Raw genomic sequence first — 219,875 nt, 5'->3', positions numbered from 1 at the left:
ACTGTGTAATTACATATTTATTACCACATGGCAGTATGACATGTAATTACCGTGTTATTACATAGTTATTATACTATGTTATAACTGTGTAATTACATATTTATTACCACATGGCAGTATGACATGTAATTACTGTTATTACCATGTTATTACATAGGTATTACTACACAGCACTAATGCATGTAATTACTGTGTTATTACATAGGTATTACTACACAGCACTAGTGCATGTTATTACATAGTTATTATTATACTATGTTATAACTGTGTAATTACATAGTGATTAACACAGCTTTAGAACTTGCGCTTGCTATTATTACCATGTAATTACACAGTTATTACCACATGGCAGTATGACATGTAATTACCATGTTATTACATAGTTGTTACTACATGTTAGTTACATGCAATTACTGTTACCATGTTATTACCATGTTATTACATAGGTATTACTACACAGCTCTAATGCATGTAATTACTGTTATTACATAGTTATTACTACATGTCAATGTTACATGCAATTACTGCATTATTACCATGTTATTACATAGGTATTACTACGCAGCACTATTGCATGTAATTACCATGTTATTACATAGTTATTACTATATTATGCCATAACTGTGTAATTACCATGTTATTGCATAGTTATTACTATACTATGTTATAACTGTGTGTAATTACATAGTTATTAACACAGCTTTAGAACTTGTGCTTGCTGTTATTACCATATAATTACACAGTTATTACCACATGGCACTATGACATGCAATTACTGCGTTATTACCATGTTATTACTACATGTCAATGTTACATGCAATTACTGCGTTATTACATAGTTATTACATGGTACTATTACCATATAATTACCATGTTATTACATAGTTATTAATACACTACCCTATGACATGTAATTACTGTGTTATTACATAGTTATTACTATATTATGCCATAACTATATTGCACTTATTACTATGTGAATTACACAGTTATTACTGCACGGCCCTATATACCGCCCTGTCATATGCAATTACTGTGTTAGTCCATAGTTATTACTTATGCTGTTATAGCTGTGTAATCACCATGCTATTACGTAGTTATTACCACAATGCACTAGTGCACGGAATTAGTTATTGCAACATAGTTATTTTCAAGCACTATTACATATAATTAATGTGTTATTACATAGTTATTACTATACTATTTTATAACTATCATATTACGTAGTTATTGCCACGCGGCACTAGAGCATGGAATTGCTGTTTTATTACATGGTTATTACTATACTGTGCTATATCCATGTAATTGCTGTTTTATCAGCTATTACTACATTACATTATAACCATGATATTACATAATTACTACACTGTCAAAAATGTATTACTCTACTGTTATAACTAACTATCCTGCTACAGCATGGTTATTACTGTACTGTTTTAACTAATTATTGTTTTATTACTCTACTGCCTTATAATTAAAAAGAATGGGCAAATTTATTCCTTGCACTGGAAAATAGACACGCCCTCCCTGCCTCTCCCAGTGCCATGTGGGTTTGGTCACGCAAAGGACAAGGGATTAAACCCTGACAAGAAATCCGGACTGGAGTTCTGAAGACGGCTAGCTGCAATTCATATCTTGGCTCCTGCCAGCAACTCCTGCAGCCTCACTGGTACTAGACGTATTGGTTTTGCCTTCCTCTGGATCTTACCCGTAAGACTGAGAGGGGAACCTTGATGTTTGGGCAGCTCATGGTCTCCATTTACACGTGGCCAGACTGTTGCACGTTTGCACTGTTGCGAGGTTATTACAGTGTCATCACAAGATGCCATAAGAACACATGAAGTGGCAGTTACCAGTTAGAAGCATATACTGATTGACAAAGGTTTAAGGCACCAGGGTTAATTTCCCATGGTGGGAGAGACAGCTACTGCCCACCTCCAGCTGGGCAGCCCCAGCCAATAAGGTGTTTTTCCTACCTCAACCTGTCTGCTTTACTGGAGGTATAAAGCTCTGAGAGAAATCTTGACAAGCGGGTTGAAACACCACCCCAGACAAAAAATGAAAATCAAGGAAGACTCCAGCTCTTCGATTTGCAAGCTAAAACATTATAACTGTGTACCTATGGCTCACCAATGACATTCAACAGGTGGACAATGCATGCAAGACTGCCGTGATTGACTGGGAGTTGCTCAGACTGAGGATCGATTCTGCCTCCCTTCAGGAGACCAGATTGGCTGACAGTGGTTCCATCAGGAAGACCAACAATACCTTCTTTTGGCAAGGAAAGGCCTGAGATCAACCCTGGTTACACAGTGTTGGTTTTGCTATAAAGAACACTCTCTTTGCTTCCGTGGAACCTCCTGTAGAAGAAACGGAATGTTTGCCCTAACACTGACTGTCGATGTCTGGCGGAGTCGTCAAACTTCTTAGTGTCTGTGTCACAACTCTTTGCTCCTCATCAGAAGAGAACAACAAATTATGAGGTGCTGAACACTGCCATTTCCAAAATCCCCAGATTGGAAGGCCTGTACCTATCGTGTGACTTAAATGCCAAAGTTGGGAAAGACAATGAAGCATGGCTCTCCTGCCTAGGCCATCATGACAGAGACAACATGAATGAGAATGGACAGAGGTTGCTTGAACTGTTGCTTTCATGATCTGTGTGTCATCAACACATTCTTCCCATCCAAGGAACTCCACAAGGTGTCCTGGAGTCACCCACACTCCAAGCACTGGGACCAGCTAGACCAAGTCATCACCAGATGTGTGGGTCTTAAAAGTGTGCGCCACACTCGCAGTTAACACAGTGCTGACTGACACTGATCACTCTCGTGTAGCTAGTAAGGTGAAGTACACTCCCAGACAGCTGTATCATTCTACGAAGTTCAAGTGTTGAAAGGCCACACAAGTTCACCAGACCACCAACCTGACTGCTAGCCACTCTGGTGATCACCGCATTGAATCAAGGTGGTCCCACCTTCATCAAGCCATCTATAGATCAGCTTGATCTGCATTTGGCAAGAGAGAGCGAAAGAATGCTGACTGGTAAGAAGCAAACTAGGAAGAAATGAAATCAGTGACTGAAGCCAAGAGAAAAGCTCTCCTCGCCTCCAAGACAAACCCAACTTCCAGCAATAAAGAAGCTCTGAGGGCAGCAAGGGGAAGCATCCAGCAGACTGCCTGCTGTTGTGCAAACAGCTACTGGATTAACTTATCAAACACCATTCAGATTGCTGCTGACACTGGAAACATCATGAAGGATGTATGTGGGCATCAAGAAGGCCACAGGTCCCACAATCTCTCAGACAGCCCCACTGAAAACCCAAGCAGGTGTAACCATCCCCAACCAAAGCAGGCAGATGGAGCACTTGGTTGAGCACTCTCTGGAACTATATGCAACCCGGAATGTAGTCACTAGATGCCATTTCATATCAGCCTGCTGTGGAGGAGCTAGATGCACTGCCAACAATGCAGGAGCATCACAAAACCATCGATTGCCTTGCTTGTGGGGAACCTCTGGGTAATGATGGCATCCCAGCTGAAATCTTGAAAAGTGGGAAGCAAGTCCTGCTACTACACTTACATGAGCTGTTTTGTCTCTGCTGGGAGAAAGGCTACGTCCCACAGGACATGTGAGATGACAACTTTGTCACTCGATATAAGAACAAGAACGACTGGAGTGACTGCAACAACGATTGTGGCATCTCCCTTCTCAGCTTTGCTCGAGGTGTCCTGGCTCGCTTGCAGTCACTTGCTTCCTATGTTTACCCAGAGTCCCAATGTGGCTTTAGAGCTGGTCGATCTACAGTAAACACGATCTTCTCACTGCGTCAGCTGCAGGAGAAGTGCCGAGAGCAACAAAAATCACTCTATGTTGTATTCATTGAACTGACAAAGGCCTTTGACCTTGTGAGCAGAAGTGGTCTGTTCAGTGTGCTGCATGAGATCAACTGTAGAGCCCTGCACTCCTGCGGGAGTCCCGCGGGACTCGCGGGACCCGCCGCAAAGCAGTGCGGTGCGGGACAAATTTTGAAAGCTCATTGCGGGCGCGGGCGGGACCGGAAGTGCACATATGCGCGCGGGCGGGAGCGGGAGTGCACATATGCGGCGCGGGTGGGAGCGGTGATAAGCTGCAGTCCCGCGAACTAAAAACGTGCTTGAAATAAAATTTATAAATTATTAATTTATGTCTATCATATATAATTTGTGCTGGATATTTTATTTGGCATTAATAAATACATTTTAAGATGCCTAAATTTGCAGAGAAAGTCAGATTGAGTGAGGAATGGCATCTTAAACTTGCCATTGATCACCCTAAGGGGAAATCCTTTGATCACTCTAATAACTCGCAGTTCACACCCAGCTAGCAAGAGAACCATGAGTGAATTGATTTACTTGTTGCATTAGTCTACAACTTTAGTCAGAGAGACAGGTTACACAGTGACGGTAGGCTTGACTCAATGCTATCCCAGAAATCCTTCCTGTAATATGCAAATTTGGCTGTCCAATCAGAGCCGGCCAAATTTGCATATTACAGGAAGGATTTCTGGGATAGCATTGAGTCAAGCCTACCGTCACTGTGTAACCTGTCTCTCTGATTAAAGTTGTAGACTAACGCAAGCAGTAAATCAATTCACTTCTTTTACTAGCTCTGCTTTGCGATAAAAAAAAAAAAACATTGGTACAAAACAAGCCCATTCACTTTTTTATGCTGATCAGAGAATTACAATGGTTTCTCATGTGATAAAAATGTGCAATTTGCGATTAAATATTTTAATCGTTTGACAGCACTAATTATTATTATTAGAGATACTATATGCTGAATTCAGAAACAAGGTAAACAATAACAAACGTGAGCTGTAGATATTTATGCTCAAATCCACTCAAAGTAGGGGGCGGGGCACCATCACGCTGTGTCAAGACAAGAACTTTCCTGAGAAATAACGCGAACGTCTGCATCATGCGGGATTTGCGGGCAGGAGCGGGACTGAAAATCATAATTTTTTTGTGGGCGCGGACGGGAGCGGGACTGAAAATCATAATTCTTTGCGGGCAGGAGTGGGACTGCACAATGCGGGCGGGAGCGGGACTGAAAAATCCGACCCGCGCAGACCTCTAATCAACTGTCCCTCCAGCTGCTGAGCATCATCTCCTTTCACGAGGACATGCCCAGCACAGTCTGCTTCAATGATGCAACATCTGAAGCTCTCCCTGTGAGCAGTGGTGTCAAGCAAGGTTGTGGACTGGCACCGACACTTTTCTGGAGTTTCATCTTGGCACTCCTTTGTTGTGCATTCAGCGACTATCCAGTTGGCATAAACCTGCATACAAGAGCAGATGGTAAGCTCTTTAACATTGCCAAGCTGTGGGCCAAGACCCAGGTGACTGAGGTTCTCATTCATGAGCTGCTGCTGCTTGAGCATCCCCTGTCAAAGCCCAGCTACACTCTCTTATTGACTCACACCTGCAAGAAGCTTGGGTTGACCATCAACTTGAAGAGAATGAACATCATGGTTCAGGCTACTGACTTCCCACCCATAGATGGACTTGTCGTTAATGTGGTTGAAACTTTTACATACCTTGGATCGACAGTCGCCAACAACTTGTCTGGAGACACAGATGAACAACAAGATCGCAAAGGCAGCAGCTGTTCTGGCCAGGTTGAATGAGAGGATCTGAACCAACATCCACCTGATGGTAAACACCAAAATTAGGGTCTACCAAGCTTGTGTCCTTTGTATTCTCCTTTGCAGTCAGGCCTGGAAATGAGGGTCAATAGCTTCCACTTACAATGCGAGGGCAAATATTGCACATCACTTGGCAGGATAAAGTCGCCTTTTCAGATGTCCGGCAGCGTGCTGGCATTCCCAGCATTCTGACCCTCCTCAGTCAGAGACGACTCAGATGGCTAGGATACGTGAGGCGAATGCCACCTGGGCACATCCTTAAAGACATGCTATATGGCCTGCTTGCTGAGGGTACTCGGACAATAGGCTGACCCCAGCTGAGATACAAGGACGTCTGCAAGAGTGACCTAAAAATGTTCCAGTTTGACGTGGACAACTGGGAGAGCATTGCAGATGACAGAGGTGCCTGGAGACTTGCAGTTAAAAAGGGTATTGAAGCAGCTGAAGCCACAATGATCTCTCACCAGGCTACCAAGCAGGCCAGAAGAAAGGCAAGAACTACTGCTGCCCCAGCCCCTTCATCGTTCGGCGTAACTCGTGTGGGAGAGACTGCCACTCAAGAGTGGGTCTTCACAGCCACTCTAACAAGTGGTCCATCTGAACTCGACGCCCAAATTGTGTGTGCTCCTCAATCATCTTTCGAGATACAGGATGCCAACATAGTACTGACTCATGACAGCAGACATGCTACAGTTTTGACTCTCACCTTAGGAGAAACCTCGAGGTCTTGTGGAGTCAAAAAGAAAATGGTGAAAAATATAAATTTTTTTCTATAGTGTAGTGAGGTAGAACTTTTACACTTCTAGTCTGCCTTGGTTGATCCTGGCCGAAGGTTATTTTCTGTGTGGTGTTTCACGTTGTTTGGTTTCTCCTGTAGTGACACGTTGGTATAGTGGTTAGCACTGTCACCTCACAGCAAGAAAGTTCTGAGTTCGAGCCTGGCAGCCGACAGGGGCCTTTCTGTGTGGAGTTTGCATGTTCTCCCCGTGTTTGTGTGGGTTTCCTCCGGGTGCACCGGTTTCCCCCACAGTCCAAAGACATGCAGGTTAGGTTAACTGGTGAAGCCGCTTTTCCACTACAAACGCGGCTGAGTCGGGCTGAGCCGTGCCGTGCTGAGTTGGGCTGAGCGGGGCTGTTGGAGTTGCATTTCGACTACAACCGCACTGAACCGTGCTGGCTGGAAGTGGGTGGACACATTGGGTGGAGTTAGCGAAAGTGGGTGGACGTCACGTGATGTCGTTAAGCAGCGCAAACAGTGACATCAGTGAGCTTTTAAGCGGTAGTCTCACGACCCGGATAGTAAACAATAAACATGGAGGACATGGAGTCGTTAGTGTTGCTAGTCTTGGTTCTGTGGCTTGTTGTCACCGACAACGCCAACAGATACTGGCAAGAGCGTATAGATGAGGCGAGGCGCATAAGGCTTCAGAAATTCTCGTAATTCGTAATTCTTCTTCTTCCGGGTTTACGGTGTTTACAGATCCCAGCGTGCTCGCGGGGCGTGTGTGGGCATGTGAGGACACTCCTCCTCACCAATCAGTGCACAGGGGAGTGTCTGCTCACGCCCCCAACCTCACTCGGCTCAGTTTGGCTCGCTTCAGCCCCACTCCAAAACGGTGCGAGTTTTAGGGGCTAAGCAGGGCTGAAGCAAGCTGAGTCGTGCTGTTCTTTGGTAGTCGAAACGCGAGCCATGTCGGGCTGAAGCGAGCTGAAGTGAGCTGAAAAAGGGTAGTGGAAAAGGGCCATAAATTGACCGTAGGTGTGAATGTGAGTGTGAATGGTTGTCTGTGTCTATGTGTCAGCCCTGTGATGACCTGGCGACTTGTCCAGGGTGTACCCCGCCTCTTGCCCATAGTCAGCTGGGATAGGCTCCAGCTTGCCCGCGACCCTGCACAGGATAAACGGTAATGGATGGATGGTTTCTCCTGTTTCATCTCCAGTGGGTCTCAAAAAAAAAGATAAGTTTTTGATGAAATCATGTGCACTGGCATCATGAAATGAGAGCATTGCTTATTTGATTAACAAGCTGATGAAACTAATCATTGCTATCTGACAAAAAAAAAAAATATATATATATATATTTTACCAATCCACTCAAATAGTCTGATGATGGAAAACATTTTGGGCTATATCCTGAAATGATCTTGAAAACATTTAAAAATCTATGGAACAAACAATAATAGGGCGGCACGGTGGTGTAGTGGTTAGCGCTGTCGCCTCACAGCAAGAAGGTCCTGGGTTCGAGCCCCGGGGCTGGCGAGGGCCTTTCTGTGTGGAGTTTGCATGTTCTCCCCGTGTCCGCGTGGGTTTCCTCCGGGTGCTCCGTTTTCCCCCACAGTCCAAAGACATGCAGGTTAGGTTAACTGGTGACTCTAAATTGACTGTAGGTGTGAGTGTGAATGGTTGTCTGTGTCTATGTGTCAGCCCTGTGATGACCTGGCGACTTGTCCAGGGTGTACCCCGCCTTTCGCCCGTAGTCAGCTGGGATAGGCTCCAGCTTGCCTGCGACCCTGTAGAAGGATAAAGCGGCTAGAGATAATGTGATGTGTGATGTGACAAACAATAATAAACAATGTCATTGAAATGAGATGGTAGAAAAAACGATGAAGCCGCCTAATCACAATTTGCGATTGAAAGTACTGGAAAATGAAAAACTTTTTTTTATTTTTTCTAGTTTGATCCTGAGCTTGGGTTACTGTCTGTACAGAATTTCACATGTTCCAGGCGGCTCTGTGGACTTCCTTGGGCTCTCTAGTTTCTTCCAACCTCCCATAAACGTCCCATTCTTCTTTGACATTTTCGAAGCAAATTCTGACCTGTGAATTCATGATCCTTGGCCATGTGAGTCAGTAGAAAACAAGGGGGTGAGAGTGTGGTCTGGTTGGTGGGTAAAAACATGGGGGAGCTGCAAATTATTAATTACCGGTAGCTATGCACCAGAATGTTGCCTCCATGTTTTCTTGGCACACATCTGGGGAAAAAAAAAATTAGCAATCTCATCCACCAGTAAAATAATGTTTGTGGTCAAATTTTTTTTTTTTATGAACACTGTTAGCACCTGCATGTATATGAAAGACAGACAGACAAACAAACAGACAGACAGAAACAGTACTCATTAAGAGAAGGTTAAATATGTTTATTATATACGTTAATTTACACTTCACAATTAACTCTTAAAATGTGGATACATGTGCTAGAAATCCTGTTCTATAAAACAATGCAGAAGCAAAATTAAAAACAGGGTGGATTTTATTAATTAATTAATTTTTTTTTTTGGGGGTGATAATATCCCACAGTCTTCACTCGCACTATGTGGCACACCATCAGATAAATCTTTCATCTGCAGGAAATATGTGCATGCAAGCAAAGAAAGGAAGACGCCTTTGGGAAATCAGGTTTTTAACCACAAGTTGCTGGGTATACTTGCGTGGAAGGGAGGCTTGATGTACGAGCAGTGTTTCATGAAAGACAAAAGGGGGTTATGATTAAAGCTCTCCTGAAGGAATTCTGCATCGTTTATAAATAACTATATGATCTTTGCTTTGTGTTTCGTCACATCGTTTTTCATCATTGCTGCAGACCAACAGGATGGATACATTTGTAAAACGAGACTGAAAGCAGTGTGTACACCCCATTTATTCACACACATCGGACCATTTGTCGATGTTCTTAATTCAACTGGAACTCGTTTCATGAAAATGTGATGTGCGAAAACCTGAATCTTTCTGACCGCCCTTGCGTATATTTTAGAATACCAGAATATATCATCGAAACAATGAGAAATATGATGCGTATCAAAAGTAAAACGCTCCTTGGAGAGTTCGACACTGAACCTGATCGGTCTAATCTTTCCTTTTGGATAACAGTTAAGACTTGAGGGTATTACATTGGTTATTCTAACACGTGGTATTTCATATTATTGCACTTATATACACGTAATGTGAACAGACAAACATTTTTCAACTGCATTCAGAGAAATAAGTTAAATTACTCAACCTCCTTGACTCCATTCATGTTGACTAGGCTTGTGTTGATATTTAACTTTTAAGAAATAAATAATGCATTTTTCTTCTTTTTTTTCTGTTATTCAGTATGCTGGGTTGGTTGAGTCCCACCGTTTTACACAACTAGCCTGCAAAGTCGACTCCTTCCACAGAATACACAATATTGCATAAAAAAATGAACGTGTTTACAAACAAACAACCTTTACTGTTGTAGACAACATTTTTGTTTCCCTAGGCTGACACTTGCACGACTTTTGGCCACGATTTTGTCGTGGCAAGTCGTGCCATTTTGGGGCACGAACTGGGAGGTTCCCGCACTGTTCACGACTAGTTCACGCATAGTTCACGACGAGTTCATGAATGCGTGCCCGTCCACATTCACGAACTGGCACGACGAGTTCACGCATAGTTTGCGCATAGTTTACGCACTTCCCGCATTGGCACGACGAGTTTGCGCAATTCGGACGGTGTCGTGCCGACTTGGGCACGCCTGTGTCATGCACAACCTCATCCTCATCAGATACCCACACGCAATTTCAGAAGTGGACCGCGAAGATCCGGACACACATGATCTGATCCCTGGTGGATGGAGGACTGACCGACACCTGCAGGGGCTGCTGCCTCTAACCGGCCATCATACCCAGAAGGATGCAAAGGATCAGCGAGACTACCTGTCACATTACTACATGTCCCCTGCTGGTGCTGTCCCTTGGCAAGAAAGAATGGTAGTAGCTTCATGAGCTGCATCCACAGTTGTTCCATTTTTGAAATAAAAGAAACGAAACTCCCCCCCCAAAAAAAAGTCATGAAGGAATAGAAAATAAAAGACATTAAAGAAAAAAGCAAGAAAAAAAATTGCGAATGGCGAGAAGTGTCCGGGAAGCCCTATATATACCCCCGCACCGACGCGAGCGCCACTGTCGCGCAGTAGTCGTGAACTGCTCGTGAACTGCTCGTGAACTCGTCGTGAACTGCTCGTGCCATGTGCAAACTGTTCGTGAAGTGCGTAAACTAGTCGTGAACTGCTTGTGCCATCAATGCGTGACCGTGTCAGTGGGAAGGCACGGCCACGCTGCGACGCGCACCAATTCGTGAACATGTCGTGAACTACTCATGAACTCGACGTGAGCTGTTCGTGAACTATTCGTGGCAGTTCGTGACAGTCGTGGCATGGCGCGCACTTCCACGCACTGGCACGCATCCTCCCGCATCGTCCCGACGAGTTCACGACGAAATCACGAACAGTTTGCGCATAGTTCACGACCCGGTCGCGAAATTTTGTCGTGACCAAAATTTTGAACATTTCAAAATTCTCGTCCCGACATGGCACGCAGTCACGACGGGTTTACGCACACTTCACGCCAGTTTACGACTAGTTTGCGCACTGGCACGACTTGAGTCGTGCCAATGCGTGCCACGGAATCGTGCAAGTGTCAGCCTAGCCTTTGCGTTTCATACATGTCCAGCTTTAGTTACTATTGCTAGCTATGAAGCGTCCCCGATATTGAAAGGTTCGAGTCTACCCTGATAAACAATGATGTTCAATTTCCCTGGCTTGATCCTGAGCTCTAGTTCTTGTCTGTCTCAGTTTTCTCCAGGTTTCTTCCAGGTTCTCCAGTTTCCTCCTCAAAACATGGCGGAATGCTGACTGGTACTCAATCGCAAGTCCACAAACTAATTCCACCAAACTTCACACCTCCTACCAAATATTAAGAACCTAGCTAGAAGTTATAACCATGCCTTCAACATGAAAACGCTGTCAAAACTTAAATATACAAAACTTCTCCAAACACTTCTTATTCTCTGGATTTGAGGTGTCTGCAACTGGTCGACATCCAACAGTGACGCTGGAGACTCCTTCCTTCAGTACTTAAATGCTAAACATTCATCATCACATCAACGATTGCGTTCATGAGCGCTGCTGTTGTACAAAATTAACCAACACCCACTGACCGATCAGAATCGAGAATTCGACAGTCTGTACATCGCATTAAATAATGACTGAAGAATGCTAACATACGGTAGGCTGCCTCACTAAACGTAATGGGTAAGGATGACATTTAAAAGTGGCGCGTCCACGTTAACACTGTGTTAAGTCTCGCTGTATATTTGACGAAATATCAGCACAAGCCTAGCGTTGAACAAAAGTCCATTTTCCTGCCTGTTTTTGCTCATTTTGTGCCGTGTTTAGTTTAGTTCACTTTCAGCAGCAGCCTTAATAACCCAAGTGGTTAATGCACATTTCAGACAATTGCGCTATGTGTTTCTGGCATAGCCTTGAAATCATCGAAAACAAGTGTATACTATCATTTTCACAACATGAAACAAACAGTTGGTGCTGTTGGTACTGCGTTATGCTCATATAACCTGAGTATTGTTTTGGAAATTGTTGCCTACTTGTACTTTTATGGTGATATCTGATTCTATTCAGGCATTGACCAATTGAACTAGTCGTCACGTACTGCACGTGTAGATATGTACATGTATACAAGTCGGAATCACAGTTTGCCGTCAGACGCTAATTGTCCTCGGTGCCTGCGTCGTCAACAAGCGAACTCCTCAAAGTTGCCTAGAGTCGGGTGACTAGGTAGCACGTTCGGCGCGAATCCGAGACTGTCCGAGTGACTCCGGAGTGTGTCGCATGTGCTCTGGAAGAGAGGGGAAACGGGGAAGGAGGGGAGAGATGTTCAGATGTGCCGGAGGATGCACAATGAATCAATGGCATCGCCGGAAAAGACAGTGAGGGGGGGGGAAGTTGGGGTAATGGAACAGAAAGACACAAAGAGAAAAAACATCCATAGATGAAGCATGGATCAGAAATATAAATGGAATTATGGCAATAACAGTTTTTTCAAATGATTGTAGAACACGTCGAGGTATATAATGAGATGGAGTGGATAAATATGAAGGAAAGGGGAAAAGGGGGGAGAAGACATTCTGACTTAATCCTGGATCCAAGACTTTTGCTTGGTCATATATCATAGAAACATATCTGATCATGTGCAAAACATTGAATCAAAGCACTTCCGCCTTCCCAAACCTGAGGACTATTTGCTTAGTCTTGGTTTCAAACTCATTGCGTGTAGACCTGTGATGACACCACAAAGGGATGCATCTAGTGATGTTATTTGACACAGGTTCCATCACAATGTCTCACAGAAAGAAACTAAAAGCGTCTGCCAATAAGAGCTTTGGCGCTTGTGCATGGTTTTAAGGTCATGGTTTGGAAAGTGCTCAACAAAGAAACGCCCAAGACTTGAGCATAAAATCAAGAAAGCTGTGCAAGAATAGGCATTCTGTTTGACGCTTTTCGAATCGTGCCCTTTTTAGCCTTTCAGGCTCAAATTTTGATTCATGGAATGGTCCCCCGCCCAAGTTCCAGTTTAATAACTGAAGCCACACCTAAGGTGCAAAGGATATTGTCACTTTAGTAGGAATACGTATCTCATACATGCCCTCAACGTCTATGTTATGGGGTACAACTACCACGTAGGTGCACTGTACAATTATCGATACACTCAGACCATCACCTCTATGTTAGTGTCACTGCATCACAGATTGTTCAACCACCCACTGTGTATCTCGTGGTGTCTTACGGTGGTCCTTTTCCTTTGATGGATCAGGTAGAACAGACTGGCAAACTGTACATCAACAAATGCATCCATATGATGGATCTACAATGCCTTGCAGAAGTATTCACCCTCCATAAACCTTTCCTTACTTTGTAGTTACAACCTGAAAGTGAAAGTGCCAAAAATGTACATCATAAATCGACACAAAATCGCTGATAATATTGAGGTGGAAGGTAATTTATGGAAGAGTGGCAAGCCTGGTTTACAGTTTGCCAAAAAGCATGTTGGAGATTTAGAAAACAGGTCGAAAAAGGTTCTCTGGTGTGATGAGACAAAAACTGAACTCTTGGCCATGGCATAAAAGCCCCCTGAGATTGCTATTCGAACGGTGAAGCATGGTGGTGGTAACATCATATTGAGAGAGTTTCCCTTGGCTTCTTGGTTCCCCTTCTTAACGAATCAATGACTTTTATTGCACAGCAGCCTCTTTCTCCTCTTGTGTAGACATGCTCTCGAAGAGAATCTGAGGCTTTCTAGGAACTGGTTTATTTATATCGAGTTCATATGATAGTCATAATTGCACACAAATAATGATGTCACTTTTGATGGCAAGCGTTTGCAGTAGAACTAATTTAGGACTTTTACACAAACGCTTACATTTGTTTACAATGTTTACGTTTTATTGGTCAAAGTCCCTCTCATGTCAGAATCTGGTCTTCCCAGGCAGTCTCCTGTCCCAGTACTAACCAACTCTTTAAGGTGCATGGGTGCAGCGCCGATCTCTGTTTCGCTAACCCTCGGCCTCTCGCCTATATAGCTAGGGTTACAGTGAGGGGCTAGTCCTCTGGTAACCGCGAGAGTTTGACTCCCCACTTGGATCTGTATTGTAGCGTGCCTTGCCAGATGGTAATAGATACCATTTTTACGATGGTCTTTGGTATGACCCGACTGTGAGTAGAACTCACGATTTCCCGGTCGAGAGGCAGACACGCTAACCACTAGGTCAGCTCACGGTGTTACGTCTCTCATCTCATCTCATTATCTCTAGCCGCTTTATCCTTCTACAGGGTCGCAGGCAAGCTGGAGCCTATCCCAGCTGACTACGGGTGAAAGGCGGGGTACACCCTGGACAAGTCGCCAGGTCATCACAGGGCTGACACATAGACACAGACAACCATTCACACTCACATTCACACCTACGCTCAATTTAGAGTCACCAGTTAACCTAACCTGCATGTCTTTGGACTGTGGGGGAAACCGGAGCACCCGGAGGAAACCCACACGGACACGGGGAGAACATGCAAACTCCACACAGAAAGGCCCTCGCCAGCCCCGGGGCTCGAACCCAGGACCTTCTTGCTGTGAGGCGACAGCGCTAACCACTACACCACCGTGCCGCCCGGTGTTACGTTTTATTGGTAAATTATTATTATTTTTTGACCCCACTTAAAAATTATGGGCTATATTGTGTTGATTCATGATAAAGTGCAAAGGGGTGTATACTTATGCAAGACTCTATGCTTGATAACACGGCCAATGAGTGTAGATACAACATAGATTTTTCAAATAAACTGGTCACTTAGTGAACAAGTTGATATGCACAGTCAGTCTGTGAAACTTTAATCAAGAAATAGTGTAATCACCATTTATTGCACTTGTGTAGTGCATTTGGACTAAACTGATAATTTCCACCAAAGAAGGCGATGATCAGTTTGAAACAGGTTCATTTTCATGCAGGCCTCTAATGACTAGCATAAATCAGGCAGAGATGTCAAAAAATTGGAGGGAGGAGGGGGAGGAAATATGATTAGTTTTATTATGAGTACATATTTGGCGCAGGAAAAAATATCTCGCACTTCTTTGGGACAGATAAACCAAGTAACATCTTACATCAAAGGGTGCATGATAGTACTGGGGAATATCAATCAGGTAATTCAAGCATTAGAAATGGAATGTTCCAGGTTAAAGATATCATGCACAAATCTTGGATGTCCCTGGAATATATCGATATTTCCCCCTGCCAATATATGGAAAGATTTATTTGCATTTGCTCATTTGGCTGATGTCACTTTGGCTGATTATCTGAAGCGACTTACAATTGAAACAGGATACAACTGAGTAGATGAAACAAGGTTCTTGCTCAAGAACCCAGCTGCAGCTTGGTGTTGCTGGGATCTGAATTCACAACCTAATGATATGTGACCCAAAGCCTTTATCATTGAGTCAATACTATGCTTAAGTGCCTGCTTGTTTTTAAAAGGTGGTAATTTACCAAAGTAAATGGAATTTGTCATAAACCAACTGGTAAAGATTCTCGTAAGATTCATCATGCTTTCCATACAAACAATTTACTAAAACAAACAAGCAAAAAAACCAAACAAAAAACTTTACATCTTTATGAGACCATCTGAAAATATTTTATGTTGTTGTTTCTTTGGGCATCCAGGTTGTCAACTTATAAATACTCCTATATATGAAGCCACTTGCATCAAGAATTGTCTACTGAACAATAATCATGGCCATGATCCTTGTGAAGTAGCCTCCCCATAAAAACCAGACTGGTAATGTTCATATTACTTCTTGTCCATGTTCGAAACAAGTCCAAAGTAAGACACAAAAGTGTAATTTAATTTCTGCTCATTAGCTTTGTGTCCATGGTTGAAGCCAGGTCAGGAACCTAACCATGGTAACTCAAGACACCATGTTTTCAGGTTTTGTAAAATGGTTACTTTGTTCACTGGCATCGTACTATTTGATATATTGAGTTTCTCATCTCATCTCATTATCTCTAGCCGCTTTATCCTGTTCTACAGGGTCATAGGCAAGCTGGAGCCTATCCCAGCTGACTACGGGCGCAAGGCGGGGTACACCCTGGACAAGTCGCCAGGTCATCACAGGGTTGACACAGACACAGACAACCATTCACACTCACATTCACACCTACGGTCAATTTAGAGTCACCAGTTAACCTAACCTGCATGTCTTTGGACTGTGGGGGAAACCGGAGCACCCGGAGGAAACCCACGTGGACACGGGGAGAACATGCAAACTCCACACAGAAAGGCCCTCGCTGGCCATGGGGCTCGAACCCGGACCTTCTTGCTGTGAGGCGACAGTGCTAACCACTACACCACTGTGCCGCCCCTATATTGAGTTTTTCTCTGATATTACGATAGCTAAGTTTAAGCAGACTAGATCTGGTTTTCTGATGCTTTTGTGTCAGAGAGGAAAAAAGAGAGGTCAGAAAGGTACAACTGAGGACCTCTCCAATGAGGTTGCTGAGTGCCACTCAACTTCCAAGCAACTAAAAAGCTTGGGGAAAGCTTTGCCAGTATCAAACATCCCACTAGAAGTAAAAGTTTTATTGGCCACTGGTTGCCTTATCACCGAGAAATGTTCTCTGCAAAGACTCCATTGAGGGTTCAGCTCAGCATCTTTCAAAGCCATCTTGTGAACTGCCCTTGCATCCTTAGAGCTAGACTATGACGTGCTTTCATATTTAACCAGGAATATTAGTGTTTCAGAGACATGGCCCGAGGGGCAACATTGTCCGAGGAATATCTGGCTAGACTCCAGAACTTCTGGGCTAACCCCAATTCCCAGCATATGCCTTTGTTTTACTGGACATTTTATGCCTGTATGTCAGGGAATACTTATTCTATGGCTGTATGCCAGCAATTTTTGACTTCATGTTACCATCTACTAACTTGATATCAGGCTTGGTTGATGCAGTCCCTATTGGCAAGTATAAGTAACAAAACAAATAGGATCGACTTCATATTGCTCTTCAGTGAGGTGTCTAAACAGCAGATCATAGACATGATCAGTATGTCTACTGATTTCCCAGAGTCACCCCTTGACATTGACAGTGGCACAGTATAATGCATGCATGACAGGACAGCGTTTGTATTGGAATGGTTTTGCAAATAGGGCAACTCTGATAAATAAGCAGTGAGTAAAGTTTTGCTCTCCACACAGTGAGCTATGTGCCACATTCCCAGTTCCCAGCAGTCTATGATGGAGGAAGCATATCAATGTCCTCAAGCTAAGATCCATTTTTCAAACACCTTTCTGAAGGGAAATCAAGACAGACAACAACTCTGTCAGTTACCACATAACCATCAGAGTAGAGTGAGTTCTGAGGATCCCCGAACGGCCTCTTCTTGATCTCATATTCCTATGGGAACTACAGATCAAGGCAGCATATTCTTTAGCTGAGCAGAGAATTCACCTAGGGTGTGACTATACAGAGGTGTTAAAGCAGAAATTTAGCCAAAGACCGCATATCACACACCACAAAGACTACAGACTGGGTATCGTTGACTGCATACCAATAATAGGAAAGACAAAATAAAAGTGTTGCAGATGTAACCGTGGGTCAATGAGATCCAAGTGACCGTGAGAGATCAGGGCCTTGTGAGACTCATGGAAATGAGAAGGCTTCTGATGACGCCAACCTATTGTTATCCCACTTTTAAAGGGGAGGCTACAACAACTTAAGATTATTGATACATGTGGCTACATGAATGTGTTGTTTGTAGGTTGACAAACCCAACTGTCATCCCGAACTCGCAGTACATATCCAACTCTTTCCTGACTAATACTTTAAATTCTGCTCCTCACCACACAATGTTGATTTATATTCCACACCTCCTTGTGCATGTGCCCATACTTGCCATCATCTTACAAAAAGTCAAGTCGTGGTATGATGCGGTATTTGCAATATATACCACTATAAGTCAGCAATCGTTCTTTTTCTCCTTCTTGCCTTCACATATTGAACGACATCAACATGATATCTGCTTAGCAGCTTGTGATCACAAATGTACAGGTGTTTTGTCCTCTAAAGTCATTCTTGTCTCATTCATTTCAACCTTTCTGAGTAATATTTCAGCTACATTATGGGCATGTTTTTATAGATATTACATTACAGGCATTTAGCAGACACTCTTATCCAGAGCAACATACCGTACAACATACCCAGGGAAGCCCAGGGAGTATTTGGGGGTTAGGTGCCTTGCTCAAGGGCATTTCAACCATTCTTGCTGGTCCAGGGAATTGAACTGGTGACTTTTTGGTCCCAAAGCTGCTTCTCTAACCATTAGGCCATGGCTTCCCCTTGGTGGTGGTGATAATAATAATAATGTAAATTTATATCGCACCTTTCTCAATACCCAAAGTCGCGTTACAATTATGGGGGGGGGGGGGGGGGGGGGTCCACCAAATAAAGGTCAGGATGTTATTCTAATGGTGTAGCAGCCACAGTCCCACCAAAAGGCACACGAAAATAAGTCCCACATTGCCTGCACAACCGCTGTGCCACCGCTGGGCGCCACCGCCTGGAACACCGTGCCACGGATCCACAAAGCGAGCACAGAAGCACCGCCACACAGAGCGCTGGTATGTCCCAAACTGCTTGCACAGCCACCATGATGCCATCGAGCAACATTGCTCGGAACACCACGCCAAGCACAAAAGCACCACCGCACAGAGCACTGGACAAACCTGATGTTAAAATGAGCAACGAGCTCAATGCAGTCCACAGCAAAGAGCACAGGCATCACCCAAGGCAAAAGGCCTGGAGGGAACCGACGCCCAAAACTGGGTCCGGAGCTACACCACAACCATGGTGTAGCATCTATTACCATTAGCAAGTCAATCCATGGATAGCAGCCTCACTGGTAATCCCATTACACTTGCTTCTGGAACTTGCAGGCATTCCAGAATTGGGTTATCGGTCTGTGGCTGGACCAAAGAGACTATGAATTGAAACGCGTCGTCACAGTGAAAGGAGCCCAAGCATTGGCCCACTGATAATGCAGATCATTCTAACAGAAGGAGGCTGATTGGTAACAGTGTGCCATGGAAAGAGACAATAATACAGATGCCTCCCCTCCATGCTAGTTCATGGTGTGGTACTGAGGCACTGGGTGAATGTGACCCCCTTGTGTAACGTAGGAACACATCAGTTACTTGGAATTGAAGGTGGTCCATCTGGACCTGAAGTTTTTTTTTACTGTTTCTTGTCCTTGTAGCTACAATCTTAGCTCTAATCAGGACTGTACAAAGTTCACTCACTCTCAGCATCTTGCACAAAACCTCCTCAGTTGGGCCCATCCATAATGGACCTCTTCACCATGTCTCACATCAACACACTGCCAGCCGTGTTTGTCCCTGGCAGAATGAAACAACCCACAAGAACAGGACAACATCTGGTCACTGTACTGTACAGCAAATTCAGCAACTAGACCAAAGAGTCTTGCTTGTGACCCCAAGATGGTTAGAAAAACCTTGGTTTCATGGAGGCTTCCTACCTGAACAGAATGACTGACCCAAATGGATGGCGATACCTGGCAGGCACAGCCTGACCACCTGTATGTGTGGGTCTAGACCATACAGCAGAATTACCAGGTGCGGACTGTGAGCAATCAGTCCAGGAGACTCTTCTCAACACGAGAGCCACAGTCACATGGACCTTGTAAGTGGGAGTCTTCCATCTAAGGTATGTATGGCAGCTATCATGGCATATTACAATACTGTGGATGGTATCTCTCTTGAGGGCCTCATAGGTTTATTACTACCTTTTGAAAGGCGGCAAAGTGTATCTACCCACCAAAGTCAATTGACCTTGCAGTTTTCAGTGAGGGTAAGCCTGCAGACCATTCTTTGCTGTGCCTGATATATGCCCTTTGGTGTTATGTGGACCACATGGCAGCCGTTCAATCCTCAACCAAATTATATTTGATTTGGAGGCAAAAAACGTGACGCACCATTGTCAAGGCAATAGCTGACACAGTGGCGGTGGTAGTGGTGGCAGTGGTGGACACCCAGCTCCTACTGAGACATGCCAGTGTCTCCTCCTCCTCACTAGTCACACACAGTACCAGTCAAAAGTTTGGACACACCTTCTTATTAAATTTTTTTTGATTGTTTAAAAGACACTTCATGTCTTCAAATAATGATGGACCATCATTTCTCTTTACTTAGTTGAGCAGTTCTTCAGAGATATTTACTGTCGTGTTATTATTTACTATTTACTGTTTGATCTCAAACGCATTACAAAGGCAAAGAATTCCACTCATTATCTTTTGACGAGGCATACCTGTGAATTGAAAAGCATTCCAGGTGATTACCTCATGAACCTGGTGAAGATAATGCCAATAGTGTGCTAAGCACCATCAAGGTAAATGCTGGCTACTTTGAAGAATCTAAAATACGAAACATATTTTGTTTTTTAAACACTTTTTTATTTAGCACATAATTCCATTGATGTTCCATATGTTATTTCATAGTTTTACTGTCTTCACTGTTGTTCTACAATGTGGAAAATAGTCAAAATACAGAAACACCGATGAATGAGTAGGTGTGTCCAAAATTTTGACTGGTACTGTGTGTAACTATGGTTCGGTGAAGTCGCCATAACTGATCTGGGCTGGCTTGGCAAGAAGGTTCAAGAGAATGTTTGCTCTATGATAGTGGTATTTGTAACAAATACTGTGTCAAACATCACTACATGACCTTGTGGTACTTGTACTTGGTATGCATGTGCATAAGGAGGTCTCCAATGTTTCCCAAAACAAGTTATGCATCTAACATTGAATTATAATTTCATTACATAATGTTATATCCAAGATTAAATACCACATATAAAGACTATTTAAAAGCTACGCAAAGTATGCAAACGAAAACAAAAAAGAAATACTATTAGTCACAGAAAATCTGTTTCCCAAAAGCTTCACTGCGAACAGATTTGGAATGACCATCCATCTAAAATTTGTACATGTAAATATGTCAAGATAATAAACACCTTTTACAAGCATCCAAATTCAAAGTTTTTGGGAAAGAGGACGGCTACAAAAATAGCAAAAAACAAAAAAACAAAAAATGAGGCAAGACTAATCCATTCAGAACACGGGTTTGCTTTACCTGAACTTGTGCAATACATCATCTCCGTCTTGAAGGCTACAGGATTCGAAAGACTTTCCTTAGAATGTTTGGAAATGACAGTTTCCTGCACTACTTTATTCTTACAGGAAACATACAAAAGGGGGCCTCAGAAAAGAAGGATATTTAAGGGGTTAAAAATGAAATGCTGATGGAAATGGGTTATAGTTAGACAGGTTAAGAGGATGTACAGTATCTGCAGTATTGTCAATGGCCAGCTACCTGGGGGTATGATTAGGCGTGACACCAGGGCTGGTGGGGTTCTCAGAGTAGTCCTGGAAGACACATGACGGGGAGAGAGATGAGGATGACCACACCAGGTATGGGTTCAGTTCAGTTTCAGGTTCAATGTCAAACCTTGCACCAGGCCTCCATCCAAGTCCTAAATTTGCTGAATTGAATCTGAACTGACCCCAACCCTGGACCAAACAAAATTATACAATGCGGAGTAAGTAATGATCCATTCATCCTTAAAAAAAAAAAAACAACAACAATGTTGACTTCTGTGAAATTTAATGAATAATAGCATTAACATTAAAAATGCATGAACAAGTCTTAATGAGCTGGATCTTACAGCATCCACTGGAGAATATAAAGGATGAGGAAAAGGATAACTTTGACTTAAGCATATTATTTTAACGCAGAACTTTTAAAATGCAGTTTTTAATTCATCAGTATCTCTGAATAAATGGATACAATATTGACAAAACTATAAACTCATATGTTTTTAGAGCTGACATGCAGTGGATTAGCACAATCTGGATCATCGATCTTGGCATGAAAGTCTCAAGTGTTAAGCACACACCAGCTAACAAGCTTTATTCTATCTACATTCGCTGGACATGATCAATCATGTACTCTATTACCAGGCTATCAGCTCATATACTGTGAGTAGAGAAAAACAAAATGGCGGAACGTGTTGCTGAACCAACCGAGGATGAAATAAAAACTATGCGAAAACAAAACCCCAAAAATTATTAAGTAGTGAAAAGAAACAGAAATAGCTAAATAAAATAATATAGTATTATTCCCCCCCCCAGCTCCTGTTCCATACTCCAGCCCAGTTGGTGGCGATAATGCACCTTTAAGTTGGTTTGCCAATCACCAAAAAAACTCAAAAGAAGAAGAAAACCTCAAAAAAAAGCGCAACAAAATATGGAATAAAATTATTTGACGGTAAGAACATCTCTTTTTTAATTTTCAAGAATTATTATTATCGTATTTTTCACAAATTGCTCCTGTCATTTCGCTGGTTTGTTGACATTCTAAGTGGAAAATATTTTGTCGGACGTTTTGTAGAAAGTTTTTCACTTATTGAATTTGCAAAAAATGAAAATAAAAATGCTCTGTTTCTCAAAATCCAGTGAATGTGGATAGAATAAAACAGTTATTCCACTCAATCTCGTTGTACACGGCTTATAGCCAACTTGGCGCTACACGCCTCGTCGGCTATCACTGGGCTGCCAACTCTCACGCAATGGGCGTGAGACACACGCATTTGATTGTCTTCACACGCTCACACGCCATACCTCCGATTTCTTACGCTAGAAAAAAATCTAGTTTATCTATCTAATCTAGGCTACCCATTGCGTCGCGCCAACCACTTGCGATTGATCAATTACGCCTTACGCATGGCTAAACAGGCAGAGAGGTGTTCCCTTCTGTACACACTCCCCTATGGTAGGTGGCGCATCTAATGATGCTGCACTCGCCGGAAGTTGGATAATTGCCTACCGTCAATTTAGAGGAAGAGGAGAGAGAAGAAGGTATCCGAGTTGAAGACGGATGTCTCAGACAGGTTTGTACATATGCACGCCAATGTGTGGTGTTACTGGCGTAATTATGAACTTATATAAAGTTTCTTAATCATTTTAGCCTATAAGTGTTGTGAGAATATTTAATGCCATATCGAGAGCTGTGTACTAGGCATGCTAAATCATTATAGGCCTCCTGCCGTGCCACAGCCTCTATCTTCCCCAACAAGCAGCACGGGACAGCACCTCCTTAGCACATGTTTATTAAGGCGCATTTTTAGTTTGTTTACTGTATGTTATCATACTTTATGACTTTATTTGAAGCCATACTGGAAATGTTGTAAAATAAAGCAAGTAAGAGATAATATTACAAATGCAAGAAGAGCCATTAGCCACCATACCTATTGTTTATTTACAGGGTATTTATTTTTAATTATTTATGATGTATGTAATTGCTCAGTTAAAGTAAATAAAGCATGGTCACCTGTAATATCAAAGAACTTGAACTTGTGAATAATTAAAAAAAAAAAGACAGAACAATATACTGAGGAGACAGGGTTTCAAAGAGGGCAAGACAGGTAGAGAATATTTGTCAGATAACACACCCTGACGAATGCTCTATTACTAATAAGAAACATAGATAAGAAATAAATTTATAAGAAATATATTAATATAGCTTATTTAAGTATGACCAAAATTTTTAAGCCCAACTTTGTGTGCACATTCCCACCTATGGCCAAGATTCAGCTTTTTGTGTTTCAATACTGTTCAAACTTAATCATTTTAATGTTTCTTGTAGCACATGCACATTTTGCTTACTGCTTAAGCATTTTATTTGTTCTTTTGCTGTTGATATTTTTCCCCATGCCAATCTTCTGCTGAACCCAGTGGTGGGGAAAGCCCTTAAATGCATAATGAATAGTCAGTGAGGGACAATCTTATTTTTTGCAACAGTTATTAAAAACTTAACATTTACGGTAGTTTCAATTCAGAAGGTGTTTAGGCTTAGCTGATGAAATATTTTCAAACATGAACTTGCCTTTAAATCTGAAACACAGGTCTATAGGGCTACAGGAACATTGGCGGTCATCTGTAGTTTTCTAGTGTGGGGGCTTTTAAGCCAAAACTTGGTGCTTTTGTTGGCCACAAGCTGAAGGCCTGGCAAGTCAAGGTGTGTAAGAATGTAGGTATGGCACAGCAGGCCACTCCAAAAATCCACCAGAATGCAGGAACATCTACTAAATCCAAAATCTCAACACCCCCCCCTTCATTGTCCATCTCCAGCTGGACGACCCACAAACAAAACACCAGAATGCAGGGGGACAAGTGAATATCAAACTGAATACAAAATTCCCACTTACTGCATGGTGTGCGGAACAATTTTGCCGTCGACCCCCCCCCAAAAAAAATCTCACTCCAAGGAATTTCGAAAAGTTGGCAGCCCTGTATCAGCTCATGGACGACTCGATTTCGTGGAATAACCTAAATATTCATGGAACATATTCAGGTATTCCTGTCACGGATGGTAAATGAGAACTTAGTGAGAGCTGGAACTGCTTTGTTGGATCAAAAGTCTACACCCACATTGGCGCTTTTGGAACATTAAACAGCAACAGACCCATACGTGTTGTTTTTTTGTTTCGCTAACTGTCTCGTACATTACAGTATAAGCTCTGATGATACATGACACAAGAACCGACCAAGCCAAATTAAATCTCTCAAGCAGAAAAACAATCTTGGTCTCTTGTGAAAGAGCTTTGCTCTTGCTTGGTCCAATGGCTTTTTTGGATTCAGCTCATAGATTGAGGGTTTTGTAATCCTTTTGCTGTTGGCTTTATGAAGTATACCTGATAAGATAACTGCACTAGCACTCTGTTCATTCACACACGTAACAGTGAGACCGACTGGAGTGCCAACTTTTTTCTCATTTCTCACAGGATCCATTTCAGTGATGGCTAAATCAATGATCAGGATGTAACGGCACTTTACCCGAAAAAATCAATCACAGCTTTAATGCAAACCAATTAACGTGTCACCCGAACTGTTTTGCCTATTTCAGGTCAGAGAAGGTCTGGTAAAACCTCAAGAGAAATAATACATTTATTTATGCAGATTGCACAAGTGAAATAAGTTTGTATAAACATCAGTGAATCTGTACCTATTAGGAATGAAATGTAATTTAAAAGGAACACCCTGCTCGAGGGTGTTTGTCTGGTGCTGTCATTAATAAAGGAAATCATTTTATAAACACCTGAATCACCCAGATTTATACCTCCGTACCCCCAAAAATCAACATTTTAATTAGTTTTTCCCTCATATTATCGATTCCTTGTAGTTGCACATGAATGCACACGAAAAATGATCAGAACTTAGTGGACAATATTATCCCGTGTTAAAAATCACCTCGATTCAACCACGTCGATTTCTTTTGACAAATTACCATATTTTAATTACAATAATCTGCGTTTCCCTGTATCAGAATTTGAGCCAAAGACAAAATAAATCATAGCGACATGCAGCACTGAATAGAGCTACGCGTTAAGATGCACGATTCTAACCACAAAGCTAACCTTGCTTTTGTTTCTGTCATGTAATCTCAGCTCCATCTAAAGCATGCACATGCAGGTGGTATACAACGAGCTCAGTTACCAGATTATCACTTGTACTCCGACGTGGCCGTCCTTTACGTAGAAAGTAGCCCAGTACTTTGTCCTTAAATACCTGAGGAAACAAGGTGATGGTGCGGAGTTATAAAAAACATGAACAAGTGACATGACAATAAAAGTACAGAAGAATCCAGAGCTAAGTCAGCGAACTACAACCCCGATTCCAAAAAAGTTGGGACAAAGTACAAATTGTAAATAAAAACGGAATGCGATAATTTACAAATCTCAAAAACTGATATTGTATTCACAATAGAACATAGGCAACATATCAAATGTCGAAAGTGAGACGTTTTGAAATTTCATGCCAAATATTGGCTCATTTGAAATTTCATAACAGCAACACATCTCAAAAAAGTTGGGACAGGGGCAATAAGAGGCTGGAAAAGTTAAAAGTTACAAAAAAGGAACAGCTGGAGGACCAAATTGCAACTCATTAGGTCAATTGGCAATAGGTCATTAACATGACTGGGTATAAAAAGAGCATCTTGGAGTGGCAGCGGCTCTCAGAAGTAAAGATGGGAAGAGGATCACCAATCCCCCTAATTCTGCGCCGACAAATAGTGGAGCAATATCAGAAAGGAGTTCGACAGTGTAAAATTGCAAAGAGTTTGAACATATCATCATCTACAGTGCATAATATCATCAAAAGATTCAGAGAATCTGGAAGAATCTCTGTGCGTAAGGGTCAAGGCCGGAAAACCATACCGGGTGCCCGTGATCTTCGGGCCCTTAGACGGCCCTGCATCACATACAGGCATGCTTCTGTATTGGAAATCACAAAATGGGCTCAGGAATATTTCCAGAGAACATTATCTGTGAACGCAATTCACCGTGCCATCCGCGGTTGCCAGCTAAAACTCTATAGTTCAAAGAAGAAGCCGTATCTAAACGCGATCCAGAAGTGCAGACGTCTTCTCTGGGCCAAGGCTCATTTAAAATGGACTGTGGCAAAGTGGAAAACTGTTCTGTGGTCAGACGAATCAAAATTTGAAGTTCTTTATGGAAATCAGGGACGCCGTGTCATTCGGACTAAAGAGGAGAAGGACGACCCAAGTTGTTATCGGCGCTCAGTTCAGAAGCCTGCATCTCTGATGGTATGGGGTTGCATTAGTGCGTGTGGCATGGGCAGCTTACACATCTGGAAAGACACCATCAATGCTGAAAGGTATCTCCAGATTCTAGAGCAACATATGCTCCCATCCAGACGACGTCTCTTTCAGGGAAGACCTTGCATTTTCCAACATGACAATGCCAAACCACATACTGCATCAATTACAGCATCATGGCTGCGTAGAAGAAGGGTCCGGGTACTGAACTGGCCAGCCTGCAGTCCAGATCTTTCACCCGTAGAAAACATTTGGCGCATCATAAAACGGAAGATACGACAAAAAAAGACCTAAGACAGTTGAGCAACTAGAATCCTACATTAGACAAGAATGGGTTAACATTCCTATCCCTAAACTTGAGCAACTTGTCTCCTCAGTCCCCAGACGTTTACAGACTGTTGTAAAGAGAAAAGGGGATGTCTCACAGTGGGAAACATGGCCTTGTCCCAACTTTTTTGAGATGTGTTGTTGCCATGAAATTTAAAATCACCTAATTTTTCTCTTTAAATGATACATTTTCTCAGTTTAAACATTTGATATGTCATCTATGTTCTATTCTGAATAAAATATGGAACTTTGAAACTTCCACATCATTGCATTCCGTTTTTATTTACAATTTGTACTTTGTCCCAACATTTTTGGAATCGGGGTTGTAAAATGGAGTCAGTGAGCATGGTTGTGAACCCACATGGGGACCATTTAAAAGGTCCCTGCGACATCATGGTCATCCTCTGACGAGTCTCATCAACCTGAGAAACCCTTTACTGAGCTCGAAAACTCAGGGCAGTTTTCATTCAGACGTTGTAGAGGCCATATATCAATGTCAGCATGAGGATTTCGAACACATCCTGACAGTGTAACCTGACAGACCATAACCGATAGCATAGTGCTGATACTGTGTTTTCTGAGCATGAGAGTTGCTCGAGGTGCTGATAATATTCTTTACTGAGGATAGTAATTGTTCTAATTCCAGATACTGTACTCGACTGACAAATCAGAATCATCGACAGTTCTGATACAGATCTCTCCTGAGAGTGAGGATCAGTCAGAAATCACTACATGGCACATAGAGTGCAGTGAAAAAAAACATGACGTCAGTAAAATCTGTTGAAAATAGACTGTGCGCTCCATGTCATTGCTTCATCTTATCCTCTGAAGCAAGCTATCAGCACTCTCTACTGAGGTGTCAAGTCGAAAAGTTCTGTCTTTGTCTGCTAGCAAGCTGCATTAAACTTCTACGAACTCCTCCGATCCAGCATTTTGCATGTTTCTGTTCCTGCTGCGATAACGCAGCACAGGAGCTGACTTTGTTTCACCTCGATTTTTCCTCAGCTCTGTCTGCTGCTTGAGGTTGAATCTGATGTCGTGGGAACCCTTCAGAGGCTACCAGAGGTGGACAGTAACGAAGTACATTTAGTTGAGTACTGTACTTAAAGTGCCATTCCACCATTGGATGTATTCTTTGGCATAAAATACAATATATTTTGACAACATATATAAATGGTATCACTAGATAGAGAAATCTTTTAGCTTCAAAATGATATATCAAACATAATTTTTTGACAACGACAAGTATATTAATTTTGCGACCAAAGTCACCTACCCTTTTAATTTCCACGCGTGATGTCATCGGCAGGTTCCCCTTCTTGTGTACCGTGTGACGTGGCACATATTATCAGCAATGGCGGATAGAACGCGATAAAAATAATACCAATAAATCTAGCTAATACCAATAAATCTAGCTAACTGAAAGATTAACTCAAAATTTTTCGCAATTTTTTTGGCCCCCATATACGAGGAGAAATGACTCTCTCACTTTGGGGGTTTCCTGGTCTAAAAATAGACCGACATGTGGTACACAAGAAGGGGAACCTGCCGATGACATCACGTTTCACTACCGCACGGAAATTAAAAGGGTAGGTGACTTTGGTCGCAAAATTAATATACTTGTCGTTGTCAAAAAATTGTGTTTGATATATCATTTTGAAGCTAAAAGATTTCTCTGTCTAGTCATGTTGTCATAAAATATATTGTATTTTATGCCAAAGAATACATCCAATGGTGGAATGTCACTTTAAGTACACTTTTTGAGTATCTGTCCTTTACTTTTTTGTACCTGTAGAGCGGCGGCTACGATTATCGACACCTTAACGATCTTTTGGCCGTTGCAAAACTCGAAAAGACTTTGAATACATACTGTAAATTGTGCATGAATAATGACTCGAACTTCCACTGGAAAAAAATAAGTCGATTCCCGATTACTTAGCGTATCAGATCATGTGGCACCATTCCACAATTATCAACACCTTTGTCCACAGTTATCGACACCGTTTCACAATTATCGACACCCAGATGATTATTTATTTAAAAAAAAATAATCGGTATGTGGTATTAAGTTAACAAAACATAGTTTTTATTTAAAATTTGTTTTACATAGACTTATATTTAGTACAAAATATCTTTTATATAAATATGTCGGTGTTTACAAAAACGAAGAAGTAATTCTAATGTTTGTGAACAAATGAACTGATAATGTTTAACCTGCGTCCGAAAATCTTTTTGTTCCGCTTTCTAAGCATTTCCGTAGATCACATTTTGTTCATCGTTCGTTGTTGTTTGTATTAATTTCTAGTTTTGTAGTTTATCAATAAATATCAACAGGAAATTGACATTGTAACCGCATGAACATCCAGGTCAAAGGTCGCATATCATTCCTCGAACCAAAATATAAAATGTCTCCTGATATTATAATATGTGGTCGATATTTACAACAAACTGAAACTGAAAAGAAAAATCTGAATATTTCAAGTGTCGGGCGGCACGGTGGTGTAGTGGTTAGCGCTGTCGCCTCACAGCAAGAAGGTCCTGGGTTCAAGCCCCGTGGCCGGCGAGGGCCTTTCTGTGCGGAGTTTGCATGTTCTCCCCGTGTCCGCGTGGGTTTCCTCCGGGTGCTCCGGTTTCCCCCACAGTCCAAAGACATGCAGGTTAGGTTAACTGGTGACTCTAAATTGAGCGTAGGTGTGAATGTGAGTGTGAATGGTTGTCTGTGTCTATGTGTCAGCCCTGTGATGACCTGGCGACTTGTCCAGGGTGTACCCCGCCTTTCGCCCGTAGTCAGCTGGGATAGGCTCCAGCTCGCCTGCGACCCTGTAGAAGGATAAAGCGGCTAGAGATAATGAGATGAGATTTCAAGCGTCGCCGGGAATGCTTTTCAATTAACAGTTGTGCCTCATCAAAAGTTAATCAGTGGACGAGTTTCTTGCCTTCTTAATGCGCTTGAGATCAAAAAGTGAATAATAAAAATACAGTGAATAGACTTATTCCACACCACAACTGGAGTAATCCATACTGCATTGTCACGAACCGCTTCACTTAGTAAAGAGAAATGACATCATCATTACTTTTAGACATGACGTGCCTTTTAATAAAAAAAAATATATAAATAAACTAAAACATTGAATGAGGAGATGTTTCCAAACTTTTGACTGATGTCATGGCTTTGACTGGCCACTCAGGACCACATAAACTGTGAAGCCAGCTGAAGGCTTTAACCTCGTCTCTGAAGTCACTGTCCTGTTTAAAAATGATTTCCCAAAAGGCTTCAAGCTAACAGAAACGAGGCTCCTTGTAAGCTTGTAACAAGCTTTCCACGCCGCAAATCAGGATCCTGAAGGGATGGTGTTGGTTCAGAGATGTTGCGTTTGCTATACGCCGTACCACTGGGCATTTATTTAGGAGGCAGTAATGTTTGGCTTCCTTTGATAGGTCACAGATTTGTGCAGAGGTTCAGAAACTGTTGGCTGATGCACATGTCTTTGAAAGTTGTTTTTAGTTTCGCTGAGTCTAGCAGTTAAATTTGGATGGATGGCAATATTTGAGTCGAGTCGTCAAACTTCTTCTCTTTCTTACTTAAGAGCTACAAGATATAGACAGGGATTTTCAGACACTTTCATTTCCATCCATCCATCCACCCATCCATCTGTAGCCGCTTATCCTGTTCTACAGGGTCGCAGGCAAGCTGGAGCCTATCCCAGCTGACTACGGGCGAAAGGCGGGGTACACCCTGGACAAGTCGCCAGGTCATCACAGGGCTGACACATAGACGCAGACAACCATTCACACTCACATTCACACCTACGGTCAATTTAGAGTCACCAGTTAACCTAACCTGCATGTCTTTGGACTGTGGGGGAAACCGGAGCACCCGGAGGAAACCCACGCGGACACGGGGAGAACATGCAAACTCCGCACAGAAAGGCCCTCGTTGGGCGCTGAGCTCGAACCTGGACCTTCTTGCTGTGAGGCGACAGCGCTAACCACTACACCACCGTGCCACCCCTCACTTTCATTTCATCTTTTTTTTTTTTTTTACACACCACTCGTTTGACTTTTCTCATACCTTTATTTCTGTCTGGTTCTGAATATTCTTTGTTCTTTTATTTAATGCAGAACTGATGAACTTCTCAGATATGTTGGTTTTGATCCCCCGCTGGCCAAAAGGCCCAAAGGGAGATTACGTCATGGCGATGTCCGTCCGTCCCAGGAAGGGTGCTCACCTTCCGAAATCAACTCCTCTCACAATTTTTGGAGGAATTTCATGAAACTTGGCAGGATTATTTGTTATATGTCACAAATACGCATACTATAATTTCGTTCAATTCGGTCGCATTTTACCAGAGTTACAGCCCTTGATTAACAAAATTACAATTTGACAATTTCATGAAGGTGTTTTTTTCCTTCTGACGTCAACTCCTCTCACAATTTTTGGAGGAATTTCTCGAAGCTTGGCAAAAGGCCTTGTTATATGATGGTAATACGCAGACTGCGATTGAATTTCGTTTGTGAAAATTTTCCCAGTTTTGACCCTTGATTAAATAACTTGTACTTTGACAATTTCATGAGGGTGTACGCTCTTCTGAAATCAACTCCTCTCACAATTTTTGGAGGAATTTCACCAAACTTGGCAAAAGGCTTTGTTATATGACAATTATACGCATATTGAAATTTCGTTTAATTTGGGCAAATGTTACCAGAGTTATGCCCTTGATTATTAACAAACTTGTACTTTGCTGATTTCATCAAGGTGTGCTCGCTTTCTGAAATCAACTCCTCTCACAATTTTTGGAGGAATTTCACAAAACTTGGCAAGATTCTTTGGTCTATATTGGTAATACGCATATTGCAATTTTGTTCAATTGAGTCGCGTTTTACCAGAGTTATAGCCGAGTTGCCTGCGGGGGATATTGTGCTCTCAGATCACTTTTGTTAATTCTGACGAGAGAGAAAGACCGAGGCCACTGAACTATTTGGCTTCCTCACAAAGGCAGTATGAACGTAAAAGTTAAATCTTAATTAAGGTTTGCCAGAATGAAAGGGTTTGGATATGTACACATTGTGGGTGAAGCCCACACCGAAGTAAGCACCTGATAGGAAAACTACAGGCATTATCCAGATTGAAACACAAAGCGGTAAACAATGAATAACAGACTATTCAAGCTGAAACTATGTTTTGTCGCGAAGAGCCTTAAGGCCAATTTATGCTGACAACCCAGTCCTCGCAGATGGCGTCTGCGAAGCCCCCCCCTTCGCAGACGCTCTGCGCGCACCTCCCAAAAATTGTGACCACCGCAGACAGCGTCGCAGACAAGAGGGCTCTGATTGGTCCACTCTACATCCGCTGTACACGCACTTCCGCTTCCCTACTTTCCCGGTTTGTTTTGTTTTCACGACCGCCATTTTTAAAAACACGAGCGAAGATGGAGCAGCACGAAGAGCGGTTAAGTACGTACATCTATACGACTCCAGTTCTAGTCATTATAAGTAACCGGAGGATAAACACTCCACTAACCACACCCACCAACTACTCCTAGCGATTTCGCGACTTCGCGCCCCCTTGCGTTGTGGCGGTGAATAACATCGCGCATGCCTATTACTCCCCGCTCAACGATAAATTACAACTGTCTGCGAAAAGCTATCTGCGAAAGCCTTGTCGCAAGAGCATGCAGAGGCCTTTACACTACCGTTCAAAAGTTTGGGGTCACCCAGACAATTTTGTGTTTTCCATGAAAAGTCACACTTTTATTTCCCACCATAAGTTGTAAAATGAATAGAAAATATAGTCAAGACATTTTTCTGGCCATTTTGAGCATTTCATCGACCCCACAAATGTGATGCTCCAGAAACTCAATCTGCTCAAAGGAAGGTCAGTTTTATAGCTTCTCTAAAGAGCTCAACTGTTTTCAGCTGTGCTAACATGATTGTACAAGGGTTTTCTAATCATCCATTAGCCTTCTGAGGCAATGAGCAAACACATTGTACCATTAGAACACTGGAGTGAGAGTTGCTGGAAATGGGCCTCTATACACCTATGGAGATATTGCACCAAAAACCAGACATTTGCAGCTAGAATAGTCATTTACCACATTAGCAATGTATAGAGTGGATTTCTGATTAGTTTAAAGTGATCTTCATTGAAAAGAACAGTGCTTTTCTTTCAAAAATAAGGACATTTCAAAGTGACCCCAAACTTTTGAACGGTAGTGTACGTGTTTACCAGAACACATTTAGTGCAGATTAAAGAAAAAAACAGAAATGCTACTTACCTCATACAAATAATCAAATATTTCCAGTATCGTCAGGACACTAGCTCCTATAAACAGCCCCATCTGCCCACCAATATCACCTGAAAGGGTTAGGAAAGTTGAAAAACACAATCGCAAATGCATTACGTGGAGGTTTTTAATCAGTTTGATGCGTTTTTCCATCACAAATATGTCTCACCTAATAGACCAGCCACTTCATATGCCTTCTTCTGCTCAATCTTTTCATAATTCAGGGCCTCAAAAAAGATATCAAGAACCAATATGTTTTCTCTGTAAACGGATACACAAGCAAAGAAGGAAATGAAGAATAAAAACTAATCAATTCTGTGGGCTTTAGTGAAACACCAAGTTGAGTCAGGACGATTTCAGACTGGTTTATTAAATTATTGATTATACAGTCACTGGCCACTTTATTAGGAACTCCTATCCGTCTCTCCACCTGCTGTTTTATTTTAGGCAGCTCTGTAATCAGCCGATCCCTCGACAGCAGCACGATGCGTCAAATCACGCAGATGCAAATCAAGAGCTTCAGTTAATGTTCAAACATCAGAACGGGAAAAACTGTGATCTCAATTTTTGTGTGACTTTCTTTCACCGTGGCGTGGCTGTTGGTTTGAGCCAGATGAGTATTTCTGGTTTGAGTATTTCAGGAACTGCTGATCTCCTCCTGGGGCTTTCACACACAACAGTCTGTATATACAGAATGGTGCAAAAAACATTTGGTGAGTGAGCGAGTGACAGTTCTGTGGGTGGAAAAATCAAACAAACGCCTTGTTGATCAGAGAGGTCAGAGGAAAATGGACAGATTCAAGGTGGTTTGAGCTTTTTTGCCAGGAAGGATATAGTCATTCTTTACAACCGTGGTGAACAGAAAAGCATCTCAGCAGAAAAGCACATTGGGTTCCACTCCTGCGAAGAACAGGCATCTTAGAATCAAGAACAAGTTCCGATGAAAGTGGCCGGTGAGTGTCAAAGTGAGCATTTTTGATTGGTGAGTCTGCAGCCTCAAGATTCCGAATAAAAGTGGAACCTGCTGTTGGAGCCCGTCCACCTGTTCTGGTTGTACAGGCTGTTTTATTTGAGTTACCATCGCTTTTCTATCAGCTTGAAACAATTCTCCATTCTCCTCTGACTCTCAATGGATGGGCTTTTTCACAACCTTTTACTGTAACCTTGAGAGATGGGTGTGTGTGCGTGTATCAGTGTTGTAGTCCAGTCTCGAGTCCCCAGTGTTCAAGTCCGAGTCAAGTCCAAGTCATAAAAAAATGTGAGTCGAATCCGAGTCGAGTCCAAGACTTCAACTGCACCATGTGACGGTGGCTGTTTCAGCGCCATTCACATTAGTTTGTTCCTGAACGTGATGTACGGTATGAACAGGTGAATGCGCTTCTCTTTGTCAGGGAGTGTGAAGTATTCTGTCAGTGATGGTTGGGAGACGGATGCAAGTGCACAAGGTGTCAAGTCAAGTCAAGTTTATTTGTATAGCGCTTTTAACAATAAACATTGTCGCAAAGCAGCTTTACAGAATTTGAACAACTTAAAACATGAGCTAATTTTATCCCTAATCTATCCCCAGTGATGAAGCCTGTGGCGACGGTGGCAAGGAAAAACTCCCTCAGACAACATGAGGAAGAAACCTCGAGAGGAACCAGACTCAAAAGGGAACCCATCCTCATTTGGGCAACAACAGACAGCATGACTATAACATTAACAGTTTTAACATGAAGACGGTTTCGTTGATGTTATAAACTCTTCATTGATGGAAACTTGAGTGCAAAACACACAAAGGTGTGTTTATTAATACAAGTGAAGACGGTAAACAATCCAGAACGGCAGGCAAAATCGTAAAATGGTGAAACATGCGATAGGTCAAGCGAGGCACAAACAGGCTATCGTAGACTCGGCAGAATCAAAGACGAGAAACAGGAAATCAAGGATCAGGAAACCAAACAAGGAAAAAAGGCTCGGTAATGTGTCAGCAATGCAACTCAATACTTCGCAAAGTAAGTGGCTGATTACGCCTTAATCCTGTGCGGGTGGGAGTTGTTTATGGCGCGTGCCCGAGAGTCTATCTGTTGCACGCGCCAAGGCATACAGGTGTGAATGTAGATATTCATATCCATCCATCCATTATCTGTAGTCGCTTATCCTGTCCTACAGGGTCACAGGCAAGCTGGAGCCTATCCCAGCTGACTATGGGCGAAAGGCGGGGCACACCCTGGACAAGTTAGATATTATTATTTTATACTAAATTATTATGGTATGTTCCAAAAAATTAAGAAAAATCAGAGTCCTCGTCTCCGATTTACGAGTCCGAATGCAGTTAACGTACGAGTCCGAGTCATCAGTGCTCAAGTCCAAGTCAAGTCACGAGTCCTTAAAATTAGGGCACGAGTCGGAAATAACCGAGAACACATTTTACCCCGTTCTGGTGGTCGATATGAACATTACCTGTCGCTCTTGACCTGCACGATTTTAAGCATTACGCTGCTGCCACACTGGCTAATCAGATGAACGTTCAAGTGTAAAGGTTTTCCGAATAAAGTGGACGGTCATTGTATTGTTGAGTATTTCATAAAAAACAAGGGACTACTTTGACTCAGCTTATGTTCTGAAAATATGCAGCAACTGAAATGAAACTCGTAATCCTTCTCGGATGTTCCAGTCTTAGAAAAATCCTGAAACTGGCTTCTCGTCTCATACCCAATGTACTGCTCTGATTTGTTGAATTTCTTGGCCAGGTATTTGGCAGACGCTTTGCTGGGTATTTTCACCATGGAAAGCTCTTTGCCATAGCGAGTCATGTTGCAAGGTGTCTGGCACACGCAGTAGTCGTTGTCCTTTTCAACAAGGAAATCTGTGAATTGTGACAACATATAGCGTAGAATGCAGATCAGGTGAAACTAAATTAAGAGGACCGTTACAGAACTGTACAACGTGTGCTGCTTGAAAAACTGTTTTGGAGTAATGTTCGGATATTAAAGGCAAAATCCACTCTGGAACACTTTAAATATATATTTAGCAGTTATTCCATGAAATCGAGTCGTACATGAGCTGATAGCTGGAAGCCGTGTAGGATGAGATTGAGTGGAATAACTGTTTTATTCTATCCACATTCACTGGATTTTGAGAAAAACGGAGCATTTTTATTTTGATTTTTTGCAAATTCGATCGATAAGAACTTTATACAAAACGTCCGACAAAATCATTTCCGCTTAGAATGGAAACAAACCGGTGGAATGACAGGAGCAATTTGTGAAAAATACTATAATAATAATAATAATAATAATAATAATAATAATAATAATAATTCTTATACATTCTTACTATCAAATACTTTAATTCCATATTTTGTTGCTTTTTTTTGGTATTTTGTTTTCAAGTAGAGATTTTATTTCGTCCTCGGTTGGTTTAGCAATACGCTCCGCCATTTTGTTTTTCTCTACTCGCGGTATATGAGCTGATATCCTCGTGGTAGAGTAGCCAATCAGAGAGCGCGATTGCTCATATCCAGTGAATGTGGATAGAATAATGAAGGATATTGAAAGATACAGGATGTGCTGAGCAAATAATATAAGAGATAATGGTCAGGCGCTTAAAAACAAACAAGCAGAAGCATCTTTACTTTTAATCTGGACTTTTAAGTGACGACTAGTACTAGTGATCTGTGGGTGGTAGAAAAGGGCAACTGGACTTGCTTGAAGATTCTTGAAGACGTTTCACCTCTCATCCGAAAGGCTTCCTCAGTTCTGTCTGACTAATACACAATACACATTAGACCCCTTACGAAAATCTACCATGGTTTACTATGGTTTTACCATGGTTTTTATGTAGTAACCATGATTCTACCATGGTATCTCATGGTTATTCTAAGTACTATGAACCAACCATAGTATTACTATGGTTCATCCATGGTAGTAACCATGGATCTACTATGGTATTTCATGGTGATTCTAAGTACTATGAACCAACCATAGCATTACTGTGGTTTATCCATAGTACTGCAGTAGCTGTGGTAGCATCATAGTTGTATGTGTAATAGGTCATAGTAACTACGAAATTAGTTTAAAAAGGGATAGTATGGTTTTTAAAAGGATGCACTAACTGTAGTATTACCATGCTTTCGTCCAACAGTCAATACTGTAGAGAAGGATCTCGATTAACAGCCCAGATACATTAACATTTACTTAGAACCTAAAAATTTAAGTGAACATTGAGGTAAAATGCACCATGGTTTTCATGGTTACCCAAAAAACCATGAAAACCGTGAATAACTATAAACCATGGTAAAACCATGGTTAATTTTCGTAAGGGACAAGGCAGAAGCCTTAGGCCAAGTTTACATTAGACCGTATCTGTCTCGTTTTCTTCGCGGATGCACTGTCCGTTTACATTAAAACGCCTGGAAACGCCGGGAAACGGGAATCCGCCAGGGTCCACGTATTCAATCCAGATCGTGTCTGGTCTGGTGCTGTGTAAACATTGAGAATACGCGGATACGCTGTGCTGAGCTCTAGCTGGCATCGTCATTGGACAACGTCACTGTGACATCCACCTTCCTGATTCGCTGGCATTGGTCATGTGACGCGACTGCTGAAAAACGGCACGGACTTCCGCCTTGTATCACCTTTCATTAAAGAGTATAAAAGTATGCAAATACTGATGCAAATACTGCCCATTGTGTAGTGATGATTGTCTTTAGGCTTGCCATCCTTCCACTTGCAAGTGGTAAGTGACGTGCATGCCCGACATGCACTGAGATCACACACACAGCGGCTCAGTCCCAAATCACTGCTTGTGCGCTCCACTCGCGCGCTCTGTGAGCTGCGCAGGGCCGGAGTGCGCACCCTCCAGAGGGCACTCGCTGTTCAGGGCGGAGTGATTTGGAGCGCAGGATGCCTGCGGAGCCGAGCGTATCCGTGTATTGGTGTTGCTGTGTGCACGCGAATCGTGTATTGGCGTTGCTGTGTGCACGCTAATCGTTTTAAAAACGTTAATCTGATGATCCGCTGATACGGTCTAATGTAAACCCCACCTTAGTATCGAGGTCTACCGGAAACCCCCACACACAGACCAGTACCTACTTTTCGACTCTCACCACCCACTGGAACATAAATTGGGGGTCATTAGGACCTTGCAACACAGGGCTCAGAACATTCCTACAACGATAGAGGGAAAAGAGAAGGAGCAGAATCATATCAAGAAAGCACTTCAGAATTGCGATTATCCCAACTGGGCTTTCCTAAAGAGCATAAAAAGGAACATAACGGACAAGGATGATAACAGGAACAAACGCAAGAACATTGTCATTCGATTGTCATTCCCTACATTTCTGGTCTATCTGAGAAACTCAGGAGGATCTTCTACAAACACAACATTCCGGTACATTTCAGACCCAGTAACACTCTGAAGCAGAAACTGGTCCACCCTAAGGACAGAATAGCCAGACACAAACAGGACAACGTAGTGTATGCAATTCAGTGCAGTGAGGAATGGGGAAAACAAAACAACCGCTATCAAGGCGCTTGGCTCAACACAGGAGAGCCAGTTCCTCAGGCCAGGACTCTGCTGTCTACATTCATCTTAACAACAAAGGACACTCGTTTCAGGATTGTAACGTACACATTTTAGCCAGAGAGGATCGTTGGTATGAGCGAGGAGTTAAAGAAGCCATTTTTGTCAACCTGGAACGGCCATCACTGAACAGAGGTGGGGGTCTAAAGGCCTCTGCATGCTCTTGCGACAAGGCTTTCGCAGATAGCTTTTCGCAGACAGTTGTAATTTATTGTTGAGCGGGGAGTATAGGCGTGCACGATGTTATTCACCGGCACAACGCAAGGGGGCGCGAAGTCGCTAGGAGTAGTTGGTGGGTGTGGTTAGTGGAGTGTTTATCCTCCGGTTACTTATAATGACTAGAACTTTTTTTTTTATAATGACTAGAACTGGAGTCGTATAGATGTACGTACTTCCTCAATCAACCGCTCTTCATGCTGCTCCATCTTCGCTCGTGTTTTTAAAAATGCCGGTCGTGAAAACAAACCAAACCGGGAAAGTAGGGAAGCGGAAGTGCGTGTACAGCGGATGTAGAGTGGACCAATCAGAGCCCTCTTGTCTGCGACGCTGTCTGCGAGGCTTCTGCGGTGGTCACAATTTTTGGGAGATGCGCGCAGAGCGTCTGCGAAGGTGGGGGGGCTACGCAGACGCTATCTGCGACACCGTCTGCGAGGACTGGGTTGTCAGCATAAATTGGCCTTAAAGCCCTGTTTACATTATTTCGAATCAGCGGATCATCAGATTAACGTTTTTAAAACGATTCGCGTACACACACAAAATTTCTGTGCCCGCAACAAAACCGTTCCCCGTGCACACAGCAACGCCAATACACGGATACGCTAATCACATGACTAATTAGACTGCACGTCACATGATCCCAGTGCATATCGGGCATGCGCAAGTCACTCACCACTTGCAAGTGGAAGGATGTCGTTGTAAAAAATGAAGTATGCCAGTCTGTTGTCGGCGGTACTGGTACTACAATGATGCCTTTTTTACACCGTGTATGGCCTTCGTGTTTATGCTAGAAGGATCTAACAGTGTTCGGTACACTCTTCACCTCGCAGAACGGCCGTTTTTTGCGATTACAACAAGACTATTTAGTGCTACGGTAACCAGCACACTTCCTGTATTGCTCATTCACTTAATGACTTCCTCAACACACTTCCTATATTGCTCATTCACATGACCAACGTGGCATGACCAACGCCAGCGAATCAGGAAGGTGGATGTCACAGTGACGTTGTCCAATGACGATGTCAGCTGGAGCTCAGCACTGCGTATCCTTGTTCCTCAATGTTTACACAGCACCAGATCAGATACGTACTGGGTTGAATACGTGGGCCCTGGCGGATTCAAACTGTTCCGCCTGTGGAGTCGTTTTCCGGCGTTTTAATGTGCACGGACAGTGCATCTGCAACGAAAACGATATGGATACGGTCTAATGTAAACACCACATAAGACATCATTTATCAACCATCTACAATGCGGTCTTGGGCACTCTTCCCAGACGGCTGGGTGTACGCCAGGACCCAGCTGGTTTCGGTGACTCACAGGAGGACAGAGAGAGTCAGCTTTCCATTGATCACCCTAACGGGCAATCCTTTGATCACCCTAATGACTCGCCGTTCACACCCAGCCTCCAGTGACCCACACCAACATGATGCCTCAACGACACCTTCGATGAGCTTGTCATCAGAATTCTGATTCTGATTCATGAGAGGATAAATATCTGATACTCCCTATTAGTCAGACAGAACTGAGGAAGCCTTTCGGATGAGAGGTGAAACATCTCAAGCAAGTCCAGTTGCCCCTTTTCTACCACCCACAGTTTACTATGACCTGGATGATTGAGAATCTTCACAGACATAGTCCTAGTGATCTAGTGTTCAACGCAGCGACATGATGCTGTTAAAACTTGTCTCAATTAGTTCACTCTTTGAAAGGATGTGAAATTCAGAGTGAAAGTTGAAGCCTTGGAAGCCGATCTGTTTGAGCAGAGCGTACAGATGAGGACAGAGCTGGATAGACTAAAGGATTAAAGCGCCGCCGCATTGTTCTCTTTAGGCAGAGGTGAAATAAGGGCTAAACCGCATGACACCACAATCAGCAGGGAGTTGAACTGCATTGTGGGTAACCATGAACCAAAATGTCAGTGAAAGAAGTTGAAACTAAAAATATCAGCTCAGTATTTCATTCGACAATAAATCACCGAAGACCAAGTGTTAATCATAAAGATTAATATGCAAGTTGTTCAGGGGGATTTTCCCTTTAATTGCTTGACACAGTTTGAATAATTGTTCAGGTTTTACTGCAAAAATGGACCTTATTGCATGAATGTTTTCTTACCCAGCGCAGGGTCTGCACAGTCCTTGTACTGTTCTGGGGTGCATACAGTGGAGGTCCCTAACAAAGTGTTCAAATAACAGTCGAGTAAGAGTCGTAAGGTGCACTGCGAACAAGCAGGAGATGAAATCTATCCTCATTTGAAGACTTAAAAATATCCATATTGTCAGAGTCAATATAAAATCAGATTTTATACCATCCTGTGTGTGTCTGTACCTGGCATGTGTACCATCCGGCAATTACAGTTCTCCAGCAGATAGCGGGTTTCACAGTCGATGCGACACGCTGTTATGCTGTAGGTGGTGAAGTACTCCGAGTTCAGAGGAGCAGATCTGCAGTCACCCCAGGGCGGTGGAAGATACTGAAGCTGAGATACACCACACAGTTTTATTCATTAACGCCGTGAACTTGCTGTTCAATCGCAAATCAGTCATGAGCAGCCAAGCCAAAGAAAAGACATTTGGTAAAAGTGAGTATCAACTGAAGGATGAGATAAAGATCAGTGGAGCCAAATGGAGCCATTTTTCATCCAAACGTGTGTTTGAATGAAATGAATTGCAAAGAAATGCCACAGGCGTACAAGACATACTGCTAAACGGTGTTTAAACACGATGCGGAGAAAACCAGAGAAAATTTAAACCAAGTCAGAAGGCCATGAGAATAGCCAATTTCGTATTTTAGAACCGGACATAAAATTTATGATATACATCGAGTCATAGTTTCCAAAATCCCTGTCAAGAATTTGATCTAGATCGTGTTTATGAAGGGTTTTGTTTTTTTATCCATTTCATCCCACCTGCTCATTTGATTAGCTTCGTCATTCTGTTAAAGATGAAAATTAGCTAATTTGCAAACTCTGGCACATTTACATTTTTAATTCAGATGGAGATGTTGATTAATGTGCATTGTCCCTTTAAAATAAACGAAAGCAATAAAGCCACTGGGCCTGAAAAGTACGATTGAAAGTTGCAGAAGTGAAAGTGAGAGTGCAAACAGGCAGCAACAAACGAAGATTAATCCGTGATCATAAAGAGCAACACGGAATAGACTCTAGACTCGAGAAGAACATCAGGGACGTAGTCGCTCATCCGGCCTGCCATCAAAACAACCATGACGACCAAAATATCAAACAGAACTGAAATGGGACAACGGGAGAGAGGACCAACCTCCGCAACACATTGTTTAGAACAGGAAAATCAACAAAAGGACTCAATTTTGTTCCCTGAAGGAAGATCTACCCAAAACATTGATCAGAACTGAATTCGCATGATAAATGAGAGAGGAGATACAATTCTAGTCAGAAGAAAATGTGTTAAGTTGACCTAATGAATAATTTGTTAGCCAAAAATTGACAAGACAATGAGCAAGTTTTGCACCGGCGCGGGAACCGGGGGTGCGGGGGGGTGCGGCAGCACCCCCTGGTGGTGGACCCTCAAAACTGACATGAACATAAAACAAAACTTACGTGAAAATATATTTGTTTATTTATTTGTTTTCATTTGGCTCTGCTGATTTTATATGTCATGTTTTAGATGTAGGATGATGAGGGCTACATTTTAGTTATTTAAAAAAGGATTTAATTAAAACTTAATATGTAGCCTAGTGGACCATCAGAATTTTTTTTGTCGTGACGTTGACGTTCAGCTTTTCAGCGCGCGAAATTACAACAGGAAGCGAGTACGAGTCGACCGTCTGTAGAGAAGAGTAAGAGTTAGTTAGTTGATACTTAATAGTTACTATGTCTCAGAAAAGAACCGTGTGGATTTAAGTGGAATAATTGCGAGAAGTCATATGATCAAGACAGCGTTTTAAGGTAAGGCCATTTGGTTATTAATTTTGCCCGCTGTGTCGTGTTCACTTGAGCCTATTTGGTATGCCTTGAACAAGTGCAGGTGTTGCTAGCATCGTGCTTTGAAGTTGACTCAGATGTAACTACAGTCTTAAAAAATGTTCGTTTAAAATGGTGTGTCCATGCTCATCATGTTTTACTTTTACTTTTCTTAATGGAGAGTGTGAAATACCGCTGCATCACTTTTATGAGTGATTTTTGCAATAGAACACTAAGTTAGTGTCACTAACCCATAGTAGTAGGATGAGTGGGTTCATGGATTTCGGTCTGTTGATTGAGAGAACCATGGTGTTTGTGTTGTTACAGCGATAGTGTTGTTCTGTTTCATGTGTGTGTGTGCGCGCGTGCGTGCGACTAACTACTGTATTTGAAATGCACACTCGCTTGACTGGATCTGGGTATGTAAGGCTGTAATCGGGTGGAATCCGCGTCTCCTTCAGTTTATCTAGAGCAGATGTAAAACCTGCGACTGTTAAACCACAACTGTGCGCTTCTGCTTCTAAAATAACCTGTCCTTCGTAATCGTGTTAACTGAGAATTGTCATTGACAGACAGGCTTCAGATTCTTCCGTCATCACTCAAAAAAAAAAAAACGTCGTTTTTACGGATTAGGCCTATAAGTAGTAGGCAGTTTAACGAAATATTGCAATTGCAAGCTTAAAAGGATTTCGGACGCCTGATTGGTTAAAATGCAGGAAATTGCATCTAAGAAATACAAAATTTTCTGGGGGAGGACCCCCAGACCCCCCTTCAAAAAAATGTCCCAGGTCACGTCACAGCACCCCCTGCTGACAATGTCTTCCCGCGCCGCTGAAGTTTTGTGCAGAAGGTCTAATTCTTTCAAATAAAACAATCAAAGCCGAAATCCACTGAGAACTGAGGGAGGCGATACGATTTAACTGAAAATAAACAAAGTTCCCTGAGGGAACATCTCCCCAAAACATCGATCAGAACTAGAATCGGATGAGAACTGCGAGAGGAGATACAATTCTAATGAGAGGTCCCAAAACTCGTTAAGGTGACCTAATTAGCAGTTTGTGAACAAAAATGTGACAATACAATGACCAAGTTTTGTGCAGAAGGTCTGGTTCTTTCAAACGATACAATCAGAACTGAAATCCACTGAGAACTGAGGGAGGAGACATGATGAAACTGAAAATAAAGTTGAAAACAAATTGTTTACAATGGAGAAATCAACAAACAAATGACCAAGTTTTGTTCCTCATGGGAAGATCTACCCAAAACATCGATCAGAACTGAAATCGGATGAGAAATGAGAGAAGAGATACAACTGTCATGAGAGGCCTGGAAAATTTGTTAATTTGGCCAAATTATGAACTCATTAGCAAAAGATTTAACAAAACAATGACCAAGTTTTGTGTGGAGAGACGAGTTCTTTCAAACAAATCATTCGGATTGGAAATCCTTGGAGAACTGACGGAGGAGATACGATTTAACTGAATTGTGGACGACAGACAATGGACTGCCTTATGGCATACCTGTCAACTTTGAGGTTTGAAAAAAAGGGATATTTCCCAGATTTTTTAACTCAAAATAAGGGAAAATTTTGGAAAGTCATGCCCTTCACCAAAAGTGGGTGTGTAGTTGAATGGGGGGCAATTTTCTATCTAGTATTTGTGATTTCCTGTACTCTGGTGCATGTTGGTGATAGCCAAGACCCAAACTCAATATGCTTATGGTTTATAGAGTGCATTTGTGAATAAACTATACATTTATTTTTATTTGCTTTCAGTGGTACCAGTTATTTCCCAAATTAAGGGCTAAAATACATATCTTATGTTAAAATAAGAAAGGTCATTATATAACCAGTCAATAAATTCAATTCCATTGCAATTTATTATGGTTTTACCGTAGTCATGGCCTCGGAACATTAGATAGATAGATAGATAGATAGATAGATAGATAGATAGATAGATAGATAGATAGATAGATGGATGTAATAAAGAGAAACTAGATGTAATAAAGAGAGAGTAATATAAGATATTAAACCAAGAGTGATTTAAAATGGGTAAGTTTCAGATAGAAAATAAAATAGACAATGAGTGGATAAAACAGTTAATACACCAATTAGTTTACACTAGGCTATTTATGAGGTCTTAGCCAGGACATACTTAATGTAAACATGTGTAGCTTACCTTTGATTATTTGGGAGGCTTTCGTTTTCCCTATGGAAAATTTCTTTGCGATGGAAGAGTCTGGGAACATTCCAGCCACGCACTTGTTGAAATCGTCAAAGAAAGAGGCTAATGTTTTTCTTAGCTATTAGCATCGCCATCTTCACCTCAGACCTAATCAGTGTTGCCAGATACTGCTGACGTTTTCCAGCCCAAAATATGTTCAAAACCCGCCAAAATGCACTTGAAACCGCCCAACTTGGGCAGGAAACCGCCCAATCTGGCAACACTGGCCTAATCACTTGCTCAGCCTCGCCTCCGGACGTAGTTATGTAATTACTGATGCCTGAGAGGGCGGGGACATCAATTCATGGCCCGACTTCCTGCTGTAAACTCCTGTCAGAGGCGCGTCATGAATTCTGGACCTACCGACTTTTTTATATTGTGAAAATACGGGACTTTTATATAATGTGAAAATACGGGATATTTTCGGGAAAATAAAAAAAGGGGAAGACAGCGGGAAATAAGTCAAAATAAGGGATTTCCCGGGAAAAACGGGAGGGTTGACAGGTATGCCTTATGGTCAGATGAGCTAAAAACAAAAGAAAAAACCCAACACCCACAAGTCTCAGAAATGCATGTCGACAATCGACAAGCCTTTGCAGTGAAATACGAAATAGCCAGGGTATAAGGAAACAGACATCTGAATTAAGGGCGAAACACAGAACAGCTGCACACATTAGGAAAACAAACCAATGAGATGACATAGGTGGAGACAGGACTGAAACCAAACCAAAACAAGTACAAGGCAAAACACAAACAAAAGCATTGGTCGAATGAATAACAAGCACAAGAAACATTTTGTGGTGCTTGGAAGTGGAATTACTGTATTATGGTTTAACATGTTTGGATGTTTGAAATAAATGTGCTTGGACGGTCTCTCCAGTTCTGTCAGTGATTGATTGAGCAAGAAATGACAAAACCATCCTTCCCAGCTTATGAAATTACAGACGGTTCTCTTCTTGGAATCCTGGAATATGGCATCACTGATAATTGGATGCACATTCTTAGCCAGATGCACCATTTGGAAGCCTTGCACGCCTCATTAGACGTGAGCAAATTAGACAATGGCGCATTTCATTAAAGTGCTAAGGATTCACATATGGACCTTTCAAAAGAATCTCAAACAAACATTTAGAGTACTCATGAACAGCTGAGCAGCCACCAAAAAAAAATCCTGTGCTTTCTTCAGTTTCCTTTCTGAATAAGAACGGTTCCCCCCCACCCCATTTTCTCATTCCCTTGCTCAAGAACCTGACAGTAGCTTTTGGACAGCCTTGGGGTTTGAAATCAGAATCAGCCTATTTTTACCACTGATCGTGAGTGAGGTGCAAACAGTCCTTCACCTTATTCACACAGGCTAAATTTCAGGCATTAAGAAGGAATTTTGGTGCATAAAAGGTCAAGGGCTCAAGCCTAATCTGAACACCCGTGATCTCCGATCCCTCAGGCAGCACTGCATCAAGAACCGTCACTCATTTGATAGCTGATGTAACAACATGGGCTTGGGATTACTTTGTCAAGCTACAATACAGAGTTACATCCGCAAACGCCAGTTAAAACTTTCCGAGGCAAAAAGGAAACCTTATGTTAACTGTGTCCAGAAGTAGCGCCGTTGACTTCTCCAGGCTCGGAGGCATCTGGTATGGACCATCACACGGTGGAAACATGTTTTGTGGTCAGATGAATCAGTATTCCAGGTCTTTTTTGGAAGAAATGGACGCCGTGTGCTCTGGACCAAAGCCAAAAAGGACCATCCAGACTGTTACCAGGAACAAGTCCAAAAGCCAGGGTGTGTCATGGTATGGGGTTGTGTCAGCGCTCTTGGTAAAGGTAACTTACACTTCTGTGATGGAGCATTAATGCAGAAAAGTACACGGAGATTTCGGAGCAACAAATGCTGCCTTCAAGACGACATCTTTTCCAGGGAGATTTCAACAAAACAACGTAAAACCACATTCGAACACACATTCCAAAGGCATAACTGTGGAAGAAGAGGGCGTGTCCCCTCTGTCCCCAATAGAGAACGTGTGGAGAATTCTGAAATGAAAAATATGACAGTGACGACCCCGTACTGTTACACACCTTAAGACCTGTTTGCAGGAAGAATGGAACAAAATAACACCTGAAAAAACGTCACTTCATCACTTGGTGTCTTCAGTCCATAAACATCTTTAAGTGTTGTGAGAAGGAATGGCAACATTATAAAGTGGTGACCGTCCCAACTTTTTTTTTAAAAATGTGTTGGAAGAATGAAAATTGAAATGTGTTTATTTATTTATTTTGAGAAAAAAAATTAACGAGGTAAAGCATCAAATCATGTGCCACTGTGGTGGTTGTTGTTTTGAGTGCAATACAGGTCAACGATTATTTACAAATCATTATTTTCAGATTTAAGTTCAATTTCAGCATACTGTACCGTCGCAACTTTTTCTTTTTCTGTATTCTGGTACAGTCAGAGGGGAGCCGTGAGGGCTTTCTCGGCCTTCAGAGAAGGGCCAAACATATCAGCATTTCAAAATGTTATATTTAACTGCTTTCATTCTTTTGTAATTTCATTATAATTATTCTCTTGATGATGATGATGATGATGATGCCCTTTATTGTCACTAGTCACATGTACCAGCGAAATTAGCCGTCAACCTGTCCGTACATATACAACATACAATTGACATAAGGTAGACAGGACAGGAAGACAGGGATAAAGATAAAAAGGAAACACAACATGAGGAGAGATAAGGGAAAAAAAAGAAACCCCCCCACTATGCTCCTGTCAGGAGTACAGTGTAGGAACACTTAAAAAAAACCTTTGCATAAGCACAACTACAACACAGGTACACTTTAAACACGGGACTTGAAGGGGGGAGGGGGAGGGGGAGGGGAGGGGAGGGGAGGAGGTAATCCTGCGCAAGCAAGCAGCTGTCCGCTCCTGCAGCCATGAAGGCGCTGGTCACGCACCCGCTTGTCACACTGGGGGTAAAAATGGCGACCGCGGAGAGTTAGAGAGGAATGCGAGGAATGAGAGTGTCTCCCGGCATTGACCTTCAGGGGGAAATGTTTTCTCAGCAATGGCCTGAAACAAGGCCGGTTCTGTCTCAGGGTGCTGAATGTCGATAAGATATTAATTGTTTGGTCTTTCCAGACGCAGTCCTCACCGCTTGTCCATATCTGTCCATTCTATTCAAATTGATCTCCGAAAAACGTATTCCTTGCAAAGCTGAAAGCTGCGCCGAGATACGGTAACAATCATTTTGTTGTTAAAGTTCTGAATGTCCACAGTTCAATTATTCTCTTCAAATTTGGCCTCATTTTCTATCAAATTTGCTTCAGGAATGAAAGGGTTACTGTCCTGAAAACATTAAAATCGAGTTATCCAATGAGATTGTTTTTGTTTGTTGTCTCTAGGCTGAGAAGAGTTTAGAGCTGCTCACTCATTGGTTAGGACTTCATTGCCGGGACAGAAGGCCATGGCAGTGTACTGTATGTTTATGTAGGAAGTGACCGATGAATTAACCAATCAGATTTTAATTTATAGTGGGAGGGACCAGAAATGTATCGCCCTAGGCCTTCTTGAAGGCCAACACGAGCTTACCTGTGAGTCGGTGCCATCAGCGCAGCGGTGAAGTCACCTTCCAGCCGGTGTAGCTTTCATCAGCAGTGTTAACGAATGCTAAGAAAGCGGTCAAGCCAGTGCTCTCAAGAGCAAGTAGCACAGGCTAACGACCAAGAAACTAAGATTTCTGTCTCTAGACTCTTCTTCCACGCCACTCGCTACAGTATTTTTCGCTCAGACTTAAGTTTACTGAGTTACTTTTAAAGCTAGACGGCCTTTCGATTTCATAAAATCGGTGAAATTTAGTTCCCTCTGAAATTTGGTCATTACGATCTATGTTTATTTCTGTAATATCTCACAAAATATCTGGCCATTCTGTGTCCGGGAAGTTATTTAATTTGAGGGGATTCCCGAGCAAACAATATCCATGAAATTGCTTGTTTTGCACAGTCAAGCAGACAGACGAAGGTTTTATGACAGTTGGCATCCACAGTGTTGCATTACTGCCATCTACAGGTTTACCTTTGAGCGTGCACTGACAATTCCATCATTCTGTCGCTAAACAAACAGCTGATCACACTGAGGTGCCCGCCGCCTGCCGATATTTATTAGTTTGGTTCTTCTCGCTTTCCGTGACTGTAGTCGGTCTTTCACGTTTCATTCACACACCCACGTCCTCCATTTTCCTCTCCTGTTTCAGATTTGTATCCCACAATGCCTCCTTGTGTGAATGGGGAAAGCTCACCACGTGATGCAGGATGTAGCATCTTGAATTGGATCATGGTGAAGCAGGAAAAAATAGCATGGGCCACGTGGAGATAAGTTCATTAATTGTTCTATTTAAAAAAAAAACGAATAAAATTGGAAGTCTGTGATTCCAATTCGGTAGCGTTCGGTCCACTCAACAAAAATAATTGGGTGTTGGTGAAAATTCCTTTTATGACCTACACTTGAAAAATCTGAAAGGCGGTGTACCTTTAAAATCAGCATCGACAGCTACGCACAGCAGAGCGACCTGGCAGCCTGCCGCTAATCCCTTGCAAAATCCTTTGCCCTGTTGCTTTTTTGGTGTCTCCGGCTAAGTTTTGGCTGAGCTCAAGTCCCAGCTCTAATAGCAATGGTTCGCCACTGGGTACAGGATTTGTAAGTATAGACAGCTGGACTGACTGCAGCTTTTATTCTCACAGCTTGTTAAATTAGGTTGAGTGATTTTCATGACTTTTTCCCCTTTTAATTGGTTACAGTGTAAGGACCAAGTGACACGACCAACAAGTGCCAATTCATAACATTCTGGATATATGCAAAAATGCCACAGCGGTCAAATACAACCCCGATTCCAAAAAAAGTTGGGACAAAGTATAAATTGTAAATAAAAACGGAATGCAATGATGTGGAAGTTTCAAAATTCCATATTTTATTCAGAATAGAACATAGATGACATATCAAATGTTTAAACTGAGAAAATGTATCATTTAAAGAGAAAAATTAGGTGATTTTAAATTTCATGACAACAACACATCTCAAAAAAGTTGGGACAAGGCCATGTTTACCACTGTGAGACATCCCCTTTTCTCTTTACAACAGTCTGTAAACGTCTGGGGACTGAGGAGACAAGTTGCTCAAGTTTAGGGATAGGAATGTTAACCCATTCTTGTCTAATGTAGGATTCTAGTTGCTCAACTGTCTTAGGTCTTTTTTGTCGTATCTTCCGTTTTATGATGCGCCAAATGTTTTCTATGGGTGAAAGATCTGGACTGCAGGCTGGCCAGTTCAGTACCCGGACCCTTCTTCTACGCAGCCATGATGCTGTAATTGATGCAGTATGTGGTTTGGCATTGTCATGTTGGAAAATGCAAGGTCTTCCCTGAAAGAGACGTCGTCTGGATGGGAGCATATGTTGCTCTAGAACCTGGATATACCTTTCAGCATCGATGGTGTCTTTCCAGATGTGTAAGCTGCCCATGCCACACGCACTAATGCAACCCCATACCATCAGAGATGCAGGCTTCTGAACTGAGCGCTGATAACAACTCAGGTCGTCCTTCTCCTCTTTAGTCCGAATGACACGGCGTCCCTGATTTCCATAAAGAACTTCAAATTTTGATTCGTCTGACCACAGAACAGTTTTCCACTTTGCCACAGTCCATTTTAAATGAGCCTTGGCCCAGAGAAGACGTCTGCGCTTCTGGATCATGTTTAGATACGGCTTTTTCTTTGAACTATAGAGTTTTAGCTGGCAACGGCGGATGGCACGGTGAATTGTGTTCACAGATAATGTTCTCTGGAAATATTCCTGAGCCCATTTTGTGATTTCCAATACAGAAGCATGCCTGTATGTGATGCAGTGCCGTCTAAGGGCCCGAAGATCACGGGCACCCAGTATGGTTTTCCGGCCTTGACCCTTACGCACAGAGATTCTTCCAGATTCTCTGAATCTTTTGATGATATTATGCACTGTAGATGATGATATGTTCAAACTCTTTGCAATTTTACACTGTTGAACTCCTTTCTGATATCGCTCCACTATTTGTCGGCGCAGAATTAGGGGGATTGGTGATCCTCTTCCCATCTTTACTTCTGAGAGCCGCTGCCACTCCAAGATGCTCTTTTTATATCCAGTCATGTTAATGACCTATTGCCAATTGACCTAATGAGTTGCAATTTGGTCCTCCAGCTGTTCCTTTTTTGTACCTTTAACTTTTCCAGCCTCTTATTGCCCCTGTCCCAACTTTTTTGAGATGTGTTGCTGTCATGAAATTTTCATGCCAATATTTGGCATGAAATTTCAAAATGTCTCACTTTCGACATTTGATATGTTGTCTATGTTCTATTGTGAATACAATATCAGTTTGAGATTTGTAAATTATTACATTCCGTTTTTATTTACAATTTGTACTTTGTCCCAACTTTTTTGGAATTGGGCTTGTAAATACTGTCTGATTTAAGATTAAGATGTGCCTGCAATTTGGAATCTACCTGTAAAATTGCAGGGATGGCTGTAAGACAGGCACTAAAATGATCAGTTGAATAGAGTCGAGATGGCATTTTTCCAGGAGTGGAGAGAGAAAATATAATGCCTGTAAAAGGTGTAAATTACACCAGCTCCCCAAAGGGAAAATGAATTCTGCCCGCATCTAAAAGAGGAGGAATAAAAATGAATAGTTTTTGTTTCCTGTGAGAAGCAATGCATGTATCGATGACAACTGACGACTGGTGGTAATCACAAGTATTGATTTCATTTTAGTTGCCACAAAGTGCGTCAGGTTGATGACCAAGGAAATAAGAAACCAACAGGCTGCAACTTCCAACGTTGCTCCTCAATAATGCAGAACGAAAATGCAGCTGGTTCACCGAGAGGGTCCAATTTCGACAAGAGCATCATCGCATAAAGACCATCATTTATCAAAATGCTATTGTCGTTGTCTGTTTGATCAGTCCCTCGGTTAAGACAGACTTATCACTCCAGGGCTTTTTCGAAACGGAGTCTAATCTCGTTGTCGCCTCTATGAGGTGGATTCGGACACCATCCACTATCCTTTCCTCTTGTATGGGTTTCGAAGGCAGGTTTATCCCTGAATCCCAGAGTGGAAAATTTCATTGCACAGAAAAAAAAAAAGGTTTTAAGCCACAGAATTTCATCAATCTTCTCAGACTGAATTCTGCAGACTGTGTGATGATGCATGTCCTCCTTGTCAAACTGTATGATCAAGATCCTTTCACGATAGACCTGAGGTTAAAGAAAATTTACGTTCTGTGCAGTCTGTCATCCATCAATGTGATCTTGGCGCATGTAGAAAACGGCGCCGTGGAAACACAAACATTTTCCAAAGTGAGCGTGAGGGAATAAGTTTTGTTTACTTTTCTTCACCGCCATTACTGTATTTGTACAGGAGCTATCTAAGCCAATCGTGAAGTCACGACCAAAGTTTGGGCCGAAAACCAATTACACGTCTTGGCGACCTTATCAGAATTCAAATTAGCACTATTTACTCGTACTGTATATGACATAGACTAAAATACACTGTCTATCATAAGGATTTATCCACTTACAGGAATCTTTCCCTTATTTTTAAGATGTTATATAACATTTAAGATGTTAAAAATTATACACTCATAGGTTAAAGGCCAAAATGAGTTCAGAAACTAACACGAATATTTACGCTGGTAAGACAATGTGTTCGGGGCATATAATCTACAGTGTCTTGCAAAAGTATTCATCCCCCTTGGTGTTTGTCCAGATGGAATTATCTGGACAAACACCAAGCTGGAATTAAAATGGATTTTTTTGGGAGGTGAGCACCATTTGTTTTACACAACATGCCTACCACTTTAAAGGTGCAAATTGTTGTTGTTTTGTTGTGACAGAAACAATAATTAAGATGAAAAAAACGAAATCTGGAGTGTGCATGGGTATTAATCCCCCAAAGTCAATACTTTTTTGAGCCACCGTTTGCTGCAAGTCTCTTGGGGCATGTCTCTATTACTGTAGCTTCACACATCTAGCCACTGGGATTTTTGCCCATTCCTCAAGGCAAAACTGCTCCAGCTCCTTCAAGTTAGATGGGTTGTGTTGGTGTACAGCGATCTTCAAATTATGCCACAGATTCTCAATTGGATTGAGGTCTGGACTTTGATTAGGCCGTTCCAAGACATTTAAATGCTTTCCTTTAACCCACTCCAGTGTAGCTTTAGCAGTATGTTCAGGGTCATTGTCCTGCTGGAACGTGAACCTTCGTCCCAGTCTCAAACCTCTGGCTGACTCAAATGGGGTTTCCTCCAGAATTGCCCTGTATTTAGTGCCATCCATCTTTCCTTCAGTCCTGACCAGCTTTCCTGTCCCTGCAGATGAAAAATATCCCCACAGCATGATGATGCCACCACCATGCTTCACTGTAGGAATGGGGTTCACAGGGTGTTGGGTTTGCGCCACACATGGCATTTCCCATCATGGCCAAAAAGTTACATTTTAGTCTCATTTGACCTGAGAATCTTCTTCCATGTGTTTGGGGAGTCTGCCACATGCTGTTGGGCAAACTCCAAATGTGTTTTCTTCAGCAATGACTCTTTTCTGGCCACTCTTCCAGAAAGTCCCACCCACTCTGTGGAGTGTATGGTGTAAAGTGGTCCTATGGACAGATCCTCCCATCTCCACTGTGGATCTTTACAGCTCCTTCAGTGTTCTCTTTGGTGTCTTTGTTGCATCTCTGATTAATGCCCTCCTTGCCCGGTCTGTGAGTTTTGGTGGGCGGGGCCTTCTCTTGTCAGGTTTGTAGTGGTGCCATATTCTTTCCATTTTGCTATAATGGATTTAATGGCGCTCCGTGGGATATTCAAAGTTTGGGATATTTTTTATAACCCAACCCTGATCTATACTTCTCCACAACTTTGTCTCTGACCTGTTTGGAGGCTCCTTGGTTTTCATGTTGCTTGCTTAGTGGTGTTGCAGAGTCAGGGTCCTTCCAGAACAGGTTGATTTACCGTATACAGACATCATGTGACAGATCATGTGACACTTTGATTGCACACAGGTGGATCTTAATCAACTAATGATGTGACTTATGAAGTGAATTGGTTGGACCAGCTCTTATTTAGGGGTTTCATACGAAATGGGGGTGAATACCTTTGCACACTCCAGATTCCCGTTTTTTTTTTTCATTTTAATTCTTGTTTGTGTCACAATAAAAAAAAGCAAACAAAAAACAATTTTCACCTTTAAAGTGGTCGGCATGTTGTGTAAATCAAATGGTGCCAACCTCCCAACAATCCATTTTAATTCCAGCTTGTAATGCGACAAAACAGGACAAACACCAAGGGGGATGAATACTTTTGCAAGACACTGCATGCTTTTAATTCTCTTTTTTAATAACCTACATCCATTTTATTTTGTTCAGTCGATGTGCTCTCCTGTAATGAAGATGTGCTCGCAGTTTGAAGGATAAGCTGGCCAACACTAATCTTCTGTCATTTCTTTAAACATGATTGTATCCATCAAAGAAAAATGACTCATTGTGATCCAGCATCTCAGATTAAGATGCCATTTCATCCGATGTGCTCCATGCAAAAAAAGATTTAAAAAAAAAATAAATCTTTGCATGGATTTTGAAGGGATGATGCTGTGAACATACGATTAATTCACAGAGTCATGCTTATTAGGGCTGTGCTCGTTTGCCATCAGTTGCTCACGATATTGTACCATATATATCGCGATATATCGAGTTAAACGATGTCTTTAATGTATTGTAAGCAGAGGGCGCGAATACGTTTGGCGCAAAAATTATTTAATCAATGAGTCTCAAAACGAGGCCATGGGGACATGGGGGACGTAATTAGCGGCTTGCAGCGTCTGTAGCAGAGCGCATTGAAGCAGAGCGCCTAATTTCTAGTGCGCATGCCCTGAGTAACTGGAAGCGCCATTTGTAAATAAAAACGTTTTTGGTTGGAACAGGTTGCAAGCATGAATTTCCGTCGATTTCTGGCATGAAACATGCTTTAAATCAAGTGAAAATTGATGACAACCTGCTACAGAACCGGGAGATACAGTGGTGCTTGAAAGTTTGTGAACCCTTTAGAATTTTCTATATTTCTGCATAAATATGAGCTAAAATAGCATCAGATTTTCATACAAGTCCTAAAAGTAGACAAAGAGAACCCAGTTAAACAAATGAGACAAAAATATTATACTTGGTCATTTATTTATTGAGGAAAATGATCCAATATTACATATCTGTGAGTGGCAAAAGTATGTGAACCTTTGCTTTCAGTATCTGGTGTGACCCCCTTGTGCAGCAATAACTGCAACTAAACGTTTGCGGTAACTGTTGATCAGTCCTGCACACCGGCTTGGAGGAATTTTAGCCCATTCAGGTCAGGACTTTGACTTGGCCATTCCAGAACATTAACATTATTCTTCTTTAACCATACTTTGGTAGAACGACTTGTGTGCTTAGGGTCGTTGTCTTGCTGCATGAACCACCTTCTCTTGAGATTCAGTTCATGGACAGATGTCCTGACATTTTCCTTTAGAATTCGCTGGTATAATTCAGAATTCATTATTCCATTAATGATGACAAGCCGTCCTGGCCCAGATGCAGCAAAACAGGCCCAAACCATGATACTACCACCACCATGTTTCACAGATGGGATAAGGTTCTTCTGCTGGAATGCAGCATTTTCCTTTCTCCAAACATAATGCTTCTCATTTAAACCAAAAAGTTCTATTTTGGTCTCATCCGTCCACAAAACATTTTTCCAGTAGCCTTCTGGCTTGTCCACGTGATCTTTAGCAAACTGCAGAAGAGCAGCAATGTTCTTTTTGGAGAGCAGTGGCTTTCTCCTTGCAACCCTGCCATGCACACCATTGTTGTTCAGTGTTCTCCTGATGGTGGACTCATGAACATTAACATTAGCCAATGTGAGAGAGGCCTTCAGTTGCTTAGAAGTTACCCTGGGGTCCTTTGTGACCTCGCCGACTATTACACGCCTTGCTCTTGGAGTGACCTTTGTTGGTCGACCACTCCTGGGGAGGGTAACAATGGTCTTGAATTTCCTCCATTTGTACACAATCTGTCTGACTGTGGATTGGTGGAGTCCAAACTCTTTCGAGATGGTTTTGTAACCTTTTCCAGCCTGATGAGCATCAACAACGCTTTTTCTGAGGGCCTCAGAAATCTCCTTTGTTCGTGCCATGATACACTTCCACAAACATGTGTTGTGAAGATCAGACTTTGATAGATCCCTGTTCTTTAAATAAAACAGGGTGCCCACTCACAACTGATTTTCATTCCATTGATTGAAAACATCTGACTCTAATTTCACCTTCAAATTAACTGCTAATCCTAGAGGTTCACATACTTATGGCACTCTCAGATATGTAATATTGGATCATTTTCCTCAATAAATAAATGACCCAGTATAATATTTTTGTCTCATTTGTTTAACTGGGATCTCTTTATCTACTTTTAGGACTTGTGTGAAAATCTGATGATGTTTTAGGTCATATTTATGCAGAAACATAGAAAATTCTAAAGGGTTCACAAACTTTCAAGCACCACTGTATGCATGAAATATGTCATATATGGGATTTTTGATTTTCAAGTGAGTAAACGATATCGTATCGTACCCCCGAAAATCGTGCATGATCGAGTATCACGAGCTGTGAGCACAGCCCTAATGTTTATGTATTTAATATTGGCCTTGAATGGCTTTCCATAGTTACAGTGGTGCTTGAAAGTTTGTGAACCCTTTAGAATTTTCTATATTTCTGCATAAATAGGACCTAAACATCATCCGATTTTCACACAAGTCCTAAAAGTAGATAAAGAGAACCCAGTTAAACAAATGAGACAAAAATATTATACTTGGTCATTTATTTATTGAGGAAAATGATCCAATATTACATATCTGTGAGTGGCAAAAGTATGTGAACCTCTAGGATTAGCAGTTAATTTGAAGGTGAAATTAGAGTCAGGTGTTTTCAATCAATGAGACAACAATCAGGTGTGAGTGGGCACCCTGTTTTATTTAAAGAACAGGGATCTATCAAAGTCTGATCTTCACAACACATGTTTGTGGAAGTGTATCATGGCACCAACAAAGGAGATTTCTGAGGACCTCAGAAAAAGCGTTGTTGATGCTCATCAGGCTGGAAAAGTTTACAAAACCATCTCTAAAGAGTTTGGACTCCACCAATCCACATTCAGACAGACTGTGTACAAATGGAGGAAATTCAAGACCATTGTTACCCTCCCCAGGAGTGGTCGACCAACAAAGATCACTCCAAGATAAAGGCGTGTAATAGTCGGCGAGGTCACAAAGGACCACAGGGGAACTTCTAAGCAACTGAAGGCCTCTCTCACATTGGCTAATGTTAATGTTCATGGGTCCACCATCAGGAGAACACTGAACAACAATGGTGTGCATGGCAGGGTTACAAGGAGAAAGCCACTGCTCTCCAAAAAGAACATTGCTGCTCGTCTGCAGTTTGCTAAGATCACGTGGACAAGCCAGAATGCTATTGGAAAAATGTTTTGTGGAGGGATGAGACCAAAATAGAACTTTTTGGTTTAAATGAGAAGCATTATGTTTGGAGAAAGGAAAACACTGCATTCCAGCATAAGAACCTTATCCCATCTGTGAAACATGGTGGTGGTAGTATCACGGTTTGGGCCTGTTTTGCTGCATCTGGGCCAGGACAGCTTGCCATCATTGATGGAACAATGAATTCTGAATTATACCAGCGAATTCTAAAGAAAAACGTCAGGACATCTGTCCATGAACTGAATCTCAAGAGAAAGTGGGTCATGCAGCAAGACAACGACCCTAAGCACACAAGTCGTTCTACCAAAGAATGGTTAAAGAAGAATAAAGTTAATGTTTTGGAATGGCCAAGTCAAAGTTCTGACCTTAATCCAATCGAAATGCTGTGGAAGGACCTGAAGCCAGCAGTTCATGTGAGGAAACCCACCAACATCCCAGAGTTGAAGCTGTTCTGTATGGACGAATGGGCTAAAATTCCTCTAAGCCGGTGTGCAGGACTGATCAACAGTTATCGGAAACGTTTAGTTGCAGTTATTGCTGCACAAGGGGGTCACACCAGATACTGAAAGCAAAGGTTCACATACTTTTGCCACTCGCAGATATGTAATATTGGATCATTTTCCTCAATAAATAAATGACCAAGTATAATATTTTTATCTCATTTGTTTAACTGGGTTCTCTTTATCTACTTTTAGGACTTGTGTGAAAATCTGATGATGTTTAAGGTCATATTTTTGCAGAAATATAGAAAATTCTAAAGGGTTCACAAACTTTCAAGCACCACTGTATTTTGAGTGCATTTTCAGCCAAAATAAGAATTTCTGAGCGACACACTGGAGTTACATCAAACTGTGAGACTCGAGAGTGCGCCTTTCTCGAGCTGATATCATGCAAAATGTACAACATCAGAAATGTAAAAAGTTCAACGTGAGAATCGTACCTAACCGAGACAGGAGTCTGTTTTACTTAAAAGCCACTTTGTGTGTCATTAAAGTCTGAATACTTGTTTGGCCTGGTAGGTGCGTGCCACTGAAGTTGATCTCGGATCCATTCCCGAATTACCTTTTGGTTCTGAACTGTCAGCATATTTGTCTTTGGTTTTCTCCAGGATTAAATGACGGAGTTTAAAGGAGTATGAATCACACAGGTGAGCACCGACAGACAGACAGACAGAGTGAAAATGGAGATTGTGTGGAAGAGGCATAGCTTTAGATACCATTTGCTGCTGACAAGACACAAAAGTTTGAAAACCAGGGGCCACACCAAATCCCAGCTGGTCTATGAAGGGCGGCTCATTCTGGCTGTGGATCTGGACTTTGATGCCTGCTTCATACGACGTTTCATCTGTGGCAGAACAGCATTGCAGGACGTTAGACAAAAATAGACAAAGAGACTGTGGAGCTGTAATCATCAAACAGATGTTGAATACAGTGCGGGAAATAAAGCCGGACTGGTGGACACTGACTGGTCATTTTCGCATTTGTCCATCTGTCTTTCAAAAGCATCAAACTGGATGGCACGTGAAAAACTGTAAAGATATGGGTCTAATCTACTTCTAATTTTCTTCCAAATGTTATACTGTGGGTGGCACGGTGGTGTAGTGGTTAGCGCTGTCACCTCACAGCAAGAAGGTCCGGGTTCGAGCCCCGTGGCCGGCGAGGGCCTTTCTGTACGGAGTTTCCATGTTCTCCCCGTGTCTGCGTGGGTTTCCTCCGGGTGCTCCGGTTTCCCCCCCAGTCCAAAGACATGCAGGTTAGGTTAACTGGTGACTCTAAATTGAGCGTAGGTGTGAATGTGAGTGTGAATGGTTGTCTGTGTCTATGTTTCAGCCCTGTGATGACCTGGCGACTTGTCCAGGGTGAACCCCGCCTTTCGCCCGTAGTCAGCTGGGATAGGCTCCAGCTTGCCTGCGACCCTGTAGAACAGGATAAAGCGGCTAGAGATAATGAGATGAGATGTTACACTGGGCGAATACATTATATCATAACACGGCCTGTGATTGGCTGATCACAGACACTCTCGATGAATGACAAGTCACCTCTCATCAGCGACTAGGAGTGCAATCTGGCCTGACACCACACGACGCCATTATCAGAAAGGTAGGTATACCATTAACGTTAAAAGAAAATAGACGACTAGAACGGTGGCTACAATTATCGACAGTCCATAATTATCGACACCTTTTCAGAATTACCAATAAAAAACAATTTTACAAAGATGAGTTTCAGTTCCAACAGTGATTATTGGTTAATTAATCAACCGGAAGACCCGCCTCGCCCTTTGATCTTGTCGTCTGATGACACAGCTTGTTACCCGAGATGAAATTTTTTTTTGCACGATCAGCAATTTTTCGGAAAACCCGGACATTCTCATCGCAGGTCAGCATGATGGAAAGATCATGGACATGTTTTTACTTCTCAAATTCACTGATATTTCATGATCTCCTTGTCGAAACCTACTTTGTTTCTTACTCTTTCGTTTGACAGTCGCCATTTTGTATCTCAACGCGCGTTTGAGAAGTCACGTGAGGTGTCGATAATAGCGATCACTTTCACCGGTGTCTACCATTATCGACACCCTGTGGAATTAAGTGACATTTACAACTGTTATGGATCGATCTTTGTGTAACACTGTTGATAGATATAGTACTTAAAAAAAGGTGCTGTGATTTATGATTTTTTTTCTGATTCATAACAGAATGGAATGTTTATAGAGTATTTGGAATCTGATTGCAATCAATAGAATTAGATCAGAATTAAATTCCTCGCATATAAAAATTGACATGCGTGAAATATTCAGATTTTTTAAAATTCCATTCAGAAAATATATACATTTTTTGCAGTTTGTTGTAAATATCGACCACATATTACAATATCAGTAGACATTTTATATTTTGGTTCGAGGAATGACATGCGACGTTTGACCTGGATTTTCATGCGGTTACAATCTCACTTGCCTGTAAACTACAAAACTAGAAATTAATACAAACAGCAACGAACGATGAACAAAATGTGATCTACGAAAATACTTAGAAAGTGGGTAGAAAGTGGAACAAAAAGATTTTCTGACGCAGGTTAAACATCATCAGTTCAGTTGTTGACAAACATTAGAATTACTTCCTCATTTACGTAAACACCGACATCCATATATTTATATAAAAGATATTTTATACTAAATATAAGTCTATGTAAAGCAAATTTTAAATAAAAACTATGTTTTGTGAATGGCATACCACATACCGTTTATTTTCTTAATAAATAATCATGTGGCTGTCGATAATTGTGAAACGGTGTCGATAACTGTGGGCAAAGGTGTCGATAATTGTGGAACGGTGTCATGTGATCTGATATGCGAAGTAATTGGGAATCAACTTGTTTTTTTTCCAGTGGAAGTTTGAGTAATTATTCATGCACAATTTGCATATTGAAAGTCTTTTCTAGTTTTGCAACGGCCAAAAGATCATTAAGGTGTCGATAATTGTCGCTGCCGCTCTACAATTTTTGGACCCTGACAAATTGCTTTTTCCCCCTCTGGGGTCGAGAGCTTCTCCGGCGAAGCTCGGCAGGTTTAGAATGCATAGGTCATGTATTTAGATAAATATCTTTGCGAGTTTATCAAACAAGCATGAGAAACATATTGACAGAAACTTTATACTTTACACTTTCCTATGTGCCCACTGCCAAATAATATGAAATTTTTAAAAATGACCTAAATGAGATGAAACATGAAACTTGTCCCCTTACTCAGTCACACCGGAGTCGTAGTGCCGAGCGCCCACTTCCGCATTCATAAAAGACTATTCCTAGGGCGTAATTTTGGGTAGGGACGCTAGGGACGTGTCCCTACCAATATTCAGCTGCTACTATGGAATCACGATCAATAAAACCGATGTCCTAACCTGAGCAATGATTATATGGCACACAAAGGGTTAAATGTATGACACTGCTAATAATCCCCCCTCTAACGTAGATATCATTCTCTGATTAGCTACCTGTTTCTCGCTAACTTACATGGTTGGCCATCCCAGCTGTCACTCCATCTGCTATAAAAGCAGCACACTTCCCACAGCAGCCGTGACTACCCGCCCATCAACCCCCCGTATCTCACACGTACACACAGCCATGGATGGAGATGTAAGGTTGGGATTTGAACCTACAACCTTGGGATCCAAAGACCAACTCCCTAACCAATAGACCACGGCTGCCCTTGCTAACCTATAAGATCTGCATGACATGAAATTATGATTGCTAATGGAAAAAAAAAAACCCCACACCTTTTGGAAGCTCTGCCTTGGATCACTTTTGTGTCCCTACCAATGTCAAAATCAAAGTTACTCCCTTGGACTATTCCCATGGTAACGGTGCAGTAATCACTTTCACTCTTTTGGTTTTGATTGGTTTCTCTTTCACGGTGTCTTCTTCTATGTTCTAAGTTCTAGTCCACCAGATTTGAGTCTGAATGCCAGATGATATTCCCCATGTCTAGTTTTGAGTCTTTTTAAAAGTCATTTTGTTCCAAAGTTACTTGGAATCTCGTCCTCAAAATTTTAACTCTATGATGTAAGAATAGTTGTATTGTTCATCACTAAATTTCTTATAGACTTATTATAAACATAGCATAAAAATAGTCATTGTTGACATAATGTTTCATGAGTGTTATTATAGTACCTACAGTATATACTGTATGAGTACCAGCAAGTTGTAACCAACTGGAACATCTTGGCCCCCTCATACTTTTTTCTCGACATGGAACTGACCTGTGTGTGCTACTGTTTTCTCGGGTAGAACTTTAAGCATGTTTTTCTTGAATCTTCTGACATTTTCTTGTAAATTAGATTCAATTTGTAGTGTAATTAGCAACTAATGTCTCGTGTAATTTGGCCTTTGAAGATCACAAAAATGTGCCTGGAAATAGTTGAGAAGCATCTCCAGGCGTCTAAAGCCCTTCAGCCATCGAAAGACCCCCGGCCGCATTGTTCCAGGCCTTTGGCCCGTCATTCGGACAGGCTGAAATTTGGACAGACAGACTTGTCTGTCCTGTGACAAGCTGTTTAAAATTCCTTGTTTCCCACACTGTGAATACATGTTTATTACCTCCACCATCTTTGTTGGAGGAGGTTATGCTTTTTGCCTGTGTTTGTTTGTCTGTTCCCAATGTAACTCAAAAAGTAGTGAACACATTTTGATGAAATTTGGAGGAAATGTGCATCATGGGCCACGGAATAATTGATTAGATTTTGACGCAAATCCGGATATGTACGGTATGCGGATCCAGGATGTTTTTGACTGCTCCAAACGTAACTCAAAAAGTCGCGAATGGATTTGGATTAAATTTGGTGTACGACTTTGGTATTATCCTAGGATCAAGTGATTTGATTTTGATGTCGATACAGTAATACGTGGCTTGGCGGAGATATGAAATCTATCATTCGAGTGCCCTTCTAGTTCTCATATTATTTGTGTGAAATCTGATCTGGTACTTACATGAAATAAAGGATGAATCTACAGTCTGGGAAAGAAAGAAATCAGCCCCAGCTTTAGCAAATATGACATCTGATGTGGCGGTCAACAAATGAAACCTCATATTGATGTCGGTTCATCTTTGAAAGACAATTGGTTTAGCCCTGTTCGGACACGGACACCAGCTGAATATGAGCTTTCCACTCCATGTACAAAATTGAACTCTGAGAATGTCTAATGATGAGGTAAAAAGAGAAATGGCGACAGCGAAACATACGAGACGAAAGATACAAATCAGGAGTGGGTTTCCCAACGATGTTACATTTAGGGCTAAAGAGCGAGTTTAAAGACGTTCTTAAGCAACGAACGTTGTCCTGAACTCGCTCATAAGAGGAGTCTGAAGAGCAAGGAGCTTTGCAGCGTGCATCCTCGTGAAGACATTCGTAGTTGCTAAAGTCAGTCGATGAGTTCATATGGCGTTCGTTTTAATCAAAAAACAATGCTTAAAATGTTAATATATTCTATGTCATGAAGCATTACATGTATAATATGGTAATTAATAAATGAAACTATTTTCCTCGGCATATCAGACGCTCGCTGTGAAAATTGTCCATGCAGACGCTCATCTAAGTTTTCAAACCTGTCATTGCTTAACTCGTGAATATTTTCTATCCTTAAAAAGCTTATAATATCTGCTTTCCAAAGAAATGTATCTCATGAAGATCTGTTCAGTGCTTTGGGAGTAACGGCAGGTTGAAGTCGGTACAACAGAGTAAAAACTCTGCTCGCGTGACGTCGGGAAACTGCCGGTGCTTTTCTTTTTGAGTCACGGGAAAGCGATCAGGTTCCATCTCTCTCTCTCCTTATCGGTTTCTGACTGTCGTCAGTATCAATCAGATAGCTTTTATTTATCAGAATGTTCTCTCACTCTCACCATTTCTGATGAAGGATTCAGCAAAATTTCCCATTTGCTAGTTTTGATGTTCTGATTCACGGGAGACTTTGAAAAAAGTTTCCATAACTTTACCTACTTATTTTTTCAACTCAAACCGATTCATGTAAATAAATAAATATTTTATAATATAACTGGAGTTGCTTTGATAAAAAATATCGAGATCTTAGTGGTCGGAATGATATTTTTAAAAAACCGGAAGTCAGAAACGTGAGTGTCAATATCAGTTCAGTTAATGCGAATTGTTTATTGGATGCAACTCATGCGGTTTTTTTGAGGTTCGCCTTGAAAGCTGTGAATATTAATCGAAATAATCGTTTATACGTATTGTTTCATATAAACACTAGTAGGCCTTACTTTTGAGAAATACAAAGGCCTCCAGAGCACAAAGGGGATTAGAAATATTGTGTCATTACTTCTTTACTGAGTGTACTGATTTTACTTTTTTACATAAGTAGCATAATTAATACTAATTATATGCTACTTTGCATAAATTGTTTTTCCGAATTTTTCAAACTTTGTATTCAGTGAACTACCGTTCAAAAGTTTGGGGTCACTTTGAAATGTCCTTATTTTTGAAAGAAAAGCACTGTTCTTTTCAATGAAGATGACTTTAAACTAATCAGAAATCCACTCTATACATTGCTAATGTGGTAAATGACTATTCTAGCTGCAAATGTCTGGTTTTTGGTGCAATATCTCCATAGGTGTATAGAGGCCCGTTTCCAGCAACTCTCACTCCAGTGTTCTAATGGTACAATGTGTTTGCTCATTGCCTCAGAAGGCTAATGGATGATTAGAAAACCCTTGTACAATCATGTTAGCACAGCTGAAAACAGTTGAGCTCTTTAGAGAAGCTATAAAACTGACCTTCCTTTGAGCAGATTGAGTTTCTGGAGCATCACATTTGTGGGGTCGATTAAATGCTCAAAATGGCCAGAAAAATGTCTTGACTATATTTTCTATTCATTTTACAACTTATGGTGGGAAATAAAAGTGTGACTTTTCATGGAAAACACAAAATTGTCTGGGTGACCCCAAACTTTTGAACGGTAGTGTACAACCATCTATGTACCTGCCAATTTTCATGTAATACATAATATTATGGCAGTTTTCTAAAAATTCAGCCTTTTTTCAATCTTTGATTTGTAATATCTCAAGAACGGATAAACAGATTTTAATTCTGTAAAAAAAGTACGTTGTTCTGCATTCGATTCTGAATTCACTGAGAGCGGTTTCAAGCAATTTGGATTTAATTTGAATTTTCACCCGATATGCCGACTTTTACGTTTTTTGGACTATAACATTTTTTATTCCAAACGTGTTTTTTTTTTTAATTAAATGAACCAATGTTCACATGAAAGAATGATTTCATGAATTAATGTTCCTTATGAATCAGCGTGCAGCTGAGTGGTGTTTTGCGTATGAAGGAGGTACAGCATCTAAACGGAAACTTCTTGCTGTGAGGTGACATTGCTAACCACTGCACCACCGTGCCGCCCCGAAGAGGCAGTTAAAGACACACTTAGCACTAAGAGGCTTTCGGGAAACCCACCCCAGTTTCTTTGACTGAAAATTGATGAATAAAGCATTTTTGTGATTATTCCATCAGGAAATGAAAAGCACCTGGCAAACTTTAGATTTCGGATGGTAAGAGGATTTGGGAGTCTCTGAGTAATCCATCAAAACTTGTCACAAATCAGTTGACTTGCATTTTTTTTCCCTGTAAAAGTTTCTATAGCAAAGAACATCGCTTTCCTTCTTCTTTGCCGACTGCACCATTAGACCAATGAAAAGCAAATAGTGAGAAATGCAATAAATGGTTCTTCATGAATGATTAATGCATGGGAATCATTGTCCTCGCAAGCACATTCATCAAAAAGCAGTCCAACAGACATTTGCAGGGAATTTGGACGGGGCTACGCTGGCATCTCGCTCGTCTAATTACTTAAGCGGTTACCTCAAAACCTTCTGTGTAAAGGCCCGGTCCCACTGCACTTACGGATGCAAAGAGGATGTAAAACGTAAAAAAATCTTTGCCATCCGTTGGAAAACACTATGCATCTGTTGTGTACTCATTGCATACGTGCTTCATACGCTTTATCCATCGAGCATCCGTCCACTGTGATTTCATCCGCGCAAAAAGTTTTGAGCTGCACAAAACTTTTAGAACGGATGAACTTTCCGCCGTGTACGATGTAAATCCGCGACATATACGAGCAACAAACGTTCTATGTCCGTTATCATCCGTTAAACGTCTGCTGTATCCTCTCTGTATCCTCTGGGCATCCTCGCAACTCACGTCCGCTGCAGCTGAAAACGGAAAGAGGGAGGAAAGATAAGGTACATGAAACGTCTATTCATCGTTAGTAGCACGGAAATAGAAAGGATGTAAGCGTATGCATCTCGTATATAAAGTATTCAAAACGGACAAAGCGTTTATATCTGGGATGTATCTCGTATATTTAGGATGTCTGGAGTATGTCTAGAGTATGTAGAAGGACACCTAGCGCAGTGAACGGTCTGCATCCGATATACATCCGCGCAACATCCCCTTTGTTTCCATTAGGCGTACGTGATGCATCCCCTTCATCCGCTATGCATCCGCTCTTTCTGCTATGCGTCCGCTTCTCAGTTATCACCGGTAACCCCTTCGGAGCTGTCATCCACTTCCATCCGCTAGACTTCCTATGAACATGCGTTTAACATCCCCACTATATACTACCCACGACCGTTCTTTTCCGTTCTGTTTTCGCAAATTTTCGCCAATTTTGTCCATTTCTGGAGCGGATGAAAACGGATAGAGCCACCCCCGAAATTTTGCTCGTCTGCTGTGTCCTTTTTGCATACGTTTTGTGTCCATCGGCCAGTGGGACCGGGCCTTAATGTCAGTGAATTGGGATATGACCGTCTGGGTGAAAGTGTGGTTATTTTAGCGCTCTGTGCAATCATTTTTAAGGATTTAAAATGGCACTCGAACCACAATGTTTGACTCCATAATTCTCAAATAGTGAGTCAATTTGTGTTGATGTCGAGCCATTATAATCATTTAATTTGTACGCAATGATCTTAACATTAATGCACTTTGTGCCACAGCTACGTTCTTGATTCTGATTGGTCAGAAGGTGTTGATTTGCAGCTGGAACTCCTGTTGCCAGAAGAATGACTTGGACTTAAGAACACGGGGACTTGTCCGATGGACGCGCCACATACAGTCAACGGATTTTTTTTTAAAAAGTGTCAAGTTTTCTGTAAGGTATTTCAGATTTGTGGAAAGAGTCCCCAGTGTCAGTCGCAAACATAGAATGATGTAGCGTGGCTGTAAATGTAAGTGATCACAAAAATTAACTCGTTTCACAAAATATTAAGAGAAACTCAAAAAGATCATGTTGTTCTTTAGTGAATAAACAATTTCATTGGCAAATTGGTGCTGTCAAAAGTCAAAGACAAAGTCCTTTCTGTGCCAGGACCTGGTCTTCCCATGAGGCAGCCTCCCAACCAAGTACTAACCAGGCCCTTAAGGTGCACTGGGTGGCGCCGATCTCCATTTCTATAGCCCTTGGCTGTACTGTGGCGCCTTGCCATTTTACCATTTTTATGATATGACCCGACCACAAGTGGAACTCATGATCTCCTGGTCGAGATGTGGACACGCTAACCACTAAGCCAACTCATGGTGCCAATTAGTGCTGTACAAGAGGAATAAAACACTTTGGGACATGATGTTACAGGAACAAAAGGGCAGTATGGTGGTGTCGTGGTTAACACTGTTGCCTCACATCAAGAAGGTTCTGAGTTTGAGGCTTTCTGTGCGGAGTTTGCATGTTCTCCCCGTGTCTGCGTGGGTTTCCTCCGGGTGCTCCGGTTTCCCCCACAGTCCAAAGACATGCAGGTTAGGTTAACTGGTGACTCTAAATTGACCGTAGGTGTGAATGTGAGTGTGAATGGTTGTTTGTCTCTATGTGTCAGCCCTGTGATGACCTGGTGACTTGTCCAGGGTGTACCCCGCCTCTCACCCATAGTCAGCTGGGATAGGCTCCAGCTTGCCCGCGACCCTGCACAGGGTAAGCAGTTATGGATCATGGATGGATGGATGTTTCAGGAAAAGAATGAACTTCAGGGTGTGAACAAGAACTTTGCTTTGGGCTGCATCACATCACAACACACCGTCGTTGGCGTTTTATTCGTCATTGTGTTTTATTCCTTACTTAACTATATATAATGGAGCTCTCGATCACTCCTAAATCGAAAGTGATGAATAATGTTCTCATGTACAAACACTGGAGGCTCCTTCCAAAAATGTTCAACGAACATCATCTTCCAGAAAACTTCACCATAGCTTCTTTCAGCTGCTCCTGTCCATTAGGGGTTGCCACAGTAGATCTTTTTTTCCATCCATCCATGATCTGTAGCCACTTATCCTGTTCTACAGGGTCGCAGGCGAGCTAGAGCCTATCCCAGCTGACTATGGGCGAGAGGCGGGGTACACCCTGGACAAGTTGCAAGGTCGTCGCAGGGCTGACACATAGACACAGACAACCATTCATACCTACAGTCAATTTAGAGTCACCAGTTAACCTAACCTGCATGTCTTTGGACTGTGTGGGAAACCGGAGCACCCGGAGGAAACCCATGCAGACACGGGGAGAACATGCAAACTCCACACAGTTTAATAAAACCACTACGGTACACCACCGTGCCACCTTGGATCTTTTTTTTCCTGCATATTTGATTTGGCATCGGTTTTATATGAGATGCCCTTCCTGACACAACCCTCCCCAATATCAGGACCGGCACCAAGTATGCACTGGCTTGTGCAACCCCAGTGGCTTGATCTTTGATATAATCTGCACATCTTTGAACTGTGGGAGAAAACCAGAGCACCCGGAGGAAACCCACACTAACCACGACACCACTGTGCCGCCCGGAAAACTTCACCATATCACTGTCTCCAAATCCTTTCCTGTGGCGCTTCAAACATGCAAGTCCCTTTGGAAGGTGTTACTATAGAAACCTACAAATCCGATTAGAGGATTCAACGGTGCTGTGGTACAAAGTCAGTTTGCGATACATAAAAGTGGAACTCAATGTAGAATGTGGAATATTTGTCATTTTGTTGTTTAGGGGATTGATATTTACCTGAGTCTCCCCACACTGGCAGGTATTCATCTTGCTGAATATCGATCATTATCTCCAGCCCATTTCCTGTGCCGCCTTTTAACGTTGTCAGCAAGGGGTTGCCATCCAGGCCCGAGTTGAAGGTGTAACACTTGCCGTATCTCGTATAAATCTGGGGAATGATACAGAGGAACATGTTCATCAAAAATTACCGCCATGATGCGGGTGAAATTTTCTTTTTTCCCGCCAAGGTCAATTGGACAGAATAAATCTAAGTTAAGGCTGTGAAGATGTATTGTGTATTTCATAAATGAAGACAGTACCGTTGGGTAACTATGAAATTGAATAAGAACTCAATCAATCAATTCGTTGCTCAGCAGAAAAAAAACAAAACAAAATTAGAGTGCTCTGAGAGCACAACATCCCCCGCTACAATATATTGCAAACGAAGTTGCAATACGTGTATTACTGTCCTATAACAAAGCCTTTGGCCAAGTTTTGTGAAATTCCTCCAAAAATTGTGAGAGGTGTTGATTTCAGAAGGTGAGAACCCTTTCCGAGATGGACGGACGGATGGATGGACAGACATTGCCATGACATAATCTCAGTAGGGGATGAAAAAACCCTTCATAAATCCGCCAAACTTTATTCATTATCCCCCGTTGGCTGAAAGGCCCGAAGGGGGATTATGTTGTGGTGAAGTCCGTCCATCCATCCGTCCGTCCGTCCGTCCGTCCCAGGAAGGGTACTCGCCTTCTGAAATCAACTCCTCTCACAATTTTTGGAGGAATTTCACGAAACTTGGCAGGATTCTTTGTTATACCTCTGTAATACGCATGCTGGAATTTTGCTCAATTCAGTCACATTTTACCAGCGTTACAACCCTTGATTACCAAACTTGTACTTTGACAATTTCATGAGGGTGTATTAAGCACTTACAGCATAGATATAGTTTCCAGCAGGGGATATTGTGCTCTCAGAGCATTCTTGTTTTAAAGTGGTGAAAGACAATCCTTATATTTCTAAACTGGAAAAGATAAAATGAATCCAGCAGGCTGATACAGGGCTTCCTGATCAAACCGAGACACTAATGACCAACGCTCAGCCTTTACCTTGAACAAGACACATCTGAGCTTTAACAAGCAGCTTAATGGTCTGGAGGTTTCAGCTCTGCTTTGTTCCTGCGCATCCAAATTCAAACGGTGCTGATTAAAGATAAGGTGATGATTTGGCAGGGTGTCATTTGTTTCAGAAATAATGGAAAAAATAATGGAAAACCCCCACCCAGTAATAAACCCGCACATTTTCAATAACCAGACAGTCGACTCGTTCGAGTCCAAAAGTAACTGTTGAAATGCTGGAAGGGATTTGAACGCTATTACGAAATGCAAATAAAATAATAAAATACGGTGTCCTAGAGGTATGCTTGAGATTTTGATCTCATTTGTGTTAAAAGAATGGAGAGACGTTTAATTATTCATGTTTCTTCCACCCAAGGAAATATGTCAGGGTGCTGTTTTGGTGCAGGCTGTCACTGTTATAAAAAGCAATAAGTTTTTCATTTTCTCCAAAATTAAATGAAAGTCTGACAGAACGTTATATTTAAAAGATCTGGAGTGATGGAACAGGAGGATAACCAGACCACACAAACCTTCTATCTGATATCGAGCTTTTGAAAAAGAAAAAAAAAACCCAATAATAAACAGCATTGCACCTGTAGTGTCGGTCTTTGAATTGTTTGGTTTCGTGGAAATTTCTAGAATATTATAAATAGCTTACACTCTGGGGCGGCACGGTGGTGTAGTGGTTAGCGCTGTCGCCTCACACCAAGAAGGTCCGGGTTCGAGCCCCGTGGCTGGCGAGGGCCTTTCTGTGTGGAGTTTGCATGTTCTCCCCGTGTCCGCATGGGTTTCCTCCGGGTGCTCCGGTTTCCCCCACAGTCCAAAGACATGCAGGTTAGGTTAACTGGTGACTCTAAATTGACCGTAGGTGTAAGTGTGAACGGTTGTCTGTGTCTATGCATCAGCCCTGTGATGACCTGGCGACTTGTCCAGGGTGTACCCCGCCTTTTGCCCGTAGTCAGCTGGGATAGGCTCCAGCTTGCCTGCGACCCTGTAGAACAGGATAAAGCGGCTACAGTTAATGAGATGAGCTTACACTCTTAAAAAATATCCAAAATTGCAGCTCTTGAACCATGATTACTGCAACAACAAAATTCCATATTTACGGTGTGATTTAATTTCTTTAGTTTTCCGCAGCATAACAAAGAGGGTTAAAGAGTTAAATATGGAGGTGATTATAGGAAATCGCATGCACTGATTGGTCAAGAGATTTGGACTACTTCTCGATAATCATCTCGAGCGACTCATCAAAATGGCGGCCAATCACTTCGTCCCTGTGAGGAAGAATTACAAATTGCGAAAGAAAATGCTGTTCCTAAAAGCACTCAAGATGCTACGAAGGTAAGGTGGAATTGTGATTTATTTTATCGATTTCAAAACAAATTTTATCCATTTCAAACAATGTGACTCGTAGATAAGTGACAAGCCTGCGAGCATTACGTTTGCATGCCGCTTTTGAAGATTGAAAGAAAGGATTTTTTAAATTATCATCTGTGTATTTATACTAAAACAATTATCCACCTCAGGCTCATTGAGTGTCTGTGAAGAATAACCGCCACTTCATCTCGATTATTATTCTCCGATATCCACTTCACCTTTGTCAAATAATTGTTAAAATAAGAACATTGTCACGATGTTTGAAAACATCTTTTCCACCCGTGCCCTGTTGAATTCTCAATTCTGATTGGTCAGAAGGAGTCAATTCATTTCCAACACCATCGACAAGGTTTCGTCACATTAATGCACTTGTTCGAATACGTTCTCGGATCACGTGCTAACTTTGAATAAACAACGTACAATCATTGAAGAGTTCTTTCAACAGAAGGAGGAGATATTTCAAAATATTTCACATTTCTGGAAGGACACCCTGAACCTTTCAGACGCTTTGTGCTTTCTCGCCAATGTGACCAGCTACATTTATAGCTACTATAATGCAAATGAACTAACTTGCTTTCTGAGCATGTGATTTGTAGACACAACGTCCAAATTGTCGTGGTATAAGAGGGATAATGGTGAGTCTGCATCATCATTGCCCATCACCATGTCATTGATTATTTTCCATTAACCGCACAACACAGACTGGTTTATTCCTTACGTAGATGACTTCAAGAAACAAACATTATGCATAGGAAGAGTTCGTGCTTGGATCTTTTCGAAGAACACTGTTAGTATTTTCAGGTGACATGTTTATGGTACAACAAGAGTATGAAAGTATGAAATGATGTACGTACTGTAGTAAAGTTTTTATGCGTGCAACTTTCTCCTCTAAACTTGCACTCCAAAAGCATGTCCTCTAACTGGTGGCTCAATCTGCCAATCATCTCAGTGGTGTTGAGGTGGAAGCGTGGAGGCGGGACGTAGTCGGAGAAGTCCAGCAGGCGCATCAGTCTTTCTCGGTGCCGGCTGTGCTTCAGCATCGCCACGCTCTGCCTGTTCACCGAGTGGTTTGCGTGCACAATGTCCATCCAGTAGCCGCTGTGGTAAAGGTCTGCCTTGGTCAGGCTCGACGCACGAAAGAGGTTCTGGTTGCACAGCGTGACAGCGGGAAATGTCATGTTGTATGCCCAGACCATGTAGATCTTCGAGACGGCGGGGAATGAGAGAAGGTAGAGCAAGCGGTTCCAGGACCAGACAAACAGAAGCACCAAGCACACGCAGATGGCCAGAAACCAGAAGCAGCGCTGAGGTTTGGATTTGTCAGGCGCAAAAACGTACCGCAGCCCATGGACCTTGGTTCTGAACACGAACTGCATGCCAGATTTTCCTTTGAAATATGCCTTCTGAGGTTTCGACCCATTATTTCTGGGAACTTGAGTTGTTGTGAGCGTCACCATAGTTTGACAGGTTCATAAAGTTCCAGAGCGAGCAATTTCAAGCCATGAAACAACCAACAAACTCAACAAGTGTCTGTGCACTAAAATAAAACAAGACCTCATGAAGCTTTAATGAAGACTCTCAAAATAGAAAGGAAAAACAGCACGTACGTGAGCAAGCGTAAAAATGAAAAATTCCTCCAACCCTCCTGGAACAGTCCATTAGATGGTGGATTTCTAGCAGCCCCAGAGGTTCCAGATGCTTCAGATGTTTAAATTTCTTCCTTTAAATATGACATTCCTTTACTTTGCGTCTCTCTCTCCACCTGCTTGCTCTCGGAGAAAGCCAGTGTGTGGCTGCAGATTCCCGTTGCTTTCCTTTTTGTGAGATGGAGCCCAACCCCTCGCTCCCTCCCAGATTTGTCTATTGATGGACTTGCAGCAGGGGTACCGGTCCTCATTTTTCAGCTTCTTTTTTTGTGACAGCAAATTCATAAATTGTCTTAATATGGCATCTAAGTGAATTACAAGAATTACACCAAGTATAAAAGATTTAAAGGAAAAGTCTACATTGAAACACATGACAATATGGTGATATTGATTGGTATGTGTTATTTGTGGTATGTATAGTGTTTCTGGTGCTAATTTGTTGCTTGGTGCTGTATTTTTGTGATTCGTGTGAAATGTTATGAGAGTTTCGAGAGTTGTGTGCCATGCTGATGCTCGACGAGGACATTATTATTGCTAACACAGTTCAAGTTTTGGTGTTCACTCTAAAAAACAAAACATCGAGCTTATTTTCTCACTCACCATTTTGTCCAAAGTCATATTCATGACATTATTAATCCAGCGTCGAAGTAGAAGGACATTCTTTCAGAATCCAACGGCAGTTTAGATTCGACTGCGCTAGTTAGCGATCTACGAGATGACGAGCATGATTAGCATGAAAAGTTAAAGCTTTGGATGTGGAGATGTTTGAAATACAGAGAAAGCTGGATAGACGAAAAGAGTAAAGCGCCGCTGCATCACCGTCTTTTAGTAGAAATGGAATTTAGTGGTGAAATTCCACGAGCACCACTATCAGCGAGCAAGTGTTGTTGAACAGCATTGTGGGTAATGGAGGAAACTGTTGAAATGAAAATGGAGCAAGTTAAAGATAAAACATCAGGATTTTATGACAAATAAAATCTTGGACGGTGCTAATTTTAATTTTATTTATTTTATTAAATAATTTTTTTAAATTATGAAATTTAATGAATTGAAATTAAAACATTAAATAAATTGTTTTAAATGTATTTTTCTGATTTTTATGACAACGACTACTACTATGACGATTTTCTTATTTATTTCTTATTATTTCTAGTCATTCAGTGTGGAAAACATTCAACGAATGCAGTATGTACAGTATCAACAGAACAACAACACAATATCAAGAGAAAGGTTCCTGAAGCTTCAGGAAGAAAAAGAAAAACAGGATGAGCTTCAACATCCAGGGATTTAAATAATTTCTTGCCATTTTTATGTTTATTCTATTCAACTGACTGTTCGTTTCGAATTCAGAAGCGTTTTCGTGAAAAAATTCATGTCACATCATTGTGTCTGTTTTTTTTTTTTACATCCACTTGTATCATCTTGTAATATCCATATAATAATAAAACTGTTTTATTACATCATTTTGGACCCAGGTTCCCAATAAACAAGAACTGTAAAATGGCTGTTAATTCCAGAACCCGCTTTCGGAAGCGCGCTGCCTCGATGCTGCTTATTCGTTCCGCTCCACATGATTCCTGTTCAAGCTGAATCGAAGCGTGTGATGTCACATGCGATGGAGACAAATTAAAAAGTGAGAAATACTGCCAGGGCCTGGTCTGTGTCGAAGCCGCAATACCACATGGCTGGAATTACATCCTTAATTCAGTCGGCTCTGTTTCCGCAGGGTAAATGCAATAGACTTTCTGCTTCATGAAAAATTGATCTGCACCAGCGTAGCGCTGAAAACCTGTTTCTGTTGTCAGTCCTGGTCAGAAATTTTATGTAACTGGTTTCCATGTAACTGATTGTTCTATCAAGCCGCAGACGACACACACTTCTTCCAAAGCACAATGTGTGGTGGTGAAAAATGGTCAATTCTAGTTTCCCGTCAACCCTCTCCTCCGATAATAAGTCAAATCTGCTTAACAAACAGAAACCGACAGTGATTGATATTGACATGGAGAAGCAGGTGGGGAGTGTGACTGGGATGGGACACCTGTCAAAGCCTAACGCAGGGGTCCTAAGGAGAGCTCGGAGAGGACAGAAACCTCCTATGGAACAGAAGCTCGCTTGAGCTTGATTTTCAGGATGAGTACAGACCGTGAAAGCAGGGCCTCACGATCCTTCTGGCTTTTAAGCAGGAGGTGTCAGAAAAATTACCACAGGGATAACTGGCTTGTGACGGCCAAGCGTTCATCGCGACGTCACTTTTTGATCCTTCGATGTCGGCTCTTCCTATCATTGTGAAGTAGAATTCACCAAGTGCTGGATTGTTCACCCATTAACAAGGAACGTGAGCTGGGATTACACTGTCGTGAGACAGGTTAGTTTTACCCTACTGATGACGTGTTGTTGCAAAAGGAATCCTGCTGGAGACGTTTACTTCACACCGATGGAAGGAGTCTCCAGTGTCGGCACTTTATAACACTAAAAAGCTGCATTAACTTTTGAGATTGAGAGAGAATAAAGTGGACCGGAACAGGAGCTAAAAATTAATCAACACTGTCTGATCAATCAGAACAGAGTATTCAACAGTGCTGTGGGATTTTGTATAAAAAAAAATTAAACACAGAAAAAAATATAATGCAGTCAGTTCTTCTCCATTCTGGAATGCCAAGCAAGCAAAACACGAGCACCGTTGTCATTGCTCCAGGCATCTCATCTCATTATCTCTAGCCGCTTTATCCTGTTCTACAGGGTCGCAGGCAAGCTGGAGCCTATCCCAGCTGACTACGGGTGAAAGGCGGGGTACACCCTGGACAAGTCGCCAGGTCATCACAGGGCTGACACATAGACACAGACAACCATTCACACTCACATTCACACCTACGGTCAATTTAGAGCCACCAGTTAACCTAACCTGCATGTCTTTGGACTGTGGGGGAAACCGGAGCACCCGGAGGAAACCCACGCGGACACGGGGAGAACATGCAAACTCCGCACAGAAAGGCCCTCGCCGGCCACGGGGCTTGAACCCGGACCTTCTTGCTGTGAGGCGACAGCGCTAACCGCTACACCACCATGCCGCCCCTTGGTGAGAAAGATGACAAATCCAAATTCTGGTGCTATTGGGCATGGAACATGACTTTCACATATTCTATATGCATTACACAGTGTGGGAAATAAGGAATTTTAAGCAGCCTGTCACAGGACAGACGAGTCTGAAATGTTGTCTGTCTGTCCAAATTTCAGCCTGTCCGAATGACGGACCAAAGGCCTGGAACAATGCGGCCAGGGGTCTTTCGATGGCTGAAGGGCTTTAGACGCCTGGTGATGCTTCTCAGCTATTTCCAGGCACATTTTTCTGATCTTCAAAGGCCAAATTACACGAGACATTAGTTGCTAATTACACTACAAATTGAATCTAATTTACAAGAAAATGTCAGAAGATTCAAGAAAAACATGCTTAAAGTTCTACCCGAGAAAACAGTAGCACACACAGGTCAGTTCCATGTCGAGAAAAAAGTATGAGGGGGCCAAGGATGTTCCAGTTGGTTACAACTTACTGGTACTCATATACAGGTACTATAAGAGCACTCATGAAACATTATTTCAACAATGACTATTTTCATACTACGTTGATAATAAGTCTATAAGAAATTTAGTGATGAACAATACAACTACACTGCAAAAAACGGCCTTTCAAAAATAAGAAATAAAAGATTAAAACAAAGCATATTTGCTTGAATCAGGTGAAAAAAAATCTGCCAGTGGAACTAGTCAAATTTGACTTGGTAAGATTTCTTAAAGTAAGATGAAAAATCTAACCTGTTTTTAGATGAAATAATTCCAAAATAAGATTGGGGAGCTTATTATGCGAGATCTGATTAACTCAAAATAATCAAAATAGTTCTTATAACAAGATCGTACTTCTTACATTTAGCCATTCAAGTCATTTTTATTTATTTCATTTTAAGGGTATTTCACTTAAATTCATGACAAAGTCTTAGCAGTAAAAACTGAATTTAAGATAAATATACTAATATTAGGATTGTTCAATTCTACAACTAAGCATTGCTAGCTTAAAAGATTCTCCTTTTGTGACCTGTAATTAGTAAAATACTCTAGATATGAGACCAGAGACTATCTTGAATCAAGTTGACGACACGTGTAGCATTGCAACAAGTTTATTTTTTTTCCCATTTCAACATTCAAACATCTCTTAAGATTCCACTTCCCCAGGACCTCAGGCACCAAAAAAAAAAAAAAAAAAAAAAGTCTACGTATTTTGACTTACAGTGCTTACACAATGCCAAAGCAACAGTGCATTTTGGGGGCACTGACTATTCATGTGTACGAGGGGTTTACAAGATCAGGCACACAAAAAAAAAAACCCAACCAACCAACCAACCAACCAACCACTGAACTTAACTCCCAGCATTCCAAAAAGACCTCACTAAAATGCCCTCCACTCACTCATAGCCTTTTTGAAGGCACTTGTCTGGTCTAGAGTATGCACAGCATCTAGAAGGAGCTCACTCTGAATGACTGAGAAAACAGTCGCAGTAAACTTAGGATCTGTAAGGTGGAGTTGAATTGTAATGAAAGATTCAAAGATTTCAGTAAAGTTCATTTATTCCCAAAACAAGCATACTTTGTTTTTTTTTTCTTGAAACAAGATGAACCGCATTTGACAAATGTCCAAAATGTACTTACTTGTTTTTTTTTTTTTTTTTAAAGTTTTATTTTCAAAGGTGCTCCAAATAAGACTTTTTCAAGACATTTTGTCTATACAAGATTTTCAAGATGGGCTGTCTAAAAACTAGCCTTTCTAGCTAAATGAGGTTTTGCTTGTTGGGCAATTATGTCTTATAATAAGGGTGGCTAGATGTTTTGACTTGAAAATAGACAAATAAACTTTCTAAGATTTTTATTTTTTGCAGTGTATTCTTATATCAGAGAGTTAAAATTTTGAGGACGAGATTCCAAGTTACTTTGTAACAAAATGACTTTTAAAATGACTCAAAACTAGACATGGTGATATCATCTGGCATTCAGACTCAAATCTGGTGGGCTAGAACTTAGAAAATAGAAGAAAAATAAAAACTCCTTTTAACAATATAAATCGACATCCTACAAAGTGCATGACTGAGTGTCATTCTTATTATGAATGAAAAAAAAAATGCACATAATAACACCACCACCACCATTGATTGGCAGTTTGGCACTTAACCTAATACTGTACTACAAAGTTTCAACACTTAATCAACCGACTGGATCAATCAGATCCTGACAGCCCTAAAACTCGAGTTCAACTGCATCGTGCAATAAAAACAAGAGTGAATACTGAGTGTATTATTGTTGTTTTATTTAGCGTGCCACTCAGGGAGAGGGAGAGGCCTGTACATTTTGCCGGGGCTCGGCCCTTCGGTGGCCGAGTTATGAATTTTTAAATCCCCACCCAATCCAGCAAGCAGCTGGAAGCAAGGACTCGTGCCTGTGCTGCTTTGAAAGGGCTTGGGGAGAGGGAGGTGCCTGTAAAGTTTGGCGAGGCTAGGACCATCGGTGACCGAATTATGAATTTTTAAAGTCGCGCCCGCAGGGGCCACCGTTTCACAGGCTGTGTTACAACATACCGGTAATTCGCCCAGTGTCACATTTGTAAGAAAATTAAAAATAGATTAGACCCATATCTTTACAGTTTTTTTATGTGCCATCCGGTTTGATGCTTTTGAAATACAGATAGACAAACGCGAAAATTACCGGTCAATGTCTGCCGGTCCGGCCTTATTTCCCACACTGCATTACATGAAAAGTGAAATATTTCAAGGCTTTTTTTGTGTTAATTTTGATGAGCTCATGAAAATCAGAAATACAGTATCTCAAATTATTTGTATATTTCACGCAACCCCAATCATGGGGAAGACTTGACAGTTGTCCAGAAGACGATCATCGATACCCTCCACAATGAGGGTAAGCCACAGAAGGTCATTGCTACAGTAAAAAGGCTGGCTGGAAAAGGTGCACAAGCAACAGGGATGAACTTTTTCACGATATTCCAATATTTTGAGATGCACGAGTATATGACATTGTGACATATGTAATGCCTTCTTAAAAAAATCATATTCCTTGAGATTTATCCCTTCCACTGAAAAACAGACTTCAGATGACACTCCTATGGTTTTGATCCAACACGAATTGTCATGTTTTACACAAAATGATGCAGTCCATGCGGGCTCAGTAACACTTTCTTGTTCTACGTTGGTGTCCCATTTTGCTGGCAGAATAGAAATCAACTTAGACATTTTCAATCATGATAAACAAATGAATTATTTTATCACTGCAAGTTTGTTATAAGATTACTCAGGACACTGTTGGGTTTTTGAATTTATTGATGTCACACTGTGGAGTGTGACGTCATCAATAAATTCAAATTCAGTGCTGAACACGGACACACTCGAAACAAGAGGAAATTCTCTAAATATGCTCAAAAAACCTCATGTTATTGCTGATATTATTTGTAATACATTTTTTTTATTTACTGTATAAATATCTACATCATCAATCAGTGCTACTGATATAGTAGTGTGTGTTGCACTGGAATGCATGCATCATCTCAGGCATCAGCCCTGGTGCTTCTTTTCCATTGATGGATGGAGTGATGAGGAACTGACGCTAACTGTGTGTTGTGTGTGAAAACATTTTGATTCATTGAACATCCAGTTGACTGCATTTGCATTAGAAGCTTCGACGTTTCGAAACAACCTGAAGTTACGAGCTATAACAGCACATCCCAACATGTTTTATTGTTTCATTCCGCTTATACGACTGCAATTTACCAAGGATTACAGCTGTTTATTGATTTATTAAAGAACACCACATCACACCACATGGGAGGAGCCTGTCCTCCTGTACGGATCTGATACCTGGCTGTTAATCAACACCCAGGTGGCCAGGATCGACAGCTTCAACAGCCTCAGGAGGATTGAAGGCATCAAGTAGGATGAGCACATTATCAATCAAGAGATCGGAGATTAAACTCAACAGCCTCCCGCCTCCTGTCCTGCAGCAATGTGTCGAGTTAGATGGTTTGGTCACATCCTGCACCTCCCCCCCAGAGCATCCTACCTGGGCCATCCTCGACTTTGACCCGCATCGTGCCAGCTGGAAGCAACCTAGAGGGGCCCCTCACACTTGCTGGCTCGATAATTATAGCCAGAGATCTCGAGACATGCGGCACCACCATGCCCGAAAACTGGCTCAGGACAGATCCGGATGGAGGGCACTGACAAACCTGGACAGCTCTACGCACCCTGTGCAAGAGGACTAAGTAAGTATCATTCAGAGGGGAACCATCAGGGCCTTCTAGGCCTTCAGAGAAGACCCAAACATATCAGCGTTTCAAATGTTATGTTTAATTTCTTTCATAATTTCATTATTCTCTTCTAATTTGGCCTCATTTTCTATCAAATGTGCTTCACAAATGAAAGGGTTACTGCCCTGAAAACATTAAAATCGAATTTTCCAATGAGAATTTTTTTGTTTGAGTTGGCTCACTCATTGGTTCGGACTTGATTGCCAAGACAGAAGGCCGTGGCAGTCTATGTTTATGTAGGAAGTGACAGATGAATTTAACCAATCAGATTTTGATTTGGGCGGCACGGTGGTGTAGTGGTTAGCGCTGTCGCCTCACAGCAAGAAGGTCCGGGTTCGAGCCCCGTGGCCGGCGAGGGCCTTTCTGTGTGGAGTTTGCATGTTCTCCCTGTGTCTGAGTGGATTTCCTCTGGGTGCTCCGGTTTCCCCCACAGTCCAAAGACATGCAGGTTAGGTTAACTGGTGACTCTAAATTGACCGTGAATGGTTGTCTGTGTCTATGTGTCAGCCCTGTGATGACCTGGCGACTTGTCCAGGGCGTACCCCGCCTTTCGCCCGTAGTCAGCTGGGATAGGCTCCAGCTTGCCTGCGACCCTGTAGAAGGATAAAGCGGCTAGAGATAATGAGATGAGATGAGATTTTGATTTGTAGTGGGAGGGACCAAAAATTTATCGCCCTAGGCATTCTCGAAGGCCAACAGGAGTTTAACCACGTGTCGGCTTCGTCAGTGCAGCAGTGAAGTCACCTTCCAGCCGGTGTAACTTTCATCAGTAGTGTTCGCGAATGCTAATAAAGCAGTCAAGCCAGTGCGATCGACAGCTACAGGCTAATGACTGAGAAACTAAGCCCATGTTTACATTAGACCGTATCAGCGGATCATCAGATTAACGTTTTTAAAACGATTAGTGTGCACACAGCAACACCAATACACGATTCGCGTGCACACAACAACACCAATACACGGATACGCTCGGCTCCGCAGGCATCCTGCGCTCCAAATCACTCCGCCCTGAACAGCGAGTGCCCTCTGGAGGGTGCGTACTCCGGCCCTGCGCAGCTCACACAGCGCGCGAGTGAAGCACACTAGCAGTGTTTTCGGGACTGAGCCGCTGTGTGTGTGATCCCAGCGCATATCACTTAACACTTGCAAGTGGAAGGATGGCAAGCCTAAAGACAATCATAACTACACAATGGGCAGTATTTGCATCAGTATTTGCAGTATTTTCATACTTTTATACTCTTTAATGAAAGGTGATACAAGGCGGAAGTCCGCGCCGTTTTTCAGCAGTCGCGTCACATGACCAACGCCAACGAATCAGGAAGGTGGATGTCACAGTGACGTTGTCCAATGACGACGCCAGCTAGAGCTCAGCACAGCGTATCCGCGTATTCTCAATGTTTACACAGCACCGGACCAGATACGATCTGGATTGAATACGTGGACGCTGGCGGATTCCCGTTTCCCGGCGTTTCCAGGTGGTTTAATGTAAACGGACAGTGCATCCACGAAGAAAACGAGACAGATACGGTCTAATGTAAACTTGGCCTAAGATTTCTGTCCCCAGACTCTCCTTCCACGCTGCATGCTCGCCACAGTATTTTTCACTCAGACATAAGTATTCATTTCCCTGTGGAATTTACTTCATTCCTTTTAAAATCAACATAGACAGCTACACACAACGGAGCGGCTTGGCACCCTGACGCTTACCCCTTACAAAATCCTTTGCCCTGTTGCTTTTTTGGTGTCTGGTTAAGTTTTGGCTGAGCTCAAGTAGTCACGGTTCGCCACTTAATGTTGTGGAATATCCATGAAACAGGCTACTTCATGTCATGAGTAATGTTATAGCAGCTATAAATGGTCATTCCCTCACCAGAATTCTGCTTCCCCCCTTCCTTTTGTCATTAAGACAAAAGAAAAATGCTGCTTAGTGTTACCAGGAAACTGTGAAGCCCTGAATGTGCAACACTGCACTGAGAAGTCCATAAATTCTGCAGCTTTTTTACAGTCATAATCCAGAGCACTGGTTAAATTTCATCATCATAAAAAATAATTCAAAACACGGAAGTGACTAATACATGGAAAGAGGGAATCTAGGACTCCATAATGCACATAAAACAACAAGATAAAGAAAGAAAAAAAAGATGTAAGAGGGTATAAATAGGAAAACTAATGATGAACTTGCGTAAAAGTCCTGGAAGCAATCAGGAAACGAGCAGGGGGTGGAAACGGGGATAAAACAAAACGACACAAACATGGGCACACGGTGCTTGCCGCCATGAGAACCTCAGTGCAAAAAGGAAATCTCTGACCACACTCTGTTACGAAGCGTAGGACAAGTCCATGTCCGAGTTGACTGACCGCGTTAATGTAAACCTGCTGTGATAGAAAAATACCTCCTGACCAATCAGAACCAGGAATTCGTCAGCGTTTCATGTCATTCAGTTTTTCTTGAAATCAAAGACTGTTTAAATTAGCTCGGTAAAATCTGTACATTTATCTGCTGGGTAAGAAAAAAAAGCTCCGAGTACAAATGCAAACAAAAAACCGTCTGAGGTTGTGAAATGACTTCGAACAATTCTATCAGACTGTGATCGTTCAACATGATGAACAATGTCAGCTGATATTATCGCAGGAACGAATAACAAGAGACACAATGTCGTGACTCAGTTCCAAGAACCCGACTGACACAAAAACTATTGCAAAAGCTTGGAAACATACAGGAATTATTCCCAACTAAAGAGGCTCGAGAAGGCTCAAACCGAGCTGTATTGAGTCATCAAACTACCAGAACACTCTGTTAATCAAAAAATAGATGTTTTGGTTTTTTTTCCAAGTAAAGTCTCTCTGTAAATGCATTTACTGCTACCAAGAGTCATTCCAGAACTATGAGGTCATCAAGCCAAAAGGTCCCCCGGCCTTATATACGATTAAATATACGATTACGCCTGGATCAGTCGTGAAGCCGCATATAAATTATGTTATTAGTGTGAGCTGGCTGAAGGGATAGAGTGAGTGCTTGACCATTAGCCTTATCCACAGAGCTAATTAACCAACTGATTGAATGCAGAGCCGGTCTGGCTCACTGTTCATACGATTGGGAGAACAGCTGTTAATGCTGACTCCCAGTCTGTCTGGAATGGATTATCATCTCAGAGTGAAATTTTAAAAACACACAAATTTGTCAAAGCCTGTTTTAATAATTCACTTTTGAAATGGAGAGTTTGTTTGGCTTTAATGTTTACTGATTTACTATGATTCCTTAATGCACTTTAAATGAAAGATGGATTGTGGTCGTGTGCCCAAACTGCATTAAGCAAGGAATCAAACATGAGTTTTCATAAATACTTTCATTAATTGATTGTTATGACATGTTTACTTTTTATTCTGCACATACAACCCCGATTCCAAAAAAGTTGGGACAAAGTACAAATTGTAAATAAAAATGGAATGCAATAATTTACAAATCTCAAAAACTGATATTGTATTCACAATAGAACATAGACAACATATCAAATGTCGAAAGTGAGACATTTTGAAATTTCATGCCAAATATTGGCTCATTTGAAATTTCATGACAGCAACACATCTCAAAAAAGTTGGCTGGAAAAGTTAAAGGTACAAAAAAGGAACAGCTAGAGGACCAAATTGTAACTCATTAGGTCAATTGGCAATAGGTCATTAACATGACTGGGTATAAAAAGAGCATCTTGGAGTGGCAGCGGCTCTCAGAAGTAAAGATGGGAAGAGGATCACCAATCCCCCGAATTCTGCGCCGACAAATAGTGGAGCAATATCAGAAAGGAGTTCGACAGTGTAAAATTGCAAAGAGTTTGAACATATCATCATCTACAGTGCATAATATCATCAAAAGATTCAGAGAATCTGGAAGAATCTCTGTGCGTAAGGGTCAAGGCCGGAAAACCATACTGGGTGCCCGTGATCTTTGGGCCCTTAGACGGCACTGCATCACATACAGGCATGCTTCTGTATTGGAAATCACAAAATGGGCTCAGGAATATTTCCAGAGAACATTATCTGTGAACACAATTCACCGTGCCATCCGCCGTTGCCAGCTAAAACTCTATAGTTCAAAGAAGAAGCCGTATCTAAACACGATCCAGAAGCGCAGACGTCTTCTCTGGGCCAAGGCTCATTTAAAATGGACTGTGGCAAAGTGGAAAACTGTTCTGTGGTCAGACGAATCAAAATTTGAAGTTCTTTATGGAAATCAGGGACGCCGTGTCATTCGGACTAAAGAGGAGAAGGACGACCCGAGTTGTTATCAGCGCTCAGTTCAGAAGCCTGCATCTCTGATGGTATGGGGTTGCATTAGTGCGTGTGGCATGGGCAGCTTACACATCTGGAAAGACACCATCAATGCTGAAAGGTATATCCAGGTTCTAGAGCAACATATGCTCCCATCCAGACGACGTCTCTTTCAGGGAAGACCTTGCATTTTCCGACATGACAATGCCAAACCACATACTGCATCAATTACAGCATCATGGCTGCATAGAAGAAGGGTCCGGGTACTGAACTGGCCAGCCTGCAGTCCAGATCTTTCACCCATAGAAAACATTTGGCGCATCATAAAATGGAAGATACGACAAAAAAGACCTAAGACAGTTGAGCAGCTAGAATCCTACATTAGACAAGAATGGGTTAACATTCCTATCCCTAAACTTGAGCAACTTGTCTCCTCAGTCCCCAGACGTTTACAGACTGTTGTAAAGAGAAACAGGGATGTCTCACAGTGGGAAATATGGCCTTGTCCCAACTTTTTTGAGATGTGTTGTTGTCATGAAATTTAAAATCACCTAATTTTTCTCTTTAAATGATACATTTTCTCAGTTTAAACATTTGATGCGTCATCTATGTTCTATTCTGAATAAAACACGGAATTTTGAAGCTTCCACATCATTGCATTACGTTTTTATTTACAATTTGTACTTTGTCCCAACTTTTTTGGAATCAGGGTTGTACTTTCCTTCAACGATGACAACGCACACAAAAAAGTGAGCTCCTGTTATGGCTTATATTATAGCAGTGATAAACTAACAGTCGTTCCTTCACAGGTTCTAAAACACGACCATATTCTCTCTTCATTGGCCTCCCTGCAAAGTCTCTTCAAAACTCAGTAGCCAGAGTTCTCACTCACACTAAACGCTCAGCCCATATCGCCCCCATCCTCTCTTAGCTCCACAGGTTACTGGTCCTGTCCTGGATAAAATTCAAAATACTGTTTTACACCTTTGAAGCTTGACATAACCTGGCTCCCCTCTTCCTCAGTGAATTACTGACCCCCTACTCTCTCTCTCTCGTTCTCTCATCCTCTTCCTGTAACTTACGGTACTTACTGTCCCACATACCAGACTATCCACGTTGGGAGGCAGGTCCTTCAGTGCCATGGCCCCCAAGATGTGAAATTCTCTCCCTCGATCTCTCCGTGACTGCTCTTCTTTCTCAGCCTTCAAATCTGATTTAAAGACTTTTCTTTACCATAAATAATCCTCTTCTTCCTCCTCTGTTTTGTCTCGCAATTTTTTTTTCCTGTAAAGTGACCTTGGGTCTGTGAAAGGTGGTATAAATCTATCATCATCCATCCATCCATTATCCACAACCACTTATCCTGTGAAGGGTCACGTGCAAGCTGGAGCCTACCCCAGCTGACTATGGGCAAGAGGTGGGGTACACCCTGGACAAGTCACCAAGTCATCACAGGGCTGACACATCAAGACAAACAACCATTCATACTCACATTTAGACCTACGGTCAATTTAGATCCACCTATTAGCCTAACCTCCATGTCTTTGAACTGTGGGGGAACCGAAGCACCCGGAGGAAACCCATGCAGACATGGGGAGAACATGCGAACTCCACACAGAAAGGCCCCCCTTGGCCACTGGGCTTGACCCAGAACCTTCTTGCTGTGAGGCGACAGTGTTAACCACTACACCATTGTCATCGTCATCATCCTTGAAGTCCAGCTGTTTTCTCTTATGGAGCCCTTGAACTTGGCACAGTCATAAGGGTGTGATGGATTACTTGATGGGCAGGGTACTCCTGAGTATGTGAACAGTTCCAAGGAGGACGACCTTCTGAAGCTTTTCCATTCTGATGTTCCCGGGGATTTTGCTGATGTACTTCACTATCCCCTTCTTGACCAGCCCAAGAGCACCTATGGCCACCAGTGTTGTAGTCAAGTCACTAAACCTCGAGCCAGAGTCCAGTCTCAAGTCCCCAGTGTTCAAGTCCGAGTCAAGTCCAAGCCATTAAAGAAAACTGAGTCGAATCAGAGTCGAGTCCACTACTGATCTGAGTCAAGTCCAAGAACAAGACTCCAACCGCACCATTTGATGGTGGCTGTTGCTGCCTTTATATGATAGCGTCTCTGCTACTGTGTTGGACTAACGTTACTGCTCGACTGCCCCATTTTAGTTAACAAGCTACAGATAAAAAGCTTGTTCATCGCTCAGCAAGCCCTGCCCACTATCAACAGGGCAAATAACATGAGAGAGGGTTAACACTAGCGAGTTCATCGCTCAGCTAGCAAGCCCCGCCCACTATCAACAGACCAATGAAGATAGCATGTCAGTTACTTCTCTGGGTGGAGTCTCGCCAAATGACGAGTGAAGTCCGAGGTCGTCCCCATCGTCTCCTCGATCGTTCTTCTACATATGGAACACATAGCAGTGCATTTTTTCCCACTGCACGAGAAGTCTGTAAAAGCAAAGCGGACAATCCTAGCGGCGTCTCTCCAGGCATTTTAGCGCCATTGACGTTAGTTTGTTCCTGAACATGGCGTATGAACAGGTGACTGTGCGTTCTCTTGCACAAAATTAGTATAAAATTTCATGTAGATATAAAGAGCTTAAGCCAAATTATTATGGCATGTTGCAAAAATTAAAGATAAAATCAGAGTCCGAGTCATCAGTGCTCAAGTCAAGTCACGAGTCCTTAAAATTAGGGCACGAGTCGAACTTGAGTAGTACAAGCCTGATGGCCACTGGTATTGTTGTGGTTCTCATGCCCCACGTTCTTTCTATTGCTATTTCTAAGTCTGGATACTTGGAGAGTTATTGTGTATGATGATGATGATGATGATGATGATTATTATTATTATACTCACATTCTCAGTCCTACAAATGGTACAAATTCTACAAAGTTTTCTCCTTGTTACTCTAGAAACAATCATGTATTTGAACAAGCATATTGTGATAAACCTGTGATTTGAACTACTGTCAGATTGATACGCAATATAAAAGTAAGAACGTACAGCGAGCCGGTCATGATTCAGGACCCTGACATGAAGCGGGCGTCCCGCTTTTTACACCGCTACTTCCGGACAAAATCAATAATTTGACACAAAATATTTTGTTGCCTTCACTAATGATGTGCTCCACAGCATTGGTCTGTGATGCAGAATTAACAGAACGCAGAATGCCACAATTGGCCAATCAGAATCGAGTATTCAAATGAGCCATGTGAGAAAGAAAACCAAATCAGATTCAAGGATTCAAAGGAGCCGAGGCAGAAGTGCTGTTCTTGCATTCTCAAATCTGACTGGTCAAAACAAACAGATTTTTTTTTTTTTAAATGTGTGTATTTATTGATCTGGTGAAGTTTTCTGAAAGGAGATGATTATTTTACAGTTTTCTAGAAGGAGTCTCCAGTGTCATGGTAAAACTCTGACAAAAAGTATGATATCTTGTTCACTGATACATAAAACGTGAGTGTTGGTTCGTGTCACTAACAACTCTGACAACAGGTTTTCATCTTTACAAGAGCAGCAGCTACAATTATCGACACCCTAACGATCTTTTGGCCGTTGCAAAACTGGAAAAGACTTTCAATACATAAATTATGCATGAATAATTACTCAAACTTCCATTGGGGGGGTGGAGAGTTGATTCCGGATTACTTCGCGTCAGGTCACATGACACCGTTCCACAAGTATTGACACCTTTGTCCACAGTTATCGACACTTCCACAATTATCAACATCCAGATGATCTCATCTCATCTCATTTCATTATCTGTAGCCGCTTTATCCTTCTACAGGGTCGCAGGCAAGCTGGAGCCTATCCCAGCTGACTACGGGTGAAAGGAGGGGTACACCCTGGACAAGTCGCCAGGTCATCACAGGGCTGACACACAGACACAGACAACCATTCACACTCACATTCACACCTACGCTCAATTTAGAGTCACCAGTTAACCTAACCTGCATGTCTTTGGACTGTGGGGGAAACCGGAGCACCCGGAGGAAACCCATGCGGACACGGGGAGAACATGCAAACTCCGCACAGAAAGGCCCTCACCGGCCCCGGGGCTCGAACCCAGGACCTTCTTGCTGTGAGGCGACAGCGCTAACCACTACACCACCGTGCCGCCAGTACAAAATATATTTTAAAGAAATATATCAAATGTCGGTGCTTCCGTAAATGAGGAAGTAATTGTAATGTTTGTAAACAAATTAACTGATAATGTTTAACCTGCATCCGAAAATCTTTTTGGTCCACTTTCTACCAACTTTCAAAGTATTTCTGTCGATTACATTTTGTTCATCGTTCCTTGTAGTTTGTATTAATTTCTAGTTTTGTAATTTATCAATAAATATCAACAGGCAATTGACATTGTAACCGCATGAAAATCCAGGTCAAAGGTCGCATGTCATTCCTCGAACCAAAATATACGATGTCTACTGATATTGTAATATGTGGTAGATATTTACACAGGGGTGACATGGTGGTGTAGTGGTTAGCGCTGTCGCCTCACAGCAAGAAGGTCCGGGTTCGAGCCCTGTGGCCGGCGAGGGCCTTTCTGTGTGGAGTTTGCATGTTCTCCCCGTGTCCGCGTGGGTTTCCTCCGGGTGCTCCGGTTTCCCCCACAGTCCAAAGACATGCAGGTTAGGTTAACTGGTGACTCTAAATTGACCGTAGGTGTGAATGTGAGTGTGAATGGTTGTCTGTGTCTATGTGTCAGCCCTGTGATGACCTGGCGACTTGTCCAGGGTGTACCCTGCCTTTCGCCCGTAGTCAGCTGGGATAGGCTCCAGCTTGCCTGCGACCCTGTAGAAGGATATTGTAATATGTGGTAGATATTTACACAGGGGTGACATGGTGGTGTAGTGGTTAGCGCTGTCGCCTCACAGCAAGAAGGTCCTGGGTTCGAGCCCTGTGGCCGGCGAGGGCCTTTCTGTGCGGAGTTTGCATGTTCTCCCCGTGTCCGCATGGGTTTCCTCCGGGTGCTCCGGTTTCCCCCACAGTCCAAAGACATGCAGGTTAGGTTAACTGGTGACTCTAAATTGAGCGTAGGTGTGAATGTGAGTGTGAATGGTTGTCTGTGTCTATGTGTCAGCCCTGTGATGACCTGGCGACTTGTCCAGGGTGTACCCCGCCTTTCGCCCGTAGTCAGCTGGGATAGGCTCCAGCTTGCCTGCGACCCTGTAGGACAGGATAAAGCGGCTAGAGATAATGAGATGAGATATTTACAACAAACTGCAAAAAATATATATCTGTTATTTAGCAGCTGGGAGGTCCGTATGGTGAAATACCGTGACCGAGGTCTTGAAAGTACTGAGCGAGGCCCTCTGGGCCGAGGTCAGTATTCAAGGCCGAGGCCACGGTATTTCACAATACGGACCAACCTTAAGCTGGTAAATAATATTTTTTATTTTTTTCTTTACCAAATTCTAACAGAAAACGAGAGCGCCCGAAAGGGAAAACCGAGCTGAGGCGCCATTTGAATCCTCATTCACGGCTGTAATACAAATTGCTTCCTCCTCGGTATACAAGTGCACTTCCATGGCAGGAAAAAACTACATTTTGCTGCCTATGTAGTGCCCTATTTATACAAATAGGAGTCATTCAGGATTCAGCCATGTTTTTGCTTGCCGTTAGCAACAGTTAGAGGTTTTTATCTTTCTCCTGAAATGTTTTCTTTTATTTCTTCTTCCTCAGGGTAGTAAAACTCGCTTTCGCTGTGAAGACTGTCATTATCGCTATCCATGCTGTAAAATTAATGCTATTCTCCTGAGAAATGCTGGCAAAAATTTATAAGATTTCTGATAATCTTATAAATAAATCTTATTAAAAAAATGTTGACAAAAAATGCTCAGTGGCGGTTCTAGACCAAAATTACTAGGGGGGCCGAGGTGGGGCCAGTGTTTTTTCAGGGGGGCACATATGGGCAAAACATGGCAATATTTAAGCGTTCAAAATGTTTTGTTTAGTTTATTTAAAACCAAAACAAAATACATTGAGCATAAATACAATGAGATAAACATTCTGTCTCAATAGCCTAAACATAAAATAAATTGTGCTCAGTAAATCTTAAAACCATGTTTCTCTTTTTTGTAAAATAAGATTTCTATTTTTGCACACAATGAACCTTTTCTTCAGACGTGGCTGCACTGGAGTGTCGTCCAAGCACTTGCTGATATCTGGAGAAAGATGAATACAGTAAATATGGGAGTGCGACTGAGAACAACATTTATTTATCATTATTCATTTATTAATTTATTATTATATCTATTATTTGTATTTTATATTTATTAATTATTATTCAGACTTCACACTTTCAGGGTAGGCTATATGAATTGTAGGTCGACACTGCTCACACACATGCATTTGTTCAACATCACAAACCTGATGGTGCTGTACTTGATATGCATGGTGAATCTGGTTGTCCTAGTGACTCGTTGGGTTGTCCCTCATTCTGTCCCTCAATCTGATCCTGAATGTCTTCATCCTCACTCTCAGATTGCCTTTCAGATGCCTCACTTTCCACCTCTCCAACCACCACCTCTGGCTCTCTCTCCACCTCTGGCTCTCTCTCCTCTTTCATAATCTTCATCTTCCTTACTCTCTCTATGTTGCTTTTTGCCAACGGGGCAAAAAAGGACATAATGTCCTTCTTGCTCCTTTCCATGATGATAGCCTACAGTAGGCCTATACTAAAAAGTAAACGGAGAGGAATGTAGCCTCTACATATCAAAAGGCCATTAAAGTTTTACAAGAAGGTTAAACACTGTCGGTTATTTTACCCATTTCCCAAAAATATTAAGTTAGGCTACTTATTGCTGTGCAACGCACTTTTAAGAAAGCGCAATAAAACGGATTTATTGTAGTGAACAACAACAGTAAAACACGGATATGTGCAAACAATGACGTTACGAAATTGAATAATTTTCCTTACCTTCGCCTCTTTGCAGTAGCCTAGTCCTTGCAGGGCTGCAGCTGTTATCTCTCACGTCCGAAGTTTACAATTCGCGCTGCTGCGGGTCTTTCTGCTGCAGGTAACAGTGTGCGTGTAGCGCTTTAAGGAGTCTGTGTAGAACACTCCGTCATGTCAGTTCCGATCATCGAGCCAGCGCACGTCAAAATTAATAAATCTTGTTACCTGTTCAGCACAGGGGCCACAACAGGGGCCAGGAGCAATTTTACAGGGGCACTGGCCCCCCCGGCCCCTGTTTAAAACCGCCTATGAAAATGCTACAATGTTTGTTGTTTTTGTGAATGAGCAAGTCACCAGAGGTTCGTAACTGGGGTCCGTACCATAGATACAGACCCGCTCGCCAGCCAATCAGAGCGCAGGATTTGATGGAAACCGCACCGCAAAAAAAAAAATTCTGAATGGAATAGAAAAATCTGAATATTTCACGCGTGTAAATTTTTATATGCGAGGAATTTAATTCTGGTCTAATTCCATTTATTGCAATCGGATTCCAAATACTCTATAAACATTCCATTCTTTTATGAATCAGAAAAAAAAATTATTCTCAATCACAGCACTTTTATTTTTAAGTACTTCATCTACTTCAACAATGTTACACAAAGATCGATCCATAACAGTTGTAAATGTCCCTTAATCCCACAGGGTGTCGATAATGGTGGACACCCGTGAAAGTGATCACTATTATCGACACCTCACTCACGTGACTTCTCAAATGCATGCTTAGATACAAAATGCCGACTGTCAAATGAAAGAGTAAGAAACAAAGTAGGTTTCAATGAAGAGATCATGAAATATCGGTGAATTTGAGAAGTAAAAACATGTCCATGATTTTTCCACCATGCTTACCTGCGATGATAACATCCGGGTTTTCCGAAAAATTCCTGATCGTGCTGAAAAAAATTCCATTTCAGGTAACGACCTGTGTCATCAGACGACAAGCTCAAAGGGCGAGGCGGGTCTTCCGGTTGACTAATTAACCAATAATCACTGTTGGAACTGAAACTCGCCTTCGTAAAATTGTTTTTTATTGGTAAATCTGAAAAGGTGTCGATAATTATAGACCGTCGATAATCGTAGCCGCCGCTCTATATGAACAATTATCTCTGTAATACAGCGTAAAACTGTTCCATCATCATCAGGACGTATGATATAATCGAGAGTTCCATGAAAATCTATAGTTTTGGAGCTCTGGTTGTGGTTGAGACAAAATCGACCAGGTGCTAATGCGCTAAAACACATGAGGAAGCCTGTGTAGAATTACTTCAAGCACATTTTGACCTGTTGCAAAAAGAATACGGTGTGAAAATTATACGGCAACAAGCGCGACTCAAAAAAAAAAAAGTCAGCATAAAGAGGGCATTAATCAGAGAAACAGCCAAGAGGTACCGAACAACATGATGCTACCACCACCATGCTTCATCGTCAGGACGGGTTGTCACACTTAGGGCTATTTTGCATACGTCTATGACATAATCCTGATTAAGTCCATTTCCAAAAGGTGGAAAAGGTTCAAGGGTATATACTGTAGATATATCTGTGTACGTGTGTGTGTGTGTGTGTGGGGCGGGGGGTACACTTGTGCATGCAAGGTACTGTGTATTGTCGCTGTGAGGTATGGTTAATGGATAAAAAAGTAATTTATTCATGAACGTTAATAAAAAGACTGAGCATTTTGCTGGTACTGTGTGTCTACGCATCTTCACGAGGTGTCACACTTGAGCAATTCTTCATGACTTTTTCCTTCATCGTAGTGTCTTGGTGACCTCTGGTGGTCGACTTCTTGTATAAACGCAGAAGAAAGCATGAACATTATTTATTTATTTAATTATTGTTAACAAATGGGAAAAGAAAAATCACTGTAGGCCAGCTGAATCGATGCGTCCACTTTCAGGCCATCCATGTCCAGATGCCTACCAGCTGTTTTTTTTTTTTTTTTTAATTTTAGGTTAATGAGAGAGCTTGAAGACAGATGTTTATTTTGAGCTCTGCCTTCAGCGAAAACGACTGCTAGTTTAAGGAAGCCTGTGCCAATCCCCCATGACGCCGTCTCTGCGGAGAGAACATTCCATCTGTATCAGTGAACAACAGCTGCCGCTTCTCCCCCGCCGCAAAAGCCCTCGTCGCGCCCTCCCTGAGCGAGAGCGCAGGAGCCGACTGAAACCTATCAGAGGGAAACAGAATGTTTCTGTCACTCGGTGAAGTGGCACGTCGCCTGCGGACACACTCTGTCGGAGACAGGTTTTAGACCCAACACTTTAAACCTCCCTGCTGTGCTGTCAGGGCCACTGCTTCAGGCAGACAGACAATCTCGATCTTCTGATTGTGTGCAAAAGAGAATGAAAAGATATTTCAATTAAATCAGTGTTGTGAAGAGAGCGGTTAATTAGTGCAGCACATCTTTCAAAGCAGGTCCCAAAATGAAGTCTTCGATGACATGTGCTTGGTTCTGCCGCACAGGAAATTTGAAGACGGCCACAAAATAAGTCATCACGACAAACGGGATACGTGACCAAATGTGAGAAACGGTTATAGATCAAATCACGTTTTCGCCCAAGGAATCAAACGGCTCACAGCTCAGCCCACGTGTTTACCTTCGCATTTCCCATTTCCAAGATGAAAGCTTTTCGTTTTATTAAAAAGAACAGACTTTGCTCAAGATTAAATCAGGTATGAAGGAATAATAAAGTACATTTTGCTAGAAATGCTGGCAAAAATGTATAAGATTTTTGATAATCTTATAAACAAATCTTATGAAAAAAATTTTGACAAAAAATGCTACGATGTTCGTTGTTGTTGTGAATAAGCGAGTCACTAGAGGTTCGTAACTGGGGTCCGTACTGTAGATACGGACCCGCTTGCCAGCCAATCAGAGCGCAGGATTTGATGGAAACCGCACCGCGAAAAAAAAAAAAATTTCTGAATGGAATAGAAAAATCTGAATATTTCACGCGTGTAAATTTTTATATGCGAGGAATTTAATTCTGGTCTAATTCCATTTATTGCAAGCGGATTCCAAATACTCTATAAACATTCCATTCTGTTATGAATCAGAAAAAAATTATTCTCAATCACAGCACTTTTATTTTTAAGTACTTCATGTACCTCAACAATGTTACACAAAGATCGATCGAATTGCTCAAGTGTGACACCTCGTGGAGATACGTAGACACACCATACCAGCAAAATGCTCAGTCTTTTTATTAACGTTCATGAATTAATTACTTTTTTATCCATTAACCATACCTCACAGCGACAATACACAGTACCTTGCATGCACAAGTGTACCCCCCCCAGATATATCTACAGTATATACCCTTGAACCTTTTCCACCTTTTGGAAATGGACTTAAAGGACATGGGACATGAAACATAAAAGCACGCTATATCAGTTTCTTTCCATTAAAAATATGAATTAATTGCATCAACAAATACAAAATCATCTATTAAATTCAGCAAAATCGTTATATTCGTGATGATTATATGGCATTTCTGCTCGACTTCCGATATGCATTTTTTACAACCGGAAGAGCCGCTGTCACGTGATCATACGTCACAAAAACTTTCGGGCACAGCACAAGCGGGTAGATGAATGGAGAAGTGAATGACAAGAAAATTGTTTTTATAGTCTTTAAAGTACATTGGACATCATGGTGTATTGTGCTGCTTATGGTTGCAATAATTCCAATGGGAAATGCCCTGGAGTAAGTTTTTTTGCATTCCCCAAGGACCCGAAGCTGAGGAAAGTGTGGGCTCACTACTGCCGTAGAAAAAACTTTGCACCTACTGTTTCCCACAAACTGTGTTCGGACCATTTCACTGAGGATTCTTTCAACATTAATACTCAGGTACTGAGCGATATTAATCGCCAAGCCAAATTTAAGAGGCCATATAGCCGGGTTCATGGAGGCAGTGATAGCACCTTTCGCTACGTTCACACTGCAAGGCTTAATGCTCAATTCCGATTTTTTTGTGAAATCCGATTTTTTTGTGAGGTCGTTCACATTAACAAATATATGCGACTTGTATGTGATCCTCAGTATGAACGAAAAGCGACCTAAAAGTGTTCCGCATGCGCATTGCAGGATACGACGACGTCACACGCAGTGAGCATGGCCAGTGTTTACGGAAGTAAAACCGCCCGGTTGTGGTATGACTCATCCAATCTAGCTTGAATAGCTGCATCCCCCCAAATGGAAATCAGCTCCCTAACCTCTGCGTCCTTCCATTGAGAAGATTCAGAACCTTCACAGCCCGAAGCGTCCCTCGCATTGATGTCATGCGCAGGGGCGCAGATACGTTTTTTGAACTGGGGGGGACAAAAAACTGGGGGGGACAAAGCTGCCAGCAAACCAACCCCAACCCCGATATGCCTGTCAAACTCGTTGTGGGTTACCATAGCAACCAAGCTCGAGCTCGCAACCTGTGCAGTCTGCGCAGCTCAACCAACCGAATATCAGTCTTTCTTTTGTTTTATGTGAGTTGTTGCAACTATGTATACACTGCTGTGCACCTCAATAAACCGAATGGTAATTAGTCTTTTGATTTTTCCGTGAGGTTTGCCTTATGCAAAGAAAGACAGCATAGACGTTTTTTCCTCCCTATAAGTGGGGGGGACCGAGCGAGGTGAATTTAAATCTGGGTGGGACGAGTCCCACCCTCTATCTGCGCCCGTGATTATGTGCCATGTTGTTGTAACTTTTTTGAGAGACCCGCCGCCTACTTCAGCGCAGAATAGTGACGTTTGTGGCTTGTTGATGACGTGTAAGTCGGATGAATGCGACCTGGCGGTTCAGACTGAAGTCGCATATGAAAAGAGCGGATAGGAATCGGAATTAGGACCACATATCCAAACGGCCTGGGTCGGATTTGAAAAAATCGGATCTGTGTCGTTCATATTGTCAATAAAAGATCGGATACAGGTCACATATGGGCGAAAAGATCGGATTTGAGTCACTTCAGCCTGCAGTGTGAACGTAGCCATAATATACAGGGCCTAACATTCCTACAACTGTAGAGACAGTCAAGAAATCCTGTAACGTTAATGGACATTTAAATAAATGTTATGTTGGTAAGTTTGTTTAACTTTTCTTAATTTTCATCTCTTTCGCCAAACGGCGTAGTGTTGTTGGCTGTGTGATGGCGTTTCGCCATTTTGAATGTTTTCATCTCGGACTCTGGAAGCATTGTATCTCAATCAATCTCGAAAAATATCAGCAAAAAAAAAAACTAGCTTGCAACGGACTTTAGCTAGATCTATGATGAACTTTCAATGTATGATACAAAAATAATACTTCTTTCAACAGATCATTAGCCTTTGAGCGGAATTGTTTTTAAGTTACCAGGAAGTGTTATCCAGCCGACCGCTTTCAGTTTCATGGGGATTGAATGAACTCTCACTCTCAGAATCATCTGACCCGTCAGAGTAAAGACAAGATCCATGTTCATGTGAATTTCCAGCTATCGGTTCGAATTGATAGGGTCTAACTTCACATCTCTGTGAAACATCGGGAATGTCACTGTCGATGGTGTCCATTTCGGTAACCTGTTTACATTAGATTCCCAAGCGCTGGCTCCTTGGAAAGTTTTTGTGACATCACGGGTCACGTGACCACCTAGCTCATTAACGAATCATTGTTTTACGCTGATGTATAAAAAAGTTGATGATTTTCACATTTTTGACGCCCTGCAGTGATTTAGATGGCATTTCTTATGTCCTTTATACATAATTATACCCAGAAAAAAATCCATGTCCCATGTCCTTTAATCAGGATTATGTCATAGATGTATGCAAAATAGCCCAACGTGTGACAACCCGTCCTGACGATGAAGCATGGTGGTGGTAGCATCATGTTGTTCGGTACCTCTTGGCTGTTTCTCTGATTAATGCCCTCTTTATGCTGACTTTTTTTTTTTTGAGTCGCGCTTGTGCCGTATAATTTTCACACCGTATTCTTTTTGCAGCAGGTCAAAATGTGCTTGAAGTAATTCTACACAGGCTTCCTCATGTGTTTTAGCGCATTAGCACCTGGTTGATTTTGTCTCAACCGCAACCAGAGCTCCAAAAGTATAGATTTTCATGGAACTCTCGATTATATCATATGTCAATCAAGAAGAAATGGATTGACCACCGTGAAGCTCATGAGAACCAATCACATGTTTCATCCTCTGACGATTGAAATCCCCTCAGTAATTTACCAACACGAGCAATTGTTTTTATTCTCTTCACATTCACTGGATTGAGCAATCCTGCGCTCTGATTGGCTACTCTACTACGAGGATATCAGCTCATACACTGCGAGTAGAGAAAAACAAGATGGCGGCGCAAATCGCTGAACCAACCGAGGACGAAATAAAAACTCGACTTGAAAACAAAACCCCTAAAAAAATGCAACAAAATATGGAATAAAGGTATTTGATTGGAAGAACATATCTTTTTAAAATTTTTCAAGAATTATCATGATTGCATTTTTCACAAATTGCTACTGCCATTTCGCCAGTTCGTTTACATTCTGAGCAGAAATTATTTTGTCGGACATTTTGTATAAAAAGTTTTTATTTATCGAATTTGCAAACAATAAAAATGCGCCGTTTCTCAAAATCCGGTGAACGTGGATCGAATAAAACAGTCATTCCGCTCAATCTCGGTGCTGCACGCCTCATCGGCGATCAGCTCATGTACGGCTCGATTTCGTGGAACAATTTTATATTTTCTATGTATTAAAAGCCATGTTGTCCGTTTTATCAATTTATTGTTGCGTGTAACATTCATAAAGCAAGGTTAGTTCCTGTTCTCACGTACATTACACAGTAATAAACAGTGATCCTTCGACATCTCTTTTATGTTCTATCAAAATGAAAAATAACTCAGAAAACCAGAAAGCGTAAAAAAAAAAAAAAAAAACCTCTCGCAAAAAATGTAATCATTACCTCTGTTCCAAAAAGCACCCACACTAGACACTCCTTCCATAATCAGTGACTCGTACGATTTTAAAACGTGTTCTGTGAAGCAATTTCCTGTGCAAGCCGTTCCAATATAAATGACACATTAGAACCTTAATATTAACCTCAATTAATTAAAAAAAAAAATTTCAATTTGGACCATTATTCTGAACGACAAAATGTGCATTGAACCTCTGTCGACAAGTTTATTGTATAACAGGAAGTGAAGCTGAAATTTCCACTCACCGGCCACTTTAAAAGGAACTTGTTCTTGATTCTAAGATGCCTGTTCTTCACAGGAGTGGAACCCAATGTGGTCTTTCTGCTGTTGCTTTTCTGCTGAGATGCTTTTCTGCTCACCACGGTTGTAAAGAGTGATTATATGAGTTACGATATCCTTCCTGGCTAAAAAGCTCGAACCGTTGAACCTGGCCGTTTTCCTCTGACCTCTCTTATCAACAAGGCGTTTGTTTTTTCCACCCACGGAACTGTCCCTCGCTCGCTCAACTCGATGGTTTTTGTTTTTCGCACCCTTCACTCTGTGTAAACTCGAGAGACTGTTGTGTGCGAAAACCCCGGGAGGAGATCAGCAGTTTCTGAAATACTCAAACCAAAAATACTCATCTGGCTCAAACCGACACCCAGACCACAGTGAAAGAAAGTAAGTCACACTTCACGGTGAGATCACAGTTTTTTCCATTCTGATGTTTGAACGTGTGGGCGGCACGGTGGTGTAGTGGTTAGCGCTGTCGCCTCACACCAAGAAGGTCCGGGTTCGAGCCCCGTGGCCGGCGAGGGCCTTTCTGTGCGGAGTTTGCATGTTCTCCCCGTGTCCGCGTGGGTTTCCTCCGGGTGCTCCGGTTTCCCCCACAGTCCAAAGACATGCAGGTTAGGTTAACTGGTGACTCTAAATTGACCGTAGGTGTGAATGTGAGTGTGAATGATTGTCTGTGTCTATGTGTCAGCCCTGTGATGACCTGGAGACTTGTCCAGGGTGTACCCCGCCTTTCACCCGTAGTCAGCTGGGATAGGCTCCAGCTCGCCTGCGACCCTGTAGAACAGGATAAAGCGGCTACAGATGATGAGATGAGAATGAGATGAGATGTTTTAACGTTGTGAACATTAACCGAAGCTCTTGATTTGTTTCTGCGTGATTTGATGCATCGTGCTGCTGTCGACATTGTGTATATCCAGGCTGATTCGAGAACTGCATCAAACAGCAGGTGGATATCGGGGTGTTCCTAATAAAGTGGCCGGTGAGTGTATATGACATCATACTTCTACAGATTTGTAAACCTAACAGCTTTTGAGCACAAGAGAGACCATAAAACCCTAATACACACGGTAAATCAGTTCCTTTTCATGAGGCACACAGAGGGACACCTTTGCTTTTTTTTCTGCTATGAAAGCTCAGAAGATTTCAGAAGATTTGGTGCAGTGCTGGGGAAACACTTCTCCCCTATTGGCCAGAGCCAGATATAGATCAGTATGAGAACGGAGCTGAAAAAAAAAAAAAAAGGTCACACGAGACACAAGGTTACTGTTATCCAAACCATCAGTCGTTTGCTATTCAAGCAAATCTGAACGGTACCAAGTTTATCATTAATTAACCCAAAATATCTGTAATGTATACACTCATGATCACTGAAACTGGACATTGTGTATATCCAGTCCAGTAAAGATACTATTTTCGTTATCTTTAGTGGTCCAGTCTGAGTGAACCTTTGCCCTTTGACTCCTGTTCTAACCTGACACGACTTGAACCTGATATGTTGTTCTGCTATTACAGTCCATCTGCCTCAAGCGTTGATGCGACGAGATGCTTTTCTGTTCACCACAGTTGCAAAGAGTGGCTATTCGAGTTACCGTATCGAGTTCTTTTCAGCTTGAACCAGTCTGCCCAATCTCCTCTGACCGCCCTCATCAATAAAGCATACCTGCCTGCAAAACCAGATGTTTTTACACCATTCTGTGGAAAGTCTAGAGAGAGCGGCGTGTGTGTAACCCCCCCCCAAAAAAAAAAAAATCTGAAATTCAGCAGAATTGGCTGGCACCATCAATCATGCCACGGTCAAAGTGACATTTTAACCAGAGATCACATTTTCCCCCCCAATTCTGATGTTTGACGTGAACATTGATTGATGTGCTTGATCTGTAACTTTGTGATTTGATACATGGTGCCGCTGCCACATGATTGGCTGATTGCTTTATAATTGCATTAATGAGCAGGGATACGGGCGATTATTTCTGGCTTTCTGTTACAACAAAGACAATAAAATCTTTTTTCATCCATGGCATGAGCTGCTTGTGTTGTCTGTGTCATCTTCGCTTGGACGTTCTTTTGCGAGAACTCGTTTCCGGCTTTCTACCCCATCCCACAGCCAAGGCATTCCTGCAGAAACTCCTGCAGCTCCTTTCCATGTCCTGCCATCAACTTGGCAATGCCATACTTTGCTGTCTTTTTACCCTGTTTTCTTCCAATTTGGTCCTTTGCCAATTCCCACCCACAAGCCAACTATCTCCTGTCACACTCTAGACACCAAAACAGGGAGGATGAACTCAACACATGCTTACTCAGACACATGAAGTCACTGCATCTTTTTCAAACTTCTGCTCATGCTTTGTCACAAGGCAACTGAACACTCGGACGAAAGTGCTATCTACCTTCTTCCACATACACGAGCTCACACATGCCCATGTTTGGCTAGTGATTGAAGGGTGAGGGAGTGTATGCCCCTCCCACCCAGAGAACATGGCCGGTTTTTGTGGCTACTGCCGCATACAGGTGTTCCTACTAAAATGGCCAGCGAGTATATACAATTCAGTTCACCATTTGAAATAAATGGACGAGACTAAAGAAATCGCTTTCAGACATGTTTATGGTCATTACCGTGGGAAAGCGCGTCCCTGTTTTAAAAGATCCTCCAGGTCATCCCCCTTTCCTCGCCTTCTTCGGCCAGTGGTCCCATGTGTGATGTCGATGTGACGCACTTCTGAGTTGTTCCGGGAAGTTGTCGAAAAGAATATCGAGACCACTGAACTCTAGAACCAGGCCTTTTCTGTGAAAATTTGAGTTTGGGTCACGGCGACAGCGTGTGTGTGTCAGCCTCGGTTCGGAGGTTTCAGTTTCGAAAACTGTAAGAGGTAAGAGTAGAATAATGTAAAGTTATAAACACACTTGGTATATTTTACTTCTGTGATTTTTAAATTGTTCATTTTTTGATGACGCTTCGTTTCTGCGGCTACTGCCTCATAGAGTAAATATATGTGATATTTACTGTATGGGCATGGGATCAGAAAACTATTTTACTTATAAGCAGTAGCCACATGGACCCATAGAGTACCTATTTTTCTCCCTTGTAGGCCCAGGCACGGCGGCTGTGACATGATTGAGATTCGAACAAGAAATAACTTTTTTTTTTTTTAAATTCACACACCGGGTTTAAATCCAAAAATACAGAAAAAGTGGCATTGTACGGAAGCTGAGAGAGGCCCTTCATATAATCCTTTTTTTTAATTCACCTTGTTATCCCGAGATAACGACATAATTAATTCAGGATCTCGAGAAAACAACACAACTAATTCGAGATCTCGAGAAAACAAAACCGTTATTTCGAGATCTCGAGAAAACAAAATTATTTCATGATCTCGAATAAACAGCTGAGAAATGGTTCATTCAGGTGCGCCAAGAGACTTGTGATATGCTGACTTTGGGGCGATTTCTCATTCTGTATAGACGCAACTTTGGTCATTAGAATGTCTGGAATAGTCGATCACCTAATAAGGCAATATTTTGATCAGGGGTTGACACAGGGAGAGATTGCATTAAGTCTTTTAATAAGGGATCATTTCAAAATTAGTCCGCGGCACCTCCGCAGAAGACTGGCCCGGCTTCGTCTCTACCGACGGAGATACAGTGATCCAGCTGAGATCATGAAATAATGGTTTTGTTTTCTTGAGATCACGGAATAATTGTTTTGTTTTCTCGAGATCACGGAATAACGGTTTTGTTTTCTCGAGATCTCGAATTAGTTGTGTTGTTTTCTCGAGATCCTGAATTAATCATGTCGTTATCTCGGGATAACAAGGTGAATAAAAAAAAAGGATTATATGTTTTATTCACCTTGTTATCCCGAGATAACGACATAATTAATTCAGGATCTCGAGAAAACAACACAACTAATTCGAGATCTCGAGAAAACAAAACCGTTATTCCGAGATAACGACAATTAATTCAGGATCTTGAGAAAACAACACAACTAATTCGAGATCTCGAGAAAACAAAACCGTTATTTCGAGATCTCGAGAAAACAAAATTATTTCATGATCTCGAATAAACAGCTGAGAAATGGTTCATTCAGGTGCGCCAAGAGACTTGTGATATGCTGACTTTGGGGCGATTTCTCATTCTGTATAGACGCAACTTTGGTCATTAGAATGTCTGGAATAGTCGATCACCTAATAAGGCAATATTTTGATCAGGGGTTGACACAGGGAGAGATTGCATTAAGTCTTTTAATAAGGGATCATTTCAAAATTAGTCCGCGGCACCTCCGCAGAAGACTGGCCCGGCTTCGTCTCTACCGACGGAGATACAGTGATCCAGCTGAGATCATGAAATAATGGTTTTGTTTTCTTGAGATCATGGAATAATTGTTTTGTTTTCTCGAGATCACGGAATAACGGTTTTGTTTTCTCGAGATCTCGAATTAGTTGTGTTGTTTTCTCGAGATCCTGAATTAATCATGTCGTTATCTCGGGATAACAAGGTGAATAAAAAAAAAGGATTATATGTTTTATTCACCTTGTTATCCCGAGATAACGACATAATTAATTCAGGATCTCGAGAAAACAACACAACTAATTCGAGATCTCGAGAAAACAAAACCGTTATTCCGAGATAACGACAATTAATTCAGGATCTTGAGAAAACAACACAACTAATTCGAGATCTCAAGAAAACAAAACCGTTATTTCGAGATCTCAAGAAAACAAAATTATTTCATGATCTCAAGTAAACAGCTGAGAAATGGTTCATTCAGGTGCGCCAAGAGACTTGTGATATGCTGACTTTGGGGCTATTTCTCATTCTGTATAGACGCAACTTTGGTCATTAGAATGTCTGGAATAATCGATCACCTAATAAGGCAATATTTTGATCAGGGGTTGACACAGGGAAAGATTGCATTAAGTCTTTTAATAAGGGATAATTTCAAAATTAGTCCGCGGCACCTCCGCAGAAGACTGGCCCGGCTTCGTCTCTACCGACGGAGATACAGTGATCCAGCTGAGAGCATGAAATAATTGTTTTGTTTTCTCGAGATCACAGAATACTTTTGTTTTCTCGAGATCTCGAAATAACGGTTTTGTTTTCTCGAGATCTCGAATTAGTTGTGTTGTTTTCTCAAGATCCTGAATTAATTATGTCGTTATCTCGGGATAACAAGGTGAATAAAAAAAAGATTATATGAAGGGCCTCTCACGGCTTCCGTGAACACACCTATAACCCCCACTATATATATGTTTTTTTTTTTTTCAAATTTCAATTACTTTTTCTCAAAAAATGATCTATGACGACATTAAAGATGAAAAACAAGCTTTATTTTGATTTCTGGCTTTATATTCTAAAAACTTCATTCAATTAGAGCTTATAAGCTTTTTATTTCCACAGTATTGAGCATCATACTTTAAATCTGTTATGACTGATGAGCTTTGGTGAGTGAATTAATTTTGCTGTCAATTTAACAAAGCTCATTATACCCAGCCAAGGGGAGACAGATTAAAGATGGATGGATTGGAACAATCTGACTGATGTTTTGGCACAAAATCAAATTAACATTCTAACAGGGTAGAATCATGAACTCTAGAGTGGCTTTTAGATGAGGGTGAAACACGTTACCCTCGTTTTAATTAAAACAGTGCAGCCTATTAAGAGCAGTTATGGTTTAATTTGAGGAGGAGGGGGTTGGGGGACATTGTGGATACCTCTCTCAAGTTCAATATCTCAAGGTGTGAAGTATGTCTATCAGATAAAGTCAAACAGTGAATGTGGTTAATCCCCAAGTCTCACATCAATAAATCTGAGACAGATAAAGGTGCAGCGTGGCTCTCTGAAGTAATCCCTTAACTTAATCCTCGCCCAAATCACAATACACTGTGGCTGAGATTCAATTTGAAGGTTGAGACAGAGATCACTGGGTGAAACCACATCGCCAAATTAATCAAATAGTGGCAAATAAAAGCTTCAGGACAACGTGTCAAGTACTCGGATGTCACAGTTGTCACTTGTCGAAAGTTGATTAACTTTAGAAAGATAATTTCACGACTCGCATTCTGCTGCGTCAAAGGATACGGTCGAAGTGCATCTGAAGAAATTCTTCTTTGAGAAACTGAATGAGATAAAAGTGACATAATAAAGCTGTATCACAGTAACAACGAGGGCACAAAGATAAGCGGGAATATGTTCGCCTTTGTCCAAACTCTTCTTACATTATCATTTTTTCCATTCAAGAAATGACATATTTTATCATATAATGTATGGTAATATAGAAAATTATTGTGTAGAACACTGAATTATTATTATTTTTATTGGGTCATTTTCATCATGGAAAAAGATATTCAACACCTTATTTTTAATACAGGGGTGGCACGGTGGTGTAGTGGTTAGCGCTGTCGCCTCACAGCAAGAAGGTCCTGGGTTCGAGCCCCGGGGCCGGCGAGGGCCTTTCTGTGTGGAGTTTGCATGTTCTCCCCGTGTCCGTGTGGGTTTCCTCCGGGTGCTCCGGTTTCCCCCACAGTCCAAAGACATGCAGGTTAGGTTAACTGGTGACTCTAAATTGAGCGTAGGTATGAATGTGAGTGTGAATGGTTGTCTGTGTCTATGTGTCAGCCCTGTGATGACCTGGCGACTTGTCCAGGGTGTACCCCGCCTTTCGCCCGTAGTCAGCTGGGATAGGCTCCAGCTTGCCTGCGACCCTGTAGAAGGATAAAGCGGCTAGAGATAATGAGATGAGATGAGATTTTTAATACACTATTAATGTACTACGGCTGTACTTTAGAATAACAATGATAAACATGAAACAAACAACATGTAATATAAAGATTAACAACAAAGTAAACTGACAAATATTACACATCAAATATTTTGGGCAGGGTTTAGGCCTCAACACGCTACTATAATAGCGCTGGTTAAAGTAGTAAATGGCCATTTACATACCATTGATCACAATATTCGACACAATACTATTCGAAATATTCTTCATCTATTCATTTTCTAGATAGTCTAGAAAACGTTGGTGGAGTTAAGGGAATGAATCTGTTACTATTTCACTGGTTCAGGTCTTTGCTGAAAAACCATAATCAATTTGTAAATGACTATGCATGCAGAAGTGCATTATGGCGTTCCCCAGTGCTGTCTTTCAGGGCCACTGCTTCCATCCCTGTATATGCTACTTATGGATCAGTCTTTACAAGAATTAAAACAGTGATAAAACATACAACATAGATCGACAACCACAAATGAAACTATAAACGAGACAGTTTATGGTTATGATGGATGAAAGACCTGAGAAAACAGAGAAGTTTTCAGGTCAGCTTTAAGCTGAGCTCATACCTGCATAGGCATCATCTCATCTCATCATCTCTAGCCGCTTTATCCTGTTCTACAGGGTCGCAGGCAAGCTGGAGCCTATCCCAGCTGACTACGGGCGAAAGGCGGGGTACACCCTGGACAAGTCGCCAGGTCATCACAGGGCTGACACATAGACACAGACAACCATTCACACGCACATTCACACCTACGGTCAATTTAGAGTCACCAGTTAACCTAACCTGCATGTCTTTGGACTGTGGGGGAAACCGGAGCACCCGGAGGAAACCCACGCGGACACGGGGAGAACATGCAAACTCCGCACAGAAAGGCCCTCGCCGGCCACGGGGCTCGAACCCGGACCTTCTTGCTGTGAGGCAACAGCGCTAACCACTACACCACCGTGCATAGGCATCATATACACAAGATATTTTAGTCAGTGTCTTATCATTATATTGAAATAGCACTGATTAAAGTCGTAAATGACCTAATACTGACTTAAGATCAGGGTTGTGCTCCTTGTTTGTAGTACTTGATCTCAGGGCAGCTTTTGATGCCTCAGATCACAATATTCTTCTCGACAGATGAGAAAAATTTGTTAGAGTGAACAACTCATTCCTGGCTCAGTTCTTATCTGACTGACTACTATGGAAATTTTTATGATTACTTCATTCTGTTCCACAAGGTTCTGTTTGTGCTCTTATCACAATGTACAAACCTTTAAACCACTACAGGATAAGACTGTCCCTAATAGTCTATTCTGTCTTAAGCTGTACGTGATGCTGGTGCCTGATTCGAAGGCAGCCATTCTACTGCTCTGATGCTTCACATCCTCTGGACCTGCCTGATCCCACCTGATTCTCTACTTCTGCTCGGAGCTTCTGCAGTTGTGAATCACCATCTGCTGCTGTGGATGGTCCCACAGTGATACTCTAAAAAAACTGGACTTGTCAAAAAAGTCGATGCCCATGGCTCACCCTTGCTTCAGTGAATAATCTGTAAATTTGTAGACTTGTACCCAAGAAGAACTGCTGTAATCGTAAAGACTTTCCTGTGCGTTTTATTCACACCCATATACTGTAATAAATTTATAATAATTCCACGCTCCATTGTAACCTAAAAGAGGACAAGTTTCCTTTTGAGTCTGGTTCCTCTCTCAAGGGTTCTTCAAGGTTTCTTCTTGCCACCATCATCTCAAGCTTGCTCATTAAGGATCTAAATTGATGCCTAGATTTCACAAAAGCTCTTTTGTGACCATGTCTATTGCTTAAAGTAACAGGAACCAAAGCTCAGGATTGAACTAGGGATCCTGGAGCTATGAGTCATGATGCCCACATTATATACATACACGGTATATTTATAATATATGCACAGCAAAGAACGACAACATGACATTGATCGGATAAATCAACGACATCATAGGCTGAGTAAGGTGACTAATCGGTGTAGGCTGCACAGATAAGAATAATTTTAACAATACCCATGACCATTAAATGAATCATAACTCAAATGGTTATTTATCACACACCAACTCTACCGACTGTGGAAGTCTGGATAAAAGGATTTTTAAATATTTTCCATCAGCATTGACATTTTGTTCAGATCAAATTTGCCTACAAAATTTCTGGATGTTATTACAAAGCTGAATGTACGGTAGCATGTTGCGTCCTGTGGTAAAGCTTTCAGCATGCATTTTAATGGGTGAGTGTTATTGCTAATTTAATCATGCGTTCCAGTGTGTGGCATCACTATTCCCTTTCGTATTTCTGACCATTATTTACTGTAATGGTGAAAGACAATACCTACTCTCTGACTCGTGAATACTTTCTATAATATGTCCATGCTTTCATGCCAAGAACGCAATTACCCTGGGCTGAGGTCGAGAGTGCTCAGAAGACAAATGCGTTTCCTTCTAATTAAAAGACGCACAACATTAAATGTAAGAAGATACTTAGATGGTGCCGTCAGAAACAAACACAACACCTGGAAATGAAATAGAGCACCATGATGAGCAGACGCCTCTTCTGCATCACCCCCAAAACAGCGGTTTCATTTAATGGTCCACTTCCTGAAAGCGAGTCAGTCCTCGTGGCAGCATTTGCACATGGTATCGAAGAATTCATACATTTTTAATGTCTCCTTGCTTTTGGAGCAGAATCAGAGGCTCCGATTCCTGATACTCAGCTGTAACCCAATGCCTGGTCACTGCAAGGGCATGACAGGTTTGACTAACCACATAAAAAAGATGCACTTTCTATTGATGAAGGAATATTTAGTAAGTAGGATGTAATGTATCATCTTACAGCTAAACCAAGGTATCCTGTGGTTTATACAATGCAAACTGGGAGAAAATTAAAGGTAAATGCCTGATAGGAATTCATTAACAGACCAGTACACCAATGACCTCATCCCAGCCAGGTGCCAGAACTCAACCTTGATAAGACCATGTGTCAGGCATCATCAAGAACCAAACAGATGCTGACTGCGTATTTTCTCACCCAAAAATTGAAACGATGCACTCACACTGGGTTTCATTTGGGACATTTTTGTCCTAAAGTCAAGAAAAGATTTGAGATACCACTGATACAAGTGGTGTAGTGGTTAGCGCTGTCGCCTCACAGCAAGAAGGTCTGGGTTCGAGCCCCGTGGCCGGCGAGGGCCTTTCTGTGCGGAGTTTGCATGTTCTCCCCGTGTCCGCGTGGGTTTCCTCCGGGTGCTCCGGTTTCCCCCACAGTCCAAAGACATGCAGGTTAGGTTAACTGGTGACTCTAAATTGACCGTAGGTGTGAATGTGAGTGTGAATGGTTGTCTGTGTCTATGTGTCAGCCCTGTGATGACCTGGCGACTTGTCCAGGGTGTACCCCGCCTTTCGCCCGTAGTCAGCTGGGATAGGCTCCAGCTTGCCTGCGACCCTGTAGAACAGGATAAAGCGGCTAGAGATAATGAGATGAGATAAGATGATACAAGTGGTGAACTTTCACCGTACAACCATAACATAAAACTGGACAGCAATGAATGAGGTGTCAGTGAATATTTTTTCCCAATTTTTCCTCCCAGATGAGTTCCTAACAACAGTAAGAAAAGAATGAGGCGAAGGTTTGGTGGAAGTCAAACTTAAAAATGAGCAGTTCCACCATTTTCTCCATCAAAGACACTACCACTATGGTCATAGTGGTTTAAATTAGGTGACTAGTTTGTTTATATTTTGGGAAATCGGACCAACAAAATTAGTTTGAAAACGTCGCAGCCAGATAATCGGTCCTATATTCCTTGCAGTGTTGTAGTTGAGTCACTAAACCTCGAGTCCGAGTCCAGTCTCAAGTCCCCAGTGTTCAAGTCCAAGTCATTAAAGAAAATTTCGAGTCGAGTCCACTATTGATCCGAGTCGAGTCCGAGAACAAGACTCCAACCGCACTATTTGACGGTGGCTGTTGTTGCCTTTATGTGAAACCGTCTCTGCTGCTGTGTTGGACTAACGTTAGTGCTTGACCGCCCCATTTTACTTCACAGGCTACAGATAAAAAGCTTGTTCATCGCTCAGCAAGCCCCGCCCACTATCAACAGGGCAAATATATCATGAGAGAGGGTTAACACTAGCGAGTTCATCGGTCAGCAAGCAAGCCCCACTATCAACAGAGCAATGAACATAGCGTGTCACTTCCTTCTCTGGGTGGAGTCTTGCCAAATGACAATTGAAGTTCGAGGTTGTCCCCGTCGTCTCCTCGTTAGTTCTTCTACATATGGAACACATAGCAGTGCATTTTTTCCCACTGCACGAGAAATCTGTAGAAGCAAAGCGGACATTCCTAGGGGCGTTCTTGCCACGCATTTTAGCGCCATTAACGTTAATTTGTTCCTGAACATGACGTATGAACAGGTGAATGTGCGTTCTCTTGGACAAAATTAGTATAAGAATTAATATAGATATAAATATCTTATGCCAAATTATTATGACATGTCACAAAAGAATAAAGAAAAAAACCTGAGTCCCTCGTCTCTAATTTACGAGTCCAAGTGCAGTTAATGCACGAGTCCGAGTCCAAGTCACCTCAACAGGAACTTTGCGGGTATTCTTACATAAGTTTCAGGACACGTCTTTCACAGACACGGACTGTAAAATACCACCAATTGTGAGTGTCGTGAAGGAACCAGAAACACAGGATCAACGCTGAAAGAACACACGAGTGTTTGTGCAGTGAGGCTATTATGAACTGGATGATGTAGCGGAGGTTGAGGATCTGTCCTGTCAGAGCCATCACCAACATACTGATAGTTTTTCCATCAAATCTGGTGGAAAGCAAACAAGAACATTCAATTTGGATTAAAGTGACACAGGTCGATGTATTAAAAAGGATGAACCGTACCCTGTGGAGCTAAAATAACCCTGAGGTACTTGAATCACACACTGTATTGCCCGCTGCCTCATGGCTGTGAAGGAGAATGAGCTGGAAAAACACCGCCCGCTAATGTTTACACTTGGGTACGGAAACAGCTGAAATTTATCCTCATTATAATATTACAATGAGCAAGGTTGCAACAAACATGGCGGACCTGGTGGCCTCCAACACAGAAGCGAGCGTTCGAGAGCCTTCAAGCTCACAGGTGCGTTGAGATTTGGAATACTTCAATTCTCGATTTTTATTCACCATGTTTGCTGTGGCTCCGCGGTCGCAACCTCTGACCCGCGCATGACCTCACGTGACTTTTCCTGAACTGGCTGCCGAGCGAGCGGTTTGTAAAACAGATTAACACGTGATTAGGACGCCCCACATGCATTAGGAAATAAAATGTATTGAAACAAGATGGGGCGGCACAGTGGTGTAGTGGTTAGCGCTGTCGCCTCACAGCAAGAAGGTCCGGGTTCGAGCCCCGTGGCTGGCGAGGGCCTTTCTGTGCGGAGTTTGCATGTTCTCCCCGTGTCTGCGTGGGTTCCCTCCGGGTGCTCCGGTTTCCCCCACAGTCCAAAGACATGCAGGTTAGGTTAACTGGTGACTCTAAATTGAGCGTAGGTGTGAATGGTTGTGTGTCTATGTGTCAGCCCTGTGATGACCTGGCGACTTGTCCAGGGTGTACCCCGCCTTTCGCCCGTAGGCAGCTGGGATAGGCTCCAGCTCGCCTGCGACCCTGTAGAACAGGATAAAGCAGCTAAAGATAATGAGATGAGATGAAACAAGATGATGCGTACCAGCTATGGGTATCAGCTCAAGCAATTCAGAAAGGGGAGTGGATTAAATGATTCCTGAACCAGCACATCAACCTGTGTCACTTTAAAACTGAATACAGGATATTTGAACACTAAAAACAGCTACGTACACATGCAAAAAAAAAAAAAAAATTTAAAAGGGAAAATACGTTGATTATTGCAGAATGATAACCACTGTATAGAATTTAAACCCAAATCTTTAATATTAATAATCATGGCACCATCAAGATCTGAATGCTTGCCTGAGATCAGTGACAAGAGCAAGAGCTAGACTTCCACCAAGAGTGACAAAATCCCCACTTTCATTACTCAAATCACTGGCGCATTTTATTGAATTACAAACTTTATACCACACACAGTGCTGGAGGTGAGAACTTTCCGCTCACGGATTACATTCAATCACTTTTAGATGCAATACGAGACATTTATGATTGGAATTTATTGTTACTGTGGTAAAAAATATACCGGGGTCAATTCTGAGCTTTATATATCTGACTCTTGGAAGGTTTTGTGCTGAAGGTCCAAGTGGATTCGCCTCTGCACAAGTCGACTAGTCCTTGTTTCTCGCTTGACAGAGTTGTAATTCCTCGCGGAGGATTAACGCTTGGAGACTTGTAGGGTTCAGATTTAAGATATTGATGTAGTCAAATATTTCTGCAATTAATAGAAATGCTATGTTGAAAAGTAACAATTATTATTCAACACACACATACTGTTGCGCTTACAACTTCATGAACGTTATTGGTTAAAGTGATATTAAAGCATTTTACAACAAGTCAACTTTATATAATATTTTGAAGATGGATACGAACCCTATTTTAGACCTGTTTGTTGGTACATCAAGCTTAAAATTATTCAACATTATTTTTTGTTCGGATTCCAAGGATTCATTTTGAAAAAGAAGCAAAATTTAAAACAAACAAGATCAACTGTGAGCTACTCCTTACTTACATATCCCCCCACTCTCGCTTATATCAGAACGCAAGCAATCGAAGGAATAGGATACTTATAATGAATGTTGACTTCAACAAATAACGAACCCTGAAACAAGTAAGTAAAGAGCCGTGTCTCTCCCCAGGGATTTCAAATAGTGTCCTGGTAAACTGTCATTTTGAAATAGCATTTCGCTTCTTGAAAAAGCGTCAAAATCCACCCTGTGTGTTTCGTAAATACATTGAGTCGGTAAACAGGAAGTCGATGTGTAACAGATCTGAAAATGGTACACACGGTATAGAACCCCAAGCTGAAGCTCGGTACCAAATATCAAGCAGTTGTGATTTGTAGTTGCTGAGAAAACTGTTCTGAAAATTTTGTAAAACCACGCTACATGTTTCGTAAGTACATTCAGTCGGTAAACAGGAAGTCGATGTGTGACAGACCTGAAAATGGTATAAATGGTATAGAACCTCAAGCTGAAGTTTGTTACAGAGTATCAAGCAGTTGTGATTTGTAGTTGCTGAGAAACGTGTTACCGTACGAACATTTTGTAAATCCATTCTATGTTTCGTAAATACATTCAGTCGGTAAACAGGAAGTCGATGTGGGACAGACCTGAAAACAGTATACAAGGTATAGAACCCCAAGCTGAAGCTCGGTACCAAGTGGCTATGATTTGTGGTTGCTGAGAAAAAGGGTATTTGGGACGGACAGAGGTAAACCAGTATTCCCCCCCCCCTTAAGTGGGGGTATAATAATAACAGAAAAAAAAATTTTCACAGCATATAATCTGACATATAAATGATATACTTATCATAATATATCATAAGAAATATGAAATAAATTCAACAAAGTTGATATTTTTTTTTACAGAAGCCCTGAACAGCAAGTCGTAAAAAAGAAAAAAGTTTCAACTCAGTCCCTCATGACATTACCATGATAACTTTTTATTTTCGATTCAATTTGCGCTAGCAGTGGTCGTGCAAATTGTTACTCTCACTCAGGATCTTTCTACTTTCTTCTTCTTCCTCTTCTCCCAACATTTTAGGACATTATTTCTCCCTCTGTTTTCAACCAATCATCACCAAATTTCACATGAAGAATACCGCTGGGCTGAATTACATTGCTATGACTTTTGGTGCTGATCTGGATCACCGAATTGGAAGGATCCATGAAAAACAGCCTTTTTTTCAGTCACTTACAACCCTGTCAATTTTCATGATATTTTCAATCAATCAGGGTTTTTTTTCAATTTTGTTCAGATGGTAAGTTGAAATAATGTACTTCAAGTTAAAATGACATTCTACCTTTAAATAATGAGTTTTTAGTTGAAATGACACCATAGCACTTTTCACAAGTTTGACCCTGAGGTTAGGTGATTGAACTTTCGCATGTTCTTCCCCTGTTTCTCTGGGGACAATGTTCCTCAGGATTCCTCCTGAAAACATGCCAGTAGGTGAAGATGAATAAATTTGTATTTATATTTTTCTGGTTGTATTGAATAATAATAATAATAATAATAATAATAATAATAATAATAATAATAGTCACAGGGGAATTGGGGTCAATTCAATGTCATATTTTCTTGTCCATCATCTTAGCAATACAATTGGAAATTAGGAAATAAATCTATGTTCTAACCTAAGGGTCTAACCATCCTTTGAAACCAACCAATGGTACAGTATGTGGCAAATGATGAGTGAAAAAAAGAGCATTGGGAAAAAAAAAACCTTTCCTTTTGAAGAGAAGGTGTCCAAGCCTTTACTTACTGTCGTGAAGTTCTCTGGTCCACAGTCCTTGCCCCTGTACTTGCAGTCCAGGAGCATCTCTTCAATGTTGTGGCTTGTCCTCTGCACAAACTCCAGCATGTTAAACGTCTTGCTCGGAAAAAACTTGCTGTCATCCACCGGTTGCCCCAGGGCAGCCATGAAGTCATCGAAGTCGCTCTGCTCCACGTCGAGAAGCCCTGCCATCCAGAAAAGATCATTTCGCAGCATCTTGGAGCGCCGGAAACTGTTGTAGTTGCAAAGGGTGATGGCTGGAAAGAACATCATGGGGCTGTCCATCTCATCCAAGATGGTGACATGAGGATACCGGCAATACTCCATCACTGCCATGGCTACGTGGTAGAGGAAGATGGAGAGCGAGCTGAGAAAAGCAAATGCCCAGAGCAAGCGGCGGATGGTGACTCCTCCAGGCAGGAAGATGTGGCTGAGCCCATGAAGGGTGCTGTTGGCTCCGAAAACGGTGATGTCCGATGGCCGAGGCTCCTCGTTCTCTTCAGAAGTGCCCATCGTTTCAAATGGAGAAACAGAGCAGATACTACAATGTTCTTGCTGCTGAGACTTGTCACACAGAATGAACAAGCGTTGTCAGAAACACTCGGTGCCCACCCTTGTGCATTTCTGAAGGGCATGTGCAGGGCTGGGGTTGAGTTTCTTCAGGGACCACACATGGTCCCCTAGTGGATCAAATGGATGATAAGCGTACAAGCCAATTGGAAATCGTATACAAAATCAATACAGACCCGAAATAAATTGAATGATGGTTTTGAAGCAAAGTCATCTATTAGAATTCATTTCCACGTTTTCTTTTTATCGGATCCGTTAAATGGATTTAATGGAATGAACTGAGGAAAATGTTTGCACATGCAACACTGACAGGGAGTTTATAGTCTGCCCAAAGCTTTCAGTGTAAAATGGATACTATAGACCATTGTGTACTGAACAGCCGAACTAACATGAAATCCATCATCATCTCGAGGAGCTTCCAGAATGGATCTGAATGCTTTGTTGAAGACAACTGCTTTTGTGCAGAAATTGGTCTATAAAATGCTCAACAAAAGCTTCACAGTTGGCTGCAGAACGAATAACAAAAGGAATAGCAGCAGTGCATTGTTTAAAAAAAATTCTCTTACAATTCATTCGAAAACGGTTGCCATTTGCCTGTCTGTCTTAGGATGGAGTGATTCAGCACCAAATAAACACCAAAACAAAAAGTAGACCATCATGACAAAACTCAAGTTTGTGGTTTTGTACTTGACTAGAAATCAGTTCAAGTCCTGGAACCTGTAATACTGCTTGTCCAACGTCACATCATCCATCCATTATCCATAACCGCTTATCCTGTGCAGGGTCGCAGGCAAGCTGGAGCCTATCCCAGCTGACTATGGGCGAGAGGCAGGGTACACCCTGGACAAGTCACCAGATCATCACAGGACTGACACATAGAGACAAGCCATCATTCACACATACATTCACACCTACGGTCAATTTAGAGTCACCAGTTAACCTAACCTGCATGTCTTTGGACTGTGGGGGGAACCGGAGCACCTGGAGGAAACCCACGCGGACACGGGGAGAACATGCTAACTCCACACAGAAAGGCCCTTGTCGGCCACTCAAACCCAGGACCTTCTTGCTGCGAGGCAACAGTGCTAACCACTACACCACCATGCCACTCCATGTGTCACATCAATGACATTAAAATCGTCCCTAATAATGAGGTCCACGTGAAATGATGCGGGATGAAAAATCCGCTGGACATCACCAATTTCAGATGGAACGAGTGAATCCTTGAACTTCAAGGCCCTGTCCACACGGCAACGGATTCAGGTGAATCTGATAAAATTGTTTATCGTTTCGGCCTGGCGTCCACACGGCACCAGCGTTTTAGGTGCCCTAAAACGAAATCTTTTGAGAACGGGTTCCAGAGTGGAAAAATCTGGCAACGGCACTGTTGCGAAGTCGTCTGGATGAGTAGAACGGATTTGTTTACGATGACATCACAACCACATGACTGTCAGTGCTTCACGCCGGGTAGAAGTGTCACGAACTCGATGCGAGTTGTCAACAAATCCTATAACTTGGTTCATGAAATGCACTTACAAAATATTTCACTGCTTTCCAAAAACAAAAACAATCCCGCCAGCAAAAATAGGGAAAAAAAAGGAGCGATCTCACCTCTTCAGATGTTGGTTTAAGTCCGACAATACATTCCTCAAAAAGGGCGTAGAAGAACAAAGTAATCCATCAACATGTAGCATTCAATTTATTCCGGACCATTAAAGAATTCTGGAGGATATCAGAATGCTGGCATACCGGCTTCCATCTACCCCCGTTCATTCCTCTTTCCGCGTCTTTCGTTTTATGCTACTGATTAGTAATCAAAACTTTATGTGGCTGATGCTACAGAAGAAGGGGTTTATGCGCATGCGTCTACTTCTATTATTCTGGTGTCTCCGATGGGACCGTGTTACAGCGCACGTAGAGGTGTGGCATGTGTATTGCATTGTTTTCAGCAAGCGTTGCGTTGCCATATGAACCTGATATTTTACTGATCCGTTGCCCATGTGGACGCGATATTTTTAAAAAAAAAAATCTCGTTGCTGTTGTCGTGTGGATGTAGCCCAGGTCTCCACAGGATGAACAAGGGCCATTTCTGCAGTTCTCTAAGTCATTAAGTCAGAGGAGCTTAATGGAAAGGGTTTTGCTTCCTCCTCCTCCTCCTCCTCGATAGAGGCTGTAAATGGACGTGTCACATTTCAGCCTGTTCTGGATGTGGATTTCGATCCCTAATGAGCAAGTCAGATGCGTCAATGGTGGGGGGGGGGGGGCACAACTTCCTGATATGACACCCATGAGAAAGAAACCCGACTCAAAGATTCGAGAAGTCATCTTTTTCTGGGTGGAATCCCGGATCTTGAGATTATGAACTCATTCGAGTATACAGGTATCGAAGAGGAAGGACAAACAGCAGGAAGCGTGTGAACAGAATGGTCAGTCTGAGCAGATTGTCAGGAAGAGTCCTGGGATGAGCAGGAGAATCTTAACGATGACAGTAGCAGGTTTGTTCATAAGTGTTTGGAATTTTGGTCCAAAAACATAGTGCTACATTCTTATTCTTCCCCCCCATACATGATGGGAAACTAAACATCTGGATCTGACTCATCTTGCACATGCCTGCTCACAATAATTTGGTTAATTTAACCCTTGCAAGCTTGAAAACATAAATGTTGATCTCATCTCATTATCTCTAGCCGCTTTATCCTGTTCTACAGGGTCGTAGGCAAGCTGGATCCTATCCCAGCTGACTACGGGCGAAAGGCGGGGTACACCCTGGACAAGTCGCCAGGTCATCACAGGGCTGACACATCGACACAGACAACCATTCACACTCACATTCACACCTACGCTCAATTTAGAGTCACCAGTTAACCTAACCTGCATGTCTTTGAACTGTGGGGGAAACCGGAGCACCCGGAGGAAACCCACGCAGACACGGGGAGAACATGCAAACTCCACACAGAAAGGCCCTCGCCGGCCACGGGGCTTGAACCCGGACCTTCTTGCCGTGAGGCGACAGCGCTAACCACTACACCACCGTGCCGCCCTCATAAATGTTGATTTAGTTTTCATTTCAAACTATCACTTGGGTAACAGGGTTGAACTCCTAAGTTAATATCACAAGATCACTGAAAATAAAATAAAGAGGACATGTTTTCTTCTGGGCGGCACGGTGGTGTAGTGGTTAGCGCTGTCGCCTCACAGCAAGAAGGTCCGGGTTCGAGCCCCGTGGCCGGCGAGGGCCTTTCTGTGCGGAGTTTGCATGTTCTCCCCGTGTCCGCGTGGGTTTCCTCCGGGTGCTCCGGTTTCCCCCACAGTCCAAAGACATGCAGGTTAGGTTAACTGGTGACTCTAAATTGAGCGTAGGAGTGAATGTGAGTGTGAATGGTTGTCTGTGTCTATGTGTCAGCCCTGTGATGACCTGGCGACTTGTCCAGGGTGTACCCCGCCTTTCGCCCGTAGTCAGCTGGGATAGGCTCCAGCTTGCCTGCGACCCTGTAGAAGGATAAAGCGGCTAGAGATAATGAGATGAGATGAGATGTTTTCTTCTTCCCGTGATCTTCAGGAAATTCCGATGATGCTACAGTACTTCCTGTTGAACATGTGACTTATGGAATATTCCAATCCAAATATTTCATGGGGGTGAACGTGTTCAGGAAACAAGATCGAGTCAATGAACAAAAACATACGTTTTTCAGAAACGCGTAATGGACGAATGACGGAAAATGAGGTTTCAATTCTTGGGTTTCACGTGACGTCACACCCACCTCATTAGTTATTCAAAACTTTAGCTGGTGGTCTACCGGAACTCAGTTGACAAAGCGTTTGTACAGAGAAGGCGCACTACTCGCATGAAAAATGAAGCAATGCTTGCTTGTGTTGTTTTAGGATGTTCGAATTGATCAAACCGTGAAACTGATCAAAGTTTCTTCAGGGTTCGTCGTGAACGAATAAAAAAGGCTGAACGAACACAGGATTTCACAAAAAGACCTCGAGAAAGGTGCTTTCGAACCTCTCAGTGAAATCGAAGGGAGCCGAGTTTCACTCGGTGAAAGGTTTGTATTTCCCTCTCAGCTCTGCCCTTCGTGTTTTCCAAGTACTTTTCTTGCTACGTGTCGTTATTTTACGGTACTTTTTTTTGTCCCGAAGCGCTAAAGTCCCCAGCTGTTTCTTTGTTCACGCCTCACAAAGTCCATACGCATGAAGGTCGTGACAAAATTCTTCCCCAGCCGTACAGTTATAGTGCGCCGTGATCACTTCTTCTCCGTCTTGTTTAACTAAGATCCAGGTCTTTAAAGGGGTTTCTGATGATCTTTGTGAATGATTTACCTGAGAGATAAGAGCCAACACAAGTGAGAATCAAGCCAGCTGTTTGTTTACACTTCGACTTGCAGCGCTTCGTTGGAAAGACACGAACGAAAAGCTTAAAGAAACATACTTACATGGGCAAAAACAATCCAGGACTCATTGGGCAGCGACTTGATAGCGAGGTCCTTTACCCAGCCACATACAAAAAAGTCGTAAGCCTCCGTACTCTTCCACGCTTTCATCTGTTTTGTGGTGTCGAAGGACGTCTGCAACACCAGATAGTTCGAGATGTCGGGGAACTCGACTGAAGGGTTGTTCCTGAGATCGTATGACAAATCCTTCTTTCCCAGACTGTCGGGGTCGATTCCATTGCACACAGCAATCTTCTGAATAGATCTAAAGCCAGCAGTGGCTTCTAGATTACGAGCGTACTCTGATAAGTTATCGCGAGTTGTTTGTACTACGGCAGCCGTTTTGGTTTGCTCGACCACCAGCTGTTTTACCGGAAGTGAAATCGCCAAGAAAAGTCACGTGACTGAAACCCAAGAATAGCAAGAGTCATATCGTCACAGAAAATACAATGTACAACGTTACACGGTTTATGAAAGACATTTTTACCCGAGTTTAAAACGTTTCCCCCCCTTCCTATGATATACAGATTTGTGTAATCGAGACGTAGTCTCAGATATAACATCTGATCAGAGAGACGGTGAGACATGATTCTCCAAAGTGAAACATCTTCTCGAATCGAATTACAGAAAATCAACAGCGTGGTAATATGATCATGTAAAAAAGAGTCAAATGCATCCATTAAAGAAGGACAAGAGTTCGATCAAGGACAAAGCATTTAATGTAATGTCTGAAGAGAAAATCTTCAGTCAGATAGACAACATCCAACATCCATGCAACGCACAGCACTAACAGAGCACCTGAGTGGATTTGCTGAAATTCCCTTCAGGCATGGTGCCCACTGAAGCTGCTCTGACTGAAAACCCTGATTTCACACAGCATGGCCAAAAAAAAAAAAAAAGTCACAGGAGATTACCTGCTTTTGGATTTCGTCTCATGCTTGGTTTATATTACATGCATTTTAAAAGGTTTATTAACAAGCCGTTATGTGCCAAACATGGTGTTGCCTTTATGGAAAAATGACACACATTTCACATGGGATTATACATTTTCCAAACACGGACTTCGCTTGAAAATTTCATATTTTCAGATTAATATGCAAGAAATCGCATGGAAATAAAATCACACTTCCTCACATAAAAAGTCATGCGATGTAAAAGTTGGAAATGAATAGTGAGAAAAATCACACATGGGGGGGAAGAAATTGATTCCACATGAAAAACCGTGTGTGAAATTTGAATGAATGAATTGCAAGTAAAAAAAAAAAAAATCAATCATGTAAAAATAACATGAAAATATAGACATGCACTATTTTTTAAACTCACATGCTAAAGTAAATTAGTGTGTACAAGAAATATCATTTAAAAATAAATCATTAAAAAAAAAATTACCACGAGATAAATTAATCCTGTAAAAATCACACGTGAAATGAATATCATGTGTCAGTTATGTTATGAACAAAATTAATCATGGAAAAAAAAAATTGCAAGTGAAAAATGAAATCATATGTAAAGAAAATAACGTGGACAAAAATGAATCATGAAAAAAAAAATCAGACAAAATGAATAGTGTCAAAATCATATGAACAAAAATGAATCATGTAAAAATTACATGTGAACAAAATTAATCATGTATCTATCACATGAAATGAATCATGTCAGAATCACATATGAACAAAATCAGGTAAAAATCGCATGTAAAAAAAATCATAGGTCAAGAAAATGACATGACTAAAAATGAAATCATGTAAAAAAAAAAATCACATACAAAATGAACCATGTGTCAGAAACACATGAACAAAAATGAATCATGTAAGAATCACATCAAAATCACATGTGAACACAATGAATCATGCAAAAATCACGTGAAAAATGAAATCATACATAAAATAAGTCACAAGTAAACAATAATTAATCATGTAAAAAAATCACATATGAAATGAACCATGTGTCAAAATCACATGAGAACAAAAATGAATCAAGTAAAAATCATGTCAAACTCACGTGAACAAAATCACAAACATCACTTGTCAGAAATGAATATGTAAAGAAAATCACCTGAAGACAAAAATGAATTGTAAAAAAACCCCACACATGAAATGAATCACCTGTGAAAGTCATAGAACAAAAATGGATCATGTAAAAATCACCTGTGAAATGAATCATGCATCAAAATCACATGTGAACAAAATGAATCATAGAAGAATTGCATGTGAAAAATGAATCATATGCAAAGAAAATAGCATGTGGACAAAAGTGAATCATGAAAAAAAAAATCAGACAAAATGAATCGTGTCAAAATCACGTGAACGAAAATGAATCATATAAAAAAAAATCACAGATGAAATGAACCATGTTTCAAAATCATGTGAACAAAAATGAATCGGCAAAATCACACGTAAAATGAATCATGTCAAAATCACATACGAACAAAAATGAATCATGTATCACATGAAATGAATCATGTCAGAATCACATATGAACAAAATCATGTAAAAATCGCATGTGAAAAAATCATTTGTAAAGAAAATGACATTGATAAAAATGAAATCATGTTTTAAAAAAATCACATACGGTACGAAATGAACCATGTGTCAAAATCACAAATGAACAAAAATGAATCATGTGAGAATCATGTCAAAATCACATGTGAATACAATGACTCATGCAAAAATCACATGTGAAAAATGAATCATATGTAAAATAAATCACAAATAAACAATAATCATTAAAAAAAATCACATACTGTACAAAATGAACCATGTGTCAAAATCACATAAAATGATTCATGTAAGAATCATGTGAAGAAAATCACGTGAAAAAATATGTAAAAATCACGTGACGAATTATAAGTAAAGAAAATCACATGAAGACAAAAATGACATGTAAAAAAACCTCACATATGAAATTAATCATCTGTGAAAGTCATGAACAAAAATGTATCATGTAAAAGTCACGTGAAATGAATCATGCATCAAAATATCACATGTGAGCAAAATTAATCATGGAAGAATCGCATGTGAAAAATGAATCATATGTTAAGAAAATAGCATGTGGACAAAAGTGAATCATGAAAAAAAAAACCAGACAAAATGAATCATGTCAAATTCACATGTGAACAAAAATAAATCATGTAAAAATCACATGTAAAATTGTGTCAAAAATCACATATGAGCAAAAATGTCTCATGTATCTATCACATGAAATGAATCATATATGAACAAAATCATGTAAAATTTGCATGTGAAAAAGAATCATATGTAAAGAAAATGGCATGGACAAAAATGAAATCATGTAAAAAAAAAAAATCGCAGAGTAAATGAACCATGTGTCAAAATCACATGTGAACAAAATTAATCATGTAAAAATTGCAAGTGAACGATGAATCATATGTCAAGAAAACGTGGACAAAAATGAATCATGAAAAGAATCAGACAAAATGAATCGTGTCAAAATCACGTGAACAAAAACAAATCATGTCAAAATCACACGTGAAATCAATCATGTTAAAAATCACATTCGAGCAAAAATGAATCATGTAAGTATCACGTGAAATGAATCATATCAGAATCGTATATGAACAAAATCATGTAAAATTTGCATGTGAAAAAAAATCATGCGTAAAGAAAATGATGGACAAAAATGAAATCATGGGGGGAAAAAATCACATACAAATTGAATCATATGTCAAAATCACATGTGAACAAAAATGAATCATGTAAAGAATCACGTGAAATGACTCATGTCAAAATCACATGTGAACAAAATTAATCATGTAAAAATCGTACGTGAAAATGAATCGCATGTCAAGAAAATCACATGCAGACAAAAATGAATCGTTAAAAACATACGAAATGAATCAATAACGTGAACAAAAATTCATTGTGTAAAAATCACATGTGAAAAGGAATCTTGGAAGAATAAAATGAAAATAAATGATTTTAAAAATTACGTGAAAATAAACGTATTGGTAAAACAAACAAACAAACAAACAAACAAACAAAAACAAACAAACCCCTCATGCGAAAGTGGAAGATTCATATTTTCACACACGACTCGAGTCAGGGACGTTCCTGAGCATCGAAAGCGCTCTTCATCCCAAAGACATTTTCTGTGCGTGATCTGAGCTGATCACTGAAGCGCAGCAATCTCGCTCATACCACAGGCACTAAAGTGTTTTCCCAAACATCAGCATTTTCGGACCCAAATATGCTTCCCCCCCCTTCTATAACGTGAGAGAAACCCGCTGCATTCACACGTGTTCAGATTGCTGATCTCTACAGGGGCTTAGCTTCAGCATCGCACTCTCACGATCGCTGATATGTAGGAAACGTCAACACCAGGCCCTGAAAGTATCCACACTGAGGCTGGCTCGAGTGCTAAAGGGCCAGGAATTATTGAACGATACGCAATGCACGTGAGCTAGAAATAAAGCATAATATCGCTAGTGTACAATCTCTAATCAGTTTGAGTGAGTTACGGTGCAAACATTTTGGCATCAGCCATCAATATCAGTCAACAACCACAACAAATTAATGCAGTGTGTTATAGCCTGCTTGTTAATGTAATGGCTTTCCTAGTACGTCAGCACATGTGGGGTGAAATCGCTGCCAGCAAATCAATACTGCCGTCTGCTGGCCACCGCGGCACAGAAGCAATTCCGCCTCTTCCAACCCTGGATGAAAAAAATAATCATCACACTCATTCACATGTGACCCAAGGAGTAATCAGGGACCGTAGGTGCATTTCAACATGTTATACCGTGGCATGGAGGAGTCGACATACGTGACGTCAGGTGAGAAAGATGTGATGCAGTGTGGAAATTATTCATGCAAGAAAATCACATCAGAGAACTGACTTACATGTAAATGTACACAGAAATAAGTGGAAAAAAAATCACTATCCTTATTCAGGAATATTGAAAAATAAAATCATGAAAATTATATTAAAAAAAAAGTTGTGCGTTGTAATCACGTGAAAAACTCATCCTGAAAAACGAATCGTAAAATTGTATGTGGAAACAAATGAATCATTTAAAAAGATGTCATCAGAAATGATTCGTGTAAATATAACCTGAAAATAAACAGACCATGTCAAGATCACAGGGGAAAATGAATGAAATCATAGAAAGATGACGTAAAAATCAATGCTTTATGTAAATCTAACGTGAAAAATGAAATCATGTCATGATGATGCAAAAATAAACGATTCACGTCACTATAACTTGTGGAAATAAACAAATTATGTCAAGATGACATAAAAATAAACGACCCATGTAAATATAACATGAAAATAAATGATTCATGCAAATATGACATGTGGAAATAAATGAATTGTGTAAAAATGACAAAAATAAAATGATTCATGTCACTATCATGTGAAAATACATGAATCATGTCAAGATGTAAAAATGAATGGTTCACGTAAATATAATGTGAAAATAAATGAATCAAGTAAATATGATGTGAAAATAAATATGTAATGGTAACTTGTGAAAATAAACAAATCATGTAAACATTATGTACAAATAAATGATTCATGTAAATATGACGTGAAAAATGAACTGTGTAAAATAACGTAAAAATTATTTGTCACCATCACATGTGAAATGAAATGATTCATGTAAACATGATGCAAAAATAAATGATTCATATAAAGACGACATAAAAATAAATGGCCCGTGTAAATATAGCATGTGAAAAGTGAATCGTGTAAAATGGCAAAAATAAATGATTCATGTCACTATAACGTGAAAATAAACGGATCATGTAAAGATGACGTAAAAATAAGATTCATGTCACTATAACTTGTGAAAATATTATTTTTACATCATCTTTACATGATGTAAAAATAAGATTCATGTCACTATAACTTGTGAAAATATTATTTTTACGTCATCTTTACATGATGTAAAAATAAGATTCATGTCACTATAACTTGTGAAAATATTATTTTTACGTCATCTTTACATGATGTAAAAATAAGATTCATGTCACTATAACTTGTGAAAATAAACGGATCATGTAAAGATGACATAAAAAGATTCATGTCACTATAATGTGAAAATAAATGGATCATGTAAAGATGTAGTAAAAATAACATTCATGTCACTATAACTTGTGAAAATAAAGGGATCATGTAAAGATGACATAAAAAGAAATGTCACTATAACTTGTGAAAAATAAACGAATCATGTAAAGATGACGTAAAAATAAATGATTCATGTCACTATAACTTGTGAAAATAAACGGATCATGTAAAGATGACATAAAAAGAAATGTCACTATAACTTGTGAAAATAAACTAATCATGTAAAGATGACGTAAAAATAAATGATTCATGTCACTATAACGTGAAAATAAACGGCTCATGTAGAGATGACGTAAAAAGATTCATGTCACTATAACTTGTGAAAATAAACGGATCATGTAAAGATGACGTAAAAATAAATGATTTGTCACTATAACTTGTGAAAATAAACGGATCATGTAAAGATGACGTAAAAACAAGATTCATGTCACTATAACTTGTGAAAATAAATGGATCATGTAAAGATGACGTAAAAATAAATGTCACTATAACTTGTGAAAATAAACGAATCATGTAAAGATGACGTAAAAATAAATGATTCGTCACTATAACGTGAAAATAAATGAATCATGTAAAGATGACATAAAAATAAATTATTCATGTCACTATAACTTGTGGAAATAAATGATTCATGTCAAGATGGCATAAAAATAAACGACCCATGTAAATATAACGGGAAAATTATGAATCAAGTAAAGATGATGTAAACAGAAATGATTCATGTCACTGTAACTTGTGAAAATAAACAAATCATGTCGAGATGATATCAAAATAAATGACCCATGTAAATATCACGTGAAAATAAATGAATCAATTAAATATACGATGTAAAAATAAACAACTCATGTCAGTGAAAAGAAACAAATCATGTAAATATAGCACGTGAAAAGTGACTCGTGTAAAATGGCAAAAATAAATGATTCATGTAAATATAACGTGGAAATAAATGAATCAAGTAATGATGATGTAAACAGAAACGATTCACGTCACTATAACTTGTGGAAATAAATGACGTGAAGATGACAAAAATAAATGAATATAATGTGAAAATTAATGAATCGTGTAAACGTAACTTGAAAATAAACGATTCATGGAAAGATGTCAAAATAAACGATTAAATGTAAATGTGATGCAAAAATAAAATGATTCATCTAAGTAGAACATGAAAATCATTTAAATATAGCATGTAAAAAATGAATTGTGCAAAATGATGTAAAAATAAACGATTCATGTAAAGATCACAAAATAAACGATCCATGTCAAGATAACGTAAAAATAAGTGAATCAAGTAAAGACGATGTAAACAGAAACGATTCATGTCACTATAACTTGTGAAAATAAACAAATCATGTAAAGATGATGGAAAAATAAATGATTCGTGTAAATATAAGGGTAGTATCTCACTGGGCTGCGACAGCCTGCGACTAGTTGGAGACACAACAATTGTGATAAAATATGCGAATTAGCGACAATTTTCACTTGGAATCACACTGAATTGATATTCGCATATTTTATGGCAATTGTTGCGTCTCTAACTAGTCGCAGGCTGTCGCAGCCCGGTGAGATACACTCGCACTTCCTCATCTCATCTCATCTCATTATCTCAAGCCGCTTTATCCTTCTACAGGGTCGCAGGCAAGCTGGAGCCTATCCCAGCTGACTACGGGCGAAAGGCGGGGTACACCCTGGACAAGTCGCCAGGTCATCACAGGGCTGACACATAGACACAGACAACCATTCACACTCACATTCACACCTACGCTCAATTTAGAGTCACCAGTTAACCTAACCTGCATGTCTTTGGACTGTGGGGGAAACCGGAGCACCCGGAGGAAACCCACGCGGACACGGGGAGAACATGCAAACTCCACACAGAAAGGCCCTCGCCGGCCCCAGGGCTCGAACCCAGGACCTTCTACTCGCACTTCCTGTCTCACGGAAACGGACTTGAGAAAGGTTCTTGATGGCTTTGCGACACCGGCGACGCATTTGCGGCTATTTTGAGAGAAATTCATCTCATCTCATCTCATCTCATTATCTCAAGCCGCTTTATCCTGTTCTACAGGGTCGCAGGCAAGCTGGAGCCTATCCCAGCTGACTACGGGCGAAAGGCGGGGTACACCCTGGACAAGTCGCCAGGTCATCACAGGGCTGACACATAGACACAGACAACCATTCACACTCACATTCACACCTACGCTCAATTTAGAGTCACCAGTTAACCTAACCTGCATGTCTTTGGACTGTGGGGGAAACCGGAGCACCCGGAGGAAACCCACGCGGACACGGGGAGAAACTCCACACAGAAAGGCCCTCGCCGGCCACGTGGCTCGAACCCGGACCTTCTTGCTGTGAGGCGACAGCGCTAACCATTACACTACCGTGCCGCCGTCACAATCACATGTTAAACAAATTGTGTGACGATCACATGTGAAAATAGACAAATTTTGGAAAAATGGAAAGAGAAGCGTCTGCACCATGTTAAAATAAACGGAGGAAACACAAGACGTGAAGGTGTCGAAAACCCACGTGTCATCGTGTGATTATGACGTGACTCTTCTAGAAGGGAAACACAAAGGAGTATGTATGTTGTTTAAACATCCTGCTAGACATCAGCAGCTCAGTAAAATGTTTCCTCCATTTGTGTCTGGTGGACAGTCCTGTGCTACCTACTGATTACTAAACACCAGGATTTCATTCAGAAAGCACAGCGAGAGCATCACAGACTCGCACGAGCAATCACGCAGAACACAAACTCTGATCACTAGGGCTTCGTCAAAAGGTCGCGCGGATAAAAAATAAAAAACACACCGCGACGGTGCAGCAAAACTAATTAACCAGCGATTGAAAAGAAACTATGATTTTTCATCCTGATGAGATTTGTAGATTTGAGAGGGAACTAATTTAAAAATAAAAAGTGTGCAATTTGAGTACGTGGCTTTCTGCACTGCTGCTGTTATTATGAATAGTTTTGGGGCAGAGGTACGAACGGAGATTAAAGATCTCAAAATAGATCGAAAATGAGGGGAAAAAAAAAATCACATTTTTGTGTGTTCCACATCCAACAGGAGAAAAAAAAGCATCAAAAGAACAAAAATTGTCGAGAGGAAAGGTGCAAAAATTCTAGCCAGCAGTGAGAAGAAACAGAATTTTACGTGAACCCCCCCCCCCCCCCCCCCCGCTACGTCAGCGAGCAAGGTGGCTAATTTGTTGTTTTTGTTTCTCTCAGATGGACACCCAAGTTTAAAAAAAAAGGAAAACAAGGCTCCAGGGTGACATTCTGGGGTATGACTTTAAACTGCAACCGGTGGCGAGTCTCAGGTTCAGGAGGGCTTGAGTATTGGGGAAAGTGGAGTTACCCCTTAATCACCATTGTTCCCAGGTCTGTTCTGACCCAGTGTGGGAGAACCTGCCTGAGTTCCAGCGATGGGTTAAATAGTACATCACCAATGTGGCAGATGAACCCAACAGGGTCAATGGTACACCGCCAGATGGCATGCGGAAGAGCCACTCAAATGGCCAATGGATGGCATCACTGTGGGGCAACTACCATACCGGTACCCGTCAGGTCTGTGGCACTTTTGTGTACCACTTGGCATCAGGTCTGGAGGTTCAGAGAGACAACACAATGGAGGCACATCATTTGTCTTACCTTACTGTGCGAGGTGCTTCATTAGGAGAGGCGGCTCTGGTGCAGGCCTCATGGCCCATCTGTGTTTCTGCACATCCTAATGAAGCAGTCATCATTGCTAGCGATGGACAGCTGACGACAAGGGTGACATCCATCCATTATCCATAATCACTTATCCTGTACAGGGTTGCAGGCAAGCTGGAGCCTGTCCCAGCTGACTATGGGCGAGAGGTGGGGTACACCCTGGACAAGTCGCCAGATCATTGCAGGGCTGACAAACAACCATTCACACTCACATTCACACCTACGGTCAATTTAGAGCCACCAATTAGCCAAACCTGATGCCAAACCTGCATGTCTTTGGACTGTGGGGGAAACCAGAGCACCCGGAGGAAACCCACGCAGACACGGGGAGAACATGCAAACTCCTCCAAGGTGACACTATGCTAATAATCAGCAGCTCATTTTCAAGCACTTTTGCCTTGCTGTTTTCTTCCTGTTGCTTGGTGAACATAAACAAACAAAACCCCACAAAACCAAAATCAGCCATCTTGTTCACTGATATGTAGACACAGCTCTGGAAAAAATTAAGAGACTGCTGCAAAATTATCAGTTTCTCTGGTTTTATGATTTAGAGGTACGTGTTTGAGGAACACGAACAGTTTTGTGTTATTCCATAAACTACTGACAACATTTCCCCCAAATTCCACAGAAAAATATCGGCACTTGGAGCGTTTTATTGCAGAAAACGACAACTGGTCAAAAGAACAAAAAAGATGACATGTTTTCAGACTTTGAATAATGCATAGAAATCAAGATCATAGTCAATTTTAAACACTATACTAATATTTGAACTTAGGATGAGTTCAGAAATCAATATTAGGTGGAATAACCCAAACATTTAAATCACACTTTTCATGCGTCTTGGTATGCTCTCCACCAGTCTTTCACGTTGCTCTTGGGTGACTTTATGCCAGTCCTGGTATAAATTTGACCAGCTCAACTTTGTTTGATGGCTTGTGACCATTCATCTTCCTCTTGATCACAGTCTAGAGGTTTTCAATAGGGTTCAGGTCTGGAGATTGGGCTGGCCATGACAGGATCTTGATCTTGTGGTCCTCTGTCCACACCTTGATTGACCTGGCTGTGTGCCATGGAGCATTGTCCTGCTGGAAAACCCACTCCTCAGAGTTAGGGAACATTTTTAGAGCAGAAGGAAGCAAGTTTTCTTCCAGGATAACCTTGTACATTGCTTGATTCATGTGTCCTTCACAAACAAAAATCTGGCCCATTCCAGCCTTGCTGAAGCACCCCCAGATCATCACCGATCCTCCACCAAATTTCACAATGGTTGTGAGACACTGTGGCTTGTAGGCCTCTCCAGGTCTCCATCTCACCAATAGATGACCAGATGATGGGAAAAGCTGAAAATTGGACTCGTCAGAAAAGATGACCTTCCTCCAGTCCTCTACCGTCCAATCCTTATGGTCGTTAGTAAACCTCAGCCTGGCTCTTCCTTGCTTCTCATTGATGAAGGACTTTTTTTCTAGCTTTGCATGACTTCAGCCCCTCCCGGAGGAACCTGATGATGAACTAAATTTTGTTGTACGTTTGTGCAGTGACAATAAAGGCATTCTATTCTATTCTATTCTGTCTCAAAACGTCCTTGCTGTGCACTTAACCCCAGCTACCATTTGCCATTCTTTGTGTCGGTCATCCTGCGGTTGTTGAGTGACATTCAAAGGAGTTGACGATCATCCCGGTCAGTAGAGAGTCATTTTCACCCTCTGCCAGTCGGTAACTTTGTTGTCCCCAATGTCTGCTGCTTGACCTTGTTCTGATGAACTGCTGTCTTTGAAATTTTGAGGATGGAAGCAACCTGATGCTCACTGTACCCCTCTTCCAGTAAAGTCAGAATTGAAGTCTACTTTTTCCCATTCAAAACTTTTCTTTTTAACTCTTTTGGCATGAAGAATAAATACTTTTGTATTCCAATTAAATTTAAGGTACTGCTAGCACTGCTTTTGCAATCCAAACTGCTCCTATCGCAAGAGGATAGTCATAACCACAGCAGCGGTTTTATACTTTTCCTCATTAAATAAGATTTGGTTCAGGTGGTTACCTAATCAGGACCTCATGAAGTAAAATGAGGGTGTGTTTGTGTTGGAATTACAGCGTAGACACTGGAATGAAATGGCTGCCATCCATAGAGATACTGGTTTAAGGGGGAAAAAATGAAGCGGTCTCTATTTTTTCCAGAGCTTTATCTGTGAGGGTTTATTTGCCTGCTAATGTTTTCACGTTAGCTGCACAATATAGCTTGCTGTATTGCAGACACTAAAAAAATAAATAAAAGGCTACATCCAAACTGTAGATGTTGGCACCTTTGTCATGTTTTTATGCGCCAAAAGACAACAAGAAGTAAAGAGTACGCTCATTAAAATGGAGGAATGGCTAATTATTAAGTAGCATCACAACAGAATTTTTTGCCTGGTTATTTTCACACTGTTGCTTGGCTTTTCTTGTTTCTTGTATGGATTTTCCTGTTTGCAACAGCAGATGTGGGGAATGGTGTGAAAGGTGCAGATGGCTACAAGGCAAGGAAGAAGCATGAGAGAGAGAGAGAGAAGAGAAAGAGATGAGAGCTTATTAAACGGTAAGGCAGGTGGGAGTGAACATATTCTACCAACTCTCACCGTCTGCAAGGGGCCAGGCAAACAAGCTTACAACCCACACACTCATTCTAAATGACCTGTGAGTTTTCAAGGGCCATCAAAACAGATCCTTTCCTCAAGCACTTCAGGAGAGAGAAAACGAAGGCGAAGCTCGAATTGCATCACACAAGCTAGTCGACATAATGCGTAGGATTCGTTGGGGCACTGGTGTTCATTTTAAAGATATGTATCCAGCACGGGCTATGTATAAATCTGCATCTAATAATGTTAATACATTCAGAGATGCTTCGGATTCATTTTAGTCATTTGACGACACAAAAACCCAAGCTTTAAAAGCCTTTTCAAAGAAGCCTCTGTACTTCAGGAAAATGTCCCGGGGGTGTTTCTTTCAACGACGATATAATTTCTCATGAACAGTTCCTGACCTTTGTGTTCACACCACATAAAAAAACCCCAAAAAGCAACCCCATATGCTTTGTTCATCTATACTGTTTTATTTTTGGTGAGCATGATTGGTGTCTGGGTGGCATGGTGGTGTAGTGGTTAGCATTGTCACCTCACAGCAAGAAGGTCCTGGGTTTGAGCCCAGCGGCCGATGAGAGCCTTTCTGTATGGAGTTGGCATGTTCTCCCCGTGTCTGCGTGGGTTTCCACTGGGTGCTCCGGTTTCCCCCACAGTCCAAAGGCATGCAGGTTTCGCTAATTGGTGGCTCTAAATTGACCGTAGGTGTGAATGTGAGTGTGAATGTCTCTATGTGTCAGCCCTGTGATGACCTGGCAACTTGTCCAGGACGTACCCCGCCTCTCGCCCATAGTCAGCTGGGATTGGCTCCAGCTTGCCTCCGACCCTGTAGAACAGGATAAGCAGCTACAGATAATGGATGGATGGATGATTGGTGTCTGGGCGGCATGGTGGTATAGTGGTTAGCACTGTCACCTCACAGCAACAAGGTTCTGGGTTTGAGCCCAATGGCCAACATGGGCCTTTCTGTGTGGAGTTTGCATGTTGCATGCTCTGGTTTCCCCCACAGTCCAAAGACATGCAGGTTAGGCTAATTGGTGGCTCTAAATTGACCGTAGGTGTGAATGAGAGTGTTAATGGCTGTTTGTCTGTATGTGTCAGCCCTGTGATGATCTGGCAACTTGTCCAGCCAGGGTGTACCCCGCCTCTCACCCACAGTCAGCTGGGATAGGCTCCAGCTCGCCCGTAACCCTGCACAGGATAAGCAGTTATAGATGACTGGCATCTACCATACCAAGAGTTTATTTGTGAATATGGTCCAAGGTTTAACGCCCACAATTTTTACCCTCTTAAAAAGGAAACCCCTGAATAGTACATGTTAAAAATGGCTTTCAGCATATTGAGAGTCTAAAACAAGCAGGTCATATGGCCATGCTAACCCTCCTCCAACGTTCTCCAGTCAACTCCGTGCACTCATGTGTAAACCAACCATGATATTTCTGGAGAACATGCAAGACTTCATTATGATTTTGAAAGACGTGAAAGCCAGAAGTCGCAAAAATACACAAATTCTTTCCTCAAGTATATATACGGATACTTCTCATCTCATCTCATTATCTCTAGACTCTTTATCCTGTTCTACAGGGTCGCAGGCAAGCTGGAGCCTATCCCAGCTGACTACGGGCGAAAGGTGGGGTACACCCTGGACAAGTCGCCAGGTCATCACAGGGCTGACACATAGACACAGACAACCATTCACACTCACATTCACACCTACGGTCAATTTAGAGTCACCAGTTAACCTAACCTGCATGTCTTTGGACTGTGGGGGAAACCAGAGCACCCGGAGGAAACCCACGCGGACACGGGGAGAACATGCAAACTCCGCACAGAAAGGCCCTCGCCGGCCACGGGGCTCGAACCCGGACCTTCTTGCTGTGAGGCGACAGTGCTAACCACTACACCACCGTTCCGCCTGTACGGATACTTGTGTAAAAAAATACTCTCTTCAAAGTAGAAGTACAAAACTTCAGGCTGTGAAATGTATGCACTCAAAGTATAAAAGCAGCCTTTTGAAGGACATTTATACTGGCTGTTTCTGTGCAAAACTAACTGAACTTCCTATGTTCAGCATGTGGAAGGAAACAAACACATGCTTTCTTAAATTAATGAATAATACTGAATACAAGATGCTCAACAGAAACCATCTTAATTGCCAAATACTTTGTGAAAAATAAATAATCCACTTGCACGCGCAGTCTATTGACAAGCAGCTAGCTACGTGTAGTGTTCTAACCGACAATCCAGCTGTATACAATAGCAATTTGTAGCTATCTTTACCTTACTAGACTTTTTATATTCTTGCTAATAACTTATTTGAAGAGTCTGAAGATCGTACAATCACATACAGTGAGAGCGTTAGGTATTTAAATCAAACCATTTGTGACGCTGACACCAAAACATTCAAATTTAAAAGTTTGCTGAACTTGAACACAGCTCATGTTTTGACTGAGAGTCAGAGTTGCCAGATTGGATTGGTGAAATCACTGTTGTCTTTTCTATGCGTGTTATCGATTCAAGTTAAAATCGGACTCGATGTTGGGATGATACAATGATGCAAATTAAAAATAATCAATAAACCTGCATTAAAACTAAAGTAACGAGTCTAATTTGAAAATGTAAGGGGGAGAAAGTATCCTGGCGGAACCAGTTCTCGATAGCGTAAGGCGTTCTGCTGAACTCGTTATAAAATACTGACAACTTTTGCATTTACAGTGGTGCTTGAAAGTTTGTGAACCCTTTAGAATTTTCTATATTTCTGCATAAATATGACCTAAAACATCATCAGATTTTCACACAAGTCCTAAAAGTAGATAAAGAGAACCCAGTTAAACAAATGAGACAAAAAATATGATACTTGGTCATTTATTTAGTGAGAAAAATGATCCAATATTACATATCACTGAGTAGCAAAAGTATGTGAACCTCTAGGATTAGCAGTTAACTTGAAGGTGAAATTAGAGTCAGATGTTTTCAATCAATGAGATGACAATCAGGTGTGAGTGGGCACCCTGTTTTATTTAAAGAACAGGGATCTATCAAAGTCTAATCTTCACAACACATCTTTGTGGAAGTGTATCATGGCACAAACAAAGGTGATTCCTGAGGACCTCAGAAAAAGCGTTGTTGATGCTCATCACTCTGGAAAAGGTTACAAAACCATCTCTAAAGAGTTTGGACTCCACCAATCCACAGTCAGACAGATTGTGTACAAATGGAGGAAATTCAAGACCATTGTTACCCTCCCCACGAATGGTCGAGCAACAAAGATCACTCCAACAGCAAGGCGTGTAATAGTCGGCAAGGTCACAAAAGACCCCAGGGTAACTTCTAAGCAACTGAAGGCCTCTCTCACACTGGCTAATGTTAATGTTCATGAGTCCACCATCAGGAGAACACTGAACAACAATGGTGTGCATGGCAGGGTTGCAAGGAGAAAGCCACTGCTCTTCATAAAGAACATTGCTGCTCGTCTGCAGTTTATTAAAAATCATGTGGACAAGCCAGAAGGCTATTGGAAAAATGTTTTGTGGATGGATGAGACCAAAATAGAACTTTTTGGTTTAAATGAGAAGCATTATGTTTGGAGAAAGGAAAACACTGCATTCCAGCATAAGAACCTTATCCCATCTGTGAAACATGGTGGTGGTGGTAGTATCATGGTTTGGGCCCGTTTTGCTGCATCTGGGCCAGGACGGTTGATGGAACAATGAATTGAGTTATACCACCAAATTCTAAAGGAAAATGTCAGGACATCTGTCCATGAACTGAATCTCAAGAGAAGGTGGGTCATGCAACAAGACAATGACCGTAAGCACACAAGTTGTTCTACCAAAGAATGGTTAAAGAAGAATAAAGTGAATGTTTTGGAATGGACAAGTCAAAGTCCTGACCTTAATCCAATCAAAATGTTGTGGAAGGCCCTGAAGTGAGCAGTTCACGTGAGGAAACCCACCAACATCCCAGAGTTGAAGCTGTTCTGTACGGAGGAACGGGCTAAAATTCCTCCAAGCCAGTGTGCAGGACTGATCAACAGTTACCGGAAACGTTTAGTTGCAGTTATTGCTGCACAAGGGGGTCACACCAGATACTGAAAGCAAAGGTTCACATACTTTTGCCACTCACAGATATGTAATATTGGATCATTTTCCTCAATAAATAAGTGACCGAGTATCATATATTTTTGTCTCATTTGCTTAACTGGGTTCTCTTTATCTACTTTTAGGACTTATGTGAAAATCTGATGTTGTTTTTGGTCATATTTACGCAGAAATCTAGAAAATTCTCAAGGGTTCACAAACTTTCTAGCACCACTGTAAATCCAGTTGAAAATCTGAGGGGTGACCTGAAGAGGGCTGTGCACAAGACATGCTCTTGCAATACGGGAGATTGTCATCACATGTAGTACACAACCAGTACTTGCCAGAAATTCCTGCAGCTCCTTCAGTGTTACTGTAGGCCTCTCGGCAGACTCCCTGACCAGTTTTCGTCTTGTCTTTTCATCAATTTCAGAAGGACGTCCAGTTCTCAGTAAGGTCACTGTTGTCCCATATTTTCTCCACTTCTCGATGACCGTCTTCACTGTGCTCCATGGTATATCTAATGCCGTGGAAATGTTTTTGTACCCTTCTCCTGACCGATACCTTTCAACAATGAGATCCCTTTGATGCTTTGTAAGCTCTCTGCTGGAGGATGCAACTGAGTAAATGTCAGAAAAATCCTACTAGGACAGCTGAACTTTATTTGGAGTTAATCACTCATTTTAACTGATGGCAGGTGTGAACCCAAAAAGACTGAATGCTGTAATGAAATCAAAAGTTGCTTCAACAAAAGTATTAGTTTAAAGGTGTGCAGACTTATGCAACCAGCTTATTGTACTTTTTTTTATGTTTTTCCCTCTAACAGATTTGTTTTTCAGTTGAATTGTACAGGTTATAGGTCACATTAAAGGTGGGAAAAGTTTTGAAACTATACTATTCAAAAAAAGTAGGGGATATTTTATTTTGAGATCCAAATTTTCACATATATAAAGGGATACGAAAGCATGTTGTATAGTTCCTTACTGAGGAAGCATTTCCAAAGAAATTCATCACCCAAACACATCAATGACACTCTCATGATCAGCACGGGATGCTACTGATGATCAAGGGGGTCATGCCACAAATTTGCATGACTCTGAATTGGAAGGTTAGAGCCACTCCAAAGGAAGATTTTGAAGAGAAAGCATCAGATTATCAGTGGTTGAAGTCGTTAATTAAACAGAGACCATGCGCCGTCTAACACAGGATGAGAGGTTACGTGCCCTTGGCATGCTACAGGTTGGCACAAGACAGGTCGTTGTGGCAAGAGCATTGAATGTTTCCCAGTCTGTCATCAGCAGATTATGGTCCAGACATCGTGCTACAGGGTCTGTTCAGGATAGACCACGATCCGGTCGACCAAGGGCAACAACTCAGGCTCAGGACAGATTCATCCACACTATTGCCTTGAGAAATCGTATGGTAACAGCAAATCAGATAAGGTCTCAACTTCGAAGGGATACTGGCTTGGTAGTGAGTGGCCAGACCATCAGGAATCGACTGCACAGATTTCACTTACACGCCCGACGTCCTCGTGTCATTCCCTGTTTGAGGGATCGTCACATTAGGGCCAGACTCCAATGGTGCCGTCATCATCAACGCTGGGATAATCGCCGATGGAACCACGTAATGTTCTCAGATGAGTCGAGGTTCACTGTGGACTTCCTGGACAGATGCAGGAGGATTTGGCGCCGACGTAACGAACGTTTCCATGACGTTAACATCATTAGACATGATCCGTATGGGGGTGGCTCTGTAATGGTGTGGGGAGGCATCGCTGCTGCCGGCAGAACAGACTTGCATGTTGTTGCTGGACGTGTCACAGGGCAGTACTACCGGGACAACATCTTGGCACCCCATGTTGTGCCGTTTGCACGTCGTTATGGACGCCGTTTCATTTTCCAAGATGACAATGCCAGATGTCATAGGGCCAGGATCGTTACAGATTACCTCCAGCAGCAGAATATCACCAGATTACCATGGCCAGCACTCAGTCTGGACCTTTCCCCCATCGATCATGTCTGGGACATGCTTGGACAGCGGCTACGCCAACGTCAACAACCTCCTGCCAATGTCCAAGAACTTGCTGCAGCATTGCAACAGGAATGGAATAACATTCCCCAAAATGACCTGGGACGTCTCGTTAGGAGTATGCCATGCCGAATTCGAGCTTGTCTAGCCAACCGAGGGGGTTTTACCTGCTACTGACTCGGTTTCAAAATGGTGGTAAATTTGCTGTGTGACCCTGTATTTGTGTTGACCCTTATTCTGGCGAATCTGTCCTTTACTGACTGTACACAGGGTTTCGAATAAATTGACAAATGTTTCCTTAATGTTTTTCTGTCATTTGTTTCCTTCCTGACCTCATGATCTGCATTTCATTCTACTTGTAAATCCAATATCCCCTACTTTTTTTGAATAGTATATTTATCGTGGTCTCGTATTTTTACATCAGAAAAAAACGATCATTTTAATAGGGTGTGTATACTTTTTATATCCACTCTAATACAACATGTTGGTGAATAAATAAAGGTTGTTCATGCTGTCGAACTGTTATAGAACGTTGATCGTGTCATCTTGGAAAACTCTGATTTTCACACATTTGTTTGAAAAGCACAGCAGATTTGCTGGATGAATGCCTCCATCGAATACACGTCTCAGAAATACTGCTCAGACTCATACTCTAATATCAGAAACCAGACAAAACAAGCTAATCAAAGCCTAATGAAAGTGACCTCACCCTCAAAGCAGTTGTTCGCTCAGCTAATCCAAATGCCAACACATCCGAGACCTGTTTTCATCACAGGCGTGACAAACCAGAGGACAAACCGAGTGAAACAAGAGACGTGACGGATAATTTGGGACATTTAGAGCGAATCACAGATTAAATTAGGAGCATGCTTGTGAGAAGAAACAAGCTCTTCACTTGTCAGTTTAAAGAATATCATGTTAATTATGTCACTGAAACAGCTCCTCATTTACCCTGGCAGCATACATTTGCATAGATACCAAATAAACGAGGACGTGAAGATGGAAGAGACATCGTAAAACAAGAATTATATGACCAGTTGTGAGTTCAGATTCAAGGAGAATTGATCACGAAGAACTAGGATTGTTTTGCTTCCTGCAAAATAGTCGTATTTCAGCGGTCACTATGTGATGTAGCCTACTTTCGATCTATCGTAAATTCAGGATAAAGTTTGACGCAGTGCTACTCCTTTGGACGAGACACAAATTAAAAAAAGTGTCCTTATCTTTTCCTCTCACATGGAACACAGTCAAGCAGCTCCTCCGAGGGGAAAAAAAATTCATGAAGATCGATCTGGAATTAAATTTTATAGAATGACTGACGGCGGCACGGTGGTGTAGTGGTTAGTGCTGTCGCCTCACAGCAAGAAGGTCCGGGTTCGAGCCCCGGGGCCGGCGAGGGCCTTTCTGTGTGGAGTTTGCATGTTCTCCCCGTGTCCGCGTGGGTTTCCTCCGGGTGCTCCGGTTTCCCCCACAGTCCAAAGACATGCAGGTTAGGTTAACTGGTGACTCTAAATTGACCGTAGGTGTGAATGTGAGTGTGAATGGTTGTCTGTGTCTATGTGTCAGCCCTGTGATGACCTGCTGGCGACTTGTCCAGGGTGTACCCCGCCTTTCGCCCGTAGTCAGCTGGGATAGGCTCCAGCTTGCCTGCGGCCCTGCAGAACAGGATAAAGCGGCTACAGATAATGAGAGACAAGATGAGATGAGAATGACTGACTACAAGATTTCATGTCTGGAAACCGTATCTATGCTGCTTTACATCCATCAGAATTTTTTTTTTTTTTAATTAAGCTTTTCTTGGGCGAATTTCATGTGCCTGTTAGACTTGCTGTAAAAACAGGACAACAACAACAAGTTTTTCTTTAAAGATGGGGTGGGGGGGGATTGAAATTTCCCTGGTTCTCTGGTTCCGTTTTTAAGGAAATCGTATCTCGTCATTCTTAATGAAGTAAGAGTTAAGAATTCAAACAGCACTGTGGTGTAAAGAACAACATTAAAAGAGCTGACATTTAAAAGCCGGCGTGCAAGTTAGACCAGAGATTGGAAAGTGAAATGATTGTTTCAGTGTTACAGGAGACGAACTAAATCACGGAAACGGAGCTCAATTACGATTACAAAGGCAGCGACATGGAGGAGTCGTGAGGTTGAATGCCAATTAACTGTGTGTCAGATAGAAAAGTGATACACATATGAGCTAATTTCAAAGCACCAGAGTTCAAAACAACTCCTTTGCCAGCTTCGGAAATGGAGCAAAATATGTAAAAAGGCTTCAAAACCAACGCTTAACCATGTTTGTTTAGATATAATGGCATCTTTTGGGAATCATTAAATGCAACCATTGCTTATCAAGATCATGGCCAAAAATAAAAGACGAGACCATTTTACAGAATCAGGTGCATCGTGTGGTGCAAACAAACTCTCGTGACAAAATCAGCCGTGAGAATCACTAGTCCGTTAATGAAGTTCAAGTGTTGACTGATTCCTAAAAGTGGAGAAATAAAATTTCCATCCATCCATCCATCCATCCATCCATCCATCCATCCATCCATCCATCCATCCATCCATTTTCTTCTGCTTATCTGAAGATAGCAGATATCCTCCGGGTGCTCCGGTTTCCCCCACAACCCAAAAGACATGCAGTTAGGTTGACGTGGGGCGGCCTTGGGCTGAGGTGCCCTTGAGCAAGGTACCTGACCCCTGACTGCTCCCCGGGCGCTCTGATGTGGCTGCCGACTGCTCGGAGTGTGTGCGCGTGTGTTCACTGCTTCAGATGGGTTAAATGCAGAGGATGAATTTCACTGTGCTTGAAGTGTGCATGTGACGAATAAAGGTTTCTTCTCAAGTCAGGTCGTAGTGGCAGCAGGCTCAGCAGGGTATTCCAGACATCCCTCTCCCCAGCAATGCTGTCCAGTTCCTCTTGGGGGATCCCAAGGCACTCCCAGGCCAGATGAGATATATAAATCTCTCCAGTGTGTTCTGGGTGTACCCCGAGGTCTCCTCCCAGCTGTGTTGTCGGGGACCCCGGTAGGGTCTCCCAAGGCAAATTGGTTCCAGGGGAGGGGCCAGACTTAAGAGCAATTCAAGACCCTGATGAAAGAAAGCACAACTTTATTCATCACACACTTGTGAAATTCCTCTCTGCATTTAACCCATCTGAAGCAGTGAACACACACATGCACACATACCCAGAGCAGTGGACAGCCATGCTAACAGCACCCGGGGAGCAGTTGGAAGTTAGGTGCCTTGCTCAAGGGTACCTCAGCCTCAACCTCTTTGGACTGTGGGGGAAACCGGAGCACCTGGAGGAAACCCACGCAGGCATGGGGAGAACATGCAAACTCTACACAGAAAGGCCCCCACCAGCCGCCGGGCTCGAACCCAGCTGTGAGGCTCATGATTCCTGGCTGGGCACAGCCCGAAGAAATTACATGGAGCTGCCACCATGTGGGCTCACCACCCACAAGGACAGTCACCAGAGTCGGGTGCATTATGAGCCGGGCGGCAGGCAAAGGGTGAGAGCCTGGGTGGGCTGATCTTCAGCAATGCAGACTGGGAAATACAACGTCAGTTAAAATGCTGTTGAAATACTGTAGTCTGTCCAAAAGTTGACCACGAGCTGGCCTAGTGGTTAGCATGTCTACCTCTCGACCTGGAGATCACAAGTTCTACTCGCAGTTGGGTCATACCAAAGACCATCATAAAAATGGTACCTAATGCCATCTGGCAAGGTGCTGCAATATAGATGAAAGTCGGGAGTCAAACTCTCGTGGTTACCAAAGGACCAGCCCCCCACTGTAACCCTAGCTATGTAATAGACAAGAGGCCGGGGGCTATGGAAACGGAGATCGGCACTGCCTAATGCACGTCAAAAGACTGGTTAGTACTAAGACTGCCTGGGAAGACCAGATCCTGGGGTGGGAGGGACTTTGACTTTGGGACTGTCCAAAAGTTAGGTGTAGCAAAAGTCACTTTGTGGTTTCATTCACGACAAGTAAGCATCGGCACACAATTCAAAATAATAGAATGCGCTGGATCAAGTGCTATTCTCTAATGACAGCGGAAGTCAGATTGTCATTAATTAAGTAAAAAGCTAAATATTTACACAGGGGAAAATGTTCAGAGTCGGGTTAAGAGGTTCAGTCCTTCAAGGCTTCCAGATTGTTCTCAAATCTTGAAGTGTCTGAGCCCGGGTTTTTCCAAGAACATCCAGAACTTGCATTAAGAAGAAGAAGAACACCAACAACTTTATTCATCACACGTATAGTTGTAAAATTCCTCTCTGCATTTAACCCATCTGAAGTAGTGAACACACACCCACACCCACAGCAGTGGGCAGCCATGCCACAGTGCCCAGAGAGCAGTTGGGGATTAGGTGCCTTGCTCAAGGGCACTTCAGCCCATGTCTGCCCCATGTAACCCTACCCACACGTCTTTGAACTGTGGGGGAAATCGGAGCACCCAGAGGAAACCCACGCATACGCAGGGAGAACATGCAAACTCCACACAGAAAGGCCCCCGTCTGCCACTGGGCTCAAGCCCAGAACCTTCTTGCTGTGAGAAGACAGTGCTAACCACTACACCACCGTGCCGCCCAAAAAGACCAAAAAATCAGGGATGGTGGAAGCAGATCGTGTGTGAGGGTTTTAAAACTGAAATTACAAAAGACAAAAATATGATGCATGAATGAAACACTGAGCATTGAATCTAAATAAATCTAACAGACGTCCAATTTATTGCCGATACATTGCTGCACATCCTATGGAGCTACAATTTCCTGCTTTTCATCATTATTTAATCTTCTGTCTGTGTACCTTCACATCGAAAAAGGCATAGGAATGATCGGTGCTCACAGGAAGCTAAGCTGATTGAAATACTGTTGCCGTCAATGGTTTTGTACACAGTCCAGGCGTGAGAGATAAATTGACTTCACACACCACTGATTATCAACCCTACACTGTGCGCAGGGACTCATTCATCAAGACCTCCTCAGGCAAGACCTCTTCACAAGCTCCAAGGTTTTCAAGCATGGCCCGCAGTAACAAAACGATGTTTCCAGTGTCAGCAAACAGCCTCGATTTCGCTTCTTTAACCAGCGGCATGTAGGTTGTAGTTCTCACTGCACTGAGAGGGCAAAGAGACCATTTTTAATCTGCCGCAACATTCCTGACAAAGCAAAGGCAATTTATAGTCATTTTAAAGGTTTTAGAACATACAGCGACGATATCAAGCTTCTGCATGACAGGCTTGAGTTTGTGAAAGCAAATAATTACCCCTCCAGGCAAACATAATGTATCAAAATACGGTGGGGAAAAAAAAATTCCTTTACAGGGAAAACACCAGTCAGATCCACCCATCCATCATGGATGAGGTGACGACCTTCATATGAAAAATGATCTCAAGTGCACTGAATACACTGAAACTATCCAGAACACGCATTTCAACAACCGTCTGTCACTTTTGTCTTGAAAGTTTGCTTGTTTTTAATCCCGCCCCCCCATGATTTTATTCAGATATGTATCTTCAGAATTGGGGGGCGGCACAGTGGTGTAGTGGTTAGCGCTGTCGCCTCACAGCAAGAAGGTTCTGGGTTCGAGCACCGTGGCCGGCGAGGGCCTTTCTGTGCGGAGTTTGCATGTTCTCCCCGTGTCCGCGTGGGTTTCCTCCGGGTGCTCCAGTTTCCCCCACAGTCCAAAGACATGCAGGTTAGGTTAACTGGTGACTCTAAATTGAGCGTAGGTGTGAATGTGAGTGTGAATGGTTGTCTGTGTCTATGTGTCAGCCCTGTGATGACCTGCTGGCGACTTGTCCAGGGTGTACCCCGCCTTTCGCCCGTAGTCAGCCGGGATAGGCTCCAGCTTGCCTGCGACCCTGTAGAACAGGATAAAGCGGCTAGAGATAATGAGATGAGATCTTCAGAATTAAACACCATGGAAACAGGATGTGGTGAAAGGCAAAAACAGGGGCCTGAAAACAAATTTTTGCAGGAAACGTTCCTTGTATTCATCGTCCGGTTACGCACTCCGAATACGAGTCAAACTTCAACCTCTAAGGTTGCCAGATCTTTCTCAAGTTGAATGGTCTGAAGTGGGGTTTTTCTCCATTTGCACCAAGATCATGCCAAGCACTTGCCTTAAACACGACAAATATGAATCATGGGAAAATTTAACAATATGTCTTCCACCTTCATCCATATTATTCAGAATAGCACTTGATCCAGCACCTGATTCATAATCGCCTGCTCAGACTAAATTGAGACGATGAAATTGAAATTTGACCACATTCTGAATGATAAGCTGACCAAGCACTCATATGCAAAGCCATCCATTCATCTATTGTCCGTAACTGCTTATCCTGTTTCAGGGTCGCAGGCGAGCTGGAGCCAATCCCAGGTGACTATGGGCGAGAGGCGGGGTACACCCTGCTAAAAGGCATAAAGGTAAAGATGACACGTTTCTTTAATATTTTCCGCAATATTACATTTTTATAACCCCAGTTCCAAAAAAGTTGGGATGCTGTGTAAATTGTAAATAAAAAAAAGAATGTGATAATTTGCAAATCATGGAAACCCTATATTTAATTGAAAATAGTACAAAGACAACATATCAAATTGTTGAAACTGAGAAATTTTATTGTTTTTTGAAAAATATATGCTCATTTTAAATTTGATGTCAGCAACACATTTCAAAAAAATTTAGGACAGGGGCATGTTTACCACTCTGTTGCATCACCTCTACTTTTACCAACACTATGTAAACGTTTGGGAACTGAGGGGACCAATTGCTCTAGGTTTGAACGAGAAATGTTGCCCCATTCTTGCCTGACATACAATTTTAGCTGCTCAACAGTTCAGGGTCTCCTTTATCATATTTGGTGCTTCATAATGTGCCAAATGTTTTAAATGGGAGACAGGTCTGGACTGCAGGCCAGTTTAGCACCTGGACTCTTTTACTATGGAGCCATGCAGTTTTAATATGTGCAGAAAGTGGTTTGGCATTGTCTTGCAGAAAGAAGAAAGGCCTTCCCTGAAAACGATTTTGTCTGGATGGCAGCACATTGCTCTCAAACGTGTATATGTCATTCAGCATTAATGATGCCTTCCCGGATGTACAAGCTACCCATGTCATATGTACTAATGCACCCTTATACATACCATCACAGATGCTGGCTTTTGAACTGTGCACTGATGATAAGCTGGATGGTCCCTCTCCTCTTTAGCCTGGAGGACATGGTGTCCATGATTTCTAAAAAGAATTTCTACTTTTGATTCATCAGACTTCAGGACAATTTTCCACTTCGCCTCAGTCCATCGTAAAAGAGCTCAGGCCCAGAGAAGGCGGCGGTGTTTCTGGATATTGTTTATATCTGGTTTTAACTTGCATTTGTGGATGCAGTAATCAGGGCCGTCGACAGGGGGGGACAACCGGGTATTTTGTCCCGGGCCCAGGCATGAGGGGGGGGCCCAGAACTGGTCCCTCATGAAGATGCCATTAATCATTCTGTTTCATTTCAAAATGTGTTGATTTGGGGGAGAAAAATGTGCTATATTTGCATTCAATGAATGATTTCTGGTTCTTTTGCCTTTATTGTCTTCGAAAATAGATTCAAGAACCCACCTACCACCCCTAATGCAGAAATGGTTTGGTCTTTGATTAAGACGCCAAATAACACGGCACTATTCCATCATAACGCTTTGACAATAAGCGTGCGAGCCCGTTTGCCAACATGCACAAGTCAGGAGCAAAGAAAAGAAAAGAGAAAAAGAGATGAAGAAGCCAAGAGCCTCAGGGGCTCACTGCATAGATATTTTAGAAAAGATTCAGATGATGCAGTGGGGCAGCTGAGCCAGGTAAGACACAGATAACTTTTTTCCAGCCCCGTAATGTAACTCCAGCACGCGCGACGCACCATTCATAATTATAAAGTAGGGGATAGCAGGGTACACTGAGTGAACACTGAAATGTACAGGGCATTGAATTATTTCATAAACATATCGGTTTAATAACACTGTGTTGCATATATCTCAATGAAGCAAAGAATAGCACATTGGCCCGCAATCATATCCAAATGTTTTAGGCACGCTTGCTGAGCTGCGCTGAGCTGGACTCCGGTTAGCTGAAAGCCCGTGGAACGCTGCCTCTTGTTAATTAAACCTTATTTTGTTGGAAATCATCCCGTGTAGATACGACGGCATGTGAAATTGCCAGCTAGATAGAGTTTAATGTAACGAATGGGCTATAAATGGGGTGTTTTGAGGTTAGTCTGTTGCAAAACATTAAACTTTCGCTTAGACTGGATACTCTTCAAACAATTCCCTTGCTCAAGTGAAAAATGATAGGCCTGTATGAAAAGCGCAATTAATGAAAGTAGCCTAATAAGCCCTAAATGAATAAAACAACCTCTGTTTTATTGTTGTTGCTTACACGTTAAGATTTTGAAATCTTCTCGGTCCAGTTCTATATCCAGGGAACGTTGTAATCCTTTTGGTTTATCCGTAATAAACGTGTCAGCCCCCAGGTCAGATAGGCTAATGTTACGTGGTTGGGAGGGTGTCAATTTTTTTTGTAACATTCTAAATCGAGTACGGAAAGGACGTTTATGAAAAACAAGACAAAAAAATACACTGAAAAACTCACTGTACACATCACTAGTGGTGATGCTTCTATGTTCAGATTTCGGGAAAGCCATAACTCCGTTCTCATTGAGGCCCAGTTCCATCCCGTAAACAATCATTTTGGTTTATCAACTACCTGCGCTCAAACATGTCACAGGAGAGGCTCAATGGGCTGGCTATGCTCTCTATAGAGCGCGAACTTGCAAAGAAGCTGGACTTCAATGACCTTATTGACGACTTTGCCACAGCAAAAGTCCGGCGCATTGCATTTCGCACCTGAATAGTTGCAGACTAAGGAAATGTTCAAACTGTAAATATGTTGAAATGTTGAAATAAAATGGTTGACTGTTATAATGGGCTTGGAATACCTGTTATTTAAGGGTTGGAGTGAATGGAGACTGTGAAAAGAGGGGTTGGGTGTGGGTGGTTGCTGTGTGGCGATGTGCGTGCGCGCGTATGTGTGTGTGGGGGGGCACTCAGATTATTTGGGGGGGGGGGGGGGCCCACTCAGATTATTCTGTCCCGGGCCCAGCCAAAGCTGTCAACAGCCCTGGCAGTAATGAACTGTTTTCACAGACGATGGTTTTCTGAAGTGTTCCTGAACCCATACAGTGATTTCCACTACAGACACGTGTCAGCTTTTAACGCAGTGTCTCCTGAGGGCCTGAAGATCACAGGCATCCAATGTCAGTTTTCAGCCTTGTCTCTTGCATACAGAGATTTCTCCAGATTCTCTGAATCTTTTACTGATATTATGTACCACAGATGATGTGATCCCCAAATTCTTTGCAATTTTATATTGAGGAACGTTATTCTTAAGTTGTTTGCACTGTTTGCCCACGCAGTCTTTCACAGAGTGGTGAACCCCTCCCCATCTTTACTTCTGAGAGATTCTGCCTCTCTGGGATGCTCTTTTTATACCCAATCATCTTGCTGACCTGTTGCCAATTAACCTAATTAGGTTTTTTTTGTAGCATTACACAACTTTTTCAGCCTTTTGATGCCCGTCCCAACTTTTCTGAAACGTGTTGCTGACATCAAATTCAAAATGAGCCTATATTTTTCAAAAAACAATAAAATTTCTCAGTTTCAGCATTTGATATGTTGTCTTTGTACTATTTCCAATGAAATATAGAGTTTCTATGATTTACAAATCTTTACATTCTGTTTTTATTTACAGTTTACACAGCATCCCAACTTTTTTGGAATTGGGGTTGTATTTCCATACAAATACCAAAAAATGAAAAGCACCTGAAGCAAAAGTTTGGGCACCTGACATGGTCAGTACTTAGTAACTTAGTAACCCTTTGGCAAGTATCACAGCTTGTAAACACTTTTTGTAGCCAGCTAATAATCTTTCAGTTCTTACTGGGATTTTTGCAAATTCGTAGGCTTCCAGTTCTACAAGTTTCTTGGGCTGTCTTGCATACACTGCTCTTTTGAGATCTATCCACAGATTTTCAATGATGTTTAGGTCAGGGGACTGTGAGGGCCCGGGCAAAACCTTCAGCTTGGGCCTCTTGAGGTATTCCATTGTAGATTTTGAGGTGTGTTTTGGATCATCGTCTTATTGTAGGACCCGTCCTCTTTTTAACTTCAACTTTTTTACAGATGGTGTGATGTTTGCTTCCAGAATTTGCTGGTATTTATTCGAATCCATGCTTCCCTCGACCAATGAAATGTGCCCTGTGCCGCTGGCTGCAACACAACCCCAAAGCATGATTGATCCACACCCGTGCTTCAGAGTTGGAGAGGTGTTCTTTTCCTGGAATTTGGCACCCTTTTTTCTCCAAACAAACCTTTGCACATTCTGGCCAAAAAGTTCTATTTTGATTTCATCAGTCCACAGGACTTGTTTCCAAAATGCATCAGGCTTGCTTAGATGTTCATTTGCAAACTTCAGGCGCTGAATTTTGTGGCTCGGACGCAGGAAAGGTTTTCTTCTGATGACTCTCTCATGAAGGTCATATTTGTTCAGGTGTCGCTGCATAGTAGAACAGCGCACCACCACTCCAGGGTCTGCTAAATCTTTCTGAAGGTCTTTTGCAGTCAAACAGGGGTTTTTATTTGCCTTTCTAGCAATCCAACGAGCAGTTCTTTCAGAAAGTTTTCTTCATCTTCCAGACCTCACCTTGATCTCCACTGTTTCTGTTCACTGCCATTTCTTAATAACATCACGATCTGAGGAAACAGCTACCTGAAAACACTTTGCTACGTTCTTGTAGCCTTCTCCTGCTTTGTGAGCGTCAATTATTTTATTATTCAGAATGCGAGGGAGTTGCTTAGAGGAGCCCATGGCTGTTGATTTTAGGGACAAGTTTGAGGAGTCAGAGAATTTATACAGCTTTGAAATCTGCATCATCTGACCTTTCCTAATGAAGAATTTGAACAAGCCACAGCTCAATAAGCTAATTAAGGTCTGGAGCCTTGGTAAAAGTTACCTGAGAACTCAAATGTATTGGGGTGCCCAAACTTTCGCATGGTGTTCCTTTTCTTTTTTCACTCTCCGATTGTACAAAACAAAAATAATACACAAACCTTGCAGAAAACGCTGAAAAGAAATGTGTCGTCTTTACCTTTATGCCTTTTGGTGATCAGTTCATCTTCTGCTCACTTACCGGTAACTATTCACAGTAACAGACATTTTCAGCAAGGGTGCTCAAACTTTTGCATGCCACAATGCAAAAGTCTTCACCCCCTATTTTTTCCATATAAACTTTGTGATAGATTTCTATTTTATGACTTCTGTATTATCGAGTCAATACATTACAAAAACATTTTAGAGTTCCCAATGTGCGTTTTTTTCCCAGCACAAAATGAAACATTACAGAAAAAAAAAGTTTGTATCTGAGCAGCATATTCCATAAAAGAGCGCTTTTCAGATTAAAAAAAACAAAACAAAAACAAACATAACGAAGTCCAGGGCCCTGTACTACGAACGGAGGTTAACCTACCCAGAAGTAACCCAGGGTTCCCCCGCTAAACCGGGGTTGACAAAACCTGGTTATCTTGTTTGGGGTTAAACAGTACTACGACGCCAGTTATGAAGTTGATTTGTTGAACCTGTGTTAACCTAATCAGGGTTAATGCGCGTTCACGTTAAAGGGGAGGTTATCAGCGCAAATCCCCGCTGTTCACAATGGCACGGTCGCCGCACTTCACGGAGGAAGAATGCGCTGTCATAATGCAAAGCTACGAGGAGTTCAAAACAACATTAAGAGCAAAATCTAACACAGCGGCTGCCAATAAGGAGCGGCAAGCATGTTGGCAACGAATTACTGATTGGGTAAATGCGCAAGTACATTCTCCCTTCTACATGTTCCAGAACAGAAGTATAGGATGAGAGAAAGCTTCATGATCAATCACAAGTCACAGAAAATGGTCCTTCGACGTGGCCCCAGTCATATATAGCTTGTTTAATGTCCGAAAAATCCTGAATAAAATTTGGTATGGTAAATTCATGGAGTAGCCTACTTAAGCTGATATGTGCACAGAGTCACATGAATTAGGATGACTGACTGTTCAGTCCCTTTGGCTAAGTTGGTGTATGTCCTGTGAACATTTCAGAGGCAACAGCAGTGCCAAACGCACCTGGCAACAGGTGAAAATGAAATATAAAAACATCATTCATAATGGTAAGTGTGTGTGCGCGTGCAAGCAAGCATTCATTTGCCTTTTATTTATTCAAGTTTTATCTGTTTGACTAATAGTTCAAATTGTTTTGTATACAGTTTATAATGTTGTTGTGTGATATTAATGATAATATTGTGGGAAAACTACTTTGCACGGACGTTCATTTAATTTATTCTATCGTCATTTTGTTTGTTCTATTTTTGTGTATTTTATTTATTTATCTGTTTGTCTAGTTGTATCTATTTTTCTAATAATATATTTTTTGCATTAATAGTTTGTTTTTTCCTATTAAAATAATCTTGTGTTCTTGTTATAACTTTATCTATTTATCTGACTGTTTAGTTGTATCTATTTTTGTTACAATTTCAATATTTTTAATATAGAAAGTTTTTTTCTATTAAAATGTTCTTGTGTTATATTTAGTTTTTATATATTTATATTTATATATATAGTTCTTGTGTTATATTTATTGTAGTTGTATCTATTTTGTATCTCAGACTTAAATATTTTTGTAAAACAAGTGTTTTTCTATAAAATATTCTTGCGTTCTTGATAACTATGTTCTTGAGTGGGTGTTTTTTTTTTTTAAACAGAAAAGCCGTTCTGCATGGACATTCATTGAAGCCCTCATTGTTTTTTAATGGTTATTTATGAGCGTTTAGGGGTTACAATAATGTAAGTCTAGGTTGCTTTATATAAAAGGGATGTCCAGAAATATTGATGTCACTGTCTAAGCAGAGGGATCTGGCTTCTTTAGACGCTGTCTTCTTAAAACTGAATAAATATTTAAAAAGAGCCAAATGAGCCAGTCTTTTGAACGGCTCTTTTCAAAGAACGGATCACAAAGATGCGGATCCCATCAAAGAGCCATCAATCCCATCTCTAATCTGCGCTCCGATATCGCACGGGTCATCCAGGTACGCTGGCATTGTCTCTAGAGGAAATGTCGGTGGAGAGATGGTGTTTAAAAAGGGTGTGGTTAATCGGAAACCTCGGGTTAACCAAGAACATAACCTGAGACGAGCAGGTTTGAGATGCAGCATAAGTTGCCATGGCAGCATACCTCGGTTTGAACATAGCCAACTTTCGTAGTATGGGTTAATCGGGAAGTTACGCTGCACGTGATCAAGTTACTCTCGAAGTTACCCTGGTAAGCCAGAAAACCCGCTTCGTAGTACAGGGCCCAGAACTGATCCGAGTCCGACTTGAGTTCACGACTGATCAGAGTTGAGTCCGACACAAGTCCTGCCCACTATCAACAGGGCAAATAATATGAGAGAGAGTTAACACTCGCTAGTTCATCGGTCAGCAAGTCACGCTATCAACAAAACAATGAACATAGCATGTCACTTCCTTCTCTGGGTGGAGCCTTGCCAAATGGCATTTGAAGTTCGAGGTTGTCCCTGTCGTCTCCTCAGTAGTGCCATGCTTCTTCGAGGAAGCATCCATTCATCCATCCATTATCTGTAGCCGCTTACCCTGTTCTACAGGGTTGCAGGCGAGCTGGAGCCTATCCCAGCTGACTGTAGGTGAGAGGCGGGGTACACCCTGGACAAGTCACCAGGTCATCGCAGGGCTGACACGACAAACAACCATTCACACTCACATTCACTCCTACGGTCAATTTAGAGTCACCAATTAGCCTAACCTGCATGTCTTTGGACTGTGGGGGAAACCGAAGCACCCGGAGGAAACCCACGCGGACACGGGGAGAACATGCAAACTCCACACATGCCCCTTTTCCACCAAAGCAGTTCCAGGGCTGGTTCGGGGCCAGTGCTTAGTTTGGAACCGGGTTTTCTGTTTCCACTGACAAAGAACTGGCTCTGGGGCCAGAAAAACCGGTTCCAGGCTAGCACCAACTCTCTGCTGGGCCAGAGGAAAGAACCGCTTATGTCAGTGGGGGGGCGGAGTTGTTAAGACCAACAACAATAACAAGACCGTGAAAGATCGCCATTTTTAAGCGACGAGAAGCAGCAGCTGTACAAACGCGAAGTCATCCATTATTATTGTTGTTGCCGCTGCTGCTTCTTCCGTGTTGTTTTTGCTTTGATATTCGTGCCAAGGTTTATGCAAACGTAGCACCGCAACTGACGTATACTGCGACGTAACTGACGTATACAGCGACGTAACTGACGTGGCTCCGCTGAGCACCGCGAGCTATGGAAAAGCAAACTGGTTCTCAGCTGGCTCGCAAGTTGAACGAGTTGTGAACCAGCACCAACACTGGCCCTGAGCCAGCCCTGGAACTGATTTGGTGGAAAAGGGGTAACAGAAAGACCCCTCGCCGGCTGCTGGGCTCGAACCCAGAACCTTCTTGCTGTGAGGTGACAGTGCTAACCACTACACCACCGTGCTGCCCCTCAAGGAAACATGTCACAATGAAAAAACAAAAAACAATTTTCTAAAATTGATCCTTTGTTTTTTTTTCTCAAAACACTGACGGAGCAATTTGCCAGTCACAATGGATTTGAAGCGAGATATACAACAGTCTTTCCACAATTTCTACAAACCAGCAGACATTATTGAGGAAAAAAAAAAGAGACCTGATGAGGCAGACAGAGGCTCTTTTTGCTGTTCCTCGGAGTTTTTCCCTGCTTTTTCTCCACTGAACAAAGATCCTGACGGTTGTTGTGAGCACAGGATGGCTAACAAGGCTCTTCAGGAAGGATTCGAGGAGAGCTAGGCGAGATCTATTTGCCTGCTTTTTGTGTGCTCTTCATTACAGAAGAGGAATTCAGGCACTTGTGAAGCTACTATGCATGCTTAATGCACATTTATGAGCTCCCTTAATCAGCAAAGGCGATTTGCTTCATTTAAAGATCATTGCAAGCTTTCATTCGAGGAATCGCCGACGCTGTGGCCCTATTTAAGCATATCCTTTTGGTCAAACCATGTGGTATTAAAAATAAAAAAGCCTTTTAAATTGAGAACATGGCATCCAGAGCTGTAGCCAATGTTTGTCTCATGGATTTGATAAGCATCAGGGACCACAGCAGCACGTCTGATTTCCAGCGGCGCCGCTTCCTGCTTTCCCAGCCATCTCTCGGGGAGCTTGCAGACGCTGAATACAAATGATGTGTGATATTTAAACGGCTGTAACATTTGCAGAACAAGTTCACGCTCGCACAGGTCTCTGTGTGCCGATAAACGCATGCATATTAGCATCGCGTAGGCCGGCCTGAGGGTTCAAAACATTACCCTCTCGTTAACGACTGTGGTCCAGGGGGCTCTGGTGCAGACATGTGAGAGAGAATCATCAATTCATCGCACTCATACAGAGCAACCGGAGCTCTCTGTACGGTAGAGGCTGATATGTTACCATTTCTATGGTCGAAGTGAGACATAAATATAAAACAAAACAGACTTTTTTGGAAAGGTTTATAGAGTGTCAGTCATAAAGCTGTAACTCAAGTTGCTAAAGCTCGAAGCAAAGCAATTTAGAGAAACTTTTGGGGTTCATGGAAACACGGCAAGCTGCTTATTTGTTTTATTAACTTCAAGAAATAAAAAAACGACAGAGGCTAGTTAGAGAACGAATGTTTGTAATTGCTATAACACAAGTCAGACCTGGGCATTTTACGGCCCGCGGGCCGCATCCGGCCCTTTGGTTCATTCTGACCGGCCCGCGTAAGGTTAATGAGAAATTACAAAATAAACGTATTTTCTAATTTTACCTCATGCATGGACTGAATGTGCATTGCTTTTATTTTGAAGTTGTGTTCAACAAAAACGCAATGCGCGCGACATGAACATGACATGAAATCCCACGAAACCTAATCGCGCGATAGCTACTTCCGTAATTTGTCCAGACCAACCACAAACTTGTACGTCATCCTTCAAACAGTCCAGCCAATCACATTGTGTGACGTCACCAGCAGGCGCCGGAGTTGATCTCCGGCGAAAAGCACCAAATGAGGTGATTAGACTACAAATGTGCATCATTATTATAATATGATGCATCTTGCTTGATATTTGGAGTAGAAAGACAATATTGTGATGTCTTTTATTGTGTTTTGGGGTGAATGTGACTGATAAAAAAAAAAAAAAAAAAAAATGGTACAAACGTTCACATTTTGTTAACCATTGTTTTGGGAAATTTGATTGAATAAATGACATTTTTTTGTAAGGTAACCTCGTTTTTTCCATACTCTTACCAGTCTTAGCAGTTTGTAAGAACAATGTTATTTATTGCTTTATATAAAGAAATACAATTAATATTATGCAGAATTTAGTTCAGCCTTTTGGTCCGGCCCTCCACAAAATTTTCTGTTTCTCATGTGGCCCCATGGAAAAAATAATTGCCCACCCCTGACGTAAGTGGTAACTCGTTTTGCAGAACATGAAATGCAACTCTTAACATTAACATGATTCGTAAACTTCAGTTGAAATCAGCTGAAAGAAATATTAATTGTGTTCCAGCGGTTAAGGCTCCGGGTTACTGATCTGAAACCAGCGTTGTAGTCGAGTCACTAAATCTCAAGTCCGAGTCCGATCTCAAGTCCCCAGTGTTCAAGTCCAAGCCATAGTGAAAGAAAATTTAGAGTCGAGTCAACTCCTGATCCGGGTCAAGTCCGACACAAGCCCTGCCCACTATCAACAGGGCAATAACATGAGCGAGGGTTAACACTCGCTAGTTTATCAGTCAGCAAGCCTCGCAATCAACAGAGCAATGAACGTAGCATGTCGCTTCCTTCTCTGGGTGGAGTCTTGCCAAATGCCAATTGGAGTTCGAGGTCGTCCCCGTCATCTCCTTGATAGTTCTTCTACATGTGGAACACATAGCAGTGCATTTTCCCCACTGCACGAGAAGTCTGTATAAGCAAAGCCATTAACGTTAGTTTGTCCCTGAACATGACGTACGGTATGAACAGGTGAATGTGCATTCTCATGTATGAAATTAGGATAAAAATTAATGTAGCTATGGCGGCACAGTGGTGTAGTGGTTAGCGCTGTCACCTCACAGCAAGAAGGTCCGGGTTCGAGCCCCGTAGCCGGCGAGGGCCTTTCTGTGCGGAGTTTGCATGTTCTCCCCGTGTCCGCATGGGTTTCCTCCGGGTGCTCCGGTTTCCCCCACAGTCCAAAGACATGCAGGTTAGGTTAACTGGTGACTCTAAATTGAGCGTAGGTGTGAATGTGAGTGTGAATGGTTGTCTGTGTCTATGTGTCAGCCCTGTGATGACCTGGCGACTTGTCCAGGGTGTACCCCGCCTTTCGCCCGTAGTCAGCTGGGATAGGATCCAGCTTGCCTGCGACCCTGTAGAACAGGATAAAGCGGCTAGAGATAATGAGATGAGATGAGATTAATGTAGATATAATTATCTTGTGCCAAATTATTATGGCGTGTTACAAAAAATAAAGAAAAGAAATCAGAGTCCTCGTCTCCAATTTACAAGTCCGAATGCAATTAAATGTACGAGTCCAAGTCAAGTCACGAGTCCTGAAAATTAAGGCACGAGTCAGACTCGAGCACTGCAAGCCTGTCTGAAGGTCATAGGTTCAAGCCCCAGCATTGACAAGCCCTTCACCCTCTCTGCTCCAAGCGCACTGTGTCACGTACCCCCTTGTTGTACGTCGCTCTGGATAAGAGCATCTGCTAAATGCCTGTAATGTAAAGTAACGCAGTGAAAGGAATAAAACACTTCAGGATGTATTGTAAGGGTGGTATCTGTACCCACTGTAGCTTCCTGTTCTTGACTAAAAGAGTGGAACCTGATGTGCTGTTCAGCTGTTGCAGCCCGTCCACTTGTAGGTTCTGCATTCTGACATGCTTTTCTGCTCCGCATGGTTGTAGAGAGTTACTGTCAGCTCAAAAGATCTTTTTTGTTTGTTTGTTTTTTGGATACAGATTTCCAGAGATGGAAACTGGCACCAGCTACCGTGGCAATTTCAAATTTCCCCATTCTGATGCCTGATGAGAACATTAACATTCACAGCTCTTGACCTGGGCGGCACGGTGGTGTAGTGGTTAGCGCTGTCGCCTCACAGCAAGAAGGTCCGGGTTCAAGCCCGTGCCAGCGAGAGCCTTTCTGTGCGGAGTTTGCATGTTCTCCCCGTGTCCGCGTGGGTTTCTTCCGGGTGCTCCGGTTTCCCCCACAGTCCAAAGACATGCAGGTTAGGTTAACTGGTGACTCTAAATTGACCGTAGGTGTGAATGTTAGTGTGAATGGTTGTCTGTGTCTACAGTATGTGCAGCCCTGTAATAACCTGGCGACTTGTCCAGGGTGTACCCCGCCTTTCGCCCGTAGTCAGCTGGGATAGGCTCCAGCTTGCCTGCGACCCTGTAGAATAGGATAAAGCGGCAAGAGATAACGAGATGAGATGAGCTCTTGACCTGATTTTGTACATTTGGGCTGCTGCTGTATGATTGGCTGCCTGGATAATGAGCAAGGATACAGATGATCCTTTTAAACATGGCACTCGAGGAGTTAAATCAAACCCAAAGCTGCCTCCTCTAGCCACCCTGAAGGTCCTGCTAGCTGGTGTTCATTGCACATATGCAGACAGACACATAGACGTGTTCAGGCCTGTAGCCATTATCTCCTGACAAATGAACTACAGACATAACGCATGCAAGTTTGGTTAATGCTTTTCACTGCAACAGAATGAACGAAACATTAAATCTGGACCTAATTTACATCCCAGCTGAAAATCATCTCCCTTTAGGCCAGAAAGATCTGACTCAGCAATATGAATGGGATTGACTTGTGCAGAGGAAGCAGAGCTCTACAAGCATGCAGCATGAGAGAGCATCACTGTGGGTATCGATCCGAACATCTGCTACTCTCTCCAAAGATTCATTCAGCTCTGGTACAACCGTCCAGCGTGTTGCGACTCTTGATAGATTCGTATTCACCTTCTGATTTTTGTGCTAAGAAACACAAACGTGGAGATACAAGCGTCGCTGTTTGTAAAGGTTACGTTTTCTGAGACACCCACTGGTTTATTTTGATTTCAGATCAGATCTGACTTTGCTACAGTTTCATCATGACATGGAGTCGAAACAATCCGTTGGCCGCATGTTACATCAATACATCCGAATAGCTTTGGTTTCAATTCAGCAGAATTTAAGAAGAAAGCTTTATTTTTGTCACATGTACACTTGAGCACATTGAAATTCCTCCTCTGTATTTAACCCATCCGAAGCAGTGAACACACACATACCCAGAGCAGTGGGTAGCGATGCTACAGTGCCCAGGGAGCAGTTAGGGGTTAGGTGCCTTGCACTTCAGCCATGATACAGAGGGAGGGAAGGGAAAGTGCTGTTCATTCACTCACCTCCCCTCACATTTTTCCTGCTGGTCCCAGGAATCGAACCTGCGACCCTTTGGGACCAAGAATGCTTCTTTGACCTTCAGGCCATGGCTTTCTGACCTTCAGGCCATGGCTTAAAATTGTGCTTACTGATATTCTCACCCCTGTGGGAAAAAAAAATAAACCACAGGTGCTAAAGAAGGCAACTGGACTTGCTTGAAATTCTCGAAGACGTTTCACCTCTCATCCGAAAGGCTTCTTCAGTTCTGTTTGACTGCTGGGGAGTTGCACGCATTTTTCCTCGACTGGACCAAAAGCAACCCTAAGGAGAGTTGTTGAGGTCACATGGGTCATTGACCCTCTCAGTCATTCTGTAGGTTGTTAGGGTCACGTTCCAGGTATTTATCCTCGAGTGGACCAAAAGCAACCCTAAGGAGAGTCAACTTCAAGCAATTTCAATAAGAATTTCAAGCAAGTCCAGTTGCCTTCTTTCGCACCTACGGTTTACGATGACCTGGATGACGGAGAACCTTCACAGACACACAGCTGGTAACTAGATTTTGGACAAAAACAAGAACAATTTCTCATTTGATAATAAGTTTCTATCGTTCTGCAATCCTCTACTCTGAAGGATCTGCGGCTCATGAACAAGAGTTGAAATATCAAGAGTACTTGCTGTGGCATCATTCCCAGCCAACGTTCCTCTGATGCCCCTTTTCCACCAAAGCAGTTCCAGGGCTGGTTCGGGGCCAGTGCTTAGTTTGGAACCGGGTTTTCTGTTTCCACTAACAAAGAACTGGCTCTGGGGCCAGAAAACCCGGTTCCAGGCTAGCACCAGCTCTCTGCTGGGCCAGAGGAAAGAACCGCTTACATCAGCGGGGGGGGGCGGAGTTGTTAAGACCAACAACAATAACAAGACCGCGAAAGATCGCCATTTTTAAGCGACGAGAAGCAGCAGCTGTACAAACGCGAAGTCATCCATTATTATTGTTGTTGTTGTTGTTGTTGCTGCTTCTTGTGTGTTGTTTTTGCTTCGATATTTGCACCAAGGTTTATGCAAACGTAGCGACGTAACTGACGTATACAGCGATGTAATGACATGGCTTCCCTTAGCACCGCGAGCTATGGAAAAGCAAACTGGTTCTCAGCTGGCTCGCAAGTTGAACGAGTTGTGAACCAGCACCAACACTGGCCCCGAACCAGCCCTGGAACTGATTTGGTGGAAAAGGGGTATGAGTCTCATCGAATGTGTGTTCGAGTGGACGCTTAAGTCGTAGTTCCACCCTGGCACGATGGCCGAGAGAGCCAACAACCTACAGATCACCCTTACGACCCTCTATGCTGCTAACACTGTTCACACCCGGACTCCAGTAACCCCAACAACCTACAGGATGCCTGAGAGGGTCAACGATCCACGTGACCTCAACGACTCTCCTTCGGGTTGCTTTTGGTCCACGAGAGGATAAATACCTGGAACTCCCCACGAGTCAGACAGAACTGAAGAAGCCTTTCGGATGAGAAGTGAAACGTTTTCAAGGATTTCAAGCAAGTCCAGTTCAAGTTCTTTAACACCTACGGTTCACGATGACCTCAATAACTGAGAACCTTCACAGAAAAAAAAAATAAATAAATAAAAATCACATAATGTGTGAAAATAAAGGAGTTAAAATGAATTGCATACTTTGGGGAAAAATATGTGGAAATGATCAATCATTCTGAGAAAAGAACCCCATGAAAAGCAGATGGGTTTTATTATTCGTTTCAAAGATGTTTTTAAAATTTTGACTTTTGGTTACGTTATAGCAGCGATAAACAGTCATTCCCTCACCAGCCGTTCAATTTTAAGACAAAAAAGCTCCAACTTGTCACTGTACTGACAAACCACATAGCGTAAACTCCTTTCTTTTCAGAAACGTTAAATAAATGCGAGCATCGACGGAAAAAAAAAGATTGCACGTGTTTTTATTCTGTTTGTCACTGTACAAATCTTTCTACAAAAGTCGTTACTTTAGAAACGATAACGTAGCATCATCAAACGAATGCTTATTTAAATATTATTTGCTGGCTTTTTTTCGTGGTACATCAGATATATTCCATTCAGTGAGCATGATGTTGAACGAGTCGAAGACAAGTAGCTGAATGGAATATATCTGATATACCGTGAAAAAAAAAGAGCTATTATTATTATTATTATAATACATTCCTTTCAGGGGCGGCACGGTGGTGTAGTGGTTAGCACTGTCGCCTCACAGCAAGAAGGTCCTGGGTTCGAGCCCCGGGGCCGGCGAGGACCTTTCTGTGTGGAGTTTGCATGTTCTCCCCGTGTCCGCGTGGGTTTCCTCTGGGTGCTCCGGTTTCCCCCACAGTCCAAAGACATGCAGGTTAGGTTAACTGGTGACTCTAAATTGAGCGTAGGTGTGAATGTGAGTGTGAATGGTTGTCTGTGTCTATGTGTCAGCCCTGTGATGACCTGGCGACTTGTCCAGGGTGTACCCCGCCTTTCGCCCGTAGTCAGCTGGGATAGGCTCCAGCTTGCCTGCGACCCTGTAGAAGGATAAAGCGGCTAGAGATAATGAGATGAGATGAGACATTCCTTTCAGGTGTTCAACGTGTCTTTCTCTTTCAAAATTCTCTCAAAATCTTCTGTATTTAACAAAGCAAACCTGGCGGCCATGTTTGTTTACAAATTTACAAAATGCAGTCGCTCACTAGCGTGGAAGTGTTACGCTTCCGACGTGTGACATCATGTTGTCTTGACGACCATGCAATATCGTAAACCATATTCGATGCTCATTCTCCACTGGGTAGAGTGATGTAATACATGTCGGATAAGCAATATGCTCACAATATTGCATGCTGTTGAACCTGTGAGTTGCAGCTCTGCGCTAACCTGCATCAGAGCTGCTGTTCCAGAAAATTAAATCAGCAGCTTCGAGAATTTCACCAACAGCTTCTTTCTATCTGAGAATGCAGTACATGAAAATGGAGTAGGGGAAAAAAAAAAAGTCAATGGAAATTAATGTTTTATGCAAACCAAAAGGTCCCATGTACCAAAACGGAGAGAGTGGAGCAGCAGTGTTTTGCTTCTGCATGAAATAAAGACCAGAAAAGGTAGAAATGAAGGACAGATAGCTGAATGTGCAGAGATGCAGGACGTCATACTGACTGGAAAAAGCGAGGTGACTAATCTGGACGATGTGTTCTCTCTATAGGCCTCGGTAACATATTCTTGTCTGGATAATTATAATTGCAGATCTGGGGATCTGCAACAAACGTGGGTTTGAGCTCTGGATTACTGCGAGGCTCGCTACAGTTACCTCGGTTTTGCTGTTCTCATGGCAACATTGGGATGCGAGCTGTTTAATGTGTGGCCTTAACCTCAACACGGTGGGCAATAAACAGCTGGAAATGTCATAATGACAAGTAAAACAAGCATTAAAAAAAAAAAAAGCACCACAACACTTCTGAACTGTTGTGTTTAAATGATACGGAAGGTTTCTGCATCAAGGTGAAATCGTAGCATTGTAAATATTCACGACGAGTGGCATGCCGAGGCTTTTTGATGGACACCATTTCATACGGAAAAGTCTCTGTGGCGGAGAAATTAATTGTGCTCAAATAGAGTGACTCAGCACCCTGGAGTTGATTATTTTCCCGTAACAGCATTTCCTGAAATTATTTATTCTTCTTCCACAACAAATTTTACAACCGGATGAGCTAATGCAAATCACGTGTCGTCCGTTCGTCAGCTGTCGTCGTCGTCCGTCCACAATTTACAAAAATTGCGACTCCTCCAACAGGATTGATCAGATTTCAGTCAAACTCACATACAGTACAATGTTCCCCAGATTTTATTCAATAACTCAGCTTTTTTTCCCCACAAGTTAAAAAAATATACATACAGAATTTTTTCTTCGTGTTATTCTTTTTATTCAAAGGCATTTTATAATGAGAATTAAAAAAAAAACAATATTTTAAAGTTTTTTTTTTTAAACTTAAAATATTCAACCATTTCTAAAAGTTGTTTTGGTTTGTTGTTTGTGTTTAACCAAGAACTGAAAAATCATTTTCAAGGTTGTTTTTTTTAATGTTTTTTTTTTTGTTGTGTGTTTTTAAAAAATTTTTTTTTAGATTTACAATATTCTTCCATTTCTAAAAGTTTGTTTTTCTTTTCCTTAAGTCTCAAAATCGGTTTTTGTTTGTTAGTTTGTGAGGTAAAATTACAAAGTAATTTTTAATAACTTTTTTCATAAGAATTCTGTTTTTTTTTGTTTTTAAGACTTAAAATATTCCACCATTTCTAAAAGTTTTTTTTCTCAAGTCGAAAAAAGTTGTTTGTCTGTATGTTTGTTTTTACCAATACTAAAAGTAGCATTTCATTTTTTTTAAATAGTAATTTTTCCAAGGTTTTTGGATGTTTTGTTTTGGACTTTTTTTTTTTTTTTTTTTAGCTTCCAGACCAACTTGTATGTTTGAGTTTGAGGTTCATGAATTTCATTTTTTTTCCTTTTCCAGACAAAAAAAAAAAAAAAACCCTGCTTCCAAATGTTAGGTTTGTATTCATTTCCCCTCACATCTTCCAAATTTCCTTCAAAAAAATTTTTGGGCCCATTTTCTTTTCTGCCGCCAGTGAAAAGTTTTACAATTTTATGGGTGTCTGAAATTTTTGGGTGACTCGTCGCATTAAATGTTACTTTTCATAAACTGCTGGGACGTTTTCACTGAAACTCACCCAGAAGACTCTAAAGACATATTCCAACAGGAGTTGTTCACCAGGTGGCGCCAGCTGGCATGGATGCGGCTACACAGGGGTCACATGCAATTTCATAAAAATCACTACTCCTACAGGAGTGATCAGATTTCAAACTCACACACAACAACAGTGGCTGGTATGAGCTTCAGCCTCATTGAGGCCATTTTTTAAAAATATCTGTTTCGTTACATTTACACTTACATTCATTTTGAAAAATCAACTTGATACCTGTTACATTATAGTAGCTACAAAACATTTATTTTCTCGCCAGGCTCACCTTTTTTTAAATCTCTTTTGACATAAGCAAAAATAAACAAAAAGTTTGTTTCGTCACAAAAAAACCCAACCCCAAGTGACTAAACACATCTGTACTAAAGACATTCAAGGGGCGGAAAACATCAACTTAACCTTGGACGCAAAAAGAAAAACGGTGCTATTGCTGATCTGGTGGGCTTTTTTTTTTCCTGTAAGGAGATGTTTTAAGGTTTATGGAAGGAGTCTCCAGTCTCAGGTAAAGCTCTAACTTGACGTTTTCAGACGTGAAAATCTTCAACATAAAGAAAAAAGTTGACACTTTGTGGTTTTTTGGAAACATGACCTTTTTTTGTCGTATTAACAAAACAAGAGGGAGGAAAAAATATTCTCAATGAGGCTGGAGCTCATATCAGCCACTGTTGTTGTGTGCGAGTTTGAAATCCGATCAATCTTGTGGGAGGAGTAGCGATTTTTGTGAAATCGCATATGACCCTTGTGTCGCTGCATCCATGGCAGGTGGCGCCACCTGGTGAACAATTCTTGTTGGAATATGTCTTTCGAGTCTTCTGGGTGAGTTTCAGTGAAAACATCCTAGCAGTTTATGAAGATTTGGTGTGACGAGTCACCCAAAAATTTCAAACGCCCATAAAATCTTAAATATGGCAGGTGGCGCCACCGTATTAACAACTTTTATACACACCAACCTGGGGAACATTCCGTCTGAGTTTGATCAAAATCTGATCACTCCTATAAGAGGAGTAGCGATTTTTGTGAAATTGCAATGTGACCCCTCTGGAGCCTCATCCATGGCAGGTGGCGCCACCTGGTGAACAACTCTTGCTAGTACATGTCTTTAGAGTCTTCTGGGTGAGTTTCAGTGAAAATGTCCGAGTAGTTTACGAAGAGTAGCATTTAAATGTGACGAATCACTCAAAAATTTCAGACGCCCATAAAATCGTAAATGACAGATGGCACCACTGTCTTGACAACTTTTACAACTGTCTTAAACTCATGCAACATGGCGGTGTGGCCTGTGTCTGCAGCGGCCTCTCCTAGCAGTAGGGCAGTACCGGCGTCTGCGTCTGTGTCTTTGTGTATGACTAGTGTATGATCGTAAATTTCTGTTAGATATCAGAGTTAAACATTCTTATCCTGCTGATAATCACTGGTTGGGAGTAGTACGTGGAATGGGATTACAACGCATCACTGGCCCAATACCACCGACCACCCCACCGGGAGATAAATTAGAGAGGAGCCGAATTCGGAAGCGGTGTGACAGGACGAGGAAACGGGGGAAACGAGGGGGAGTACATGCTAGACTCGCGGGCAATCCATACAGGCCAGCGGTTCCGACAATCATGCTAGCTAATGTACGCTCACTCGCTAATAAGATGGATTACATCAGACTCTGGAGAACTTCACAGCGCAGCGTGAGAGACTGTTGCGTTTTGGTATTCACCGAGACGTGGCTCAATGACAACATCTCCGACGCTGTGGTTCAGCTAGAAAGGCTAACTCTCCACCGAGCGGACAGGACTGCTGCTTCCGGTAAACTGAGGGGAGGAGGCCTGGCGCTGTACACAAATAATATGTGGTGCCAGGACGCTAAAGTGGTCTCCACGCACTGCTCACCGAACATCGAGTACATGATTGTGAAATGCCGTCCTTTTTACTCGCCACGGGAGTTGTCAGCAGTTGTTCTCGTGGCAACTTATGTTGCACCGAGTGCTAATGTAAAGGAAGCTATGAATGAGCTATATCACAACATCAGTAAGCTCCAGACAGTCTATCCTGACTCCATCATTGCTGTTGCCAGCGATTTCAACCAAGCAAGTCTTAAAGGTGTGTTACCAAAGTTCTATCAGCATGTGGATCGTGTAACTAGAGAGAACAACACATTAGACCATGTGTACACAAACATTAAGAATTGCTACATTGCAGTGGCTCTCCCCTACCTCGGCAACTCTGACCACCTAGTGGTCATGCTTATTCCTGCATACAGGCCAAAGGTTAAACAGAATAAACCTGTGGTAAGAGAAGTCAGAGTGTGGCCTGCAGAGGCAATACCTGCTCTGCAGGACTGTTTTGAGAGCACACAGTGGGAGATATTCAGGGAGGCAGCAACGAAGGATGACATAGTTGATTTACAAGAATACACAGACTCTGTAATTGGCTATATAAATAAATGTACAGATGATGTTACAGAAACGAAACTCATCAGGCAGCGTGTTAACCAAAAACCTTGGTTGACTGGTGATATCCGCTCACTATTGTGGGCCCGAAACGCTGCCTATAAGTCTGGGGATGAAACTGCATATAGACAGGCAAGACAAAATTTGTCCCGGGGCATAAGGGAGGCGAAGAGGCTGTATGGGCAGAGGCTCAGCAGTCACTTTACGGACAATAAGGATGTATGACGTTTGTGGCAAGGGTTTAATACAATCATTGACTACTACTCTACGCCCCCACAAATTGATCATGATGATCCATCATTACCGGACAGACTTAACAATTTTTATGCACGCTTTGAGGTGAATAGTAGCAAATTACAGAACTACCAGCTACCAACTGTCAATGAGCAAGCACTCCAGATGACAGCTACCCAGGTAGAAAAGGTCATCGCCCGCGTTAACCCACATAAGGCGGTAGGGCCTGATAACATATCTGGGCGGGTGGTGAAGAGATGCGCTGAGCAGCTTAAAGATGTCTTTTCAGACATTTTTAACATTTCCCTGAGCCAAGGGGTTGTACCCACCTGCCTCAAGAGTGCCATTATCATCCCTGTGCCTAAAAAGTTAAATCCAGTCTGTCTAAATGACTACCGTCCTGTGGCGCTGACACCATTAGTTATGAAATGTTTTGAGTGTCTCATCCTACAGCACATTAAACACCATCTGCCAGCAGACCTAGATCCCTTGCAGTTTGCGTATAGGACTAATCGCTCAACAGAAGATGCTATTTCTATGGCTCTCCACCTCACATTGTCGCACCTTGAGGAGAGAAACTCATATGCCAGGCTACTCTTCATTGACTTCAGCTCTGTGTTTAATACTATCATCCCCCAACAGTTGGTGGAGAAGCTGAGGTCACTGGGGTTAGTTTCTGGCATATGTAATTGGGTTCTCAACTTCCTTTCGCAGAGACAGCAGAGAGTCAGGGTGGGCAGCTACATCTCAAAAACCATCAATGTGAGCACAGGCTCCCCCCAAGGCTGTGTCTTGAGCCCCCTGTTGTTCAGCCTGCTCATCCATGACTGTGCTGTGCGTTCAGATACCAACCACATCATCAAGTTTGCCGATGACATGACCGTGGTAGGCCTGGTCAGAGGCGATGATGAGTCTGCATATAGGAAGGAGGTGGAGGAATTAACATCATGGTGCAGCTCACATAATCTACATTTGAATGTCAGTAAAACACAGGAGATGGTGATAGACTTCAGGAGGACGTCACATCACCACACACCTCTGATCATTGATGGTGTTGTTGTGGAAAGAGTTGAGAAGATGAGGTTCCTGGGTGTTCACCTGGCAGATGACCTGACCTTCTCAACCAACACCTCCGCCATCATTAAAAAGGCCCACCAGCGGCTCCATTCTCTCCGCCATCTGAAAAAGGCAGGCCTTTCTACCACCCATCTTATTACTTTCTACAGAGGTACAGTAGAATCTGTCCTGTCATACGGCCTTATTTCATGGTTTGGCAGCTGTAAGGCTCAGGAAAAAAACAAAACAAAACAGTTGAGCAGGATTGTGAAGACGGCAAGTAAAATCATCAATGCCCCTCTTCCCTCTTTGCGAGAGACCTACAAGCTGCGGTGTGCCTGGAGGGCCACCAGTATCATCAGAGACCTCCATCACCCTTCCCATCACCTCTTTACTCTTTTGCCATCTGGGAAAAGGTATAAGAGCCTCCCCTCTAGAACCAGAAGGATGCTCAACAGTTTTTTCCCACAAGCATTGACAATAGTGAATGGTTTATGCCCCCTTCCATTGCCACTTTGAAAACATACTGTACATGTTCTATTTATCATTATGGACTGATTACACCTGCACTTTATTCTGGCACGGCACTGGATTTGCCCATTACATTTTGTCATTTTAACCCTATTTGCCCTTCATCTCATCTCATTATCTCTAGCTGCTTTATCCTGTTCTACAGGGTCGCAGGCGAGCTGGAGCCTATCCCAGCTGACTACGGGCGAAAGGCGGGGTACACCCTGGACAAGTCGCCAGGTCATCACAGGGCTGACACATAGACACACAACCATTCACACTCACATTCACACCTACGGTCAATTTAGAGTCACCAGTTAACCTAACCTGCATGTCTTTGGACTGTGGGGGAAACCGGAGCACCCGGAGGAAACCCACGCGGACACGGGGAGAACATGCAAACTCCACACAGAAAGGCCCTGGCCGGCCACGGGGCTCGAACCCGGACCTTCTTGCTGTGAGGCGACAACGCTAACCACTACACCACCGTGCCGCCCCCCTATTTGCCCTTGTGTTTTTAATTGTTATTTATTGTGTATAACTTCTTTTAAGCTTAGATTACTTGTGACTTATGTGTGGTATTGACCAAGTTGGGGGGACGTTATTTCACTCTTTTGTGTACGCTAGTGCATAAGGAATGACAATAAACGAATCTTGAATCTTTTTATACACACCCACCTGAGGAATATTGTATGCGGGTTTGATCGAAATCTGATCAGTCCTGTCGGAGGAGGATCGATTTTTGTAAATTGTGGACGGACGGACGACGACAGACAGATGACAGATGGACGACACGTGATCGCATGGTAAGCATGGTCGCCTCACAGCAAGAAGGTTCCGGGTTCGATACCAGCGGCCGGCGAGGGCCTTTCTGTGTGGAGTTTGCATGTTCTCCCCGTGTCTGCGTGGGTTTCCTCCGGGTGCTCCGGTTTCCCCCACAATCCAAAGGCATGCAGTTAGGTTGACGTGGGGCGGCCTTGGGCTGAGGTGCCCTTGAGCAAGGTATCTGACCCCTGACTGCTCCCCGGGCGCTCTGGTGTGGCTGCCCACTGCTCTGGCTGTGTGTGCATGTGTGTGTTCACTGCTTCAGACGGGTTAAATGCAGAGGATGAATTTCACTGTGCTTGAAGTGACATGTGACAAATAAAGGTTTCTTCTTCTTCTTAAGTTCAAAAAAGAGAGGGTGATGAGGAAACGTCAACAAAAATGCTTAACAGTAAATGTAGCTATAAATGGATAAAATTTACAATGTATTGTTCTTTCATGAATATAGTAATATAATCTTTGGCAAATTACGTTACAGTAACATTACAGCAGTCATTCTTATCCAGAGCAACGCAACCCTGACATAACAATAACAGTGGGCAGCCCAGGGAATAGTTTGGGGTTCAGTGCCTTGTTCAAGGGCACTTCAGCCATTCCTGCTGGTCCAGGGAATCAAACCAGCAACCTTTTGGTCCCAAAGCTGCTTCTCTAACCTTTACTAACCTTTCTAAAATGGCTTCCCCAAATTGTGATCACAAATTGTGATCACACAGTTGCAGTTCTCCGGAATATCGCGTTAGCATGTCAGCTACTGGTTGAAAATTCTGTTACATCTCAAGCCCGTGCACTCCGCCCCCGATAATTGTGTCAGGTGTGTGTTACGGAGGTGAAGCAAGAGTCAAAGGACTCCTTTTGTGGCTGCATGAAACACATTAAAGCTGTTGAGGTCACATCACCTCAAGTTAATTTCACTTCCATGTCCATGAGGGAAGAAGGCAACGGTAGTCGATATGTTTAAAAAAAATTCTAATAGCCTCTTGGGATAGGCCTTGTCCAAATCCCCTTTCGATGAATGCACGCTTTCTAGCTGTATAAAAATGACGGCTATCTGTCTCAAGGATGCAGTTTAATGAAACCTCGCCTTGTTTACAATCCCATTAAATGTTTTTAACTGCGAGAGATGAATACAAAGGTGACTGATTAACATCTGCAAGCTTTTTTTCCCCTCATAAAACTGGAATAGTCAAGTTGGACAAGCAGGACTGAAAGCTAATGATCGTGTAGGACGGCATGATCGTGTAGGACGGCATCTTTGTCTCATTCACTGCATAATTTGATAACAATAACAATGCTTCCAGATCATAACAGACATGTCGTGTCATTGTCGTCTCAAAGTTCCAGCGTCTAAGGTTCGATTCTGAGCTCTGGTGTTGAATTTCACGTAGGTTTCCAAGCAAATGTAGATGCAGACTTGCATCAGCAACCATGACAGAGAACTTGGATCATCAGATATCATCCGACATCCGATTTACAGGACTGGGGTGGGTTTCCCAAAAGCTTCTTAATGCAAAGAGCATCTTAACTAGGAGAGAGAGTCTTCATTGTGATGCTCGCGCTACCATATAACAATGATCTTTTTGCTATGATGCTTTTGGGAACCCCCCATACATCGGGCTCAGAACTCCAAGGACATCCGGGACATCACATGTGGATGGTGTCATGATGGGGAAGTATATGATGTTGCATCTCAAGCTACAGAAAACAGGAAGTGAAGCAATATCACAACAAGGGCTTGAAGGTTTGCCTTGAAATATAGTTTTGCCTTCAAAGTGAAACAAGTACGATTGGTCCCAATGGCTTTTGGTCTTCCTTCATTGTGAAAGGGTGGGGTCCAAAGGGGTGCTTGGACCCCTCAGTTACAGTGGTGCTTGAAAGTTTGTGAACCCTTTAGAATTTTCTATATTTCTGCATAAATATGACCTAAAACATCATCAGATTTTCATACAAATCCTCAAAGTAGATAAAGAGAACCCAGTTAAACAAATGAGACAAAAATATTATATTTGGTCATTTATTTATTGAGGAAAATGATCCAATATCTGTGAGTGGCAAAAGTATGTGAACCTTTGCTTTCAGTATCTGGTATGACCCCCTTGTGCAGCAATAACTGCAACTAAACATTTCTGGTAACTGTTGATCAGTCCTGCACACCGGCTTGGAGGAATTTTAGCCCGTTCCTCTGTACAGAACAGCTTCAACTCTGGGATGTTGGTGGGTTTCCTCACATGAACTGCTCGCTTCAGGTCCTTCCACAACATTTCGATTGGATTAAGGTCAGGACTTTGACTCGGCCATTCCAAAACATTCACTTTATTCTTCTTTAACCATTCTTTGGTAGAATGACTTGTGTGCTTTGGGTCGTTGTCTTGCTGAATGACCCACCTTCTCTTGAGATTCAGTTCATGGACAGATGTCCTGACATTTTCCTTTAGAATTCGCTGGTATAATTCAGAATTCATTGTTCCATCAACGATGGCAAGCCGTCCTGGCCCAGATGCAGCAAAACAAGCCCAAACCATGATACTACCACCACCATGTTTCACAGATGGAATAAGGTTCTTATGCTGGAATGGAGTGTTTTCCTTTCTCCAAACATAATGCTTCTCATTTAAACCAAAAAGTTCTATTTTGGTCTCATCCATCCACAAAACATTTTTCCAATAGCCTTCTGGCTTGTCCATGTGATCTTTAGCAAACTGCAGACGAGCAGCGATGTTCTTTATGGAGAGCAGTGGCTTTCTCCTTGCAACCCTGCCATGCACACCATTGCTGCTCAGTGTTCTCCTGATGGTGGACTCATGAACATTAACATTAGTCAATGTGAGAAAGGCCTTCAGTTGCTTAGAAGTTACCCTGGGGTCCTTTGTGACCTCGCCGACTATTACACGCCTTGCTGTTGGAGTGATCTTTGTTGGTCGACCACTCCTGAGGAGGGTAACGATGGTCTTGAATTTCCTCCATTTGTACACAATCTGTCTGACTGTGGATTGGTGGAGTCCAAACTCTTTAGAGATTGTTTTGTAACCTTTTCCAGCCTGATGAGCATCTACAATGCTTTTTCTGAGGTCCTCAGAAATCTCCTTTCTTCGTGCCATGATACACTTCCACAAACGTGTTGTGAAGATCAGACTTTGGTAGATCCCTGTTCTTTAAATAAAACAGGGTGCCCACTCACACCTGATTGTCATCCCATTGATTGAAAACACCTGACTCTAATTTCACCTTCAAATTAACTGCTAATCCTCGAGGTTCACATACTTTTGCCACTCACAGATATGTAATATTGGCTCATTTTCCTCAATAAATAAATGACCAAGTATAATATTTTTGTCTCATTTGTTTAACTGGGTTCTCTTTATCTACTTTTAGGACTTGTGTGAAAATCTGGTGATGTTCTAGGTCATATTTATGCAGAAATATAGAAAATTCTAAAGGGTTCACAAACTTTCAAGCACCACTGTACTTGCAACTCTTGTTCTTATTCACACTATTGGCCATTGGCAATCATGTTACATTTACGGCATTTAGCAGATGCTCTTATCTTATGCAGAGTGATGTACACCATACCTAAAGCAGCCTGGGGAGCAGTTGGGGGTTAGATGCCTTGCTCAAGGGCACTTCAGCCATTCCTGCTGGTCCAGGGAATTGAACCTTTTGGTCCCAAAGCTGCTTCTCTAACCAAAAGGCTGTGGCATCCCCATGGGATGTTAAGTCATGTGACTAACTCATTTCATCAGTGTGAAATCTTTACATGCACTCTCCAGCCATTTAACTAATATTGGCTGGTGTTGAGTGGTATACTATCAGATATATTCCATTCAGCTAGCATGAGTAGCTGAACTGAATGTATCCGATAGACCATGAAAAAAGCCAGCCAATATGATTATTATTATTATTATTATTATTTATACACACTCTTCATATCAGCATTCTCAAAGACCAATGCTAGCTTACCTGTGACTCGGTGCTGTTAGCACAGCTGTCCAATTACTTCCAGCTGGTGTAGCAGTAACATTAGCGAAGGCCAATACTAGCTTACCCGCAACTCTGTGCTGTTACCACGGCAGTGCAGTTACCTTCCAGCAGGTGTAGTGTTAGCAAAGGCCAATGCTAGCACAGTCAAGCCGGATATGATTATTATTATTATTTTCCCTGTGTAATTTACTTAGTTACTTTTAAAATCAACATTGACAGCTACACACGAAGGAACGACCTGGCAGCCAAAATTCTCTCAAAATCTTCCGCTTTTAATGAAGCAAACCTCGTAGCCATGTTTGTTTACAAACTGTCAGAGTCACTCGCTAGCATGGAAGGTTTGCATCTCTGACATGTCTCTTTTCCAGTTTTTTGATGTCCATTGGTATGTTTTTCTCTTGTAAATATCTCATCTCATCTCATTATCTCTAGCCGCTTTATCCTGTTCTACAGGGTCACAGGCAAGCTGGAGCCTATCCCAGCTGACTACGGGCGAAAGGCGGGGTACACCCTGGACAAGTCGCCAGGTCATCGCAGGGCTGAAACATAGACACAGACAACCATTCACACTCACATTCACACCTACGCTCAATTTAGAGTCACCAGTTAACCTAACCTGCATGTCTTTGGACTGTGGGGGAAACCGGAGCACCCGGAGGAAACCCACGCGGACACGGGGAGAACATGCAAACTCCGCACAGAAAGGCCCTCGCCGGCTACGGGGCTCGAACCCGAACCTTCTTGCTGTGAGGCAACAGTGCTAACCACTACACCACCATGCCGCCCTCTTGTAAATATGCATGAAGAATATATAATGAAGTTTTGGTAGCCTTTCGGGTGTTCAGCGCATCTTCAGTTTCAGTTTATTTATTGAGTGCTTAATCCTGGCACTGGATTAGCCTCGTCGTCTCTCTTTCCTGGCGGACAAAGAAACGATTGTGTTCATGCGCAGCAGAAAAGTTTTGTCACTGAATCGTCACATGAGCTCTGATGTGTGATGTCGTGTTGTCTCGACAAAGTGCAATATCGCAACAATATTGCATGCTCATTCTCCATTGGGGACAGTGGCGTAAAACATGTAGGATAAGCGATATGCTAACAACATTGCATGCTATCAGTCAACCAATGAGAAGGGAATAGAACACATGTTTTTATTCCATGGAAAAACTGGCCCATATGTAATATATTTTATAATATTGCAGAGTGATATTCCAACATTTTTTGCTTTGGTATTAAGGGGTCCCACGTTTTCAAGAAAACAGTCCCCACACCATGACACCACCACCAGCAGCAGTCGGAACTCTTGACACAAGGAGTTCAAGGAGGCCAAGGATTCACGCTACAATGCCAAAATCTGACCCTATTATGTGCATGTTGTGGCAGAAATAGAAACTTCCACCTCAAGGTTCAATATGCTGTGCATTGAGATGCACAGAGTGGTGATTCAAGTTACTGAAATCCTCAAACACTGGCACCAACATGCAAGTCAGTGAGTTCATGGAGATTTTTCCTCCCATGCTGATGTTTGACCCGTGTTGTGTTTGCAGGATTTTATGCATCATGCCACTGCTAGATCATTGGCTGACTGCATGAATGAGCAGCGGGACAGGTTTTTAAAAGCGGTAGCCAGCGAGTGTGGTTTAAACGGATGGAAATTTCCATTCAGATCTCCTTTTCTTACTACAGAACAAATGTCTCCTGTTAAAGACTATGGGAAGTATTTCTTCATAAAATGTGATTTAGGCCATGATGGTATAACTGACACGATAAGCACTGTGCATACCGTGAATCCGAATCTTTATATCCTGACATAATAAAGCTTTACAAGCTTTTCCTGCCTGGAGCTCCGTGCGAGCAGAAATCTTCCTCCTTCTCCAATTAATCGGAGTTGTTCTGGAGCTCTTGCTGTGCTGTTTCCTTCCCCGTTCAAACATTTCCCATTTTTGACACATCGTCCGTGTTAATTATAGCTTTCAGAAATGACGTGTCAAACACCTTTTAAAAATTGTGTTGAATCTTATGGATAGCTGCTGACACTGACACAAATGTAGTTTGTGTAAAACTCATGACAGTAGGCATATCGGACACTCGCTGGCTGTGGTGTGAAAATTGCCAATGCAGACGCTCGTCTAAGTTTCCAAACCTGTCATTGCTTCACTCTTGAACATTTTGCATCATTAAAAACCTTATAAGCTCTACTTTCCAAAGAAACGTATGGTATCTGGTTAAGATCTGTTCAATACTTTGGGAGTAACGGCAGGTTGAAGTCGGTACAACAGAGTAAAAACTCTGCTCGCAGGACATCGGGAAACTGCCGGTACTTTTCTTTTTGAGTCACGGGAAAGCAGTCAGGCTCTCTCTCTCTCTCTCTCTTCTGATCAGTTTCTCACTGGATTACTCGTCAATATCAATCAGATAGCTTTCATTTATAGGGATGTTCTCTCGCTTTCACTGTTTCTGATAAAGGACTCAGCAAAATTTTCCATCTGTTAGTTTTGATGTTTTGGTTCACGGGAGATTTAAGTGAGTTTTCATAGCTTTACCTACTTATTTTTTCAAATTAAACTGATTCATGTAAATAAATAACTATTTTAGAATCTAACTGGAGTTGTTTTGATGAAAAATATTGAGATCTTAGTGGTCGTAATGATATTTAAAAAAAACCCAGGAGTCAGAAACGTGAGTGTCAATTTCGGTTCAGTTAATGTGAATGGTTTATTGGATGTGGATCAGACGGTTTTTTCGAGGTTCGCCTTGAAAGCTGTGAATATTAATCGAAATACGAATCATTTATATTTTTTTCATATAAACACTAGTAGGCTGACTTTTGAGAAATACAAAGGCCTACAGAGCACAAAGATTGGATTAGAAATAATCTTGTATTACTTTTTCATTGAGCGCACCAATTTACCATGTTTACCTAATTTGCATACACTACCGTCATTAGACACTGTTGCTCAAGGCATTGATCTCGAGAGGTTGACCCGGAACGCGAAAAACAGACCAGAAAAAAACAGAGATTGGTTTCACCGTCGTTTATTCACAGTTTTTTCACCAAAGATAGAGCATCCAAAAAAACCTTTTATAACATCCAAAAAAACTGTTTATCACTATAAAAGGCAGCTGTGTTTGTGTGTTGTGTCTGTCGTGTGTGTGTGTGTGCGCGTGTGTGCGTGTGTGTAGAGGGGTGGGGGTAGGATGTGTGTGTTATGTGTTGATATCTTGTGCTAAGTCAGCAAATCACATCTTAATTCCATCAATATGTATGTGTGTGAGTGAAACCTTGGATCAATCATAAGCAAAATATCCTGTATATATTTCATATCAACGGATGTTCTTAACAACTCAGCAACTCAGCATTTACGCACGACAAAGCGCGAGATGTTTTTTACGACAATTCTCAACAAAGACACTATGTTTAGTCTAGCAAAGAAGTGTCTTCTCCACTGGAAGAAGGTCACACAGTAACTTTTACAGGAAGTTATACAGGAATAGTTAATAAAGGATCTAAGAAGCTAAATATTAAAATCATAAAGTCTTAACAATCCTAAATTACATTCTGCATTCTAAAACTATAAAACTAACTTAAATCACTTAATGCAGCTTTAAATCTAACATTAAATCTATCATTTCAATTTCAAATTCAACACTGAAGAGACTGGTTAAATCTAACAATCCTAAATCACGTTCTGCAGCTATAAAACTAACATAAATCATAGCTTTAAATCTAACAACCGTTCAAAAGTTTGGGGTCACCCAGACAATTTTGTGTTTTCCATGAAAAGTCACACTTTTATTTACCACCATAAGTTGTAAAATGAATAGAAAATATAGTCGAGACATTTTTCTGGCCATTTTGAGCATTTAATCGACCCCACAAATGTGATGCTCCAGAAACTCAATCTGCTCAAAGGAAGGTCAGTTTTATAGCTTCTCTAAAGAGCTCGACAGTTTTCAGCTGTGCTAACATGATTGTACAAGGGTTTTCTAATCATCCATTAGCCTTCTGAGGCAATGAACAAACACATTGTACCATTAGAACACTGGAGTGATAGTTGCTGGAAATGGGCCTCTATACACCTATGGAGATATTGCACCAAAAACCAGACATTTGCAGCTAGAATAGTCATTTACCACATTAGCAATGTATAGAGTGGATTTCTGATTAGTTTAAAGTGATCTTCATTGAAAAGAACAGTGATTTTCTTTCAAAAATAAGGACATTTCAAAGTGACCCCAAACTTTTGAACGGTAGCGTAATTAATACTAATTAAATACTAATTTGCAGAATTGTTTTTTTTAAACTAATTTTTCAAACTTCGTATTCAGTATCCAACCATCTATGTGCCTGCCAACATCCATGTAAATATCTTGAAAGATAGAAAAGTTATGAAGAAAAAACATTTGATCTCATTGGTTAATGAGGCTCATTTTGGACCATGTGATCCTCAGACAGAATATTACGGCCGTTTTCGAAAAATTAAGCCATTTTTTTTCAATCTTTGATTTGTAATATCTGAAGAACGGATAAACATTTTAATTCTGTCAAATTTTTCGCTTGATATGCCGAAAGAGAGTCCACCTGTGTAATGTGTAATTTAGCTCATGTTCTTAAACCTGTGAAGGTGGTCATTAATTAATGCCTTTGGCTTTCTTTCATCGCATCATATCACTGGTGAATTCTTAACTCTGATTGGTCAGAAGGTAGCGATTCGTTGTCGAGAACAGCAGTTTGGAGAGTCGTTCCGACTGCAACGTTGATACTAATGCGCTTGTTCTCATACGTTATCAGTAATAGTACACGTATTGTATAGAAGCAGGGATTAGAATGAGGGATATTTTTGGACATTCTCTCATTTTGGATTAATCTGAAGCCCCCGGCTGAGACGTGACGTGTTTGATGATCACAGATGTGATAGATCACATAGCAACATGGTGACAGATGCTGTACTGAACTTCTTCGCCTGCTCTTTGTGTTTGGAACGAGACGCACATCTTTCCCATGATGCTCATTATGCCTCTGGCTGGAGGATAAAAAATGAAGTCTTCACATCACATGAAAAGGTTCAAAAAGGAAAATATCGCCGTCGAGACACCTTTTTACATTTAATACAGGAATAAATCATGTTGAGGCCAGACAACACAAATTACAGTGGTGGGAAGGTATGAAGACCCAGAGTTACTGTTACTCCATCTGAGTTTTATGTCATAACTATTATCAGAACGTCTTTTACAGAAAACTCAATGACGCTTTCCGACCAATCAGATCCGAGAATTCAACAGTTGTGGTATAACAAGAGTTAATCCTTATAGAACAACTGGCTATTGCATGAAAGAAGAGATTCAAAGACTCAACACACACCATCTTGGAGGAAATGAGCTGAATGCTCAAGTTCATCTTCAAAGAGGACTGGCTTTAAAAACGTATCCCTACCTGAATACTAAAGATTGGAAAGATGTGTGAGTAAACCTGCCCTATCACCTCGGCAAGCTTGATCAGATTTTAGCAGATCTTTTGCAGACCGTTCAGACAGAGTGATCAAAGCGGACAGCAAAAGAGAGGAGTAAGGAACGAGTGGAGGCTCGTCCATCGGGGCAGAACACAATCATGTATCATCAACCAGTCAGTCAACAAAGTCCACACTCAACTCCATACGTTTTCGAGGGGAACTGAACACAATGTTTTATTCTCAAAATTCTGTGTCATTTTATTAAATACAGGAATGCATTTCTGACAGCTATTTTGTCGCTGCTATAGCAAGTTGAGTGTTTGAAATATGCTCTGTAATACATCAGTCCATATGTCAAAGCAGCGGCCGTAAATGAGATTCATTAAGACCTGTGCGAAACATCGTAGGACGGAAGTAAAACGTACAGCGGAAATCAAAGTGCCCAACGTCTGCCAACGTCGTCAAAAGACATACGCGCCCCCTTTCGAATGCTGATGTAATCAAACCGGAAGTTTTCCCAGTGTCCGAAATCACTCCCTAGTCACGATATAGGGCACTATATAATGGGGACGCCATTTTGTAATGCTGTCCGAAACCTTAGTGAGGATTATGTGGGAAATGCACTCAGTATAATATGTATTTATCACAAAAATACATGCATGTATTTATTATTTTGAAAACCCACCAGCCGCCTGACCCGGCATGTTTTAATTGTGCGACAGTAATGACGGAAATACCAGCGTGATGGACTCATCCTGATCCTGTCATTTTTCCAACTCTTCTCTACTCCACGTTGGTTCCAAGTCGTATGGAATAATCTCCATGTCACGTACACGAGGGAGGCGGATGTATGTGCAGAAGTATACAGTTTAATAATGTAGGTACAGTCACAGTCCGGTCTAGAACTACAAATCCCATCAACTAACTTCCGCGATGACCTACGTCATGCCTAGGCAGGATTACCTACGTCACATCCCCCCCCCGACTCCATAAGTGACTCGAACATCCTCCATTCTTTCTCTCTCGCTCTGTGGACTTCATTTCATACAGACATAAAGAGATACCCGCTCATCAGAACATCCAAAATCAAGACGTCTGCCTTGCAAGAAAAAGGACTCAGCGTGCTTTCGTATATACCACTGACCACAGTAAAAGAGTACTTAAGTCGCATCGTCTCACTAAATTGAATTACAACCGGTTTTATTTGTGTATTATAAGTAACGTTACGACTGCAGCCTAAGCAGTTAATTAAAAGTTAGAAGCGACTGGATTCCTTCTGACTTAATCGCTGTGCACAATATCGATCAGAGACTTCCTCACGAACGCAAAACTTCGGATCAAGAATTCTCTGCTTTTTACAGAAGCCTCCACGAGCTCTGTGAAACTCCACAAAACTTCGGGACATCTCTGCGTATCCTGCATAGAGACATCGATACTAGAAGTAAGGCTGGCATTTGGGCAAACTAGTCTTAGGAATTAGCTTTATGAAGTAATGTGAATTTAAACTCAGAAACTGTTTAATTGTGCACACTGATCATTGTGTTCTACATTGCTCTCTCTCCGTTGTTTCAAAAAGATAAGTTGTTGCATGCTCTCCTCTATCCTTTCTAACACCCTTAATTTCCTTATTACACACATTTTGACCTCATCAAGATTTCAGGGGATTTGGTAATGTTATAAGTTAGTGAAATTAAAAACCACGAGGTGATTTCCCTTTGTCTCAAGGAGACCACGAGATGATTCACCTCCCCCAACACCTTAGATAACATTCCAATCCCTGAAACACACACACACACACACACACACACACACACACACACACACACACACCCTTCACTGTTTTGCTGCTGACCATATTGAATGTATTTCAACTGCTATCACCCATTTAGTATCATTGTTATAATAAATTCAATTATTCTGTTAAACTGTGCCTGTCTGTTTTTGCTACTATATACTTGAAGTCACACAGTCTCAAAGAACTCCAAAATTGCCTTCACCCAAGTGTATATGAGTGTTATTGGCTGTAGTGTCTATGTAATACGGTAAGTAATACATTATTGCTGCATCAGTAGTGATCATAATAATTTGGAATATACCATAATCCAGCTGTTTGGCAATTTATTATCTCATCTCATTATCTCTAGCCGCTTTATCCTTCTACAGGGTTGCAGGCAAGCCGGAGCCCATCCCAGCTGACTACGGGCGAAAGGCGGGGTACACCCTGGACAAGTCGCCAGGTCATCACAGGGCTGACACATAGACACAGACAACCATTCACACTCACATTCACACCTACGCTCAATTTAGAGCCACCAGTTAACCTAACCTGCATGTCTTTGGACTGTGGGGGAAACCGGAGCACCCGGAGGAAACCCACGCGGACACGGGGAGAACATGCAAACTCCACACAGAAAGGCCCTCGCCGGCCCCGGGGCTCGAAACCCAGGACCTTCTTGCTGTGAGGCGACAGCGCTAACCACTACACCACCGTGCCGCCCCGCAATTTATTATTAAACACCAAAATTAATGGTATTATTAATGAGACTGATTTAATGAGACTGATCACTTAAGACCAATAGCACCCACAATAAAGTGCAGAATATATATACACAGCGAGACAATATATACACAGGCAAACAATCGAAAACGGCAGGCTAGATCAAAAATGAGAATACAGGCGAAAGGGTCGGTCGAGGCACAAACAGTATATCAAAGGCTAAGCGAGGACAAGAACAAGAAACAGGCACGAGGATCATGAAACAAGAAATCAAGTGTTAGGACTAGGACTGTTTTGGCCTCTAGAGGCCGCTGTTATTTCCTTTTCATGTCGTGTTTATTTTGGGCCTCTAGAGGCCGCCACTGTTCCTGTGTTTTGTGTTTGTGTTAATTGCCTAATTATCTTCACCTGTGTCCTTAATTAGTTTGTCTATTTATACCCCTGAGTTCAGTCCTCTTGTCACGGAGTCTTTGTGCTGTTATGTTTATCTCCAGTTTCCTTTGTACTGTGTTTTTTTGATCTTCTTAGCTTTTGAATTTTTGCACTTTGCTTTTCTTTTGGATTATACTCTTTGGTTTTTTTTTTTGTCTTTTGTTTTGCCCTGTATATAGTGTATATAGTTTAAATAAACCTTTTGATTCTTTTTCTACTTCCGCCTCACGCCTCTGCATTTGAGTCATCCCCCTGGTGGCCTAGTGGGGGTTTGCTGGATTATCACACCAACGAACCAGGTTCGAATCCCAGCAAAACCCTAACAGAAAGACTCCGTCATGACCGACTCAGCAGAGGCTGCTTCAACTGTCTACCCGGCCAACCTTCAGGGAATTATGGCAGCTTTGACACGCTTCGGAGCGACCATGGACGCTCATGGACGTACGCTCACCAGCCAACGTGAGGCCCTCGCTCGCCACGAGGAACTGCTTCAGCAAATTGGGAAAACCCTGGCACAGCTGACATCTCTGCCTGCATCTCCTGCTCCTGATCCAGTTCCTGCTCCTGATCCAGCTCCCACTCCTGCTCCAGTGCCTCCTGCAATGCTGCCTTCTTCACCTCGCGAACCCAGCCTTCCTGCACCACAGAGGTATGACGGCAAGCACAGTGAGTGCCGAGAGTTCCTTACCCAGTGTCAACTCACCTTTGAGCTTCAGCCTACCACCTACACTACGGATCGCCGCAAGATTGCCTTTGTGATCACCTTATTAGCTGGTAAGGCGCGAGCCTGGGCTACTGCTATCTGGCAAAGACAGGGACCTGAGTGCTTTGATTTCCAGCTGTTTTCTGAAGAGATGCTTCGGGTCTTCGATCAGGCAGACATCAGTACCGACGCAGCCCGAAAGCTCATGTCCATCCGGCAAGGAGGAAGCGTCGCAGATTACGCCATCTCGTTCCGAACACTCGCAGCAGTAAGTGGATGGAACGAGACTGCCCTGGTGTCAGCCTTCCACCATGGTCTGTCTGACCCCATCAAGGACGGTCTGGCCTCTATTGGATGCCCAAGTGACCTCGAAACCCTCATCTCACATGCTATTCGTCTGGACAACAGGATGAGAGAACGCCACCAAGCCTTGAGCCCCCCCAGCCTCCCTACCTCTACCTGGAGACCGTCTACCTCCTTCAGTGACTGTCCAGAACCCATGCAAGTGGGTCGTACTCGCCTCTCCGCATCTGAGAGGGAGCGCAGAAGGAGGGACAAGTGCTGCATCTACTGTGGCAAGCCTGGTCACTTCCGAGCATCATGTCCCGAACTCTTGGGAAAAGGACCGCCCCGTCCAGCCGAGGGAGGGTTGTGACGGGGCCTACCCTCTCTCCCGGACTCCCTGGCCAAGGAATCTACATCCCGGTCTCCATCTCCTGGGGTGAGTCTGTCCACTCTTGTCAAGCTTTGATAGACTCAGGGGCGGCTGGGAACTTTATGGATATTCACTTCGCCCAAAGCATCAATATTCCGACTGCACCTCTTGAAGTCCCTCTGTCTGTGTCTGCCCTCGATGGCCAAGCGTTAGGTGATGGAAGAGTCACCCAAGTTACTTCTCCAGTCTTCCTCCAGTCTCAAGGTCACAAGGAAGAAATATCCCTGCACCTGATTCCTTCACCTGAGTTCCCAGTTATTCTAGGCCTTCCTTGGCTTATTCGCCACAACCCTCGCATAGACTGGGTAACAAGCCAGGTTGTGGAATGGGGCCCTGCATGCCATGCCTCTTGTCTGCTCTCTAGCTCTCCTGTGTCTCCTGCCGAGCCCCCTGATCTCACCGAGTTATCTCAAGTTCCCACAGAGTACTGGGATCTCAAGGAGGTATTCAGCAAGAGCAGGGCCGCCGTTCTTCCTCCGCACCGGGCCTACGACTGTGCCATCGACTTGCTCCCTGGGACTACCCCTCCTCGTGGCAGACTGTTTTCACTCTCTCAGCCAGAACGCAAGGCCATGGAGGAATACCTCAAAGATGCCCTGGTCTCTGGGTTTATTCGACCCTCCACTTCACCTGCTGGAGCCGGCTTCTTCTTTGTCGGCAAGAAGGATGGGGGGCTCCGACCATGTATTGATTACAGGGGCCTGAATAAGATCACTGTGCGCAACCGATATCCCCTTCCGCTGATGTCCACAGCTTTCGACCTGCTCCAAGGCGCCACCGTCTTCACCAAGTTGGACCTACGGAACGCATACCACCTCATCCGTATCCGACAGGGAGACGAGTGGAAGACTGCCTTTAACACCCCGTCTGGGCACTACGAATACCAGGTGATGCCCTTCGGACTCACCAACGCACCAGCTGTTTTTCAGGCCCTAATCAACGACGTCTTAAGGGACATGATTAACCTATACGTTTTTGTCTACCTCGACGACATCCTTATCTTTTCCAAGACCGTGCAGGAGCACCGCCACCATGTCCGCCAGGTTCTCCAGAGGCTGCTACAGAACAATCTGTTCGCCAAGGCCCAGAAATGCGAATTTCATGTTCCCGAGGTCTCCTTTCTGGGATTTATTGTACGGACAGGCCAACTCCAAATGGACCCTGCCAAGACCCTGGCCGTCCGGGATTGGCCTACTCCCAAGTCCGTTAAGGAGGTTCAGCGGTTCTTAGGATTCGCTAACTTCTACCGCAAGTTCATCAGGAACTTCAGTTCTGTGGCAGCACCCATGTCAGACCTCACCAAAGGGACAGGTGGATCTTATGGCTGGTCTCCTCAGGCAGAAAAGGCGTTCAAAGACCTCAAGGACCGCTTCTGCATGGCACCCATTCTGGTTCTCCCGGACACCTCCCAACCATTCATCGTGGAGGTGGACGCCTCGGACAGTGGTGTCGGCGCGGTGCTCTCTCAACGTTCGGAAGGAAAGCTGCACCCCTGCGCTTACTTCTCCCACCGCCTGAGTCCTGCTGAGTCCCGGTACGATGTGGGGGATCGAGAACTGCTAGCGGTCAAACTGGCCCTTGAGGAGTGGAGGCACTGGCTGGAGGGAGCACAACATCCATTCCTGGTTTGGACTGACCACAAGAACCTGGAGTACCTCCAGCAAGCCAAGAGACTGAACCCTCGACAGGCTAGGTGGGCCCTGTTTTTCAGTCGGTTTGACTTCACCCTCTCATACCGCCCCGGCTCCAAGAACACCAAACCTGACGCACTGTCCAGACTGTTCTCTGCCACTAACAGGGAGAATGAAGTCGGGCCTATTATCCCTGTGTCCCGGATTGTGGCCCCTGTCCGCTGGGGTATTGAGGAGGCTGTCCGACGAGCCCAACGCCAGGACCCCGGTCCTGGGACGGGGCCACCAGGCCTCTTGTACGTCCCACATCAAGCCCGGGCCAAGGTTCTCCAGTGGGGTCACTCTTCCCCTCTCACCGCCCACCCGGGAGCTCGGAGGACCCTGGACTTCCTGAAAAGACGCTTCTGGTGGCCTAACATGGAGAAGGAAGTAAGGTCATTTGTCCTGTCCTGTGAGGTTTGCACCAGAACCAAGAACCCACGACAGCGTCCCCAGGGTCTCCTGCATCCTCTGACCATTCCCCGGCGTCCCTGGTCCCACTTGGCAGTCGACTTTATCACGGGTCTTCCTGAGTCACAAGGTAACACGGTCATTTTGGTCTTAGTTGACAGATTCTCCAAGGCCTGCCGCTTCATACCACTGTGCAAACTCCCCTCTGCTCTTGAAACTGCGAAACTTTTGTTTAATCATGTCTTCCGAGTCTTTGGTCTTCCACAGGACATCGTCTCAGACCGAGGGCCCCAGTTCTCCTCCCGAGTGTGGCACGGGTTCTGCAAGGTCATCGGAGCCACTGCCAGCCTCTCCTCTGGGTTTCACCCACAGTCCAATGGTCAGACGGAGAGGCTCAACCAGGACCTGGAAACCACCCTGCGAGGCCTGGCTATGGATAACCCGACATCGTGGAGCACCTGGCTGCCATGGGCGGAGTACGCCCACAACACCCTGCAGTCATCGGCCACCAAGCTGTCGCCATTCCAGTGCCAAATCGGGTTCCAGCCACCTCTGTTCCCGGACCAGGAGGAGGACGCGGGGGTGCCCTCGGTCAACCAATATGTGAGACGGTGTCGCAAGACCTGGAGCAAGGTCAGGAAGACCCTCATACAGACCTCCAGAACCAACCAGACTCAGGCCAACCGCCATAGAAGACCTGCACACGCTTTCCGCCCTGGGCAGCGTGTTTGGCTGTCCACTAAGGACCTTCCACTGCGGGTGGAGAACCGCAAGCTTGCTCCTCGCTACATTGGCCCCTTCAAAGTGGTGCGCAGGGTGAACCCTGTCTCCTACCGGCTCCAGTTGCCCCGGACTCTGAGGATCAACCCCACTTTCCATGTTTCCCTGTTACGGCCCGTACTGACGTCTACGTATGCCCCTGCCCCTAGGAACCCCCCACCCCCCCGCATCTTCCAGGGGCAGACTGTGTTCACTGTGAATCGCCTGCTTGACTCCCGCCGGGTCCGCGGCGGGTTGCAATATCTGGTGGACTGGGAGGGCTATGGTCCTGAGGAGCGCTGCTGGGTTCCTGCTCGGGATGTCCTTGATAAAGAACTATGTCGGGACTTCCATTCGGCCCATCCGGATCGCCCTGGGAACGTCAGGAGACGCTCCTAGAGGGGGGGGTCCTGTTAGGACTAGGACTGTTTTGGCCTCTAGAGGCCGCTGTTATTTCCTTTTCATGTCGTGTTTATTTTGGGCCTCTAGAGGCCGCCACTGTTCCTGTGTTTTGTGTTTGTGTTAATTGCCTAATTATCTTCACCTGTGTCCTTAATTAGTTTGTCTATTTATACCCCTGAGTTCAGTCCTCTTGTCACGGAGTCTTTGTGCTGTTATGTTTATCTCCAGTTTCCTTTGTACTGTGTTTTTTTGATCTTCTTAGCTTTTGAATTTTTGCACTTTGCTTTTCTTTTGGATTATACTCTTTGGTTTTTTTTTTTGTCTTTTGTTTTGCCCTGTATATAGTGTATATAGTTTAAATAAACCTTTTGATTCTTTTTCTACTTCCGCCTCACGCCTCTGCATTTGAGTCATCCCCCTGGTGGCCTAGTGGGGGTTTGCTGGATTATCACACCAACGAACCAGGTTCGAATCCCAGCAAAACCCTAACATCAAGACACCGGGTAGAAAGGCTCGGTAATGCGTACATGTGTATCGTAATACTTCGCCATGCAAATGCATCAGCGCAGTCCTTAAATAGGCAAACACAGTTCCTTAATTGAGCTCAGGTGCACCTTGTTTATGGCGTGCATGCTGGAGTCCACTCGGCGCGCACGCAGCCTGGGGAGCGCCTTCAGGTGCCCGTGCCACAGCACGCAGGACTGACACTCCATCACTGATGAAGCTGGCAAATCTAAACTGGAATGATATGGCGATGTGGATGCTGTGTAAACAGTTTTCAAAATGGCGGCGCTGACACTTCACGTTTGAAGTCTCGCACAAGTCTTGTGAAGATCGCGCCGAGAAGCGACGCCTGCCGTGGACCAAACAAACTACGTTCAACATGGCTGAAAACTGAAAAGGCTGAAAGTGTAATATAATATGCCAATACGAGTCATGATATAAGGTTAATAAAACCAAAAACGCAATTGAATAACACGTTAAGAAATAAAGCAAGTTTAAAAATGACTTCAGTTCTCCTTCAATGGTGCAGTAAAATGGGACTATGGATCTAAAAATGGGTCAATAATTGCACAACATTGAGCAAATCAGAATCATTGACTTTTATTCTCTCCACTTTCACTGGATATGAGCAATCACATGCTCAGGTTGGCTACTCTACTACTAGGATATCAGCTCATATACTGTGAGTAGAGAAAAAAACAAAATGGCGGGGCATGTTGCTGAACCAACCGAGGAAGAAATAAAAACTCTACTCGAAAACAAAACCTCAAAAATTAAAAAAAGGCAACAAAATATGGAATGAAAGTATTTAATCGCAAGAATGTATCTTTTTTCATTTTTATTTTTCAAGAATTATTATTATAGAATTTTTCAAAAAATTGCTCCCGTCATTTCGCCGGTTTGTTTGCATTCTTCATCTTTAAGCATTAAAATTTGTTGAATTTTTCTAAGACTGGTTCAAAAGCTTAAAGAAGTTTGAAAATTACAGACCTGAAATGTCCACGGAAGAATTAAATAAATATCTAAAGGTGATTCTATACCTCGGCACGACAGCGAGACGGCACTTTCTACCAAAAAAAAACAACACTAAAAAGTCAATTCCTTCAGCGAGTGATAGGTTTTTAAGAAGTCCACCTCGGTGGAAATGATTTTGTCAGACGCTTTGTGTAAAAGTTTTAATTTTTGAATTTGCAAAAAATGAAAATGCTATGTTTCTCAAAATTCAGTGAATATGGATAGAATAAAACAGTTATTCTGCTCAATCTCATCGTACATGGCTTAAGCCTCGGTCACAACCTTGCTCCTACGTGCAAAAAACGCAAGAAACGCACGGAGGGCGTGCGTGTGCTGTGCTGATTTTCGAGCCGTAGACTGGCCGCAGAGGTTCTTTGTCATGTCACACAAACTCTATGGGCGCTTACGTTTTTTTCAGGTTGCAAGACAAACTTATGGCCAACGTGCGTCTTTCTCCATGAACAAAAAAAACGCAGCGATTTGGGAAACGCCAAAAATCGCACGGCCAAAAAAATTGTAAGTCCGGTTGTGACCTAGGCTTTACAGCCGCTCATGTATAACTCGATTTTGTGGAATAACTGTTAAATTGCACCGAGTGGTCAAAAATCGGAATTGCAACAAGCATGAATCGAGGCCCATTGGGGCAGGAATCACGCTGCCCCATGCGTCCTCATTGAAGGATTTGCTTATGAGCAGACAGGACAGCTAATGGTATTACCTCTTGTACTTTTCTCACACACACAGTGTTCCTGGGACAAGTTCCAAATCCATCACCTCCCTGACCAGGATAAAGCAATAACTAAAGATGAATGAAAACTTCTTAGTCCATGATTTGATAAACCGATGACCATTTTTCACCACAAAGATCCAAAGCCGCACTCATGACTGATTAAAACGTGGGAACGTAATCCCAATGCGTGGCCACGACTTTGCAAGGCGTGAGAATGAAATAATTAGAATGCACAACCATGATTTGACATGCAAGGGAACAAGTTAATTACGTGCGAGCAAATCTTAATAATTATTGTGTTCTGCCCACAATGATCATTGAGCGTGCGGAGATGTAGGGTTTAATGATGACCACAAGCCTCTTGAGGAGGGAAAAAAACCCCAAAACTGTGACTCATTTATTGTATTTAAAACGTCGACACTATTTAAAACACTTCATTCTCACGAGTCATGACCAATTTTCATTTCATACAAAAAATCCTGTCTATCCATCATTGTGAAAAATCCAGGGCATGTTCCGACCTCGCTCCTCGCGCTCCCGGGATAGGATCCAAATCCACCATGAAAAAGTTTACTGATAAGTGAAAAGCACAAGATTCATCCGGAATTTAAAAGGTTCTTCTCATCTGAAGGATGTTTTCTGACGTCCCTTTTACGGAATGATTATTGTATAAAGGATGGTTTAAAGTCTGCGGTGTCTCACAGAACCATAAAAGTGTTTTGAGGTCAGTGAATTATTGTCATTTCGAAACAATATGACTTGTGGTTTATGATGTATATCGATTCTGGTAATAATTCAGGAGACAAAGATCCAAGTGACAAAAAAAAAAAATGCTGAGAAAGACAGCGATAAAAAAAGCATTCATCTCATCTCATCTCATTATCTCTAACCGCTTTATCCTTCTACAGGGTCGCAGGCGAGCTGGAGCCTATCCCAGCTGACTACGGGCGAAAGGCGGGGTACACCCTGGACAAGTCGCCAGGTCATCACAGGGCTGACACATAGACACAGACAACCATTCACACTCACATTCACACCTACGCTCAATTTAGAGTCACCAGTTAACCTAACCTGCATGTCTTTGGACTGTGGAGGAAACCGGAGCACCCGGAGGAAACCCACGCGGACACGGGGATAACATGCAAACTCCACACAGAAAGGCCCTCGCCGGCCACGGGGCTCGAACCCGGACCTTCTTGCTGTGAGGCGACAGCGCTAACCACTACACCACCGTGCCGCCCCGCATTCATGGATATATTTAAGATATATAGAGTGGGACATTCACATCACCTTCACAGATGCTCCTTCTTTATCACATAATAATAATGAAGAATGCTTTTATATTTCAAAAGTTTTCTTCATTTCCCTTGTTTCCCTTTGAGCGAGAATGTTTCGCTCACTATACTTTGACTTTTAAGAGCAAAGTTTCATTCCTCCCCCCTCGCCTTTTCAAACTTTTCCGGGATACAAAAGGATTCACAAAGTGCAACACTGAGCTCGAATCGATACGCAGTTAGTTTGATTTAAAAAAAAAAAAAATCAGGAGTAAACTGTAAAACAGATGCTTTTAGGCCATTTGACAAGGAATCAACATGTAATCCTTGAGGGTAAACACAGGAACAGTTCCATTTCCATGCATTTACAGAACATCTGCCTACTTCCCATCAAAATGGATCGTGAATTGAAATAATCCATAGTCAGAAACACAGAGAGTGAGAGAGAGAGCGCAAATCTGTACGAGTGCAACATATCCATTTTCATGTCTTACTCCATCAGCGTGACTAGCATCTCTTTTGCACAAGGTGACACCTATAGAGGATGTGCAGTCATGTGACCTGTCCGTGTTTACTCCGCCATATTGGACGGCTTCAGGATTGTTTACCTTGCGTGAGCGTAATGGATCCAGGCAGTAATCCCCAAGAAAATTCGGAAAATACCCCATCTACATCGCGCGACTTGTCTAAGTTTGTTCAGCATCTTGAAGGTGACATGAGGCAGCGTTACGTGGAAAAGTGTTCCAGGTTGGGGATTGCAGATCCGTACAACTTGCCGCAATCCTTGTTCAGGGAAATTCGGAGCTGCGGTGCCGGCGATTCGCCCGATCTGGCCTACCACGACATTTACAATTTTCTTGTTAATCGTGAATCGTGTTACACTGGCAAAGCCCTCAAAGCTTACAAGAGCCTGGAAGCTTATAAATATTTTGTTGCGGGATGGATATCCCAACTATACCTCTGGAAGGTTCCGAAGAAGAATGTCTACTTGATAACCTCACGGGTAAGTGGCATTAAGACGTTTATCATAAAGAGACTATGCAGGACGTTTTATCTTAAGAATGTTCGTAATCTAAACTCAGTTCCAGATAATGACAGGGTTGTAAATATGTATGTTTTTGTCTGAAAAACAGTAAACACTCCAACGCCCCCCCCTAAAAAAAAAAAATCGGATCTGCACGATTCAGCCGTGAAAAAGGCGGCATCCGCCGTTTGCATCCCTGTTTAAACTCATAGGTTAACCGACTTTAACCGGCTAATGAGGCTCGGTGGTCGGTCAAGGTTTTTTTTTGTTTTCGCCATCCCTACTATGGATTGGCCTTTCAAAGGCATATATGAGCCAAAAAGATAAAACATAGTCATAGACTAGGCCAGGGTAGTAGGGCTAGGCATAGCCATTTTAAACGTTAGAGACTGTCTAGTTTCTAAGTATGCAGTTATCATTCAATCCGAAAATCAACTTAACAGATGTACTAGGAGTATTGAATTAGAAGATTACACCTACCTGATATGAAGTGTTCACTACAAATTCGGCTGGTAGAACTGGGGTACCAGTTTTCTCTTCGCACAGCGGACACCCATTTTGCACGTCTCTCCGCGTCTGCGGGGAATCTATAAAATGACAGGCCCTCCTTTTGGCCCTGTCTATTGGTACAACCAAATGCTGAACAAAATATAACCAACCATTCTCGAAAGATCTACTCCCACACACTTGATAATTAGAACGCGTTCGTCTAAGTTCTATGCACGACCTTGCCGTCCAAAATGGTGGATAAATAAATATCACATGACCTCGTGACGTCACGTGCACGCTCTCTATAGAGGTTTTCAACCCACGTGACCATTGCCATGTCGACAAGTAGATGGCGCCATTTTGGCGGTCACAACAATGGCGACTCCCGCTAGCCCAACATGTGGGTTATCGAGCGACATTACACTGTCGTGTACCGTACAGCATCTCGATGGTAAAAGTAAGAGCAGATATCGCGAAAAATTGACGGAGGCTGGTATACGTGACCCATACTCATTACCTAATCACCTGTTTATGCCACTGCAACGGTGTAGTGTCGGTGATTTGCCGGACCTTCAGTACCAATTTACTAAACCTAAATTGAATAACTTTAAGAAGTAGGCTACTACTTTTAAAGGAACAGTCCACCGTACTTCCATAATGAAATATGTTCTTCTCTGAATTGAGACGAGCTGATCCATACCTCTCCGAGCTTTGTGTGACCTCCCAGTCAGTCAGATGCGCTGTTACTCCTGTTAGCAATGTAGCTAGGCTCAGCATGGCCAATGGTATTTTTTGGGGCTGTAGTTAGATGCGACCAAACTCTTCCACGTTTTTCCTGTTTACATAGGTTTATATGACCGGTGACATGAAACAAAGTTCAGTTACACAAATTGAAACGTGGCGATTTTCTATGCTATGGAAAGTCCGCACTATAATGACAGGCGTACTAACACCTTCTGCGCGCTTCGACAGCGCATTGATACCTTCACTCAGGAGAAGGTACTAACAGGGCTTACGTGTAGGCTAGGTGCTAGGCTACATGTATAATTTGTCATTTATCTCGCATACGATATCTTTAAACTTTTGGAAAAGTTACCTGAGACGAAATGTTCGCCACACAAGCGCGTGTGTTCGGTGGGCTGCCAATTCTCTTGCCTGATCGCCGCGATCCACTTTTCGCGACGCTGTCGATCGGCCGGGAACCTATGGAACGCTAATCCAGGTTTATCCCCTCTTCTGTTGTGGCAGCTAACTGCACAACGCGTATCAGGCATTCTACGATAAAAGTAAGCAATGAAGAAGATGGATATTATAAGCGTTGTTTGCTGATAAGCGTGGCTTTGTTTGACCTCCAAAATGGCGGCGTAAACAGTATCACGTGACCCTATGACATCAGGTCGAAAACCTCTATATTCCATTAAAAGGTAGACTGCCTTTCAGATTTTTCAACTGTAGGTCATAAAAAGAATTTTCCCGACACCCAATTATTTTTGCTTAGTAAAAGAAAGCTACTGAATTTGAATCACAGACTTCCAATTTTATTCATTTTTTAAAAACAGGACAATTAATGAATTTATCTCCACATGGCCCTAAGGCCGAATCCCATTTCACCCCTTGGACCAACCCCTTGGCCCTTCCCCTCCATTTTGCGCGTTCACGTGAAGGGGTAGGGGTATCCCAATCCCAGTTAACACGGAGGGGTAGGGGAAGGGGGAGGGCTTCTGTACCCCTCCAAACGGAGATTTTCCTGGAGCTGACTCCGAACGAAGGGGTTTGAGTGATTTCCCACAATGCCATGCGGATTTCAGCGAGATTTCATGCGGATTTCAGAAAGATGGCGGTTCCCGCGGCGAAAGATTGTCATAAATGTATTTTCTCCATTATTTACGTGTTTTAAGTTGTTATCCAGAGGAAACACGCCGCTTGATTCGCTTTCGAGCTGAGAATGAGCAGCGATTTCTGAAATCCAAGCTGCTGCTAAAAAGCTTTGGGAGTGAGTATTGTTTTCGGTTGCTTGACTGCGTACGTTTTGTTCTGTTATTCTCGCTTTTATTGTTTACATGAGTGTTCTGACACCTCATTCTGTCGGATGTGGTGCACGAAGCGCCAAAGATATCCCATTCAGTGGTGTTAGTTAACAAATCACACCCTGCCAGCAGAGATTTCTGGCTCTGACTGTAGCGGCTGGTCACAGCCAATGACGCATTTGGTCGCGTTTTGCTAACGTAAACGCTGACGGAGGTACGCGATGACGTATGCGATCGTTGAAGGGCTATCCCAATACGTAAGGGTTGAATTTCAAGCCCTATCCCTTGTAGCTCAGTTTCAAGGGGAAGGGCCAAGGGGAAGGCGGAGGGGAAGGCGGAGGGGTAGGGGTAGAAATTAGAATTGGGCCTAATTCTCTACTATTTTTTCCTGCTTCACCATGACCCGATACAAGATACTACATCATGCGTCACGTGGTGGGCTTTCCCTGTTCACACAAGGAGGCATTGTGGGATACAAATTTGAAACAGGAGAGAAAAATGGAGGACGTGAGTGTGTGAATGAAACGTGAAAGACTGACTACAGTAACTGAAAGCGAGAAGAAAAGACGTTATGTTATATACGAAGGAAAGGAAACGCAGGACCAAACTATTAAATCTCGGCGGTTAGCGAGCAGCTCGGTGTGATCAGCTGTTCGTTTAGCGACAGAATGATGGAACTGTCAGTGCACGCTCAAAGGGATACCAGTGCATGCGCACACACACGGACTTCCTGTGTCTGCTTGACTGCGCGAAGCGAGCCATTTCATGCACAGTATTTGCTCGGGAATCCTTTCAAATTAAATAACTTCCCAGCCACAGAATGGCCTGATATTTTTGTGAGATGTTACAGGAAAAAAAACACATCACGATGACCACATTTCAGACAGAACTAAATTTCCCCGATTTTATGAAATCGAAAGGCCGTCTAGCTTTAATGCAGCACTTATTTAAAAAGTCAAAATGTGAACATATACCACTCTTCCCAAGGTTATGAAGCTTCCATTCAAAATCACAGAAACTCTAAGGCGATACTGTCATTACATTACAGGCATCTTATCCAGAGCGACTTACAACATACCCAGATCAGCCTGGGGAGCAGTGGAGGGTTAAGTGAGTTGCTCAAGGGCACTTCAGCCATTCCTGCTGGTCCAGGGAATCGATCCGGTGACCTTCTGGTCCCAAAGCTGCTTCTCTAACCTTTAGGCCATGGGTTTCCCCCAAGGCCTCATTACTTTTAATAGTGTGCACCCACAAATTAAGACAGTATATTGAGGTTGAGTTTGGTTTTTTTTTTAGATACATTTTGCGGTCATGGCTTAACTCATGGCAACTGACAGATTCTCAAATGAATGAGACCAGGAAATCAATTGCAGCACACCACTGTGACCACAAGCAATCTGATATTGTTGTGGTTTACATACATCAATCATGGAATCACACATACAGTACATCCTGGAGTCACTGGTTTTGCGACATGGATATAGGATAACCCCGCATCACCTGAAATGGCATTTTAATGATAATCACATTTTTTGGCCAAATAATTAACCAGAAGAAACATCTTAAGTTTGATGGGGTGGCACGGTGGTGTAGTGGTTAGTACGGTCACCTCTCAAGGTTCTGGGTTTGAGCCCAGTGACCGACAGGGGCCTTTCTATGTGGAGTTTGCATGTTCTCCCTGTGTCTGCATGGGTTTCCTCTGGGTGCTCCGGTTTCCCCCACAGTCCAAAGACATGCGGTTAGGTTAATTGGCTACTCCAAATTTCCTGTGTGTGTGTGTGTGTGTGTGTGTGTGAGTGAATGGTTGTTTCCCAAGCCCAGAAATGGGAGGTGTGCTCCCAATAATATGACATGCAGATCAGTTGGGTCCACATGGACCCTGACCTGGCAATAGTGCTGGACAAGAAGGAAGACAAACATATTAAGTTTCATGTTGCACAACTTGTGGAACTGTGTTACACAATTCCTGACAAGAACAACTTTGTGTCCACATCTTGTTAAAAAACTAACCACTATGCCTCATCTTTCTCGGGCTTCAGATAACGATCAGACAATCGTTAAAGGCAAGGATCAAGGGAACAATCATAAACTGATTATTATTGGTTTTATCAAAGGCAAAGTCCCTCTCACACCAGAATCTGGTCTTCCCAGGCAGTCTCTTGTCCCAGGACTAACCAACTCTTTAAGGTGTATGGGTGCGGCACTGATCTCCGTTTCCATAGCCCTTGGCCCCTCGCCTATACAGCTAGGGTTACAGTGGGGTGCATCCCCTCTGGCAACCATGAGAGTTTGACTTCCCCACTCATCTGTATTGCAGCGTGCCTTGCCAGATGGTCGTAGGTACCATTTTTTATGATGGTCTTTGGATAACCTGACTGCGAGTAGAACTCTCAATCTCCCAGTTGAGAGGCAGACACGCTAACCACTAGGCCAACTCTGGGTCTATTGGTTTTATAATAATCCATATTTTTAAACTGATACTGTATGTATATAAATAGGCTAGCAAGGCGAGTTGCCCATTATTCTTAAAATACCCATACTTAAAGTACTTTTTCTGGACGTCACGAGTTAATCTTGGGCCTACCCCAGTTTCTGAACAAAGTTGGTCACATATCAGAGAATACCAAATCAATTCATATCACAGCATAGCAAATTCAGTGGTATTGAGTTGTTGTCTTAAGACGCTAAAATGGTCAGGTCAAATCTCAAATCGTTTCCTGATCAATCAAAATCTCATTGTACCATATCCTCGGAGATTACAATACAATTCTGGTCTTAGACTTTTGCATTGCTGCACTTCTTGTTGTCATCAAGACCACCTGAACCAAGACCAAGTCATGACCAAGACCACCAGAGTGGATCAAGACCGAGAAAAGACCAAGATTTTGAGGGGTTGAGATCAAATAAAGACCAAGACAGCACAAGACTGAGTCAAGACCAGGACCAGACCAGTGTGTGTGAAGGGGGTTGGGGTGGGGTGACAGCCTTTGAGGGGAAGAACATTTCCGAATTAATAATAATAATAAAGTTAAATTTATATAGCGCCTTTCAAAAAACCCAAGGACGCTTTACAATTATAGACAATTATAGACAGAATTAGCAGTGAGTCACGTTATTGGTCACATTTCAAGCAGGATGTTTGACATCCAGTCACAGTAATGATGTAAACAAATTATACCCTGTCCACACTAGGGATTTTGTACCGATACAAAACTACTTTCATACCGCAACACCTGTCCACACTAGCAACTATACCGGTACTGTAGCGGTATAACTGTATCGGTACGAAACCCACAAATGTATGGGTTTCGTACAGGTACAATATCGGTACTGTAGCGCTTCGCTGTAGTGTGGACAGATGAAGCGGCTCTGTATCGATACAAATATAATGCACATGCGCAAAGTCGCACACCTCAATCGATGTCTTCGCTGAATAAAATAGTGAAGAACGGAGATTCGTTTCTTTCTTTCTTTCTTTCTTTCTCTCTCTCAACTGCCTCGCGCGTTTTATACGATTCGACTGAATAAATGACCACCAGAAATACAGACTGTACACTGACAACAAAAAGCACACACAAGTTGTTTCATCCGCCATATACAGTATTCTTGGAAGGAAGTTACTCAGTAACCACGGAAACATTTCGCACACGCGCATTTCAACTACCGTGAAAGAAAACCGCAAACATTTCTCGCTAGTGTGGACAGATGCACTCAACTGTACCGGTATACTTTGTATCGATACAGTTATACCACTTTCGTACCAGTATACAGTGGTGCTTGAAAGTTTGTGAACCCTTTAGAATTTTCTATATTTCTGCATAAATATGACCTAAAACATCATTGGATTTTCACACAAGTCTTAAAAGTAGATAAAGAGAACCCAGTTAAACAAATGAGACAAAAATATTATACTTTGTCATTTATTTATTGAGGAAAACGATCCAATATTACATATCTGTGAGTGGCAAAAGTATATGAACCTCTAGGATTAGCAGTTAATTTGAAGGTGAAATTAGAGTCAGGTGTTTTCAATCAATGGGATGACAATCAGGTATGAGTGGGCACCCTGTTTTATTTAAAGAACAGGGATCTATCAAAGTCTGATCAGGTTTGTGGAAGTGTATCATGGCACGAACAAAGGAGATTTCTGAGGACCTCAGAAAAAGCATTGTTGATGCTCATCAGGCTGGAAAAGGTTACAAAGCCATCTATAAAGAGTTTGGACTCCACCAATCCACAGTCAGACAGATTGTGTACAAATGGAGGAAATTCAAGACCACTGTTACCCTCCCCAGGAGTGGTTGACCAACAAAGATCACTCCAACAGCAAGGCGTGTAATAGTCGGCGAGGTCATAAAGGACCCCAGGGTAACTTCTAAGCAACTGAAGGCCTCTCTCACATTGGCTAATGTTAATGTTCATGAGTCCACCATCAGGAGAACACTGAACAACAATGGTGTGCATGGCAGGGTTGCAAGGAGAAAGCCACTGCTCTCCAAAAAGCACATTGCTGCTCATCTGTAATTTGCTAAAGATCATGTGGACAAGCCAGAAGGCTATTGGAAAAATGTTTTGTGGACGGATGAGACCAAAATAGAACTTTTTGGTTTAAATGAGAAGCGTTATGTTTGGAGAAAGGAAAACACTGCATTCTAGAATAAGAACCTTATCCCATCTGTGAAACATGGTGGTGGTAGTATCATGGTTTGGGCCTGTTTTGCTGCATCTGGGCCAGGACGGCTTGCCATCATTGATGGAACAACGAATTCTGAATTATACCAGTGAATTCTAAAGGAAAATGTCAGGACATCTGTCCATGAACTGAATCTCAAGAGAAGGTGGATCATGCAGCAAGACAACAACCCTAAGCACACAAGTTGTTCTACCAGAGAATGGTTAAAGAAGAATAAAGTTAATGTTTTGGAATGGCCAAGTCAAAGTCCTGACCTTAATCCAATGGAAATGTTGTGGAAGGACCTGAAGCGAGCAGTTCATGTGAGGAAACCCACCCACATCCCAAAGTTGAAGCTGTTCTGTACGGAGGAACGGGCTAAAATTCCTCCAAGCCGGTGTGCAGGACTGATCAACAGTTTCCGCAAACGTTTAGTTGCAGTTATTGCTGCACAAGGGGGTCACACCAGATACTGAAAGCAAAGGTTCACATACTTTTGCCACTCACAGATATGCAATATTGGATCATTTTCCTCAATAAATAAATGACCAAGTATAATATTTTTGTCTCATTTGTTTAACTGGGTTCTCTTTATCTACTTTTAGGACTTGTGTGAAAATCTGATGTTGTTTTAGGTCATATTTATGCAGAAATATAGAAAATTCTAAAGGGTTCACAAACTTTCAAGCACCACTGTAAGTGTGAACAGAGCATTAATCAGACAATGCACAGGCAATTTCGTGAAACCCCCACAGTTGTGATCTTGACCAGTCTTGAAATAAAATCCAGAGTCCTCCATGTCTGAGCCTGAGACAAGGCTGACTAAAAATGCTGTCATTCAGAGATGAGACCAAAACATTCACAAAGTGGTCTTGAGACAAAGCCCAATCTCAAGGACTACAACACGAGCTGCACTTAAGGTAATAATTTGATGATACTACCAATCTGATTATACTAAAATTCGTCCTTTCTTTCTGTTTTTTTTTTACCAACCAAAGATCCCACAGCCCCACCCACTCATATTCCATTGGCTCACAAGACTGAGGCTCATGAATCCACATGGCAAAATTCACCTCAATCCAACAGTGAAAGTAGCCATTACCTACAGTGTTAGAAATAGGGGTACAGTAGGAGTCCAGTTCTGTACCCTCAGATACAGTCTACACTAATGTACTCCTTTTGGAGCCAAAAAGTTACATTATGTTCCCAAGCACCATATAAAGGGTCCAAATAAGTACCTGAGACAGTACTGCCCCAGTGACAAGTCATTTTAACCCTAAAGGGACAATAATGCACTTTATTTTCTGACAGTGTAGCAGGGCATCTTCCATATCCTGTGCCCTTTCCCCTTTGGTAAATTTTATTTATACTGCTGTGTTGTCTGAAAACAACTGTGAGATGGCCTAGTGGTTAGCATGTCTATCTCTCGACCAGGAGATCGCGAGTTCTACTCGTGGTCAGGTCATACCAAAGACAATCATAAAAATGGTACCTATTGCCATTTAGCAAGGCACGCTGCAATACAGATGCAAGTAGGAAAGTCAAACTCTCATGGTTACCAGAGGACTAGTCCCCCAGTGTAACCCTAGCTGTATATGCGAGAGGCTGAGGGCTATGGAAACGGAGATCGGCACCACACCCATGCACCTCAAAGAGCTGGTTAGTACTGGGACAGGAGACTGCCTGGGAAGACCAGATCCTGGCGTGGAAGGGACTTTAACTTGACTTGATTATCTGAAAATGTAAAAAAGCACCGTTTTTCCATCGCAAGCTGGAATATTTGAAAACCAAGTGTTCAAATTTCGTCTTGTTTTATACCGGAAACTTCAACACTCCCTGCTTCTTTGACATCGAATTACGAAGCCTGATTTGATCTCATGGGCGGCACGGTGGTGTGGTGGTTAGCGCCGTCGCCTCACAGCAAGAAGGTCCGGGTTCGAGCCCCGTGGCCGGCGAGGGCCTTTCTGTGCAGAGTTTGCATGTTCTCCCCGTGTCCGCGTGGGTTTCCTCCGGGTGCTCCGGTTTCCCCCACAGTCCAAAGACATGCAGGTTAGGTTAACTGGTGACTCTAAATTGACCGTAGGTGTGAATGTGAGTGTGAATGGTTGTCTGTGTCTATGTGTCAGCCCTGTGATGACCTGGCAACTTGTCCAGGGTGTACCCCGCCTTTCGCCCGTAGTCAGCTGGGATAGGCTCCAGCTTGCCTGCGACCCTGTAGAAGGATAAAGCGGCTAGAGATAATGAGATGAGATTTGATCTCATCAAAGAAAGAAGCTGCTTGTTCGTGATGATGCAACACCAATGACTTAAGCGTAACGTCAATACTTTTTGCAAAGGAAATTTCTGATCATGTTCTTGTTACGTTTTGCGATTTCATACCGTATCAGTGATCACAGCTTCAAAATCAAAAGCGATAAAGGTCAAACTGATCATAAATGCGCAAAAGGATGTGCGTGTTGTTCAGGTGGAATTCCAATAAGACCACCATGGCTTTGCACTGTTCTGTGTATATTATGTCACGCTGGATGAAAAACACAACTCCGTGGCATTTAAGAGTGGGCAAAAGATGAGGAAACCACCACCCTTTCTTTTGTTGCTTTGGTTGTTGGCTCACAGTTCTATCAAATGTGTTGAAGGATAACAACAATAACAACAAAGAGACACAGAAGTGCTTTTTAAGTGGTTTGGTTCCATTGCTTGGAGAATCAAGCGCTCTGCTGAATTCGTATGGATCGCAGGACATGAAACCAATCTCCGATGAGTCACGCGCTTCACAGGAATGTATAATACGATGTAATGCATCGGAATGCACCAGGACACCTTGACGCAACCCTCAGCACAGTGATGCATTGTTGAAGGTAATTTGTTGGACAATAGAGGTATGAAACACACACACACACACCAGTTATAAGCATGCGCACATATGCGACAAAAACGACTGTTGTGTCATCTCAGTGACCTGGCAAGTGTTTGTCATTATGCACAACAAAAGCAATTACCCATGAATGATTTGCTTTGGCAAAGCAAAGCCTTGTTGCCAGGCAACACTCATGTAAATGAAGAAAGCTCCATCTCCAAATAAAAAAGTACAGGGACAGTTATTCAAAATGACACAGACAGCTTTAAATTTAGCAATGCATTTAGAAAACGGTCATTTAAAAGTCGTTCTTAAGCAAAATGAGCCACTGGTGTCTTCAGTACGAGTTTCTAATGCATGATATTCGAAGCAGGAATATTTTGATGCGAGAGCAAATCTGTAAAATACCTTTTAACTGAGACTGATGTGCATCAAGGAGTCTACTTGGGCCCATGCCAAGTCCTGTAAGATCAGTAAGCTGTTATGATATAACCACCACATTGCTCACTGAAGTAAATGTTTTCCACATCTACCCAAGCCGAGTGAACTTTTTTTTCTTCAGGCCTCGCATGACTTAATTCTTCGGAAAAGTAAAACAAAATCTGAATCAAGACATTGCCATGGACGGCACGGTGGTGTAGCGGTTAGCGCTGTCGCCTCACAGCAAGAAGATCCGGGTTCGAGCCCCGTGGCCGGCGAGGGCCTTTCTGTGTGGAGTTTGCATGTTCTCCCCGTGTCCGCATGGGTTTCCTCCGGGTGCTCCGGTTTCCCCCACAGTCCAAAGACATGCAGGTTAGGTTGACTGGTGACTCTAAATTGACCGTAGGTGTGAATGTGAGTGTGAATGGTTGTCTGTGTCTATGTGTCAGCCCTGTGATGACCTGGCGACTTGTCCAGGGTGTACCCCGCCTTTCACCCGTAGTCAGCTCTAGCTTGCCTGCGACCCTGTAGAACAGGATAAAGCGGCGAGAGATAATGAGATGAGATGAGAAGACATTGCCATTAGGTTATTTCATCTGATAAACACAACAAAGAAAGCACCAAGTCACCCTTTGACTGTATTAACAGCCGTTTTATGGCTGCACTGCTCTTCTCATCTCATCATCTCTAGCCGCTTTATCCTGTTCTACAGGGTCGCAGGCAAGCTGGAGCCTATCCCAGCTGACTACGGGCGAAAGGCGGGGTACACCCTGGACAAGTCGCCAGGTCATCACAGGGCTGACACATAGACACAGACAACCATTCACACTCACATTCACACCTACGGTCAATTTAGAGTCACCAGTTAACCTAACCTGCATGTCTTTGGACTGTGGGGGAAACCGGAGCACCCGGAGGAAACCCACGTGGACACGGGGAGAACATGCAAACTCCGCACAGAAAGGCCCTCGCCGGCCACGGGGCTCGAATCCGGACCTTCTTGCTGTGAGGCGACAGCGCTAACCACTACACCACCGTGCCGCCCCTGCTGAAAATGAAATTGAAAAAATAATAATAATAAATGATACAAATGGCCAGAATGATACCACTCTTTAGCGTACATGATAGAAATATTGGTTTGTCATGCTTGAAACTGGAACAGGCTGTTCTGATTGTGACTTGTTTTGGTCAGTTAAATCCTTGAGATTTATCTTTGCTAGCACATTCTGCTCTCCGCTTAATGAAGGGGACTTTGACTGGTAATGTCTTTCTTCTTTTCATAAAAACTATGATCCTGACGGGTGATGGAACGGTACATAATGTCTCTCTTCTTTCATACAGGAGTGCAGTCTAAACCGGTGATGTAATGCTTCATCACCCATTTCCGTTACCCTGTCATACACAGATAACTCAGCTTCATCAATTACATCATCATCATCCAATCACAGAGCTATAACACATTCTTGAATGTGAATATATACTCCTGTTTGTCCGACAATAAACTGAGAAACATCTCTGAGCAGCTGTGTCTGTGTCGCTGACTAGGTCTACATCCCTAGATCATACTTTGTCAATTCAACCTCCTTCAGTCCAAACAGATCAAAATCTATCAGGAGGCGTATCAGGCGCTCACTGGCTGTGCTGTGAAACTTCTCCATGCAGACGCTCATCTAAGTTTCCAAACCTGTCATTGCTTAACTCTTGAATATTTTCTTTCATGAAAAAGATTATAAGCTCTGCTTTCCAAAGAAATGTCTATCTCATAAAGATCTGTTCAGTACTTTGGGAGGAACGGCAGGTTAAAGTCGGTACAACAGAGTAAAAACTCTGCTCGTGTGACGTCGGGAAACTGCTGGTGCTTTTCTTTTTGAGTCACGGGAAAGCAGTCAGGTTCTCTCTCTCTCTCTCTCTCTCTCTCTCTCCTGATCAGTTTCTGACTCTATTACTTTTCAATATCAATCAGAGAACTTTTATTTATAGGGATGTTCCCTCACTCTCACTGTTTCTGATGAAGGATTCAGCAAAATTTTCCATCTTTTAGTTTTGATGTTCTGATTCACGGGAGATTTTGAAGTGAGTTTTCATAGCTTTACCTACTTATTTTTTTCAAATCGAACCGATTCCTGTCAATAAATCACTATTTTAGAATATAACTGTAGCCGTTTTGTTGAAAAAAATACTGAGATCTTACTGGTCGCAATGATATTTAAAAAAAACGGAAGTCAGAAACGCGAGTGTCAATTTCAGTTCAGTTAATGTGAATGGTTTATTGGATGTGGATCAGACAGTTTTTTTCAAGGTTCACCTTGAAAGCTGTGAAAATTAATCGAAATAATCATTTATATTCTTTCATATAAACACGAGTAGGCCCTACTTTTGAGAAATATCAAGGCTGACAGAGCACAAAGACGGGATTAGAAATAATTGTTTATTGCTTTTTTATTGAGTGTACCGAGTTAACGTTTTTACTTAACCTAATTCGCATAACGAATGCTAATTCAATGCTAATTTGCATAATCTCATCTCATCTCATTATCTCTAGCCGCTTTATCCTTCTACAGGGTCGCAGGCAAGCTGGAGCCTATCCCAGCTGACTACGGGCGAAAGGCGGGGCACACCCTGGACAAGTCGCCAGGTCATCACAGGGCTGACACATAGACACAGACAACCATTCACACTCACATTCACACCTACGGTCAATTTAGAGTCACCAGTTAACCTAACCTGCATGTCTTTGGACTGTGGGGGAAACCGGAGCACCCGGAGGAAACCCACGCGGACACGGGGAGAACATGCAAACTCCGCACAGAAAGGCCCTCGCCGGCCCCGGGGCTCGAACCCAGGACCTTCTTGCTGTGAGGCGACAGCGCTAACCACTGCACCACTGTGCCGCCCTAATTTGCATAATTTTTTACTAATTTAACTTTGTATTCAGTACACAACCATCTATGTGCCTGACAATTTCCATGTAAATATCTTGAAAAATGGAAAAGTTATGAAGAAAAAACATTTGATCTCATTAGTTAATGAGGCCCACTTTGGATCATGTGATCCTCAGACAGAATATTACGGCCGTTTTCTAAAAATTAAGCCAGTTATTCAATCTCTGATTTGTAATATCTGAAGAACATCTCATCTCTTCTCATTATCTCTAGCTGCTTTATCCTGTTCTACAGAGTCGCAAGCGAGCTGGAGCCTATCCCAGCTGACTACGGGCGAAAGGCGGGGTACACCCTGGACAAGTCGCCAGGTCATCACAGGGCTGACACATAGACACAGACAACCATTCACACTCACACCTACGGTCAATTTAGAGTCACCAGTTAACCTAACCTGCATGTCTTTGGGCTGTGGGGGAAACCGGAGCACCCGGAGGAAACCCACGCGGACACGGGGAGAACATGCAAACTCCACACAGAAAGGCCCTCGCCGGCCACGGGGCTCGAACCCGGACCTTCTTGCTGTGAGGCGACAGCGCTAACCACAACACCACCGTGCCGCCCACAAGATATGTCGTTCAGCATTCAATTCTCAGTTCAATGAGAGCAGTTTCAAGCAATTTGGATTGAATTTTCACCTGATATGCCTATGATCAGTACATCGCTATGTCCCAGTTGCTGAAACACACTCTTGTGGAGAACGTAGCATCAGAAGAATTTGCCAATTCTGAAATTGAGAGTGCGCAGCATGGAAGCTCGCGTCCATCGATAGCTCAGAGAGCACACTTGCTTGGATGGAGACGAGTCAGGATCGGAGTTAAAAAAAAAATGAAAATAAATATAAATTTGCTGCAGGGGGTGAGATTGGAATTTACTCTGCCATGGTGCAGTGACTATTTCAATTTTACATTTACACAGATTTAAAAGACAGCAAACATAACTGCAGGATGAATTCCTTCAGCAGCAGACAGAAGTAGGATTTAAAAAAAAAACAACCCAAAAACATTTTATACAAAGTGATAAAGTGAAAATATTCCATTAACGCAAAGGAAAATAAACAAGATTAGCCCTACATAGTGTCGCGTTGACTGTAGAACTGACCTCTTCTCAGTATTTTCACATGAAGCCGACTTTTTTTTTTAAACCTTCTTCCTATATAAATTCCTGAATTCCACTGACCCTCCCTTTGTTTGATTATGTTTATTTCACCACCTGGCCACGCCCACTTTGCTTTGCGAACAGTTGCTCCAACACCAGTCATGGAAATCGCAGAAACTCTTGCTAAAAGTGATGCTTTATAACCGCTTTGCTACAGCAGGTTAACTTTGAACCATGCACAGTGGCATATCATCTCATTCTCATTATCTCTAGCCGCTTTATCCTGTTCTACAGGGTCGTGGGTAAGCTGGAGCCTATCCCAGCTGACTACGGGCGAAAGCCGGGGTACACCCTGGACAAGTCGCCAGGTCATCACAGGGCTGACACAGACACAGACAACCATTCACATTCACATTCACACCTACGCTCAATTTAGAGTCACCAGTTAACCTAACCTGCATGTCTTTGGACTGTGGGGGAAACCGGAGCACCCGGAGGAAACCCACGCAGACACGGGGAGAACATGCAAACTCCGCACAGAAAGGCCCTCGCCGGCCACGGGGCTCGAACCCAGACCTTCTTGCTGTGATGCGACAGCGCTAACCACTACACCACCGTGCCGCCCTGCACAGTGGCATATCACTTGCAAATCATTGAGTTTGCAAACTCGCTCCTCTCTCTGCTTCCCCCCCCATCTTCAAGTATTTGACATTCCCACAGCACCGAACAGTGAACGTATTAGTCAAGCATTCAGTCAAGTAATTTACCCATGCTGAAATGAGTCACGCAGGAGAAACATGAAACAAACTACAACCCCAAATAAAAAAAATAAAAAAACTTGGGACAGTGTGTACAACAAATAAAAACATAATACAGTACAATTATTTGCAAGTCTTTTTGACCGATATTCAGTTAAATACAATACAAAGACAAGATATTTAAAAATGTGAATCCAGCTAATCAACTTAATTGCTTTTTGTAAATAGATACTCATTCTGAATTCGATGCCTGCAACACATTCCATTAAAGTTCAGATACCGGCTGCAAAATCAGTCTCTCGTAAGGCCGCTACACCTGGAGGCACAACAGGGTCCTGCAACAACTGGCAATTACCTTGGAACGAAGGATATCCACCACCAATGCCCTCCCTCCCCTGATGTCCAGTTTCTCAAATACCATCTCCTTTGTGAAAGTCAGACAACTTCCTGGGAAACCATCTGCAAGGATGGAACCGACCCTCCTGGATGCTGCCCAGGACGAGAAAAACAGGCTGACCTCGGCCAAAGACTCATTTTTCCACCAGAGATAATCACAACTAACCTCAGGCCAGACATGATCCTTTGGTCAACCTCACAGAAGTCCCTATACATTCTAGAGTTTCCCGTGCTGTGGGAGGCTGTGGTTGATGAAGCGTATGAAGGCAAGAGACTGAAATATGCTGACCCAGCAGCAGAGGCAGAACAATGAGGCTGGCGGACCAAGGTCCTCTTGGTAGAGGTCGGCTGTAGAGGGTTTTGCCGCCTCAACATCTAAGCTCCCGAAAAGGATAGGAGTTTGAGGCCAGGCCTTCTGAGAAACAAAGAGTCAGAGGCTGCAGAACAAAGTATCAGCTGGATCTGGCTGAAAAGAAAGGATCCTATCTGGGCTGCGAAATGACCAGCAAGAAGGGTGAAAGCAGAGGGGAGTGCACCTGGGACGCTGGGTGTCACTGTTGAGCCCTCTGGAGGTGTCGTGGGCCCATCAGTGAAGGAGTGTGCCCACCTGACGACCCCGAGGAAGTGATTAACCCCTTCTCTACTCAAGATCTTAGAGTGCCGACTTATCTGAGGGGTTGAAACATCAAGTCCTGTGAGCTCACCAGATGGGGCAACAAGTAACAGGGAAAGTTATGAAAGCTCAAAAAACACCTGTTTGGAACATTCTCCAGGTAAACAGGTTAACTGGTAATTGGAAAGGCTGAGTTGCTCACAAGCAAGAACAAGGTGAGGTACAGCACTTTGTGAAAAACTGTATGGGCAAAAAGTCCAACAGTTTAAGTACAGTGTTTCTCAACATACAATGGTAAGGAATTTAGGGATGTAACCATCGATAAATCATCAAAAGAAACAGAATATCCAGAGAAATCTCTGCCTTTTAGGGCCAAGGCTGAAAACCAACACTGAATGCCTGTGACCTTCGACCCCTCAGGTGACACTGCATTACAAACCAATATGATTGTATAAAAGGACATTACGACACAGACTAGGGAACACTTCGGAAAACCATTGCCGAGTCGCACAGTTCGTGGCTGCTTCTACCATGCAAGGTAAAACCCATATAATCAACAATATCCAAAACAATACTGAATTCTGGGCAGCACAGTGGTGTAGTGGTTAGCGCTGTCACCTCACAGCAAGAAGGTCCGGGTTCGAGCCCGTGCCCGGCGAGGGCCTTTCTGTGCGGAGTTTGCATGTTCTCCCCGTGTCCGCGTGGGTTTCCTCCGGGTGCTCCGGTTTCCCCCAAAGACATGCAGGTTAGGTTAACTGGTGACTAAATTGAGCGTAGGTGTGAATGTGAGTGTGAATGGTTGTCTGTGTCTATGTGTCAGCCCTGTGATGACCTGGCAACTTGTCCAGGGTGTACCCCGCCTTTTGCCCGTAGTCAGCTGGGATAGGCTCCAGCTTGCCTGCGACCCTGTAGAACAGGATAAAGCCGTTAGAGATAATGAGATGAGATACTGAATTCTCGAGCTCATCTGAGATGGACCGACACAAAGTGAAAGAGTGTGCTGTGGTCTGACGAGTCCACATTTTGAATTGTTTTTGGAAATCATGGACATCGTGTCCTCCAGGCTAAATAGGAAATGAACCATCAAAGATTGTCACCAGCACAAAGCTCAAAAGCCAGCATCTGTGATGGTATGGGGGTGTGTTCATGCCCATGGCATGGGTAATTTGCACATCTATAAAAGACACCATTAATGCTCAAAAGGTAAAGACAGGTTTTAGAGCAACATCTACCACCATCCAGAGGACATCTTTTTCAGGGACGTCCTGCTTATTCCAGCGAAACAATGCCAGACCACATTCTGCACGTGTAACACCAGTGTGGCTTTGTAGTAAGAGAGTGTGAGTGCTAAACTGGCCTGCCTGCCACCCTCTCATTGAAAATATGTGCCGCATTATGAAGTGTAAAATCGGACACTCGTCACCCCAGATGTTGAGCAAATTAATTTTCAAAACTTCAACAGTGTCCTCAGTTCCCAAATGCTGACTGAGTGTTGGTAAAAGAAAAGGTAATGGAACACAGTGGTAAACATACCCCTGTGCCAACTTTTTTTGGAAAATTTTGCAAGCATCCAATTCAGAATGAGTGTATATTTACAAAAAAAAAAAACAATAAGGTTTATAAGTTTGAACATTAAATATGTCATCTTTGTATTGGGGTGGCATGGTGGTGTAGTGGTTAGCACTGCCGCCTCACAGCAAAAAGGTTCTGGGTTTGAACCCAATGGTCGACGGGGGCCCTTTCTGTGTGGAGTTTGCATGTTCTCCCCGTGTCTACAGGTACGTGGTTTCGTCTGGGTGCTCCGGTTTCCACCAAAGACATGCAGGTTAGGCTAATTGGTGGCTCTAAATTGACCGTAGGTGTGAATGGTTGTTTGTCTCTAGGCGTCAGCGCTGGGTTGATCTGGCGACTTGTCCCGGGTGTACCCCGCCTCTCGCCCATAGTCAGCTGGGCTAGGCTCCAGCTTGCTTGTGACCCTGCCCAGGATAAGCGTTAATGGATGGATGGATGGATGGATGGATGGATGGATGGATAGTTTTCAGTGGGCTGGCACACACTGGGTGATGGATGCATTCTGTTTTTATTTATGTTTTACACAAAGTTCCAACTTTTTTGGAATTGAGATTGTATTATTATTATTATTATTATTATTTTCTCTTAAATGGTATTGTTGACTGGCAATACCACTTTGAAAATATAACCCTGCTGCAACCTCAAATTAATCGACAGACAGTAAGTAATAAAACTTCAAAACAAAATCCATCTTTTATTTGCCTGGATGCAATTAAAACGCTTTTTGTTACACATTTAAGAGCAAAATGCAGCCTGCCAACAATAACAAAAAAACAAATCTTGTTGCCGGAGATGAATTTAAAACATTTGATGAATGGGTTAATGCATATTTTCTTCAACTGAAATGTTGACTCTTGGAATAACCATTCTTCTGGACCATCGGTACCATAAAACGCATGATTATTATGCTTTTTTAAACCAATGTGCTATCCACAGGATCGCTGTCATCACAGTTATCTCCGATTAAGCCTGTGGAGTCTCACATGGTACCCAAGAGCTCGTGGTTTATAATGACCTGTAATTTCAGTAATACCCTTCTCCTACTATACACGGTACCTGCTCTTGGTGAAATGTGACTCAAAATAATGAGTCATCACATGATCAGCACACTCTCGACTATTTCCATTTCATTCTACACACTTTAACGAGGAACATATAGGAAAAGGAAATGCAAACCTGAATCCCTGAACTACTTCATGTTGTAATCTGTTGTTTCGTATAATTATTGAGGGAAGAAATAAAACCTTTGGTGTTATGATGTAAAGGAAAATGGCATAAAAAGCATAAACCAATGCACCAATATTTAAAAAAAAAAACCCAGATTGTACTTTTTATCCACTTATCGTTACATTTAATGTTGTGTGGAATGGCCACGAAACAAGATAATTCCTTTTCCATTTCCTCTCCCTCTCTCTCTCTCTCTCTGTGTGTTAATAAGGCAGCTTGTCGAGTGACCAAGCAATCAGAAAACTCAAATCCCTTTGTCCTTTCTTGGGTCAGAAAACTTAGTCTCGCTGTTCAAGTGCTGACACTGAAGACTCCTTCCAAAAGAATACAAAATAAAAAAAATCCTTACAGAGAAAACGTCATCATATCAATAATTCTGCACTTTATTAATATATTTTTGTATAACGTCTGCCATCCACGTCCTTGCGACTGAGCTGTTATGATCACGAAAGAAAAGACTGCGTATAATATAAGATGTCTGTATACATATCGGCGCTGCTCATCTCATCTCATTATCTCTAGCCGCTTTATCCTGTTCTACAGGGTCGCAGGCAAGCTGGAGCCTATCCCAGCTGACTACGGGCGAAAGGCGGGGTACACCCTGGACAAGTCGCCAGGTCATCACAGGGCTGACACATAGACACAGACAACCATTCACACTCACATTCACACCTACGCTCAATTTAGAGTCACCAGTTAACCTAACCTGCATGTCTTTGGACTGTGGGGGAAACCGGAGCACCCGGAGGAAACCCACGCGGACACGGGGAGAACATGCAAACTCCGCACAGAAAGGCCCTCGCCGCCCACGGGGCTCGAACCCGGACCTTCTTGCTGTGAGGCGACAGCGCTAACCACTACACCACCGTGCCGCCCCGTCAAAACCTGCTGTGTGACATTTTTCCTTTTTTACACGAGATGTAAAAAACTGAATAAAACTCTGAAATAACAAGCTGAGAAGCCAGTAAAAGTTGTTCTATTATTAGCTTGGTCAGTTAAATATCCATCAAAATAGCTAACTGCAGCATTATATTAGCGTAAATTGCAAAAAAAAAAAAATCATCCTTGAGAATTGACCTAAATTGTCACATAGCAGGTTTTGAACGGACAGCGACGATATATAAAAACAGGTAATTTTGATAGAATATCACATTTAATCAACACCTTCTGACCAATCGGAATTGAGAATTCAACAGTGTTAATGTTCTGTAGGTGACGGCCATATGACTTACTTGACTAGACACACTAGTCTCCATACATGCCCATATAAAGACAATATTTAAGGTCTGGAAAAAGCTTAAAGGTAGACTGCTTTTCAGATTTTTCAAGCTTAGGTCATAAAAAGAATTTTCCCGACAACCAATTATTTTTGTTTAGTGGACCGAAAGCGACTGAATTTGAATTACAGACTTCCAATTTTATTATTATTTTTAAAAATAGAACAATTAACGGTGGCACGGTGGTGTAGTGGTTAGCGCTGTCGCCTCACAGCAAGAAGGTCCGGGTTCGAGCCCCGTGGCCGGCGAGGGCCTTTCTGTGTGGAGTTTGCATGTTCTCCCCGTGTCCGCGTGGGTTTCCTCCGGGTGCTCCGGTTTCCCCCACAGTCCAAAGACATGCAGGTTAGGTTAACTGGTGACTCTAAATTGAGCGTAGGTGTGAATGTGAGTGTGAATGGTTGTGTGTCTATGTGTCAGCCCTGTGATGACCTGGCAACTTGTCCAGGGTGTACCCCGCCTTTCGCCCGTAGTCAGCTGGGATAGGCTCCAGCTCGCCTGTGACCTTGTAGAACAGGATAAAGCGGCTAGAGATAATAAGATAAGAACAATTAACAAATTTAGGGCCACAATCCAGCCACTGGGGGTGCATAAGCGTACTCTTGGTGTCGGTCCCAAGCCCGGATAAATTGGAGAGAGTTGCGTCAGGAAGGGCATCCGGTGTAAAACTGTGTCAAATCTGACATGCGGAATTCCGATTGGTCAGAAGATGTTGATTAAATTTGATATTCTATCAAAATGACCTGTTTATATACAGTATGTATACAGACATTTTATATTATACACAGTCTTTTCTATAGTGATCATGTCTGTAGTATATAATTCAAGTACCTGGGGTCAACTGTGCAGGAAAATGGGGGCTGCAATAGTGAGGTGAGAAAGAGAGTGCAGGCAGGATGGAGCAGTTGGAGAAGGATTTCAGGAGTCATTTGTGATCGGAAAGTCCCAGCAAAAGTGAAAGGTAAGATGTATAAGACAGTAGTGAGGCCAGCTGTGATGTATGGACTGGAGACCGTACCCTTAACGAAGAGACAGGAGGAAAAGTTGGAGGTGGCGGAGTTTAGGATGTTAAGGTTTGCGATGGGAGGTTGGACAGGATTGGGAATGAAGCTGAGAGAGATGAGACTGAGATGGTACGGGCACATCCTGAGAAGAGATGCAGAGCGTGTTGGAAGGAGAATGTTGAGGATGGAGCTGCCAGGTAAACGAAAATGAGGAAGGCCAAAGAGGAGATACATGGATGTGGTGAGAGAGGACATGAAAGTGGCAGGTGTGGTAGAGAAGGATGCGGAAGACAGGGAGCAATGGAGACAAAAGATCTGCTGTGGCGACCCCTAATCGGGAGCAGCCAAAAGAAGAAGAAGAAGAACGAATTTAGGGCCACATGGCCTGAAATTCTCTGCTATTTTTTCATGACTCAAGTCAAGATACTACGTCACACATGACATGGTGGGCTTTCCCTGTTCGCGCAAGGCATTACGTGATACGAATTTGAAGCAGGAGAGAAAAATGGAGGACGTGAGCGTGCAAATGAAACATGAAAGACCGACTACAGTAACGGAAAGCGAGAAGAAATGTTATGTTATTTACAAAAGAAAGGAAACGCAGGACCAAACTAATAAATATCGGCGCTCAGCGAGCACCTCGGTGTGATCAGCTGTTTCTTTAGCAACAGAATGATGGAACTGTCAGTGCACGCTCAAAGGGAAACTTGCGCATGTGCACACACACACACGGACTTCCTCTGTCTGCTTGACTGCATAAAGCGAGCGATTTCATGCGCATTACTTGCTAGGGAATCCGCTCAAATTAAATAACTTCGTCGCTACAGAACGGCCTGATATTTTTTGAGATATTACAGAAATACACATTTATCACAATGACCACATTTCAGAGGGAACTAAATTTCACCGATTTTATGAAATCAAAAGGCCGTCTAGCTTTAAATTTCATAGCATCAAGACCAAAAATACCTTCAAGTCATGGTATAACCATGTACGGTAGCTCCAATGTTCAGAAATAAGCACACTTTCATATGTAAATACACGAGTGCTTGAATGAAAGAACTTCAGCATTCAATTTGAATCAAATGTTTCTGGCGTTGAATGTAGCACAGTTTTTTTTTTTTCTCCCCCCAACCAAACCCACTGTAATAATAATAATTAAAAAAAAAATTATACATCACAACACTTCTATATACTTATCAGTGAGATACAGAGGATATATAAAGTGTACACATCCCATTAAAATGATTTTTTTTTTTTACATCAGAAAAACCAAACACGATAAATAATTTCAAAACTTTTCCCATCTTTAATGTGACCTATAACCTGTACAATTCAATTGAAAAACAAACAAATCTGTGTGGGGGAAAAACATAAAAAATAAAAAACGTACAATAAGCTGGTTGCATAAGTGTGCGCACCCTGAAACTAATAATTTGTTGAAGCACCTTTTGATTTCATTACAGCATTCAGTCCTTTGGGGTCGGAGTCTATCAGCTTGACACATCTAGACTTGGCAATATTTGCCCACTGTTCCTTGCAAAAGCGCTCCAAATCTGTCAGATTGCGAGGGCGTCTCTTGTGCACAGCCCTCTTCAGGTCGCCCCACAGATTTTCAACTGGATTTAGGTCTGGGCTCTGGCTGGGCCGTTCCAAAACTTTTTTGGGGTCGTGCTGAAAGGTGAAATTCCTCTTCATCTTCAGCTTTCTAGCAGACACTCGAAGGTTTGGGGCCAAAATTGACTGGTATTTAGAACTGTTCATAATTCCTTCCATCTTGACCAAAGCTCTGTTCCAGCGGAAGAAAAACAAGCCCAAAACATGATGCTGCCACCACCATGCTTCACCGTGGGTATGGGGTTCTTTTGGTGATGCGCAGTGTTGTTTTTGCGTCAAACATACCTTTTGGAATTGTGGCCAAAAAGTTCAACCTTGGTTTCATCAGACCAGAACACATTTTCCCACACGCTTTTGGGAGAGTTGATGGATTTTTTTTTTTGCAAAATTTAGCCGGGCCTGGATGTTTTTCTTTGACCCCATCTCATAGTCCAGACACATGGAGAATACGGGAGATTGTAGTCACTTGTAGTACACAACCAGTACTTGCTGGAAATCCCTGCAGCTCCTTCAGTCTTGCTATAGGCCTCTCGGCAGACTCCCTGACCAGTTTTCGTCTTGTCTTTTCATCAATTTCGGAAGGACGTCCAGTTCTCGGTAATGTCACCACTGTTGTCGCATATCTTCTCCACTTCTTGATGACGGTCTTCACTGTGCTCCATGGTATATCTAATGCCGTGGAAATGTTTTTGTCCCCTTCTCCTGACTGATACTTTTCAACAATGAGATCCCTTTGATGCTTTGTAAGCTCTCTGCGAACCCTGGCTTTTGCTGGAGGATGCGACTGAGTAAATGTCTGAACTTTATTTGGCGTTAATCAGAGTCATTTTAACTGATGGTAGGTGTGAACCCAAAAAGACTGAATGCTGTAATTAAATCAAAAGGTGCTTCAACAAAGTATTAGTTTAAGGGTGCGCACACTTCTGCAACCAGCTTATTGTACACTTTTTATTTTTTATGTCTTCCTCCCTAACAGATTTGTTTGCTCTTCAATTGAATTGTACAGGTTATAGGTCACATTAAAGGTGGGAAAAGTTTTGAAATTATTTATCGCGGTCTCATTTTTCTACATCAGAAAAACCGATCATTTTAATAGGGTGTGTATACTTTTTATATCCACTGTGTGTGTGTTTACAGGCTGTGAACCATTTCTGTACTTCCAGCTCACATCCAACATAGAATAAATTGGATTGGATTGGATTGTACAGGATATATTTTTACCTTTTTCACTGAACCATTACGACTCCTGACAGAACAGGAAGAAATTTATACAACTGTCGAGTTACACCACAAGACATCCGTTCTTATACTATAATACGTTATGTACACTTATTTGAATTCTGTTGCCTTGTACGGCCTGATATTCAAGTAAAACGTACCGGTTTTGGGTCCGAGTCTCTTTTGAATGTTCAATAAATATATCTTTAGTTGTGCGTTTTAATTTTAATCACCATAACACTAATTATCTTTGTCAGGATCGAGGATTGAGACACACAGCTGCCGTCAACATTTTACTACGATTGAAATAATAACCCGATACGATAGTTTATACGATACAGCGAAAGGAGCTTTACCCATTTGCATTTGATATACTGTAAACAAACAAAAAAAAAAACATGCTGAGATCTCTGGCAACTCACTGTGGTGAAGTTGAAAGGGAAGCAATTGTCGCCTCGAAAAGTGCACTGTAGAAGCATGTCACTGATGTCGTGGCCTGTTCGGTTATAGAAATCAGTCATGTTGAACTGCTTGGGCTTGAAGTTGACAAAATTGGCCTTGTCTTTCAGAGCAGCAAGGATTTCTGGTTCTGCTAAATGCGGGTTCGCAATCTGGTAGTTCTCATTGAGCAGGGCGAGCAGTTCCCCGACATGATACAGATCGTTTTTGGTGATCTTGGAAAAGCGGAACTCATTGAGATTGCAGAACGTCACGGCAGGAAACGTGAGATTTGGTGCCGCCACCTCATCCAGTTTGGTGACATGAGGAAACTCAAGGTAGTACGATATGCGGTCCATGCATACCAGAAGCAACAGACCAAGAGATCCCAGAAACGAGAGAGTCCACAAGAAGCGACGGAATGTCATGTGGCCATAGGCGAAAATGTGGCTCATGCCGTGCAACGTGGACGAGTTGGCGAAGGCTTGCAGATTCGAAGGCCTGATGCTCTCGATGCTGTCTTCCGAATCTCCCTTCATGGCTGTCATGGCAAGTCTGTTCCTAATCAAAAGTTGCAGGAGAAATTGGAATAATTTGCGAAGTTAATCGTATCAAAAAATATCGCACATGATCCAAAGTGCGCCTTCAATCGCAAGCTGCTTTTCTGTTCTACCTTGAAATGTGCGGTCTATTCAAGAAGAGCCAAACCCTGCGAAACGTTCACATTGCACATTGAAAAGTGTCAATCGAGAAGAAATAAGGAACCACAACAAAAACATTCAGCAGTTGACTGGACCGTGCCTCATCCCGCCAGGAGGACTGGCTCTACATCGCCTTATTGGGTTTATGAATGGGGAAAAAATCATTTAAAAATAAATAAATAAATAGATAGGTAGATAAAAGAGCTGTTGTCTGATATTCATTTTTCTTCCCTGGATCTTCCTCACACTCCTCTCCACAAATGCAAATGAAGTGTCATAGACCTCCCCTTGTCCACCTCTTGCGTTTGTCAGTCAAGCCTTTGTCGCTTCGTTCCTCGGAGATCTACGACGAGCACTGAGGGCTACCTCTTGATGCCGAGAGAAGCCACATTCAAGGTTTCGCCCAAAGCAGCCGGTGTTTTCCCCCAGATCTGCTCATGTGGATTTGCACACCAGTGCTTCAATCCTTTCCCTCTCTTGTGCAAGCTTGGAGCTTGCTGGCTCGTTCCCCCTCCCTCTCACTCCGTCTCTTTAGTAGTCAGAATCCATCCCACTGCTGAGCTCCTGCTTCACCAGTGTGTGTGTGTGTGTGTGTGTGTGTGTGTGTGTGTGCGCGTGTGTGTGCGACAGAGAGAGAGAGAGAGAGAGAGAGAGAGAGAGAGAGAGAATATGAGTGAGAGCAAGCGTGGGGGGAGGGCAGAGGGGGCTTTGACTCAATACATTGTCTCCAGGTTTCACAACAGAGAGAATCACAGTCTGCAATCTACGATCTGGTTGCACAGCCACAGGTAGTCACCTATCGGCATTCGTGCACCGAGATTTCATCCTTGTTAAATCTCCAGAGTGTGATTCGTTCCACTTCCCTGCAGAAACCCAATAGTCATTTTTTTAGAGAGAGAGAGAGAGAGAGAGAGAGAGAGAGAGAGAGAGAGATTTACATAAGATGGTCTCTAATAGTCAATTAGTGACATTTATGCATGGAAAGAAAACCAAATTGCTGACACATTCAAAGAAAGAAAGAAAGCACAACTTGATTCATCACACACTAAATCCATCTGAAGCAGTGAACACACACACATGAGCAATGAGCACACGCACATACCCAGAGCAGTGATCATCCATGCTAACAGCGCCCGGGGAGCAGTTGGGAGTTAGGTGCCTCGCTCAAGGGCACCTCAGCCCAAGGCTGTCCCATATTAACCCAACCAGCATGTCTTTGGACTGTGGGGGTAACCGGAGCATCCGGAGGAAACCCACGCAGACACGGGGAGAACATGCAAACTCCGCACAGATTACCCCTTTTCCACCAAATCAGTTCCAGGGCTGGTTCGGGGCCGGTGCTGGTGCTGGTTCACAACTCGTTCAACTTGCGAGCCAGCTGAGAACCAGTTTGCTTTTCCATAGCTCGCGGTGCTAAGGGAAGCCATTTCATTACGTCGCTGTATACGTCAGTTATGTCGTTACGTTTGCATAAACCTTGGCGCGAATATCGAAGCGAAAACAACACACAAGAAGCAGCAGCAACAACAACAACAGCAATAATAAATGACTTCATGTTTGTACAGCTGCTGCTTCTCGTCGCTTAAAAATGGTGACCTTTTGCGATCTTGCTATTGTTGTTGGTCTTAACAACTCCGCCCCCCCCCGCTGACGTAAGCGGTTCTTTCCTCTGGCCCAGCAAAGAGTTGGTGCTAGCCTGGATTCGGTTTTTCTGGCCCTAGAGCCAGTTCTTTGCCAGTGGAAACAGAAAACCCGGTTCCAAACTAAGCACTGGCCCCGAACCAGCCCTGGAACTGCTTTGGTGGAAAAGGGGCAACAGAAAGGCCCTTGCCAGCCACTGGGTTCAAACTCAGAACCTTCTTGCTGTGAGGCGACCGTGCGAACCACTGCACCACCATGCCACCCTGATACAAAGATGATATATTTAATGTTCAAACTTATAAACCTTATTGGGGTTTTTTTTACACCATTTTTCCCTCTTATTACAGCAATTTATCATTCTTTTTTTAAATGATGCATTGTTCTTTTTATCCATTTATAGTTATGTTTTAATCATACCCCATCTCTTCCATATGTTGGTCCCTCTCTGAGTTACATGTTAATCCTGAGACACCAGTAAGATGCTGATCTATTCTTCTTGCCTGATCCACCCTGATGCCCTACTTCTGGCTGGAGTCTCATCAGATTGCTCCTGTGGAGGACGGCCACGTATGGACAGTCAAAAGTTGCACTTGGAAGATGGCTCTGGACACTTACAGTAATACATCCATGGCTGAAGACTACAGTTGACTTGCTAACTTTAGGACTGCAGCTGTCGTGAACAGTTTTGCACTCAAATTTCCATCAATGAACAGTTTATAACTTCAACAAAACAGACTTCATGTTAAAACTATAATGAATTTCCTGGTTACACAGTTATACTTTGTGACTCTACAGGACACTCATCGAAGGGAGTTATTTATAAATCACACTATCTGTTATCACCCAGATGAGGATGGGTCCCCTTTTGAGTCTGGTTCCTCTCGAGGTTTCTTCCTCCTGTCGTCTGAGGAAGGGCGTCATTGTTCAAAGCGCAATACAAATAAACTTGACTTTTAGGTTGTGTAGCATAGGGGAAAGCAAAAGAGAAAGACAGATCCTCTGGTCCAAAAATCAACCGAAATTCCTGAAATGCTGCAAAGTGCAGCTTTATACAGTATAATGATCTATGTAAGGAACAAAACAATCCGTGCCATGCTGTTGTAGGAAAATAATCAACATCAAGGTGGTGCAACAAAGTGGAGTTAACTATTACCGGTCTAAAATCAAGCATATCAAGTGTTCTACTTCTCTTATATTTTTAGTAAATATCATCCTTGTTGTGTATCACGAGCTGGCCTGGTGGTTAGCATGTCTGCCTCTTGACCAAGCGATCACAAGTTCTACTCGCAGTCGAGTCATACCAAAGATCATGATAAAAAAAAAAAAGGTACCTACTGCTGTCTGGCAAGGCATGCCGCAGTCCAGATGCGAGTGAGGAGTCAAACTCTTGCGGTTACTAAAGGACGAGCCCCCACTGTAATCCTAGCTGTATAGGCGAGAGGCCAAGGGCTAAAGAGGTGGAGACTGGTGTGCCTTCATGGCCTGGTTAGTACTGGGACAGAAGACTGCCTGGGAAGACCAGGTTCTGGCACAGTAGGGACTTTGACTTTTTGATCATACCGGTCATACTTTTATCCATTTATAGTTATGTTTAATGCTACTATGTCTGTGAAACAAGTTGATTTTGATTATTACATACACCGTCAATTTAACATAAAAACCCTCCAGAAACAATAAGTTATAGCTTCACCTCTAGTATGGACACTTGGGACTTGTCCATAAATGTTAGACATATCCTCATCGAAAACATCATCACTGTACACCTTTTTAAAATCCCTTTCTGTAGAGCATTGACCACAGAAGTCACATTACTTCACTTCATAAGCATAACGGAGTCAATATATATAGATTGGACGTCCGAGACCTCTCATCTCTCATTATCTGTAGCCGCTTTATCCTGTTCTACAGGGTCGCAGGCAAGCTGGAGCCTATCCCAGCTGACTACGGGTGAAAGGCGGGGTACACTCTGGACAAGTCGCCAGGTCATCACAGGGCTGACACATAGACACAGACAACCATTCACACTCACATTCACACCTACGGTCAATTTAGAGTCACCAGTTAACCTAACCTGCATGTCTTTGAACTGTGGGGGAAACTGGAGCACCCGGAGGAAACCCACATGGACAACATGCAAACTCCGCACAGAAAGGCCCTCGCCGGCCACGGGGCTCGAACCAGGACCTTCTTGCTGTGAGGCGACGGCGCTAACCACTACACCACCGTGCCGCCACGTCCGAGACCTGATATATCAATTTACACTTGACCAGTAACTAAATGACTCTTGTTCTTCCAGGAAATTTATGTGCACATATTCCAGGTGCAATATGTATACTGTTCCTACTTATTCAGGTGACATTGGGCATACCTAACCACCTGTGTTTTCTTTCCCTCCCCCCCACCCCAAATCTGTCCCTCTGAGTTACATGGAGTCAACAGGAAATCTTTTGGTGGAGAGGGTGGAGACCTCGACTGGCTATCGTAGCCCGCAGGGAATCGGCCGTCAGACATTCTGTCGCATGTCCCAGACCCGGTGAAATGTAACTGAATTTGTCTTGGCCAGCCCTAAGGGTCCCATCTGCATCTCATCATTGCTGAGGAGTGTGCTCCCATCACCCAATCAAGCATCCAGCCAGAGCAGGTCATGATATATTTTACCATATTAACATGCCATTGTTGTGTGTTATGCCTGATGTAAAGACTCTCGTCTCTGCGAGTCTACCACACAGATTTAATACTTGTCATTTTTAGGGCATACCTAACAACGTGTTTTCTTTCTCTCTTCCCCCCCAATCTGTCCCTCTGAGTTACATGTTGATCCTGGGATTGAGATGCTGGCCTCTTCTGCCCCTCAGACCTGCTTGATCCATCCTGGTGCCCTGTGTCTGGTCGGAGTTTTATCGCACCGCTCCTGTGAAGGACGGCCCCATGAGGACAGCTGAGGGTTATACCTGTTAAAACTGTTAATATTATAGTCAGGCTGTCTGTTGTTGCCTAAATGAGGATGGGTTCCCTTTTGAGTCTGGTTCCTCTCGAGGTTTCTTCCTCATGTCGTCTGAGGGAGTTTTTCCTTGCCACCGTCGCCACAGGCTTGCTCATTGGGGATAGATTAGGGATAAAATTAGCTCATGTTTTAAGTCGTTCAAATTCTGTAAAGCTGCTTTGCGACAATGTTTATTGTTAAAAGCGCGATACAAATAAACTTGATTTGATTTGATTTAGTCTGCATCTTTGCAGAACAGTTGCATGACACTCCCAAATGCTGTGAAATTGCAAACCAGATGCTGATCAAGGAAAGCAAATTTGTGAGTAAACAGCCAAGGTTATGGCAAGCCCTTTGATTTCCGGTATCTACAATAAAAACAGGTTAGGTGCGACATGATCTCATGGTTTCTAGTTGTTTGTTACTTTTCACTATAAATAATGTGTGTCCATACAGGTCTTTACCAGAGGTGGACAAAAGTACCCAACTTCATTACTGAAGTCAAAGTGCAGATCTCATCTCATCTCATTATCTCTAGCCGCTTTATCCTTCTACAGGGTCACAGGCAAGCTGGAGCCTATCCCAGCTGACTACGGGCGAAAGGCGGGGTACACCCTGGACAAGTCGCCAGGTCATCACAGGGCTGACACATAGACACAGACAACCATTCACACTCACATTCACACCTACGGTCAATTTAGAGTCACCAGTTAACCTAACCTGCATGTCTTTGGACTGTGGGGGAAACCGGAGCACCCGGAGGAAACCCACGCGGACACGGGGAGAACATGCAAACTCCGCACAGAAAGGCCCTCGCCGGCCCCGGGGCTCGAACCCAGGACCTTCTTGCTGTGAGGCGACAGCGCTAACCACTACACCACCGTGCCGCCCAAAGTGCAGATCCCACTGGTCAAATGTTACTCCAATACAAGTGAACGCTG

The 219,875-nt window shown here is 42.5% G+C and overlaps 1 protein-coding gene across 1 annotated transcript; it reads right to left on the bottom strand.

The window, feature by feature from the left end:
• Positions 1-12,260: 12,260 nt before the first annotated feature.
• Positions 12,261-214,157, bottom strand: asic1c (acid-sensing (proton-gated) ion channel 1c). Its single transcript, XM_060921059.1, has 11 exons — positions 213,594-214,157; positions 69,418-69,568; positions 59,084-59,211; positions 41,451-41,601; positions 41,238-41,294; positions 36,039-36,192; positions 33,514-33,605; positions 33,336-33,415; positions 25,611-25,682; positions 21,430-21,482; positions 12,261-12,339 (listed from the first exon to the last, which is right to left on the bottom strand). The coding sequence occupies exons 1-11, from the start codon at positions 214,155-214,157 to the stop codon at positions 12,261-12,263; spliced, it is 1,581 nt and encodes a 526-aa protein (XP_060777042.1).
• Between the last annotated feature and the right edge of the window lie 5,718 nt (positions 214,158-219,875).

Source organism: Neoarius graeffei, chromosome 5 (assembly GCF_027579695.1).
Source record: "Neoarius graeffei isolate fNeoGra1 chromosome 5, fNeoGra1.pri, whole genome shotgun sequence".
In the NCBI taxonomy this organism is placed as follows: domain Eukaryota; kingdom Metazoa; phylum Chordata; class Actinopteri; order Siluriformes; family Ariidae; genus Neoarius; species Neoarius graeffei.
This window is presented reverse-complemented; position numbering and strand designations above follow the sequence as displayed.

Excerpts from the sequence above, each read along its gene's own strand:
- asic1c (XM_060921059.1), bottom strand. The coding sequence starts at position 214,157 with ATGACAGCCATGAAGGGAGATTCGGAAGACAGCATCGAGAGCATCAGG. Across the intron at positions 33,606-36,038 it reads AAATCAGAGCAGTACATTGG|AGAAAACATATTGGTTCTTG; the intron begins GTATGAGACGAG and ends ATCCGTTTACAG. Across the intron at positions 21,483-25,610 it reads GGAGTACAAGTGATAATCTG|GACTACTCTGAGAACCCCAC; the intron begins GTAACTGAGCTC and ends TGTGTCTTCCAG.